The sequence below is a fragment of the Dipodomys merriami genome, unplaced genomic scaffold, assembly GCF_024711535.1.
Source record: "Dipodomys merriami isolate MVZ:Mamm:240054 unplaced genomic scaffold, mDipMer1.0.p SCAF_24, whole genome shotgun sequence".
In the NCBI taxonomy this organism is placed as follows: domain Eukaryota; kingdom Metazoa; phylum Chordata; class Mammalia; order Rodentia; family Heteromyidae; genus Dipodomys; species Dipodomys merriami.
The window spans coordinates 7,876,503-8,164,860 of record NW_027203826.1 but is presented as its reverse complement, the minus strand read 5'-3'; the positions used below and the strand labels follow the sequence as shown (position 1 = coordinate 8,164,860).

Sequence of the window (288,358 nt, the reverse complement as noted above, 5' to 3'; positions counted from 1 at the left end):
GATTCTGTATTGGTAGAGAGAGTCTGTGCCTGATCTGGGCTCTGTTGGGAGCCTATTTCCAGCTGCTATTCTGACTTACTTAGGATTCTCAGCTCTCTGCTGTAGATTGCTGGCAGTTCCCGCCTTTGGAAGGGTTGAGCAGCCTAGACTGCTTGTGTTTGCTCCTACGGGTGCTCTTGTGAAGAACAGATGCTCTGGATGCACTCTCCCAAATGCTGGAGTCTGCTATGGGCTCCTGATGTGTTTTTGTTTATTTGTTTTGGGCTGGTTGTGGGCTTGAACTCTAGGTTTGGGTGCTGTCCCTCAGCTTTTCAGCTCAAGGCTGGCACCCTACCGTTTGAGCCACAGCACCACTTCTGACCCTTTTTGCTTTTGTGATGCTGAGGAATCAGATGCAGGGCCTCATACATCCAAGACTATCACTCTATTGCTGAGCCGCCTTAACCGTCTGAGCTCCTGCTTACTATCAGGTGCTGGCAGCCTGTGTTGCCCAATTCCCAGTCTAGGGTATATGGGTGGAGTTTTGGTGGGGTTTGGGCTTCTCTTGTCCTGGGCCTCCAGGTCTTTTGTTGTCACAGGCGTGCTTCCCGGGGGAGTGTTGTTTCCTGGTTTTCTCCCCTCTGTTGAGGCATTTGCTCAGCTTTTTACTTCAATTGGGAGGAGTTGGTTGTGTTGTTCAGGCGCCGGATCCCCGGGCCTGGTTCTGGCCCCAGCCTGGAGCGCGCTTGTTAGGCCTGTGCTGATGTGTATACCACCTAGGTTATACAGCCTGGAGCGCACTCGTTAGGCCTGTGCTGATGTGTATACCACCTAGGTTATACAGCCTGGGGGACACAGTTCAAATTTCTTCTACTGTTGGTAGTCTTGACCCAGGGGCGCTGTTCCTGGCTTGGGCATTTAAGCTCCCTTCCAGGGGTGCTCTTGCTCTAGCCTGGCCAGCTGAGTGTGCTCCACGGGCTGGTGGAGCTCTCAAACAGTTCCCAGTTTTAGTGGGTCCTGTGGTCCGGGTGCTGGGGTAGGGAGTCTAGGTCAGGGTCTGGGGATTCCCTCCAGCTCTGGTCTCCCTTGAGGGATACACTTCCCCTGTGGGGTACTCACCCTGGAGCTGGTTGTTTCTGTGTGGTGTAGGTCATCAGTTGTTGTTGCAATCCGCGCTGGGTTGGGCGGTGGTGGCTCTGTGTGATTCTTTTCTGTCTCTGCCTCTGTCGAAGCTGTTGGGTCAAGAGTGTCCACGCTCAGGCAGCTTCTTCTCGGTACCTCTGGGGCCCAAGTGACCCCGCCGGGTTGTTGTGATCGTGATCGGGCGGGCGGGTGGTCTGCAGACAGGACCCTTTGTCGCGCCGAGCGGCTTTGGCGGGATGGAACCTCTCTGCTCGGGTGGAGAGTGCTGGATCGTTGCGATCGCGATCAGGCGGGCTGGGTGGTCTGCCGACAGGTCCTTTTGTCGCTCTGCTGATGCCGAGCGGTTTTGGCGGGATGGAGCCTCTCTGCTCGGGTGGAGAGTGAGGGGTGGGGGTGGGATCCTCGTGGAGACTCCTGGCTGGTAGGTTTCTCTGTTCCTGGCGATCTGCTGTTCTGCAAACCAGTACCTGATGTTCTGAAAGCGGCCCCCTGTGTCTCTGCTGTTTCTCTGGGGCTCCCACAGCCCCCGCCGGGCCGGCTGGCCGGCGGCTTGGCGCACTGCCGCGCAGCCAGTAAAGGTTGGGGGAGGGGTCTTCGCTTTTCTCTGTTTTGAAATTCTTTTCCTCTCTTTCTTTTTTTGTTATTCTCCGCCTCTGGTTTTTCTCTGAGTGTTCGTTTTTTGTTGTTGTCGGTCTCTTGGGGAGATTAAGCGTTGGAACTCGAACTCTCTTTTTGGTTGGAGAGAGCTGTGGCGTTTCCCTACTGCCCCGTCGCCATCTTGGTCCCCCCTTCTAACTTTTATTCTTAAATAAAAGGTAATATTAAAAATCCACCTTTATTATCTTGCCCATGTAATGTAACCCCTCTATACAGTATTTTCACAATTAAAAAATCCACCTTTAAAGAAAGTATAGTTTTAAGAAAACATTAAATTTAAAATTATCAATGGAATGATTCATTTCTCAGTACCCTTTACCACTAAAATGCTTGCTAAACCAAGAAAATAAATATAATCAAAAACTATACTATGTGAGAGCCTTATTGCTTGTATAATCATCAGTTCTGTACTAAGGCAGGACATTTGTAGCAATTCTTAGAATTTTAAGGCATATTTGTGTAATCAAAACATCTTGGTACAGGCACCAGAATAGGACTGAGGACCAATGGAATAGACTAGAAGACCCAAAAATGAACCTGCAGACCTGAAGCCACATATTTGATAAGGGAGCAAAAAATTCAGGATGGAAGAAAGACAGCCTCTTCAACAAATTTTGCTGGCAGAATTTTCTATACATGTTCAGGAAATTGATACTATATCCTGGTATAACACCTTCACCAGAATCAGTTCCAAATGGATCAAAAACCTCCAGTGTAAGATGAGATACCATGAAAATAGTATAAGAAGAGATAGAGGAATAACTAGGTCTCCTTTGCACAGGTAGAAACTTCCTAAGATCCAGAATCACAACAAATCAAAGAAAGGCCAGATAAATGGAACTGCATCAAACTGAAGAGTTTCTGCATGGCAAAAGTCAGAGGTAGCAACATACACAGAAAGCTCACAGAATTGGAGAAGATCTTTACTAGGTATTCATCAGACTAGGGCTTTATATCTAAAATATATTTAGAGCTCAAAAAATTAAACCCTCAAAAAAAACCCATAAAGAAACATCAATTCAATTAATAAATGGACTAAAGACTTAAAGAGAGATTTTTCAAGAGAAGAATGACCAATAGACACATGAACAGATGTTCAACATCTCTGACCATAAAAGGAATGCAAATCAAAAGAACATGGAGATTTCACCTCACCCCAGTTAGAATGGTCATTATCAATTAAACCAACAATAAAAGATGCTGGCAGGGATGTGGCCAAAAGGGAACACTACTATACTGTTGGTGGGAATGTAAACTTGTTAAAACACTGAACAGCAGAATGAAGGTTCCTCAAAAGATGAAACATAGAGCTTCCCTATAACCCAGAAACTCCACTCCTGGCCTTTTATCCAATTAATCACAAACTAGGCCATACTAAAACTACCAGCACAACCATGTTCATTGCAGTACTGTTTACCATGCCATGGAATCAACTCAGATGTCCTTCAGTGGACAAACAGAACAAGAAGATGTGATATATATATATATATATATATATATATATATATATAGAGAGAGAGAGAGAGAGAGAGAGAGAGAGAGAGATCCACAATGGAATTCTATGCTTCCATCAGAAAGAATGATATTGCACCATTCATAAGGAAATTGGGAGACTGGGAAAAAAAATTATGTTAAGTGAAGTAAGCCAGACCCAAAGAAAGCAAAGATTTTTATGGTTTCCTTCACTCATAGTAATTAGAATGTGCCTATGAAACCACAAGTAAACACAATGGATGATAAAAGAAAAAAATTACACTTGGGCATGATAAACAGGACTCTTAAACATTCACACAGTGAGACAAAAGGAGGATATTCTTAGGAGAGGATCACAAGGGCTCAATAACTATGTGCATATGATGATATAAAATAATGCTTATTGAAATGAATTCCAAGAAGTGGAAGCAAGAGGTTTTTTGTTATTTTACTTTTTTGCATTTTACCCCTTTTTGCTGTTTGTGACTTGTGTAATTTTTGTCTTGTATGTAAGCTTATCTGTTTGGGGGAGAGTAAAGGGAGCACAGAAATGGTGGGACAAAAGGTGAACTAATTCAGCAGTGATATTCAGTAGACACTATGTTGAAAATGAACTATACAACTTGTGGATGATGGGGTTTGGAGGGTAAAAGCTGGGAGAAAATGAGGCAAGAGGTGACAGTGTTCAAAAAGAAATGTAGTGCTGGGAAGGTGGCTCAGTGGTAGAGCGCTTGCCTTGCATGCATGAGGCCCTGGGTTTGATTCCTCAGCACCACATAAGCAAAAAGAAAAAAGCCGGAAGTGGTGCTGTGGCTCAAGTGGTAGTGTGCTAGCCTTGAGCTGAAGAGCTGAGGGACAGTGCCCAGGCCCAGAGTTCAGGCCTCATGACCAGAACCCCCCCCGAAAAAAAAATGTACTCATTACCAGTCTTATATAACTATATACCATCTGTACATCATGTTTAAAATTAAAAGAAAAAAATTAAGTCCCATTGCAATATTTGAGTAATTCTAAGCTAGGTTATAGTTATTACTGACAGTAAGTAACAAATTAAGATCCTCTTGTCCTTGAGCCAAAGACTACCCTCTGGTAAGTTTAGTTAAATTTATGAAGGAAATACTTGGGGGTGATAGTTTCACAATAAAACATAGCTTTAAGTGGCTTTCATATCAAAATCCTACATGACTCCAAGGTAGGTAGGTATGCCATTATAAAGAAAGAATGGTGTATGTATATGTTCCTGTCTGTCAGCTGGGTCTTAATGTATTTTTATTCAGACTTCTATTTATCCTGGATTTTATCCAGGTTCTATCAACCCCATTATGTCTTTTTTATGGAATACTTGTAGTAAAAAGTAATTAATAATCTACTTCATGGCATAAATTGGCTAAAGCAAATAGGTCTTTCTGGGTTCATATCTATGTCTTATATGAATGGGTGGTAGGAAGAGTGTCTATACTTGAAAGATTTAAGTTCCTTTCTGTCAAGTGGTTTCTTGTATGACATAAGCAATGCCATTTTAGGGGCAGCCACCATCTCCTAAATAGTACAACTTAAACTGCCCATGTGTTCTTTCCTGTTGAATAAGAAGTTGTTTTAATTGAGCCAATGAACAATGGGTTCTTTTTCTAACTAGTTTCTGTACATGATTGATTGGGTAAACTCTTGACTCCATTTTTCCAAACTAATCCATCACATAAGACTGTGAACCTCAGTTCTGATGCCATGGTTACTCAGTTGGAATTATGGACAGCAACAACAGGGATAAAGCATAACTTTGGTATAGAGTAACAATTTGCCTTTGCTGAGTAATTTCTGGGCCTTGGGTTTCATTATGTAATAATACCCCAGAGCCTGAAATGCATTTCCAACATGCTTCTATTCCTTTGTCTATGTGTCTATGTCTGTGTGTCTTTCTGAATTAAATAGCCTATTTTAATTCAACGGCAAACATAACTCATTTCATTCTGAAGAGGAATTGATGCACCTATGTGTAGTTTTCTGTATTCAGTCTACCGATAACTCCACACATCAGTTCTTCTTTGTAGTCTCTATTAAAAACATTGTCTCATTTTTCATCACAGATGAGTTTCTACATAGTCTGAGCATCAGTTCTACCAACTGTTTCCAAAAAATGTGACACTTTTAGCAACTGCAGGGTATTTGAGCATCCCTGCTGAGTCTCAACTAACTATATTACAACTAAGTTTCACAGAACTATGCTTCTTAAATTTCAGATCTAGCCTCTGTCCCTAAGCTATTTGTAGATGTATTGCCGAAGTCACAAAACAAGTCCCATTCCTAAAGCCAACATGTCAAGGGTGGCTTGTGTGTCATACCTATGCATTTGACCATTTAAGAACACAGGGAAAAATGAGATAGCACCACAAGCTCCTGGCTGGTTTTCTTTTTCTTTACTTGATACTGACACCTGCTTATTGAGATGGTTGTTGAATCCAAGAACTGAGGATTGCCTTTAAGGCCTTGCTCAACCTTAAAATTCAGCTGTCCTATAAATACCTACACAGCAGCATAGTTTCTGAATCATATATTTAAAAACAGAAAATGTATATAAAATGGTCAGACTGCTCAACACTTTTCTATATATTTCATAAAATTGAAAAATGTCTAGTAAGAGCAGCTAATATTTGTAAAGCCATCATGGGCTACAGTCTTCCTAATCCTACTGCATTATTCTCATTTATGGGAAGCATTATGTAAATTAAATGTTTGTGCATATCTTTCCTAAATGCACAGATTTTAAATCTCCTCTCCTTTAATTTGGCTTGTGTGACAAGTGTAATAAAAATGAAGAGATGCAATTCCTGAGACTAAAATATATCTTGTCTTTCGGTTTCCTTTTGCCATTTTGGAACATTGTTCTTGAAAGCCTTAGCTAGCATGTAAGAAATTAGACTACTCTAGGGACTGAGGGTGTGGTTGAGGTAGCACACTACTTGCCTCATTGACGGGAAACTGTGAGTTCACACGCTAGTACCACTAACAAATTTTAAATTAGCCTTAAGCTACTTTGCTAAAGATGCTGTGTGAAGATGCTCCAGATAACTACAACACTGGCACTCTGCTTCCAGCCTCTCTACTTAGGTAAGTACCAGATGTACAAATTAAACTATATTGTCTTCCATCACGTCTGCCAGTGAGAAACTGATGAGTGATCTCTATCAATTGATTGTAAGTAGAATAAAGGAGAGATAGATATAGACATAGATATTAACTCAAATAGCTACCTCTAAGAAAATTTATACTTAGGATTCTTTTTTGACACTGAACATTATGAGAGCCTTTGCTCCTACTGGGATATTCAAGAGTGACATTTAACCTCACAATCTCTTTACTCACCTATCTTTAGGATTAAGCCTCTTTGCTTTAGCTTTATATGTTAAGTAGCTTTCTTCTATTCATCCAATTGAAAGTCTATATTTCAGAAGAAATTTGTGAATAAAAAAAATGTTCTGGTTGTGTCTTGTCAATTGAAATGTTGACACAATGATCTCCTGCAGTAAGTCTTTATCTTTATCTCTCTGTGTCTGTGCTTCAAGGGCAGGACTAGAGATTGTATGGCCAATGAGAACAGATGGTAGCATCCACATTTCATAATAGGAATTTTCTCCCCATTACCCAACTGTTAGATAATTTCAGGAAGTTAATTTCCTAGGAATTACTTTTCAAATATAACTTTTAAAATACACAATGAAAGAAAATAAAACAACAGATTTGTATTCAGTCCTGGCAGTGCACACCCCATTAGATGGATCTCTAGACATCAAAAAACAATGAAGGAAAGTGATACTATTTCTCTAGTAAGGAATATATTTTTATGAAAGTAGGACCGCAGATTCACAGCCCACACTTGTGAACATTTTCAGGTTATTATTCAGATGACTCTGTCATGGGGTTGTACTTTGAAGAATGCCATTTACACAGATATTTATGGAGTATTACATAATTTGTGCAAGCTAGATATACTAGTTTTTCTACATCATTTCACCTACTTTTCTCCTCCTACTTGACCCTTTTTTTATTACTTCTCATAATATCTTGATACACAAGTTAAAGTCTCTCAACTTGTACTCAGGAAATTTATTTTTGTTCTTTACTTTGGCAGCTCCTGACTGTTTGGGATTAGATTGAGATATGCTCTTATCAAGTGCATCATTGGGGAAATCTGTGTAAATATTCTGGGAAAGACGCTGTTCCTTGGAAAACACCTAGCATGTGGTAAGGGAGGGGAATTCTAGACCAGCTGGATCTGGGAAGTATTCTGAACTAATTGGAGTTGAGTAATCAGTGTCTTCCTTTTATCTTCTCTGAAACTTGCCCTCAAGTAGAAATATTTATTCCAAAGGTCAAGCATGTAGAGGCATTTTTTCTAGAACTAAGGAAATAATGATGCCAATGCTTCCTATTTTGTTAGTATTATTCAAATGGCAGAAGAATGAATATAATTAAATTTACTAGCATTTCTTGGCTACTTTTCCCCCTCTGATTTTTGGATAAACAAGAAAGATAAATCATCAAAGAACTTTTTGGTTAGATTAGAGAAATCCACCCAGGGCCTCTACTGAGATTGGCTCAATAAATAATAATCTCAGTTATATAAGAGCATTGCACTTGTTGGAGGATTAGAAACTTCATGTTGACAGTAACTAGCTGTCAGATAGTCTCAAAGTCACAGGACTCTAAATTTCTGTAAGAGCAAGTTAATGGAAGGTTAGATCTCTCTCTCTCTCTCTCTCTCTCTCTCTCTCTCTCTCTCTCTCTCACACACACACACACACACACACACACACACACACACACACACACACACACACACACTGGGTTAGCTCCAAGTTCAGCTCCTCTCTTCACACATAACTGAAAGAAACATACTCTTTTGTCTAAAATACTATAGTACAACATCTTAGTGAGTTCTGATTTCCTCTATTTCCACACAAAATCTCACCATTCATGGAAATAACCTGATCATATTGCTGAGGAATTAGCTCTTTCTTTACTCAGATACTCATGATGTCTGATGCCATTTCTATTCTTAATTGTTCTACCTCCACCTAAAGGAGTGGCTCACCTGTTAATGCACAAGAGCTTGGAGTATGGGCCATATCAAATAAATAACTATGTTTGTAGATTCAGAAATACCCATTGCTCTAATTTTTTTTCTGAGAAGTAGTTTCATTGGACTAAAAATAGGACAGACTGGAAAACATACATGTTGAATGATGCCAAATAATGTCTAAAATAACCTGCTTTTGCAGATATATATTGGTAAAACCATATATTACCAACTTTCTCTGGATTATATTTCTTCATGTCCTCTACTACAGTCTTGTGCACATAAAGACCTGCTCAAACAAGAGCTCGTGGATGAAAACCTGAATTTCAATATTGTATCTCCCTCTCTTACAATTTTCTTACTAGTTTTGGTTTTATACCACCTTTATTTCTACAAAAATCAAAAGTCTCATCTCACCTTCATTTTATATCTGATTTTAAGCCATCATTTAAATCCAATATCAGAATCATTTAAATTTCTATATTTCTCTAGGTCTGGGATCATTTACTGTACAAACATCTCCTGAATGAACTAGCAACTCCTTCAACAGAATTTCGGAAGAAAAATTGGGTCTAATGTGGGGAGAGAGAGAGAGAGAGAGAAGGGAGGGAACCAGAGCAAGAAAGACAGAGAGGGAAGGAATAAAAGAAAGGAATGCAAGGATGGAAAAAAAATGAGAGAGGAAAGAAAGGAGAGAAGTGAGGAGGGACGAAAGAAAGTAAAGGGAGTAGAAGAGATAGAGGAAGAAGGGAAATACCTAAATAGTAAGTTGTTCCTTATAAGCTGTTGAAGGTCTTAGCGATTATATTTTTAAATGTAACACCTATCAATGGGCTAATCTGTAGTTACTTCTGACTAAATAGATCCTCATTTTTCCTTTTGTTCATAGACAAATAAACTCTTATTGCCTGATTATATCTCCTCACATTGTTCACATTAAAGCTGAACCAGTCAGTGTCACAGAAAGTGACCTGAATTTCACAGCATTTGGATATAGACCTTCAAAGGCATAGCTGAATTGAAATTATGTTATTAGGATGGGCCCCAATCCAATCTCAGTGGTTTTTCAAGAAGTTGGGACACATGAAAGAGACCAAGGGAGCCTGAGGACATATGGAGGCAGTGGTGAGAAGATGCAGTGGGAAGCCAAGCATCTCCAAGGCAACAGAGAGGCTTCAAGAGGAACTTACTGACATTTCTACTCTCCACAACCGGGGAAAAACAAATTTTTCCACCTGCTTACTGCTGTTCTGTTATGGCAGCCCTAATAAACTAATACACAAAACAGTGCTATTTTAAAAGAACAGAAATTGCCGGGTGCTGGTGGCTCACGCCTGTAATCCTAGCTACTCAGGAGGCTGAGATCTGAGGATCGCGGCTCAAAGCCAGCCCGGGCAGGAAAGTCCATGAGACTCCTATCTCCAATAAACCACCAGAAAACCGGAAGTGGCACTGTAGCTCAAGTGGTAGAGTGCTCACCTTAAGCTGAAGAGCTGAGGGACAGTGCCCAGGCCCAGAGTTCAAGCCCCACGACCGACCAAAAGAAAAAAAGAACAGAAATTCCTTAGTCAAATGTCGTGGTTGAGGTTTGTCATCTCAGCCACGCAGGAGGCAGATGACAGAAAGTCTCAAGTTTAAATCTATCCTGGACAAATTTAATGGGGCACTCCCTCAAAAGTAACATGTAGAAAAAATGGCTGGAGCATGGTTGAAATGGTAAGCACTTAACTAGCATCCATGAGTGCTCAACTTCACTACTAGGGGGAAAATACCGAAATTCCTTTCCAGCAAAAATAAACTACCATACTCTTTTTATGAAACCGGCATAACCCTCATACCAAAACCAGGCAGGAACTAATCAAAGAAAGAGAACTGTAGACCCATTTCTTTGATGAATATCAATGTAAAACTCAACAAAATCTTGGCTAATCGACTTCAACAACTCAAGAACTCACGATCAAACAGGATTTATTTCAGGGATGCAAAACTGGTTCCATATACACAAAACAATTAATATAATTCATCACATCAACAAGAGCAAGGATAAGAACCACATGGTTATCTCAATAGATGCAGAAAAAGCATTTGACAAGATCCATTATGTTTTATGAGGAAGGCTCTGGAAATCCATGGAACATTCCTCTATATAATAAAGGCTATATATGACAAACCTACAGCCAGCGTTACACTTAATGGCAAAAAGTTAAAGCCATTTCATCTAAATTCAGGAATGAGACAAGGGTGTCCACTCTCCCCACTCCTCTTCAACCTAGTATTAGAACGCCTAGTTACAGCATTAAGACAAGATGCAGACATAAAGGGGATCCAAATACGGAAAGATAAAGCAAAACTCTCCCTCTTTGCAGATGACATGATCTTGTATTTAAAGAACCCCATGGACTCTACTCCCAAGTTACTTGAGCTGATCGGAAATTTTGGCAAAGTAGCAGGGCATAAAATTAACCCTCAGAAATCAATGGCTTTCCTGTATGCCAATAATGAGAAGAGAACAGCTGAAATTAGGAAAGTAACCTCTTTTGTAATAGCCCCACAAAAAATAAAATACTTAGGAGTTCACTTAACAAAAGAGGTGGAGGACCTGAATGAAGAAAACTTTAAAAACCTGAAAAAGGAAATTAAAGCAGAACTAAGTAAGAGGAAAAACCTCCATGCTCCTGGATTGTAAGGATTAACATCTTGAAAATTGCAAGACTGCCAAAGGGTATCTACAAATTCAATGCGATACCTATCAATATGCAAATCTCATTCTTCAATGAAATAGAAGCAGCAATCCAAAATTCACATGGGACAATAAAAGATCCTGAATACCAAAAACAATCCTTAGTAGAAAGAACAGCGCTAAAAGAATATCAATTCCAAATATCAAGCTCTACTACAAAGCCACAGTAATCAAAACAGCTTGGTAGTGGCACGAGAACAGACCTCAGGACCAATGGAATAGAATTGAAAACCCAGAAATGAACCCATAGACCTATAGCCATCTAATCTTCGATAAGGGAGCTAAAAAAATAGAATGGAAAAAAGACAGCCTCTTCAGTAAATGGTGCTGGCAAAATTGGTTAAACACTTGTAGAAAACTAGAACTAGATCTGTATACATCACCCTGCACCAGAATTAAATCCAAATGTATCAAAGACCTCTAAATAAAAGCAGATTCCATGAAAACATTACAGGAAGGAATAGGAGAAACTCTAGGGCTCCTTGGCACAGGCCAAAATTTTCTTAATAGAGACCCAGAAGCACAACAAATCAAAGAAAGGTTGGACAAATGGGATTGCATGAAACTGCAGAGCTTCTGCAAGGCAAAGGACATAGCTAGCAAGATCAACAGAAAGCCCACAGACTGGGAGAAGATCTTCACTATCCATACAACGGACAAGGGTCTCATATCTAAAATACACTTAAAACTCAAAAAACTAAATCTCCCAACAACAAATCCTCAAAGAAACAACTGCTGATTAGCAAATGGGCTATAGACTTAAAGAGAGAATTCTTTGAAGAGGAAATAAGAATGGCCAATAGACACATTAAAAAATGCTTGACCTCTAACCATAAAAGAAATGCAAATCAAGACAATGTTGAGAATCCATCTCACCCCAGAAATCTAGTAATAACATGCTGAAGGGGATGTGGCCAAAAGGGAACCCTACTGCATTGTTGGTGGGAGTGTAAACTTGTTCAACCACTCTGGAAATTAGTATGGATATTCCTCAAAAGACTCCACATAGAGCACCCTTATGACCCAGCAATCCTAATTTTGGGCATTTACCCAAATGATCACCAACAAGGTCATACCAAAGTTACCAGCACAACCATGTTTATAGTAGCATTATTTACCATAGATAAGATATGGAACCAACCCAGATGCCCCTCACTAGATGAATGGATCAAGACAATGTGATATATATATATATATATATATATATATATATATACATATATATATATATATATATGAATTCTACGCCTCCGTCAGAAAGAATGGCATTGCCTCTTTTGTTAGGAAATGGAAAGACTTGGAAAAAATTATATTAAGTGAAGTAAGCCAGGCCAAAAGAAACATGGGTCTCATGTTTTCCCTTGTTTGCAGTGACTAGTACATGTCTAGGACAAGCAGAGAAGGTCAAAAGCCATGTACATCTGACCACATGAGATAATGTTAAGCAAAATGTACTCCAAGACAGGGACACAAGAGGTTTTTTTCTTTCTTGCTAGTGTTTTTAATGTATTTACAATGCACTACGTGATTCTTTTGTTTCTATTGTAGGTTCTTCCTCCATGGTATAACCCCTGTTTTCACTGGATTTGATGCCGGTGTTCTGCCTCTTGTATATACATTTTTGTAATTTGTGGAGGGGAGGGGATATTGCAGAATGGTTAAATGGGGATGCAGGCTGACCCATTGTGATGATTAGATGTACAGGACACTATGTTGAAAACGAATGTTACAATGTCGGGGGGGGGAGGAGATGAGTTTGGGAGGCAGGGAGGGAAGTGATGGTAGGGCGAAAATAAAGGAGGAGGTAACGATGCTCACTATGAAATGTCCTCATTACCCTACTCATGTAACTGTAACCCCTCTATACAATATTTTTACAAAAGAAAGAAAAAGTTAAGATTTACTGAAACTGAAGTGTTAACATTTTGGGTTTTATTCAACCAGTCTAAAGAAAGAGACCAATGTTAAAATGAAAAATTTTTAATGTTCCTTTAACTAAAAGAAGAATATTTGTCTACTGGGGAGATGAGATAAGTCTTCTAAATAAAATGCTGTCCTTTCCCTCCAGTCAAGTCATTTCCTTTCTTCTTCTTAGAAAGATCAGTGAAGTAATCATCCCTCCATTTCATGATGGAGTGATGGAGTTCACTTTACCCTCAAACCCTCAAATCACAACAGAAGATTTCTCCATGAATTCAGACACCTAAGCAATTCAACTTTCTTCTCAAACATCTTAAGAAAATCTCAGAACAGTTTGCAGAGTTGACTGACAATTTTCAAGTAGTAAAGTAAAATTTAACTTTATCAGACAGCTAGGGGAAGTTAAACTCAATTCTGGAATACTTACTAGTCAACTTCTCTGTGCATACTTGAGCCTTGATTTTATATAAAATCTCTTCATTGCAGCAAATTGAAAACTTTAATCAAGTTTAAATAAATCCTTAAAGCCTCTTGTATGATCAAAATTCCTAATCTCCTAACTTTTGCTGTGATTTTATTTAGTTTATAAGTCAACCTCTAGAGAGTTCATTTTTCTATTATTATTCGTCCCATAACAATTTACACAGATATGTTTGGTGCATCTTCAAGTACAAAAGAAAATATTATTGGGCTGGGAAGGTGGCTCAGTGGTAGAGCGCTTGCCTTGCATGCATGAGGCCCTGGGTTTGATTCCTCAGCACCACATAAGCAGAAAAAAAAAGCCAGAAGTGTCGCTGTGGCTCAAGTGGTAGAGTGCTAGCCTTGAGCTGAAGAGCTGAGGGACAGCGCCCAGGCCCAGAGTTCAGGCCCCACGACCGGACCCAAAACAAAAAAAAAAAGAAAATATTATTTAACAAATACCTTATTATGTTTCTGTATTCTTTGAAAACCTCAAATATATGTACTAATATGAACTTCCTCTAGTTAGTTTCCTCTCCTCCAGCTATATGCCTATATCTGCTAAAAATGAGCATGTAATTCTCAATCCCATATCTACCAAGGAAGCAAGAACACTGAAATGTGTGTCTCTGGGATTAGGAGCTACTTTTAGCTTCTCCTTTTTAGCAGAACAAATGGTAAAGTTTCAGTCATTTTTATACCTCACATCAGAACATGACTTTAAATTTAGTCACTAATATGCCCATTTGTCAATACACAGTGAGTTTGTTTATATAAGCTTTAATATATATATATTCTCAATGTAAACTTGAGATTGTATCATAATTATTATAATAATACATACAAGCAATAAGTTTGTCAGTTTTCTTCACATCCCTTTCCACTAAATGGTTTCTAATCTTAACCATATTTCAAGTATTCAACATTAAAAAAATAAACTGAAGAAAAGAGAAATTTGTGCCCCCAAATGCTATCACTAGACTTGGTCAAGCAGGAAACTCATCAACAATGAAAATTGTTCATCTCTATTTTACATAGATAAGTTTGCCCAAATAGTTTCCTTTCAATAGAGAATTGCATGCACAATACTATGCTTAGTTTTATCAACATATTCTGTAAATTAAAATGAGAGCTGAAAATTACCTGACAATTTGAAGAAATGATGGATGAAAGAGCAATTGTGCTCAGTAACTTTTCCCAGACACTTATAGAAAGGAGTCATGAGGCTCTAGCTCCTGCTGAACTGGGAATGTCCTCAGTTTCCTTTTAGAGAGTCAATATTTTGGGAATTCATTTGCTATCTAGGAGGCCCTTCCAATTTTTTTTTATTAAGCTAGATAACGTGGCTCATGCCTGTAACCCTAGCCTACTCTGGAGGAAGAGACCAAGATGATCACAATTTGAGGCCATTCCTAGGTATAATGTACCTTAAACAACAGCTGGGCTTGGGGGCCTGCAGCTGCTATTCTAGTTATGTGGGAAGCATAATTAGGAAAATCAGGTCCAGGCCAGCTCATGCATAAATGCATGACCTACTCAAAAAATAAAGAAAGCAAAAGCAAAAAAAAAAAAAAAAACTATAAACATGGCTCAAGTGCCTGGAAAGTGCAAAGTCCTGAGTTCAATACCTAGTAATGCAATAAAATAGAGAGAAAAAGATAGATGGAAGGAAGGAAAGAAGGAAGGAAGGAAAAGAAAGAAAGAGAGAGCGAGAGAGAAAGAAGAGAAAGAGAGAAAGAAACAAAGAGAAAAAATGAAGAAGAGAAAGAAGAAAAAGAGAGAGAAAGAAAGGGAGAGATAAAAAGAGAGAATGAAAGAGAAAGAAAGAAAAAAAGGGAGAGAAAGGAGAGAGGGAGGATAGGAAAAAGGAAAAAAGGAAGGAAGGAAGGAAGGAAGGAAGGAAGGAAGGAAGGAAGGAAGGAAGGAAGGAAGGAAGGAAGGGAGGGAGGGAGGGAGGGGAGGAAGGGAGGGAGGGAGGGAGGGAGAGAAGAAGGGAGGGAAGGAGGGAAAGAGAAAGATAAGGGGAGGAGAAGACAAAAGAAGGGAGGGGAAAGGAGGAGAGGGCAGGAAAGGGAAGGAAAAGAAAGGGAAGCAGAGAGGAAAGAGGAAGAAAGTAGAGAAAAGAGAAGAGAAGGAAGGAGGAGGGAAGGAAGGATAAAAGGAAGAAAGAAGGAAATCACATATTAAGCATGGTCATAATGTAACCATATTATCGTCACAGCAAAAGTTATGAATGGCAAATGGTTATGAATAGAAACAGGTAGAAACAAAGCTAAAGAGTTTGCAAAATCTGATGGGAAGAATGGAGAATGTGATAAGTCGGCACCATGGGGACTCTCTGACAGAGTAGACTGTCCACTATTATAGGCCGAAGAACAAACAAAGAAAAACAAACAAAAACTCAAGGCAATATTTGTCAAGAGTCAACAATATGAGGAAAAGCAAAGGAAGGGATGACATTGGCCAAAAGAGAAACATACGTATGACCTGAATTGAGGTATGGTAACCCATCTGTACAGCACCTTAATGATAACAATAAATTCATATCTATCACGAGTCAGCACAAATTATAAAGTTGATAAGCAAATAGTGAATTTATGAGATAGCCTACCAATCCCCTTTGCTTGTGTTTTTCACCTCCATTTCCTGACTTCAGTAGCAAACTTGGCAAGAGAAAGATTTCCACATGAATCTCTTCTATTTTGTACAGAGGTTCAAATGTCATGATGTTATTCCTGATGAAATAACAGACTCTCAGCATTTTCTCATGTTTCATTAGGCTGTTTCCCACTCTAATAAAAGCCTCCATTCGTACTTCAATATTTAGAGCAGATAATGGCAGATTGTCATGCTCTTCTAGTTCAACAGAAGTCTAACTGTTCAGTCCTTTCTAGCAACAGCCTTTGATAACTGAATGTAAATCATCTTTTTTGGTCTACTGATTTTGATTCATTTTTAAAATTTGTATCCACAGATCAGTGTTGATAATGGATTCATGGAGAAAAGGTAGAAGAGTACAACAAAAACTTACCAACCACATCAACTCCTATGATTTTGTTAAAGTGTTCTAGGGAGTTTTATTCATTAAATTTAGGTAGGTTTCGAAACATATAATATCAAATTGAGGAAAGCTGTCTGATATATTTCCCTGGGCCCACATCTGTCTTTCAGGTTTAGTCTCTCTCAATTTCTAGTAGAACTGAACAAGAAATTCTGTTGATTCTAGTCCTTACCAACAATGAATTAAGGCTTTGTTTTCATCCATTATGCATTGAAGACTTGTGACAGTGACATGGCAATGAAGTGGTCTGTCTTTGAAACGTTTTCACATTTTGTCTTCTGGAGAATCACACGGAGCTCCACTTGCCGAAAGGGCAGCGATAGTGTCAAAGTGACAGCATCCTGCTTCCCTTGGTCACAGCTGGGCCTCTAAAAGAATCTGTCAAAGTAGCAAGATGTCAAGACAGTTGTGGAAGTTCCCTGCTGCTGCCCTGTGTCATGCTGCCTTAGATTTTTAGCACAATGAGAAGGTCAGCCATGTCTATCACATCTGACATCATTCACTTTAAATGATTCTCTTCTTACGTATTTTCCCTCATCAATATCACAAAGATGCATTTCAGGGTAAGAAAAAGTTCAATAGACACACTTCAGGGTAAGAAAATGTCCAACCTATTTGATAGATAAAAATAGCTGTGCCTATGGACTATTGCATGAGATGTAGTCTCATAAAGGACACTGTGAGGAATATCAGAGGATTTGTAGCAGAATTGGACCAGGAGGAAAAGCTGTGAACAGTGGCATCCAGCAACCTCAGGCTACACCACTGGAGATTGCAGGAAAATGGCTTGTGCCATGCAGGGGTTAGTATTTAATTTCCATCTTTTATTAGAGGACATGATAAATATGCACCAGTAAAATTAATTGATGCCAAGCTTTTGGCAAATTTCAGTATAAAAAAGATGGAGAAAAAAACAGCAAAAGTAACTAGTATCGTTTTATAATGATAAAAGAATGACTGTAGAAGTGACTGCACTCAATTTTTTCCATTGCAGTTTCCTCCCCTGTTCCATACTTCATAACTTCAAGGTAGAGATGAAGGTAAAAGACTATAGTTTATTTCCGTACTACAACTCATACCTGCTTTTGTTTCTTAACTAAGTCACACTCTTCATGTATGAAAAAAATAATGGAGTTCTCCTATAGTGACAAAAGACCCTTTGAACTCCATTTTGTTGCTTGTCTTCTTTTTTTTTTAAATCTTACATGTGGTTTTTAAATGCATGAATAGACATAAAATATCTCTATAGGCTCACCAAAAAGAAGACTAAAAGTTAGTTATTATGAATATCAAATCTGTCTTTCCTAAAAATGTTTCAGTTTTGGGCATTTGGCAGTGTTTTTTGATGCAGATAGAGAGATTAAGAAAGGTAAAACATTGATTTCTTCTAATTGTCAAAATTCCTAACCGAGGGTTGGGAAGGTGGCTCAGTGGTAGAGCACATGCCTTGCATGCCTGAGGCCCTGGGTTTGATTCCTCAGCACCACATAAGAAAAAAGAAAAAAGCCGGAAGTGGCACTGTGGCTTAAGTGGTAGAGCGCTAGCCTTGAGCTGAAGAGTGCCTAGGCCCAGAGCTCAGGCCCCACAACCGGAACCAAAAAATAAAAATAAAAAAAATTCCTAACCGAATCAATTTATACACTAGAGAAGAAAATTTGCAGATAACATAGTTGGGAAATTTGCCAAATACCTCATCATCATTGCAAAATTATTGCAATGGCGTTTTTATCAGTCACATGTACTCCTCCTATAGCTTATTACTGATGGGAAAAGAAGAAAAACGTCTGGCTGTAATGGAAGTTAGTTTGAGTGAATTGTGTGTGAAATTGGCTATTTAAGATTCATGTTGCAAATTGAGCTATCAGTCTAGAATCTAGGAGATAAAGAACACTTCACATTTTAAAAAAAGTCATTGTTCTTGAATTATGAACATTTTTTGATTTTCAAAACGGAAGCAGAAGAAAACACATTCGAGGGTGAAGGTATTCACTCCTGCATTCCATGTATTTATGCACCTGACCTCAAAATGTAGAGATGTTTTTAGCAACTTTCTTCTTAGATATGTGCATTGCCAATAATGAAAACCAAGTAGATTTTTGCCTTCAAAGGCTTATACTAGCAGAAAGATACTTTAAAATGTAAGAGGATCTATGCGAATTGGATTTATTTAAGCTCTAAACATAACACTTTTCAACATTTTGAAAGCAGGAAACCCTTGAATGAGAAAAGAATTAATCAACATTTGGGAATCTGATAGCCATATTATTTCTTCCCAAATAATCCCCAACTAAGTAAGGTCCATCAGGGAAAAGAAAAACTCATAATAAAACAAGTAGCTAGTGAATGGTTCTTTTGAAATACATGTTGAAAGTCACCTACAACTGATTCATAATTTGCTTAGTCTTCTCAGTTGCAAGAAAACAGTAGAAATGCTGGTATTTTTTTTGGGGGGGGAGGGGTGTTGTTGTTTACTGACAAGCTCATCATCTGTTGTTGTAAGGAGACTTTTCTTACAGTGTTATGTCCTACATGCTCCATGGAACTTCTGAGGTAAAGTGAGTATGAAAATTAAAATTGGGTTTCCCACAGTGAAGTCTATACCTTTCTGTATAGTTGTGTTAATTGACGGGGGCTGTGTAACCTGGCTCTGGGTTCAAATACTCACCGGCATTGAGGGAAAATAACATTTTATGTATAATCATATACATGGCATATAATGTATTATATTACATATTATTTAATGCATTGTAAAATAATGTATTAGAAATTGTTACATAGTATATTGGAAATTTGTGCCACAACATACAGACTGACACAAAAGCCAGGACAAATGTACATCTATACTTAGCTGCTGGTCCCCAAGACTGGATTGAGGAGGAGAGACTTTCTCCTGGGACCAGGAGATGGGGATCTGAAGGGTCCATGTTCACTTCCAGCAAAGTTATTCCTTATTGGGAACTGCAGCTGAAAGGACTTTTTGAAAACTGACCTGATCTTCTAGTGAGTGGCCATACCTGACAAGTGGAACTTCTGGAGTTTGAGTCTGGGAACTAAAACCTCCAGTTTCATTATATCTAAAGTTGTAAATTATTTGTTAAATTAAGTCTTCATAGATCCTCAACATTTAATCCAGGCAAAAAAGTCTTGCTAGAAATCATCACCAGGAAAAAAAAATTAAATTACAATTGAAAAACCTAAAATGAACATATTTAGTTAGCGCCTACCTATCTATCCATCCATCTATCTATCTATTTATCTATCTATCCATCTTTATTGTATATTAATTAATTCACAAGGAAAATTTATTTGATACATGTTAGTTTACTTGCAAACCTAGAATTTACAGTATCTGTGTGTGTTATTCCATAAACAAGTATACAATAAGATTCCATTGGAACCCCAAAAGAATGTAATTCAAACATCATTGAGTATAATGCTCTTTACATGACATTTCTTTTCTTTGAATATCACCTCTACCATTCTCATTAGCTGATACTTACTGGCAAAAATGGAATAACTAATGAAGGTATCACAATGCTAAATTAATATTAAATTTTTATTTTATAGATAGAAAGAAAGCTTTGACTGTTACATACTATTATGCACAACAATTATAAGGACAAATATTTCATGCAATATTTCCTTTAAAATAGCAATCAGCAAGTCATCAGCAAGTAAAATTTAGCTGGGTCAAAATTTTAATTCATTTCATTTCCTCACACGTCTTCTGACGTGTCTTTCCAAAACAGCATCGTGCATGTTGTTAAGGTTTTATTCTTTGCTAATAAACTCCATTTTCTTCTTCCTAAGGTTAATATGCCAGTAGCTTTAGGTTTATGTAAATTTTTTAATTGAGACACAAATCTTTTATGTTTTCATAGGTTTTCTAGAAACCACTTCACCACTTCCAATTATGCTTAAATATACAAAATGGATTTCAGTGATTATATTCAAGCATTTATAAATCTCTGTCAGAGAGTAAGAGTGAAAAAAATATTGAAAGCCCATGTTATTGCCAGGATAATTAGGGCAGCATCTCTTATACAAAATTGCATAAAACAAAATTCAAAACTAATGAACTAAATCTCATGTGCATATTGTTTTTACTAACTGAACAGCAAAATAGATACTCCAGATTTTTCAAAGTGGCATTAGTAAAAGCTGTAGAAAAGGCAGTAATTCCTTTTCTCAGAACTGACTTAATTTTCTTCCTGCCTTGCTGTGTCTAATAATTTCCATTATTATTGAAGCAGGCAATTTATGCTAAGCGATGATTTTACTTAAGTATTAGAAATTAGGCTGATTTCATCCCACTTAAAAATTACAAAGCTGGAAACAAAATAAGGAATTGTATAGTCTTGGCTATGTAGAAATTAATCATCAGAGAATATATAGTCTCCTTTATTTTATATATTTGAATTATGTGTAAAATATTTTATAATTTAGCAGATACATCTATTTTGAATCTGTAGTAATGTATCAGCCAAGTTACAATGGCTTTATGGAACTTCATAAGATTATACTCAGACCTAATTCTAATGGCACTCATTCCCCAATTTCTCCCCACAGCTTCTCTCCTCCCTAAAACCCCTAGCTTTCACTCCTGTATCATTCATCTGTTGTACTTGTCAAATATGTATCCTGTGGTAAATTATCATTCATAACAATGGTGAATATTTGCTAAAATAGAAACACCAAACACTTCACTCTACAATTAACCCTATTACTTAATGGGGCTTGGGCAAGAGCTACCATAGGAATACTGATGTCCTCAAAAGTCCTATGTGAGTGCTTAAAGTGCAGTGTGAATATTACAAGGCGAGTCCTTTAGGGAACTGATTAATTCATGAGGACTCTGGATCTCAGTTTGCCAATTTGTCAGGAAACAGGATTATACCTAAACTCCTTACCTTAGGAGGCATAAAAATTAAATAAGAAAGTGAAAAAAATGGTTGAAAGTTGTAAAATATTCTGGAGGCATAACTCAAGTGGTAGAGAACTTGCCTATAAGTGAAAGACCCTAAGTTCAACCTCTCATACACACACACACACACACACACACACACACACACACACACACACACACACACACACACACACACACAAAACCACTTTCACAACTAAAAGAAGATAACCCCAAACTCTTTAATGCTATAAAGCGTTATGTTACCTTAAGGGTATCCTGTCTGATATAAGGTCAGTAAAAGATAGCACATACTAAACATTGCTTTATGAACGGTATTCATTTTGCCTTATGCAATCATTGGGAAATACTCTGAAACAAGTACTATTTAGGAGAGGATAGAGGTTGATATGTCTGACCATAATCACACTAAATACAATTAGTCTGTGAACATTCGTGTTACCTAAATCATGAGTCCAGTATATTCTGCTGAAATTCACTATCAATTGGAAAAAAGACAAATCATTTTCAAGTGAGCAATTGCATTCTCATTGTACCCTCCCCACCCACCTTAAGCATCATATATTTTAGATTCTTCTGTTATTACACATATAGCACTCTTAGTTTGTGGTTTGGGTAACAAAATTATCCAAGGACTTTTTACCATCTCTCCACCCACCCTAACAATAATTACTGTTAAGACCTGCATATCACTCCCAATAGAGAATATGTTATTATCACCTTTTGACAAGAAGGGATCAGGCTAATTTCCCTGCAAACCTTCTAAACTAGGACTAGGACTTGGCCATGCTTTTTCACAGAGCACCCTCTGATGATAGGTCTATTTCTTTCAGACAGCTTACGACGAAGCATATCACATTCTGCACATTCTCTGTCTTCTTCATAGGAATTAATTAAAGTAGAGCTATTGGATTAATAGAAATCAATAAGGGAATGGATCTCTTGTAGTGTGATTCTAATAGATGCTATGAATTCTCTTTTTTTCCCCATTGCACCAGTAATGAGGCTTGAACTCAGAGCCTACATGCTATTCCTTCACTTTTTTGCTCAAAACTCTGCCATTTGAGCAACATCTCCACTTTAGACCTTTTGGTAGTTGATTTGAGATGAGTCTCACAGACATTTCTGCCCAACCTGGCTTTACACCTCAATCTTCAGATCTCAGCCTCCTGAGTAGCTAGAATGACAGGTATGTGCCACTAACACTTGGCTCAATTCTTAAGAGATTTTTGGGAAAAAATAGACATTACAAAGATTTATTCCATGTGCATATGAAAATATTAAGCTGGTTAAGCAAATGTATGAAACAATATTTGAAATACTCTTCACTAACCATAGATCACCTCTATCTACATCTCACCTATGAATATTTTATGCATTTATTGATTACTACCAATATTTAATTCATGAGCACAGATATTTGTCAAATAATCTTCAGAGCAAACCAAAACAGGAGGTTTTGAAGCCTGAGAGTTTTCTGGAATATAATTTCAGTTGACTGTTACATCTACAGGTCAAGGACTATAGCGACCACATAATGAAGTCTCTCCCTTAAAGCTTAAAGCTATGCCAGACGACAGATGTCAGGATCACCAGCTAATGTTGAGAAAAACGAAGTCTTTTGGGTTTCTTTTTGATTTCAGTGATTTTATTGTTACTATGACTGTGTGGTACAGAAGGACTACCATTTCATACATCAGGCAATGAGTATCTTTTTATAAACAACGTCACCCCTACTCTGACTTGCCCCCCATTTCTCTCACCTGCCCTGCCCACAAGTTATATTAGTCATTTTCCACATATTGTCTACCTCATAGCATGATTGAAGAATGGGCTTTTAAGAAGATAAATGAAACACAGTAGTAGGACTGTAATTCACAACAAAGCTGGAGTACATCTGCAGGAACGTTAACCACTATGCTTCTCAAAGACGGTCTACTTTGCCCAGACAAATTATGCTGGTTGATTTTTATTGTCAACTGGATTGTGAGGCAGATTCGGGTTAACTATAAGGGAACTGCTTAAAACCACCTCCTCACTTACTCACACCCAAGGAGATACCTTTGAGTTCTAGCCCTCCCTAGTGCTTCCCTTAACACTTCTTCTTGAGCGTGTAATTTTTGGTTGGTTTTCAGGTTGAAGTCACTTCCTGGAGCAACCACAGATAACAATTGGATTGAAAAATATCTAGGAGACTAGTAAACACAACTCTGGGTGTACGTGTCAGGATGTTTCTATAGAAAATTAACTAATAGCAGAAAACTAGCCCCGTTGTAGGTGGCACTATGTAATAGGCCCTGGGAGGATTCACTGCTAGAAAGCTCTCTCTTTGCTTCTTGGTTTGCTACAACCAACCTACTCTCTTCCACCATATGCTCTTCACCATAACAGACTGAAACCTCCAAAACTACAAGCCAAAAGAAATATTTCCTTCTGCATTATTCCAGGAACAGAAGTCTGATTAATACACCAATAAGTCACCAAACTGAGTATCCCATCATTTAGGTGAGTAATTCTTTTTTGTGTAAAGGCCAGTAGAAACCAAAAGTACAGTCAGTCCTTGGTATCCACAAGTAAATGGTCCAGAGCCACTGCCATTGAGGAAAAACCATTGATGTTCAGGATGCCCAGAATTCAGCACTTAAATTGTGCGTGTTTGATCCATTTTTCCCATCATGCCACCCAACCTTCACTAAAGACCTGGTAGCTTTCAACAAATCCATAATTTCAGTGTAATTTATCAACTTAATTCGAGCATATTTGTGTTTACTTTGGGTGGAGCACTTGTTCTGAGCATAGCTTCACAAATTTAAGTGTTGTCCCAAAGACCACACAAAGACTCAAAACACAGCGGAGAGCAGCAAGGCTCACAGAGAATTTCTCACATCAGTTGAACTGCATAATGCAGGTATAGGAATTTTTATTTTTTAATCTTTTCTTATTTAATTATGACAACATTTGGTTAAAAGAATGTGTAATCAATCCATAAATACAGCTTATTTACTGTTTATCCATTTATTATGGATCTATTAGTACCTCTTTACAGCACAAGAAAAGCATAACTGTGAGTTCTCATTTCAAATATATATATATTTTTAAATTTAATTTAATTTTATTTGTGAACATACTGTACAGAGGAGTTACAATTACATGGGCAGGATAATGCGTACATTTCTTACCAAGCATTGCAGCCTTCTCCTTTGTTTACCCTTCACATCCCTTCCCAGCCTCCCCCCTCCCCCCCAATCCCAATCCTTCTCCTTCCCCGCCCTTCCCCCCCTGCCCCCCTTCCCCCCTTCCCCCCCCCCCCCCCCCGCACCGATGTTGTAAAGCTCGTTTTGGACATGACAACTTGTACTTCTCATTGTTGCAACAGGTCCACCTGTATCCTTAAACAACTGGTTTTTCCCCATCTCCTCCACAAGTTATGCTGACATCAAATAGAATGAAAGCAGGGGTTATACTGTGGGGGAGGGACATACAAAGCAATAAAGAGATAATCTTATAAATGCGTTAGAAACACATCCATAAAAGAAAAAAAACATTAAAATACATATCTAAGGGTTCATTTTCCTGACATCACATTATCTGACCTTTTCCACTTGACTCATACATCTACTAGATTATTAAGATGTAAATTATATTTAAAATGATTACCAAAGTAATCATTTTATAGTCAAAGTGCTATACAGTATTTACCTGTATCTCATTCTAATTATTGTACTCTAAATAGGGAAACTGAAGAAATAAACTCTTCACTGACTATGTAACCCCTCTCTACATCACCTTTATAAAAAGAGTTTAAAAAGAAAGTAAGTATTGCTGGGCATCAGAGGCTCACATCTGTAATCCTAAAGATTTAGGAGGCTGAAATCTGGGGATCACAGTTCAAAGCCAGCCCAGGCAGGTGAGTTCATGAGATTTCTTACCTCCAACTTAACCACCCAAAGCCAGAAAGGGAACTGTGGCTCAAGTAGTAGAGTGCCAATATTGAGTGAAAAAGCTAAGAGACAGCCACAACACTGGCACAGACATACATAAAAATGAGTACCAGTCATACTCTGAGGAACCTGCTTGTGAAGGACAATTGAATCACTTGCCTTTCACAGCCAGGAGTAGCCAGCAGCCACTGAATCCCACCTGCTTCCCGTTCACCCTGTGCAGTGCAGAACTGCCCACCTCCCTTATCACCGACGGCTCTGGGTTCAAACTGGTGAAGTGGAATTAATCTTGCATAAGCTATCATCTAAGAAGGAATTGGAATAGCAAATAAAACACATATGCAAAACTGGTAGAAAAGGTAAATTTAGAGCCATTTAAAAATATTAATAAGTCCTATCGAAAATCCAGAAATTGAGTTATAGCAGCATTGTTCTTTGTCCTTTTTTTGCGATTGTGGGACTTGAACTCAGGACTTGAGCCTTTTTGCACACAAGAATAGCACTCTACCACTTGAACCACAGCATCACTTCCAGTTTTTGCACGTTTAATTGGAGATAAGAGATTCAGGAGGTCTTTTCTGCCCTTGCTGGCTTCAAACCATGATCCTCAGATCTCAGCCTCCTGAGTATGTACAATTACAGGCACGAGCTGCTGGCACCTGGTTTCTTTGGTCATTTTTTGAGACAGGGCTTCACCTTACGTTCTTATGTAGCAGACTCTGACCTTGGATTTGGTGTATAGCCCAGACTAGCCTTAAACTTCCAAACTCCTGCCTCCACTTCCTGAGTGCCTGGATTGTGAGCATGTGCCACGATCCCTGCCTTACAGTTTTCTTATGTAATCTGTCAATCTCACACTCTCTGCCAAGGAATGCATCAAGCTTCTTCTAAGAAACATCAGGTCTTGTTTGCTTTCAGTGCAATCATATGCTATTAGTGTTAGTCTAGTTTTCCAATTTTCTATATTTTTCTCTTTGCTTTTACTAAAAGTACAAGAAAGTGCTTAAAATTTCAAATATAAGCCTTTTGAAAGCATGTGGTATACTTTCAGCATCCTGATACATTTGTAGCAATAAGAGAATTATCTGCCACAAGCTATCTTAAAAATATTTCTGCATGAAAAGGTCAGATAAGGTGATGTTAGGGAAATGAAGCCTAAGATATGTATTCAAATGTTTTTTTTCTTTCATGTGATTGTTTATAACGCATTTACAAGATTATTTCTTTGTTGGTTTGTATGTCCCTCCCCAACAGTATAACCCCTGCTTTCACTGTATTTGATGTCGGTATAATTTGTGGAGGGAAGGGGAAAAACAAATCGTTTAAATAGGGATACAGGTGGACCCATTGCAACAATGAGATGTACAAGTCGTTATATCGAAAGCGAACTTTACAACTTTGGTTGGGGGGGGGAAGAGGGGAGGAGCAGGAAAGATTGGGGGGGGCGGGGAGAGGATGGGAAGGGATGGGAAGGGAGAAACAAAGGAGGAGGCTACAATGCTTGATAAGAAATGTACTCATTGTCTTACCCATGTAATTGTAACCTCTCTGTACAGTATTTTCACAATAAAAAATATTTCTGCATGAACCTAACAAATGTAATTCACAGCTAATCTCCAAAATAATTAAAGTGCATGCATTTATTGTATTGTGACTTAGATATGGTGTTGGGTGAGTACAGCACAAGATTTTATGTAGTGATCACACACACATACACACACATACGTACAAGACCTCAAAGGAAAGACTATTATATCATATAAGTTCCAAAGGTTCTTTGTTGTTATAGTTCTTTTTGGGTTGGGTTTTGTTGTTGCACTAGAATTTGAACTCAGGGCCTAGAAGTTGCCCTACAAATCTACCCCTGGAGATATGCATCCAATCTTTTGTGCTTTAGTTATCTTTTAGATAGGGACTTACATTTTTACCTAGGCCAGGATAGAACAAAAATCTCCCTATCTATGTTTCCCAAAATGCTAGAATTATTGGCACATAGCACTGTGCCAAGCTTATTTGAGACAGAATCTTGCTCAAATTTTCCCTAGACTGTGCTTGAAGCTCAGACTTCCTGATCTTCACTTAAATAGTAAATGGGAGCACAGATCTCTGTCTCCATCCTTGCCAGAGTCCTTTACTGATTAACAAAATAATAAATAGTTAACCACTTACAGAGAGTTTAGAGCTGGATATTTTTACCGGTCTTTATAATAAACGTATAGAGAACATTATTCTTATTTTAGGACTTGGACAAGAGGAGTTTAGAGTCCAGCACCCATCATCAACTCCCTGGAATCCTTCAGGTCACCTCTGTCACCTGCCATATTGAGCCCATCCCTCACAACTCTTCAACAGCATGTGAGAGCTACTGAATTGATAGGAACATGGACTCCTGAGCATTTTCAAATAAAGAGCTGATGTTAGCTTTATGTGAGAGCATGAGCACCTCTATAATTATGATGCCTGATATTCTGGTGGAATAAAAGATCATTAAAAAGATTCAGGACTTCCCCAACTATCAGGACAGCTGTCAACTAAAAGGAAGCTGAAAGAAAATGAGAAAGCAAGTTTATTTATAGCAAGATCTTTCAAGGCCTGTATGAAAACTAAAGTAGAACTACTGTGAAATTTTACTTGGATTGACTTTTCTCCAAAGTGACTTCACTACAGAGCTGACTATCAAAGTAGTAGGGTAGTCTAACCTCAATTCATTAGTGGGTAATTCTATTTGCTGCTCATAGACACCAATGCCTAGCATTCATATTTGTAGTGATATTTAATACCAAAAAGATTTTCCCTCATGAAATATATCAACACATGTCATGTGGTGATTGAGGGAGGTGTGTCATTTTTTTCTGCTTTGTGGGTCCAAGGGTCATATCTTCAAAATTTGCCACTTGTGGATAATTTTTCCTGCCAATAAGACTTCCTGAAAATTAAGCATTCAAATTTAAGGACATGAGAAAAAATGCTGATTAGTATCAGATTCTAGTATCTATAAAAAGTATCTCTTTGTAAACATTTTGTCTTGCTAATAAATTTCCTACTTAAAATCTAAATTTTATATATAAAGATAAGATGTTCCTGATGGAGTTAATTTTCTACCAAGGAGCTAAATCATAGAACCTATTTAGCAGAATTACTGCAGTTATTACTAATAAAAAGCCAACTCCCATTTAAATGGGGAAGAAGTCACAATGGTTCCAATAGCAATTATATATTATTCCCTAAATTACTTATTGAAACTTGATGGAATTGTGCCAGGATGCAATCAGAAGGAATCATGAGGTGAGCAATTTTCAGAGCTCAATTTAATTCAACATCTTTTTAGCTGTATCTTCCAAGATTATAATTACATTTAGCAATTGCTTTGATTGAAAAGAGAAAAATATAATCACACTGCTCCATTGACCACCATTTTACATACTTGTTTGAATGGTATGTCGCATTATATGATCTGTAAGAGGGCCAATTAAGGAGACAGCAACAACATAGGGATTTATTTAATTCTGGTTAAAGAAATGAAAAAGGCAAAGGGTTTTGTTTCAAGAATTCAGTGTCACACAGTAGATACATTTCCCCTTAATTACATGGTAATTACTATAGTAGTTGAACAACAAGGGAATGGAATGTTGAATAGAAACAAGCATCTAATTTCTGAATTTGTCTTGTGAAAATCTCTTTGTAATTAAGCAAGATGTTTAGTTAATAACATTTCTTTCTGTGTACATCAGAATTATGATTTTGCTTCATAGAATTGTGGGAGTGCTTATATATACATATATACACAAAAAGATAGAGTACTAAACACATATGTATGCCACATATATGTTATGTCTATGTGCACATGTGTGTGTATCTCCTGGTTTGGGGAGATAATTATATTACACCCTTTCATAACCCATAATGGCTTTTGTCTGAATTCTCTTTTCAAGACTGTTTGCAGAGTGAAAAGTTTAAAAAAAAAAAAAAACAGAGGTAATATTTCCTCTAGAAGAAAAGGCAGATTCTACATATAAGCATAATGAATCTGCAGTCTTAGAACAAAGGTTTCCCAGTAGCTATCTGATAATATTGAGGAGGGGGGTAGATGTTCAGAACAGTGATCCTCAATTTGGTCCACATATGACTATGTCTATTGCATCGATCTGGACTTGACCTAGGCAGTTACACTCTGCTCTATGGTGCTGGAGGCTGAAGAAAGCATATCATATACCCTATTTTGAATAGTAAACCCTTTTCTCTCTAGCCCAGTAGGCAAGGTTCTTTGCTAGCATCTGTAAAACAGGTATAGGCTACCTTATTGAATGGTAAGAATAACACTTCATCTCATTCACATTTTGGCACCTAACATGAATACAAGCTCTTAAAACTACCAGGTTTTTAAAAAGTGATATCAGTTTTTTTTTATTATCAGGTTACCAAGGGATATAAATTTTACACATTTAAAAACTTTTACTTTGCATAAAATTCATATTTCATTTAGAAAGCACACTATAAAATGAACATATTATATATGTTACATACAATATATATTCATATTATATATATTATGTATATATATATATATTATTGTATATATTATATTATAATATATGTGTCTAATATACATTGCCCAACTTATTTTGTTTCCTCCTCATGCTTTACCAAATCAACATAGAGGTTGAAAACAAAAAAAAAGGAGAAACATAAGTGTTTGACTTAACCCAAGGCTTGGGTCACTTCCCTATGTAGTTTAAGGAGACACTGAACTGAAGGTCATTCCATTCACCCACTGGCAAAGTTAGCAAAATATGCAAACCTGTCTTTAGCTATTTTAGTTAAGGAAAATACAGTGTTATGAGGACCTTGTGATTTTTAAGTGATTCTGAGCAATAATTGGCAGCTTGAAACAGTCCAAAGATGGAAAGAATATTTAACAAAGCCTTCTTTTGGTAGTTGATGTGTTTGTGAACATAAGTTTTTATTTCAAAATCACAAAATGTAAAGAAAAGCATTCCACAAAAAAGTATCTCCTTTTCTTCTGTTTTTCTTTCTGTTTTAAAACAACAATAAGTAGAAACTTTGGCTTCATTTTTTTCTGTATCTGTATCTGTTTGGCAGACAGAGGTAGAGATTCACATCAAAGAACTATGATTCTTTGATCCCAGTTAGGTTATGCCTCTCTTTCTCCCATTAATGGATGGCTTTAGCTTGAAATAGAAAAGGATTTGGCTATGCCTGGGCAAGGTATCACAGGAAGCAGTAACTGAGCATACTCTACTGCCTGTCACTGTCTGTTTGAAATAAAATTCTAACCTTTAAATGCTTATATTCTTACCTATAGCAATAAGCTTACCTATAAGTTTTAGTAAAATGCTTACATAACCAAAGATAATTATGTATAATTTATGAGATCATTCAATTGATGCACAAAAGAAAATATAACTCAAAATTTGCCATAACAACCATGCCAGTTTTTCTCAGGTTAATGATGAGACAGATCAAAGATAAGACAAAAGAAATACTGCAACCATCAGTCACAATGTCAGCCTTTGGTCATTAAGATCTCTTGGGTTAACATTAACACTTATGACCTAAGGCAAATCTGGACCCTCAGCTACTAAGTCAACCAAACTATCCATCTACGCAGACTTGACCATCCTTTAGCGTGCTTAATTATTACATTGGTTTTTCTGCACTGGTCTCACTATGTACCCAATGCTGGCCTCAAACTTTCCATTTTATACCTGCAATTCAAGATGAATAGTGTGGGTTTTGAAATCAAGGGATATATCAAAATAATGCAAACTTAGAAAGCAACATTGTCATTTAAAGCTGTAAGTAGGAACATGGTATCTGATTTCATGCTTTAGCTTCTGCATGGGAGTGGCCAACTGTGTCAATAGACCACACACTGGTGTCCACAGTCCCTTTCCATTCCAGAATCAGAGCCAGCAAGCTATATGGTGGTATTGATTGGTCTTTTTCCTTAAATCCTAAAATGAAACTTCCTCCCAAAGTTCTTTCTGTAGGATGTTCCAGCCATTCCTGGAGAATGAGAGAGGCTCTATCCCAAGGAGATAGATGGGTACAGCTGTCTCTAGACAGTTCTCCTAACCCTTACCCTCACCATGACTACAAAAAAAGGAAAAGAGAGACCACAGAATAAAACTGGAGAGAGCCATTGTAGATTAGAAAAAAATAAATAATGACAAGAAATAAAACAAGAATCTTTTGTGTTGACTTTTATTATTAAAATAATCAGCCTCCAGGGGCTGGGAAGGTGGCTCAGTGGTAGAGTGCTTGCCTTGCATGCTCGAGGCCCTGGGTTCGATTCCTCAGCACCACATAAGCAAAAAGAAAAAAGCCAGAAGTGGCGCTGTGGCTCAAGTGGTAGAGCTCTAGCCTTGAACTGAAGAGCTGAGGGACAGCGCCCAGGCCCAGAGTTCAGTACCCACTACCGGACACACACACACACACAAAAAATCAGCCTCCAGAGAACAACTGAAATCAAATAAGGAACCCTCTGGAATGTATTATCCATATATTATATATGGAGACAACTATAAAAAATGAAGTGTTAATTATTCTGCAATTCTAAAGTAGAAAATAAACCTAGGTGTTACAAATTGCATTATGAAATTGTATTCAGTTATAATTCAAAGACAAATGGATGATACATTATTGTAGCCTACTTTTAAAAAAAGCATTACATATTCTTAGAGCAATGGTTGCCTTTCTGGGTGTTTGTTTTGAATTGTGGTAGCGGTGAGTACTACACATGCATTTTGACATTTTAGTTATTAGTTTTATTATAATAAAAATTATCATGAAGGTAGTTCGTGAGCCATCAAGGGTTTTTTATTATTGTAAAGATACTGTACAGAGGGGTTACAGTTACATGAATAAGGTAATGAGTACATTTCCTATCCAGTGTTGTTACCCTCTCCTTTGTTTTTCCCCTACTATCCCTTTCCTCCCCTCCTCCCCAACTCCTCCCCCCACCAAAGTTATACAGTTCATTTTCAACATAGTGTCTTGTATATCTCATTGTTACAATGGGTCAACCTTTATCCTTGTTTCAGCATTTTGTTATTTCCCTTCCCCTCCTCAAATTAGAAACATGTATATACAAGATGCAGGGCACCAGAATCAAATAAGTGACAACAAGGTTTATACCACGGGAAGATTTTATAAAGAACATACCATAGAACTTGCAAAGCAGTTACTCAACAACTCTACCCTTCATGCAACACTCTACATGTGTGATCAGAGGTAGGCATCAAGTTAATTTTAATCATGTTTTCTAGAATTCCAGGCAACTAGACAGCCTAGTTGACAAAAAAGAAAAGAAAGAAAAGTCAACCACTGATATTTGCTTATATTCTCTTGAAGTAACAGGTTTTTATGTCAATGCCTGATGTTAATGAGGAGAAACAAGCCATACATGTCAGTAAAGGAGACAGTGAGTATGGTGTACATTTCTGAGAGTTGATTCTCAATTTATCTCGCCCATTTTATTCACCATGATTCTTCCTGTTTTCTAGTATCACTAATTGCTTTCGTTTCTGAATGCTTTTTTTTATTCTTGCTGAAATATAGTAGAGATCAACATAAGATGATTTTTTTTCCATTTTAAGAACTGTTGTTAAAAGTGGTATGAACATTGCCACAAGGAAAATTTTGTTTTTAGATGTGTAAAGGAGCTAAAGGATACATTAGAAATATTCCAATAGGCTCTGTAGTCTTTATTTTGTGTGTAATGAGGGTATCGGAGTTCAACTGTACATGCATATTCATACCTCTAAAATGTAGTTCCTAAATTCAGCCCAATAGTTAAAAATTAGTATCAATGTTCAATCGTTGACATTTAAACTTGAGTGATGGTAACAGCATCACTTCTTTTTCAGCATAGGGCAAAGCGTGACACAGATTATTTTAAAGTATCCACTGACAGCGCATTGACAGAACAAGATGCATTGTGAGAGGTTGTAATATTCTCACAGCACCTAGACTAATGTGCTGACCACCTCTCCCTGGCCTGAAGGGGAAAGGGAGTTTGAAGAAGGTCTGTAGAAGAGGTATCAGTGAGCTGTGTTCAGTGGGATGTGTAGCCTGGCTCTACATCCATAGCTTCAGTGTGCACAAAGTCAGGCCACTAGGTCATTGTCTGGTCATGGTCTCAATCACATTTTATAGAAATCACATAATAACCATCACCAAGTATTTTTGAGGATATTCTTTTCTCCACTAAGTTACTGAATTAAACAAGCTTATAACTAACTTTACTCTGACTTCAAATTGTATCCCTGGAAAAATCTTACTAGGAAGAGCTTGATCACAAATATGAAAGTTTCAAGAAGAAAAGACATAGTCCTGTAATTAAACATAATAAACTCACAATATGCTGTATTTCTGACAATTTTTTTCTAAAATGAATGCATTTGGGTATAAAATTATTACATGTAAGGGAACAGGTTTATCATTCTTATTATTGCCTGCATTTAAATGTGTAAAAGGAATTTTACCAGTTTTCCTATATACTCCGCTCTTATTTAGTTGTTATGATTAAAATGTAAAATGTGTTTCAAAGTAAATTCTCAATTGAAAAGATTTATGGTATAACTCAAATGTATTAAGATGCTAAAATTGTTTCTATTTCAAAAGGGATGTTAACTATGGTAAAAAGCCCTTTCCTCCTCTTTTAAAGAGAAACCCAAAGATTAACTATTAAGCAGCCAAAAACAAATGATTCATTTGGACTTTGTAAGTTACTGCCACCCTGTGGATATTTCATATAAAGACAGATTCTTGCTTACTAGTTTTAAAAATCTTTTAAACAGTTTGTATCAGTATTGATTAGTTGTACAAGAGTTTCAGTGTGATATCTCCATACATGTACTAATAACTTCTCATCAAATTCACCCCCTTTGCTCCTCCGTAATCCCCTCTCTTCTAAAAGCAATTTCAACAGGTTTCATTGTTTTATTTTCATAATACATATAAATTACTTCTAGCTCATTTACCCTCCTTCACCTTTGCTTTTTGCTTTCCCTTTTCTCTTTTCCTCATCCCCAACAATAGTGTTTTACTTTTCTTTTATTCATGTTTGGTGCATCTTAATTGTACAAAAGGTTTCATCACATATTTCATAAATGAATATATATTTTAATCAGATTGGTCCCATCTTTTGCTCTCTCTCTTCATCTCCTTTATTTCTTCTTAGTCAACAGCTTTTCGTTATGCCGTTTTCATGTGTAATAGCCATGTCTTTGATATTGTTCATCCTCCATTGTTTAGCCCCTCACCTCTCTCCTTCTTGTCTTTTCAAGCAGTCCTACAAATACAACTCTGTTCTATCTTTTTCTCTATTCTCTATTCTCTCTCTCTCTCTCTCTCTCTCTCTCTCTCTCTCTCTCTCTCTCTCTCTCTCTCTCTCTCTCTCTCTCTCTCTCTCTCTCTCTCTCTCTCTCTCTCTCTCTTCAGTCTGGATCTGATATATGAGAGAAAATATGTGACCTCTGTCCTTTGAACGGGGCTTACTTCTTTTCACGATGATTTCTAGTTCCATCCATTTTCTCACAAATGCCATAATTTCTTTCTTTCTTTCTTTTTGTCGGCAGTGGGGCTTGAACTCTGGGCCTGGGCGCTGTCCCTCAGCTCTTCAGCTCAAGGCAAGCGCTCTACCGCTTGAGCCACAGCACCACTTCTGGTTTTCTAGTGGTTTATTGGAGGTAAGAGTCTCACGGACTTTCCTGTCCAGGCTGGCTTTGAACTGCCAACCTCAGATCTCAGCCCCCTGAATAGCTAGGATTACAGGCGTGAGCCACTGTATGGGTGGATAATTTTGTGTGTGTGTGTGTTTTGTGTATATCCTCCATCCATTGTAGAGCATATAGGCAGCTTCCTCAGCTTGGTTATTGTCAATAATGCTATTGTAAACATGAGTGTGCGGGCAGCACTATTGCACTATAGCGTCCTGAATTGCATTCCTTCCCATTTTGGCATTCGTGGTATATCATTCGATCATATGGTAGTGCTAGTTTTTAAGAATCTGCATGCCGCTTTCCATATTGGCAGCACTCATTTGCATACAATTCAGCAGTATATTTGCAGTGGTCTCCTTCCCTTTCCCCGCCCTCCTTCCTCTCGTGTTTTTGTACTGTTGATGATGGCCGTCCTTCACACTGACTACTGTAGGATGGAATCTCAATGTCATTGATTTGCATGCCCTTTTTATGGCCAAGAACGTTGAGCATTTCTTCAAGTATTTATTGGCCATTTGTATTTCTTTGAACAACTGTCTGTTCAGTCAATTTGTTCACTAACCTTGAGTGTTTAACACAATCATTTTTAATTTATCTGCTGTATTCTATATGGTACCCCAGTAAACTGAGGACCAGTTTGAAGACAAAAGCAATAAGAAAGCTTTCAAAATTTAAACACAAAAATAATTGTGTGATCATACATTTTTATGCCAAGTAGTTCAGTATGGACTATAATAAACAATATATGCTTTTAAATAAAATATATCAGGGTGCCAGTTTCCTTTATCTTATCAATAGTGTCTATTTCACAGGCTTATTATGAGAAGGATGGAAGGATTGCTGCCTGCGTTTCTTCAGAATTGCTGTTAGCCCAGAATTGCAAGATTGTTATAGTATTGATGATAAGGCCAAGGGTACGTGTAGGGGATGTTTGTGTGTATGCATGCCTGCACATACTCACACATGCACATGTTGACACTAGAGCTTTAACTCAGGGCTAGAACTTACATTGATTCTCTTCCTTTCTTCTTTCTTATGATCTGAGCCACACTCCCAGTCCAGCATTTTGCTAGTTAATTGGTGATGAAATCTTGCAAACTTCCTTCCTGCAGAGGCTTCAAACCAAGTTTCACTAAGTCTCTCTCTCCTGAGTAGCTATGATTATAAGCTTGAGTCACTAGCACCCAGTGGATTAAATGATTATTTTATTTTTATTGTTTAATTTTATTTGCTTGTAAAGATGCTGTACAGAGAGGTTACAGTTACATCACTAAGGTAATGAGTAGGGGGGGTAACAATGCCCGACAAGTATTAAATGGTTTTTAACTTAAATGTCTCTTCTGGCCTGTCAGAACTACGTAGGGAAGCCATTTCCACTTTAAGATCTCCTACAACAACTAATGAACCAAGTCTTTGTTCTCATCTCCCATTTTTCTTCCTCTTTTTTTCTAATAAAAATGAGCTAAACACTTTATTCATATGCTGCAAAACAAATTGCTCAAAACCTTGTTCTAGCTGCTAAAATCCCAATTGTCTGAAATTCTAAGAGCATTAAAATGAAAGAGGAGGTGAGCTTATAAACATGAGAAGAGGATATATTAGTTTCATATTGCTTGTGTAACAGGTTACCTTGAACTCAGTGGTTTTAGGTACCACAAATGTGAAGTTTAGAAGTACTTTAAGGCTAAAATCAATGTCATAGGACTACATTCCTTCTAGGGGCTCCCAGGGTGGAATCCATTTCCTTGCCCAGATGCTTCTGCAGGCAACCTGAATTCTTTTGCCCATTTTCACAACCATAAATGATCTCAGGTTCTGTCCACACATTGTCCCTAACTCTCTTGCTTTCTTTCAAGTATAAATTTCATTATTATTACATTGGGTCCACTTAGATAACCCAGTATAAACTCCCCCTCTAAAAATCCTTTATTTAATCAGCACTAAGCATTCCAGGGATTGGACATCTTTGGGACTTAATTTTGCAACCACCATTGAGAGTAACCTATTTGAATAAGCCACAGGAAAATTCGTGTGCAGCCTAGACTCCTGAGAAACAGAAATCCCTCTGAACTTCACAAAAAATAAAAAAGAAAAAAAAATACTCTGTGGAAATCACCCACGTCTTAAAACAGTAAAATTATACACACAAAGTACCTAAAGAGAACTCATGTGACATTTATGGCTCAAAGTATCATAATAAAAGCTGATTTCCAGATGTTTAAGTCCAGTGCCCTGAAGTACAACCAGCTCTACCATTTTCTAGCTGTGTGAACTAGAGTCATTAAAGCAAAATCTTTTTTTGAGCTTTGAGGGGTTTTTCTTTTTTCATCAAAAAATAAAGAGAAGGCATTAACAAAAATAATATATATAAAGTAGTAAGTGTAAGATGCTAGCCTAACACAGTCACCCTAGTAACTGGTAATCACGGCATTCAAAATTATGTAAAGGTGGTTTTCCATTGTTAGAGAGAAAGTATTACAGAGTCAGGTACTATATAGGCCTATGCTGGAAGTAGCATTCTTATCAGGTCCCCCTGTTGCATCCATATTGGTTTTGGTTCTTAAAGTTATGTATAGGTCATGTATAGGGTAAAGTGAATTCGGCCCAATCCCTACTGGTAAGAGTAAGATTATTATTATCTAACAAGAAAAAAATGCTTAAAATTTTTCCAGATACTAGTCAAAATGTTTTATATGCTTCTTCTATGTTCATCCTTACAATGACCCTATTAGCACACAGTTGGTTATTTTTAATCACTTTAGCAAGACCTTCCCTATGCTGAGTCCTGACTTACCAGCATGTTACCCCAAACTGGTGTGCTAATTAACGGAAAAACTTAAGAGTCAAGTGGAATGTAACACAACTTCAGGAAGCATCTGAAATCACTTTGTCTAAACTGTGGATTGGAGATTGCATAACACACTTTCCAGCACCATTCACTTTGGTAAACTGTTTAGAATCTTTGTAGACAGAGATTCCAACAGCAGGAAGCCAACCTAATCTCAACCTTTAAACACAGTCTGGGTATTTCATCATAATCTTGCTCTTTTCCTCTGCTCTATGCTTTCAGGCAGTGACGCTTTCTTTTTAGTAGATGAAAAATCTCTAGTAGGTTCCAGATGAATCATTTACACTGCTGCTGCCAGTGGGGTAAGGAAAACACAGACCAGAATGGGATTCTCTGATGTCTGCCAAGAAGATGAGAGTTTGGGCAGGAAAACCCCAGCACACATGCTAGTCAGAGATGAACCCAGTGAATGTCTGGTGAATTTTACCACATTGACCACAAATCCTGACTGTGACTGCATATAAATGAACAAATTAAAGATAGAGGGAAAAAGGAATTCATTCTTATTGGTGAAAGCATAAGGCAAGAGAGTGTAAAAAAAATATGGTTTATTTCTAGGTGCCAGTGACTCATATCTGCAACCCAGTTACTCAAAAGGCTGCTATCTGAGAAAAGCAGTTCAAAGCCAGCCTGGCCATGACAGTCTATGAGACTCTTCTCTCCAAGTAACCACCTAAAAGCTACAAATGAATCTGTAGTTTAAGTGCTAAAGCATCAACCTTAAGCAGAAAAGTTAAGGGACAGTTCCCAGGTTCTAAGTTTAAGCTCTAGTATTCATGCTAGTTCACACACACACACACACACACACACACACACACACACACACACACACACACACACACACACACACACACACACACAGTATGGTTTTCTAAGAACCAATAGTTACATATGGTCCTTTTTAATGCAGTATTATAAATAATCTAGCCAAGGACAAAAGAAAATAACTATACACAGTACACAATTATAAAACTTTGTATTGATTATTCAACTAAAACGCATTTGAAAAGTGGCAGTGCTTTAAGAACTATTATTTAGTTAAAATTATGTGCAGCCACAGAAATTCTGAAATTACAAAGTGTAAGCTGGGCCCCCATAGCTCACTCCTGTAATCCTAGCTACTCAAGAGGCTGAGATCTGAGGATTATGGTTCAAAGCCAGCCTGGGCAGGAAGTCTGTGACAATCTTATCTACAATAAAACACTCAGAAACCTGGAAGTAACACAGTGGCTCAATGGTAGAGTACTAATGCTGAGCCGAAGAGCTGAGGGACAGCATTCAGGCCCAGAGTTCAAGTCCCATGACCGACATAAAAAAAAAAAAAAAACCTGAAAACTTTGAGTACTCCCCCTGTATGAAGAAAGAGAAAATATCAAGAAAAGTAGAAAAGTTTAGTATTATCAACTGTAACTGGGCTCAAGTGGCTCATGCTTGAAATCCTAGCTACTCAGAAGGATGAGATTCAGGAATTGTCCATAAGATTACCTCTTTGATGAGCACAAGGCCAGACTGGAAGCTTGGCTCAAGTGCTAAAACACCAACCAATCAAGCAAGTAAGCTGAGCAAACGGAAGGTGTTGAATTCAAATCCCAGTACCATCAAAGGAAAACAAAAATAAAAGAAAATTCAAGAGGAGTGTATCATCTGTGTCTAATCTGCTGCCTGTAATTTCACCTAAATCTCCTCACTTAGAACAAATGACTCTTGGCTCAAAAGCTGGCAGTTCAGTCAACAACATTAGGAAAGGTAAGAAAGCAAATGAATAGAAAATAGCTAGGCTTAGATACCCCACAAACCAAAGCTGAAAGTTTAGCAACTGTTTGGAATTTACTCTGGCTCAACATGTTTTTCCTGCCTGGTGCTGGTAACAGAGATAAGACCTGAGCCACGTAAGTTGTCAATCAGGTATAGGAAGGTCTTAACATTTGCTTGGCAATCCAGCATTTTCTTTAACAAAGTATGCTGTGTAGCACTGTATTCTTGTAGCATTTTATATGGCTAATGTCAAAACAGAAGATAGCAGAGCCATTACAATTATACTTCACTTTTCTCCTTCCACACCTTTTCAAAGGCTCTTTTATATGTCTTAGACTACAATCATCCGGGGCAGTGAGTTCCAATTAATTTTGCCATCCTTTGTCAATTTATAATTTCACACATTTAATATAAATGGCTATAGACCCTGTCTTACAATGGTAATCTTGGGAAGCCATTTAAACAGCAGAACATAGGATTCCCTTCTACTCTACTCCCTCCAAATACATCTCCCAACCACTTTAAATACTTTTAGCCTAAATAAACCATTTGTTTTCCTGTGAGAGATAAATATGGTATGAATTATGTCCTGGATGACAACCGAGGGGCTTAGGATGATATGAAGTTGTAAACCACTTCTACCTTCTGAAAGGGTTCACATAATTTGGAGAGTGTCAGGACAGAGCATAAAAGCCAGGAAAGCACAGCAGGAAGATCTGCTAGTGGCACCATAAGAGAGAAAAAGAGCAATAGCCATTTTTCTTAAGCTAGATTTGTGTCAAGATAAATAGTACAAACCAGGTGCCAGTAGGTGTTCACATTTGTGATCTGACTTACTCAGGAGCCTGAATTCTAGAGGACTGAGTTTCAAAGCCAACACAAGCAGAAAAGTCCTTAAAGTTCTATCTCCAAAATAACAAAAAAACTGCCTTGGAGGCATGGCTCAAGTAGTAGAACACCAACTGTGAGTAAGCAAGCCCAGTGAAGGGGTCAGCTCTGAGTTCAAACCCTCGTTCTAGAAAAGGTAAATAGTATTAGTTTTCATTCTTTTAATTGTGAAAATACCGTATAGAGGGGTTAAAATTACATGGGCAAGGTAATGAGTACATTTCTTATCAAGCATTATTGCCTCCTCCTTTGTTTCCCCTTCTCATCCCTTCCCATCTCCCACCCCTCCCCCTCCCCCCATTCTTTTGATACAAGAAAAAAACTAAGCATCACATGGGGTTGAGAATCACGATCCAGAACACCAAGATTTGAAACCTCACCCTACCATCAGCCAAGTGTATGAGTGGAGCCATTTTTTTTCCCTGTGCTTCTCTAGTAGTCCGCAAGAGAGAGCATTTCCTTGAGCTGCTGAAGGGATTACAAGAAGTAAACATGGAAAGCACCCAGAAGACTGGCCACCCTGTACTAACTGTACCTTTAGTATTAGCTACTTTAAGGCAGTGGATATTAGTTTTTCTTTGTAAATAGGCATGACAAATAAAAAGAAAGTTTTCTCATAGTTAATGTTTCTTAGGAATATTTCTGTTGGTTTCATCAGAAGAAATCATGCCAGTACTTATAAGCACAAAATAGAAGACACCTATAACCATTTTTGTGAGTGTGAGTGTGAGTGTGTGTGTGTGTGTGTGTGTGAAGTATTTGTCCCACTGTTGCCAAGGTTACATCAGCTGCACTGAGAGGCTGTTAACTAATAGGAAAGAAAGATGCTAATCTCATCACAGAGAAAACAAATAATTACTTTGTGATATCAAGCATTGTTAAAGTTACTTAATAGGATTTACAAATATTGACACACAAGTCATTGAGGCATGAAACTTTTGTCTTTTTTACATAAGATTATTTATAATGTCCTTCTATAATTTGGCTAAATTTGGCTAATGTTTATTAGGATTCTAGAATTTAATTTGGTCCTCCTTGCATCATTCATTCTGACAGTGTTAAATATGAAAACAAATTGCTTTGGGAATGAAATGAGAATCACTGAACTTTAAGGTCAAAAGGCACCTTGGAATTGATGTTCAGCTCAGTTCAGAGAAACTAAGTGTCTGGGATGTGATTTTTACGTGTGATGCTTTGTTATTTATCCAATCTTACATAGTTGGTAAACTTCTTCATAACACATATCCTCAGAGCCCGGGAAACAAATAGTCTGTGGCGTGTTGAATTTGCCGCTCAAGACAGCATCATAACAGTTCATGGACCGTGTGTGGCTGTTGTTTCTGTATTACGTATTCTTAAATACCTCCTTCTCTGGTGGCACTTAAATAGCCACTGTTCCACCATTTCAACACCACATGGTCATCCAAAGCTGTTCTTTTATTTCCCCCCTACAAGGAATATTTTAAATTTAAAATTAGGGCTGGGAATGTGGCTTAGCAGTAGAGTGCTTACCTAGCATGCCTGAAGCCCTGGGTTTGATTCCTCAGTACCACATAAACAGAAAAAGGCGGAAGTGGCACTGTGGCCCAAGTGGTAGAGTGCTAGCCTTGAGTAAAAGCCACTTAGGGACAGTGCCCAGGCCCTGAGTTCAAGCAGGGCTGCAAAAAACAAAACCAAAACAAATATAAAATCACTAGTATTGGCAATTACTTGGCCAGTTAGTTGGCTACTAATTGGCCAAAATGGTAAGTTGATTCTTCTGAAAAGAATGTAAATTTCAGAAGGGAGAGGCCTTCATTTCTCTTTTCCTACATTGTATCACCAATGCCTGAATACAGTGGGTGACTGTGAGCACCCACTCCAATTTGAGCCCCATTTCTGGCCCATTTATATCCCAATGGCTTTATCCCCGTACTCCTCAATGTTCAAGCCTGAAAGTTGGCATGTGAAATCAAGGAAACAGAAAATCTCCTCTTTTGCATCCCACAAACTAGAAAAATGATGTAAATTATTGTTAGTATCTAGTGCTTAGCAGCTAGAGCAAGCATATTAGAAAAATCCCAAGGCAGGATAAGAAACACCAAGAGATGAAAAGGGAGAAAGGTAATGAATGTGTGTTTCATATTTCTAAATTTAAAAAAAACCCTGAAACTAGACTCATTAGGCATTTTTTTTCTTACTTTATCTAAATTTCTGTTCCTATCATTTGCAGCTAAAAAACATCTCCACAGCAGAGATTATAGGGAAAACAATTTAGGGCCGTAGGCCTGGTTGTGTTCTGACTGTGATATTTTGGCAGATGTGGTTTTGAGGCTTCTCTTGATTGTCTTCAGGTTTTTTAATTAAAAGGGAACAAAATCAAAAGGAGTACTTATTAATCACAGGGAGGATTTATTTATTACTGAGGCAATGTCTGGAAAAATCAATTTATTGCTAATGTTTCCCGCAGGTTTGCAGATTTCAGGCAATTAACAAAAGATGTTATAACTCACACAAAGAGAGCATTCATTGTGTTGCCAATAACTCATGTTGATGAATTAGACCCTGATTGTGTTGAATTTTGGAGAAGCGTGAGAATAAAGCTGCAGCATAGCACAGACATCTTCTGTAATGATCCAGCTGACTTAGAGGTATGTGGTGACCACAGTACACATCTGGAGACAGTCATAGCCCTACAGGGGGAGAAGGCTGGAACATGGGATTAGGCTGTTGCTCCTTAAAGATAACAATGTGGCATTGGAATTAAGCAACATCTCTAAACAATGAGAAAGTTATAAAACAAATCAAACAAAATGATAGACATGATCATGAACATTCCCCACACACTTGCATGAAAAGATGACAACAGATAAGGCTGGAATCTTTTGTAGTTTTGCCCAAAAAGTATGCCAGTCTGCTAATTAAAAACACTCTTCAAAGTCTTCTCTCATTTAATTAACTCAGAAAACATTATCACTGAAGTGCGTGCCAGGTCCTGTTCTAAGAATGAACTTGTCGGTTGGCCTCTTGCAAGGAAACAACGATGTTTGTGGGACTCCTGAGGTGGGTCCTGTAAATTAATGGAGGAGTGCTTTGTACCTGCTGGTGAAGTGAGCAGTAAACCCAAAGGAAGGAGCTACCAGAGAGCATAATGTAGAGAGATGAATTGAAATGCAAATTGCAAGAGGCCTCTGAGTGTGGAGGGAAAGGAAAAGTGAGGACAAAAGAAAGCAAATGGCAGCATGCCAAGTGATTCCTTAGAGCCCTTTCTTTCCCTATACTTCTCTGCTAGTCAGTAAGAGAGAGCATTTCCTTGAGCTGCTGAGACTACAAGAAGTAAATATGTAAATATGGAAAGCACCCAGAAAAGTGATCACCTTGTGCTAACTGTACCATTAGTATTAGCTATTTTAGTATTAGCTATTTGTTTAAATGTGTGTTTAAGCAATTACATTTGCTTTGGAGTTTTTCTTTCTTTTGTTTTGGTGTTTTATTTTGTTTAGTTTGTCCCAGGGGTTGAAATCTGGATTTTACACAGCCGATATTGTATTATTGTGCTATATAGACTCTCAGCTGTGAAATTTGCATCTTTTGGAAGATTTCCACAGCAGTTTAAGGAGCTGATTGAGGGTTGGTGGGACATACTTCAGTGATACCTGTAAAGGCCAAGTCTTCTCCCCTCCTGTGACCAGTCAATCTATTAGTGACTTTTATGTAGACAAGTTTGAGTTTTCTTAAGATTTTATAGAAATTTGCATTTTGTCTTTTTTTCTACTCTGTATATTTAACACAATTTTTAGCTACAAAGCAAGGCAGATGCCTTTTTTTGGTAAAACCTACTTTCAAACACCTTCAAGTTGTTCTTTATTTTTGTTATAGCTAAAACTCTTTGGAAAATTTTGCCCAGAGGTATTTCTGTCGTCTTTATGACAAAAATAGAATATGCACAAAAGTATTACTGTCTGCCATTTTAAACTTTTGAGCATGTACTTCATGACCTTGAGTTAAACATGACCAAAAAAATGTGTCCAGTATGTATGTATCCATTTTGAACTATGACTTCCAACTGAGTGCGTTCAGGAATTTGACCTCCCTAAAATACTTTCCTCTATAAATAGGTATAGGGTTCCAGAAAAAAAAAAACTGGCCACACTTCTTTCTTTCAGAAAGATATTGCTCTGGAAATAATACCATGATTTCCTTACCTGATGCAGGTAATACATTTCTCTCCTGGTTGATCAGTGACTTTGTTTGTCTTTGACTTTGCACTCACCAAGATGTGAATCTTTATATTTATTTATATAACAATAGAGTTGTTTCATTAATCTTATTCTATCCTGATTTCCTATCAGAGATGAACTTTACCACTCTTTCCTTTGTATAATTTATAGTGTATAGTATAGTTCATATCATATAGTTATATCATATCATGTTGTGTGACAGCAATGCTAATACCTGAACTAGAAATTAAGTCAGTGTTTAGCTGATGCAGATTAGAAGCCAAATGCAAGATGGTCTCACATATGTATTTTACCATAAAAAACAAAACGATTAAGTTAGAGAAGCCCAATAATGGCAGCAATACAGTGTGGCACACTCTCAGGAAGACATTAATGTTTCATTGAAGGAACAGTAGTTCCATTAGGTATAAAAGAACAACCAGGAAAGAAAACTTATTCGAAGGAATTATGCACTAACAAAAGACTCTTAATTACCAGAGTTTGGAAAGAAGTGTGTCTGAGTTTAGGTCGAGTAGGGGAGGAATAGAAGGAAAGCAGATGAAAGGTGGCGAGGCAATGAATATGAAGAGCCTCATAACCCATGACGTGCTGAACCTTCATTTTAAATAGTACTGTCAATGTAGAGTTCTTACTCTTACCATGCTCTTCATCTCTTCATTCAGAACAGAGGAAATGGAAATTAGCTCAGAGTAAAACATCAGGGAGAAGCTATTGTGATTAAAATCTGCTTATTTTGGAGCAGGTAATATTGTTCATAAATACAGACATAATTTAGAAAATGGTTTACAGCAGACAGTAAGGAACAGAGTGTGTTCAAAACACTTCATCTCTAGCCATCGGGAAAATATCACCATCATCGACTTATTTCCATAGATTACCAATCACTTTCACTTAAGATACAAACAGAACTATGAAACAATGGATGGGAACTAGAACACACTCATCTGAACTGCCCCCCACCCCTGGACAAGTAAATGAATCCTTTGAAGTCATAGTCTGTGGCTATGTGAAGAAAAGCAAGGACAAGTTATTTGTATCAGGTATAAGTTCACTTTTGAATGAACCCAATTCTTTGTCCATAGGAAACCTACCTGTACTTCTCAGCTCCTTTGCCAATTCTAATCCACTGCTGATCTTTGACACTGAAATGAGTGGAAACCCAGATAATCAATGAAGAGAGAATGGCCCAACTACCATCTCCAAGGATTCTGGAAGATGAGTGGCAAGATTCATGAGACCAACTTATTTAGAGACAACTGCAATAATTCTACCATCTCTGCATCTCTTGCTTATAAATGCCTCTTACACAGAACGATTGTTAGATCTCTTAACTAAACTCAAAATAGTGTCTCTGGATCTCCTGAAATCTTTCTTCCTCCAACAAGCTACATAATACGGACCTTAAAACTCATCACTAAACACTTCCTTTCCTCTTGGCTTATGTGATTGTAGTACAGTACTCGTCCCCATTTTGTTTTTGTTAAATTTGTTAGAATTAGCTTGTTGTAGCATATGAAAATAACTTTTTGAGATACTTTAAGGTTTTAAGGTTTCTTAAACTTATATGCTAGTGGATCAACACCAAAAGCCCTAAAGTAATATTGAAATGCACTGAAGGATATAGAATCCACAAGGAGATAATAAGCTCATTTTCCAGAAGAAAAATAACTGTCTCCTAAATCCTACTTGAAATTCTACTAATCTTTTAAGACTCAATCTACTGGCCAATTCTCCATGAAACTGTCCATAATTACTTCACTTTTAATGAAAAATAAAAACCTACAGTAATGTGTATGCAATTAATTTGTATCATTCATCATCTCATAATATATATTAAATTTCCTGTCTATTTCACTGGTTTCTAAACTCTTTGAAACAAGAATCCCCTCTGTCCTATGTATTCTGATGTCCTAGGTCAAATTCTCCACAAAAGAAAACAAAATTGAAGGTCCTTGTGTAAGTAACATGCTAAAAGTTCATTTTGGGGAATCCAAAATTGAAAAAGGAAAAAAGAATAAAATGGGAAGGCAGTGAGACAAATATGAAGGTTTGGTGGTAGTCTCACTTCAGTTTGGTTGCAGGGAGAACTCTAGACCCTGAAAAGATTCACAGTGACGCCAATCGTCTGATGAGGCTTTTATACCCCTACTTCAATTAGCCATTGGTTGCAGGCTCTCCAGAAGGAGGTTCTATCCCCCAACCCACCCCACCAAAGCATCCTATTAGCTGTAAGCAATGCTCAGAAGATGGCAGTCATAACTCTAGCATCAATCTTCACAGCCCCTGGGGGAAGTCTGCAGGTAAAGGGGAGCTGGGCAGTGCACAGAGATTACTGGCTACAGTTTCTCTCCAAAATCCAGCATGGGATCTTACACATAGGAGAAGCTTATGAATACTTACTGATCTAGACTGCTTAGAGTCCAACTAGAAAACAACCTTTTTATGTTTTTATTGTAAAAAATAGTAGACAGAGGGGTTACAGTTACACAAGTAAGGTAATGAGTACGATTCCTACGGGGCATTGTTACCTCCTTTGATTTTCCCCTACCATCCCTTCCCTCCCCACTGCCCCAACTCCCCCTTGCTCCCCAAGTTGTAAAGTTTGTTTTCAGCACAGTGTCTTGTACATCTCATTGTAATGGGTCAACCTATATCTTTATTTCAGCATTTTGTTATTTCCCTTCCCCTTTCCAAATTAGAAAATTGTATATACAAGATGAAGGGCACCGACATCAACTACAGTAAAAACAGGGGTTATACCATGGGGAAAGAATATACAAAAGAAATAAATACAGAAAAGTACAAACAAACAATGCCAAAATGATCAAATCATGCAACAGTTAAGATTTTAACTTACTAAAACTGTTATCTTAATTCTGTAGGCTTTGTTGACAGATCCGATATCTAAATCACAGAGTTAACATAAAATGATAAAAGGAAAATATCTTAGTGATGTGATGTGTTGTAGCCAGAAAGTCAGACCTGAGGGGTTAACAACACTTAACAAGAAATGTCCTCATTACCTTACTCATGTAACTGTAACCCCTCTGTACAGTATCTTTACAATAAAATAAAATTTTAAAAAGCAAAAAACACATAGTACATTTTAATATGTTAAAAACAATATCAAGAAAGAAAAAACCACTTGTGTCCCTATCTTGGGGTTCATTTCACTTAACATCATCTTATATGGTCATATGTACATAGCTTTTGACCTTTTCTGCTTGTCCTAGACTTATACTAGTCATTGCAAATAAGGGAAACCATGGGACCTATGTTTCTTTGGGCCTGGCTTACTTCACTTAATATAATTTTTTTCCAAGTCTTTCCATTTCCTAACAAATGGGACAATGTCATTCTTTCTGATGGAGGCATAGAATTCCATTGTGTATATATACCACATTTTCTTGATCCATTCATCTACTGAGGGGCATCTGTATTGGTTCCATATCTTAGCTATGGTAAATAATGCTGCTATAAACATAGTTGTGCTAGTAGTTTTTGTATGGCCTTGTTTGTGATCGTTTGGGTAAATGCCCAGAAGTGGGATTGCTGGGTCATAGGGGAACTCTATGTGGAGTCTTTTGAGGAACCTCCATACTGCTTTCCAGAGTGGTAGAACAAGTTAATACTCCCACCAGCAATGCAGCAGGGTTTGCTTTTGGCTACATCCCTTCCAGCATCTGTTGTTATTAGATTTCTTGATTATATGTGGTGATGTGTAATCTCAATCTTGTTTTGATTTGCATTTTTTATGGCTAGAAAGCTCAAGCATTTCTTCATGTGTCTATTGGTCATTCTTATTTCCTCTTCAGAGAAGTTTCTCTTTAAGTCTTTGGCCCACTTATTTATCAGGCATTTGTTTCTTTTTTTTTTTTTAATTGTGAAAATACCATTCAGAGGGGTTACAATTACATGAGCAAGGTAATGAGTACATTTCTTATCAAGCATTGTTGCTTCCTCCTTTGTTTCCCCTTACCAATTCATTGTTAGGGGATTTAAGTTTTTGAGTTCTAAGTATATTTTATATGTGAGACCCTTGTCCATTGTATGGCTAGTGAAGATCTTCTCCCAATTCATGGGCTTTCTATTGATCTTGCTAGCTATGTCCTTTGCCATGCAGAAACTCTGCAATTTCATGCACTCCCATTTGTCCAACCTTTCTTTGATTTGTTGTTTCTGGGTCTCTATTAAGAAAATGTCAGCCTGTGCCAAGGAGCCCTATATTTTCTCCTATTCCTTCCTGCAATGTTTTCAGGGTGTCTGTTTTGACATTGAGGTTTTTGATCCATTTGGAGTTGATTCTAGTGCAGGGTGATACTGCTTTCGTTTTCTACAGTTGAGAAAAGAACCTTTCTATTCACCATAAATTACATTCTTTTTGATATTACTTACTTATTTTGTTCTTATGCTTTGGTAGATATAGGTGATATTCATGGGATTTGTAGTTTTGTGTTCATGTTATTAAAGGAATGCAAAGTCCACTAGAATGTTGTAAACTCTGTGTGTGTATGTGTGCGTGTGTGTGTGTGTGTGTGTGTGTGTGTTGGTGCTAAGGCTCAAACACTCTTGCTAATAGTTGGTGCTCTACCATCTGACTTATGCATCCACTCTGCCATTTTGCTGGCTTATATGGAGTTTTGAGAATTATTCTTTTGTCTAAGCTGGCTTTAAAACAAGATCCTTTAGCGTCAGCCTTATAAATAGGTAGAATTACAGTTGCAAACTGGCAGCCTGACAAACTCTAGTTCTTGAAGTAGTTGGAAAAGCTGGTGAAAAATTGTTGAAGGGAACTGTGGAATTGTTAAGCAATGACTTTTTCCTTTGGCTTTTGGTCAGCTCTGTGGTGTTAAGAGAAAGTGTGGATGTGAGAACAGAGCCATTGATGTAAATGCCTTTGGTTTATTGATAGAATCCTTTGCCTGAAGTTCTATTGCCAAGATTTTAAGTAATTTTAAACATTTTGAGCCAATCACAGAAAAATTGCAAATATAATGTGAAGGTAATTAGTCTTATCTGAATCATATGAAAGTTAGTTGCAGGCAGGCACTTATGGCTTATGACTGTAACCTTAAATACCCAGGAGATTGTACTATGGAGAATTATGATTCAAGGCAGCCCAGACAGAAAAGTTCTCTAGTTTTCACCACTAGAAGAACTCTAAAATAACTTTTAAAAAACTGTGCTGGAGTTGAGGCTCAATCGGTAATGTACCAGCTGTAAGCAAGGAAGCCAATAAGTACAAGACTCCAAGTTTAGACTCCATTATTGTCCTTCCACACATACACCCTCAATAGAAGCATGTTACTGATCTGAGCTGGGTTGGGCATGGTAATGCTTGCCTCTAATTTCAGCTACTTAGGAGTCCAAGATAGGAAGATCATGATTTAAGGCCAGCTCACATGACATCACACACCCGTAATCCTAGTTATCCAGGACGCAGGGTAGGGGAATCACAGTGTAAAAGCAAAAGATAGAGCAGCTCAAGTGTTAAAGTGCTTGCCTTTGAGTCTAATCCCAAGTATCACCAAAAAGAAAATTACATAGCCAACAAGAAGTCTTTCCATTCTGAAAACTTTAATGTGTATTTACTACAAAGAAAGATAGTCTGATTCATTGCTGCAATATAACCATGAAAGTCACAATATTCACATTCATGTATTGCTCTGGTCAAGTTCTCTGAGAGTCCATTCAAGTTACACCAAGTGCCCCACTTGGTCAATGTGACCCACAGTGTGTAACACATTCACACAGGGTTTTCAGCTGCTGTCTCTTTACTCTGCTTCAGTCTAAAATTCTTCAGTCTACCCCTAACATCCCGACCTGGGAAGCATTGATAATTGCAGACAGAAAATTGGGCCTCACTGGTGGATCTGCCCTCTGCTCACAGATGGCCCATCATGGAAGCAATGTTGTGCCCTGTCATGATGTTCTACCCCAGCATGCACGGCTGCTTGTCCTAGCCAGCATGCCCACCTTTCACTGGATAGCCTTCTCTACAGTCCAAGTACTCTTTCCTCTGGGTGAGTGAGAATTTTGCAGCAAGTACTTGGAGGTAATGTATAGATCTGATTGCTTTTTAACCTGTCAGCTTTCCTAGTTGCATCAGAATGCAGGCGCTTTCCAATATTATTGAAAGGATCATGCATAGCTCATTACTTCTGTTATTTTATTAGCATACACCAACAGTATAGTGTGTGTGTGTGTGTGTGTGTGTATGTGTGTGCGCGTGCGCGCATGCGCTGGTCCTGGGACTTGAACTCAGGACCTGGGCCTTGAGATTTTTTTTTTTTTGCTCAAGGCTAGTGCTGTTCCACTTGAGCCACAGCTCCATTTACCAGTTTTTGTTTTGTTTATTTTTATTTTGTTTGTTTTGTGCTTCATTGGAGATTAGGGTCTCATGGGCTTTCCTGCTTGGATCTTAGTTTCCTGAGTAGCTAGGATGCTAAGTTTACAGATGTGAACATTTGTCCCAAATGTTTACTTCCTTCAAGGAGGTTTCTGGGTCTTTGCCATGTTCCTACTGTCATTTTGGGAATTCCTTTGCATTCTGCAAGATAAAATGATCCCGATTCAGACTTTGCCTTTGATTGTCCTGAAATCAGCTTATCGGTTGAAAATCCAACATCTGGGAGCCAGGTCTGCTCACTGCTAGGGAGGTGATGGGCTCCCAGGCCCTTCACATGGCACACACATGCCCACCCACATACTCACACACCCCTTTGCATACTCTAGCAAAGCTGCATTACACAAGGAGCCAATGTTACTTCAATGAGAAAGCAAAAGCAGGTGAGCAGTGGGAAAACAGAGTCCTACCCTGTCCTGGCTTGAAAGCCAGGTATCATTCCATTGCTCAACCAGTCCATGGCATGGGCCATGATGAATTGTGACAAAAGCCACAAGGTCAAGGGTAGAGGACCCTAACCTGATTCAGACACTAACTCCAATATTTCTGGATAAGTTTCTTTGCCTCTCTGTATGTGTTACTTTACAGGAATATTTGGAAGGATAAATGCAACAATATTAAGCCACTTATGAACAAATACCACTCATTTTCTACACCTTCTGCATTGAGGGGAGCACACGGTCCCCCACCCCCTTTTCTTGCACACACTTGGGGCTACAGGTGTGGGCCTGTGTTTTCTCCGACCAGATCTGACTCCCTCTGCTCACCTCGACTCCCTGTCATCTTCATGTGTTTTCACCACACACCTCCAGCACTTTCCATCTTTTTCTCTTTCAATTTTCTGCTCAGCACTTACCACTTACCAACAAGTCATGTGTGGATCTGTTTTGCTTACCATCGGCCACCTTGACTGGTTAAAATTTGGACGTCAAGAGTGTGACTATTGACAGGGTTTTTCTACCTGGTGCTTCCCCCATGTCTCAGCGATGTTCCCTTGAAGAAACTGCTCTGTCTGGTGAACAGATGTCAGCCAAGTAAATGTTACATTAGAAACGCTTAGATAGGTTTTATACTTACTGAAGAAACACACCCTGATTGAACAAAATACACATATTGTACATATTGGTTGTTACAAAATTAAACAAGCAGGATTTCAATGTTTTCTAAGTTTCACATTTGAGTATAGCACTGTTTGTGTTGAAAAGCAGTGAATCTGGAAAGTCTCTCATAGCAACAATGTTCAAACGTTCAATGTTCATTCAAAGAGTAGGTCAGACATCTATGTTTATTTTTATATTGAAGTACTTTATTTCATCTATATGTATGCATATATAAATAAAAATAGTGTTATTCCATGGCATGAATGAATCTCAGTAGTGAGTAACATTCATACACAATGGGAAACTTTACTTACTGAAATTCAACCATTAAATATTTTGAAAAGAAAACTACATCAAGAAACAAGAGAAAGGAACAAGGAAGGTTGGTAAGGAATATTTAAAACTACAATTGATATCAGGAAATTCCTACTGGCAGTAACTGGTTACTAAATACAGTGCTACATGATTCACACCACTTATCAACCTCACCACTTGTAACAGCATTATTTCCATATGGGTGAACAGCTGCAGATTTAGCCAATTTTTTAGGTTCAGTCCAATCTGTGCTTTTAAATCCAGTTGTCATGGAATTACAGGTAACCGTCAGCATTAGGAAAGGCTGATCTTCCCACACTCAGACTACGCTGTGGGTTTACTTAGAAACTCCTTGTTGAAAAATTTTCTTGCTTCCACATTACTGAGGGAAACAGAGCAACGAGATGGATTCTGTCTTCTGTACTCAATGCTTTCGATGATAGCATCTTTTATCACCTACAGATGAAGAGAAGATAATCAGCGTCCCTGTGAACCTATGACAGATAAAAGCCAACATCTAACGTATGTTTTCTCAGTGTATTCTTTTTGAAATACATTGAGAGAAATCTGGGTCATGCATATATTTTACATGTGAAATCGACATACCACGTTGCACTGTGACTAAACTCAAATCCAGCAAGCTATCCTTCCTTCTTCTACTAAAGAAGAATTTTAGGATTGCTCCAGATGTTTTGGGGAGCAAAATTGGGAATAAAATTGTAGTATAGAAAATATGAGTCTGATCTATCTTTCACAAGGAAGGTGGTAATATGGAATACAGGTAGCTAGACCTACCCTACTGTTTATATCTTTTAGAGTAGACAAAAGGGATTGGAGACTACAGTGATTCCAGATGCCCCCTAGTGAGAGGAGAAGGCCTTGCTGAAGAAATACACTCAATCACACAGTTACAGAATTTTAGCTAGGAAACACTTATCTGTGACTTCACTGATAATAACACACTGCCATTTTTTGTTCAGAATATCCTTTATGTATCAGAATTCACAGTGAAAAGAGGAAAATCGAGGCAATGTCCTGTTAACCTAGCTGGGAATTTTAGGAGACAAGAGAAAATTGTGCTACTTGGGCAGAACTGATAGTTCAGAGTAAAAGAAACGAATTTTGGAAGCAGGACCTGTTCAGTACATTGCTCTGCTCCTGCTCTAGAACCCAACTGACCTGAAGAAGACCTCGTTCCCCGGAGAAAGGGCTGTAAATGTCATCTTAACTATGAACCACATACCTGTCTCAGGGCACTAGAAACAAACACAAGTCATGGGGTGTTCCACAATATCTCCCACACTCTCCTCGGGGACATTATTAAGTCATTGTCCATGTGCTTCGGCCTCATGCTATTTAGAGAAACTCTTGGCAAGTTTGAGTTGCTTCAGATCCCACGGCCTCCTCCCCCTTAGGTTTCCTATGGCCCATCCAGCCTTCGAGGCATGCGCAGAGGGCTTTTCTCAGTCCCACACACTCCCTAAACAAGCGTGGTCCAAAAAGCCTGGAGGAGATCCTTGTGTGACCTCAACGGCGCTCACACGTAATCTATGCTCTGTGAATTAATATCAGGCCCAGGCGGCAGAGGCCTCTAGGGGAGGGGAATGTCTGGCCGGTGGGCGGTATAAGGCCCATGAAATCATTTCATACGTGATGAACCAGACACGGATGCTCCTCCTGTGATCTAACGGGCTAGTCAGTGCTGTCTGTCTCTGTTAATAATTTTGTATGGCACAGGAATTACCTGATAAATACCCAAATATAAATAGCCTTTGCAATTATTCCTTTTATTAAGAAGTGTTAAAAAAAAAAAAGGCTGTAATTGTAACCCCTCTGTACAGTTTGTCGCAATAAGAAATTAATAATAAAAAATTTAAAAAAGGCTGATCATCCCTGCAAGCCTTTCCTATTATAGAAAAGAGCAACTTGTGGGATAAATATAATTCAGATACATACTTTTAAAAATAATATATCGGTTCACATCTTACTGATTATTCCTGTGGCATTATCCTTTGGTGAATGTGTGAGATCCAGGACAAGTAGCCCAAGCCCTTGATCTAATTTCCTCTTCTTTAAAATAGGAATGTTGTGGGTGGGTCAGGCACCTGTGGCTCACGCCTGTAATCCTCGTTATTCAAGAGGCTGAGATCTGTGGATCCCTGCTCAAAGCCAGCCCAAGCAGGAAGGTCAATGAAACTCGTATCTCTAACTCATCACCAAATAGCTTGAAATAGAGCTGTGGTTCAAGTCATTGAGCACCAGCCTTGAGCAAAAAAAGCAAGTGAGAGCAAGAGACTTTATGCTCAAGCTTTAGTACCAGCATGTGAATAAAAAAATAGGAATGGTGTTTCTAATTCAGGGTGCATAAGTGTTGGAGATCACTTATATATAGTACTTCGGGCAATGTCTGGCAACTAGCATTTATTCGTGTTGTTACACCTAAGTAATTTGTGAGGAAAAGTAGGAGCTGTAAGTTAGAAGTTAGGTGATAAGGTTTATAAAATTTTTTAAATATAGTAAAGAATAATCTTTGTATACAGTATAATTCAATAGCAATTCCACCATTCAAAGTGTCCTACTCTGTCTTCTTTTAGCAATTTGTCTTTCTAAAGACACAAGTTAGCATGCCCATCATGATTTCTACTTTTGCTTATTAGCTGGAGAAATAACAGGCCTTTTTGCAGAGAAGTTTCAAGGACAAAGCAAAATCAAAACCAAAAACTTTTCAAGTACCTGAAAATCTTTAGGTTAGAAAACGCCACAGCAGAAATAGGTTTGATAATGGTGGCTGCCAGTTCCTCTATAATGAACTCATGAGAACAGAAACATTAATATCAATGTCACAGAATAGTGAATTTTTCCAAAAGTGGACCCTTGGCTGTAAATAAGCCATTCTCAAAAAGGGAAAAGAACACTGATATTTATAATGTGAAGAAACCCAAACTCAATGCAGGTCTAATGTGCAACCACTAGGTGGCAGAGAAACACTGTCCTAGCAAATCATTAAACAGTTTTCAGTTTAAGGCTGAGAACATAACCCAGGTGGTGGGAGTCAATGCTGTAATATACCGGAAGCTAAACTCACCACTATGTCAGAGGCTATATTTAAACCTTTTTGTCATGGTGCAAATAGATGTATCAAAAAAGGCAGTATGTCATCTTTCAAGCTCAGATGTGCTGTTTATACCAAGAGTAATCTTCAAGTGCTTGTTTCTATTTCCTCTTTCATTCTCCTCTGAAACGCAGAGTCTAAAATACTTCCTGTTAGAGTGACAGGCAAGGTCTTATCTCTCAGCTTTTGCCATCCCTTCTGCCCATCTCAAAGTCTAACCCATGTTGTTGCTAAACTGTGTTATTCAAGGGGTCACGAATTGTTGAGCTAGGTCCCCTAATTCTTTCTCAATAAAGACAGAAATTTAAGAAAATCATTTTACAGAGTATATAAATATCTCTCTCCTTTCCTCTTCCCTTAGGAAAGAAATTTAATGAGGCACTGGTGGTTCATACCTGGTATTCTAACTACCTGAGAGGCTGAGAATGTTGGGATCAAAGTTCAAGACCAGCCCAGGAAGAAAGGATTTATGAGATACCTTTTCACTGACCAGCTAAGCATTGGCCCACCAGTATTATTCTAGCTCCATGAAAAATTCACATAGTTGAATCATTCCTGGGCAGGGAGCAAGACCCTATCTCAAAAATAATCAGCTGAAAATAAGGCTGGAAATGTTCTGCAATGGTTACAGAGCCTAAGTAGTAGACATAAGGACCAGAGGTGAATCCCAGTAGTATCAAACATAAAAAGAAAGATCAAATTTGGAGGTTTATAGTCAATGTGTTTGTAGTCACAATAGAAAACAACCAAACCTAAAACAAGCGCCTAAGAGAAAGCTAGGGTGTATTTTGAAAGAGAAGCTAACACCGCCTTCCGAATAAGAACTGAAATACAGTCAGGCAGCTGTAACTCACACCTGCAGGTACTAGCTACTCAGGAGGATCTGAGTTCCAAAGGATGGTAGCACAAGACCAAGCCAGGCAGAGAAGTCTGTAATTCTCCATTTCTAAAATAATTTGCAAAATGCCTGGCTGGAGGCTTTGCTCAAGTTGTAGAGCACAAGCTACAATTAACTACTTAGAAAGAGTAGGAGAGGCTCCTTCTGAAAACAGATTATTAGTAGTGATCCCACTACAGGATAGGGAGATCACTTCTTCATGTAGGAGAAAGGATTACTGCTCAGAGAAGTGGAAAAGAATCCATACAACTAGGGCATTCTAAGTTTCCCAAATAACTCTGTTATTTATTTTGAGTGCCCATTCTGAGGCATGAACACAGGGCCTAATTGCTGCCCATTAGCTTTAGTTCTTATGGCCCACAGCTCTACTTCTGGCTTCTTAGTGGTGAATTGGAGATAAGACTCACAGCCTTTCCTGTCTGGGTTGTCTTCAAACCACAATCCTCATCTCTCAGCCTCCTGAGTAGTTCAGATTACAGGCAGGAGCCACTGGTGTTCAGTTCAAATGAATTAATTCTATTTTTTTTCTATTTTATGCTTACTTGTCTTCTTATTAATTAATTTAGAGTGTTGATGCTGACTCATATGATACACAGGAAAGGATTATTTCCTTCCATACATACCCAATAAAATAGGCCATGATACACTGTAACAGACTTCCAAATTATTTTTAAAAAGACAAGAACCTTGACTTGTAGCTAGATGCTCTTACCATGATGATGAATATGATTAAGAACTAATGAACCCTAAGATAGAGCACAAGAGGTTTTATCTTTGTTGCTATTCTTTTTAATGTACTTATAATGTACAATGTACAGGAGTGACAACTCCTGTTGTCACTGTGTTTGATTCCAGTGTCCTGCATCTTGTATATACATTTTTCTACTTTGGGGAGGGGAAGGAAAATAACAAAATGCTGAAATAAGGATATAGGATGACCCATTGTAACAATGAGATGTCCAAGACACTATGTTGAAAACAAACATTGCAACTTTGAGGGGAGGGAAGGGAAAGTGGGGATCAAGAAATTGGGGAGGTGAGGAGGAAAAGGCTGGTATGGGGAAAATAAAGGAGGGTGTAATAATGCTCCATAGGAAATGTACTCATTACCTTGCTCATGTGACTGTAACCCCTCTGTACAGTATCTTTACAATAAAAATAAATTAAAAATTTAACAAAAATGTAGTAAGTTGTACTTTCCCTTATGTTAATTAAGATCTACTACTAAGTGTTTTGCAAAATTATTAGACAAATGTAGACTCAAACTTTATGTTTGTAAAGTAAAAATAATAGTGTCAGGGAATATGGCAGAATACAATTATAGCGTTCATTGGTGGAATGAGACTGGAAAACAAAGTCTTTCACTGTCATAACAGAATCAGTACTAAGACTGTGTCCTGCCTCCAAAGCAAAGTATTGGTTTATGAACTGAGGTGTTCTCTCAGTTTATGAACTGAGGTGTGAGCAACCTGGCCAGGAATACATTTTGTAGAGATTCCTTATGGTGGGGAACTCTGCATATAACTTGCAGCACTTTGTACCTGACACTGGCTACTGAAGGTTGGTAGGGGGGGTAGTGAAGAGCATCAGTGAACATTTTACAAATCTTATGAATACACTGTATCTCTTCTTAGGGGACAGGCATTAATAATATCTCTGGAGGATACAAAGTTGACAAGTCATTGCTTATACAGGTTTTGTAATTTATAATTAAAAGTAGAAGAAACTACAAACACTAATCATAATTACTGCCATCGCTATATTTGCTATTTCAATTTCCTGCATGTCTATTAAACACCATGCCCTTAAGTTATATTGTTTCACTTAAACTCCATTTGGATCCTGTAAAATCTGAATCACTGTTTCCCCTTACACTTGAAGAAAGTGAAATTTGGAATGTGCAGCCTATGTGTCAAAGATCACTCAACTAAGAGGAAGCGAAGTGAGGATCTCAAGACCCAATTTGGTCTGATTCCAAGGCCTTTGCCTCCTCCACGTACTGCCTGCCTACCAGTGCAAGCCACTATACATCGGTCTAATAAGGAAGCCAAGGAAGCAGACTGAAATACCCTAATCTTGTCATGGTAAAGGCACGGAGGCCATGTTCAGTGCAAAGGAATTTGGGAGGGCTAAGTAAGAGCAGAAACCCAATGCTGAAACCCAGGCTGCTGTCATGAAGTGAGCAAATACAGAACTGAAAACCTCTCAAGACGAAATGTAGCATGTACAAAAGTGGGTCAGCTAGGATGTCCTGGGAAAATGTGGCGATAGGAGCACATAGCTGTTGCAGGCAGGGTGAAAGTTGTCTCAGATGAGAGTGAGGTTGGAAGACGAATTGAAGAGGAGAAGCTGCCTTCAGCCACACACACTGGTAACGGACACCAAATGGGAAAGGATCTTTGTAAGGATTGGCAGGCAAGCAACTGTACATGAGTTTATATCCCAGGGTCTGCCATCTTCAACCAACTCTGGCAGTTGTGTGTCATCGTACTGAAATTTACATCAGTATCTCCCTCCTTCCAAATGGTGTTAGGATGGGATTTAAATCCTAACAACTATCCTCCATGCTAATTTCAGCAAAATCGAATGGCTCTTTATATATTCATTATCACTTAGCAGGAAGCTTTGATAATGGCTAAAAAATATTTTCCATTAAAGTGCACATGGGAGGTCACCAAGAGAGATAGAATGTAATCATTTAAAGCTTTATCTCTCTCTCACACACATACACACACATATACACACACAGAGTGATCACTTGAATATGTATCTCAATGTTCATAATAGCTTTAAGAGAAAGCCTACATTCATTCATTCACTCAAAAAACATTGACTTGCTGCCTAGTCAGCCATTACTTGTAGAGACTTGTCTACACCATGCATTCTATATATCTGCAAAGGTCTTGTCATGTAGATCCTTTGGACCTCCAAGGATACAGGATGGACATGCTGCAAAGCTCAGATTCCCATCTCCTAGCGAGTTTCCATTTATAGGCTACTATTCATACATTACCTAATTATGTATTCATTACTGCCACTATGATTGGTCCCATGACATCTGTGTTAATGATGAGGAAACCAAAGTTCCAAGGTGTGAGAAGTTTATTTGAAGTCATACATGTAACCCCTCTGGGCTCTCAAAATGATATATTACCCATGACCTAGCCTCTACATGCCATGCCAGAAATGGTAGCAGAAGCTCTTTAATAGTGCCTGCTTAATAGGTTGTGATGAATCAACATTGAATGTGCTATAAGTCAAGACATTTAGTTTGGAATTCAGTCTATTTTTGTTGGGGCTTTAACTTTAACTTTCACACTTATGTGTCAAACAAGCTACCTTGAAGAAGGCTTTGTACAATGTTTAACTGGAACTATATCACTTCTTACAGAAACTATTTGAACAGGTTTTATAAACCAGAACTGAAAAGAGCAAGAGAAATATAGTTGTTTAAGATGGAAATATATGTGTGTGTTTATTCTCAAGTCCAACAAGTTGTTTCTATAATCTAGCTCTTTCCATTTCAGGATGACCTATGATATTTAGTAAGTTTCATTCCAAGAAATATATGGAATACATTTTCACACTTCAAAGATAGACATTATAACTCCTTAGCTGACTTTGCTTTCTCCTAGTAAGGGATTTTATAAAACACAACTCTTTTGTGAACTTTTGTTGACTCATTTCATAGGTTAATAGACTAATACACTAATTTTCTCTCTTAATATACTGTAAAATTTCACAGAAATAATGTAGCATGAAGCTTTCAAATATGCACTTATAAGCAATATAAATGAGGAATAAATATACTGAGAAAATCATATGCAGTATACATTAACTATGTTTTATATTCTTTGCAAAGGGAGGCTGAAAAGAATCTTAGTTACAGAAGTTATTAGTAAAAAAATCATATATTTACAAAATAGAAGCCAAACACAACCCAGCTGTAGTGACTGCACACGATTATCATGGATAATCTCAGGACAAATTGAACAGGCCAACAAACTGGATGTGTCAAAATTCACTTAGCTCACAAATTTAACTAAATTCCACAGAAACAGAACACTTAACACTGAGTTCTTTTGTGGCATTCATTTAGCCTCCAAACACACTGACAAATTAAACATGATATCTTTCTGTACTTCATTTTTTTCCTTTATTCTTTTTTCTTTCAAATATACAAAATCCAAGTAAGCCAATGAACTTGAGCTTTCACAACTGATCATCTTTTGTCAGAAATTATGATTTGGGACCAGAAGCTAATGATTTAATCACATGATTTTTCAGACTAAAGAATCTCACAGACACAGGTTCTAAGCAGCAGATTAATGATAGAAATAACTAATGCTGGGCTGGGAAGGTGGCTCAGTGGTAGAGCACTTGCCTTGCATGCCTGAGGCCCTGGGTTTGATTCCTCAGCACCACATAAGCAAAAAGAAAAAAGCTGGCAGTGGCGCTGTGGCTCAAGTGGTAGAGTGCTAGCCTTGAGCTGAAGAGCTGAGGGACAGTACCCAGGCCCCAGAATTCAGACTTCCACCCCCCCAAAAAAAGAAATAACTAATGCTGAAGAGAAGAACTTCTTCCTAAGATTTCTAAAGCAAACAACGGTACCTAAAAATAAGGAAGACTTCATTTGTCAACATTACCAAGATACACACACACACACACACACACATGTGAACTGCATGTAAAAGCATGAACACATTCACTAACAATCACATCACGAAATTTTTGCCGATTAACTAAACTTCCGGTTACACTCACTTTCCTGCTCTTCTATTTCCTTTACATCATTTCCCTCCTTGTTTATATTTATTTAGTTATTTATTTTTATGCTAGAGATTTCAGGAAAACAGCTGATCATTTAAAATACCTAGGCCTTGCCAATTCAGAGTCACATGCCTTGTGGATTCATAGGGCTCTTCTAGAGTTTGTAAAATGATTTATGTATAAGAAGTGAAGTAGCACATTTTGGGTTGTTTCAAAAGACACAGCTGCATCCATGGGCTCTGAAAGCAACTAAGGTATTATCATGCCATAACAGAAGATACTTACATCAATGTTGTTCAGGGTATTGAAGTGCATCAAGTCATGGAGCCTTTTGAATGCTTGATTTGGATATTGAAAGTTGAAAGTCGAAAATGGTGATTCAGGATCATCGAAAATGTCAAAATCAGCTATTTCTTTCTCTTCTTGGGTTTCTCTTGGAACACCTAAATAGCAGAAGTGTCATCCATGGTGTTGATTTGAAAATAGAAGATATCCTTAAACCTCAGGGAATAAGAACTCAAATGGACATTGAAGACAGAGAGGTCACAGGACCTGTAATAACCCTGGAATTAGACTTGAACATGTTCTATCTACAGACAGATGCTTTCCAGTTGTCAGTGTCTCTATCTCTGTGCCTCATGGACTTCCCCCTCCACCCCCTCTCTCTGTCTCTGTCTCTCTCTGTCTCTGTCTCTCTCTGTCTCTCTGTAGCATCACTCTGGAAATAAAGGTAAATAAATTGTTTGCATTAGCCCCAATCAACCAGACTCCATGCAGTTGTATATAAGTAGCTCCTCTGCGTCTGGTTCATGGTTGGAAAAGATGATTCTAGAATCAATTCTATCCCATTTCCTAGATTCCCCCACGAAAGGGGTCAGGTTCTGCTTGGGGTAGCTAGTTTGCTAACACATTCTTCACTGGCTGCTTTCCTTCCCTTTAACCCATCCTCAGTCCTGACTGATCTTTTCCCAAAACTCTGCTTCTGGGTGAACACAAACCAAAACTTTATCTAACTACCTTCAGTCCACACACATCCTCATAGTGATCTCCTTCATAATGAATAGCAAAAGAAAATTCCTTAAGCTTCAAGGGCTCCACTGTTTGAAAACTAAAACCCCCCAGTTAATTCTTCCTCTCCAGAGTTAGGATATGTTTCCCATAATAACTTCTAACCCTTGTTGATCCTTTCCTATCCAAAGAAGTCTAGAAAGACCTTCTACTTCAGCATATACCCTTTACCCATCTTTCCTGGTTTTGAGGAAAGAGGGTTGTTCACATAATGGAAAACTACAGTCCGGGGTTGTAAAATAATACAGGTTTTAGAGACCTAAGCACTCTGCCTGTCACGCTCTGGGATAATAAAGGGTTTGCAGACTCCTCTGGAGATGGGGGGAAAAATGACTGCATTTTGAACTTGATTTCCATATTCTATGAAATCTAACATCGCAACCTGAAATCATTAGGTGTAGGGTACTCCTAGATTACATTAATTGTGCTACCAGTTAAAAATTCTCACGTGGTTTTTTTTTGAATGCTTTGTTCTGTAAAAAGCACTGTCTCATAGACCAATTGTAAAACCATTTAACATCCCCTGTGAAACGTGCACCAATGAATCAAATCAAACCCAATCCCAAATTCTAGGATCTTTGCTGAGGTAGTCCTTGGCCTTTAGGTTTCTGGATTTTAAGGTACTCTGGGATCTTGAGACAAAAATAAGGAAAGTATTCTGGGTCTCAAGATAGCAACTATTGATCAAGGTAGAGGAACCTGTCCATGTTGTAACAGCAGGTAGAGTGGTACTCTTCTGACACTGCCTGGTATTTGTCAAGTTGCTATTCTGTGAGATGGAATCTATTCGAGCATACCTGGAGCCTTGTACTTTCTGAAGTTGATGTTGGCTAGCACAAAGTGGATGATAGTTGGACAGTCCGTTTCCACATCAGGATTCTTGGGTTTAAAGACATAACACTCCTTCAGTCCTTCCCGATCGAACACATATGGATCTATCTTTGGGAAAGGAAGCTTGTTCATCTTAGCCCATTTCTCTGCAAGGAGAAGTTCCTATGAGAAAGAAGAAGATACATTTGGGAACTTTTGTCTTCATCTGTGTTAGTTAGTCCAACTGTTGTTCAGTATGAATTAGATGTTAATATTTGGTAGCTGTGTGCTCTTTGAGGGTCTCAACAATACCTTCAAGAAGCTCACAAATCTGAAAAAGAAATCACTCTACAAACTCAGCCAGATGCCAGTGGCTCATACCTGTAAGCTTAGCTACTCAGGAGGCTGAGATCTGAGGCTGTTTGAAGCCAGCCTGGGCAAGAAAGTCCATGAGACCCTTATCTCCAGTTAACTACCCGAAAACCAGAAGTGGCACTGTGGCTCAAGTGGTAGAGAGCTCACCTTGAGCTGAAGGGTTCAGGGACAGTACCCAGGCCCAGAGTTCAAGTCCCATGAATGACAAAAAATAAATTAAAAAAAATTACAAACTCAATATTGTCATGCCAATTAGGAGCAAAAGACTAGCTCTACAACAGGCATTTGAAAAATTGTTGAGAAACCAAATTCGTCTCTGGGAGTCTATGAATTTTCCTCTCAATACCATTTACAAAGAAATAAAATCCTAAGCAAGCAAAGAATTCTACAGCAATGAAAATGTTTGCCTCATACACTATTACACTGAGATCAGCTTTGTGGAGCAGATAATCCCATGTGTGTACACATCATTTCTCCACTTAAAATCAAGGAAATTGTCCTTTTTAACCCTTCCCTTCTTTCTCTCTGCTCTTTGTGTTAAACATGTCCAGCAGTGCTGAAAATTCTTCCTTCCTGGTTATTCAACAGCAGAGCAGAGCGAAATCATCCAGTGAAGCAATTGCGTGCCAGCAGGGAAAAGAGAGAGCCTTCTAGTGTTTATAAACATGACTCAGACTGCAACTGACCCAACCATGTGCATGTGTGGAGAAAGAAGAAAGGAGACTGTGTGAGGTAAAAGTCCACTATTTTTAGATGGCTAATTCAACAGTGGAATCAGGAAGAGGTAGAAACTTTCCCTTTCCTCTCTGATCCTGACGTGGAAAAGATTAAAAATTGGTGACTACGAAGGCAGTGATTACAAGAGGGAAAACCCATCTTCTTCCTGGTGTCTCCTTGCCTCTGTAAAGACTGAGCAATAATGACACACACTATGAGTCAGGCTGCTAATGTGAAAAAAAACAAAGTTTTAGGAAGATGTAGTAAGTAAAGACTTTTGTTTCCCAAATGACAGCCATGGAACAGGACTGTGCTCTGTTCTAACCATGCATTTTAGTGTTAATTGATAACTCCCTGCACTTGCCACTTCCCGAAGTTGATGTAGGGAAAGCTCACAGAGTACTACTAAAGCAATGTTTTAGAGAGAAAAACTGGACAGTGTTGTTCAATGGGATAATTTGGAAAATGTCTAGGCTCATTTTTGAATACTAATATGAGGCTGAAAAACCTTAAAGTAGAAAGGAAAAAAAGCCAGTTAAAGAACAGAAGATGATCCAAACTGTAATGTAAAAGGCATATACTTGCCAGTTCACTTACGTATAAAATAATTTGCCTATGTAAGTATGCATATATATGTAAATATATCATACGAAGAGCTCATGTTCATACCTATGTTCATATGACCAAATAAGATAATGCTTATCAAAATGAACCCCAAGAAATGAAACAAGAGGTTTTGAATTGTACTATTTGTGGGTTTTTTTCTTTTCTTTTCCCTTTCCTTTTTTTCTTTAGTTTATTCCCTTTTATCTCTATATAAGATTTCTGTAAACTTTGTGTTGTATATAAGTTAATCTGATTTTGGGAGGGGAACGTAAAGCACCGAAACAGTGGGGCAAAGGGTGAACCAATCCAGCAGTGATATTCACTAGACATTATGTTGGAAATGAACTATAAAACTTGGGGAGGAAGGGAGGTGGGAGGGGAAACACTGGGAGAAAATGAGGAATGACTCTGCTCAAAAGGAAATGTACTTATTACCTGTCTCATATAACTTTGACCCCTGTGTATGTCACCTTTACAATAAAATTTTTAAGTAAAAAATAAAAAGGAAAGAAAAAAAAGAATATGGATATATTTTAGTACATATAATTTATTTGTGTGTGTTTTTACATTTTTAAACTTTATTATAAAGATGCTATACAGAGGGGTGACAGTTATATGAGTAAGATAATGAGCACATTTCTTGTTGAACATTGTTACCCACTCCTTTTTTTCCCACTATCCCTTCCCTCCCACATCCCCCCCCCCAAAGTAGTAAAGCTCATTTCCAACACAGTGTCTTGTGAGTATTGCTGTTGTAATAGGTCATCCTTTGTCCTTGTTTCAGCATTTTGTTATTCCCCTACCCTTCACAAAATTAGATAAATGTATATTCAAGATGTAGAGTACCAGAATCCCATAGGCATTTTTCTATATATTAAAAATCCTTTAGGGATCATCAGGAAAGTAAATTATTTAATTAATCATTTATTAATTAATTTATATATTTGTCATGCTAGGGATCAAACTCAAGAGTTTAAACATGTTAGGGAAACCAAAAAACTGTATCCTCAACCTTCATATTTTTTTTATTTTTATAATGAAAGTCACTTAAATCTTATATAGACCATGATTACCTTCTCATAATAGGTCCCTAAAATTGGTATGATTTGAGAGGACAAAAGACAAATTTTCTTTTCACTTTTGCTTTATATTATTAAATTGTTCCCTAGAGAATTTGTTCCAGTGTATAGAATCATGCCCATTCTATTACACTCTGAGGTTTCTAGATGCTCTTTATATTTTGAAAGAATTTTATGCTTCTATCAGGAAGAATGGCATTGCCCCTTTTGTAAGGAAATAGAAAGACTTGGGAAAAAACATCATATTAAATGAAGTAAGCCAGACCCAAAGAAACATAGGCTCCAGGTTTCCCTTATTTGTAATAATTAGTATATGTCTAGGATAGTCCTGGAAGAAAATCATAATAACTATGTACATATGACCATACAAAATGATGCTAATTGAAATGAACTCTAAGACATGGAAACAACAGGTTTCTTTGTTTTTTGCTTTTCCTTTCTTGGTTGTTGACCTTGTTGTCACCAATGTACTGTATCTAGTTCTTTCTTTTCATTTTATTTTTATTTTTCCATTGGTTTGTGTGTGTTTGTGTAAAATGCTAAATTAACATTTTAGCTAGAAGAAATGATATTTTTGTCTCTGCAAATCTACATTATATTCTGGCAATTGGATGACAAATTTGTTCATTATTTAAAACTTTTTTTATGATTTGAGAGGATACTTATGTAATAATTGGCATCCACCACATAACCCAGAATAAAGTCAACTCGTGTTCCTTAATTATATTGGTAAATAACCCTTTGCATCAGTAGGGTTACATTACTCAGGCCTGGCTGCTTATTTAGGCATGGACTTCTAGAAGGCCATCATTAAGGCCACCACATCCACATTAGCCATTAAGGACCAATGCGAACACAAAACAACAGGCTTATTAACTCACCTGAACAGAAAGGAAGAAAGAAGTTAATGATATAATCATTAAAAAAACTTAAAGCATCTAATATCATATAACAGCTAGGCCTGTCTGTAGAGTCCTATAATTCCCGTACCCAGAAGGCAAGAGAGGGAGATTGTGAATTTGAGGCCAGCCTTGAGCTTCATAGTGAAACCCTATTTCAAGAAACAAAAGAAAACAAACCCAATACAAGCTAAAACAAGCAGAACTGTCACTTTGAACTCACTTATTAGTATGGTCATTCCCTTTCCAATAAAAGGCAAGCTGGTATTCATAGTACAATATGCATACAGTTTTTTTCTACAGCTAATGTTGTATAGAATTTACATAATTCTTTGCAGTTATTGTCAGTTCTTCTTCATTAAGAAATTGGTAACATTCACAGAAAGGTTCCTGGAGAAGTAAAGGTTGGGTCTACCTACTCATCAGAAGATATCTAATCCTCAGTGGCATACAGGTTTGTGGGCTGGATGGTAGCCCCCTAAAACATAAGGCCATGTCCTAAGCATTCAGCTCCTGTAAATACAGTCATATTGAAGAAAAGGGTTCCTTGCCAATAGAATTAAGTTTTAGAAATGATGGACAGATGTGGTGACGCTGGCCTGCCATTTGAACTACTGGAAAGGCAGAAAGGAATGCAATTCAAAAACAGCCAAGGCAAAAAGGTAAGCAGAACCCCATCTCAACAAACACCTATACATGATGGTGTATGTCTATAATTACAGCTATGTGGCAGATATAAAACTGAAGATTGCAATCCAGGCAAGCCTGGGCAAAAAATGTGAGACACTATTCCAAAAGCAACTAAAAAAAAAAAAAAAAAGCTTAAGATTTGGCTCAAGGGGCTGGGAAGGTGGCTCAGTGGTAGAGCGCGTGCCTTGCAGGCATGAGGCCCTGGGTTTGGTTCCTCAGCACCACATAAGCAAAAAGAAAAAAGCCGGAAGTGGTGCTGTGGCTCAAGTGGTAGAGTGCTAGCCTTGAGCTGAAGAGCTGAGGGACAGTGCCCAGGCCCAGAGTTCAAGCCCCACGACCAGACCCCCCCCCAAAAAAAAAGATTTGGCTTAAGTAGTTGAGTGCCTGTCTAGCAAGTACAAGCCCTAAGGTCAAACTCCAGTGCTACCATATTAAATGAAAATACTACTACTACTACCAATAATAATAATAATGGCATGGAAAATGCTTGTAATTCAGTTGTAAGGAGAGGAAAACTATAAAACCTCATAACTATGGTGTTCTCTCCCCCCACCCCCATCTCTCTCTCTCACATACACACATACATACACACACCTCTACACCTATTCACACACCTGAGAGAAATGAGAAAATACCCTCAAAATATTGACAACTGTTGCCTGGACACTCAATGTTAGTCCCAAGTTTTTACAAGTATATATTTTTCTTCATCACAAGTGAGTCAGCATTTTAAAATTACTGTAGAGTATTATGCATCTCTTTCTGTGGTACAAGGCAGTATTCTCAAAACCTCATACAGTGCTAACCCACAGCCATGGCAGAGCTCTGATGCATGTGTGAAATGATGGCGTTGACATTGTATAGTGCCCCCAGTGGAGTGGATCACACACCACCAACTTCTACCTCACCCTGTCACATCCCTCCCCATCGCCCCACTCAAACCATCATATTCTGCTCCTCCTGCTCAGTTCCCCACACAGTGCAGTACTTGCCAAATGCACTATGCTGGATTTACATAAATCCCTCTTCGTCTTAATCCTTCTCCCTCCATTCCCCAGCCCATCCTGCTCCATACTATCAGCTTAAGCACCCACAAACTGCAGTTTCACAATGTCATGTCTGTTGGAAACCTTATATTCATTCTTCTACTTGCTAGCATGCAAGCTGAAATCTCCTGTAAACTCTCCTACTGAGCCTTTAGGATTTGCTTTTGCAAACAAGATGATGTCTGTCCCTTAGATTTGTTCATTGCCGTGTCTGATGGCTTTTCATGTGAGTTCACTAATTTCCTGCTCGGTGCAACCACGAAGCAATTGATCTGCACATCCCCCTTGTGTAACTACCCAACCATGCACAAGGTCTTCACCTTGGTCCTTGGTGTTTTTCTGAACACTAACAGCCTCCACAAAGATCAAAGATAAATACAATCTGAGAACAGGAGACTTTACATGAATTTCAGAGATGCTAAGAGAACTACTGTTTGGCACTGTGTATCCATAGTACAATTAAATGGAAAGTGGATGTGCTGTAGGGCACCTGGGTGATGACTGACTCTTCCTGCTGGGAGATCATAGACTATATCATTTGATCTTTAACAATTTCCTTTTCTTAATCCAGGATTATACCCAGCTTGTTTGTTGAACTGAGAGTCTCACTAATTTTTCCCAGTCTTGGATATCAAGCCTCCTAATCTCTTCTCCCCAACGATCTGGGATTACAGGCATATATCACTGCACCTGACCAGATGACTACTTTCTTTCTTTTCTCTCTGTGCGATGAATTTTTCTTCACCGGTGTCATTTTCCCTTTGCCTCTTGCCATAATATGGACATTTCTATACTACTTTCAACTGCTATTTTTTTATCTTCTCTCTCTCCTCACCCCTTTAACATTTTCATAAGTGTGATTCTAACACAAGTGTGATTCAGAGGTGTGATCACCTCTGAATCTTACCACAGATAGTATCTTGTTCATTAGTGATTGCTAGTCATCAGTGTTTACAAAAGATTTCTTCTTCCCAGCATCTACTAATAGCCAGGATCTATCTGTCTCTTAAAGAGTGCACTCATTAAACTTTCACTCATCCTTGAAATTCCTCCAGTATGCCTGCTTTTCCATCCTCATTGAAACAACCCAGTCTTGTTCACTCAAGACTTTCTTATTATATTCATTCAGTTTTAATTACTTCACACATTGCATTTTCTCCCTTCTATGTGATATTATTCATCAAGTTACCATTCTATGCCCCCACATTTTCCTTCTGATTTTGTCTTTTCTATGCATGGTTTTAATTATCTTTACCCCTTAACTCCTACATCCTAGCTTAACATCCCTTTGAAACTTCAGATCCATTCTGTCACTCTTGTCCTGCTCCTAACTCTGAACTTTTTGTGATAATTTTACCCCTTTAAGTGCTTTATTAGACAGTAGTATGATACATCTCATAAAAATGTAGAAAATAGCTAAATATTGATTGGTAGGCATGTCTACATCACTCAAGGCTGAAAGAGGAAGATTTTGCATTGGAAGTCATACTTGGCTATATAATGAGACTCTGTCTTAAAAAGTAATGTAGAAGCTGGGCACCAGTGGCTCATGCATGTAATCCTAGCTACTCAGGAGGCAGATATCTGAAAATTGTGGTTCAAAGCCAGCCTAGGCAGGAAAGTCTGTGAGACTCTTATCTCCAATAAACCACCAGAAAACAGGAAGTGGTGCTGTACCTCGTGGTAGAGCACTTGCCTTGAGCTGAAGAGCTGAGAGACAGTTCTCAGGCCCAGAGTTCAATCCCCATGACCACAAAAAAAAGAAGAAGAAAGAAAGAAAGAAAGAAAGAAAGAAAGAAAGAAAGAAAGAAAGAAAGAAAGAAAGAAAGAAAGAAAGAAAGAAAGAAAAAAAGAAAGAAAGAAAGAAAGAAAGAAAGAAAGAAAGAAAGAAAGGAAGGAAGGAAGGAAGGAAGGAAGGAAGGAAGGAAGGAAGGAAGGAAGGAAGGAAGGAAGGGAAAGAAAGAAAGAAAGAAAGAAAGAAAGAAAGAAAGAAAGAAAGAAAGAAAGAAAGAAAGAAAGAAAGGGAAGAAAGAAAAGAAAGAAAAGAAAAGTAGAAATTATGTTAAAAGAAAAGAAATTGAGCTCAAGAGAAATAAGTGGTATGCAGGCAAGAGAATATGTTAGAGAGAGGAAGGCTATCTAGTCTCCTTACCTTGAATGGAGGGCTAGTGTCACTTGGCCTTGCAGAAAAGTCAAAGGAGATGATGAGGTCCACCCCCCGCTGGGGCCGCAGGATCAGGGGATAGGGCAGGTTAAATGTGAGCCCACTGTCTACCACATGAATTTTTTTGCTTTTGACATCCAGTGGCTCGTATATTTGCTCGAATTCATCAGGATCTTAGGAAAGCAAAAAGAAAGGTAAGAAAACAATGATTAATGATCATTTGATTGTATTTAAGATATGAAAATGTTTACTATAAATTAAGAAATAATTCCATATGGTTAGGCCTCTGGCTTTGAAAACATAGCTAGAAATATGTGTTAGTCAAAAAATTTTAAATCATAGATTTTTTATCTGGAATATCAGAACCAAGTGATTTTTCATATAATGATGCTGAGAAGACTAAAGGGATCTATATGGGAGGAACTTAGCTCAGGATCTGGTATTGACTGAGCCAGGACCTCTTTAAGTGTATTACCTCTCATATACAATCTTTACTGGTTTAAAAACATTTCAACAGGCACTATCATGTTGAATTCATATAGCAGACAGACGTGAAAGAGAATATTTATACATGGATAGTGAAGCAAACTACAAGTGAGTTCTGTTGGGCATCAATAGCTCATGCCTGTTATTCTAGTTAATCAAGAAGCTGAGATCTGAGAATCCTGGTTTAAAGTTATCCTTAGCAGACAAATCCATGTGGCTCTTATCTCCAATTAACCAGCAAATAGCTGGGGGTGGAGGTAGAATGGAAAAGCCAAAAGCCAAACAACCACACAGGGAATTCAAGCCCAGCACACACACACACACACACACACACACACACACACACACACACACACACACACACACACACACACACGAGTGACTTCTTAGGCAGCATAATGCAGGAGAGGTGTAGTTTGAACAGATCCCATTCTGTCTCTCTGTAAGTTAGTACACATTCTGTAAGGTGACAGCACAAGGAAACAGCCCAGATAACACATTCAGCTGCACTTTCTACTCCTATTGAGCAGAATTCCAGGTATTGAGGAAGTCCAACACAACTCCACTCTTGTAGCTATTATGTTTGGAGCACAAAGCCTGGGAGTTGGTAAACAAATGTTGTGGCAATGGAAAAAGTCAAAGACGGCAAGGGTCTAGGGAAAAACTTCTTTTGGATGCTCAGGGGAGCCCTCACTTAGATGTAAACCTTGAGCTGAAACTAGAAAAATGATACAGAAGTAGTCAATTAGATATGTGGAACATGGTGGGGAGGGAATGCTGTAGAAGAAGGAAATCCTGGTACAAAGGCCCTAAGGTGGAATAACAATTGGTAAGGTGGAGCAAAGAGGAGGATAGATGGAGATGACAAGGGCATTGGAAAACAGCAAGAGATTATTAATGTTATGAAGAAATGATAGTGACAACATGCCACTCTCCATATTTACATATGGAACTCCAAGCTCTCATCTTGAGGAGATAATTTAACCACAATTGAATTGATTGGGATTGGCTTGAATGAAATGTCAGGGACCTGGTTCGCTAGCTCTTTGTCTACACACTTTTCTCTGTTAAGGAAGAAGGTTGGCCCCGCTTCAGAGTCTGTTACTGCAGAGCTGAGAAAAGGAGCTCATAGAAGACACTTGTTATAATTTCTGGGTGAACCTTTAAATCCTATTTGGCAAGCATTTTCACAAGAGATACAAAAAAACTGGAAGGTCAGAGAGATCCATGTTTATAGACTCATTTATGAATGTAGTTAATACTCAGCTCATGGAATTGTGAGCATTAACTTAGCAAAAGCATATTAAAAGTTTCCAGGAAATGACTAATATGCAATAGTAATCCAATGTCAGTATTCTCCACATGTGTCGAAGTGAAAAAAGAGTAGTACTTTTCTCACAGTCAATTTTTACTTACATGTTAAAGAGAAAAGATTACAATAGAATGCTAATTTTAAGCTGTCTGTGCAACTAAATTTATAATCTTTACTATTAATAAAACCTGAAATTAAAACACCAATAAAGCAATTAGTTACAAAATTTGTTCAATGTAAATTGAAACGGGTCATTTAAATTCAAATTGGGTATGATTACTAAGTTATAAATATTTCTCTAAATTTCTACAGTGAACAGCTTTTTGTGCATTGTGTCATACATCAAAATTTCTCATCTCTAAAACACTGATGAAAAATAAATCTTTGTTATAACTCAATTTAAACAATTATCTCTCTGAGATTTGAAGTTTTACTTGTTTATTTTTCACTTATTTAGTGTTACTCCATTTTGAACCCAGGGCCTTATATTCTACCACTTGAACTATATCTCAAGATTCTCTGAGATTTTTAGCTGAAAACTTATATGCAAACTTTTTGACGAGAAAAAATTATATTCTTTGAATTATATCAGTTTTAAACATTTCACAAAAAATCGGGAAGCCATTATTTAACTACTCTCATTCCTAAGCAACTTCCTTTATATTGAGTATTACGTCTTAGAAATTTTACTTACAAATTTTATCAACTTTGAAACACGTTTTATTTATTTATTTTTATTTTTATTTTTTGGCAGTGACAAGGATTGAACTCACAGCCTTACACAAGCTTTGCTTGCTTGCTCACTTGGTACTCTACTACTTGATCCAACTTCTAGTACATATAATGCTTTGATGGGCAAGCTGAGGTCCAAAGAAGTAAAAGGAGTTATGGAAAACTGTGTAGTTTCACATCAACATAGTGAGAACCAAGGTTCCAAAACTAAAGTGTCAATGAATTTATGTTATTGTGAGGAATACCTTCCCATAAGTTAAAACATTCAAAATTTCCAAACTGTGAATGAGTAATGTTTTCTGACAGGTGCAGTAACTAAATTCTGTCTTATATTCACATAACATTTTTTCTACAGCATTTCAACAGTGGATATCTGGATATCTGTTTTATAAATACATCACACAGACTTGGTCTACAACTCACAAATATTTGGATGTGTGTGTTTTGATTTCTGGTCTATATGAACTCATGTCTTGATCTCCTATTCCAGATAGTATCTTTCCCAGTAAGTATTCTAAACACAGAGATAAACAGGAAAGAGGCAATGTAAGTCATGAAAAGCCTTTCCAAAATTAGTTCTCCAGGCACTGAACTATCTTGTAGTCAACTAATGAGGGAAATTATCATCCTACAATTTATCTTGTTTCCAGGAGATACTGGGCTAGGTACAAAAGAGTGCTTTTGCCCCCCTCATTTTAGGTTGAGAGATTATTTTAAGATGCCCAGATTTTTAATTTTATATAAACAGAATTGCCATTCAGAAAAGCAAATTATAAGATTTTTCCCCCACTACAACATCTCAATTAGATGAAAATATATACCTATTTTTGGTGTGGGAATGTATAAAAAATAAAAGAAATAATGTTTTACAGAAGGTACTTTAGCTGAATAATAAATAGGATTTTTAATTAAAAGTTGAACAGAAATTATCAGTTTGAGGTAAATCTCTTAATATTCATGTTTTATAAAATTATTCTAAAACTTGAAGACAGAGGGAAATAAACAGGATCTAATTTATGAGTCTTAGTCTGAAAAAGCCAATTCAGTCTAAAGTGAAGCTTGGATGAATTTGTCACTGACTGATCTGATTTAAGCTATTTTTACTGACATCATGGCCACTATTTCTTAAAATTAAACACATAAAATAAGTAAAAGGCAGCTGTAATGAGATACCCGCTGAGAAACAGAAGTAAAGATTTCTCTGAAGTTGGTTAACTTGAAATATATGCAGGCTAGAACATTTCAAAATAACTAAAAAGTAAATATTTATTGTAAATAATGCTATATTGGTGATGTTTGATCATTCCTCATGTTATTGTATAAAAATGGAAAAAGAGACTGCACAAGGGACTGATATTCTCCAGCTCGTCAGAAATCTAGTAATACATCAGCCTGTGTGCTTAGTTTGCAGCTATAGCTGAAGGCTGTTATGTCAGAGATTCAGGGTTTCAGTCTCCTCCCGCCACCCCTCTGTCTCTCTCCCCATACTTGCGCTTGAACTCTGAGTCTTATATTCTTTGTTGGCTTTTCACTCAAGGCTAGAACACTACCACTTAAGCCATACCCCTGCTTTTGGATTTTTGCTGGTTAATTGCAGACAGGAGTCTCACGGACTTTTCTATCCAGGATGGCTTCTCTCTGTGATCTTCAGATCTCAGTCTTCTAAGTAGCTAGGATTATGAGCCATCAGCACTAGACACCCCTCTATTATTTTTAAGCAATATATATGGATCCTTTCCATGAACCCTAACTTCAAGCAAGGACCATGAACTGATTGGAATCTTTACACAGGCAAAGATTGATTATAAATGTCTTATTGATTAGGAAATCCCCAAGACAAAGCTCATGATACGTGTGTGTATGAATATTGTGTAAGTACAAGAGGGAAGGAAGAAAATAAAGAAGATAAAAATGCAGAACAACCTGAAAATAGAAAGATGCAGAGGTCTGCATGCTAAGATTTCAAAGTTTAATTAATTAAAATAAAAGATGAGGCTGGGTATGGTGGCTCACTTTTATAATCTTAGCTACTTAGGAGATGCTGATTGAGCGGACTGATGCTCAAGACCAGCCCAAGACCCCATTTCCCTCAATAAAAGCCAGGGCATGGTGGCATGTGCCTTTCAAACAGGCATAAATGCATGACTCAATCTGAAAAAATGCCTACAGCAAAAACATCTTAAAGTATGGCTGAAGTATTGGAGTGAACCTAGCAAGTACAATGTTCTGAGTTCATAACCCAGTACTGCTCCCTCCAAATAAAATATGCCCAACTAAATCTGTATTTCAAACAAGTAACAAATAATTGCTTTGTCTAAGCATTTCCTCAATGTTCCAAGGATTAGGAATGCATTATTGGCATGCATGTTATTTTTTAAATTTAATTTAATTTTATTGTGTAGGTGATGTACAGAAGGGTTACAATTACATAAGTAAGGTACGGACTACATTTCTTGTCCAGCAGTGTTACCTACTTCCTGACTCTGCTCCCTGCAGGTTGTAAAGTTCATTTCCTACATAGTGTCCTGTGAGTGTCACTGCTGCACTGATTCACCTTTTCTCCTTTGTCTTACCATTTTGTTATTTCCCCTCCTTCCCCCAAATCAGATATGCATATATACAAGATATAAGGTACCAAAATAAAAAAAAATAGTGACAACTGGAGATGAACCAAAGGATAAAAAACTAAAGAGAAGAAATAACTTCACACAGTACGTTAGAAGCAATACCACCACTACCAACAACAACAAAAAACCCTCGTATCCATATCTTGGAGTTCATTTAAATTAGCATCATTTTTTGCATGTTATTTAAAATTAAAATTGAACTGGAAATTCTGTATTTTGCTTGGCAAGCTTAATACTCTCTAATCCACATAAAATGTTAGAAAACTTCCAGGAAGATGATAAAAATGTGGAGTACCAGACACATGTTTTATAAACCACAGAAAAGTTATGCTGGCAAAGTAAAATGAGATGGAATCAAGTTTACACAAAGAAAACTTCCATTCTTACAACAAGACAATGAGTAATGGAACCACAGGGGATGTATATATCACAAGAAAAAGTCTCAGGAACAAGGCCAACAGACAACCATCCCAAGCCCAGGTCTGCTGAGTAATTTTGGACAATGATGATAGAATCATTTTCTTTGTTCTTCCTTCTCTAAGGAACAAAATAACTGAGGATTTCTTTGGATCTAAATACTCAATTAAAATAGTTTCAGAAGCCCATCAAACATTAATTAGAAAGCTCTAGTTTTCAGAAGAAATAAATTTCATTAGAATTGAAATGTCATAATAATGTGACAGAAAATAATGTTGCTGATTACAGCATCAAGTGCATTTCCAGCTGGCATGAATGTAAATATACATATTCACTATTCATTTATAGACCATTTCCCCAATACTAGAATTTGAGCTTAGCATTATGCGCTTGGTTTAGCTTGCTTGTTTGGCTATCCCTCTATTGTTTGAGACATGCCTCTAGCCAAGCTTTTTGCTGGTCAATTACAGATGGAGTCTCATCTGCCTGAGCTGGCTTTGACCCATGATTCTCCAAATTCCAGCCTCCTGAATACCTAGATTACATGTGTGAGCCACCAAAAAGTATATGCAGTAGAGATATATAACTGGACACTCTAGCCTTGAGTTAAATAGCAGAAACTCAATGTAAAATGTGAATTTTGGACTCTTCTTCAAACAAGAGGAATCTCTTTCTCAATTCCCTATAAAGGTATAGGATAACTAGATATAGACCTACAAGAGCAATAACACAATTGAAAACCATATCCTAATTCTTTTTTTGTACATTTTATTGTTAAAATACTGTACAGAGGGGTTAACGTTACATGAGCAAGGTAATGAGTACATTTCCTATTGAGCATTGTGCCCTCCTCCTTTGTTTCATAGGTATGACACAGGGCATAGAAAGATTTATTTTCTAATTTTACATTTAAAATTTCACACCGTCTTATCGATGTCCATAGGTCAGAAAAGATTCAGCAATGCCATTTGGACAACAAGGAAAAGATTACATAACAACAGAGCAAAAATAAAATGTTAAGATTATCACCAGAAAGATAAATTACATACCATCAGTCACTAAAGCCAGTTTAATTTGTAATCTATAGCACACATGGGAATGAAGATGTACTTGGGGATTTGGCTAGGTAACAAACATAAAAAAAAAAAAACAACTAGATTCTTACTGGAGAGCCTTAAAAAGTTCCCTCAGCCTTCTGGGAACTGGAGAGACAGATTCACTATCTAAGTGGCACAGAAGGGCTCCTTCAACTCCATCTCCTGTGCTCTGGCCCACAGCAGGGCATCAGCCTAAGAACAAAGTTCAACAGATGCCCTCAAGCTATGGCGCAGGGCAGTGTTGGCCTCTGCCAAAGAGGAACGCCCACACCCTGGGAAGGAGGAAATGAGGCAGGCTGCTGCTGCTGTGTATAGCCAAGCACCGCTGTGGAGGCGGTGGTGGGGACGATTTTGTTTATGGAGTCATTCTTGGAAGCTCAGCCTAGAGCATGCTCCTCTAATCCTTGGAACAACTTTGCAAGTACTTAATACTCTACTTTAAATCCCTGAAGTTATTAACAGAGGGGTTCCTATTCTCCTGAAGTGAACTCTGACCCAATTAAAACAAAAAGATTCTAAATTCCCCGTGCCACTTTCAGTACCTATCTGGCTGCATTGTTTTCTTGACCAATGGAGCAACCAGACACCAGAAAGTAAAAGCTCCTCACAAATCAATGCATACCCATGCCACTGAGCATACATGAACAAACATCACCAGTCATTAAAAGGGTATTTTCCAGAGAAAGAATGAAAAGGGCCTGAGTTAGGAGGCAGGGGGGATGTTTTGCATGCTCACCTGCTACAGCTGCATCCAGCTCGTCATCATCATCGAAGGATTCCTGTGTGGTGAAATCTCTCAGCGGAGACAGTGGGTAAGATGTATTCAGGTTCAAGCCCAGCATGAAGTTGTGCACCTTCCCAGCACGCCCTTCCCGGGTGTTGAATAAAGCCGAATCACTCACCAAGGCCATCAACATACGATGGACCCAGCTAGCTTGGTTATCATTTTGATATTCCTTTTCAGCATCTTCATTTTCAGTACCTAAGGAAAAAAGAAAAGAGCACACACACCAAAAAATGCATTTTCTTTGGTCAATTGAAAGTCATAGTTGATAATCAAGCTCTAGGTCTTTAACATATGGTTATAATGCGCTTGTTTCCTTTTATATACAAGCAAGGTAAAGGTTGTATTTCTGACCGTTTCAATAGTCTATTGCTAGACATTCAGGTAACTTCCATTTTCTCTTTTCTCCTCAACCCTAGGTTCATTTTCTTTTTCCCTTTCTTCAGACAAATTCTCTCTCTCTCTCTCTCTGTCTCTCTGTCTCTCTCTCTCTCTCTCTCTCTGATACACACACACACAAACACAAGCATACACACACACATAAAAGCCATAGTAGATAATCTTAGCCTCTATGTTTCCTAAGTTTTCTCAACAGTCCTTATCCTGTTAGTAAATATCCAAGATTATGCAAGAAGCAGCTAAAGAACTCAATACACAATTATTGCCCAATAAATACCCTATGAATTTGTCCTATGACCCATCATTTCATCCCTGATTATAAAGTTTGGGGCTTTATAAGCCCTGTAATTTAAACAAATGCTGTAAGATGTTTAAAATTCAATCATGGGCCAAACACAATAATTTTAAATAACTTGTCCCAGGCACACATCACTAAGCCTGGGAAGTTATACAAGTCATCAGAGAAATACAAATCTATAAAATGGAAAACTACAACTCATATATCACAAGGGCTAAAATCTAAAACACTGACAACACCAAAAGTTGACAAGGATGCAAAGGTAAAGAAGCTCTTAGTTGTTGATGGTAAAAATGCAAAATGACACAGCCGCACCAGGAGAAAACAAAGAAGGTCCTTATGAAATTATGCTCTTGTCTTATTATCTAGCAATTGTAGTTGGTATTTACCCATCGTTATAAGAACTTGAACATGTGTTTATTTGAAACCTGAAAGCAGTCAACATAGCTTCAATGGATGAACTATAATGTATTCAGACAATATTACCGAACAGTTAGAATGAATGAGTTATTAAGCCATGTGATGTTCATACCACAAAATGAAAGGAAGTAATGTGAAAAGATTGCACGCTGTAGGAATCCAAATATGGTCCATTCTGGATAAGATAAAATAATGAAGACACCAAAATGATTGGTACCACCAGAAGTCAGAAGAGGAGAGACTAAGAAATAGAAGACAGCTGACTTACAAAGAAAAGACACCAATGTATGTGATAGATACATGTACATGGGAGTTACTTGTCATTACACATTCACTAGATACCATAGAGGGTACAATAGCAGCTGTGAATTATGGACTTCCAGTGATAATGGCATTCCAATACATTTTCACAATGTCATTAGCTGTTCCACTCTAATCAGAAGTGTTTTCAGTAGAGAAGGCTGATCGTGGATGCAAAAGGCAGAAGATAGATAGAAATTCTCTATTTTTCTGTTCAATTTTACACTGAACCTAAAACGGCTCCAACAACTTTATTTAAAAGGAATATTGAGAGCTAATTTGTAAAAACCTCAAAAAGCATCCTAAATAATCCTCCTTTATTACAGCCAATTAGTTATGCTAAAGCAGCCATAGTCAGAGTTCTTGAACTTCTTAAAGAACCAGCGAATAGTCCAGCAGTGATTGTTGTAGTAATTTACTTACTAATGGAAAAATCATTATTATTTTCACTAAGTAGCCCTTAAATCAATAAATAATCTTCAAAATGTTGACCATATAGTATGTATTCCCTTTACACTGGCTAGCTTTGTTATGAAAGGAAATTCATGATCAAAGTGTTCCAACCATCTCAGATTTGTCCATTTGTTCAACAGAAAATTCTTTTGAGGTATTTAAAAGAAGGGCTTTTATCTGTCACTTTTTGTTGCAGGTATACTATGCAGCCCCCTTAAGAGAAAGCTGCAAATTTGTTACTAAAGTGCTTAAACTAACTCGGCCTCTTTAGTGAGAAAAATCAGACAGATGATGCACATCTTTTCTTTATCAGTCCCTGTCATGTGTCTGTCTCTCTTACCTTTACGTTCTTGGGATTCATCATCACTATCCGAGCTATCATTACTCACAATATGTTTTGCTGTAATATTCTCTGTGGAAACAAAACAAAAACAAATGAAGCTTCTCAGAGATTAAAGTTCACAATTCAATTTATTCTAAAGTAACAATCTGAAGCTAGTCACTATGTCTCACATCTATAATCCTAGCTACTTGCAAGGCTAAAATTGGGAAGGTTGAGGTTCCAAGGCTACCCTGTGAAAACTGTCTCTAATACTGACCAAAAATCGTCTGTTGGAATGAATCAATGTATGCTTCCCTTCAGAACTTACTAAAAGGCCATACAGAAAAATGGAAAGAGCAACCACAGATCCTTAATACACAGAGAGCAGAAACATATACCAAAATAACTAGTTGTCTTTTTTTCAAGTAAAAGATACCTAAATCAGGGAACAGTCTGATTATGTTCATAAAAACTATTTGGACAAAAATCAAACTTACTATAAAGTAATTAATTTATTGATTGATTGATTTGGAGGTACTGGGGATCGAACCTCAGGGCCTTATACTTGTAAAGTAGAAGCTCTACCACTTAGGTCATGCCTGCAGCCCCCTTTTGGCATTGATTATATTTAAGGTATATATTTGTGTTTCCTCATGTCATTAACTAGTCATTGTGCTTCCCTTATAGCTGAGATAATAGGCACACATCACCACATCCAGCCATTGATTGAGATGAGTTTCTTGAACTTTTATTCCTTGGCCTAGGCTCAAACCACCAGCCCTGGGTAGCTTCCCAAGCAGTGAGGATTACACACTTGAGCCACTGTAACTCAGCTTTTATTCTGGAGGCTTTAACTCAGAGAAATATAGATATGACATTTGGTTTCTCTATATCTATAGATACTACTTAGGCCTGTATAAGTAACATAGACATATGAGTATAGAATAGTAAAAAAAAAAAAAAAAAAAAAACACTTCAGGCCATAGCTTTTGGTTTTCACTGGCATGATTTGCTAGATTTTGTACAAAATTCAATAAAAATCAAATTCTTAGAAGCCAATAGTATTATTCACATCAGTTTTTGACCATTGTGTTGATGAGAGAGGACATTAAGAAATGATCATTTCCAGATGTCATATACATAGGATGTGTTTCTAAGTGTATTTTTCTTTTCTGAACCATTTCCTTTTATCACAATTTCTTTTGTTCTTTTGGCAGTGTTTGGACTCTGATTTAAGAAGATGGCATACTGAAATACTGTCTTTTTTTTTTTTTGGTCGGTCATGGGGCTTGAACTCTGGGCTTGGGCACTGTCCCTGTGTTTTTCAGCTCAAGGCAAGCACTCTACTGCTTGAGCCACAGCGCCACTTCCAGTTTTCTAGTGGTTTATTGGACATAAGAGTCTCAGGGACTTTCCTGCTTGGGCTGGCTTTGAACCTCGATCCTCATCAGCCTCCTGAATAGATTACAGGCGTGAGTCACCAGCGCCCAATTACTGTCTTTTTTTTTTAATCAGCAAGCTTTTATGATACAAACTGTTAAATAGTCTAAACTTTCATATTTTGTACATCTATAGTACATGTACATAAGGTATGTATATATGTATATAAAGTATATAAATAGTATATTATACATATTATATATTTTTCCATAGCATAAAATGCAGAACTCCCTGAATGAGTAAATAATTTCATGTAAAGTTACTTGATTGCATTTTATTTTACCTTAATGTATTCCTTCAGAAATGACAAACAAAACTACCCTTTCAGAGGTAAGCTTCAGTCAAGCCAAAGGATAACCTAGTCGCCAGACATCCTCAGGTCCTCTAAGTCACAGCTTTGGTGACATTTCTGGAAACCCTTACATAATCTGAAGTAACAGGCATCCAGCTGAGCAGATGGATCCTGAAGGCACAGTATTCCCTCTGGGTCTGACACAAAGGACAATGAAGCTGCCAGACCACCGGCCTCAAGGGGAACTTCTCAACAAAGAAGCGTCTCAAAATTATCGAGTATAAGCGTCTTCCTTTGCTTTGGCATTTGGCCACTGTCTCGCCCACCTTCTGATGTGTTATTCCAGTCCTATTCCCTTCCTGCCCCAGGAGAAAAATAATAATAAACTGGAATTATCTGGATTAGTCAACAGAGAAGGAGCTCAGCAGGCAAATCTGCTATGTGGTTGCTCATCTGTTCTAGTGCTTTCATTTTTGTTTTAATAGAAAATGGTTATATAATTTAGAGGACTAGGTGACTTCTACAAAATTACAGGTAAGAACAGGACAGTCATTTGAGACATAATGTTCATAAAGATAAACCAAGATCAAGTCAATTTTAAACATTTGGCCTTGTAGATTAACTAAACATTAAGAGAGAGCATGTGGTCCTGTATTAAAGGTGTCAGCTTTTCTCTACCTGCTTATGTTCAGAGGACAAAGGTAACTACAAGCACAAAGGTCATTTCTATTTGTTAATTTCATGTTTATTTTTAAAACATTTGGGAGCTAGGAATGTAGCTCAGTGCTAGAACAATTCTTAGCAAGGACAGGTGTTGGGTTTGATTCCCAGCACCTCAAGAAAACAAGACAAGCAGACACACAGCACCCCAAAAAAAATCCTAATGAAATCATAAGATCATCTTTTTATCATCTATTAAGAACTCTCCAAAAGTACAAGTGATACACCTAAAGAAAATATTGATAAATATGGAAATTTAAGCTGTGAATAAATGTCAATAAAATCAAACAACTAAAATCAATTCTTGTAAGAAGAGTTAAAACAATCACATTTACAGAATTTAATGAATTGTTCTTCTATATCTGCTCATACAAAGAATATCAACTGCTATTGCTTGTGATAGCCAGAGGCATTTTATTAAGCTTTGTATGTGAATGCATTCTTTAAATAAAATAATCACTGAAAAATTCATTGTTGTTATTATGTCAATGTCTCTGTTCTCAAATTGGAAGAGTCAGGAGTTTTCTGATGACCCATAGTGTTGTCCTGACCCCTACAGTCATGGCCCCAAACTCAGAGGTAGCTTTCCATGGCAGCTTCCTATTATTATTCCAAATAGCCAGAAACTATTAGCTTGGATGGCAAATCTTTGAATACGAAGAAACTTTGACAAGAGACTTTGGTAAGTCTCATAAGTATATGTTTTGCTTTACTAGCTTTAAATTAAACTTATTAATTCAAAAAACCTCATATGTTGGTGTATATTATGCAATAATGAATCACCACCATTGTTTCTTTGCCCATTTTTTGTATTTTCTAAATAATATTTTATTTGATGATGAGATGATGAATTTTACTTACAGTAATTTGTTACTTTCAGTTTATGAATGGCTATTTAAATGTTGTCTTCTTTTTTAATGTTAATCAATACTATAGAAGAGGCTGGTAACTCTAATGAAGTAGCATTTAAGGATACATAAACTATAAGATATTCATTTACCCTTAAATTCATACTATGTTCAAATGTTGAAAATAAAATTTTTAAAAGATGACTCTTATTTTATATATATATATATGCATATATATATATATGAATAAATACTCTTTAACAACAATACTATGTATAGACAGACAATGAGAGAAAAGAATGGAGGTGCCTTGGTACAAATTATTCTCATGAATCAATAATCTCTATGAATTCTACAACTCCATTATCAGACTAGTACTTCAGAAACAACTTGCAAGCAATGTTTAGGAAATACCTGAGTAGGTTTAAGCAAATTATTGCTTTAGAACAGTTAAAATCCTCAAGAATCTGGTATTGTGTACATAGGAGTATGTGTAAATTTTTCAATGATGGGCATCAGTGTAAGCATGTTTACCAACCTAATTCCTCCTCCATGGTGGAACCTTTATTTTGTGAACCAGAAACTCCCAAGACTCTGTTGAACAATATGGAAAAGGCACTTCCCCAGACACCTGAAAACAAAGCAGAAACAAAAATCTGAAAAATGCATCAAGATTTAAAATACTCAGAGAAACCAGCAGTAGATTTTCAGTCACTTACCCATTAAAAAATGTAAGGGGTTTTCTTCATATTTTTTCACAACTGTGCCCATAAAAAATTTGCTTCCAAATAAGTCAGGAGCCATAAAAGTACCATATTTAGCCATTCCAATCTCATATGGACTAAATTCAACCCAATCTGCAAGCAGTTTTAAAACAATATATTTCAGTAATAGGAAAATGCTATACAGAAGTATACAGTTCATACTGCCAAGATTAACTCATTCAATTAAATTAGTAAAATGTTAAGAAAATAAATATTATATATTTGTCTGTGGAGAAGTTTGTGGAGAAAAGCATGTAGTTGAACTGGATGAGATCTCTCTTAGGTCAGGCATGGTAATGCATGCCTGTAATCTCAGCTATTGGGATAAAGATAACCATCTGAGACTGGCTCAGGATAAAGGCACCATATTATTTGAAATATAACTAAGGAAAAAGATTGCTTGTCTAGAAAGTAAAAAGCCCTGAGTTCAAAGTCCAATGCTTCCAAAAAGAAAAAAAAAATATATCTAATCTATACAAAATAAAAATTATTCTCAATTTCAGAACTCAGACTTTTTTACTTTTTTTAATTGTAAAAATGCTGTACAGAGTAAAGGGTTACAGTTACGTGAGCAAGGCAGTACATTATAAAGTTCATCTTATTATAAAGTTATAAAGTTCATCTTATTATAAAAATGTAAAATTGAAAATATAACTCATATAAAACCTCATAAAGGATACAGAATAAATGAAACTCTGTGATAATGGAAGTGATCTTCAAGAATGGAAAATACATGTTTTCTAGCATATCTCACTTTTCCTCATCGCCATTTGCCTGGTAACTATCTGTGCTAATTCCTACAGCAACAATGGAGGGTTTTATACTAATGTCTTAGAGATCCATAGTGCTGGGGACAGTAAAGCCCACTGTTCACGAGTGGAGACACTGGAGTCACTCTGGAACCAGTCCCCATTCTGAAGCTCACTAACAGTACTACTCACTTGGATATGCTGCTTACCTTCTCTGTGCTAGCTCCCTAAGTATACAATGGGAATTAAAATAGTGGTGGTTTGGAGGACTGTTTTGATGATCCAATGAGATAAGAAATATAAGAAACAGAGGAGAATACATGACATATTTTAGTAGCTCAATCAGTACTACCTGCTACTGCTTTTCCTATACTCCCTTGACATAACTGTTCCTAACAGTGATCTGAATCTGAACATGTCCAGAAAGAATTCCTGGATTCTGACTCCCATTCACCATACTTGAAATTCCTCCAGGCTTCCCTCTTTTGGTTCTATTATTTATATTACTACCAACACTATAGGAGCACCCTTGATGGTTCCCTGCTTTCATAGCTCACCCAAAATATCAAGTTCCACCATTAACTATTAAGAACCTGTCACTTATCCATTTGGCTACCTGACCATACTAGTACACATTGCCATATCCTCTTTTCCCTGAGTCTCCAAAACAGCTGAATTTATTTTCCTTTTTAAAGCCAGAATGAAGTTCTGAAAACAGAGATCACGACACACCAATGGCAGGCAAAAGCCTTCCAAGAGATTCCTATTACACCAAAAATAAAAACATGGCTTAAAATGTACCATGATGATAATTGTTTCTACTCCAGGATTCCATTTCTCCTTGCAGTCACCTGTCATGTTCATATTCTGTCGTATTTATTCTACATAAGAAACACAGACCTTCTTACTGTTCCTTTAATAAGTCAAGGCAATTTTCACATCATGTCTTATTATCTCTTCTATTCCTTTCTTCAATTATCCATCTTAATCAATTATCCTACTTAATCTTTAGGTCTTAACTTCAAAGTGTCTTTGTTGAGAATCCTCTGTAAAATCCCATTATCATAACCCCCCCCCATTTTTGGAATATTTGTTATTTACAAACTAATAATGTGTCAAGAATTTCTTATCTAACAATTCAAAATTCAAACAATTCCTAAGTCCACAAGCTTTTGTCTCATTCACTTAGTGTTAAAACTTGATCTGGATTCATTTAGAAAGAAATCAGTGAAAGGGGGGAGGTTATTTATTAATTTATTTTTACTTTTGTTCTAGTACTGGAATTCATGTGGCATTTTTCCCTCATAGCTGGAGCTTTACCACTTGAGTCACATCTCCAGTCCTAGCTTTCTGATGGTTAATTAGTGATACGAGTATTGCAGATTTGTTTGCCTGTGTTACCTTTTAGCCTTGATTCTCATATCTCTGCCTCCTGAGTAGCTAGGACTACAGATATGACCCACCAATGCCTGGCTTACAGGCAGGGCTTCTGATAGTTTATTTACACCAGTCAATGGAAATATCAATGCATTGAATTGGATAAATATGACCAATTAAAGACATAATAATTCCATGATACACTAGTGTATTATGTAACATAGAAGTACCTCTTAAACTAAAATTTGAAATATTCTGAAATCCAAAATACCTGTCTTCAAAGTTTTAGAAATGGAATGTGGATCTCTTTGTATTGCTCAATGGTAGAAGAACCTCACTTTATGGACAGTGTTATGAAATCACAGTTGTGGTGAGTTAACATTGTTGTTCATTTCAAGTTCAAGCTCCTGGCACATATTCCCTGCATCTGAAAGTGGTCTGTTTTGTAATGATTTATGGGGAGGTAGTGAGACATGACTAGCAATGAATCAGAGGCTGTTAGGAAGATTCCTGCATCCATACACATAATTTCCCATCTCTACATTTTATAGCCCCATTTTGGGAACTCAAAGGGATACGGCCTCATCTCTCCTACTTTTCTGTTGATCCCTTCTTTGTCAATTGTAAATGCTCCCAAGCACTAGGATTTCCCCTATTCTCACAACTGAAGTGCTCAAAAAAAATCACATTATTCAGCCATTCCTTTTTTGCCATTGACTTAAACATTTCAGCATTAGCCTCACTCCTGCATCTACCTTCCCCTACAACATTTATTTATACTCACAGCTTCTTTCATCACCTCCCAGACCTGAAGCCTGAATCAAAACTCATACTTTTTTTTCCTAGTCCAGCCGCACTATTTTAGTAAAATACACTATCATGTTTTAAAGAAATCCATTTTTTTTCATCAAATCCATTGTAACACTGCTAGCCTTTAATGTCTGTCTCCTACTTTCTTTCCTTGTCATTATCTCCCTGGTCCCAGGACCTCATTACACAAACAAGGATATCCTCACTTCCAGTTATTTTCCTTTTCAATTGACCTAAAGGAGACACCAAAAGTACCTAAAAAACAATATACAGATAATTTAATTGTTCAATACCAAAGCACTGAATAATTCCCATTGAGTAAAAACATTTCTGCCTGGGAACAGAATCTCTTCATAATTTTGCAAACAAAAAGATTGTCCCCAAATATACACATGATTTTCACCAGGGTGTGTACAAATTTTGGGCTAGGTTTTTGGTAGGAATTCCACAAACAAATCTTTTCTGAGCACTGTTCACACTGCTTCCTCTCAAAGTTACTTTTTCCAAAGTTGACCTTCCACCTCTCCTTGACCCTTCCAACTTTAACCTCAGTCTGAGTTCAATCACCCTCCAAAGTGTTTCTTAAGACTTTGGCTGGTCTACATACGTTAGCAATAGTAATAGTCTAGATATATACTATTAATTTTTCTATAGTTTGTTTACATGTCTCAGGTGGGATTATCATTTTGTTGGGGGAAAATACTACATGTTTTACTCTTGTAGTTTCTATCAAAGAATTTTGCATAAAGAAAAAGAGGATGGTATATGTCCACAATCCCAGCACTCTGAGGCCAAGGAAGTTGGGTGAAGAGTTCAAGGCCAACCCAGACTGCAGAGACAGATCAAATCTCAAAAGAAAATCCAGGCACCAGTAGCACATGCCTATAATCCTAGCTACTAAGGAGGCTGAGATCTGAGGATGGCAGTTCAAAGCTAGCCCGGGAAGGACAGTCCTTGAGATTCTTATCTCTATTTGACCTACAGAAAACCAGAAGTGGTGCTGTGGCTCAAGTGGTAAAGTGCTCACCTTGAACTGAAAAGCTGAGAGACAGTGCCCAGGCCCAGAATTCAAGACCCACAACCGACAATAAATAAATAAATGAATAAATAAATACCATGGCATTGAGTCCATCTCCATAAATGTTCTATAAATGAAATTTATTCACCAGTAGATATTACTAAATGAATTTTAAAACTCTCAGCAATGTGATAGTGTGGAGGAGTCAAAAATACTTAAGTTTTTAGACACTAATGTTTATTTCTTGAAAATCTTCCAAAGGAAAAAGCATTTAAAACCATTCCAAGGGGAAAGAAAAACATTCCGTGGTGTTTATGCAAGAAAGTTCTTGATAAGACTTCTCTAAGCTAAATTATTTCTCTGACCTTTAAATATACAACTCAGCCAGGTACCAATGGCTCATACCTATAATCCTATCTACTCTGGTGGCTGAGATCTATGAATCATGGTTCAAGTTAGCTTGGGCAGGAAATTCTATAAGACTCTTACCTCCAATAAATTACACAAAAAAGTCAGAAGTGGCACTGTGGTTCAAGTTGTAGAATGATAGACTTGAGCAAAAGAAGCTCAGGGAGAGTACCCGGACCTAGAGTTCAAGCTCCAGGATTGCCAAAAAAATAAAAATTACAAAAGTGAAAAAATAAAACTACAAATTCAACTCAGAGATACAATTTCAACTTGTTTTGCTCTAAATAGCCATTTTTAAGCAACAAAGGGTAGATATCTTCCTTTACCCTCAGTAATTTAAATAAAGCTCCATGTACTCACTTAGGATTGCTTTTTTGGAAATAAGACTTGCATAGCTAATGGTAGACACAACTAACCCCCTATCACAGCAGCGACACATGAAGGCCATTAATGTGTACATCACTATAGCAACAGTATCATCTCAGGTGGGCAGACATTGAGACCAGACACAAATGCTCAAGTCCAAAGAGGATAAAAAAAAAAAAGTTACAATGGCCTTTTCATGCTCTAAACGAGTCCAGGTCATTAGCTTCCAAAATAATATTTATTCCTTATTTTACTCAAATTTTATCTTGAAAATGGTTACTGACTAAAAGTTCAGAATGAACAGGTCCACTGAAAATGTCCATTGTAATGATCATAAAAAGATGATGATGTTTCTAGGTCAGATAAATTTTGGTTTTATCTTATCTATGTCTCAGAGGTCTTCATAGCTTCATTAGATAAATCTCATAGTTAATACGCTTGTTAAATAATAGGAAAAATTAGAATCAGACAAACTCCAAGGCCTGCCTGAAGTAGGAAGACAAGCAATCCAAATCAGAATTGAGTTCTCTTTTGATTGGTATCATGATGCTTCTGGGGCAAAAGAGGATGTATTTGGTTATTCATCCAACTAGTTTTCACATGCTATTTTTCAGCCAATATCTTTCTAGACTCCACAAGAGAATAAATACAATGTGGTGGAAAAGCAATTTCAACATGTTATTCAGTTTTCTTATATAATAAAGTCTCAAGTCTCCATATGAACTCCACTATGGTATGGACCAAATACATTTGTTTATATTGAACTCCTCATGCCCACCTCCTTCCTACTCTCTAACTCACAACTTAACTTTCATATATAATGCTATTCATCGTTAAGATCTTATCCACGGTGTGTGTGTGTGTGTGTGTGTGTGTGTGTGTGTGTGTGTGTGTGTGTGTGTGTGTTTGCTGGTCCTGAGACTTGAACTTATGGACTAGGCACTTTCCCTATGATTTTATTTTGCTTTGCTTTGCTTTTTATTCAATGCCAGTACTCTGCTATTTCACAGATCCCCTTCTAGCTTTTGTGGTGCATAATTGGAGATAAGTATCATGTGGATTTCCCTCTTAGGCTGCCTTCAAACCAGGATCCTCATTTCTCAGCCTCTTGAGTGGCTAGGATTACAGCTGTGAGCCACTGGTGCCTAACCCATTGGCATTTTTTATACATGACTTTCATAGTATACGCTCCATTGTTCAGATGTACTGAAAAAAATGGTGCCTAATGCAGTTTTAAGTATATTATATATTTTATCATATCTACTTGTCAAAACAGAGTAAAGTATCATCCTATTATAACAGATGCAGTAACAGGCTACAAGAGATCATATAACAGCCAAAGTGACAGTGTATCCTAATTGTTCTACATTTTTTAGGTTCATTTATCTAATATTTGTTATGAAATTCCTAAATTGAAACAGGACTTACAAGCAAGAACACTATGTGACAACGAGGAGTGGAGTTAATCCTTGAAATCTAACATGCCAAACTCTATATGGTCTATAGGTAGTAAAGTTAACCTAGCATTAAAAAAAAGGTAACAAAAGAGTTCAATGCTAATCTGAGCTCTCCTACTTATTATGTAGTGATGTATAACTTAATTACTCTTTCTGAAACCTTATTTATTCTTTTCCTGTCCTTCTTTCTTTCTTTATTCTTTTCCTTTCTTTTTTTTTTTCTTTTGGTACCAATCCATTTTTTTGGGAGGGGGAGGGGTGAGGAGGCTTGAATTCAGGGCCTGAGTGCTTTTCCTGAGCTTCTTCTGCTTAAGGAACTACCACTTGAGCCAGAGCTCCACTTCTCTTGCTTATGGGGTAGTGTATTGGAGAAAAATATCTCATAGACTTTCATGCCCAGGCTAGCTCCAAACCATGATTCTCAGATCTCAGGCTCCTGGGTAGCTAGGATTATAGACATGAGCCACTGGAGCCTAACTTCTTCTTTTCTTTTCTTTCTTTTTTTTAAGCAGTGCTAAAATAAAATTTTAAAAAAGACCTATTTTCCTGTGTTCAACTGAAGATTGAAATAAAATAATCAATGTAATAACTGCTTTCTGATAAACATTTTAACCAATATTATTAATAAGTTCATGTTTATTAGTGAATGAACCCTAGGTATATTGTTTTTTATAAACTATCTAAAATTCATGCCTGAAGGGTACAGAAAACTGAGAGCAAAATTACAAAGGAATTTTGGATAAAAATTTGCTAATTGTGTGACCTTCATAACCAGTATATAAACTCATGATGGGAATCAAGTCACTGATGTACCATTCCTAAAATATAATGAACCCATCAGCCAGTTAACAGGTTAACTCTGGCAGAACTCCCTCATCAGTTCCATGGTGGCAATAATTTCCATGGCACCCAAGAAGTAAAGCTACAGAAGAAAGTATTATTTCTCCCAAGATTTAAAAGAAATAAAACAATATGTCCACCACAAACATACACAAGTTCTTGGTAGGTGTTTAATTACAAGAATTACAATATGAGGGTAGGAAGTTGGCTCAATGGTAGAGCGCTTGTCTCTCATGCATGAGGGCCTGGTTTTGATTCCTCAGCACCACATAAACAGAAAAAAGCCAGAAGTGGGGCTGTGTCTCAAGTGATAAGGTGCTAGCCCTAAGCTGAAGAGCTGAGGGACAGTGTCCAGGCCCAGAGTTCAGCCCCCACGACCAAAAAAAAAAAAAAAAAAGAATTAAAATGGTGCTACAAGTGACTGACATATATTATCCAATTCATTAAAATATATCAAGAAAGTAAAACAATATACACTGCTTAACATTACTAGCCCTGGGCTGGGAAGGTAGCTCAGTGCTAGAGTGCTTGCCTTCCATGCCTGAGGCCCTGGGTTCAATTCCCCGCACCACATAAGCAGTAAAAGCCGGAAGTGGCACTGTGGCTCAAGTGGTAGAGCGCTAGCCTTGAGCTGAAGAGCTGAGGGACAGACAGCCCATGCCCAGAGTTCAAGCCCTACAACTGATAAAAAAAAAAATTATTAGCCATATTCTTTTATCAGTAGTCATTGACAAATGAGTAAGTAACTCCCTTTGAGTTCTAGGACTATATCAATAATTTGCTTTTATTTTTACTAACTAAAATAAAGAGATATTAGTTACTAGGGTGTTTTTTTTAATTACTAGGGTGTTATTTTATTTTATTTTTTGGAATATTCTCCACAACCAGAAACATCATTTGGCCTAATCTTCTGTTATGGAAAGTGTACTGAAATAATCAATTCAAATCGCTTATGACCTTCTTTATGAGAAAACCACTGGAAACCTCAGGCTCTAGGAGATGTCCTGAGAAAAGAAATAACATACCTGCAAACATCAGCTCCGATACATCAGGTTTGACATGGAGACAAGTGAAAAGAGGTAAAGGACAACGCGCAGCACTGACCTTCTCCTTCAGACTACTCAACGTAAGGTTCATTCTCTGTCACAGAAGAGCAAAGTGGTTTAGATTACACAAGCAGACACAGATAAAAGCTTCTTTAACACAGCAGTTCCATGAAAGCACATAAAATTTTTGTAATAAAAGTAAGTCATTTTACTTCTAGAAATATCTGGGTACTGAATAAATTTAACCACAAAAAAAAAAAAACAGAAAGAAAGCTCTATGAAAATAGTTCTTTGCATTTTAAAGGATGCATAACACTAGGGTCTGTGTCCATATTTGAAGTGAAGGATGATTTGGCAATTACAGAGCCTGGAAAATATGTATCCCCTGGAGTTCCTGGAACAGGCTTTTCCCTATCGCCCTTGCTTTATCTTCAAATGAAATGTCACCTTGTGGTTACGTATCAACATGTAATTGTTTCCTGTGATCCATTTCCTTTTCGGACTCCAGGCAACCTTCATTCATCTCTTTTAAAAATATTACTTGTGTTTGTGGGAAACAGATAATCAATTTCCCACCAGGACCTGGCAATCACCCACTCAGCCTCCTGAATGCTAGGATGATGGTCCAAAATAACCCAGACAGAAAAGTCCAGGAGACTCCAACTTTAATTAGCCAATGAAATTTCAGGCTGGAAGTATGGCTCAAAAGGTAAAGTACCACTGGAAGCAAGAGAGCCAAGGGAGAAAGCAAGGTCCTAATAGGGTCAAATCCTGAGAGACATTCTCTCTCTCTCTCTCTCTCTGTCTCTCTCTCTCTCTCTCTCTCTCTCTCTCTCTCTCTCTCTCTCTCACACACACACACACACACACACACACACACACACACACACACACACACACACAAGGTTTCATTCTTGGGGAAAAATGGGAAATAAAAATGTGACTCTTCCAAAGCAAAGGATTATAAAAGCACCTCCCTACACCTCCAACTGATGAATAGTTTGAACATACTGATACGTTCTAGTTTGAATTGTTGAAGAATTATAATGTCTGCCAGGGAGAACATGATCCACACATACTGTTAAAAACAAGTTGAGCTGAATGACTATCACAAAACATACCACATTTACTTCCACTTGTAACATTATCTACCCATTATCTACCCATTTAAAGAACAATAGGTAGGTATGGCTTACATTATGAATTAGTGTTTCTCCTATTAGCATCCCAAAGATGTCAGTAAAGGTGACAGGCTGGCCAGAGCTTTTCTTCTTCCATAAAGACTCTACATATCTCTTAATCTTTTGTGGGGTGAGAAGTAAGAGTGGGTTGTGGCTAACATTTTTCATTAGCTCCTCATTAATTTCTTCTGGCCCCTTCTCTGGAAAATCAGGGTGAGAGTACAAAGTTGACATGTACCTGAAAGGCAATCAAAGCAAAATCAATAAAAATAAAGTCAATCACAGAACAGTCTCCAAAGAAAGAAGGCACTTGGTGTCATAACATAAAAGGATGTATTTAGTTAAACAATTTATCCCATTAGAAATATTAACCAATTTCAGGAAAGAATCTATCAGTCAAGAATGAGATGGTCTATTACAATGGAGACAAAAAAAGAAAAAAAAAAAGAAGAAAAACAACAGAGAGATAGTAATCTAATCTATCAAGAATGAGTGTCCTAGCCAGTCACTCTTGGCTCATGCCTGTAATCCTAGCTACTCAGGATGCTGAGATCTGAGGATCTCTGTTCAAAGCCAGCCTGGGCAGGAAAGTCCGTGAGACTCTTTATCTCAAATTAACCACTAGAAAACCAGAAGTGGCACTGTGGCTCAAGCGGTAGACTGCTCGCCTTGAGCTGAAGAGCACAGGGACAGGGCCCAAGCCCAGAGTTCAAGCCCCACGACCAAAAAAAAAAAAAAAAAGAATGTCCTTACCAGATTATTTACAGATTGGTGACACAAAACTTTTGGTTCACCAAATAAATTAACTGAAAATGTGCTATCCCAAGTATTGAGAATGCTAATTCTTACAAATGATTTTTTAAAATTGTTTATTCACCAACCAGATAAAGTCCCCAACCTTGTTTCAGGTAGGTCTCGGAATTTCTCAGCATAAGTCTGAAGCCAAAATCCAAGAGAAAAATAAGGTTTTTAAACATAGATGATCTACTGAGAAGCTCCTTAACCATCAGATGTTTAGCCACATCTAGTGATGTTGGAAATCAACATGTCAACTAGACAGTAAACATTTTATTATCTTTTGGCCTCCCTCCTATGAGCCAAAATCTTTGAATCTTGCATATATATATATATATATATATATATATATATATACATATATATATACATCTATCTATCTATCTATCTATCTATCTATCTATCTATCTATATCTATATCTATATAGTCTATCACATCATCCAAACAAAAACCAAATAGCCAAAGTTTTAACTCAGATTTCTTCACACTTAAAATTAAAAAGCTCATTATAATAGCTTATTTTCTCATCAGAGAGAGGATAAGCCTAACTCTTACTGCAAGTACTGTGTTGGATTGTTGTTATTAAGCTGTTGTCGTGAATATTCAGAGTGGCTTTCAAATCTAACATTTTTAAAGATGAAGGAAGAATGGTCTGTTGTATTTTGATTAAAAGGTGCATATTTCTAATAATCACAGCTATATTTAAAATATTACTTCTCTCTTGGATTTACTTTTTTTCTAAAATTTTGTCTTGTTTATGAAATAAGTTCTTTCTGTGGTAGTTCTATGGTAGTTCACACTTGCCTGGAGCTCAGAATCCTCCTGCCTCAGTCTTATATAGTAATACTAATGAGTCCAAAAAAATGAGAGCCTTTACAAATAACTAGGGAAGCAAGGGGCTTGATTTATTTATCTATGCATCTTTAAGTAGTTGCTTCTAATTTTCAGCATACCTATATAAGGGACCTCATTCTAAGTGCATCTAAATTGTTTTTTTAAATTAGAAGAAATTTTAAATTCAGTCTTTATCACTAATTAATTACATTTCATGTTTTAAATATTAGTGTTGCTCCTCAAGGACTGGCCAAATTAAAATCTTCAGAAGTATACTTTCAGAAATTTTGTACTTAAAACTGTGACAAGGTCCCTGGATGCCAGTGGCTCATATCTGTAATCCTAGCATCTCAGGAGGCTGAGATCCGAGGGTTTCAGTTCTGAACCAGCCAGGGGCAGAAAAATCCATGAGAGTCTTATCCTCAGAAAACTGCAAGTGGACCTGTGGCTCAAAGTAGTAGAGTGCTAGCCTTGAGTGGTACAGCTCAAGGGACAGTGATCAGGCCCTGAGTTCAACTCCAATGACAGAGAAAGAAGAAAGAAAGACAGAAAGACAGACAGAACAAAAGAAAGGAAGGAAGGAAGGAAGGAAGGAAGGAAGGAAGGAAGGAAGGAAGGAAGGAAGGAAGGAAGGAAGGAAGGAAGGAAGGAAGGAAGGAAGGGAGGAAGGAAGGGAGGGAGGGAGGGAGGGAGAGAGGAAGGAAGGTAACAGAGAGATTTTCATACCCAGATCAGACTCAGTATGACTTGAAAAGATCTACTGCACTGTTCCAGAATTCTTTATACTATTCAATTAAAAATTCTCATCCTCAAATTTTATTTGAACCAATACAGTAGAATGGGCTCTACTGTGGATAGCTATAGAAATAATGTCATTTATCTTTAGATAGTAACATGATGCAAATATGGCACTTCAATGATACAAGCTTGCTAAGATAGTTGTGCTAAAACTAGGATAACACAGAATTATTATTAAGATTCTACTATGTACTCATGCCAAGCCTCCAAATCAGCTAATACTGTATTTAATGAATCACATCCATCACACAAAAATAATTTCAGAAATAATTACCATAAATGTAGCTGGGGTTATAAGAGAAGCTTTGTTCTACCTAAAATTCTCTTTTGTGATCACAGACAACTCCCTGGGAGGCCCAAGACTTCTCCAGGTATTTCCGTATTACCTCATTAATGCCAAATCATGGTCATGTATCTGCAGAATATAAACATTTACACAACACAGAAGTGTAATTTGTTTTTTCAAGTGTTTCCGAATTCCTTCCTTTGAACTTTTTTTACTTTCTCATCTATCATTGTCCAGAGAAAATGAATCACATTAACATGAATTAACATGAATCACCTGAAAGTGTGATTTCTTGGTCTACGGAAGGGTGTCTGTATGGTCAACACTTCCATCTGTCCTGTCTACATTCTATTCTGTTTCTTCCTCCATCTCTATCTGTAATGTTTTTCGTGTCTTGCCTTCCATCTGGACTACTGTCTTCCTGTGTACTATTTCTTTTGCATCAGACTTCTGTAGAAATACTCAAGTCTCTTGGGTTCTGAAGAAAAAACTCATAAAATTCCATCCCTGAGCTCTGGATTCTCTTCAAATGATGCCTGCTCATTTCTTTCCTTTTTGATCACCCTGCTTAAGACAACTGATGATTCTTACAAGGTACAACTTTCACCTTTTGCAATTCTGCTTTCTATTCATTTTTTTATCTTTCGTAAATTCATGATCAAAAGTAACTTTTTTTGCCTTATGAGTGACTCCTGATTGAACCTATTCTTAAAATACGTATTGCTTCTCAGCGTCCACTCCACCCTGAACTTTCTTTTTTAAAGGCATCTTCTTTGTAGAACTTACTAGGATGCCCTCTCTTTTGCCCAATAAGTTTGGGGCTACTTGGGGTTCCACAAATTCAATCATTGGTTATAATAATTGAAGTCGTAAGAGCTGGTGGAGTTAGGAAGGAGTTTTATGTAGATAAAATAAAGCACAATGAAAGTTGTGGAGAAAAGCTGCTATTAAGAGAAAAGTTGTGGAAGAAAGAGATAGTACAGAGGAAAGAGCTATGAAAATAAACAATCAAGGCATGACAGGCAAACTTGAAAGGAGAAAATAGTATGCAACATGGCTTAGGAACATCAAAAAATAGCATTAGCTGGGCACCAGTGGCTCATTCCAGTAATCCTAGATATTCAGGAGGCTGAGATTTGAGGATTACAGTTCAAAGCCAGCCCAGGCAGGAAAATCTGCCTGGAAAAGAGTCTCAGGAAAGTCTGAGACTCTTATCTCGAATTAACTACCAGAAAACCAGAAGTGGTGCTCTGGCTCAGGTGGTAAAGCACTCACCTTGAGCTGAAGAGCTCAGAGACAGTGGCTAAGCTCAGAGTTCAAGCTCCAGGAATGACAAAATAATAATAATAATAATAACAACAACAACATATGGAAATTAAGCAGCCCTTGGGTAAAAAAACCTATCCTAAAGATGTAAGGAGTGAGTAACCTTTAAGGGAAATGCAATAAAAAAATTAAGGAGTAGCTTTGAAAAAATGGAGAAATTATGTATATTTAAAAGTGTTTGCACATTAAAGCATCTCATGATTCCATTGATCTGGATTTGTTTTCAGACCCCTAAGAGGAGAATGTAAGATAGTGACCCAACCTTTATTAGATGTGTTTAAGTAGTAAGCTTCTTTCAATATATGAATAGCAGGTGGACAACAGAAACCTAGCACATGCAGACAAAACCACCCAAAGCATAATAACAAAATGATTAAGTAGGAGATTTCATACAAGGGTCCAAGTTTTTCACACCATTACTCATTGAACAGGCAGATGCCTGCTCTTACCTTCAAGGGAAGAAATAACGATGGCTACACCCATCTTTCAGAAGACATAAATCACTTTGCATGGACAGAAGAGGTGGCAACCATGGCACTGAGTTATTGGTTGTTGACCACAGAATCTGGTCAAAACATACAATTGTAGCCTACTTAACTGTAAAACTCTCTACAGAACATTCAACTGTGGTTTAGTAGAAAGAATGCTAAGATATGAACTTGATAGCCTGCACCTGCTCATTTTCATGAACAAATCACTTGGCTTGTGAGTCAAATCTTTAACTGAAAAAATGCATAAACTCCATACCCATCTCTCAGAATGAAATAACACGAACACTTTAAAAGGCTAGACACAGAAAACATCTTAAGATATGTGAAATTTGTTATGGCTGAATGACTAAAATGGCTTGAAAATCAGGCTTAGTTAGATACTCTGCAATAAAGTAATAGTCTCATTTGAGGCATCTGGGCAAGAACCTTTATTTGACTTTCAATCAGCCTATGTCAGCTAGGCACACCAAAAAAGTATGTAGCATCATCTTGGAAAATTCCTTCTAGCACATTCATCAAATGGCAAATCTACAGGGCACACATACCATAATTGTAGATGCTCTAATTCTCCATCTAAATTTAGCTGACCTTAAACACCATTGAAGCACTAATTTCACATGTAGGTAAAAACCATCTCTGCTTTAAATGGTTGCCTTCCTCCTCCAGATACTATAGTAACTACATTTCATTCTATTTGCCCTAAAGAAGATGAATACCTAGTGAATCACCTAGACATGCTCACTGAAGGACTACAAATCATCAAATTATAGGAAGATTAAATTAATGATGGGTGGAGTATATTACTCCACTTTTGTGATATTTATCTAGAACTACTTTCAATAGGAGTTCTTTCTAATTTATGTTTTAACTACATTTTGAGTTACAAACATGTTGAAAAGGAGTAAATTTATGGTCAAAGTCATGATTAAGCATGTATTTGTCTTAATAGAAAAACTTATTTAGGCCATTTGTGGCATTACATTGGCACTTTTCAACAAGCTGATGTCAATGTTCTATTTCTTTAAAACCTCTTGTTTATAATGTTTGAATTAAGCGTATTCAAACCTTTACCAGGATCAAAGTAAAATTTAAAAATGCATGCCTACTAACCATGTGGAGCCAGAAAGACCTGCAATGTAGGTAGCACAGTCCAAAATTCCAGATTCATACAGGGCCTTCATCACACCAGAGAAGCCCACCATGGCCCGGAAACCCCCACCTGAGCCCAGTATGGCCACCACAGGTACCTGGAAAGATGCAACACAGAGACTTACACCAAGCATAAGCATAAAACAGACTTCCTTTTAATCTCATTCTTACATTAAATAGCCTGCATTTTTAGCACAAAGAAATATTCATTGCTTCATATTTGTTGGTGGTTTATTTTCTAAAAGAAAAAAAATAATGTCACATATAACAAAATCAAGATCAAGTTCAACCAGTCATAATGAAAATGTCCCAACTAATATAACAATAACAACAACAATAATAATATTAATAGTAAGACCATATCTCTTCAACCCTTTGCAGTTTCTGGTTTGTGTTAAATTGCAATGTTTTATTTGATTCCCTTAGAAATCCTGTGAGGTGAGCAGGAGAGGAATATTTGTACATTTTCTAGTTGCCATCCGGAAAGGATGCTATTGTGTGAGATCTGACAGGTAGTAATCTGTGGCTGAGTAAAAAGCATACTTGCAGCTTAATTTATGTGGAGAATCTTTAACATTATGGCTCTGCTACCTGGGAATGGAAGAGAGGAAGAAGGGTGGTTATCTTGTTTGGAATTCCAGCTTTGCTCATGAGTAGATGTACCTGAACTACCCAGAGCACAAGCTATGTTTAGGAAAAAGAATAGGTAAATCTTGGAACCCCCGAATAGTATGAATACATTATGTTTCAAGTACTTGGAAAGTGAACCCTCAGTGACTACTTACAAACATCAAATTATTATTTTACAATTATAAGGACTTACACAATTATGTAACTGTTAAATATATAAAGAGAAGTATGTAGAGGTTAGATCTTCTTAGACTTAGTTAGGCTGGTGTGTAGTAGGGTATTTGGAACTGAATTCCTGGTCAGAGGTTTTTTGTTTTTTGTTTTTGCTTTTATTTTTTGTTTAAAACATTATCTTCAAGTAGTTGTACAAAGGGTTTTCAATTCAATCCAGAGCAATTTACTAACTCTAACTGGTATCAGATCAAGATCCTTAATATCAATCTAGATAGAAAGTGAAGATGTCCTAACTGGAGAAGGGATTATCAGTCCAGTAATGAGGTAAGTTAAGTGAATCTGAACGTGTATAGAAGGAGATAAACCCAGTGCTCTCAAAGATACATTTTAAAACTGGAATAAAGTAAAACATAAAAAGCCTTTAAAGCACATGGGAGAAATACACTTACTATAGAAAACTGAGGTGAATCATAAAGTAAATGACTGGGGTACAATATAGCATTAATTCTAGCAGTAGTTGGGAGGAAGCTACATGAGACTGGGGATTTGAATTAGGGCATGAAAAACTATTGCATTTATGGGGAATATTATAATAATGATTTGTGATTAAAAATGGTAAAGTTATCATTGCTGTAAGTTCAGCCTATGGTTTGGGTCAGGCTAAGATAAGCATAAGCAGGAAAGGTATGCGATTTGGGGGACAGATACCAGTCATGTTACTGCAACAGTAGTACACAGGGACTGAGGAAAAATAGGATCATGAAAGAGTTTATGGCAAATAAAATTTTTGGTTTGAAATTTAAGAGGAACATTTTCTTGGGACGTTTTCTTAGGAAATGATGCATTTTACTATTATACCATTTTATTTCTATTTATACTAGTCTATTATACTATTTTCTACTGTTTGCTTATTTATTTTGTTTGCTTTTGTGCTAGTGGGCATTGAGCCCAGCCTACTGCCCAGGGTAGGCAAGCTCTCTCTCATTTTGCCTATGTCTCCAATCCCATCCTCCTTTATAAAATTTTCATGTTTGAGTCAGGGTCCCATTACATTGTTGCCCAACCTGGGTCAAATTAAACAATACTTCTGACTCTGACTCCTGAGTAGCTGGGGTAACAGGCATAACATAACAGGCATAGACTACTCTAGCTATTGCAAAAAATGATTATGTAAAACAATGAATCCAATAGAAATCAGGCAATCTAAAGTGAGTATTAAAAGTTATCCATCACAGATTACACCATTTATTTGGACAAGCAACACATAGCCTGCACTGTTGCTCAGCCTTTTTCATATGCTAATAACTTAACACATTCTTGAAGATGTTTATTTTAGGTTGTTAGAATATTCTAGAAATGACCTCTTTACTGAAATTTTTTTAATTTAATTTAATTTTATTTGTGAACATACTGTACAGAGGAGTTACAATTACATGGGCAGGATAATGCGTACATTTCTTACCAAGCATTGCAGCCTCCTCCTTTGTTTACCCTTCACATACCTTCCCAGCCTCCCCCCTCCCCCCCAATCCCAATCCTTCTCCTTCCCCCCCTTCTCTTCCCCCCCCCCACCGACGTTGTAAAGCTCATTTTGACATGACAACTTGTACTTCTCATTGTTGCCACAGGTCCACCTGTATCCTTAAACAACTGGTTTTTCCCCATCTCCTCCACAAGTTATACTGACATCAAATATAGTGAAAGCAGGGGTTATACTGTGGGGGAGGGTTTACTGAAATTTATAGGTGAGGTAAGTCATTGTTCTCATTACTGGTTTAAAGTAATTAATAGTGATAATTAATTTTCAGTTAATTTTTTTCATTCAGATACATGCATTACTACCAGGTGAAAGAAAATGCCAGATATTTGTAGACAAAAACTAATTAATCACATAATTGACTGCATATTATAGGTACAGTCATTTGCTATGAGTCTGTTTTCATACATATTTACTTTTCATAGCTCTGCAGACACATATTATTTTCCCTTTGTAAAGATAATACAACTGAGGCACAAATACTTTTTCCAGTGTTATGGAATCAGAAAGTATTTTCTTGATTTATTAACTGGGTCTTTCAGATCTATTATTTCACTGTTTTTCACTATGACTTGGAAAATAAATATCCCTACTTTCTCCCAACCCAGGGCTGTGCCCTGAGACAAAGCAATTCTCTGTAGTCTCAGTTTACTCGTATGTAAAAATATTGGGCAGAAGTAATGATCTTGAAGCTTTACAGAACTGTTAACATTTCATATTCCATCATTCATACAGAAATACCAACTAAAATAATCAAATTATAAATGTTTATAAACTGGAAACTAGAAAGGGAAATGAGACATATTAAGAATATCCTTGGGCTGGGAAGGTGGCTCAGTGGTAGAGCGCTTGCCTTGCATGCATGAGGCCCTGGGTTCCATTCCTTAGCACCACATAAGCAAAAATAAGAAAAAAGCCGGAAGTGGTGCTGTGGCTCAAGTGGTAGAGCACTAGCCTTGAGCTGAAGAGCTGAGGGACAGCGCCCAGGCCCAGAGTTCAGGCCCCATGACTGGACCCCCTCCCCCGCCCAAAAAAGAATATCCTTGTTTGCTGGCACTCTCAGGGATACTTTGGCACAATCTGGTTTTAATATCCTCTGATTCCAGAAGGAGACCACTTCCATTCTTCCAAAGAGGTTAACTGTCCATAATAAATGGTCTAGACAAGTCACTAATAAATACTAAACCAAACTGAATTTGAACAGAGATATGACTGGTGCCAAAATTCATTCTTTGTCCTCTCTGTTTCTGCAAAGGAAGAATAAAGAGTCTCCATTGAGAGAAATCATATAGCTTAACCACATTTTAAACTTATGTGTGACTTCAAATAATGTTTTCATACTTTTGTGCAATAAATGAAGGCTAACTTTGTATGTTTCACTCATCTTGATCATTCTGGAAGAGCATTTAAAGAAGTAATGGTAATGCTATAAGGAGAAACTGTTAATCCTTGCTGTTATTCTAAAAGAATCTAATAAAGATGTGTAGGTAAAAAGGGTTGGTTATATTTAGCTCTAGTGTTTATATATAAATGAGGTCAGCAAAATATTTCTGATGTTTTTCTTATATGATTATAGAAAGTGAATTTTCATTTCCCCCAAACCATGTGTTTTGATTAAATTTGTCTGGTCAGATACATGTGTTACAGATATTATTAATTTCCTTGCTGGCAGTAGAAAATATTTCAGTGCTCAAGGATTTTGGACATTTTCATAGATCTTTAAGATCTTACAATTATAAAAAGGGAATTTTTCAATCATGCTATTCAGTATACATTATGTAGAAAAATGATCTAAATACCTTGTGGGCAGGGATAGGAGGGGAAAACTGAGGGAAAGCAAAGGAAGTATTGACCTTGTCAAAGGAGACATGTACTCATTACCTGACTTATGAAATGGTAATCTGTCTGCATCATACCTTAATAAAATAAAATACCTTATTTTTTAAAAAGGACATTTTCCTTGGCCCCTATGTTAGAGTTTTCAAAGAAAAAGAACTAGTAAGATTCATACAATTACAGAAATACATATCTTGTAATGAATTACTTCCTACAATTAGAAGGACTGGTAAATCCAAATCTGTAGTATTGATAGCAAGTCCAGAACCAGTAGAGCTGATGGCATAGATGAAGTTAGAAGGAAGTCATGGACTCTTCCTTTCTGCTCAAAAAGCCTTGTCTTTCTGTTCTATCCGGCCTCCAAAGGCTTGGATGAGTGAGGTGGACCCATATTGCTTACGTACACACCAACAATGGCAGCAAATCGCCACTCCTCCACATGCCTCTTCTATTGGTTCTGAGATGCACGTATTCACTAGCATTCTTCTCCCTAAACCTAACAACTTCAGCTCAACTTCAGCTCAGCAGCCAAAGGTTTTGAGGCCATCAAAGCACCCTACTGACTAGATTCTGGGTCTCGTGGGCATCTACTATCTAGATTGTTTTCAAGCGGTTATATTCCTAGGCTTTATATCGTATTACTACCTTGGGCAAGAAAACCCAGCTCTACCTCTAAAGCCCTGAAACCTTGCCATTTGGAGCTGACACACATTCAGTTTACCTTCCCACACTGCTTTTTACTCCAGCGTTTACAGTAGATAAGGAAAATAAGAAATGATGATATGAAGTGCCATTGTTGGTATGAAGATGAAACTTAAAAGGATATTTTAAAAGAATAATCATTCCTAAAGACAATTCAAGGTTGACTCTATTACCTCCTGAAACTCTTTTGTGCCAGGTAGTGGCATCTTACACCTATAATCCTAGCTACTCAGGAGGCTGAGATTTGAGGATCATGGTTTGAAGACAGCCTGGGCAGGAAAGTCTATGAGAATCATGTCTAATTATCCACTAAAAAGCCAGAAAGTGAAGCTGTGGCTCAAGTGGTAGAGTCTTAGCCTTGAGCAGGAAAAACTAAGGAACAATGCCTAGGCCCTAAGGACAAGAAGGAAGAAGGAGAAAAGGGGGGAAGAGGTAAGGGAAGGGAAAAGAGGAGAAAAGGAGGGAAGGGAAAGGAAAAAAGGGCAAAGAAAATGAAAAAAAAAGACCTGTTTTGCTTGGCCTAACTGTCCTTGACAAACCCTATTTTCTTCTCTCTATTCTTCTGCTTAATTACATTGTAAATATGAGTAGACAACAGCATCCAGCGAGCATGTGAGGGAACACTTTTCACTCTCTTTGTATCCAAAGCTATGTTGTCTTTATATTTGTTCTTCAAGAGAACTATTTTCTCGGTTATATTCTGTTGAAAGTTGGATCTTTTCATTCTCTTATTTTCCTAGCATCTCTAATTCTGTATTTCAGGCCCTGATCAACTTTGTTCTATTATTATACCCTGTTTAGTAACATTTCTCCTCACATAAGAGGCCATATTCTGGAAACTTCATTTGATCAAAACTATTATAGAACAAGAAAATGAATAAAAGATGTCCTTCAAGCTATCACAATAACTCAGAAATTCCTGTACACAGTCTTCTAGCCTTGCTCATGGGGGACATTCTCAGTCCTTTACTCAAGGAGAAATAACTCAAATGAGAGACACTGTTCTAATAACAAGCTTATTATCAGATCTGAATGCCACAGTAACAATGAAAGAGAGAGGAAAAGTTTGAAGAAATCCTTCCAACTCAACATAGAGCATAGAAATATGGCAGCTGATTGCAAGGGAGAAAAATAAGAGTAGCTTAGTCAGTTTAATCTGAACACTTTCATCAAAATGATTTCAAACAATAGATTCCTTAAAGTTTTATTATATAGAAGGAAAAAAATCTTGAGCTATAAAATTATAAGAAGTTAACACTATAGATGAGAGTATCTTGGGAAGAACAAAATAACTGATATACTAGGATTTCTAGAAGGGGGATCATGGTCTTTCTCTGACAGAAAAGGAAACTCCCGCCATGGAGTTAGGAGGAAATTTATAAATCATAGGTTATGATAGGTTGTGGAAGATTCCTGTCCTTAGGCAAGTAATGAAGAACAGGTCATCTCTTGGCTTTTCATTTTCCTTGGATTAGGACACAAGCCAACAAGAGGACACTTGCAAATTGCTGTGAATATTTAGACAGCAACTGGGCATAGAATCCCTACAGTGATAAGAAGAATCGCGGCCCAAGGTAAGACAAGGCAACAAAAGTTATTAAGATCTAAACTCAATCAATAAGCCCAGCCTTGAGGTGCATGTTTGTGATCCTAGCAGCGATACAGAAGGCTATAGATAGAAGGTTCACACTTTGAGGATTGCTTTGGAAAAGATTCAATAAATAACTAAATGAAGGAGTGGAGATTTGAATGAAGTAGTAGACCATGTGCCTAGCAAATATAAGACCCAGAGTTCAAACCCCAATACCTCAAAAATAATATTAAATAATGACCTGAAAACTCTTGTGTATTTATACAATGTTAAAAAGAAATGAGTGAGTTATAAGGCCACAAAAAACATAAAATATTTAATCACATTACTATTAAGTGGAACAAACCAATCTGCAAAGCTACACTCTCACTGATTACAATGATGCAATATACTAAGAAAGATAAGACTATAGAAATAAAAAGATTAGCGGTCACCAGGAATTGAGTGAACAGAAGGTATTAACAGGTAGAACACAGAAGACTGTTGCAACAGAGTAAAAACATTCTGAATGTTACTTTAATGATCAATATAGGTAATTACACATTCATCAACATCCATGGAATATACACCATCAGTTACAAACACTGAACTGTGTAAACTGTGAGCTTTGGGTGTGAATATGCAAGTCTGGTTTCATTGATTTTAACATATTACTACTCTGGTATAGACAGGTGAGAACACGAGAAGACTATGATGGATAATTTTCCTGGACTAAAGGATAGACAGACAGATGGACAGATAGGTAAGAAAATATTATTTGTGAATTTGTCTATGAGGTTATGTTCCCACACAAAAAGTTGAACATGTGACTCAGTAGACTCAGTAAATGAGTATCTACTCACCAATGTAAACAGTCACCCCAGTCCTGAGGATATAATGGTAGAAGAGAGATGAGTTTTCTCTATCTCTTCAAGTTTAATCATCTGTGTCCCCTGACATCTATGATCCTGATTCTCAGTCCTTGAAACTCTAAAGGATAACACCAACTTTTCTCCTTCCCATCCATGTCCAGTCCTAAAGCTTTGAAGCCATAAACTGGTAATTAAACCATCTGATCCTCTGTTTCTCAGACTTTGAAACTTTGAGACATAATACCAACTCTTCTTCTTTCCAACCATACCCAGTCCTTGAATCCATAGTCTTAGACCTGTAGTTATATCATTTTAGTCTCTGGGTCTCAAGGTTTGATTTCACACAGAAATATATCACCATCATTCCTGAGTATCCAACTTACACACAGCAGATCTTTCAACTTCTCAGTCTCCATAATGATATGAGGTAATCCTCATAATGAATCACATACATCTACCAATATTTGTTTCTTTGCATAATTCTCATCAATACTGGAATGTTGTGTATGTGTGGAAGTGGGATGTATTGTGAGGACTGTCTGTACTTTCTGCTTACTTTTTCTGTAACCCTAGATTCAAAAACAAGAATAAACCTGGGAGAAATAAAAGATAGAGGTAACACTGTCCAAAAGAAATGTACTCATTACCTGACATGTATAACTGTAACCCCTCTGTACATCACCTTCAGAATTACAATAGTTAGACAAAAAAAATGGAATCAGTACCTTACTATGTAACTATAATCCCTCTGTACATCACCTTGACAATAAAATTAAAATGAAAAATTAAAAACCACAAAAGTTTTCAAAAAGTCAAAGTAAAAATTAACACAATCTATAAATATTACCAAACATATTCTTAATGCAGGTTTACCTTCCTCAAAGAGCTTGTTTTCTAAACACTTACCTATAAATTGAAGAAGTAGTGTTCAATCCCAATGTGGGATTATTTTTGGAGAAAGTAGTTAAGCATTTTTAAACTGTAATTTGAAAAAAAGTCCAACTCACATCACGTGTGGAGTACAATGCTTCACTATCCTTTGGGCCCAAGAGTTTCTTCATGTTTTCCTTTATGACCTCTTTCCTCTGTTGTCTGAAAATTTTCTCCTGATCACACAGAGCCATACTGAATCGTAGGTCTGGGCATGAGCTGTGATGCAAAATAGGGAAATCCATAAGCCCAGCGCAGGTACCCACTAGCCTTGTTTTCTGTTTTGTGTTTTTTGCTTTTTTTTTTTTTTAATTTTTTTTGTCGGTCATGGGGCCTGAACTCTGGGCCTGGGTGCTTGTCTGTCAGCTCTTCAGCTCAAAGCTAGCACTCTACCACTTGAAACACAGCACCACTTCTGGCTTTTTCTGCTTATGTGGTGCTGAGGAATTGAATCCAGGGCCTCATGCATGCAAGGCAAGCACTCTACCACTGAGCCACCTTCCCAGTCCCCAATAGCCTTGTTTTACATCTTCCCACCCCACAAACTCCTGGCTATGGGAATATGTACTGATGGCTTTCCTAAAGCAAGGTTCCAGCAAGAAACTTCAGCATAGACACTGAAGGCTGAATTAAAGAATCATTTGCCATCTGCCATAGCAAGTTTTCTGAAGAAAGGAGAAAAAGCAATCTATGGTGTTTAAAGGGGGAGTACAAACAGCCCCTAATAAATTGTGCATTAAGACAACAAAGACCTCAAGAAGTGAGTACAGAAACCTGCTTATAGTTGGTTGGCACAGTGAGTGTGTCCCTAACTGAATTGATGAGGAATTCCTTACTATGTCCATGGATCCCTCATCTATTCCTTATAACATCCACTAACATCTCAGAGTTTGAGTTTTGAGAAGCATACATGCAGGAACATTGTCTTATGTGCACCCCCTTTGATAAAACAAAAAGAGAGCTCCTAATAGCAGAACTTGAGATAACCCAATTAAATGTAATAGTTAAAGGGCTTTGAAAACCTTTAATTTTGAGTACTCTTCCTCTTCTTTACTAAAAATGACAGTAACAATTTCTCTGAAATATATACATGCTTAGAAACATTAGCTATGACAATGATGGGAGAAAACATTACAATTGCTGTATATTCTAGCTATGTGAAATAGAAAATTGAAGACCTGACAGGTAGGATTGTTTAGTAAATATACAATGACTTTCTACCAGGAAGTAAAGCTCACAAATGAGTCTTGCTCTAACACCAAACCTTGAACAGAGAAAGAAGAAGGGTGAACAACCTATACTTTCAATGGGAATAAATCCAAAATGTGGAAGTAGAATAGCACTAATAAAGTATTGTCTCCTTACCATTAAAAAATATAAGTCCTTCCTTCAATAAAGTTCATTTGTCTCATTTTTGTTACTTAAATATTTCTTTGTAATAATAAATAGAATAAAAGAAGAGACTATAATACTATGGGCTATCTTGCTATAGCAATATAAGTTCGTTATTTTTCCCCTTGATAAAGAAGTATGAAATAAGGGCTTTGCATTTGCTTTGATTGCTTGCTCAACTAGTGGTTTACCATTTGAGCCACATTTCCAGACCAACTTTTTGCTAGTTATTTTGGAGATGAAGTTTCCAGAACTGAGCTGTATAAATATATACATAATATAAATTTGTATATATTTGTATATGTGCATAACATGTATTCATTTATACTTTTGTATTCAAAAAAGTCCACATTATATATTCAATGCTGAATTTATTCAAAACTGGCTAAATTATTTCACATGCCAAGGTACTCACATTATTTTCTATCAAAGTGAATAAATGAACTTACCAAACTTCAAGTGACATTTCCAGAATCATTTCAGTGACCTGTAAAGCAAGAGATTAATCATATTAGATAATAAAATGCACTTATCTATACATTGTCAAATCAAAGTATATTCTAAGTACTAGATCATCCTTAACCTAAAAACAAAGTAGGAAACAAGTAAGAAAGTTCCATGAAGAAGCTAAACTGTACGGATTTCAATATATATTTATTTTATAGTAGTTTATTTAATAAGTCACTTTAGCACACATTCAATTTTCTCTGTGTGATTCCTTTCCTCCCTTATGGCAATGAAGTTCAGTTCCACAACTGATATTTACAAAACATAAAAAGTGACTGAAATATGTAGTAAAGTATACTAATGTTGAGTCTATTGCTCAAGAGCCATAATAGCCAAGCCATAATGTTTAAACCCAGGTCACACATGTACATTTGTGAAAGAGGTCTATATTAAATTGAACAAGGAGCACTTACCTACAGTGGGCAGCAAAATTTATCTATTAATGAGATGTAGGGCTCATGTTTTCATTTTTCCAATATTACTTGAGCCAATGAGATGTAGGGCTCATGTTTTCATTTTTCCAATATTACTTGAGCCAACCAAATAGATCAGAAGACTGCTTTCTATCAATTAAATAATTTTTGTTTAATAAAAAAGACTAATATCCACAGAGCAAGACTGGTACAGTGGCTCATATTCCTAGCTACTCAGGAGGCTTGAGGTTAGGATTTCTGCTCTAAGACTTCCCAGGAAAAAGTGTGTATTATCTCCCATCTTAATCAAGAAAATGCTGGCACAGTGGTGGATCTGTCATGTTAGCTACACAGGGTTGAAGTCCAGGCTGGCCTAGACAAAAAGTGAGATACTATTTGGAAAAATAAAAAAAAGCAAAAGAACTCTATGTTCAAGGTTCTAATGATAGAACATGAACACGAGGCTTTGAATTTAAAAAGAAAAAAAAATGATGACAGAACAGATAGACATTACTAATTTTTTGGTGGTACTTGGATTAGAATTCAGGACCCAACATTTTCTCTGTAGTCCACTCTGTAGTGTAAGGTGTATCTAGCCCTTTCTTTAGCTTCAATCATTTTTCAGGAAGTTCTTGCTTTTACTGGGGCTTGCCTCAGATTCTGGATTTTCTATTCACCTATGCCTTTCTTGTAGTCAGGATTTCATGTATATACCACCACACTTGTTTTATTTCTTGCAATGGGGTCTTGCTAACTTTTCTTCCTTAGGCTGGCCTTGAACCAACATCCTTCTAATATCTACCTATTGTATAACTAGAAATACAGGTGTGAGCTGTGGCACCTAACCTAGGTATTACTTTTAAATTAGTAAAACAATAAAAATTCTAAGTCAAATGGATTTATAGACCCTCAGATAGATTGTAGGTCCTTACATGTCAAGAGAGATGGGTTACAACATATTTGGTACAATTACTATCTATCTTATCAATGGAAGGAGAACTGGAACCACATTCTGGTATGTCATATTCCCCAATTCCATATTTCATATGTGTTTGGGAAAGCCCAAACACAGCCTGACAAACATTTCATTTTGTATGAATTTACTGTCACTATTTAATGAGAAAAGCAGGATGGGTAAAACATATTCTGTGTTGTAATTTAGTTTTATTTTCAAGAAATACATGAAAATTGCCTTTTAAAAAAGAGACCAGACTTAATGATTTATCACCAGTAGACAAAGCCACCATGGGGGAGGAGATATAAAATAAGAAATATTGTTAACTCCGTGTAAATTTTTTTCAGTAATAGTAACTTTCAAAGTTGGAAGGGGCTTCCTGTTCCTATGTGCCATCTCATGACAGTAAGAGATCAAGAAAAATTCCATTTCATAATTAGTAGGTCTCTAAGCAATTTATATATAAACATTCAATGCCTACTTGTCCTCACACCCAATAAATATATGTAAAAGTTAGGTCTAAATTGTATATGTATATATGAAAATACATGTATATACATACATACATATACATACATAAATGTGCACATAGATATATATAAACTAAAATATATGCAGGAGAGAATTCCAATGATATAGTTCCTTTGAATAAAGAACAACTATCAGTTTAACAAAATAAATACCAGGAAGCTGGAAGATGTGCTGTTGATAGGATGGGGTAAGGTCAAGGGGAAAGGAGATAGATGAATGGAGAAAGGGTGGGAAAACATGATGATAATATTCAATGAGTGTCTGTGAAAATGGGCCAGAGAAAATTGAAGAGATGGATGGAGTTCACAAAAACAGAGAACACCAGGAGGGACATTGATAAAGTCACATTTTAGTTATGAAACTTATAGGTTGAGTTGAAACTCTATAGCTAAAGATAATAAGAAAAAACAGCAATAACAATAAAAATGAAATTGTGAAAGCAAAATTAACCCTGCTATGATGACAGTCACATTTGTGTTCATATATGAATTTCATTTTTATATTCATCAAGGACATTTTCTTTTGGTTAAGACATTTGCGAGCACGGAATGGCTAAGCGAGACTCTAAATTCAAAGTGGGATAAGAAATAGAAGACAGTATGCTTCTGTCATTTTGAATGTTACAGGAAATATTGCCATAGAGCTCTCTTTTTGACTTTTTAAAAAATTTATCATCATGGTGATATACAGAGGGGTTTCAGTTACATAAATAAGGTAATGAGTACATTTCTTGTCAACCTTGTTACCTCTTCCCTCAATTTTCTTCTACTTTCCCCCAACCCCTCCCCCTGTTGGACAGATCATTTCCAACATAATGTCTTGTGTATAATGCTGTTGCATTGGTTCCCCTCTGTCCTTTGTCTCACCATTCTATTGTTCTCCTTCCCTTCCCCAATTCAAATAAACATATATACAATACCAGAGTACTAAAATCAAATACAGTAACAACAGAGGATATACCATAGGGGAAAGAACATACAAAAGAATCAAAAAAATCACATAGTACATTAAAAACAACAATAAAGAAAAACCTCTTTTGTCCATGTCTTGGAGTGCCATGCTGCTCTTAACCAGAATTAGATCCTCATTCATGTGATCCCAGTGGACCACAAATATCTAGAGACATTTTGAACTTCCCATTCCCCTAACACACTATGTATAGACATGTTAAGAAACCTGACACTCACAATCTCTCTATATCTTTTACCTGGACCATGTCATTCAAGGAAAAGCTATGCACTTCCAGTGAGGCATTGAACAAGTACTGTCAGCTAGCTTCTTCCCACACACTGTACCTTGCAGTGTATGGCATGCTTCCAATAGCCTGCAGAATCAGGGCAGTTAGGAAGAAGAGTGACGAGCTCTCCCAGGCTCTTCTCAACCCCACACAGTTCAGCAAGGAGCCAGAAAAATTAGAACACTCACATGTTTTGGGAATTAGAAACATATGCTATATGCATTACATATTTTTGAGAAAACCAAAATTTTCTTTGCATTTCATAGGGAAAAGAAGTTACCATTATCTTGACCCCAAATTTTCTTTGTAAGCCAAGGATTATTTTTACCCAAATCTGGTCTCTATCCTACATGAATATCAATGGGTACTTCTACATTTTAGCTAAATATATCACTTTTTTCCATAAGTTTTATCTTTGGTTTCTGGTGGAGTTATTGACAAACCTTAATGTCAGCTACTTGTAGAAAACTAAAGCTATAAGCCAGGCCCAAAGAAACATAAGTCCCATGGTTTCCCTTATTTGCAATATCTAGTGTATGTCTGAGTCAAGCAGAAAAGGTCAGATAAGGTGATGTTAGGGAAATGAACCCTAAGATATGTATTCAAATGTTTTTTTTTCTTTCATGCGATTGTTTCTAACACATTTATAAGATTATTTCTTTGTTGCTTTGTATGTCCCTCCCCCACAGTATAACCCCTGCTTTCACTCTATTTGATGTCGGTATAATTTGTGGAGGGGAAGGGGGAAAACAAATCGTTTAAATAGGGATACAGGTGGACCCACTGCAACAATGAGATGTACTAGTCATTATGTCAAAAACGAACTTTACAACTTTGGCGGGGGGGGGGGGGGGGAACAGGGAGGATTGGGTGGAGGGGAAGGATGGGAAGGAATAGGAAGGAGAAACAAAAGAAAAGGCTATAATGCTTGATGAGGAAATGTACTCATTGTCTTGCCCATGTAATTGTAACCCCTCTGTACAGTATTTTCATAATAAAAAAAATTTTACAAAAAGAAAACTAAAGCAAGATTCTTATATATCACCCTGCACCAGAATCAACTCCAAATGGATCAAAGATCTCGGAGTCAAAGCAGACACTTGTTATGAAAACATAACAGGATGGAATAGGAGAAACCCTAGGTCTTGTTGGCACTGGCAAAATTTTCTTAATAGACACCCAGAAACACAACAAATCAAAGAAAGGTTGGACAAATGGGATTGCATAAAATTGCAAAGCTTCTGCATGGCAAAGAATATAGCTGGCAAGATCAATAGAAAGCCACAGATTGGGAGAAGATCTTCACTAGCCATACAACGGAGAAAGGTCTCATATCTAAAATATACCTGGAACTCAAAAAATTAAATCCCCCAACAACAAATCTTCAAAGAAACAACTGCCCAATAAGTAAGTGGGCTAAAGACTTAAAGAGAAACTTCTCTGAAGAGGAAAGAAGGATGGCCAATAGACACATGAAGAAATGTTCAACCTCCCTAGCCATAAAAGAAATGCAAATCAAAACAACACTGAGCTACCAGCTCACCCCAGTTAGAATGGCTAAAATCAAGAACTCTAATAACAACAGATGCTGGAGGGGATGTGGACAGAAGGGAACATTACTGCATTGTTGATGGGAGTGTAAACTTGTTCAACCACTTTGGAAAGCAGTATGGAGGTTCCTCAAAAGACTCCACATAGAGCTCCCCTATGACCCAGCAATCCCACTTTTGGGCATTTACCCAAATGTTCACAAACAAGACCTCACTAAAGCTACCAGCACGGCTATGTTTATTGCAGCATTATTTACTATAGCTAAGATATGGAACTAACCCAGATGCCCCTCAGTAGATAAATGGATCAAGAAAATGTGGTATATATACACAATGGAATTCTATGCCTCCATCAGAAAGAATGACATTGCCCCATTTGTTAGGAAATGGAAAAAATTATTAAGTGAAGTAAGCCAGGCCCAAAGAAATATAGGTCCCATGGTTTCCCTTATTTGCAATAACTAGTATATGTTTGAGTCAAGCAGAAAAGGTCAGATAAGTTGATGTTAGGGAAATGAACCCTAAGATATGTATTCAAATGTTTTTTTTTCTTTCATGCGATTGTTTCTAACACATTTATAAGATTATTTCTTTGTTGCTTTGTATGTCCTTCCCCTATGGTATAACCTCTGCTTTCACTCTATTTGATGTGGGTATAATTTGTGGAGGAGAAGGGGAAAAACAAATCGCTTAAATAGGGATACAGGTGGACCCATTGCAACAATGAGATGTACAAGTCATTATGTTGAAAACGAACTTTACAACTTTGGTGGTGGGGGGGAGGATTGGATAGGGGGGCGGGGGGAGGATGGGAAGGGATGGGAAGGGGAAACAAAGGAGGAAACTACAATGCTTGATAAGAAATGTACTCATTATCTTGCCCATGTAATTGTAACCCTTCTGTACAATATTTTCACAATAAAAATTTAAAAAATAAAAATAAATTAAAAAAACTATAATCAAAATGAAATAAGTAAACCTCACCTAGCAGAGTACCACAGTATAGTACGAGAGCACTCTGTCAGTGGTGATATTCCCAAGGCTGACTATGTGGCTTGGTGATTGCTGAAGCTCCTAAGAAACCTGCCATATTGAGAGACTATCATCCTCCTAGCATGTACCAAAGAAAACATCAGAATTTAGTATTTGAAAAGCCAGGAGCTGGTTGGTGGCTCAAGCCTGTAATCCTAAATACTTAGGAGGCTGAGATGTGAGGATTCAGGCTCAAAGCCAGCTGGGCAGAAAAGTCTGTACAAATCTTATATCCAATAAACTACCAGCCAAGTTGTAAATGGAACTGTGGCTCAAGTGGTAGAGAGTTAGCCTTAAGCAAAAGAATCTCAGGGACAGTACTCAGGCCCTGAGTTAAAGCCCCAGGACTAAAAAAAGAAAATTAATTTAAAAACTCAGTACTTGAAGCATCATTTCTACAACATGTGCATTGCTTTTGTATATATCGTCAAGTCAAAAAAATTGTAATTCAAAGTAAAATCATTATAATTGAAACAATCTATAATCTCTTATTCTCCTTCCAAACTCCACTGTCTCCTAATGTACCTGAATTATAATATTTTGTTTCCCATATCAATGTGTGGGAAATTATCCTGATACTAACACTGAACTGCAGAAACCTCTTAAGTCCCATTATTTAATGTTTCACTATCTCTTCTAGAGAAGAAGCTCATTCAGTTTCTAGTCATAGCAATGACTAAGTGACAATCAAAGAAAGCAATCAGCCAAAATTACAGAAATGCCACAGAAGCCCTGAAGCACAGCTATGTTTAAGCAGTAATAACTAACTTCTAAATAAGGATGGTAAATTAAGAAACAGTATAAACCAAAACACTTGAAATTTGGGCCAAAACAAATGTATTTCAGCCAGAGAAATGACTATGTATAATTTCCTGTCTGACGTTAAACCTTAGCATTTTCCTGGTTCTTTTGAAGTGGGTTACATTGTTTATATAAAACAAAGAAATCTGAAAATGGTGTCTCCCCACTTCAAAATGGGCTAGTGTGAGCCACAGCCACATTTTATCTATTCCACATTGAATGACTAGAGCATTTTAGACTAGCATCAAACAAATACTCATTAAATTGGGCTCTACCTGCATTTAAATAACAAGTTCAATTTGATCAGTAAATTGAAGTAAATAGTCAATTTGATATTCATTAAATCTAAAGCAATTCTGTAATGCCCATATAATACATATGTTTAGTCAAATGTGATCAGTTAGAATTATAATAAGAATATTTATTTAGTGATGATTGGTGAAGGTACTATGTTAATTTTTTAAATGTTTTAACCTATTTAAGTACCACTATAGTCTTTGGAGGAAGCTACTGTATGTAAGTAACCCTGTTTCACAGATAAGGATTTGAGGAAAAGAAAATACATACCAACATATCACACAGCTAATAATTAGCAAAATTATAGTCCCTATGCCAGCATTGGCTCTCTAACTCTGAGTCTGAGGTGGATGGCAGCAGATTGAACCAACTTCTAACAGCCCCTGCAAGGATCTCTATACTCTGACTCCAACAACAGCACAACCTAACCTGGACTTGATAAATCAATGCTAGCTGGAATGCAGAAGCTTTAGGCCTAGCTCAAAGACCAATCCCTCTCCCTGCTTCAATGAAAACACTTTAAAAAGTCTAAGAGGAAATTGAGTGATATGTCATCATCTCAGGAAGAGCTGATACCATCATAATTTCTGATTTCCAACTTTAGTCACTCCTCACCTGTACTAAGTAATCACGTGATTCAACTCTTACTATCACATGAAAGTGATTATCATATCAACTTTCCTTAATTCACTGTGTGTGGTAGTCACTTTCCATAGAAATTCCCTGTTTTACATAGCATCCAACTTTTCTATTTTTAACTATTAAGGTTCTTCCCTTCCTCACTACCTATTTTCTTGCTAATGCTTCTGAGGAAAAAGCCAACCCACCCCTCCTCTCTCTCTCTCTTTTTTTTTAATCAGTGCACCATTGCCTGATCACAAATCTGCAGTGACTCACTCACTACTGTCAGGAAGACAACACTTAAATCTTTCCATCTTGAGTATTAGCTCTGCTGTGGGCTGATGCACTCTACCTGTCCTTCCTTCATGCATGAGTGCTCTGTTTTATCATACTCAGTCTAGACACTGTTTCCTGAATGTGCTTGCTTCTCTCTAACCAGGGCTTTATCTGGCTCTTCTCCTAGTTGGAACTGCTTTCCAACTCCTTCCATGATTCACTCTAACCACACCTTTTCTTCCAGGGCAAGTTTAAACCTGTTATGCCCACTGAAATCACAATGACCCACCCCTCATTCCTGCCTGTACTTCTTTGGCCTCTTCTGCCAGCTCTCATTACCATTCTTAGTACTTCAGCCTCCTCCCCTTCTAGCCTGTATGTAGCTTATCTGACCAGCTGGGGCTTCAAGACTAGCAGTCAGTTTGCCCTACTATAACAACAGATGCTAATTACTCTTTCAAAAATTAAAATAAGTTGATTTTGCTTAATGTTTTGGAGGCTGGAAACTCAAAATCAGGCAGTTCCATTGATTCAAGCTCAGGTAAAAGATTCATGTCAGACAGATGATATCTACAATGGTGAATGCCCATGTGAACAGGCAGAGACACATAACAATTCAGTAAACCACAGAGCAGGGCGAAACAAGTCATGTTTATTTTTAAGTTTTATTATCATTCAGTAGTGACACAAAATGATTTCAATTCAACATATCAATTTATAAGTCAAAGCATTTATGTACTTATTTATTTATTCATTCATTCATTCATTTTTGGCCCAGACTGGGGCTTGAAATTCCATAATACTATGAAAATGAAAGCCTTTTATTCTTGTGGGGTTTTTTTCAGCTTTGATATATGTAAAATAGGGAGAACTGAAGAGTGGTTTCTTTTGGTGAAGGCAATCAAAAATGAAAATAATATATTTTTGGCTCAGAGTAATTCATAAATCAGAAAGGAGCTTGGAAATAACTTAATTTATGCCTTTTTATTTTTGGTGTCTTTGGGGGGCTTGAAAACTCAGGGCCTGAGAGCTGTCTCTGAGCTTTTATGCTTAAGGGTAGCTCTCTATCACTTGAACCACAGCTCCTCCTCTGGCTTTTTGGAGTCTGACAGACTTTCCTGCCAGGCTGGCTTCAAACTGATTCTCAGATCTCAGCCTCCTGAGGAACTAGGATTACAGGCATGAGCCACCAGTGCCTAGCTAAGCCTTCATTTTTAAAGAGTCAGAGACCAAGATTCAGTAAGACAAATAGCAATTCAAATACCAGGAGGGAGTAATAACTAAGACAGAGTAAGAATCTTGTCTCCCCTGTTGCAACAATGAGAAGTACAAGTTGTCATGTCAAAAACGAACTTTACAACTTTGGGGGGGGGGATTGGATGGGGGGAGAGGGAGGATGGGAAGGGTAAACAAAGGAGGAGGCTGCAATGCTTGATAAGAAATGTACTCACTATCTTGCCCATGTAATTGTAACCCCTCTGTACAGTATTTTCACAATAAAAAAAAAAAGAAAAAAAAAGAATCATAGGGGAAAGGTTCAGATCGAAGCTACACCTGTAAGGTTTAATTTTTTAAAAAACTGTGAATCATTTAATTAAAACATATAGAGAGTAAATTTTTCAAGGTCCCACGGTTTCCCTTATTTGCAATATCTAGTATATGTCTGAGTCAAGCAGAAAACGTCAGATAAGATGTTAGGGAAATGAACCCTAAGATATGTATTCAAACGTTTTTTGTTTTTTTTTTTGCTTTTGTGCGATTGTTTCTAATGCATTTATAAGATTATTTCTTTGTTGCTTGGTATGTCCCTCCCCCCACAGTATAACCCCTGCTTTCACTGTATTTGATGTCGGTATAATTCGTGGAGGGGAAGGGAAAAAACAAATCGTTTAAATAGGGATACAGGTGGACCCATTGCAACAATGAGATGTACAAGTGGTTATCTCGAAAGCGAACTTTACAACTTTGGGTGGGGGGGGGGGCGCGGGGGAGCGGGGAGGATTGGGCGAGCAGGGGGGAGGCTGGGAAGGGATGGGAAGGGATGGGAAGGGGAAACAAAGGAGGAGGCTACAATGCTTGGTAAGAAATGTACTCATTGTCTTGCCCATGTAATTGTAACCCCTCTGTACAGTATTTTCACAATAAAAAAATAAAATAAAAAAGAATCTGGTCTCCGTATTTCCAGCTTTGACTGGAGATAATGTAACTTCTGGGAATTGACCTATGTCCACTTAGAGGCAACTTCAGCCTCTCCAGCTGTCTCCTGGCTTCCAAAATCAATCTGTATTGAGTCATTGTTAACTTTTGGACACCAACAGTGTGAAGAATCTTTTGCTAGTAATGTCTTGGCTTAGAGAAATTGTTCTCTCCCTACTAAAGCCAAAGTGCTGTTTTTCTAATACAAGATTGCCACAGCCATTTAAGTTGGGTGCATTTAAGTCTGTCTTCCTCCAGGATTGCATTGCCACCTGTCCACTCTGGCACCTTTAAAAGGAAGGTCTCCCACCTAGGGAATGCTTGATAAAGATTAGAAGAGGCTGGATGCTTTCCATAAGGCACTCACAAATAGTCTGAGAACTCTCCACCCAGCCTTCTCCCATCCACCACCTCTCAAAGCACTGACACTCAGATACAAACTGGAAAGGACTCCTAAGAACACTGTAATGAGGGAAAGATGTTTGGCCAACTATTTTCTCAAGCACTCTAAAGAAAATAATAACGTAAGCTCATTTAAATTCAGGAATGTGGAAAGCTTTGTTAGATCCTGGAGCTTACACAACTTAACCATAGGAAATGACAAAATAAAAGGATTTTTTTCCACTACAATATATTCACAGAGTTGTTTTTTGAAGCAAGAATTGAAGAGCAGAAAAAAAAGAAAATTGACTTTGGAAAAAGACTATGCTTATAAAGCCCTCAACAGATGTTTGCTGAGAACCTATCCTGCAACATGCAGTAGGTATTTTTAACCACCAATCCTTGCTTTTCCCTATACCCTCCAACATCTACCCACCAAACCATTTAACCTGATGTGCCCAGTCTTGCTTACCTCTTTCCAAACACTTTGCTTTTATGATTTCTTCTGCCTAAAATGCTCATAACTATTCCTCTGTCTGCTGAAATTCTACACTTTCCTCGAGGTTTAATAATAAAAATGCTTGATAGGAAATGTACTCATTACCTTGTTCATGTAACTGTAACCCCTTTGTACAGTATTTTTACAATAAAAACGTATAAAAAAGCAAAAGGCATTTATATAACAGGTATGAAGCACTATTCTGAACACTGTAAGTGTGAATGCATATGGTGTGCACAATATTTACATTTCTTGTTTGTTACGTTTCTTGTGCTAGTATGGTGTTTAAACTCAGGACCTAGAGCTCTTACCTGACTTTCTTGCTCATTACTGGCACTCTACCAATTGAGCCACAACCATAGCCCACTATGTTGCTGGTTATTTGGAGATAAAAGTCTGAGCAGAAACTTTTCTACCCAGGCTGACTTTAAAGCTTGATCCTTAGCACTCAGTTACATGAGTAGCTAGAATTACAGGCATGAGCCATTGGTGCTCAGAAGTAGTCATATATTTTTTAAATCAATTCAGTTACACATAGTATAATGAACTAATACTTGATATATAAACTTCTTAAATGATATGTAGTCTATATTTATATAGTAAATTATATCATATAATTAAATACATTTGTTATATTGTTTACAAATAAAATCAACAAATTTATCATAACAGCTCCCTGTTGCTCAGCGTTATCTCCATTTTACAGATCAGCACACTGAGCCACAGAGGAAGTAGCCAAAAAATAAGTTTAAAATAAAGAAGTACAAAAAGAAGAAGTACAAAAAAAAAGAAGATAAAGGACATAGCTTGGTTTTCAACATCAAACAGAGTGGCTTAAAATGCAAGGTGTTAACCCCTACATTCACTGATAACCCATTCAAATCAGGCCCCTGATTCAGGATCAGTCCTGTGCTCAGTCATAACACAAACTTTCCCTATTCTGCCTGCTCTATTCTATATGTGCCCCATCAGTATTTATCTCAGTGTAAGCTGACTGTTTTTTACCACATGGGTATGTCTCTTATGTCTTCCATCTCCCATTTTAACCCCTACCTTACCTTCACCTCAGATGAAGATAATGGAGGAAGGAACTTTTTGTTTAATATTCTTTAAATTCTTTGCACAAAACATTGGATGGCACATTGTAGATTTCTGATATGTGTTCATAAATTGAGTGAATGAAAGAACATTTAAAAGTTTGTACAGTGGCATGAGTTTTATCTGAGGCATGATTATTTCTCATTGAAAGAACATTTTCCAAACGGTCTACAGAAAAGTGAGAAGTATGTCTCTCAACAAGTGAAGAAGGCATTCTCCCTGGAGCAGGTGAGTGCACAGAACACCGTGTCCTCAGAGTACCTGGGGCAGGCAGGCAGGAAGGCAGGAAGGCAGGAAAGAAGGAAGGAAAGAAGGAAGGAAGGAAGGAAGGAAGGAAGGAAGGAAGGAAGGAAGGAAGGAAGGAAAGAAAGAAAGAAAGAAAGAAAGAAACAGTACTACTAATAATACCAGATGTAATGCTTAAGAGGAAAAAGATGAGGAGGAGACCATCTGAGCTGGTAAGTGAAGATATCTGAGTTCATCCTCAGGATGAGCAAAAACAGCAGTGTCTCTTGAAAGAACAGAAGATAGAAGACAGAACAGGCTGAGGACCAAGGGAATAGAATTGAAGACTCAGACATGATCCCACAGACCTATTGCTACTTAATCTTCAATAAGGGAGCCAAAATTATCAGATGGAAGAAAGACAGCTTCTTCAACAAATGGTGCTGGCAGAATTGGCTATGCACATGTAGAAAATTGAAGTTAGAACCTTATATATCGCCTTGCACCAGAATCAACTCCAAATGGATCAAAGACTTCTAGGTAAAAGCAGAGACCCTGAAAATATTACAGGAAGAGATAGGGAATATGCTAGGACTACTGCACATAGGTCAAAACTTCCTAAATAAAGATCAAGAAACACAGTAAACTGAAGAAAGGCTGGATAAATGGGATCACATTAAACTATAGAGCTTCTGCATGGCAAAGGTCATAGCTAGCAAGATCAATAGAAATCCCCCAGATTGGGAGATCTTCACTAGCTATACAACAGACAAGGGTCTCATATCAAAAATATACCTAGAGCTCAAAAAACTGAACTCCCCAGTAACAAATCCCCAGAGATTTCTTTGGAGAGGAAATAAGAATGGCCAATAGACACAAGAAGAAATGTTCAACATTGCTGGACATAAAAGAAATGCAAATCAAAACAACATTGGGGTTACACATCACCCCAGTTAGAATGGCCATTATCAAGAAAACAAATAATAACAGATGCTGCCGGGAATGTGACCAAAAGGGAATGCTACTACACATTTGGTGGGAATATAAGCTGGTTCAACCACTCTGGAAAGCAGTGTGGAGGTTCTCAAAAGACTAAGTATAGAACTCCTCAATGATCCATCAATCCCACTCCTGGGCATTTATCCAGATGACCACAAGCAAGGCCACACTAAAGCTACCAGCACAATTATGTTCATTGTAGCATTGCTTCATTATTTACCATAGCTAAGATATAAAGCCAATCCAGATGTCAATAGATGAATGGATCAAGAAGATATGATATATATATATATATATAAACAACAAGTGAAGAGTATATTATATATATATATATATATATATATATATATATATACACACACACACAATGGAATTTTATGCTTCTATCAGAAAGAATGACATTGCCCCTTTCGTAAGGAAATGGAAAAACTTGGGGAAAAATATCATATTAAGTGAAGTAAACCAGACTCAAAGAAACATAGGCTCTTTGGTTTCCCTCGTTTGTATATGCCTAGGATAATCCAAGCAGAGAATCTTCATAGTTAAATAGCTAGGTACTTATGACCATATGAAATGATGCTAATTGAAATGAACTTCAAGACATGGAAACAACAGGTTTTTATTTTTGGTTGTTGACCTTGTTGTCACCAATATACTATATCTAGTTCTTTCTTCTTATTTTGTTTCATTTTTCTTTTCCATTGGTTTATCCCTAGTAATCACTATCTTTGATTCTGGTACCCTGTGTCTTGAATATATATTTATATTATATGAGGGAGAGAAGAGGAATAACAAAATGCTGAAAGGACAAAGGATGACCCATTGCAACAACGATACTCACAAGACACTATGTAAGAAATGAACTTTACAACTTGGGGAGGGAGGAGTGGGGGAGGTAAGGGGTAGTGGGAAGAAAACAAAGGAGTGGGTAACAATGTGTGACAAGATATGTACTCAGTTCTTTACTTGTGTAACTGTAACCCCTCTGTATAGCATTTTTACAATAAGAAGGAAAGAAGGAAAGAAGGAAAGAAAGAAAGAAAGAAAGAAAGAAAGAAAGAAAGAAAGAAAGAAAGAAAGAAAGAAAGAAAGAAAGAAAGAAAGGAAGGAAGGAAGGAAGGAAGGAAGGAAGGAAAGAGGGAGGGAGAGAGGGAGGGAGGGAGGGAGAGAGGGAGAGAGGAAGGAAGGAAGGAAGGAAGGAAGGAAGGGAGGGAGGGAGGGAGGGAGGGAGGGAGGGAGGGAGGGAGGGAGGGAGGGAGGAAAGAGAGAGAGAAAGAAAGAAAATAGAACATATTAACCAGCCTTTCCCATACTTTCTCCAATCATTTACATTTCTCATGAGAAACTCCTAAATCAGTTTCCAATAGTACTGAAAATCCAATGGCTCTGTTCTATAAAATAAATTCCTTAAAGTTTTATTTCCAGAATCCTACCTAAATTGAGCAGTACAGCAAATCCAGAAATATAAAGACAGTAATAACTCTAACATCATTCTCCTGACCTTTCAATGCTTTGGTGCTAATCATTTAAGAATTTCAAGACAGAAATATTCCTTCCCAGAGGTTTAATTAATACCAATGCAATTCTTATTCATGAATGTATTCCATATATTTTGACAAAGCATGGTCAGAAACATCAAAGGAAATTTAAAAAGCCTTAAAATTCCAGGGCAGGTATTATCTAGCTCAACTGAAGCATTGTAGCCCCATGTTATGACCAGGTGTCTAAATCATTCTGTTAACTTCTCAGGGTTTCCCTGCTCTTCATTTTGTAAAATCTCCTCCCCTGAAGGGTATACAGAATGGTGCCCAAACATGTTTAAGTGATGAAGTGATAATCAGAGATTTGTTGAAAGGTACATGTCTTTAGCAGAATTTGTACAACATTACAGGAAAAACAAATCAAGCATTGATATAGCACTGTACTCAAATCCTGAGCATGCTCAGTGTTTCCTCAGTGATACTTCTTTGGCACCATATTCACAATGAATTCCAAGAGTCTATTGTTTATACAACAAGGGCAACAGCAACAACAAGAACAACATTAATATTTCTAATAGTAAGGGTAATAGCAAATGTGTGATAAAACAGTAACTTACCATTTTAGAATGAATAGGATTTCTTGATTATATTTTAGTTTTTTTGCTCATTTTTCTCTTTTCTACTTTCTTCCTTTTCTTATCCCTCTGTTTTCTTTCTCCTTTCTCTCTTTCTATTGTACCAAGTGTGTTTTTTTTTTACAGAGGGACCTACCGATAGAATCCAGAGTTGTTCATCTAAATTGCTACCAGTGTCTTGGTAGTATACATTGTAATGCCATAACAAAAGTTAAACATTTCAGAATAATAAAAGATTAAAACAGGATATTAAACCAAAGCCAGGTGCCAATAAGATCAGTCCTGTAATCCTAGCTACTTAAGTAACTGAGATCTGGAAGATCATAGTTCAAGGCCAGCTTATGCAGAAAATTTCACAAGAATTGGTCATAACCAATGGCTGGGCCTAGCAGTGTGTACTTGGGTTTCCAACTACAAGAGAGGCTAAGATTGGGGCAGGAGTGGGGGTGGTCACAGGTCAAGTCTAATCTGGGCTGAAAGGTGTTGTACACTTCCTTTTTAGAAACTCAGACTATTCTATTAAGAAACACAGTTTTCCAAATATTAAACCCAACTTTCTAAAATAAATAGATTGTTTTACCGGCTAGACAGGTTAAACATAATTCTACTGTGTTACTTACTTGGTTGAAAATAAATGGAACTTCTTTCTTCTCCCCCACTTTCATAGAAGATATGGGAAATATTGCTGTCCCTAGAGTCTCATCCATGACGTAGTTAGCATCCATTAATGTGATCTGCACAGTAAAATGCACAGCACAAATGTTAAGCTTCCCAGCGATCTTTGGAAAGCTTACTTAAAAAACCTCTACTTATACAGACATACTTACTTGGCTTGCTTGCTTATGATGCTGACACTCTAACATTTGTGCCTTAACTACAGTTCATCTCTTTGCTAGCTAATTGAAGATGCAGTCTCCTGAACTCCACAATCCTCAAGACTTTAGCCTTCCCAATACTTAGGATCACAGGTAGGAACCCCGGAGCACCTAGCTTAGATTCTCATGTTTATAGCACAAATAAGTTTTTTTTTTTGACAGGATACATGAGGAATCTTCCCAGCCCCACTGTGCAGTGGCTTTTCCACTGGATGATCCCAACGCTGGATGTGAACCATCTACAAGTAAGTCAGCCATGTTGCCCACCTACTCAACCAGCCTGGGGGAAGAAGGTAAGAGAAGTGGGCAGACAGCAGATCAACTTGGGTGTCAATCTCCACAGGAACCATGACAAAGTAGCAGTCCCCAGATGAGTCACTTACCTCCAAAACATTTTCCTGATTAGGGTCCAGAATGAACTCAAAGGTCTGATTCCACACAGGGTTGATGTCGTTATTGAAGTGTCTTGTTCTCTTCCTGCCATCAGGGGTGGTGGAGATGAAAAGCTCCACATATGGGTCTGGAGTATCAACTACAGACAGAAACACAGAAGAAGGAGGCAAAAATGAGTGTCACAGTTCTTCATTCTTCCCGTAACTATGTCTGGTTATTGTCAATGTATCCACAGGGTTATAACCAAAGTATAGCAATATATAATAGAAACATGCCATAAGCCATATAGGTTTATGTATTTTATCCCTTCCTGCATGGCAGACCAGTGAGATGGAGCCACCCCCCACCACTTAGAGTTCTTCTTTGCACTTACAGGATATTTTCACGTTAGCTAGCAACTGAGGTAGCTAATGCAACCATGACTGTCATTTCATTTGGCTAACTCCACAGAGACTTTCATAACTCTCATCACAGTCAATGATATATTTACATTAGAAAAATCATCTTGGGCAAGATCAGGTTTCAAATCTTTGATGCTATCTGCTTAGGAAGTTGAGATCTAGAAGGGTGAGGGCTGAGGCCAGCTCTGGCAGAAAAAGTCTATGAGATTCCATCTTTAATCAGCCAGCAAAAAAAGTAGGGTTGGAGTAGTCAGTGGTTCAAGTGGTAGATTATCAGCTGAGCAAGCAACCTGAGCAAGGGTGAGGCCCTGAATTCAGAGCCAAGTGTGGTCAAAATAAGTCAGCCTGATGACTTTATGAAACCAAAGTAAGGAAAGTAGATGTGAGAATGGTCTTGATGGTTACACAGAGTTCCTTGTGTGGCTGCATAAGTTATGCATTAAACTACTAATCAATAATCAGCCTGAATTTACAGAGAAAGTATTAAATCAGACATCAGTGAAGCATCTCCAGCAAACCTTTTCTTTTTTCACAAAAGCCCACATGAGTTGAGCATATATCTGTCCTTTGAAATACAAATAAACAGGTGCAAATAGAGGATATATTTAAAAGTATTCCTGGTTCATAACCACATAACCACAAGCTGAGTGACTCAGTTATTGATAATTCAGACTCTGTGATTTCACTGAATTGTTCAGCTGCTTGAAGCTGAACAATTTTTGTTGTGTAGATGAAGCTATCTGACTTTTCCTAAAGACTCTACACATCTGAAAGGCAATATCTACAAACTTATCAGCTCAGAGCTGCATATTTAAGGTCTCCCAATTGAAGGATTTGACCCTTAGCCATGTGGCCATTTTATTTAATAAACCACAACAACAAAAACCCAATAATTGCATGATGTCTACCAGAAGTTTAAACATGTCACATACACCACACACACAAACACACACACACACACACACACACACACACACACACAAACACATCCTTCAAATCTCATCATGGCACTTTAAGGTAAGTACAATACAACTGAGAGATGTTAAGAAATATGTCTATTGTCAATAGGGTCAGAGCAAAATCTTGAACCTGGGTCATGTGGCTACAGAAACCATTTTCTTTCTTTCTTTCTTTTTTCCTTCCTTCTTTCTTTCTTTCCTCCTTTCTTTCTCTCTTTATTTTTATTGTGAAAATACCATACAGAAGGGTTACAATTACATAAGCAAGGTACTGAGTACATTTCTTATCAAGCATTGTTGCCTCATCGTTTGTTTCCCCTTCCCATCCCTTCCTATCTTCCTCCCACACCTTGTGCCAAAGTTGTAAAGTTTGTTTTTTGACATAACGTCTTGTACATCTCATTGTTGCAATGGGTCTGCCAGTATCCCTATTTAAACAATTTGTTTTTTTCCCTTCCCCTCCACAAATTATACCAACATCAAATACAGTGAAAACATGGGTTATACCGTGGGGAAGGGACATACAAAGCAACAAAGAAATCATCTTATAAATATGTTAGAAACAATCACAAGAAAGAAAAACCAATTGAGTCCTTATCTTGGGGTTCATTTCGCCTATCGTCAACTTATCTGACCTTTTCTGCTTGTCTCAGACATATACAAGATGCAGGGCACCAACATTAAATACAGTGAAAACAGGGGTTATACCGTGGGGGAGGAACATACAAAGAAACAAAGATATCACATGGTACATTATAAATCTGTTAGAAACTATAGCAAGAAAGAAAAACCATTTGAGTCCTTATTTTGGAGTTCATTTTGCCTAACATCAACTTATCTGATCATTTCTGCTTGTCTCAGACATATACTAGTTATTGCAAATAAGGGAAACCATGGGACCTATGTTTCTTTGGGCCTGGCTTACTTCACTTAATGTAATTTTTTCCAAGTCTTTCCAGTTCCTAACAAATGGGGCAATGTCATTCTTTCTGATGGAGGCATAGGATTCCATTGTGTATTTATACCACATTTTCTTGATCCATTCATCTACTGAGGGGCATCTGGGTTGGTTCCATATCTTAGCAATAGTAAATAGTGCTGCAATAAACATAGTCGTTTTAGTGTGGTCTTGTTTGTGAACGTTTGGGTAAATGCCCAAAAATGGGATTGCTGGGTCATAGGGGAGCTCTATGTGAAGTCTTTTGAGGAACCTCCATACTACTTTCCAATGTGGTTGAGCAAGTTTACACTCCCACCAACAATGCAGTAAGGTTCCCTTCTGTCCACATCTCCTCCAGCATCTGTTGTTAGAGTTCTTTTTAGCCATTCTAACTGGGGTGAGGTGGTAGCTCAATGTTGTTTTGATTTGCATTTCTTTTATGGCTAGGGATGTTGAACATTTCTTCACGTGTCTATTGGCCATCCTTCTTTCCTCTTCAGAAACCACTTTCTTAATGAACTGTGCTCCACAATAATAAGGCCATGAGGTAGGGATTGGCATGCTGGACTTAGAGTTCTGAGGAGAGAAAGGAGAGAGAGAAAGCAAGAGTGAACAGAATGAGCAAAAGAGGAGGGAGAGTTACACAAAAGTACACAGCCAGGATCCAGTGGCTCACACCTGTAATCCCAAGTACTCAGAAGGCTGAGATCTGAAGAGTGCAATTCAAAACCAATCCAGAGAAGAAAGTCCATGAGACTTTCATACAAAATAACCAAAAGTGGAGGTGTGGGTCAAGTAGTAGAACTCTAGCCTTTAGCATAATAGCTCAGGTATAGTGCCCATGCTCTGAGTTGAAGTCTCAGTAGGACAAAACTACACAAGTTAAAAGAAAAAGAAAAAGAATCATTTCTGAACTGTTGGCTGGATTTCAGAGTAATTAAATCATATATGCAGCTGTGGATATCAGAGTTTTTAAACATTTCCTGTTGCTCTTTTATAAGGCCATCAGATTTGTTTAAATTGTGCTTTTTGAATGAAGACAAGAAGATCTGCACATGCAGCACAGCTTTGCAATCTTGTTATTTTATTCTAGCTTTGATCCCATGCACTTTTGCTTAAGGGTTTTGTGTCCCACTGCTGAGCATGCAGTGGGGTGGGGCTTGGCAGAAGTGGCAAGTGCCCGAGGCTCCAATAACAGGCAGACCTCAGGCATCTTCCATCAAAGCCACTCTTAGCAGATGTAGAACAGCACTGAGGGTCTTCATTTCCAATCATTAGTCTAGCTAACATTGGCGCAGGTCATTTTTTCAATCACATCTAATGTCCCATTTTGGAGAAACAAAAAGATGATTGCAATTTCTCACTCAGTGCTTTGTATTTCTCAATTGTGAAAGACAACCTAAAAATTAAAAAAAAACTGCTTAGGAAGGATAGGAAGAAAAAGCTAAGGATACACTAAGAGGTGAGTGCACTCTATCTATACCCAGGAATGGCTGCCCATTTCAGTTAACATGTTCTGGCCATACTTCCCTCCAGTGTGTTAAGAGCTGTAAACCAGAAGAAAAACTAGACATTTAGAAAAGCAACAAGCAGATGTCAGGAGATTATAAAGATGTCTTTGCTTTTTGAGTGTAAAGTGAATATGTAATTTTAAGCAGATTTTACAATGGACACTTCCATCATCTCACAGGAATGTCTCTTAATGTTTTAAAGAAATATTGTGGGGAGAGGGAGAAGCAAAAAAACAACCTAGAAAATAAAAATTACGTGGAAAATGGAGGCAGGCAGATGGTAAGATCTTTCATTCATTCAACAATTCAAGTACCCACTCTATGCCAGGAAATACCCATCAAATGCAGTTGGCTTTTGATGCAGAGCCAAAACTTACACTGCCAGTGGAAACTTTGAAAGTGAGTCAATTGCACCCAGCCTCACAAGGTAAATAAGAGACAAGCAGGTACACTGGCCGGTTACTAGTGACTCAGTCACCCAGGTGATTACATACAAATCAGGTCAATTCATGGATGGGGAAATTGCTCTTTGAGGTCTGATCTTGATTTGAATCTGTAAGGAAGTACCGAGGGCGAGGTCTTCTTACATCCAACAAGGAAGAGGATGCAGAAATGAAGTTACTTGGAAAGAAACAGCTGGGAAAAGGAAAGAGGAAGTTGAAGCATCACATGCCTGTGGGTGATATAACCATCTTCTAGCCATTTTATTTTTCCATTGGAAATGGCTCATGAGCTTTCATGAGCTTTAATTTTGTCAACACAATAAAGGAAATGCCATAACAAGATGCCTATGTCATATTTATTTGTCAAAAGACCATCAGACCACTTTAAAAATTGGAGTCTAAGTAACATCACTTTAAAATCTTTAGCATCAGTTGTTAATGTATTTGTGAAGAGTGACAGTTTGTATTGTTTTTCCTGTTGTCTCTTTAGTAAGAAACTTCAAAATTAAGATGTGAAATGGCGGTAGCCAATGGAAAACCACTAACAGCTGCAAAAGTTGATATGGCAATTGCATCGATGTTAATCTCTGCAAGTTAAGAACCATCTGTAGACACTGCTGGGTGAAAGGAAGTAGGTTAGATTGAAATGGTGGCAATCAGATATCTGGGCTCACTTTGTATAATCTACACTTATGATTGGCATGGTAAGAAACACAACTGTCATCTTTGAAAGGAGAAAGCAATTCATTTGGACGGTAAAAATTCCCCCCACTATTCTATACATATTCCTAGCAATGTATTTAGGTAAAAAATCAAGTCAAATGTAGGGAAAACTTTATTTTTATTTTTATTTCAGGGCTTTCTGAATAAACATCTCTTGGACAATTGAATGTCAGGCCACCAAGACAGTCTTACCTTGATGGTTTCCAGCTCAACAGGTGGTAAAGCAAAGATGTAATGCATGGGCAGAAACTCCCATGTTTTTTCCTTTTATCTAAATCTTAACAAACAAAAAAAAATGATGGGGGTGTAGGATACAGATCTTTTTTATCCCCATAAACATGACAGGAAACTACATGCCTGAGAAATAGCTTCAGAATTCCACAGCTGTAAAACTTACTCATAAATGTCAGTAGTTTAAGGAGCGCCTGCCTGAAGTAATATCAGGCCCATCTGCCACTCCAGCTTTATCCAAGTAATGCACTGTATGATTCACAACAAGAGCCAATGGCAGCTTCTGAACTCCTAATTCTATTTTAAATATTCCCCCGCTGGTTCTCTCATTTACACTTCACTCAGGAACAGTATAAACCTCTTGTGTGAAATAACAACACCAATCTGCTATGATTTTTGTGATTAACAGCAAAAAAAAAAAACCTCAAATAGAGAAATCCCATAGAAGCATGATCAAAATTTCCCCAATCTAAAGGGCTGTGTTCCATCCACAGATAGGGATTTTAAGATATGTTTCTAATAATCGAGCTTCCTGAATTAAATTCCCAGAATCACTAGCAGTATTTGTTAAGACTGCAGACTAGGATCGAAGATGTAGCTCAGTGGTAGAGTTTTTGTCTAGATATACAAGGTGATGAATTCAATACCCAGCATGATGAAGAAGAGGGGGTGGGGAATATCTAGACCTGAGTCAAAGCTCATGCCTGTAATCCCAGCTATTCAGGAGGCTGAGCTCTGAGGATCATGATTCAAAGCTATCCCTAGTAGGAAAGTCTGTGAGACTCCCATCTCCAGTTAACCACCAAAATGATGGAAGTTGAGCTGTCTCAAGTGGTAGAGTGCTAGTCTTGAGCAAAACACCTCAATGACAGTGTCTAATCCCTAAATTCAAGCCCAAGGCTGGCACATACAAAAAATTATCCAGATTTGCTGTGTTTTTAGTCAATTTCTTCAACATGGGCCCAGAAATCTACAGTTTTAACAACTTGATAGGGTAATTCTTAGGCACACATTTGTAAATCAAAATCTTAAGACATAATATTAGGGTGTACTAAAGAACAATAATATATGGCCTGTAATCCAAGCTGTTCCATCCACACAGGCAGGAAATTATGATCCAAAGCCAGTTAGCACATCATCCTAACTGGCAAACAAGTTAGAAGTGAAAGGGCTAGAAGTGTGGTTCAAGTGGTTGAGTGCTACAGTGCTTACTTAGAAATGCCAGACCCTGAGTTCAATCTCCAGTATTACAAAAATAAAACAAGTAAACAAAAAACTGACAATCTCATAACATCTAGGAAGACAGTTTGGCATGAAGAAGACAGCAAGCTTCTTGGCCTCTGGCTAAGAGTTAAATTATTCTGCCCATTAAGTGGATAAAACACAATTGGGTTCACTACATCTGCTTCTCTCCTGCCATTCAATGCATATTCATGGAATCGGGTAACTGGAGGGGACAAGCTGGATTAGGATAGATGAGGGAGAATGACCAATGGTACTGATGGAGATGCATGTACTCAAAATTCAATAGGTTGAACTGAAAGCTGTCTATATAACTAAAGTTAATTTAAATGGTTTTTCTTTCTTGCTATTGTTTCTAACATATTTATAAGATGATTTTTTGATGCTTTGTATGTCCCTCCCCCATGGTACAACCCCTGTTTTCACTGTATTTGAATTTGATGTTGATATAATTTGGGGAGGGGTAGGGAAAAAACAAATTGTTTAAATAGGGATACAGATGAACCACTTGCAACAATGAGATGTACAAGATGTTATGTTGAAAAAGAAATTTTACAACTTTGGATGGGATGGCAGGGATGGGAAGGGGAAACAAAGGAGGAGGCAACATGCTTGATAAGAAATGTACTCATGTACTCATTACCTTGCTCATGTAATTGTAAACCCTCTGTATGGTTTTTTTTCACAATAAAAAATACTTATTAATAGAGAAAAAAGTAAAATGTATTTTCAATGGGCCATGTGAAAACAAATGTTAGAATAAAGAAAATGTAGATATTTGATTGACAGTCTATTCAAGGTGATAGGCAGATAGTCACATGGTATGCTCATACATCACCAAAGTAGAAAGCCCACTGGAATATCAGAAATAAAATGACAGTTTATTGAAAGAAACATCTCACCATACTACTCTCAAATGTGTTCCTTTTTATAGAACTGATTTTTTATGATAATGGAAAATAACCATGGAAAATTTATAGGAACTGTTGGGATCATCAGAATCGTAAATACCCCATTCCCTAGGATGGCTGAGCTGATGTAGAAACTCTGGAAGAGAGGTTGCCAATATCTCTGAAAATATATGAATCACAAAAAAAGCAGTAACTGTGATGCTCATTAAATGTTTATAATCTTAACTCACCTGTGACAGCATTGCTCAAAGTGAAATAAAGGAAGGCTAACATTTCCCTTACAACAGCAACCACAGCCCTGACGCCTGTCATCACAGAAGGCAAATTTTAGCTTTTTCCTATTTGTGTTTATCAGTCACACTACATCTGTGTGTGCCCTGCATGCTTTTATTCAGCACCCTCTGGGAAGATTCATTCATAGCAACATAGAATAATTAATTTCTGACGGAATTTCAGTTATTATATAGTCTTAAGAATATCCAATATGTAGCCGGGCGCTGGTGGCTCACGCCTGTAATCCTAGCTACTCAGGAGGCTGAGATCTGAGGATTGCGGTTCAAAGCCAGCCCGGGCAAGAGAGACCGTGAGACTCCGATCTCCAATAAACCACCAGAAAACCAGAAGTGGCACTGTAGCTCAAGAGGTAGAGCACTCACCTTGAGCTGAAGAGCAGAGGGACAGCGCCCAGGCCCAGAGTTCAAGCCCCACGACCGACAAAAAAAAAAAAAAAAACAATATCCAATATATGCATTTATGTCTCGTGATACACTACAAGCCTGAAGTCTGACTAGTCTCGGATGGGTTAAAGCCAATTCTCTCAAAGGCATAAATGGAAGCCAAGGTAGGATTTTTCAAAGCTGCAAAGTACAGGTGTATAATCATGGACAATTATTAAGGTTCTGAATGTATGTTCCCATATGATTTCTTGCTGATTAATACATTTTAAAAAGTTTCAATCTTTTAAAAATCATTCTGTATCAATTCTCATTTTCGTTAACCCTCCTTTGGGCTCTGATTTGTACATCAATAGTATTTTCTCCTGAATTTCATCACCGAGTACTACCTCCATTCTGAGAGAATTTTCTTTTATTGGAGGTTGATTTCAGAGCCTCCTGTACTCCCATTATAACTTTGCTCAGGCCTGTGTCCCACCAATATCCTCCTATCCTGACTCCAAGGAAATGAGGACACAGATGTATACCAGCTCCTTTTTTTTTTTCCCCTTTCAGTTGTGGGTCTTAAACTCAGGGCCTGGGCACTGTCCCTGAGCTTTTTCACTCAATGCTAGCACTCTACCACTTTGAGCCACAGTGCTACTTCCTGTTTTCTGCTGGTTAATTGGAGACAATGGTCTCATGGCTTTTCTTGCCCAAGCTGGCTTTGAACACCAATTCTCAGCTCTCAGCCTCCTGAGTAGCTAGGATGACAGGCCTGAGACACTGGCACTGAGCCCAGCTCATTTTTAAGACTAGGTCTTGCTAACTTTTTCCTGTGTTGGCTCTACTTCCCAAGTAGCTGGGATTGCAGGATATGTCACCACACCTGGGCTCCTATTCTGAGATTTTAAAGCCTTGAAAATATCTATGTGCCTTTACAATATAATACATACAATATGTATTTAAAAAAAATTGTTTTCCTTCCATTCTTGTTTCCCAATATATACAACAAAACAAGGTAAAAAATAAAGCATTATAAAACATAGAACTAAAAGTAAAAACTTGTTGTCTGTCTTCCAGTTTCTGTTTTATTTAATGGTATAATCATTTCTAGCCATCAGATTGAGAAACCTGATGGCAACTCTGTTTTTCCATATAGCTCTTATATCCAATCAGTCTCCAAGTTTTAGCTTGGTTCTTCTGAAAATGACTCTTATATCTAGTTTCCTATTTCCTACCAATATACCGCTGCCTTAGCTCAACTTACCACTCTACTTACCACTCTTACTACTCTACTTAGGCCTGTTAATAGAATTGGCTCATCATTTAGCTTTGGTTTTTCTGGGTGATTTTACTTGTTTTGTTTTTTTTGTGCGTGTTTGCTTTGTAATTTGATGATCTTGCTATACCTAGGCTGGTCCAAACTTCAATTCCTCGTACTTCAGGCTCCCTCATTACAGTGACTTATTACTATTGTTGTTAGTATTATTTGGCAGCATAGGGGCTCAAACTCAGGGCCTTTTGCTTGCTAAGGAGAAGTTCTATCACTTGAGCCACACCTGCCATCTCAAGTTGCTTTTTATTTTTCTCAGTCATGGGACTTGAACTCTGGGCCTGGACACTGTCTCTCAGCTCTTCAGCTCAAGGCTAAAGCTCTACTACTTGAGCCACAGTGCCACTTCCTGTTTTCTGGTGGTTTATTGGAGATAAAGAGTCTCAGCTTTTCCTGCCTGGGCTGGCTTTGAACGGGATCCTTAGGTCTCAGCCTCCTTAAGTAGCTAGGATTACAGGCATGAGCCATTAGTGCCCAGGTTAAGTTGCTTATTTTTAATGGCATAGATTTACTATAACTGTCTTTCTGAAGCATGTTTCCACTTTCATTGTCTGTAAAATCGATCTTGTAAGGGCCCCTGTTACCAAAACCTAGGCTTTCCTGCTAATCCGTGCCCCTCTGCCACCACACTCTGGAAACAAACACTTTCAAGTCAACGTTTAAGCAAGAGATGCAATGTCAAACATTGTGCCCAGGCTTAATGATGACAGAAACATTTGTTCTAACAGAGCAGTGTTGTATTTCTACTTGTGCATAACATTATGTTTTCTTTGACTCTGATAAGCTAAGTTATGTGAGTTACAGTTCTTATCCTAAGACTGTCCAAGATAAAGGGCCAAAGACGGCAGTTCAGGGACAATGGAACTGGCATGTTCTCTTCATTTTCCCCTTATCTATGTCTTATCCAACCAGCCAGTGGCTCTATTTTCATATTGGGTAAAACTGGTAAATGTAAGTCATGTTCTGAAGAGGAATCATCAAAAATGTATCTTCACAAAATAAAAAAGAAGTACACATAAAACTTCAACTTGCTAATTAGGCTTTCAAATCAAGATCATCATTAAGTTTCCTTCACTCCCTTCTTTTCTCCTTCTCTTACTTTCTCCCTCCTTTTCTTCCTCCCTCTTGAGCTACACATCTCAGCTCTTTCTATAAACCCCTTGTTTTTATTTCCTTCTTGACATCAGTTCTCACTACATTTGCTCAATTGTTCTTCAACTTAAAACCCTCCTGTCTCCACCTCTCAAGTAGCTGGGATTATAGGCATCTGTCATAATGCTTCTGGAATCTCCAGTTTTTATAGCCATAAGTAACTTTTATAAGACTTGAAGCTTTCTAAAGCTGATTGCCAAGATTTTCCAAAAGCTACTTAAGCTCCTGCAATCTTCCTAGCTAGACTACAAGCCATGCAAACACTACATGGCTGAAAGAGCTGGCCTTGGCAGACAGGCTCCAGTTCTGCTGCAAACATAGCAGTGATGGGATCCTTGTCCTAAATTTCATCTGTCAAATTTAAATAAAAAAAACATTATCATCATGAAAAGAGCACGTCTATATTACTGAAATCATGTACATAACGTCCTTTGACCTCTGCTTAGACTTTTTGTTTGTTTAACAAATACTTAGCGCACAATATGCCATAATTTTATTTAATCCTCAAAAAAATCCTATGAGGAAAAACATCTATGACCTTTATCCTCATTTAGCAGGTGATGACGATGAGACATAGCATAGCTAAGTAACTTTCCTACGTTCTCATTTGAACCCAACAACGACAGTGCATTAGTGCCATGCTCTAAGCCCTAGACAGGGCTTCCTCTTTGGTATAAAATTCCCAATCAGGGAAGTTGCCTACTACAGGTATCATGTTGATTTCCCTTGTAGTCATTCAAGGGACTAAATGTACATAATAGATATCCAGCATTTCTTGATAAGGACATTTTTACAACTAATAAAAAGAAGTTTTCTAGAATACGCCTGGTTATATTTCTTTATCACTTCTTTTCCAACGCCAAAATCTCAAGAAGTCACATTCTCATAACTTTTTCACTCATACCTGGAACTCCACTACTTGAGCCATAATTCTAGGTTCCACATTTTTGCTGGTTAAGTGGAGATGGAATCTGTCCGATTTGTCTGCCTGGGCTGGTTTGGGAACCAAGATCTCCAGATCTTAGCTTCCTGAGCGCAACTATGATTATAGATATGGCAAACTGGTTCCCTCGGCTCACAATTGTTCCTTCATTTTGCATCTGGAGATTTTCTACTTATGTCAATTAAAATTAATTTGTCTAGAATTTTATCTAAAATATCTGCCTATTTTGACAGAGCAGTCAAGGTATAATAATGAAAAAGTATCTCACAGAACTCAGTATAATATGTAAAGACTTTCTAGCTATACATCAGTACATTTAAACTGTCATTTCTGTTTTTATATAATTTTTTATCTTGAAAAAAACTTTAAGGGGATTGGGAATGTGGCTTAGTGTTTGAGTGCTTGCCTAGTATGCATGAAGCCCTGAGTTTGATTCCTCGGAGCCACATAAAAAGAAAAGCTGGAAATGATGCTATGGTTCAAGTGGTAGACTGCTATCCTTGAGCGAAAAAGAAGCTCAGGGACAGCGTCCAGGCCCTGAGTTCAAGCTTCAGAACTGGCAAAAAAAAAAAAAAAATTGCTGGGCGCTGGTGGCTCATGCCTGTGAATCTAGCTACTCATGAGCCTGAGATCTGAGGATTGCAGTTCAAAGTCCGCCTGTCAGGAAAGTCCAAGAAACTCGTATCTCCAATTAACCACCAGAAAACCAAAAGTGGCATTGTTGGCCAAGCGGTAGAGCATTAGCCTTGAGCTGAAGAGCTTAGGGACAGCGCCCAAACCTAGAGCTCAAGAGCCACAACCAACAACAACCAGAACAACAACAACAACAAAATTAAGATACCACATGCAGTAAAATAGCAGATGACAAATGTTTGCATATAAATACTTGAATTTTTATATATATATATATATATATATATCATTAACATAGATACTCTAGTAATATAATTTTCTTTAAAACTTCAAGAAACCAGTGGCTCATGCCTGTAATCCTAACTACTCAGGAGGCTGAGATATGAGGATTACAGTTAGAAGCCAGCCAGTGCAGGAAAGTCCACGAGTCTTATCTCCAATAAACTACTCAGAAAAAGCCAGAAGTGGCACTGTAGCTCAAGTGGTAGAGCACTATACTTGAGACAGTACTCAGGCCCTGAGTTCAAGGCCCAGGACACACACACACACACACACACACACACACACACACACACACATAATTTATCCTGATTTTTTGTGAACTCTATTAAATTTTGATCAGAAACTCTCAATAGAGAACTGGTACAGATTTTTTTTTGCAAAAATGATTTTGCTTAATATATGCCAATAAGGTTACATATTACTGAGGTTTTAAAGGTTTTTAAAATTATGTTTTTCTTTGGCTTTGCAGAACACTGAAATGTTAAAGTGTAAAAATAAAATATGGAATATAATTTTAAATGAGTAAGCTCATGAAGCACACATAATAAAGACATAATAAAGAACTAAATAAGTCTACTGCTGTTTGAGTTGACAGTAATATAGACCTGTTGCTATTGGTAATTCAATGGCTATTTGGATAAGATTGACTTCTATTACATCACTGAAATCGCTGCAGTATACTACTACTTATCCTAGTTAGCAAATGGGATGTGTCATGCAAAGGCCAATCTATGTCATTGAATATCATATAATGATATAATTCAGTACCTATACTTTCACACCCACATACATCAAGTAATGAAATTTTAAAATGGAGTGAGAAGGATGGAGGGAGATCAGAAAGAGTAATAGAGCAGAAGTCAATTTGATCCAAGCACATGATGTGCATGTATGTAAATGTCACTATGAAAACTTATTGTATAATTCATTTAAGCTAACAAAAATAAATACATTTGTGGGTTGTTGTTTTTTCAAAAGAAATTATGATTTAGTGTTGATTAGGTTATCTAAGTTATCTAAGTTGTAGTAAATGTTGGTATTTGGTGAAGTTCATGAATTCATTTGCTCTTGCATTAATGTTCTTTTCATATATATAAACTAAGTAATTAGATAAAAATATAAGATTTTAAAAAGTAGTGAAATATCAGTAAAGATGCAAACAACTAAATATATTCAAAAGATGTTTGTTGGGGCTGGGAAGGTGGCTCAGTGGTAGAGTGCTTGCCTTCCATGCATGAGGCCCTGGGTTCGATTCCTCAGCACCACATAAGCAGAAAAAGCCAGAAGTGGCACTGTGGCTCCAGTGGTAGAGAGCTAGCCTTGAGTTGAATTGCTGAGGGACAGGGCCTAGGCCCAGAGTTCAGGCCTAACAACTGGCCAAAAAAAAAAAAGATATTTGTCAGTTTTATAAACTATATGACAAAGTAGATATGAGTATATATCTTCTTTTTAAATTTTATTTAATTTATTTTTTATTGTGAGAATCCCATAAAAGGAGTTACCGTTAAATGGGCAAGATAACTAGTATATTTCTTATCAAGCATTGTTGCCTCCTCGTTGTTTTTATTGTTAAAGATGCTATACAGAGGGGTTACAGTTATCTGACATATATCTTATTATATTGTTATATCACAAGTTATATTATGTTTTCATTATATTTCTCTATTCCCAAACACAACGTATTTCTCCACTATGTAGAAAATAAAAGATAAGAAAGGTGACACAAGCATGTGTAATGGAACATTTTACTCATCCTGAAGTTATCTTCCATGAAAAGACCATTGGGAAATAATTTCATTAGATTCAGAGTTTTTAAAATTTTGGGTGGATGTTCAAGAACATTCCAAAAGCATTTGTAAATGAAAGCACAAGTTTGGTCATAACTTGAATGGTAAAAGAAGGAAAGTATTTAATTTAGAAAAGATATACTTTAGAATAATTTAGAATACTTCAGAAACCTGTATAGACCAATGCCAAGGCTAGCTATAAAAAAATAATAAAATTTAAAACTTAATCTAAGTTCAGGTGGCTCATGCCTATAATCCTAACTAGTTAAGAAACTGAGATCTGAGGATTATGGTTTCAAGCCAGCCTGGGCAAGAAAGTCCCTGAGACTCTTTTTCCCAATTAACCACTAAAAAGATAAAAGCAGAGTTATGGATCAATGATAGAGTATCACCCTTGAGTAAACAACAACAACAACAAAAAACTAAGAGATTGCACCCAGTCCCTGAGTTTAAGCCCCAGTACTGGCAAACACACACACACACACACACACACACACACACACACACACACACACACACACACACACACACATACACGCTTGCAAACACCATAATTTTTATAAGGAAATATTAATCTAAAGGTATAATAAGATTTGTGTGTGGTGTGCCTCTGAAATATTCTAACTGTATGTGGACAGATATGAGACATTTATAATCTCCACAAAGGAAATATGAAATTATTTTCAAGGAGAAAGCAATAATTACATGTTTTTATTTATGCCATTCAGTATTTCAATATCTTCTGAGAGCCTACTACTATGTCAGATAAGCACTCACTGTTACAAAAAGCAAGTTCCTCATAGGCAAGTTCACACTTACCTAATTACATTCCAGAGGAACCAGGATTCCACTGAGGTCTGGACAATTATCAGAGATGTGTATCTGCAAGTATTTTTAAAAAATGAGCTAGTCAAGGAAGACCCATTCCATTATTTCTTGTTCTCAAGCAGAGAAAAAAGGATCGAATAATCCACTCAGTACAAAAAAAATTTTTTTGTTCTACCCATCACCCTGAATAACTCATGGTAAGCAAGCGTTAAATAGAAGAAATTTCCTAGCCCCTGCTTCCCAAAATAAGGAACATAAACCCACAGGGCATGCTTGAAATCAAAATTGACTTCTCAAACTTGCTGAATCACAGCCTGCATTTTGGACAAGTTACCCTGGTGATTCATGTGGACCTTAAAATTCAAGGAGCATTGTTTCTGGAAGGTTAGATCAACCTTGGACCTGCAAATAGCAAAACAACTTAAAAATTAGGAACACAAATCTTTCTGTAAGTTTATATGGAATTTAAAAGTCTACCCTCAGACATGGACATTATAAAAATAAAAGTCTAAAGTAATTTAGCAAAATCTTAAAATAGTATCTAACACATTACTGATCATAATATTATAAAACTGGGTTAAATATAATGAGTGTCAAAACTTTTTCTGAACCTGGGTGTTGGTGGCTCACCCATGCAATCCTAGCTATTCAGCTAAGATCTCAGGATCATGGTTCAAAAACAGCATGAGAAAGACAGTCTGTGAGCCTCTAATCTACAAATAACAAACAAAAATCCAGAAATGGAAGTATGGCTTAAGTGGTAGAATATCAGTGTTGAGCAAATAAAATCAAGTGAGAGTACAAAGCCCTGTGTACAAGTACACACACACACACACACACAATACACTAAACTCCAGTGTCTCCTAAATGTCAAAGGAAAGTTAGGTCCATTTCCCATCCTATAACTCTCCTTAGACATGACAATATTTATGATGCTAAATGTACACGGAAAAAGATTGCAGTTCCCAACAAAAGCAGGACACAAGAACAAATCCTCAGTGCCTATCCAAGGAAAGAAATTTAAAAATCTAATATTTGTATGGTTATTTTATCATTTACAAACACATGACAGCATTCATTTTTCTCATTTATCCTACAGAATGAAGCAGGACTTTCTGTAGTCCTGAATTCTCAAACTAGCCTCTATTACTACACCTATGATTTTCCCAAATGAGCAGAAACTCAGTGAATAATAATAAAAGTATATTTTAAAAAAGAAAAGAACTTCAGTGAACACTTGATTCATATCAGCTATTTCATTTGGCTATAAAATGAGATTTATTGGCCAAAATTGTGGGTTCCATTTGTTAAAGCCACACTAAAATTTTCACCAACTGAAAATCTTCTCACTCTGGTCCTCTCACAAACACCTCACTTCTGTTACAAGAAGAAAGAGCACAGAATTTGGAGTTTACCATTGTCACCATGCCAAATCCATAACAACTTCATGAGAGAGAGCTGTATCATTAGCAAGTTAATTCAGATTACATACTTCAGAAATAAGTATATGTCAATGGCTTTTAGGCAAGTGCAAATTGGAACTTTCAAGCACTTTCAAATCAACCTTGAACATAAGAAAGTAGAGACGGGTTGGCACTGGGGCACTGGGTACATATGAGACAATGCAGTAATACTGGGATTGGCATGTATCAGAAGGACTGGCAACCAGTTTGCTTTTGGTTGACCAAGGATCTTCAGATGAAAACTAAGAAATGAAAGAGATGTTTTAATACAATGTAAATCCAAGCTGGGGGTGATAGCTCATGCACTTAATCCCAGCGCTTGTGAAAGCTAAAGCAGGAAGTCCGTGAGTTTGAATCCAGGTTAAGCCTCTCCACATAATGAAATGTGGTATCAGAATAGCCCTAATTAATTAATTAACTACTGAAATAAGATGTTAGCTCTGTACTAGCCTTGAACTGAAGTGCTAAGGGACAGTGCCCAGGCCCAGATTTCAAGCCCCACGACTAACCCCCAGAAAAGGGGGAGGCTGGGAAGGTGGCTCAATGGAAGAATGCTTTTCTTGCATGTATGAGGCCCTGGGTTGATTCCTCAGCACCAAATAAGCAGAAAAAGCCAGAAGTGGCACTGTGGCTCAAGTGGTAGAGCATTAGCCTTGAGCTGAAGAGCTTGAGGGATAGTGCCCAGGCCGAGAGGTTAGGCCCCATGACTAACAAAAAAAAGTCTCAGAGACATGTATGCCGAAGGCTGGTTTCAAAATTCTCAGATCTCACCCTCCTGAGTAGCTAGAATTACTGGCAAGAGCCAACAGTACCTGGATTCTTGAATAAGTTGTGAAATCATGACAAATAGTAAAGAGTGCAGATGTAGGTAAGCAGCTCCCCATAGTCAGAATACCAGCAAATGGCAGAAGCAAAATTGGTCATTTTGATTCTAGGTACCACACTTGCTCCTAACCTATGAAATACGTTGAATGGGGGTGGGGAGACAAGAGAGTGTGGGAGGTGAATAAGATCAAAGTATATCATATACAGGTATAAAAATTTCATAATGAAACCCATTACTCCATACAATTTATATATACTAATAAAATATGTTGGTGTTGTACAAAAAAAAAAAAGATGTCAGCTCTGACCCCCTCAGAAAATAGTTTATGGAATGCTGCTGGTTTTGTTATGATGTTTTAACAATGCACAAGTGTATTTGTACATACAGTTGCTTAGTATAATGTATCAATTTTATGTATGTGTTATAAGTATATAAATCTTAGTATTACCAAAATCAAAGAATTCATATGCAGATCTTTTACCAGGATATAGCTATTTGATTGTTTGGCATTATTAAGAAGATACAAGCAAAGCAGAGAGCCCTGATAGTTCAGCTGTCACATTTAATAACATATAGAAGGTTGAAAAGTTATTTTTTAATATTTTTATTTTTGTGAAATTACTTTTTAATAACATAAGCGTGGATTGTAGGATCCTGTTTTTCTGGTCTTCCAGATCTTAGTTTTAATTTTTAGTTATATAATTTCTAAAAACATTTTAGAGGTTTTATTCTTATCTGTCTTTAAAGAACTTTCATATACAAATAGATCAAATTTAGCTTTCTTGATCATTTGAATAGCTTAAGTATATCAGGAAATATCATTAAAACTATTCTCAGAAGATTATACCTATACCTTTTCTCATGACAACACCTATAACTTCTGAAAAATGAAGTGTTTGGTACTAGTCTTTTGCCTTTTTAGCCTAACCTTCCCATACACTGTATTTCTCTAAAAGTTCCTCTTATTCCTTCTTGTCATTTTCCAACTTCCAGCAGACAGATGGTCACTACAAGAGGCTGGCTACCACTCTCTACCAATTATAATAATTACATATTATAGTATAATACCATGTATTATAATGAGATGCAATATATAATACCTATAAAATACAATGATAATGAGAGATACCATGGATAATGTAATGACTTATAAAAAACGAGCCAACTTATAAGTGGTGAATACACATTTTAACATACTATCCTTTTCTTCTGGCAGTTCATCACAGTGTCTGATCCTTTCATAGGTATTTTTAAAAAGAAACTTATAAAGGGTACTTTAAAAAAGAAACTTCTAGAGCTGAAGGATCTAACTGTGTCATGTAAAATTTGGGGACCCAAAACACAGCCTTATTCTCTTTTCAATATATATTATAGTCAGTAGCCACTGCCCAAAGGTCTGGGACCTGGTACAAACAAACTCCTATTCACACCAGTTGGAAAGAACGGTACAGACCCTGAGCTGCTGTTGGAAGGATGCATCATAACCATAGTGACAGCCATTGTCTCTATACAAAAGAACCCTTCTGCTTTGCCTAAAACATAAGTACTATGTTTTAAAAGTCAAATTAGGTCAATCTTTTGCATGCCTGGCTAATAATTGGCACAGTGTTAAGTACAATGAAGAATGGTCTTTTCAACAAATAGTACAACCTGTTAGCTTGGTTGTAAAGCTTTACAAACCTTATAAGGCTTTTCCTTAAGGCCCTGGGAAATTCAGGTCTTTACAGTGGCTTTTATTATAGGTTCTCATTCACAGGAGCTTTTCTCCCAGAGACTTGCCAGTTAAAACAATGGATGTTCAAAGATCATAAATAACAAAATAAGAAAATAAGAAAAACATCAGTAACAGGGTTTAGATGGACAGACTAATGTCTATAATTTAATACACCACACTGTGATTCACACCAGTTTAAAAGAGACTGACATTGTTCCCACACACATCTGTCATATTGTACTTCCTATTCTTATTTCTTATATCTACACATTAGTCTATATCCACCGAGGGCTCCGCTATAGAGCTCACATTCTTTATTTTTCTTAAAATTAAAGATTTTCCTCTCTATCAGAGACTTTTCATATTTTAACAAGCTTGAGTCTTTCTTATTCCTTTAAGAAAATGACTTACAAGAAAGAAAAAAAACCACTTGTGTCCCTATCTTGGGGTTCATTAACATCATCTTATCTGGTCATATGTATATAGCTTTTGACCTTTTCTACTTGTCTCAGACATATACTACTTATTACAAATAAGGAAAACCATAAGACCTATGTTTCTTTGGGCCTGGCTTACTCCACTTAATATAATTTTTTCCAAGTCTTTCCATTTCCTAACAACTGGGCAATGTTCCTTCCCAAGGGAATAACCTTTGTTTTCACTGTATTTGATGTTGGTATAATTCGGGGAGGGGAAGGGAATAAACAAAATGTTTAAATAGGGATACAGGTTGACCCATTGCAACAATGAGATGTACAAGACACTATGTTGAAAAACGAACTTTACAATTTAGGTGGGTGGGGGGAGTGTAGTTGTGGAGGTGGGAGGGAAGGGATGATAGGGGAAAAACAAAGGAGGAGGCAACAATGCTTGATAAGAACTACACTCACTATTTTCACAATAAAAAATAAATAAAAATTTAAAAAGAACTATACTCACTACCTTGCTCATGTAACTGTAACCCCTCTGTACAATATTTTCACAGTTAAAAATTTACTAAAACAAAAAGAAAATGACTTGCTACCCTCTCCTCCAATATTTTTAATATTCTTAGTATTTATTATACTATACTATGAACAGAATGTTTTTCAGTAAAAACCCAATCATGGTACTTGTTAATTACTAAAAGGCTATCAAATTCTTGCTGTTGTACACATACATTAAGAAAAATCAGTCCTAATCTTTAATTACTTAAGGCTAGTCCTCTGTTCTGCTGCCTTTGAATGTGGCGTTTTCCCTGTGTGAGACTTCTTGCTCTTACCCCCAGGAAATTCTTCTCTTGAGAACTGGTCTAAAGGGCACTTTCGTAAGTGTGATATCATCATAGAGTATCTTTGATCACATCTTTTGGCTTATGACGCCTTCTCCAAGGCAAGCCACAAAATCCAGAATTTCTCTTCTTCAAGACCAGTCACAGAACTTCTACTCTTTCTTCATCTTTGTGTCCTGGACAGCTTTCTGATCCATACCCTGAAGGGAAGAATGCTGCCCAGAGAGGCCTAGAAGAATGCTGGGGCAGACAGACCAGGACTGGCTTTCCACACCCAGTCTGTTACCATTAGTTTTGAACTGCAGTCTCCACAGACACCCAAAAGACAAGGTTCTCAGCACCCCAGCATAACTGAACAAGAAGAGGATCCAAGCTGGTGACACTTAGAGGAGAAGGTATGGAAATGTTATTTCCTAAACCCTGTACTTCACTCTACACATTGTCTCTCTCACTAATATACTTTATAAATCTTTTCTAGTAAAGTATCAAATATAAATAAGTGTTTCTCAGTTCTGTGAGCTGCTCCAACAAGTTAAGGGAATCCAATATTAGGTTTAGGGAGAGATAGCTGCTGGATAAAACAACCTAGGACCTGAAACTGATTTCAGATACCTCCACATCTGGTATCAGAAGTCTTCTTTGATGACTATGGTATGATGACAGAGGCAAAACAAAACAGGCTATCTATTTTTCGGCCTTATTGCAGGAAAGTATTCTCTACTTCTCACAATGATAATTAACAGTTTTGTTCTTTCTTTAAAACTTCTGAGGATTAAAGTACCCATTCTCCTATTTTGGCAAAAATCATAAACTGTACCAAATATAACATCTTAACATTTATTTCTCCTTCTTTCCCAATTTCCATGAACCCTAATCATTTGAATTATATGATTAACAGGAAAAACATTTTAAAGATCCTGCCAATGAATTATTTCACATCTTTGCAGATGCTCTTAGGCCAGTTTTTATAACTATTCCACACATAACCAACATCCACACTAGAGTGGGAATTAGAGACACTGCATTTGCTATTCCTCTAAGCACGATATCTTGCAGAAGCACTTGTTTGAAATCTTGACACAGCCCTCTTCCCTGACAGAATGAAACCGAACCTTGAATTCCAGAGACCTTTATGTCATCAGTCATTTTGTCTGACTACAGGTGCACTTGGCTAATGTAAAGGCTATTCTCACAGAAAACCAGGTCAGAAACTCTTCAGATTATCTCAGACAATCTCAGTTAAGGAAGGAAAAGCTTCCGGCTAATCAAGGAACTCAAGCAAATGAATGCTGTTCCAGAGCTCAATATTTGCAAAACACCAAAACAAAAACAAAACACCTAAGGTACTTACGCATGTCACCAAAAGTCCCCTTAGTCACTTTAGTGGCTCTTAATACCACCACTGTGAATTTATGGGAGTACTGGTGCTCCACCTAGAAATAGAATGATAATGAAGTTAAAATAATTATTTCCTTGAAGCCAGTAAAAGCATTCTAGCTGAAAATAAGTAAACACATACCAGAAACATTCTTTGATATTAACGTCTGTTCCCTTTGTACTCTTGTACACCGATCATTGAAAGTTTAGATCATTCTTTAAAATGTTTCTACAGCTTGACTGTTAGAACTTCTTTGCTGTTAGGTTTAACAAGGACTAACAGAAAAATATACAGCAACGATTCATGTACTCGAGGAGCAGAGTCAGCCTGTGTACCAGCTGACTAAGAAGCCAGAGTTTAGAAAGGTGAGCCCAGACCACGATCTTTGCATCACTCAGCTGTGTTTGTTTTTATTGTTGCTGCTCAATATTAATCAAAAGTTGTTTTTCCTTTCTGGTTTCTTCTAAAGGACAGCTTCTAGGGAAATTGTCAAAATACTTTGGTCAACCTGTATCCTTATTTTAGCATTTTGTTATTTCCCTTCAACCACCTCTTTCTAAGGGCTACTGGAATTAATGAGACAGTATCAAGTGATTATAATTTGCATTCTTAGAGAATGCAAATTATTCTCAAGAAATAATCCCTGGCTATGTTTCCTGAAGGCAGTATCATTGCAGAGTAGCCTAGTTGGACTGGGTTCTGACTTGGACAGGAGACTTGGGCTAATGGCACAGGGATAGTGCCAGAGAATTATCATTGAATGTACATCCAGTGTTCCCCAGGAGAAACGAATGAGTCAGGATAATGCTAGGTGGTAGCTGGCAGTTTAAGATGTCCTATTTCTATAGAGATGTCAAATCTCAATCTAATCTACTGATTTAGTCACAAAGATTAAGTCCTGCCTGCAGGTAAAGTATTACCTTACTCTGAGTATCTGTCTTCACTCTAATCTTTTCCACAGGGCAAACCAAAACCCTGTTTTCTTTTCACAATTAAAATTTACCATGCATTGGGAAAACAACTGTGTATTCAGTTTATACTAGCAAATATTGGTATCTTTAACTAAAATGATTAGCATTGGACAAAAGAACTAACATGTATGAAACCAATTTGGGGATTTGCCCATTTAGAATTATACTGTTAACAAAAACCAAAGAAAAAGTCATGAAACAAATTTGTTGGAAGAAGAGGTAGATTCTGCATGCAACTATTTTTTGTCTTTACTCAACCATCATTACCTAATATTAACCAAAATTAAAGATTACAAATATGATAGGAATCATGGGATAGAATTCTGAGGCCAGAAATTGTCATCACTAAAATCAAAAACAAAAATTCAAACAGATCTCAGCACTGGTTTTAAAGAAATACTGTCATATTGCTTTTATCTCTAAATCATGGATTTTTTTCCTGTTTACTTATTGTGAGTTTCACTTTCTGACATGGAGTTTCATTCTAATATAAGTAACATGCATAGGCTTGTTTATTGTTATTATTTTCCCACTTTTTAGGCTAACATATATTTGTAATATGACATGTCCTATGATGCTTTGACAAAGGTGTGTCGGTTATTTTGCCTAAGTTATTTTAATGTCCCAAATGCCTATCCTACTCACAGATTTGTGTTAAAAAATCATAATCAGAAATATAACTTGATTCTGGGCACTGTTGGTTCACATCTATAACCTTAAACAACTCAAGAGATTGAAATATGAATATAGCAGTTCAAAGACAATTCTGACAGAAAAGTCCATAAAACTCTCATCTTCAATTAACCACCAAAAAGCCAGAAGTAAAGCTGTAGCTCAAGAGGTAGAGTGTTAGTCTTGAATGAAAAGGCCTAGGCCCTAAGTTCAAGCCCCAGGACTAGCACTCCTCCCAAAAATATGTATGACTCAAGATTCTTCTCTTGCTTAAGCAAGAAACTTGTCACTTGTACAATAAGTAAACCCATCAAGTTTGGAAATATGTGTGTCTTTTAAATGTAAATATAAAATATACTTTCACTACAAGAATTGTTTTAAAGAAACAGGTTCTCACTAGAGAGTTTAGACTAACCTCAAACTCACAATCCAGGCTCAGCCTTCTAAGTACTAAGATTATAGGCATGTCTTTCTTACAAAAAAATTTTAGGTCCTTTCTTAATCAAAATCACAGTGACTTCTGGAGCAGTAAAAAAAAGTAACAGCACAGTTCTAAAATATTCGTTTAATGACAGAGCCACAGTGAAGTTATAGTAATTATAGTAACTATAATATCATTACAATACCTAACATGAAACAGTCACATGAACACTTAGCACCATAATTAAAATTTCAGTACAACTTCTCTGGTGGAAATTAATAAATAAATTAAATTAAAGCAAAACTTGACCTGAATAGAATAGTGATTACTAGAGACTGAAAAGGTTGCTAGGGAATGGAAGAAGACAGCAAAAAGGATAATTGAACAAAAACAATGCATGCTACATTCATATATGGAAATATCACACCAAATTCATTAATACGTCTAGTTAAAGTATTAATTTTAAAAACTTTAAGAAGTTTCATCTACAACATAGACACAAATATGAACAGTCCTTTCACATACAGATAGCCATTTCAATATTACTCAAAACTATCTAGAAAACAGAGCCTGGAACCAGCATTAAATCTGTCCCAAAACTTTTAGTTTCCTCGGGAGTCTAAAAGACAAATAAAGGGGCTGGGAAGGTGGCTCAGTGGTAGAGCGCTTGCCTTGCATGCATGAGGCCCTGGGTTCAATTCCTCAGCACCACATAAGCAAAAAAGAAAAAAGCCGGAAGTGACGCTGTGGCTCAAGTGGTAGAGCGCTAGCCTTGAGCTGAAGAGCTGAGGGACAGCACCCAGGCCCAGAGTTCAGGCCCCACGACCGGACCCAAAAAATAAATAAATAAATAAAAGACAAATAAAGTTCCTCCTAAAGGATCATTTCTATAGATACTTTTTTATTTATTGTAATTCTCAGCACAAAATTAAAGACTATTGACCAATACTGACACCAAGAGTAAAGACAAATCTCAACAATCACAACAGACCGGTCCACAGAGTAGCTACACTATACTTACAATGCTTAGGAGTTGAAAGTCAGCTTAACAGATGACCACATGCAAATGGAAACCACTGAGATCTCACAAAGGATGAAATGGAAACATGAGAACTGAAAGGCAAGGATGTTGTCCTAGGGATTGTTTCTAACCTATGTTTTATAGTAAAGAAGCAGAAAGGAGAATATTAGCTGACATTTGTATGCTTTTATCTCCAAAGAAAAGCCTGTGGAAGGAGATAGCTAGAATCAAAAAAGAGAAGTATCTGCTTGAATGAGATACTTGAGTTTGAGCTTGAGATTAGCATTTGAGTTGGTGAATTCATTAGGCTATCCTTCCCCAAAGTGGTTGAGGGAACCTGAATAAACTGAAATCTGAGGATAGAAGAATTTATCTATGTTGTCTTGCCTCACTAGTTGAGCTGAAACATGTCATCCCATCCTGTCCTGAATTTACACCATTTAATCTCCTGATTTTCAGGCCTTTAGGCCACTACTGAAAAATATACCAGCTTGAGAAGGCAGAACATCTCAGCCTCCAGAACTGGGTGAACCAATCCTTCAAAACCAATTCATTAATTAATACCTGTGTCTTCTAATGAACAGTGACTAATATACTAGCTTCTCTCTTCCTGAGTTTTCTAGATTGTAGTAGTACACACAGAAAATAAACTGCTATAGACTCATAATCAGTTTGTGTATATTTCTCTAACTTTGAAATCAGAGCTTAGAGGTGTGCATGCATACACACACATGTGTACATATGTGTGTGTGTGTGTGTGTGTGTGTACCAGTTCTGGGGCTTAAACTCATGGCCTAGGCAGTGACCTTGAGCCTTGCATGCAAAAGGCTAGCACTCTAACACTTTAAGACACTGTTCCGTTCATGCTTATTTGGTAATAATTTGGAGATAAAAGTCTCACAGACTACCCTGCCAAGGCTAGTGTTGAACCACAGTCCTCCGATCTCAGCTTCTGAGTAACTAGGCTTACAGGTGTGAACCACAGCACCTAGCCCAGTTTAGCTATTTTTACGTGTGTGATTTCCCACTAATAGCACCTTATTTTCTGACTTCTCTGGGAACAGACCACTTTGCTAAGCTCAAAAACACTTTCTGTACACAGCAATTTTATTATTCATAAAAGCCCTGCCAGACAGACACAGAGGGTACAATTCACGCCTTCGCTGTAAGAGGCAAAGTCCCAGTGCTCATAAGCATGTAACTTGTAAGACTAAAAATACCACAGAACACTAGTTCTTTGATTGCTTATCCAGGGGTGGTAGGGTTTTTTTTTATTACTGGAATAATACCTTGCCACATTTTGGGTAAAACTTCCAGTCATCCTACAATGACATTTTTAGAAGACTTTTGCATTATAGCCAGCAGTTATGCTGTCATTCCCATGTTTCTAATAGGAGGCCAACTTCACTTTCTGTAAATGTGGTCAGTGACCCTCCATTAATAGGAGGTAGGATTAGTTGTGGGTCATTTTACTTCAAAAATATGACTCATATTTGCAGGGTAAAAAGGTGGAAATTTTCATCATTTTTAAAATTTATTTTTAATAAGTTTTTTATTGTGAAAATTCTGTGCAGAGGGGTTACAGTTACATGAGCAAGGTAATGAGTACATTTCTTATCGAGCCTCCTCCTTTTGTTTCTAATATATTTATAAGGTACCATGTGATTTCTTTGTTGCTTTGTATGCCCCTCCCCCACGGTATAACCCCTGTTTTCACTGTATTTGATGTCGGTATAATTTGGGGAGGGGAAGGGAAAAAACAAAATGTTTAAATAGGGATACAGGTGGACCCATTGTAACAATGAGATGTAGAAGACACTATGTTGAAAAACAAACTTTACAATTTAGGCTGGGGGGGAGGGGAGAAGGAGGGGAGTGTAGTTGTGGAAGTGGAATGATCTCTCCTTATAAAGTTGATGCCTTCTGGTTTAAAAAAAAACACATACACACACAAAAAAAACTTTTCACAAATTCTGAAAGCACAAATATCTTTAAGGTTGGAAAGCATATGCTAAATCTAGAAAAATGGGAAATAATTCTATCACATGTACATTGTGTGTGTGTGTGTGTGTGTATGTGTGTGTGTGTGCGCGCGCGCACGCATACGCTTGAACTCAGGGCCTGAGCACTGTTCCTTATATTTTTGTCTCTCGAGGCTAGCACTCTAGCATTTAAGCCATAGTTCCACTTTTGGCTCTTTATGGTTAACTTGGGATAAGCATCTCACAGAATTTCTTGCCTGGGCTGGCTTTGAACTGTGGTCCTCAGATCTCATGATCTCATCCTCTACTGAGCTAAGATTAGAAGAGTGAGCCACCAATGGTAGCATCACTGAAAGTAGAAGCTTGTTGGCTTCAAACCCTGGTCCCTGCACCCTAAGTGTGGCAAAAATCAGCCCAATCTCATGTGCCTACAGACAAGTAAATGGTTTCCGCCTTTCTGGAACAAAACCTCATTTTTAATTAGCTAGCTTGATTTTCCCCATCTTCCCTTATTGCTAATATTGGTTTGTGCTGAGCATATTAGCTTACATATTTTGAAGAATGCTTCTCTACTAAGACTTTATATTGATAACAGCAACCAAAAACAGATACTATTACTGAGCCTTAAAATATTCCATGTAGTTTGATTTCTAAATAGTCTCTGATTTCCAAACACATTTTAAGTACATAATGCATATTAGAAGAAGAATATAGCAAATGTTGGTGGCTCACACCTGTAATTCTAGCTACTCAAGAGCAGAGATGGAGTGGATCATGGTTTGAGATCAGACAGAGGGAAAAAGTTGAGAGACCCAATCTCAACAACAACAACAACAACAAAGCTGATATGGTTATATATGCCTGGTTATATATCCCAGGTACAGTGTGGAATATAAATAGATTGATCATGGTCCAGACTGGCCAGGCAAATAAACAAGATCATATCTCAAATACAATCAGAATATAAAAGACTGGATGTATTATTTAAGTGGCAAAGCACTTGCATAGCAATCACAGGTTTGTGATCTGCCATACTGAATTTTTTTCATCACCTTTCATTCCTGATCATTTGAGCTACAACTCCAGATCTTTTGTTTTAATTAAGTTTTTTTTTATTGTGAAAATACTGTACAGAGAGGGGTTACAGTTACATGAGCAAGGTAATGAGTACATTTCTTATCAAGCATTGTTGTCTCCTCCTTTGTTTTTCTCCTACCATCCCTTCCCTTCCACCTCCACAACTACACTCCCCCCACATCTACCCCCCCCATACTCCCACCTAAATTGTAAAGTTCATTTTTCAACATAGCGTCTTGTACATCTCTTTGTTGCAATGGGTCAACCTGTATCCCTATTTAAACCTTTGGTTTTTTCCCTTCCCACCCCCCAAATTATACCGACATCAAATACAGTGAAAACGGGTTATAACGTGGGGGAGGAACATACAAAGAAACAAAAAAAAATCATGTGGTACCTTATAAATACATTAGAAACAACAGCAAGAAAGAAAAAAACACTTGTGTCTCTATCTTGGGGTTCATTTCTCTTAACTCCATCTTATCTGATCATACTATGTAGCTGTTGACCTTTTCTACTTGTCTGAGACATATACTAGATATTGCAAATAAGGGAAACTGTGGGACCTATGTTTCTTTGGGCCTGGCTTACTTCACTTCATGTAATTTTTTCCAAGTTTTTCCATTTATTTTGAGACAGGGTCAAATTGTCTTTGCTCAGGCTGGCCCCACTTGCTCCACTTCCTAAATAGCTGGGATTGAACGCATGAAGCACCATGCCATGTTTAGGGTGGATATTTTAATCTGAGTGAGAATTTAACAAATAAATGCAAATGTAAACCTTCATAAAGTTTAACAAGTAAGATTTACACATTATACTTGCTACACCTCAGTTTAAGAGTCAAAAAGAAAAGTTTGCAAAAGAAAACTAGCTATAAGAAAATGAAAAAAAGTAAACTGAGAAGATTCATAAAAACTATTTCTAGTCTACGTAAACCTGAGTCTCGTGTTAAATTCAGCAAGGAAATTTTTTTATTATTGTTATCAAAAGAAAGAATGCGCATCTCCCATGAAGCTTGGAAAATTACATTCAATTACTAAAATTTGAATTACTCAACTCTTGACTCAAAAGCCAACCAACCATAGGAGTTTGTTTAAAGGTTTCTCACTAGGAAAAGATTACAGAATTAAGTGCCTTGGAAATGCATGCAAAAAACATCACCCTAAACTCAGATACTCATTTATCTTCTTTTCTCAAAATTATGTGAAGGGTGTAACTACACATTCAGATGACGGCTGAGTCCTAGTCACAATTTTTTAAATTGTTGCATGAAAGTTCAGTGTTCTTATAGATGTTTTGGAATTTTTTGTGATTGAGTTCCTTTTCTTCTGGAAATTTACAATGATAAAAAGAAGATATGACTTAGTTCTATTATGTACGATAGCCTAATTTGCCACATTAAGTGCTTGAGTATGAAATAGGGATACTGGGTCTAGTCTTGGCACCTTGGTGGGTGATGGGGACTTTCTAAAAACTCTTAGAGATGAAACCCCACCCTCAACTCCAGGTGATAAGATTAAATTCACAGGGACTTGGACAGGCCTGTACCATGAACTCCTGAGACTTGTTGAACTCTTGACCTCCCTGGGACTCTGCCCTTGACCATGACCCTACTTAGGCCCAACCACCTCAGCCATTATTGCACCATGCTTCATGTCTCCTGACTCTCCTCAGGTCACGATGGCATCCCTCTTCTACTCTCCATTAGTCAATCTGATTTGTTGAGATGGTTTTTCTGTTCTTTCTTTACTACCTTGATGGCTCAATTTCCTAACAGTATTACATGTATTTGAGGCTAGAAGTTTTGGGGGACACATGTCTGCTCACAATTGCCAGCTTTCTAATAAAGATTCCCGATCTGACCTCTCAAATGTGGCTTTTCTTTTCTTTCTTTGTTTTAAGTGTGGCTTTTCTGTATCTTGTGATCAAATTCTCTTACAGCAAGCAGAATAACAAACCCAAGGAGTTGTCAGAGTTTTACCTGACTAGCAACACCAGCAGTACACATACACAAAAAATGCATTGCTCCTTTCCCAGAGAGAATGCATGAACAGTAAATGACTTACTATAATATGTTGATAAGGATCTATAAAAGACATTTTGGTTTCAGCTTCAGAAATTTTCACACTTCAAAGGTCTTCTCTGGCACTCTAGCTTCTTTTAAGCCTGAAAGATAAACAATCACCATTGTTAGCCTTCTCTTGCATACAGTTCCAAGATTTAAATGACCAGTATACAGCTTAGGAAGTGAAAGTCTACAGAAGGGGACCAGATGGGTTGAGCTCCCTAACTGTGTAAATGAATGACTAGAAACACAATGACTTAGGGAAAGGGTAAATATACTTTGACAGCATGGTTTCATTGCACATTTATTTGTTCAAATTTATTCTGTAATGATTAGAAAACTACAGTTTTCTGTTTTGATTTGCCAAGTATATCAAGAGCCATGAATTAAAATTACAAGAAATGAAAAGTAGTTTTGTATTGTTTATAATTTAAGAGTACATCTCATTGGGTTTTTTTCAGTTATACACATTCACAACAAAAAAAAGATATTTCAATTTATCTAGTTTCATGTAGGAAATTTTTAATGCATCCATGTTAGTAATGATATTTCATAGAAATTTTTTTAATTTCATTCTAAGGCCTAAGAAGTAAATAAAAATATTTAAAGGAACAATTTTCTATTTCAGTTACAGTAAAACATTTTAATCTAGCTAGAGCAAGTTGATTTTCTATTCACTTAAGAGTTATATAATCTTCATCCTGGGCTATATCTCTTTTATGGTAACTGTACTAGTTAATTTTATTACTAAAGCAAAATACCTAAAGCTGAATAAATTAGAAAATTTTCATTTTGATTCATGAATCTTATCCAAAATTGAGAACCATATCTGCAAATGGCCTTCTTGATCTGCTAATAGCCTGAGATAGTATAGCATCCTAAAGCAAGAGGTAAAGAGCATGCATGTGGGGGGTGAATAAGAAGGGTATCTTCTGGTCTATCTGACTCATCCTACAAAGCCAGAAAGATTCAGTCAGGAAAGGAGCAGTCTAAAGACTTTACCAGATCTGAATTCATTCATTCACAAAGAATATCAATACCCTTTCCCCACCATCCCACCCCCAGCAGCCCCCAAAACACTACAGCCCCATGTAGTCTTCTCCCGCTTATACCTCACAAATGGGGATTAACCTCCAGCATGAGTAATATTCAAACCATAGCACCATTGCAGACTGCTACTCAACACTGGTATGGGCTCATGTATTGCTAATTTACAAATATGATCATTCATTTCCTGTTGTAGTATAGTATGTCTGAGACTAGCATCTAAGTGTTCTTGAAACAACTCTTTTTAAGTAAAGGAATAACAGCATAAAATAATACAGGCAATTCCAGTACCAGTGGCTCATATCTATAATGCCTAGCTACTCAGGAGGCTGAGATTTGAGGATTGCCATTTTAAGCCAACCCTGCGCACAAAAGGTTGTAAGATTCTTGTCTCCAATAAACTACTCAGAAAAATCTAGAAGTGGCACTGTGTTTCAAGTTGCTGGAGTGCTAGCCTTGAGAAATAAAAGCAGCTCAGGAATAGTGCCTAGGCCCTGAATTGAATCCCCAGGACTGGCAAAGAAACAAAAATTAAAAAAAAAAAAACTACACAAAGAAGTAAGGTGATTGTTGACTCTGGTATTTGCGTTTGAATTTGTAATGAAATAAATATATGTATACACCTACATTAGGTGATACAGTCATAATTATTTAGCACTTCCCATTATCAGATTTTCTAAGCTATTGTTATGATATATTATTTAAAATGCTTAATAATATCTAGACCTGCCATTATACCTGACGCTGATTAATTCAAAGGAGACCTACATCATTCCCCAGGTCACAACACAATGAATATTCTAGAACTTCTAAAATACATTCTTCTATAAAACACAGTATATGAATCACCTGCTTCATTTTCACCATCTACATCTAGCCAAGAACTGGTATCCAAATATGAATCTTTCCAAACTTATAATGGGCCACATAGAGATCTTGAATCTAGGACCATCTTGTTGCCCTCCCTCTCAGGAAGTAGCCATGTCCATCCAATTATAGGACAATGCCTGAGCAGTACTTCAAGGTTTGGCCCTTGAGAGAAAATCATGGTACTCTATCTGAAATAGCCTACCAAGACTGAACAAGTTAATAATAACTAAAGAGATCTATCCCATAATAAATGTCCAATGCATGCAAGTCTTTCTTTTTAAAAATGATCACATGGATTCCTTAATAGTATTGTACATTTCCTTAAAAGGTATACAGTTTATTATAATTATTGTAGAAAACAGGAAATTTTGATGATTTTTTTATACAATAACACTTACTATATACTTTGCGCTATAGTGAATCAGGTGTTCAATATGACACTTCGCCCCTACAGATTCTATGCTTCACAGAGTCCCATAAAGCAGGTACAGAGCCATCCAATTCACAAGCAGTGACTTCCAGTAACATAAGCATCTGTTAGTTCATTCAACAGAGACATTTTTGCTAACTATCCAGTCTATACCAGGCACTGAGAATGCAAGAGTAAATAAGGCAGAACTGCTACTGTCAATAAATATGAAGTGGTAATAAATCCACTTTATATAAAAACCAAGCTCAGCTTAGTTTTTAATAGTCATCATTGGCCCAAAGAAGTAACACTTTCTGTGATTAATAACATCTTTTGTTGGAAGGGAATCCTTTTTTAATAAAGAAATGTTTTCTTTTGGGGGGGAGGGGGTCCGGTTGTGGGCCCTGAACTCAGCTAGGCACTGTCCCTCAGCTCTTCAGCTCAAGGCTAGTGCTCTACCACTTGAGCCACAGCGCCACTTCCAGCTTTTTTCTTATGTGGTGCTTGCAAGACAAGCGCTCTACCACTGAGCCACCTTCCCAGCCCCAAGAAATATTTTCTGTGTTCCTATTGTTATAGAAAAATCAACAGGATCTGCATATTATGGTTTGCATACTGACTTGCTACCAAAGCTGAACACCTTTGTCTTTCACAATGTAATACTTGTCAACAAAGGCTTTCACATTGAGCTATTTTCTCCTCTTTTCTATGTTATAGTCATTCTGGTTTTGTTTCTTCAAATGTATGATGTTCTCTGTTTCAAGACTGTAACCTACCTCTTCTAACCTGCATCTTCTATCTATTCATTTATTCCGCAGACATTGAAATAGTATATTCAACTCCTATATGACAATTATTGTTCATTGCAGGGTATAATGAAGCAATATGATGGGTTAACTAGTTTCCTTCCCCTCTCAGAGGTTTCTGTTCCCAGAGGATAATCAGGAAGCAAGTAATCCATAATCAAGAAGCAAGTAATCCAAATCATAAATGTAACAATAGTAGTCACATATGCAACTACTATACATATTTCTAAAATGATAGATACACATAAACGGCAGAACAAAAAAGAATAGGCTGAGACTAAGCTTTGTAAAGAGATGATAGAGGAAGAAGGTAGAGAGGGAGTCAGAGGATTTGGAATATAACACAGGCAGGTAGGTAGTTGGAGGAAGTGAGAGAAGACATGTGGCTGGCAATGACAACCAAATGCAAAAGTGGTTTCTAATGAGGTTGAAAATACAGGCAAGGGAAGATCGTGCAGGGCCCCTTGCTAAGTCTGACCTACTCTTCAGGACTAAGCTTGAATGTCACTTCCTCAGAGTAGCTTTTTGTGGCCTTCAGAGGTTTGGTCTGCCTCCCCCCTGTGCACTCTGACTTTAGTTCTTTCATTGTGCACGTTTGCAATGGCTGCCTTTGCAGAGAGAACTAAAGATGCATAATTTGAGTGACACTCCTTATTTCCTTCAAAGAGTTGTCTCCTATGCAAAGCACAGTACCCAAACTACAGTAGGTTCAAGGTAGGCTAAATGTCTGTTGGGCAGCATCACTCAGTATTGCCACGTTTGTGTGCTGAGTGAAGGAAATTCATAGAAAAGTGTGGGCTTTCTGCTGATGGGCCTTGTCTTCGTTCTTGAAAAGTTTTCACATCATATGATGCTAAAAACGAATCTATATTTTTTTAAGAAAGCAGAACAAGTGAAAATTCAAGAAGGGGTAAGACAAGTATTGAAGTTGCTTAAAGGAAATCTGTTGCTGGGCTCCAATGTTTTGTGTCAACAAATTTATTTCCTCTTTTCATTTCCAGCAACCAATTTATAACCATTCTCTTCACCCAATTATAGCCACAACTGTATTCGGTAGCCAGACTTGGACACAGACTCCTTGATATTAACATGAAGAAGTAAGAAATATGCTTAAGATAACTAACTCTCTTGATATATCTGTTATAATAATTCTCTTTCTCTCTGTCTGTCTGTCTGTTTGTCTGTCTATCTCTCTAAGGTTAGGAGCTAGAAGCTAACTTGCTATTAAACAAACATTTAATCACAACATTTAATCTTTTAGTCCTACTGCATCTAACTCCCTTTTGTTTTGTAATTCCATCCAAGAACAACTGTCCCCATTTTAATGAAAACTCAGTCAGCCTTAGAACTTTTCTGTTAACTTTTGGAAGAAGAAATAAACTCATACAATGAAATGTCAGGTCCTTTCAAAGCTGAAGCCAGAGACTATTGAAGGCATGGAAAAATGAAGTCACCTTCCCTGGGTTCAATCTTTACAAGCTATAAGATTTTGATAATTCTGGCTTGGAGAAATCTAATGAGGAAGAGCAAATAGTAACAAAGAACTAATTACCTAACTGGGTCTGTTATAAACTGGGCATGATATTTTTATCCTGAATATATTTTGTGGAGTCTTCTGACTACTCTAAATTTGAAGTCCCTTCTCTCTGGGTTCCCTAACTTCTGTAAATGCATTTGTACTTCAGTTTGGGCTTTGTTTCTTTTGGAGGCCTTGATGCATCCAGTTATCCACTCCCAACTGCCTTTTGAAATATGGATACTGGAACTAAGTAACTCCATCTTGTCCTCTCTGCCATCTTGCCAGCTTGGTGGATGATGGGAACTTTCTGAAAACTCTCAGAGGTGAAATCTCACACCAAGGTGAAGGGCATGCTTGAATTCCTAGAAGCAGGGGTAGGGGCATGGACTTGGACAATAGGTAACTGGACCTGCAAGGTCTGTACCATGAACTACTGAGACTCTTTAAACTCTGGAGCCCACTGTGACCCTGCAGACTGATCATGACCTTATTTAGAGGCAGTCACTTCAGCGGCCATTTTGTACCATGCCTCATGTCTCTGACTCTATCAGGTCTCCATGGCATCCTACTTCAACTCTCCATTAGAGTTGATCTGATTTGTTGACATTGTTTTTTCTACTCTTTCTTCATTCTACTACCCTCATGGTTCAGTTTCTTGACAGTATTAAGTACATTCAAGGTTGTAAAATTTGGAGGGACATGAGTCTGCTTGCATTTGCTGGCTTTCTAATAAAGACCCCTGATTGGACCTCTCAAAATGTGGCTTCTTTGTATCTCCCGATTTAATTCCTGTGTAACACTTTCTCTGAGGTCCTTTCATGCTCTCTAAGAAAACTACTCCTAATACTCAGGGCTCCCATTATTACATGGAGAAAGCTCATAAGATTTGCTTTCTTCCATAGATTCTGAGAATGCAATTATTCCAAAACTAAAACTTGATTGTGCTATCTGTGTCTCTTCCAACTTCTCAAGCTAGAATGGACACCAGCCTGCAACACAAGGCATAATTGAAATGTCTTTTTTAACTTCCTAATTTTCTAACAGTTCCTCTCTTTAACTAGGAGATTAAGAGGTAAAGTCCTTCTTTGGGAGAAAGAATTCAAAAACAAACAAACAAATAATAACAACAGCAAAACTTCCAAAATTCTACTCACATCTCTAGAAGTTCAATCTTTTATTACTTATGAAGGATTTAAGGGTTAGATTTATATAATACTTTCTATCTTTTTTATTTTTTACAAAATAGAAAACTTAGGCTGTTTAATAATTAATTCAAGTATTTTGAAGCTCAGCTATATTTTAGCATCTAAGCCAAAGTTTCCAGTTTAAGGCAAATATAGTAGTTGACCAACTTTCAAAATGACAGAATAAAAAATTGCAAAGTACTGTTCATAAAAAAAAATCATTGATCAAATGGGGCAGATTTACCTCAATGTGCCACATAAACAACTCTGGAAACTAACCAAAGGACATACCACAAATGGAAAACATTAATTTTGATTAGCCAAACTACATTTTAAGGACAAGAGAAATTTGTGATATTTTAAGGAGGAACTGTTCCTACTCTCCCCCAGTTCTATAGCACTGAGTTATAATTGGGAAGGCAGGGAAGCTTGAGGTGTGTGTATAACTGCTGCCTCTTATCAGGATTGGCTAGCAAGGGTTTGGAGCAAGGAATGGAAAATTCCATGCTCAGGAGTTGTCAAAGCGATCACAGAAGCAAACACTTGGGGAAGCGTTAAAGCAAATATTGAAAACAGTGGACTGACCAGAGAGACAGAGAGAGATAAAGACAGAGACAGAGAGCCAGACAGAGAGATAGCCTTGCTAAGTCCTAGATTATTCCTGGTTGGCCTAGAAAGCTGGAGTATATTCAAGGATATTAATACGAGGTCTCCTGAAGGCAGAAACTGAAAACCAGAGATGAGTTATGAACTCCCTGGACTTTGAAAGCATTCACCAACTCACATACAGATCAAGTGGCAGAGTGGAAGACACACTCATTTAGGGTGTTGAGTGAATCCTTGGTCAATCACTGGCTGACAAAGGACTAACACTTAAGAAAATGAGTGAGAAATAAAAAATAATATAATAACAAAAAGACAAACAACAAACAGAAAAAAAAACTCAGCAGATCCATCAGACTCTGAACACTGTGAAAGACTCCTAAAACTAAACTGAGAAAAATCACTACAGTAAACAAACAGCAACAATAACTTCCCCAGAAGATTGGAATCTAAGGATACCAAAATGTACAACTGATAACCTAAGATGTAATCTAAAACCTCCAGTTTTCAAAGGCAATAGCAATAAAAACAAAAACAAATAAAAACACATAGTTTAAGCCATAAATATGAAACTTTCAGAAAGATAAAAGAAAAATGGGCAACAAATACAGGCTAATTTTTTCTCAATTTTCATTAAAAATGTATCACAAAAAGAGAACTATACCTACATAGATTATAAACAATCTTGTTTTTACTGTTTTAGTTTTCCTTTTTTCTCACATTTTTATGAGCATCAAGTAGTTGTATAAGAGAGGTTTCATTTTGACATATCTATATATGCATGGATTGTATCATGATCATACTCACCATCCCTGTCTTTCTCCCAGCTTCCCAAACCAATTTCAACAAGCTTCATTGTTCCATTTTCACATAAATTTCTTTGACCACAAACACCTTCCTGCCTCCTCTCCATTTCCTCATCCCTATTCCACTAGTATTCAGACCCTGGACAGGGCCTGTTTCATATTTATAGTTTTTTTTTGGGGGGGGTGTTGCATATGCTAACTGCTTAAAGGAGTCTCACTGTGGTATTTTATACATGCATGCATAGCATTTTAGCCAGATGAACCTTGTCACTTACTATCACTCTCTCCAACCACAGTCAATCTGTTGAGAGTCAAAGACCATTTTTTTTTGCCAGTCCTGGGGCTTAAACTCAGGGCATGGGCACTGTCCTTGAGCTTCTTCTGTTCAAGGTTAGCACTCTACCATTTGAGCCACAGCATCACTTCGAGCTTTTTCTATTTATGTGGTATTGAGGAATCGAACCCAGGGCTTCATACATGCTAGGCAACCACTCTACCATATTCATAACCCCAAAATAAAAGTTTGAGAACAAGAGAAAATGACAGCTCAAGTACAAGATAAACCTAATGAGATTAAGAACTGATTCTCATCAAACCAATGGAGGCCGAAAGAAAATGGGAAGACGAGTGCTCAGGGAACAAAACTACAAACGAAGAACATATCCAGCCAAGCTCCCTTTCAAAATGAAGGACAAATAAAGACATTGTCCTATCAGTAAAGATGGACAGGATTGATTGCTAGAAATAAAGCATTATTAAAAACAACAAAGAGCAAGGAATGTAACTCAAGGGTAGAACACTTGTCTAAAATGTACAAAGCGTGGGGTTTGATCCTCAATCCACAAAGAGAAAAAAAGAGAGAAAAAAAGAAAATGTCCTTTAAAAATACAAAGATTCATAGAAATAGATTGCAACACTATGTTACTAGGTTGAAAATTTATGTAGATCTAACATCTATGACAGCAATAGCATAAGGAGTAGGAAAACATTGTAGCTATATTCAAAGTTTCTCTATGTTATGGAAAATAAGTTACTGTTCATAAAAAATCACAGTCAAGGAACAGAGTTTAATTCCTCTGAAGAGAAACTCATTCAAAAATATAATTAAAATACTGACAAAGAAATTAAAATGGACTACCAGAAAATATCTACTTAATCCAAGCAACAGAAGAACAAAACATAAAATGAATATAAAAAAGAAATGATGTAGAATTTAAACTCCTTTGTACAGCTATTTAAAGATGAAAGCAACCAAGCAAAAAAGAAAGAGAGAGAGAAGAGGGAAGGAAAGAAGGCAGGCAGGAAGGAAAGAAGGCAGGCAGGCAGGCAGGCAGGCAGACAGGCAGGCAGGCAGGCAGGCAGGCAGGCAGGCAGGCAGGCAGGCAGGCAGGCAGGCAGGCAGGCAGGAAGGAAGGAAGGAAGGAAGGAAGGAAGGAAGGAAGGAAGGAAGGAAGGAAGGAAGGAAGGAAGGAAGGAAGGAAGGAAGGAAGGAAGGAAGGAAGGAAGGAAGGAAGGAAGGGAGGGAGGGAGGGAGGGAGGCATGGGAAACAGAGAGCATAATGGTAGATGAAAATCCAACCCTATCTCTAACAAGAATAGATGTGAGTGATTTCACACTCAAATCAAAGGTCAATAGTTGTCAGCCTGAATAAAAACTAACATACAACAAACTGACAAGCAGCAGCAAGCTCTCAGTTGAGTTGGCACACTGTACAAAGCATATATCAGAGAGTAAAGTAAGGAAACCAAATCAAGGGTACATAGGAATTTCTTGTAATACTATTGAAATTTTGTACTTTTAGTTATTTTAAATTTTTCACACTTTATTTTGGAAACTGAGGCAGGCTTAGTGGCACACATCTAGCATAGGAGATAAGGAAGGGGAGCTTGAATTTGAGTACAGCATGGTTGACATAGCAAGACCAGTCTCAAAATACCCAATCCACGTGGGTAGCTCTAACTTACATGTATAACCATCTATTCCAAACATATGTTCAAAAAAGAATATCAAAACAATTCCATGGAAAATTTGTTGCTATATGGTTGCTTTTATCAGCACAAAATTGCTGGTTATTACAGTCAGATGGTGACTACAACTTCCTTTCCCATTAGGAATATACACCCACTCATTCTTTTCCCCCTCCTTTAATTTTGTTAGTAGGAGAAGGAAATATTTTAGGTTTCTGTGGCATGAAGGTATTTTTTATCCAAGCATCCACATCACACACTATCAAAATGTTTTTGTCCCCACAATTTACTCAGTCCTGGAAATCTTACTGTAACTTACTTGTACAACCAGTAGAGCTAGTGTTCATAAGACATTGTTTTGTTTTGGGGTTTGTGTGTGTGTGCAAATGGGTATTTTGCTTCTTATAACTAAACTAAATAACTAGTCTTGATGATTATATACACCCTTTCATATCTGAAATAAAAGATATGGTGCTTGTGGTTTGTTTATGTTGTTTTTTTCTTTTTCTTTATGTTTGTCTTTTCTTTTCTGCCCTGTAATTAGAAACTTCCGGGCACAAACAAGAGGGTACTCTTACCTCTGTACTGAAACTGCTGGTTCTCAATGACTGTTTAATACATACTATGTGATCTGATCAGAGCCTTTTAATCATGTTATCAATGCAAGTTGGGCTCGTCAGAAAAAAATGAATAAGAACTCAAAGCCTAGACTGGAGCATTTTGTCTCTGCATTCCCCCCCCCTCTCCATTCTGCTCAGACTGAAAGGACAGAAGGAAGGAGTTATGATAGGGATGTGGCATCAGGAGAAAGAAGAAAAGAAAGCGCAAACCATCCTTTCCTCTAACACCCCATCTCATGAGTAGAAAAGAAAGTAACAAGAGATTGTTTACTGAATTTGTGGTACCTTGTATTTCTCCTTGATATGTCTAAGCATAAGGCCATATAGTATTTCACCATTATACATGGTACATGTCTTTTCTGTGAGCAACATGAGAGCATCCTTTCTTCTCTCTGTGCCCCTGATGGACCCAGAGTGATCATTCAATTTCTATTGATAGAAGGGTGAATATACAAACATGGGAATTCACACAATGTATTGGGGAAAACTGGTCAGTCACTGATAAAGTCATTTGTTAAGAAATAAGCTGAGTTATGATGACACACTCCTGTAATCCCAGCTCTTGGGAGGCTGAGGGAGGAGGATCGTGACCTCCAGGCCAGCTTTACTCAGTGAGTTTAAAGTCAGCTTCCTGGACTACATAGTGAGACCCTGTTTAAAAATTTAAAAAACAAGAATCAAAGTAAAGTAAAGCTTATTCATTAATTTTTCATGCAATATAGAGCCCTAAATGGGAAGACATCTTAACAGTGGCTAATTTGAATACATATTTTTAAAAATTCAGATTTGTTAAGTTATTCAGAGGTACTTTGCTAAGTGTTTTAAATATACCTTCACATTTCTTTTCATTACAAGACAGTAACTACTGCCATTACTGGGATGAAAGCAAGCAAATTAAAAGGTTAGGTGACTGATCTAACTGATCTAACTGGAAACTCAAAGGAAGAAACTTTCCCCAGTCACCTGGCTTACCAAGGGCTCCATTGGCCCTACCATCCTGACCTCCTGTCCTTCACAAATCCTTTTCCTCTATACCACTGTGCCCCTCTGCAAAAGACCCCAGGGTCAGCAGATATGCTAAGACACTAGCATAAATTATTGTCTAAAATCTATTATGACTGCTCAATGACTTTAATGAGTTACGAGAAAGCCATAGTGGAGGTGACACAACATGACCAAAGTGCCACTTTGTGCTAGAACAAAATGCCACATGCTGGTTTGTGTATACTACAGAAGTTCCTTTCCTTATAATTCTAGAGCTTGGGACTCCAAGGTCAACAAACTGAAGCTTGAGAGTCTTGAGGCCCGTCCTGGGCTTGTAGACCACAGCTATCTCACGGTCCTCACGGGCTCTTTATGTGTTTCAATTGTTTCTTCTTTTTTTAAATTATGAAATTTTTTTATTGTGAAAATACCTTCCAGAAGGGTTACAAGTCTTTCCATTTATTAGGAAATAGAAAGACTTGGGAAAAATATCAATCATTTCTTCTTATGAAGACCCAAGACTGATGGGGTTAAAGTCAACCTGATTAGTCTCACCTCCTCTTTAAAGGCTCCATCTCCAAAAGTACTTACATGAGTTACATGTGTGAGTAGAAAGCATAAAATTTCATCCCAACCTGCTTCAACAACATAAATCTAGTCCTTCAAAAATGAAACAAACTACTGCTAGTAGTAAAAGCATGAGGAGGAAAGAGTACTGCCAGACAGAGAGGCCCAGAGGTGATATAATCAGTGTGTAAACCAGGATTGTGCAAGAGATAAGACCAGATCCTGGTACCTTTAAGATGGGGCAGCCCCTCTCATCTAATGTTGGAAAACTCTCTCTCTCTCTCTCTCTCTCTCTCTCTCTCTCTCTCTCTCTCTCTCTCTCTCTCTCTCTCTCTCTGCCTCTCTCTCTGTCTGTCTGTCTGTCTGTCTCTCCCTCATATTCCTACCATGAGCGTGCGCTCACACACACACACACACACACATACACTGTATCAATGAAATAGAGTATATAATGCAATCTTATAGCACTTCATGGGTAAAAAGCTGAATCTAAGGGAACTGTATATTTGAAGTAAGCCAGCAGGCCAGCCTGGTTCCACACTGCCTAGCACACAAAGCAGACATGTCTTTCCACTCCCCAGCCTGTATTCTGCTTTTCTTTCCTTGATCACTCTGGTTTGTTGTTATTCTCCATTGTTTTACCTCTTGGTAGCCAAAAGCAAGTGGCCATTTTGGCTTTATTTTAAGATCATGACAATTTCAAGTTGAAGAAAACTACTCCTTATTACTACCTAGAAGGTACTTTAACATGAAAATCTGTGAGCAAAGACTTATGACATATACCAAGCTACCAAGTCTACTCAGCTAGGAAAACAGCAAGAACCCCTCCCACTTTCAAGAAAACATTCTTTGTTTCTAACTTTATCTACACACACAGATAAAAAGGGACTAATCAAAAGAAGAATGATATAAATTAATCCTAGTTCTGCCAAAATTTTAAGTTCTAAATTATTGTTTGCTTGGAGTGTATAATAGTCTTGGAATATGAATGTGAAGGAGACAAATAACTGGATTAATCCTTACCATTGATCAAATAAAGTCTCCTAAGAAAAACAAAAAAAACTCATTGTAAGCTGAGCACCAGTAGCTTATACCTATAATTTTAGTTATTCAGGAGGCTGAGATCTAGATGATCACAAGCCCAACCAGGGCAGAAAAGTTTGAGAGATTTCATTTCTAAAATATCCAAGAAAAAGCCAGTCTAGAGGTGTGTCCCAGCTTGTAAAATGCCAGCCAAGCAAGCAAGCTGAGAAGGTGTGAAGTCCTGAGTTCAAACCCTGGTATCACAAAAGATAAAACAGTTTACTTTTATCTTTTATTCTTCTTTAGGTTTAAACATAGTTATATGTTATTTGCTTGCAAATATTAGACAGACTGATTTAAAAATTCTTCTGTGTGTGTGTGTGTGTGTGTGTGTGTGTGTGTGTGTGTGTGTGTGTGTGTACTGACCCTGAGTTTCTTTTGTTCAAGAGTAGCACTCTACAACTTGAATAAGAGCTCAACTTTGAGTAATTTCTTGGAAATGTCTTATGGACTTTCTTGCCCAGGTGAATTGCAACCACAATCCTTAGATCTCAGTCTTCTTCCTCCCCCACCCCCACCTTTTTTTTCCTTTTTGCTGGTGTTGAGGCTTGCATTCTGGACCTGGGCACTGTCCTTAAGCTCCTATTGCTCAAAGCTAACCCTCTACCACTTGAGTTACAGCACCACTTCCGGGGGTTTCTATAATTACTTGGAGATAAGAGTCTCACAGACTTTCCTGCTCAGACTAGCATCAAACCATAATCTTCAGATCTCAGCCTCCTGAGTAGCTAGGATTATAGGCATGAGCCCCAGGTACCTACCTTGATTTAATTTCTCTTCTTCCACATAGATCATTAATATCAAAATAGCAACATAACATGTGACACATGCATTATGCTTGTTTCCAGAAAATAGAGAAGAATGATCTATCTTCTCCTTTAAAAAAGCAGTTAATGAAAAGTGTTAACAACTTTTCAACATGTGTAAAAATGTGGCTGAAAAAACTGGAAATGAAGTACATTGCTGAGAATCATTTCACTGCTTTCTACTGCTTTCTCTTGGCAGACTGGAAGCTCCACAAATACATTACCCAAAGGAATATGTGTGTTGAATTGAAGATTCTAGGCATTGAATTCTTTTATAGATATATAGATAGATAGAGATATAGACATAGATATAGATATGTAAAGATAATGTACAGAGGGGTTACAGTTACATGAGTAATGAGTACATTGTTTCCCCTCCTTTGTTTTTCCCCTACAATCCCTGCCCTCCCCACCTCCCCAACTCCTCCCTCCAAGTTGTAAAGTTCATTTTCAACATAGTGTCTTATACATATCATTGTTACAATGGGTCATCCTGTATCCTTGTCTCAGCATTTTGTCATTTCCCTTTCCCTCCCCAAATTAGAAAAATGTATATACAAGATGCAGGGCACTGGAATCAAATACAGTGACAACAGGGGTTGTACCATGGAGGAAAAACAAACAAAAGAAACAAAAACATTACATAGTACATTAAAAACAACAGTGTGTCTCTATCTTGGGGTTCATTTTGCTAGGATCATCTGTACATAGGTCATATGTACATAGCTCTTGAGCTTTTCTGCTTGTCTGGTAAGATTATCTTAGATGTATACTAGTTATTGCAAACAAGGGAAACCATGGGACCTATCTTTCTCAGCTTTTTCACTCATGGCTGGTGCTCTACCATTTGAGCTTTGCCTCCAGCTCAGATTTTTACTGTGTGTTGATGAAATTTCACAAACTGTTCTGCCTGAGCTGGCCTCAAACTAAGTAGCTAGGATTACAGACAAACATGAGCCTACCCCTGTCAGACTTTCAGTTCTTCTTTAATTGTTGCTTTATTCTTCACTGAAGATATCCACAAAAGAGAAAGACTTATCATTGTTCTATGATAAGCAGTTGTGAGAAACTATCAGAAAAAACATGGTATTGGCTTAAATATCTCATGACAGGCATTTTATTTCTGGATGGCGAGTCAGACTCTTGAGTTTGCTTTTCAAGAAGTACTGTAACTATTCAGGTAGTTGGTAAGGTTGAGCTTGTGTTAAATAAGTGGGTGTTGACTATGATCTTTAAGTGGAACTAATTGATGGGAAAATACAGCAGGGGTTGTGAAAGCTTGGAGGAACTGGCCTACCTGGCCCTGGCGTCATTGTGAGGTCAAACCATGAAGCAGAAGAATAGCATTGTATAAGAGGTGGATTGCATACCATGAAATTGGCATTTGGATTTATCAGTCTTTTCCTTGATGGCGAAAAGTTTTAGAAATACACTTCCAGATACAGTGAATAGAAATTCACTTTTGCAATGACAATGATAAAGAGCTACCTAAATAGAAAGCATGTACTTGCCAGGAGAATTCTCAAGGATATCTGTTCATTAGTTAGTTAGTTATTCAAATCTGGGGTTTGAATTCACTCTTTGTCTTAACTAGGCAGGCATTCTACCTCTTCAGCTATGTTTCCAACTTCCCTTTTGCTTTGGTTATTTTTGAAAGAGGGTCTGGCATTTTGTCTGGGCTAATATGGATCACTATCCCCTATTTATGGTTCCTGGCATAACAGGCATGCACCACTGCACCCTGTTTTTGTTGAGACAGGTTGACATGCTCTATACATTCCTTTCCCGGGCTGGCCTGCAACCACTATCCACTTGATCTCAGTCTCCTGCATAGCATGAATGACAGGCCTAGTTAGGGGTTGAAATGGAGACTTTGGAATATGATCCTCCCAATCTCAGCTTCCAGAGCAGCTAAGATGGCAGGAGTAAAACATGGTGCCCAAAACTCAATGATTAATTAACCTTGGTGTTACAGATCTTTTTTCCAGTCTTGTGAAAGCCAGGTACAATGCTTGAGTATGGATTGACATTTTAAACTCAGGAAATAAAAATATCACAGTATAAAAGAAACCGGCTATGATAATAAGAATGAAGTCTGGCAGTGTGTAGATATTAAATAATATTTATATGTACTATGCAGCTTTTGAAGCACATTCTTCCTACTTCTGTGCAGTAACCAGCATAATTCTAACATACAGAAATACAAACTATGTTGACATCAAATTGTTGAAGTCAGAATAGCTTACAGAGCTACAAAGAGTAAAAGGATAAAATATATATATATTTCTTTTGGTACTGCCTACCTCCCTCTGCTAGTACCATAAACATGCAATGCATGTTGAATATTTGGATATTATGAATTTTAAAAACAGACTGAAATGAACTACAGATACTGCCATTTGCTTCAAAATATGAAAATTGTTTTCATTAGACAGATGAGGAATTAGGCAGGCGGAAGTCAGATAACTGTAGCTGAGCCATTGCATAACAAATATGAGCAGAACTGTGAATAAAGCACGTGATGATTTCCCATTTTTAAGACACGTCTCTTTGAGGGAGGGAGGAGAAAAATAACAGCCCCTGAGAACTGGGCAGTGCAGCTGGAATAGAGCAAAGAGAAGCAAATTCAAGGGCATCTGACCATAAAGCTTGTCCCCTCCTGTCACCATGCTGGCCAGTTGGAGCTCCTCAGACTCCCTCTCTCCATGTGTAGAAGAGCCTGACCTTCCTCAGGGCAAAACAGAAACATTTTCATCCTAGGAGGATTTATGAGAAATGAAAAATGGTCTTAGGAAGATGAAATTTTTTAACTTAGAAGAAATATATGAGTCAATGTCTCAATAATACTGTTTTAGTCCTGGAAACAATGTGTCTTTCTTTACAGTAGTAATAAGCTCTTCTCAAAAACTTAAATGATTGGTAAAGAAAGAAAAAATGGTGCATTGACACAAAATGAAGGATTTCTGTCAAGTTGAAAAAGAAAAAAAACCTTAAGGAAGAAAGAGCCGTTTCTGTGTGTATGTGTATGTGTCAGGCTTGGGGCTTGAATTCAGTGACTGAGCCCTGACCATAAGCTTTTTGTTTCAGAGCTAATGCTATATCACTAAGCTACAGCTCAATCTCTGCCTTTTTGGTGCTTAATTAGAGGTAAGAATCTCATGGATCTTCCTGTCTAGACTAACTTCAAACTGAAATCCTCAGAGCTCAGCCTACTGAGTAGATAGGATTACATGCATGAGCCATCTGCACCAAGCAGATCCAATTTTTGGTAATTGATTTTATGATTAGTTGTTTCTGATACCCTTAACCTGTAGTGTTCTAGTTTGTTTGTTATCTTTTTCTCTGGATTGAACCCAGTACCTCACACGGGCTACCTAAGCATTCTATCACTGAACTCCATACCAGCCCTCCACTACACAGTTAGAATGTCTCCCGTTCTCTAAAGCCTTATCTTGAGGCAGCACTAATATACTTTTAGGAACCAGGAAGAATAGACAAAAGACTCAGGAGTCCCATGAACTTGACCAGCAAAAGACCTGGCAAGGAAAGGGAGGTAAACTCTGCAACCTTCAGAACTTCAAAGAACAATAACAGCAATTCTACCAAGTAGAACACAAAGAAAGAAAACAGATTCCAGAGCCATGGCTCCTGGAAGAGGTAAAGTCATCAAGACTCACTGAAGTGAAAAAAACAAAGGCCTAGCTCCTCTTTGCAGAAGCTGCAAGACTAGCCAAGGATGAATACTCCCTATCAGTCACAAGTTACCTGGAAAAGCGATCTGCCTTCTAAAAGTTCCTGGGTTTGTACGGAGTGTTTTCTGCAGAGAGGGGGAGAGGCATTGATTTGGGTTACTTAGTTTAGTGGTTAATTTTCAAGGTTTTTACTATTTTTCTTCTCTCCTCTAGTCTCCTTCCCTCGTCTCTCCTCCCCTCCTTAAAACTTCATGCTTTAGGAAGCTGAATAATTCTAATTTTGTAATTTACATATTCAAGAGACGTCTAATGACAAAACCATGGATTTTCTAAATTAGAGAACTTATTAAAGATAACCAATTTTCACTTCCTCAGTAACAAGATAAATAGTTGGTTTTTAACAAAAACTTGATAAAGGAAAAGCAAAACCCGCCATGCTAAAAGAAGTAAACCATCTAGCTGCTTCGTGTCTGGTGTTTAAACATGGCTGGAAACAGGAGAATGTAGCAGAATGCTTTTATTTCAGGTTCACATCCTCCAACTCTGCAGAGGTTCTCAACTCCATGCACATCGAAGTCCACTAGCGACCCCCAGTCCCTCTCCAGGAAGTGACCTTTCCCCTCCTCTCCTTGGGCTCTCACCCACACTGAGCTATGACTTCAGCTTTCTTCACGAACAGGGTAGAGAGTGCCCCATAGCAAAGCTGCTAGTCTTCTTACCCCCCAAAGCTGCAAACTTGTCTGCACGTGCACTGGGGGTTCTCCTCCCTGGAAATGAGTGGGATTGTAACCCTCCTTCTGGTACAGAACATGTCTTGTTATCCGAAAATCCCCAGGGACTTTACTCTGGTGGCTATGACTTCGCTTTCTGAATCATCACACGTCAGCTTTGACCAGGTTATCTGATTGGCAAACTCATTACAGGCTCCATCCGGGTCTCATTCCTTTTCCCTGCTAGGTTCTCATTTTCACAGTCTCTCTGAGTCCGGTACATGTGTCTTCATTGTCCCCATGGCACATCAGCTCTGCCCCATCTCATAGTTACCTTTCCACTCCCCAAACTCTGCTCTGATGCAGATGTGAGTGGCTTGTACCTTTTCACTCATAGCAGTCGCCTTTCTGCCTCCGATGCCTCCTTGTTTCTCCCAGAACTGCTACCCCTCCATCCGTTCTTCCATCACATTAACCTAGGCATTTGCTTCTCTGCGGGAGCCTATCCTCACTTGTTTCCCTTACTGTACAGTGGCTTCTTTAAATCTAGGCCTCAATTTACTTCTCAGCAAGCCCCAGGCCCCTTCCCCACTTCCATAGCTTATATTATTGAAGTACTTTTGCTTTTTATGTTTGCTGTTTACTTTTTGTCCCTCTCCTCCAAGTTTACCCATTTTATTCATTCAGGTATGTTGAAAATGTAGCTCCCTAGGAAAGGGATAAATGCACACAGTCCAGCGATCATCAACTTTTGACCAAGCAGGTAAAATCTTACATTAAAAAAAAAGAGCACAAACTAACTTGCTTCCTACAACACCTGTTCTTTCAATAAATACTAAAAATAAATACTATACCAAGAATTTTATATTAATTAGTAAAATATGACATCAAAATAATTTTTCTCACAGAAAAGCATAATTTATGCAAGAACATTATTTTCATCGTGATAATGAAAGCGGATTGCAAGAAAATCTTACAGGTATTCATTTTTTTTTCTATTACTCTAGTGGTAATGGTGTCTGAACTCAGAGACTCATTCCTACTCAGCTAGCACTGTACCAAGTGAGCCATGCCTCCAGCACAGAATTTTGCTACTTAATTGGAGACAGAGTCTCATAGACTTTTCTACCCCAGCTTGGATTTAAAGGAGCTCATGTTTAAATATTGGCTTTCATAGGATTAATTATTGGTAAATGATAGACTGGCTTGATTGATTAGTAACCTAAAGTATCAATATGCATTCATTATATTCCTTAGGTGTGACATAAGTTAATTTATATTAATCACTAATATATTAATACATAAGATGTATATATTACATAAGTAGTACATGATTAAAATGAGTTAGTTCATGTTTATTATTATATTTTATATTTTTATTGTAAAAATACTGTACAGAGGGATTACAGTTACATAAGTAAGGTAATGAATACATTTCCTGTTGAGCATTGTTACCTCCTCTCTTGTTTTTCCCCTACCATCCCTTCCTCTCCACCTCCCCAACTCCTCACTCCCTCCCCCGCAGTTGTAAAGTTCATTTTCAACTAGTGTATGTCTAGGACAAGCAGAAAAGGTCAAAAGCTATGTACATATGACCACATAAGATGATGCTAAGTGAAATGAACCCCAAGATAGAGGCACAAGTGGCTTAACCTTTCTTGCTGTTGTTTTTAATATATTTATAATGCACTATGTGATATTGTTTTTGTTTCTTTTGTATGTTCTTTCCCCAGAGTATAACCCCTGTTTTCACTGTATTTGATTCTGGTGCCCTGAATCTTGTATACACATTTTTCTAATTTGGGGAGGGAAAGGGAAATAAAAAAATGCTGAAATAAGGACACAGGTTGACCCATTGTAACAATACAAGACACTACGTTGAAAACAAACTTCATATCTATTATTAATGTTAAGGAATGTACATGATATTTATACATATCCACTAATTAACATTAATGCTCTACTAATATGTATGGATACCTTTTGTTAATAAGCTATGTTAAGTTTTGAGATCTGTTAATACCTTATATAAGGTGTTATTCAAGGTACTCATACTTTACATAAGGTGTTAATACATAAGATAATCATAAGGTCTCAAAAATTTATTTTCCCATGTTTTTTATCAGAAGTCTTTCAATAAAGTTATCATTGTAGATAGTTACATATATGAAGAAAAATTCCATATAAATTTGAAATATATATATATATATATATATATATATATATATATCAATTGAGTTATGCTCCCAGCCCTGTTTGTTTTACTCATTTGTTTTTGAGATTGAATCTCATTAGGTTCCGGGCTAGCCTCAAAGTCTATGTTTGCATATCTCCATCTCCTGAGTTTCTTGAATTATAGGCATGCACCACCAAATTTGTCTTAAATCTTAAATTAACAAAAAAAACTGTGTAAATGAGAATTTTTGCTGTGACATATCTCCCTCAAACACATTAGTATCAACTTCTAACAATCAAAACTATGGCACCATTTTTCAGTTATTAGTTGAACCTGTAGTACCATTGTACATTGAAGGTAGAATGCTGGGCCATGAACTACAGAAATGTTCATGTTTTCTCTTAAGTTCATGACCTCAGCTAATTTTAAATGCATCTGCCTCTGTTTATGGCAGTTGAAGGAAAAGGAAGTTGATGTCCATTTGAGGTTTGTGGTAGGCTCACTAAGCGCTGGATGGACACTAAAGAATCTTCATTTACATTCACGAGTATATACAGAAAGATCCCACAACTGCAGCCATCTTTAGACACTTTTCCTCAGGTTGTTTTTCTAAAATTCTTACATTATGGCATAAATCGCCTTTCACAAGACTCATAATATTGCACCAAACACATATTTTTTGAAATCCACAAAATAGAAGAATCAGAACTTGAAGAAAATGTAAGATGCCTTTTTTTTTCTGCCCCTAGACTCTCCGTGGCAGGCAGTGTATCTTCTACAATCATGGATTCAAGAATTCAGCAAGATAAACATTCCCTTTGCTGCATACATACCAACTTATTTATCTTATCAAAGATATGGGCACAAAACTACAAGACAAAAGAGAGTATGTGTGTTGATACATTCAGAAGCCATCCCGAACTGTTTATTCATTTATTATAAAACCATACAAAAACTACTAACCCAAGCCTATGACTAAGGGTTGTTTTTCCCTGAGAAGGAGCATCTTATTTAATATAAGTTACTTGATTGTTTGCAAGGTCAAAGTAGTTATTTTGGTACATGTGATTTATATGAAACTGTCTAGTGTAAAAACTAGAGATTAATGCTTATGGTTCATGCATGTACTCCCAGCTACTCAGGAGGCTGGAACCTGAGGATCCCAGTTTGAAATCAGATGGGTAGACAACTAAGAGACTATTATTTCCAATTAACCAGCAAAAAGCCAAAAGTGGCTCAAATGGTAAAGCACCAGCCTTGAGCTAAAAGGCCAAGTGAGAACTAGTGGTTTGGAGTTTAAGTCCCCATGTTAACACACACACACACATACACACACACACACACACACACACATACACACACAACACACACATGAGCTATAAACTCTGCTGATTATACTCAGGATATTCCAAGAAAATTTCCATTGCCAACCTGGAAGCAAACCTTTCATAAAGTAAGTTACTTAGTATGGAACTCATAATTACACTCTTTACTTTATCTCTTTTGTACCTTTTGATAAATGCCATTTTTTTTACTACCCATTAAAGCAACATGAATCTGCTTAAAATACTATGCTGGTTCAAAAACACCCCTCAAAAAAAACCCACAAAATTATAAATCATAAAACTTTTCAATCATTCTTCCCTGCTAGTAAGACTTCCTCTATTCCATTAATGAGTAACCATTATATATATATATATACAGAGAGAGGGTGGGGGGAGAGAGAGAACAATTGTGTGAGTATTGGACATTGAACTTCTGGGAACTTCCTTGTCAGTAGTCTGTTAACAGAATAGGATGAGGTGACAACCTCAAGTAATACACATCAAAACTGAAAATGCAAGCAAATAAACTAGCCCAGTGAAACAAATGCATTCATCCACATGGTAATCATAAGACTTGTACAGAAAGCCACCAGATATTTTATTATTTTATGTCAGATGTGGATAATTTGTGCTCAACTGACTCCTGCAGTTATTGTTACAACACAAGAAGTTCCTAAACTGTCTTCAGAAGTTCCTAAACTGTCTTCTTATAAATCATTACATAAATGGAGGATGGATGATAGATAAAGCAGGCCATCAGAAAATAACTCGTAACAACAGCACAGTGAAACACTGAGTTTAAGCCAAGTCTTGGAGATCCACATATTCCATGCTACATAATATTAACATTCCACATACTGTGGACATTTGCTTTGTAATTCAAATACCAAAGTTTCTCTGCAGACTGCAGAGGTAACACCAATGAGGCAAAAGTCAGAAGAAGAGGAGGCAGCTTGTCCCAAACTACGAAGGAAGAAAAACTAGTGCTGAAATCTGCTTGTGGGTCACTGAATGGCATTATGTGAGTTTCTGTGAAGTCATTTGAACTCATAAAATTAGTGAGTGGACTGCTAGTGAGACTTTATGAAATTGCTGATGATGAACACTGAGTTACTTCTGTATATTTTACAGTCATACGGGGAGAAGTAAGCTATGTTTTCAAAGAATGTTGGGAATGAATTGAAAATTATACAGAATCAAAAAGCAGACACAGAGCAACAATAGCAGAAAAAGAAAACGTGTCACATCATTAATGACTTTTTTTTAACCAAGCTGAAGATGGTGCAAATGACCAGAATATTTCCTCTATGTGTTATCTTCTATGGAAAGAATTCTAGAATCACTTTTGATCATCCCTGCTCTTTGTGGCATGTCATTTTTTTTGACATTAAGCAAAGCTGGATGTCCCCAGCTCTATGGGCAATTCTACACAAATGATGACCATCTCTGAAATCTTCCAGTTTTCATAATGTCTGAATATATTAGAGTGACACATGATTGCTTGCATTTTCTGGGCATTCTCACCAATGGTTAAGGGAAGGGTCCTAAGAAACACAAAACCCAGTTCTTTCAAAAATGAGAAAAAATGATCTTCCTCAACCAAATTTTCACCTTCTATTTTTCTCCAAACTTTTTGGCCCCAAAAGGCCTCTCACTATGTGAACAATATCTGCTAATAGTAACCACACCAGAAATTGTTTGAGAAATATTTTAAATCCTACTGAAAGGGGCACACAGTTATATCTGGCTGCTCTCAACATTATCCAAACTTGTTTAGGAAAGAGATGCATTCAATAGGACACCACTTTTGAAGAGCAACAGTCTATAAATTGTTGGATCTATTGTTTGCTCTGCTTGATGATGGTGCCCTATGTTGACTTAGGGAAACCTGAACCTCTCTTATTACTTATAAACTGATATATTCTCATAAGCAACATATCAAAAATAATGACGAGCAGCTGGGGACTGATGATTCACATCTGTAATCATAGTTACTCAGGAGGGTAAGATTTGGGGGATCATTGTTCAAGGCCAGCCCAAGCAAAAATTCTGTAAGATTTCATCTCCAAATACAGCCCTAGCCTAGCAAGAAGGCAAGTTAGTTAGTCAGGTTAAGTGCAAGGTTCAAACCTCAATGCCATACTGGCAATAAAATAAAATAAAATCACGAACACTTCATGACATCTTGCTATATATTTTAAGATACCCTTACAATACCCAATTATTATTTCTATTTTACAGTTCAGAAAATAACATTTTCTGAGAAGTCATTTGTTCTTCATCTCACAACTTAAAATAGTAGAGTTTTGTTAGTACCCCAGAAATACACTTGACAATATATCCTAGCTCAGAACTGGTGGTTCACACCTGTAACCCTAGCTACTCAGGAGGCTGAGATAGGAAGAATCTGGGTTCGAAGCAGCCTGGGCAGGGAAATCTGTGAGACTCTTATCTCTCCAGTTAACTAGCAAAAAAAAAAAAAAAACAGAAGTGGAGGTGTGATCTGAATTGTAGACTGTGAGCTTTGAGAGTAAAAGTGAAATGAGATCAAGGCCCTGTGTTCCAGCTTCAGTACCAGCACACACATGCATGAACACTTGAGCACATATGCATGCGCATGTGCACACACAAATCTATCCTAAAGAAATACATGAAAAGTACACAAACATTTACATAAGCACTCCAGTTTAAATATTATTTATGATTGTAGACAACAGTAATCATAATAAGCTGAACATATTGACTCACACCTATAATTCTAGTGGCTTGGGAGGTTAAGATTGTAACAATCATGGGTTAAGCATCCTAGGGATATATGCAAGACCCCTTTTTAACCAAGAGCTAGATGCAGTGGTACAGATCCGGCATTCCAGAAATGCAAGAGGCTGAGATCTAGAGAGTCAAAGTTTCATGCAAGTCTAGTGAACAAGGTCACAAGTTTCCATGACAACAGAAGAAATTGGGCATAGTGGCACATATCTGTCATTCAAACTATGAGAAACACAAATTAGAGGATACAGTCCATTTAAGCCTGTCTGGTCAACAAGTTAGAGCCTATCTAAAAAAATAACCAGACCAAAAAGGGCATGGGTATATGGCTCAAGTAGCACAGTGCTTACCTAACAAGTGAAAGGCCCTGAGTTCAAACTGTAGTCATGCTAAAGAAAAAAAAATATAATATTCACTTATTTGGGCTGGGAAGGTGGCTGAGTGGTAGAGCACTTGCCTTGCATGCATGAGGCCCTGGGTTCGATTCCTCAGCACCACATAAGCAGAAAAAAAAAAGCTGGAAGTGGTGCTATGGCTCAAGTGGTAGAGTACTAGCCTTGAGCTGAAGAGCTGAGGGAAAGCACCCAGGCCCAGAGTTCAGGCCCCACCACCAGACCTCCCCCCCAAAAAAATGTATATATATATATATATATATATATATATATATATATATATATATACATATATATATTCACCAATTTATAATTGGTCAATTCAGCATAACCAGAGACTAAAAACTGTGTATGGGGAGAACTATGCTTTTTAGCTCATGGATCAGTTCCTATGACATGCATCATCATGGCGTAAGAATCTAAAATTATTTGTTCACCACATAGACGAATACAAAGTCATACACAATTATTAAAATGTTAAACAGAAAAATTCATGAAGAAAATCACCATGAAAACAGCAGGACCACTGTGATGACATGTGTGTAAACTACACACATGTGTATATAGAAAACTACTACCGGCATAAACACATGTAACTACATCCATCCATGTTTGTCTCTATGCTGATGTTCATTAGGTATTGGATAAATATTCATGATGTACGAATAACATTTGAAAAATAATTGCCCCTTGGGGTAGCTTTCTGTATTTAACAAAAATGTACGATTTATGTTTGTAAGAAACAATTACATCCTATAAACCTAATCACTGTGGGAAAGTGCATTAGGAATTCTGGAATCAATGTAGAAAACCTATATAACCTACAGTCCAGTCAAATACTTGTATGTACTTACTCCTCATGTTTCACTTACTGTATTCAAGCAATGAAAACTACTGGCTGTTACAGAAAAGTGGCAAGTTGGTTCTGTGCCATTACTATTAATTAAGCCTATTACTAGCTCCTTTGTGTTCTCTGGTAGTGGCTTTTCCCATTTCATGAGGTTGCTTGAGTCAATGGTAATGCTAATGCTGCTGCAGGACCTGTTCCAAAGCAGGTCCTCACTACAGAGGGAGAGAAATTGCTAATTATTTTATGTTATCAGAAATCTCAAAACACCGGAGATACTCCCTCTTCATGGGACAGAAATTGCTTTGGAGGCTTTGTGAACTTCTTACAAGTGTTTTCAAATTTATGTGTGTGTTAAAAGGGTATAAATGAGTTACTTTATGGAGAATTCTAGAATTGTTACAAGATAAGGTTATGACTATAATTCTAGCTACTCCACTCCAGAGAGAGAGAAAAAGTGAAGTGAGATCAAGGCTCTGGGATTGAGGACTGAAGGATCCTGGACAGAAAAGCCTATGAGACACCATCTTGAATTAACCAGCAAAAAGCCAGACTACAGGCATTGCTCAGGTGGTAGAGCGCCACCTGTGCGCAAATAAGCTGAGCAGGAATGTAAAGTCCTGAATTAAAAGCCCATTAACTAGTAGGGGACAAAAAGAAAAAGAAAGAAAAGGAAAAGATTGAAAATAACAGAGTAAAGCAATAAAATTTTCAAGCCGAATATTAACGTAAATAAAATGCACACTAGGAAAAGGAACCATGATTAACTGTGTCTCTCTTTTTTTTTTAATTCCTGGGACATGTTTTTAGATTCAGTATTTCTCTTTTTTTTTAATTTCTGGGACATATTTTTAATATGTAAAAAATTTTCTTCTATCACTTTGCTTTAAGTAGCAGAACTAGGAAATGCAAAGATGGGTTTAAAACCCTGGCCATATTACTTCTTCAGAAGTAGTGACATTAGTGGTAAGAAATGTATTTAATAATCCTCACCAATTAAACATAGATGCAAAGTACTTCAAATGAAAAGAAAAATTACCAATATACTTCCCCTACAGGAAGTGTCTAAAAACCTTCTTTGAGCCAATGCAGATTAAACACTTCTCTATGCATTTCACAATTATTGCTTAATTTAAAATGTAACAAAAGCTTGTATCTCGGATTTCCAGGGCTTGTTTGGGGACCTCTGAGCACATAATTTTAAAGACATTCAGTGAATGTATTTCACTGGATTCCTTGCAAATATCTTCTGTTACAATCTGAAATGCATGCAACAAACAGAAACAAAGCAAAGGGCACCCAAATTCTATTTGCAAATAGAACTAACATGAATGCAAAAGGTAAGTCTCTAATACTGTCCATCTGCCTTAGCTGAAAAAAAAAAAAAGTTAAATCGTCAGCCAGCATGAGGAACATTTCTTCTTCCAGTTTGATTTTTAAGATGAAAACCAGTGCAGGTTATAGGAGAATTTCATAGGTAAAGCCATTGTGGATTCAAACCCAGTTGCCTTCATCCCCTGCTTCCTTTGAAACAAAATGACATGGATCCTTAGGAGACTCTAGTTTGAGCCTTTCTCCCATATGCCAAAGAACTCAACAGGAAAGTTACCCAGCATGCCAGTCCTTTTACCTTTACTTTTTCACTATTGTCTGTCTTCACACAACATTGCAACACAATAAATACCCTGGAATGCTTTGTCAAAGTATTTTTTAAATGACTATTAAAATTTTTTTAAACTTAAATGAGTCCTCGGAACCGGTTGCTAAGGCTTATTGGGGCTGTCAAACAAACAGCATGCTCGCAAATGGGTTACTGGATGGCCAGAGGGTAAGTTCTGTAAGAAATATAAATGCCGCCTCACAGTTCTTTGGAAAAGTCATCATTTTCGGGCTGCAGTTGAAGGAAATTACTTATCCTTGGACTGTATGGTGTATTAGACCCAGGAAAGTGGGAAACTCAAGTTCCTCAGCTGGGCATCATTTCAAAAGCATGCAGACTGAAAGTAATTCAGATTTTCCCTTTCGTCCTTTCTTCCTTCCTAGTAAGCCCAAACTAACAGGTCGGGAGAGCGGGAAGAAGAAGCAGAGGAAGAGGAAAATAGATCGCTTACAGTTCCCAGAGTTACAAGTCAATCTTCAGGCTCCTTTATGCTTTTCTGTAGCTTTCAGTCAGGATACAAGTTCAGCCCAGACTTGAAGAAAGTCTTAAACTTTGTGGGCGGGGCTAAACCGTGGGCTGGTCTCCCTGACTGCAAAGGTTTTAAGGTGGAATTAAAGAGAAAGGGAGGAAGAAAACTTTGTCGTTCACTTTTTCTAGAGATTAATATCCTCATTCTAAGTGTACAGGTTTCATAAACAGGCATTTGAAATCAGATTTAAGCATGCTTACATCTCATTCTTAAATAAACATGCTTAGAAAAAGTATGCTTCTATTAACTCATCCTAATTACAGGGAGGGAGAGTTTCTGTGTGTCTGGAACTACTTACCCTTAAGCAGTCCTAACTTCCTCTTTTTTTTTTTTCCCAAGCAAGAAAGAGCAAAATTGGTAGTAAGTAACTCTAACCACTTCTTGCTTTCTCTGAAAAGGCAAAGTTGATAACAAACTCAAAATATAAAATCTATGGATTTTGAATCTGCTCCAATATTTCCTTTCCAAACTCAAAATATCTGAGTTTATCTGCATTTGTTTGTAAGTAGAAGATGGTAGAATATGATGTATTCCAAAGAATGTAAGAGATAAGTTTAGATTTCAGGTCCAATATCAAATCAGATTGAGTTTTAAATTTGCAATGTAAGCTGGAATATTTTTTCACTCTAATATGAAGAAAGTATCCTATTCAAAATTCTGTAAGAATTTATTCCAGCAGAAATAATTATTCCATTTGAATCAGAACAGTCATTAAAGGTTGGCAGTATAGCCCAGAGGTAAACCCCAACCCTGGCATATATGAAGTGCTGAGTTTCATTCATAATATCCTCATACACACACATACACCCACAGCCACCCCCACACACATGCACATACACACGTTCATTCATGCATATATATTCATAGTACTAGACATGTTATCCAAGAAAAATATGTTTTGTTCTACAATGGTGGGAGACTGGTTTCATATTAATATACCCTCTTTCCACTTGTCCTTCATAAGACATTAGGAGCTCAATGACCTCAATGGAAGATTATTGTTTATTTTCTGATATCGAGGGTAAAAATACTTTCTTTTCTCTTTTTACTTCCTTCTCTTTTTTTTTGCAGTATTGGGGTTTAAACTCAGGATCTTGTGCTTGCGAGACCGGTGCTCTACCACTTGATCCAGGCTTCTGGCTCTTGTTTTAGTTGTTTATTCAGGTAGAATCTCTCTTTTGAATGGGGTAAGCTTTAGACATTATCTTCTTATCTACTCCACCTGCATAGTTGATAATACAAATGTGAGCTACCACACCCAACTTAGATATTGAGAAGAGGAACTCTAATTATTGCCCAAGAAGTTCATGAACCCTGACCCTCTTCCTGTCTAACTTCCAAGTAACTGGGATTACAGGCATGAGCCAAAGCACCTTCCACCCTAAAATCACTCAGCTCAGCACAACCCCCCCCCAATATTATAGTAAATAGAATTTACATTTTTTTGCCCCCTACAGCCTAATAAAATCCCTGGAAATATGAAACTAAGTAGAGGTGAGGGAGAAATGGACCCTATTAAGATGTATGTACCACAAACTTAAAAATTATATTTATAATGAAAACATATCTTTATGAACAATAAGAACTAGATCTAAAGAATATCTTGTTGAAGTTATCTTTGTCCTACAAAGTAAAAATAATAATCTTTCTCTCTCTCCCTCTCTCCCCCCTCTCTCTCCCTTCCTCCCTCCCTTCCCCCCCCCAACGTCTCTCTTTCTCTCTCTTCCTCTCTCTGACAAGACTAGGACTTGAACTCAGTGCCTCGGATGCTTGTTTATCTTCCTTGATCAGCCTGCTTGCTCATGTCCAGCACTCTTCCATTTGAGTTACAACTCTAGCCTTTCTTTTTGCTAGTTAATTAATTGATAGAGTTTGTAGGTTTTTTTTTTTAACCCAGGTTGGCTTCAAACTAAAATCCTCTTGATCTCAGCCTCCTGAATAGCCATGGTTACAGACTTGAGTCACGGGTACACAGCTTAGATGTTCCATTTTCAATCTGCATTTTTTTCTTTTCATTATCCTGTTAAAATATAAATCTATATTCTTGTCTCCCTAATACCTACATATAGTTCAGTTTCACCATTAATCCAAAAATGGGCATAGCTTTTGCCCTCTTAAATCATAAGGCTTCAGTAACACATTTCCTACAATACAAGTTCACTGTCCTACCCCTCCCAGCCAGACCATTGTCAATCAACTTACAACATTACACTTTTTAAATATTCCATCTAACTCTCAAGAAAAGTAGAAGTAAAACTTCAATCACAAAATCCCTGACTATATGGCAACTTATACACTGCTATTGTCCACATGGGAAGATCTGCTCTGCTAAAATAGCCATAACACACAATAGAAACTCTTAGCTATAGGAAAATCGTGTCTGAGAGAATTCTTGACAACAAATTGAATTTCTCTGTGTTCATTCATTCATTTTTCCTACTTGTGGCTCTGGGTTGACAACTGTGTTTTCTGCTTTCCAAGATCCTGCTAAATTTGGTAAGGCAAGTGCTTGTTCAGCTGTCATTCACTGCGCACAGTAGCACCAGCCCAGTTATTCAGCAGAGAGGCTGACTTGCAAGCACTTCACAGAATTTTAAAAATATTTATGCTCTTGGAATTTTAATGTACTGATGACAATAAACAAGGCTCATTGTATTAAGGTAAACCTGATTAGAAACAGTTGTTGCTAAATAGATTTCCAGTATTTCTTAAATTACTAAATGCTGAGAGACTCTTTATAAGTAAAAGCCAGAAATAGAGCTTTGGGTCAAGAGATAGAGGGCTAGTCATGAGTAAAAATGCTGAGCAAGAACATGAGATTACAGTTCCTTTACTGATGGATGGAAAAGCCCCTTTACTGATAGAGTTCCAAGCTCCCTTTATTGATGGAAATGTTCTGAGTCCCTTTACTGATGGAAAAAAGATACATACAGAAACATTTCAAAGCTGTTATAAAACATTTCCAAATCAAATTATTGCAAATTAGCAAACTGGCCCAACTATTTTACTCATAAAATATGACCATTAAGGAAAACAACCAACTTAAATATTTCTCAATTAATAGCTAATGTTGATGGTTTAATTTCACAGAGTAACTTGACTGAACTAAAGGATACCCACATGAACTGTACAGGAATATTTCTCGATGTACCCACAGGTTTATTACTAGAAAAGACTAGTATTTGAATCACTATAAGAGTAAATTATTTATGCACTCAATGTATACAAAGCATCACCCAGTTCTGTGATGATCAATGAAAAGGCATACGATCAGGCTCTGAACAGAGAGCAAATCAAATATGCAATAGGATAGGGTAGACATTTTGATGTATGAAGTTGGAGCGATACAAATGGCAATACTATTATGAGTGCCTTGAATAGTAAGATTCTGTAATGAAGAAATACACAAAATAGACTAAATTAACTTAGAAATCCAAACTGGGGCAAGAAACCAGGAATAAAATTTGGTGAGTAGTCTGGCAAGTGGAAGCAGAAAAGGTAGAGGCAGTAACTAGTGGTTGTGTAATGAGTGCAAAGGTAATTCAAAGAGAAGAGTTGTGGGGAGAGGAGGTGAAGCAGGAGGTGGAAAGGGTGTTAAAGAAATAGTCTGGGGAGATGGAAGAGGAGGGATTGGAGGAGTTGGAGGTAAGTTTAGAAATGCTTGGGAGTCAGATTAACTCATCCAGGGGTCTGGACACAAGTAAATGAGAAACTTCCCAGTTTCAAAGATGCTTTGAATTGGTTCCACTGGTTTGCTTTCACATTTGATTGGTGCAGGTGTGTTCTGGTGTCTTAGATCTTAGCAAAGAATGACACTGTAAAGCTGGTGTTCAGGACTGTAGCCGGTTAGACTGAACAATGGAGGTAGCGATTTATGGGGTTCTAGATCTAGGAGTATTGGAGAAGCCACAATGATAACTGGGTCAAGCAAATGTACTAGGTGCTGAGTGGAAGAGGGCCCATCAAGATTTTGAAAAAAGATGGATAAAAATTGGACCAAGGGCTGGGAAGGTGGCTCAGTGGTAGAGCGCTTGCCTTGCATGCATGAGGCTCTGGGTTCAATTCCTCAGCACCACATAATCAGGGGGGAAAAAGCCAGAAGTGGCACTGTGGCTCAAGTGGTAGAGTGCTAGCCTTGAGCTGAAGAGCTGAAGGACAGTGCCCAAGCCCAGAGTTCAGGCCCCACGACCGGATCCCCCCCAAAAAAAAATTGGAATAAAATAAATTACTAAGCCATGACACAGAACAGAAGGTAATTTGTATAAGTCCAATGATCCAGAAATTTAACTTACGATTAGAGAATGAATGCCTTATACATAATATATACTTAACATCATTTGATTAAGACCATTTGTCTTCAAATAATATATACTTAAGACCATTTGTCTTCAAATTGCTGTTTGCATTGAGAACGTATGCCCAAACAAGTAAGCCAGTCTAATCTTCCTTGAGATTTATTTTGCGATCTGAAAGTTGGGAATACAATGTGAGGGAGAAAGAGATTTAGCATTACTATCTGTGTCTTCTAAGTCCTCAGAAGGGCAGGTGTGATTGCTTAAGGACAAAAGCCCTCCTGGTATGGGGAACATATCCTATGACTGCACGTTGCCCCTGATGTGTGCTGGGGCAAAATGCTGGGTGGAATGCTGGCTGGAAGGTCGTGGCTGCATTCCCACAGCCTGCAGGGTGTCACGCTACTCTCAGGATGGGGCATCGTGAGCTCTCTGAAGTATAGGTGCTTTACCCAAGACTGAATAGCAGAGTTGCTATTCAATCCAAACCGTTGGCCTCATTGGTCTCTTTCTACAGCCATTGTTTTTGTTTGTTTGGTTGGTTGTTTTGTTTAGTTTTTTTCATTTCCTGCCCACAGAAATGAGCCTAGGCCTCCACAGGGTCAGCATGGTCCATATCACTGGCTCTCACTCTGACCTGCTGGTCCACAGGAAGGTCTGGAGGGCAGTAACACGCATGGATCTGACAGCCCCGGGCATCAAGGTTTTCCTCTGGAACACCTCCTGAGTCACCTGCCTAGGGATGTTTAAGGGGTAATTTTTAAAAAAGTAAATTAATGATAAAACAAGACAAAGTTATAATGAAATAAGGATAAAAGTACAATGCAGTAAATGATACACTAGAAACAGTGGCTTATAATCATTATAAACCATAAGCCACAGCACATAAGTATAATGTGCTATGCTTATTGTTTTCTTTCTTTCTTTCTTTTTGTTTTTGTGCCAATCCTAGGGCTTGGACTTAGAGCCCGGGCACTATCCCTGAGCTTTCTTTGCTCAAGACTAGCACTCTACCATTTGAGCCACAGTTCTACTTCCGGATTTTTATTTTTATTTTTTATAGTTTATTGGAGATAAAAGTCACACAGACTTTTCTCCTGGGCTGGCTTTGAACCACAAACCTCAGATCTTAGGTTCCTGAGAAGCTAAGATTTTATGCATGAGCCACCAGCATCCAGCTCTATGCTTAATTTCATATATTTTATTTTCATGCAAGTCAGAACAATGTTTATTTCTACCAGCATCACCACAAACACAGATACTATATTGTATTAAGATACTTCCAGAGTGACAGCATCACTGGGCGAGAAGAAAATTTCTGCTTTATTGTAAAATTAGGAGACTTCCATCATGTATGAGCCCTTATTCACCAAAATCTTATTATAAGACATGCAACTACATTTTGTTTTCCTGCCTGATGATTAGTATTATTTTCAAGATATACTTTAGAGAGGTAACAAATTCATTTTTAAACTAGGGAAAATATAGTGTCATATTTGGTGTTCAGTATTTATGGCTAGGACCATATTTTTCTTGTCCATTCTAAACTATAATGTTACAGTCCATTGACAAATAATGTTTTTAATTTTGTGTAACTACTAAAGCAGGGAGTATATTATATGTGCGTAAGTACAAAAAATGGAGATTACTGGCCTCTCCTTCCACTTTCCTCCATCACCTATTTCAATTATGTTGATATAGACCAATCCTCCTGGATAATTATGAGAAAGATAATTTTTCAGGCAGGAAGAGAGGATCCAATTGATCTGTGTTTTCAGATTGTACCAACAACCCTATCACTTAGGTAAATAGCAGGTGCAGCCAGAGTTCTGGGAAATAGTCATGGAACAAATGGTAGAGAAGGTAGTTTGTGTAAGATCTTTGATTCACAGACTTATAGGGCCTAGTAGCTTATGCATAGTGATTCAGAGATTACATTGATTCATGGGTAGTCTTATATAAAAAATTTAAAGCAATGCATAGTATGTGCTTAATAAAATTTATTACCGTTTATAAGTTAAGCTTCAAGCTGCCACTTCATAAATTAATATCAGAATGAGTCACTTTATTTTTACTTAGAAAAAATTTTCCTATATAAAATATTTTAGACTTAACATTTTCAGGAAACTAGAGGAAAGTTTCACTAATGCCTGGAATTAAATATTCTAGCGAGATGGAAGTTGTCAGCAGTATAACTTAAACTTATTCAAAATAAAAGAAATGTGCTATTTCTCTGTCCTGTGTGACCTTCTATTCTTTACTATACAAAGAAAGGAATAAAGTCACACATCTACCACCCACACAGAACCATAGTTATCATTTTTGTTACATGTTGCCTTGAGGTTTTATTCTATATTTATGGTTAATTTTTAATTTTTGTTTATCTTTTTTAGGAAAAGACACTTAAACATAAAAATGCTGACTATTGCACCAATGAAATGTACAAGATACTATGTCAAAAACCAAACTTTACAACTTTGGGGGGGGAGAGTAGTCAAGGAGATGGGAGGGCAGGGATGGTAGGGGAAAAACAAAGGAAGAAGCAACAATGCTTGATAAGAACTGTACTCATTACCTTGTTCATGTAATTGTAACCCCTCTGTACCATATTTTCACAATAAAAAACTTATTAATAAAAAAAGAATGCTGACTATATTATCCATAGATAGGCTGTGGAAATGATATGATTATAAATTCTGCCTAGAAGAAAAAGCAAGAACACTGACATACAGTACAGAAAAACAGTCCTTTCTAGTTATCAAAGTGTATTCTTCAGCCAGGTAATTATTCCTGGGTTTAGTTTGTCAGATGTTACTTGCAGTGTTGTAAAAAGCAGTCCCTGGTGAATGCTGGGACAATGAGCTAAACCCCAGCCCTTCTAAGTTATTTTCAAGAATATCTGTAAATTTAAAATCAAGGAGGTAGCAAGAGACAGAGAGGATGTTTAACTCCACAATCAGGCAAAGCCTGGCAATGTCTGTGTGTGTGTGTGTGTGTGTGTGTGTGTGTGTGTGTGTGTGTGTGTGTGTGTGTGTGTGTGTGTGTGTGTGTGTGTGTGTATACATGTGTATCTAGCAGAAGTCAAGATAAGACATGCTCCAGAACTTGTCTGATCAGCTGCTCACATTTCCATCCAAGTAGAAGGTGCCAGCTATATTTTTAAAAAATAAGATTGAATGCTCCATGGTCATTTTGACAATGTGCTTTAACGTAGATAGCTAGCCTCTTCAGAGGTCTCATATACTGTGAAATGTCTGAGCCTTCATCTTTTCTCAGTGGTCTCATGGAAGTAGCAAGTGTCCTTTCATGATTGAACTGACACACTTCCCATAGTCCTGGGAAATCATAAGGCATTTGGCAAGATGCTAACATAGTTCCAGCTGAGAGCTCTAGTCTGCAGCAACATGTCAGTGCAGCATTAAGGACTTAACAAAAAAAAAAAAGCACTGAAATAACGATGGTTGGGGTTCAGTCACCTCATGCATCTGACTTTGCCTCTTCATAAAAGACTCGTTTTGTTCCTGTAAAGCGTTCATCTCCTCCAGAACTTGTGTGATTCCAACTCCATTGAGAGCAGACAGCTACCCTCCAGGTGCATTTTGCAATTTCAGGACCAGCTCTAAAGTCATTTAGATATTTAAACTTATTTTTTATTCCTTGTACAAAGGAGTTTCAATTCAACACGTCAATTTATGAGTACAATCCAGCTTAATCTATGTTGCCCCTTTCATCATTTTCCCCTATCAAGAAAATGTCTTGACATATGAGAAAGTGGTCCTTCTGCTGGTCTTTCTCTTTTCTGGTTTAGTACTTAGCATACAAACCTCTTAAGCCTATTCTACACAGAGACTGACAGTACATCTTCATATTCTCAAAACTTACTTCTATTAGGTAAACTCAAAATAAAAAATGAAATACTAAAGAAGTCATTCTTCCTCAACTTTTCTGATCACCTTATACTTATTGTCACTCATCTGTTTTTGTAAAAATAAGAATGTGGTGCCTACTATGTGGAACAAGCGCGTTCCACAGATGGGCAATTGATCTAATTAGTTTCAATCTAAATAGTATATTCATAGGTATTTTAGTTTGTGTGTATATCCCTTAGGGAAAAATACACAAGTCAAGGAAGGCTTAAAATAGTCCATTTTTCAATTTCTGTTCATATCTTAGGTCACTTTTCAGCATGTTTGAATAGAAACATGATGATTCATTAGAATGGTCATGAAGGATTGTGCTCGGATGTGTTTCTGAATCTATCTGCCAGAACCCAAAGAAATACTGCCTAAGAAACAACTGTTGTTGTCCAAAATGAATGAATAACAGATGCTATTTCCTCAATAACAGAGAGATTAACTCTTCTACTCTTCCCTAAACGCATGCCTATGGAATTAATGTGTTTTACACTCTCGGTGACTTTGTCTAGTAGGTAAAGGCAATACTTGTTTAATTCTATCTGAACAGAAAGAGCTGGATTTACCAAAGTGAGTCATTGTGTGATTGATGATGTGACAAAAAATGGTGCTGTTTTGTGAGCACACTAGTAAAATGAGGTAATATTAGTAACTACCCTTTGAGGTGAATTAGCACACTATTGTTGTATGACTTTGGTGTTGACATAGCATCCCATATTTTCATTTGAATTGTTGAGTTAGTTGGTTGGTCTTGGGAAGTGATTTTCTGAGTCTTAATATCCAGTTGTCTGGGAACAGTGGTTCAGAACCTTGCCCAGGGGGTTGGAAGTATGGCTTAAATGGTAGAGAGCTAGCCAATGAGCATAAGCATCAGATATCAAGTTTGACTCTGGCTCTCAGACAAAAAATAAATAAATGAATGAATAAAATCTTTTCAACATGGCTAGGAAAGTTTTGTGTCACTTTTTCAACATGTTGCTGCCACTTAACAGGTGGATTGTAAGGAAGGATGATTTCACCAAGATACACAAGTATCCCAGTTTCCCCATTCTTTATTGAATTAACTAAATTCACTACAGAGTATTTCTTTCCCACCTAGATTCATAGCATTTCCAATCAGGCACATGTACATGCATGTGAATACACTCTCTACTTTCACTCACTCCTCCTCCAAAACTTTGAGCAACAATTGCTTGAATGCACAAATCAATTTCGCTTATGGTTTCCGTTGAGTGGTCTTCTACTTCCTTTGGGTTGTCACCTGTGGTCTTCAACATGGTCTCAAATTAGCTGGCCCCACAACTAAGTCAAGTCTTACCTCTGCCTGTTTATAGGGAGCTAAGATGAACTGTCTTCATCTCAAGATTGTCCTATACACTTTCCTTTCATTCTGTTGGCTCACCATTTTACTGACAGCTGACAATTTCCTTGCTGACAATTATCTAGCTTTCAATCTCCATCCTAAAAAAATAATGCCCTTCTAACATTTCTTACTGTGCCAACACCCCTGTTTTGCCTAGTCAGACTTCTTTCCCTTGTTTCACTCAACAATTCTCTATCTGAAATTCCTAGTCACTGAGGCAGTGCCCACATTCCCTGTCAGTTATATGCTCTGGTCTATAAACTCAGGGAGGACAGAGACTGTCTCTTCTGTGCTCTGTTATAACCGATGCCTAACATGACACCTGTGTGTATTCATAATTAATATTCGAAAATATTTTTATCTGAGTACTAGTAGGTCACACATGTGATCTTAGCTACTCTGGAGGCTGAGAGCTAGAAGATTGTGTCTCAGGGCCAGTATGAGCAAGTAGATTTACCAGATTCCATCTCCAAAATAATTAGCATCAAGTGAGTGGTAGAGCATTAGCCAAGTAAGCAAGCCAAGGAACCTGAGGCCTGAGTTCAAATCCTCCTACATGGAATATGTATGGGTGTGTATGTCTGTTGCTGTGTCAGTATTTGTATTTATGAGTGTTGTTCAAATGAATGGACTTCCTGTACTTCATTTCCTTTAATTTTACTTTTAAATAGTGATGCAAAGGAGTTATCATTCATTAATGTAATGAATATGAATATAATGAATCTTGATCAGTATGAACCCTTTCATCATTTTCTCAATTTCTCCTAATCTCACCCCTTTCTTAAATTTTCTTAATTTTGTAAGATATGCATTAAATTTCATTTTTTGTATTTCCACCTTTTTTCTTTTTTTGATATATTTTTTATTGAGAAAATACTGTACAGAGGGGTTACAATTATATGGGCAAGATAATGAGTACATTTCTTATCAAGCATTGTTGCCTCCTCTTTTGTTTCCCCTTCCCATCCCTTCCCACCTTTTTTCTTAATTTGTCTACCCCTTCCCCTTGATCCCATCTTTCACTTGCAAGTACCCGATTGCTAACATTATATTTAATTGGACTGTGAATTAGCCTACAAGGCATCTTATTTGATAAGGGAACCAAAAACATAGGCTGAAAGAAAGACAACCTCTTAACAAATGGTAGTAGGAAATCTGGCTATCCACATGCAGAAAACTGAAAGTACATCCTTATCTATCACCTTGAATGAGCATTTATTTACACTGGATCAAAGACTTCATTTTAAGCCCTGAAATGGTAAAGCTATGACAGGAAAGAGTAGGGAAATAAAACTCCTCAGTAGGAGTTCTATGTAATAAAAAACATTTTCCTAATGCTCCTGTGTGCTAGCAAATCATATTCATAAATTTTGTTTGATGCTTTTTTTGTGTTAGTGCTGGGGCTTGAACTCAGTGCCAGGGCACTGACCCTGAGCTTTTCTGGCTCAAGGCTACCACTCTACCACTTGAACCACAGCTCCACTTCTGTCTTTTTAGTGGTTAATTCATGATAAGAATCACATAGACATTTCTGTGTTGCTGGCTTTGGACCATAATCCTCAGATCTCAGTCTCTTGAGTAGCTACAATCATAGGTTTGACTGGCATGATGCTTGAAGTTTGACATTAACTAATAGTAACTGACATAAATTTTATTTTATTAGTTGCCCAAAACAATGGGCTTCTTTATGACATTTTCATACATGTTTATAACGTACCTTGATCAGAACTTTTAAGACCCTGCACTGGTCAAAAATTGAAATATATCTTGGTCATTGATAAAGGGTATGTCATTAATATTGAAATTAAGGGACCAGAAGACCTATTTTATCAAATGACTGCTCTAGGAAGTTCTGGGAAGATGGCGGAGGAAAAGCTGGAATCTGAACAAGCTCTCGCATAGAAAGCAGTTTTAGAGTTCCAGTGAACAGTCTTAAGCCAGAGAATCACACCAAGTGTGCCATCACAGGACAGAGAGTTAGACAAGAGAGGGGAAGCCAAGGAAACACATCAGCTGCCGCTGCGGCGTCAGGGTCGCGGCGGCGACCACCGCCGCGGGGTCATACCTGAGATACAGAGAGTCCGGGACGAAGGAGCCAGACGCAGCGGACAAGCGGATTCTACTCAACACCAACAAGAACCGACAAGGAGCGGAAATCTTCATCCTGCTGTTTGCAGACCAGAGACAACCCAGGATCCAAGACTCGGCGAGAGTACAAGCCCGACATCCTCACTCCTTCTCAGGGAGCAGAGGAGGGAAGGCCACCCCTCCCCCCCCCAGCACCGGTGAGCTCCATCTTGGATACCGACAAAGCTCGGAGGAGCTACTAGCTCCAGCTCAGGCCTTGGAATAAAACGAGTCACTTAGCAGGTCACAAGAACTTAACGGCGAAGTGACCTGCCAGACTCAGCTCCATCCAGGGAAAAGTCACCCAGCTCAGGCGCCAGCCATTGGAGTGGCTTGCCTCACTGGGTAACCAGAGCCAGAGGCTGCCCCTCCCTCTAGCAGCCACCACAATCAATTGAAAAACAGAAACCCTGAGAATGGCTCCAGGCTGGGCGCTGTGAGCTTTATCACAAAATAGCCCCAGGGAAAAGCTACTGTTTGTTGAAAGGCCTCAACTCTACCCAGAACCTAGCCTCATCACTGCATCCCCCTCTTTTGTGATTCTCAAAGCAGATCACCCTCCCAGAAAACTAACCTGGGAGGGGGATCTCAAAATCTTGGGTAAAGCAGAGCATTTTTCTGCCTTTTCCAACCAACCAACTTAAGAAACCAATCAAGCCACAGGACCTCAAGCTGACCAGAGACTCCAACAAGAGACTGGTTACAGACAAAAGGGAGATACAGGATTCTTCCCACTCCTCCCCCACCCCAAAAAAAATCAAAAGACTTTTTTTTTGTTTTCTTTTCTTTTTTCTTCTTCTTCTTCTTTTCTTTTTTTTGCTTGTTTTTTTGTTTTTTGTTACCTTATATATATATATATATATATAAATTTTTTTCCCTTCTAAAACTTTTATTAATCTTTAATTTTTGCCTCTTCTGAAAAAATAATTGTTTTCCAGTAACTTTTTTTTTCATCTTATAATTTTTATTTTAGGAATATGTGAATGAGCGTTTTCCTTTCTTTTCTTGTCTTCTTTCTCTTTTTCTTTCTTTCTTAATTATCTTTTTGTTTTTTGTCTAGCTCTACTGAACTTCTGATCTTTTCTTCTCCCTTTCCCATCCTTAAAGTTTTTCACATCTCCTCTATGTCCCTCCCCTTCTCTGAACATATTCACATTCCTCTCTAAATAGATGGTCTTTTAACCTCTATAATAACATTAATTTTTACGTTTCTATTTTTTTTCTGGTCTCTCTTCATTCCCCTTTCCGTCTCTTCTTTCTCTCTCTCTCTCTACTTGCATCCTACCCAACCCATTTCCTGCATTGTGATTAGGACATAATTAACTCTCCCTGTGCCTCCCCACACCAATCTATTCCTATTTTTTACCCACATCTCTCCCTAATCCTAATAATTTCTGGTTTTCCAAATTCTTTTCTGCGGTTCGAAGTCCTTTAACATATAGTTGTTTGATGTTGAATAGATGTATCTGTTGAACTAGATTGTATCTGTAGACTATTGACTGTACAAACGCAAACTTTGGTTGATGGTTGCCTTAAGATAGAGTTGTAGCACAAAACTGGTGCAATCTTCATCTCAAATGGGCCGAGTAAGCGGGAAAAACACAAGAAAAATGGCAAATTCAGGTATCTCAATTCCCAATCTTGATAATCAGGGATTAGAACAGATAAAGAATAATCCAGAGGAGAGTTCCCAAATAGCTCTACAAACACTAATAGCAAACATGATAAATGAGAAGTTTGACAATGTACAAAGGACTCTGTATGAGCGTGATAGGGAGAGAGAGGAGGCATCTCAGAAGTTTATACAGGAATATCATAAGCGTGAGGAAGCTACTCAAAAACTGATACAGGATTTGCGTGAACAACTTGAGAATACTCAAAGAGAAAGGGAGGAATGGCATGAGCAGGCAGAGAACACTCAAAGAGAATTGCAGGAATCCCACGAACGGGAAGAAAGAGAACTGCAGGAATCCCACAGACGGGAGGAAGCTAATCAAAGAGTAATACAGGAATTGAGAGACCAGGTAGAGAATACACAAAGATCACAAAAGGTATTCATGGAATCCATTAACAAAGAGCTGAAGGAAGTCAGGGAGACCACAAAGGGAATGCTGAATGGAACCCAACAGAAGGAATGGGAGTCCAAAGAAACCATAACCAATCAACTAAGTGATTTGAGAACCAACACTGAACACCAAATTAAGGAAGTAAAGAAATTCATACAAGACCTAAAACAGAGCTTCAACAAAGAACTTGAAGCCATCAAAGCTGACCAATTAGAAGGAAAAGAGATAAAAAACAAAGTAGAGAGTCTTGACAGCAGGTTAGACCATGCAGAAGATCGAATCTCAGGGATTGAAGACAGCCTAGATATTATAGAGAAAGAACATACAACCATCCAAGACAAGTCCAAGAAATATGATAGGTCTATCCAACACCTGGAAGACACCATCAGAAGGCCCAATCTAAGGATAATGGGTGTAGAGGAGCACCTAGAAACAGAAGTTAATGGTCTAGGAAATTTGTTTAACAGGATCCTAGCAGAGAACTTCCCAAACATACAAAAAGATAGGCCTATTCAGATACAAGAAGCTTTTAGAACCCCAAATAGACCAGACCAGAATAGGACATCCCAGCTTCACATTATAATCCACACAGGATCAACCCAGACCAAGGAAAAGATCCTTAAAGCTGTCAAGGAGAAAAGGGTAATCACCTATAAAGGGAAACCAATTAGAATTACCTCAGATTTCTCAGCAGAGACAATCAAAGCAAGAAGAGCCTGGAATGATGTATGCCATGCCCTAAAAACAAACAACTATCAACTAAGAATACTGTATCCAGCTAAACTCTCCTTCATAACTGAAGGCCAAATAAAAACCTTCCATAGCAAAGAAAAATTGAAACAATACATCTCCACCAAACCAGCCCTACAAAAGATTCTTAAAGATGTCCTACACATAGAAAACCAACAAGACCGCAACAAAGGCCAAGAAACTGCACCCAAACTGAGAATCCAAGAACCTTAGGAAGAACCCAGTTTTCCCAGCAAGAACCTTAGGAAGAACCCAGTTTTCGCAGCCTCCAAGAAGGTGGATAACATGGCAGGAACTCCCAAATACCTCTCAGTCCTATCTCTTAACGTTAACGGACTGAACTCTCCAATTAAGCGACATAGACTGTCTAGTTGGATTAAAAAACAAGACCCTTCTATCTGCTGCCTGCAGGAGTCACATCTTGCCCGTAAAAACAAACACATTTTCAATGTTAAAGGCTGGAACAAAATCTACCAAGCAAACGGCCCTCATAAACAGGCGGGAGTTGCAATCCTAATAGCAGATAAAATAGACTTCAAATTAAAGTTCGTGAGAAGAGATAAAGAAGGTTGCTACATACTAATTAAAGGATCTCTCCTTCAGGAGGATATTACAATTCTAAATATCTATTCGCCAAACAATGGAGCACCCAAATTTATCAAAGAAACACTACTTTCCCTCAAATCCCATATAGATCCAAAGACATTAATTGTTGGGGATTTTAACACACCACTCTCCCCACTAGATAGATCAACTCGGCAAAAATTCAACAGAGAAACCGCAGATCTAAACAGCTGCATAGATCAACTAGACTTAACAGACATTTACCGAACATTTCACCCAGCAGCATCAGAATACACGTTCTTCTCAGCAGCACATGGAACGTTTTCTAAAATAGACCACATTTTAGGCCACAAAGCAAATTTGTCTAAATTCAGAAACATTGAAGTTATACCTTGCATTCTCTCTGACCACAAGGGAATAAAATTAGAACTCAACACCAAAAGCCACCAAAGAAAGTCTGGTATCACATGGAGGCTGAACAACACACTGCTGAATCATGAGTGGGTCATAGAAGAGATTAGAAAGGAAATTCAAATGTTCATGCTATTCAACAAAAATGAGCACACAAATTACCAGCTCCTCTGGGACACAGCAAAAGCAGTACTCAGAGGCAAGTTTATAGCTCTGAGCTCCTACATCAACAAATTGGAGAGATCTGAAACCAACAATTTAATGACACATCTAAACCTCCTTGAAAAAGAGCAGCAAGATAAACCCCAATCCAGTAGATGGAAAGAAATAATCAAAATTAAATCAGAATTAAATGAATTAGAATCCAAAAAAACTATAGAAAGAATCAACAAAACAAAGAGTTGGTTCTTTGAAAAACTTAACAAAATTGACAGACCCTTAGCAAACCTTATCAGAAAAAGGAGAGAACACACCCAAATTAATAAACTCAGAGATGAGAATGGAAACATCACCACGGAAACAACCAAGATTCAGAACATTATAAGGGAATACTTCTCAAAACTTTATGCTAATAAGTTTGAGAACTTGACAGAAATGGACCTTTTCCTAGCAAATATTGACATGCCAAAACTAAACCAAGATGAGTTAAACCAGCTTAACAGGCCCATATCAAGCATTGAAATAGAAACAGCAATAAGATACCTCCCAGCTAAGAAAAGTCCAGGACCAGATGGTTTTACAGCGGAATTTTACAAGGCCTTCAAAGCAGAGCTCACACCAATACTCCTCCAATCTTCAATGAAATTGAAAGAGAAAGCTCACTACCGAACACATTCTATGAAGCCATCATAACCCTCATCCCAAAACCAGGCAGGGACTCATCAAAGAAAGAGAACTATAGACCCATTTCTTTGATGAACATTGATGCAAAACTTCTCAACAAAATTTTGGCCAATCGACTTCAACAATTCATCCAAAAAATCATACACCATGATCAAACAGGATTCATTTCAGGGATGCAAAGCTGGTTCAATATATGCAAATCAATTAATATTATTCATCACATCAACAGGAGCAAGAATAAGAACCACATGGTTATCTCAATAGATGCAGAAAAAGCATTTGACAAGATCCAACACCCCTTTATGATGAAGGTTCTGGAAAAATTAGGAAACCATGGATCATTCCTCAATACAATAAAGGCTGTATATGACAAACCTACAGCCAGCATTATACTCAATGGTGAAAAACAAAAGCCATTTCCTCTTAACTCAGGAACAAGACAAGGATGCCCACTCTCTCCACTTCTCTTCAATCTAGTATTAGAATGCCTAGCTACAGCAATAAGACAAGATGCAGACATAAAGGGGATCCAAATAGGGAAAGAAGAAATAAAACTCTCCCTCTTTGCAGATGACATGATCTTGTATTCAAAGAATCCCATAGACTCCACTCCCAAATTACTCAAGCTGATTCAAAACTTTGGCAAAGTAGCAGGTTATAAAATTAACCCCCAAAAATCAATGGCTTTTCTATATGCCAACAATGAGAAAAGTGTGGCTGAAATTAGGAAAGCAACTCCATTTGTAATAGCCCCACAAAAAATAAAATACCTAGGAATTAACTTAACCAAAGAAGTGAAGGACCTCTATGATGAAAACTTTAAAATCTTGAAAAAGGAAATCAACACAGAACTTAAAAAATGGCACAACCTCCCATGCTACTGGATTGGCAAGATTAACATCGTGAAAATGGCAATACTTCCCAAGGCTATCTACAAATTCAATGCGATACCTATCAAAATTCCACCCTCATTCTTCAAGGAAATAGAAGAGGCAATCCAAAAATTCATATGGAGCAATAAAAGACCCCGAATAGCAAAAATGCTCCTCAATGGAAAGAACACTGCTGGAGGAATATCAATACCAAATTTCAAACTCTACTATAAAGCCTTAGTAATCAAAACAGCTTGGTATTGGCATAAGAACAGACCTCAGGACCAATGGAATAGAATTGAAAACCCAGAAATGAACCTACAGACCTATAGCCATCTAATCTTCAATAAGGAAGCTAAAACAATAGAATGGAAGAAAGACAGCCTCTTCAGTAAATGGTGCTGGCAAAATTGGTTAACTACATGTAGAAAACTAAAGCTAGATCCTTATATATCACCCTGCACCAGAATCAACTCCTAATGGATCAAAGACCTTGAACTCAAAGCAGACACTCTGAAAACATTACAGGATGGAATAGGAGAAATCCTAGGTCTCCTTGGCTCAGGCCGAAATTTTCTTAATAGAGACCCGGAAGCACAACAAATCAAAGAAAGGTTGGACAAATGGGATTGCATAAGGTTGCAGAGCTTCTGCAGGGCAAATGACATAGCTAGCAAGATCAATAGAAAGCCCACCGATTGGGAGAAGGTCTTTACTAGCCATACAACGGACAAGGGTCTCATATCTAAAATATACTTGGAACTCAAAAAATTAAACCACCCAACAACAAATCCTCAAAGAAACAACTGCCCAATAAATAAGTGGGCGAAAGACTTAAAGAGAAGCTTCTCTGAAGAAGAAAGAAGGATGGCCAATAGACACATGAAGAAATGTTCAACATCCCTAGCCATAAAAGAAATGCAAATCAAAACAACATTGAGATATCACCTCACTCCAGTTAGAACAGCAAAAATCAAGAACTCTAACAACAACAGATGCTGGAGGGGATGTGGACAGAAAGGAACCTTACTTCATTGTTGGTGGGAATGTAAACTTGTTCAACCACTTTGGAAAGCAGTATGGAGGTTCCTCAAAAGTCTTCACATAGATCTCCCCTATGATCCAGCAATCCCACTTTTGGGCATTTACCCAAATGTTTACAAACAAGACCACACTAAAGCTACCAGCACAACTATGTTTACTGCAGCATTATTTACCATAGCTAAGATATGGAACCAACCCAGATGAATGGATCAAGAAAATGTGGTATATATACACAATGGAATTCTATGCCTCCATCAGAAAGAATGACATCTCCCCATTTGTTAGGAAATGGAAAGGTTTGGAAAAAATTATATTAAGTGAAGTAAGCCAGGCCCAAAGAAGCATAGGTCCCATGGTTTCCCTTATTTGCAATATCTAGTATAGGTATGAGTCAAGCGGAAAAGGTCAGATAATGTGATGTTAGGAAAATGAACCCTTAAATATGTATTTTAATGTTTTCGTTTCTTTCATGCATGTGTCTCTAACGCATTTATAAGATTATTTCTTTGTTGCTTTGTATGTCCCTCCCCCACAGTGTAACCCCTGCTTTCACTATATTTGATGTCAGTATAACATGTGGAGGAGATGGGGACAAACAAGTCGTTTAAGGATTCAGGTGGACCTGTTGCAACAATGAGAAGTACAAAATGTCATGTCAAAACCAACTTTACAATGTCAGTGTTGGGGGGGAGGGGGGTATAATTGGGTGGGGGGAGGGGGGAGGCTGGGAAGGGAGGTGAAGGGTAAGCAAAGGAGGAGGCTGCAATGCTTGGTAAGAAATGTATGCATTATCCTGCCCATGTAATTGTAGCCCCTCTGTACAGTATGTTCTCAAATAAAATAAAATAAAATTTAAAAAAAATGACTGCTCTACAGGAAACCCCAATAGAAAACAGATCATCCCCATCCTACACAATGATGATGATGATGATGATGATGATGATGATGATGAAGGAAGGTCAGTTGGATATGCTGAGCAATTTTAACCTTACTAAGTCACAAATATTTCCAAACCCTAGAAACTAGAAAATGCCATTTGGACATACCAAATCTGGGAAAGATTTTGTATTATATGTATGCTTTTTCAATGTGTTTAAATATCCAGATGTTCATTTTCAGGTCCCCCAATTTAAGGAGAAAAGAAATGGCAGAGGTTGTTATAAATTTAAAGAAGACAATAACCCTTGAGATCACCTAAGAAAACTCTTACTACTTTACAAGTGAAGGACTGAGAAATGGGTTGGGCACTGATCTTGATTCACCCATTCATGATTTTTAAGTGGACATTAAAGTATATCAAAATTGTAATGAAATATAGCAGCATTTCACATCTTCCTCAAATTAGATTCTGTCTCAAAGACCTCAGTGCCTTTATGACTGAAGACTCTTACTTATGTTTGAATGAACACTTGAATAAATGAATTTCTAATGACACTCTTTCTGTCATTTTTTCCTATTCAATTTTTTTCCTTTCTATTTCTAGGGTCACCATGGTGCTTGTTTCTTCATAATTCCAGGTAAAAGGCTGTGTTAATTAGCTTTTCGTCCCTGTGACAAATTCCTGAGAGAAAAAACTTTTGAAGGAGGAAGGAGTTATTTTAAATCAGTTTCAGAGGTCATGGCCCATGGTCCACTAGTTGCATTGTTTCTGGGCCCCTGTGAAGCAGAACGCCATGGTAGAAGGGTGTGGTGGGTTGGAACTCTTTGCCTCATGGCATCTGGGAAGCAGAGAGCGAAGGGGTTGAATCAGAAACAAGACATCCTTCAAAGACAAACTTCTAATAAATTACTTCTCCTCTAGCTAGGTAATACTTCCGAAGTGTCCACGACCTTCCTCTATTGCCAACAAATAATGAAACCATCAATGGCTTAATTATTGATGAAAGGAGAGTCCTTATAGTTCAATTGTCTCTCAATAGCTTCACCCCATGGAGGCAAGTCATTTATATACGAACCTGTTAAGGGCATACCTAGGATCCAAACTATAACAAGGGCCTGCTTAAACTCTTTGCTGCTCCTCGTAATTTGACCTTTACCTAGTCACCAAAGTAGTCCCCAAGAAAACTATTAATCATAATATATTATGATTAAAAAACTTAGTGGGTTCTTCACTGTGTAATAAATCAGAAAATAGCATAGTAATGAAGAACTGTCTGCTCTCTAAGAGGAAATGTTCCTCCTTGTGTGCAGAGTTCACTGGATAGGCTAGGTCACATTGTTTTTCAGGTTGTCCTGTCACCAGGTTTATGACCTGTCTGACACTTTTCATCAATCTTGAACTACAGTGAGTTCACCTCAAAAAGGTAGATGATTTCACACTGAGTTGTTGAGAAAATAAAACAGGCATAGCACAAATAAAGCATTAGCATTAGCCCTGCCACATATTTTAACTATTATTATTTTATATATTTTCTTTCCCTATTTTTTTTAGGATTTCATGAAACCACCACTTAATAACTCTTTCATTCTTTTTTTTTGGGGGGGGGTCCAGTTGTGGGGCCTGAACTCTGGGCCTGGGCGCTGTCCCTCAGCTCTTCAGCTCAAGGCTAGTGCTCTACCACTTGAGCCACAGCATCACTTCCGGGTTTTTTCTTTTTGCTTATGTGGTGCTGAGGAATCGAACCCAGGCCTCATACATGCAAGGCAAGCACTCTACCATTGAGCCACCTTCCCAGCCCCATCTTTTCATTTTTCTTTCATTCTTTTCTTCAATTATTCACTATCTGATTGTGTCTTCATGCTAGATACTATTAGCTAGTTACTTGGGATACACAGAAGATAAGAGAGAGTCCCTTGCCCTAAAAATTCTCACATAGCTACTATTCTGGAGGACTGCAGTTCAAATCTAGTTCAGGCAGGAATATTCATGAGCTTTTTTTTCTCATTTTGTGTACATTTTTTTAATTGCAAAAATACTGTACAGAGGGGTTACAGTTACACGAGCATTGTTACCTCCTCCTTTGTTTTTCCCTATCATCCTTTCCCTCCCATCTTGAACTATTGAAAAGCTGGAAGTGAACCTGTGGTTCAGACAGAAGCCAGCCTTGAGTGAGAAAATTGAGTGACAGAACCCCAGCCCCATAGAGGCACAAAACAAACAAGCATATGCACACCCATATACACACAAGTTCTCACATAGTAACAAGTGAGGCATAAATATAAAACTACTTCACTAGTAATTTTAATAGGCTGCATTTTAAAGGATTTAGTAGGTGAGAACTCATTAACTCTTTTAAGGAGATGGGACCCTTGATGTCAATCAGCAGTCAAGGATGAGTAAAAGTTACAATGTAGAAACAGGAAATGGACTGTCACAGGTGGATGAATAGATTACTATCACAAGTATTATTATTAATATCATCATCATCATCAAAGATTCATATGAGGAAAAAAGCAAACAGTGTACTGAATTCTAACTTTGCTCAATTTGTCTGTGACTGAATTCCCACAGCTACGGCCACACCCTGGCCCTGGACCCTCCCCTCTGAACTAGTTTTCTCCATTTCCCTACCTCAGAATTGTGGTTTAAGTTCCTGAAGTCCTTTCTCATAGGCTCCCTAGCCCATATTGCTTAGCTATCTGATTCTTGCCAGCTTCTTCCTGACCACAGTTAGCCTCCCAGGGTTTTGAATGTTGTCTGTCTCCTGGGAGTTACTCCAGTGGACTGTGTTCTTCCCCAGCCATACATGCATGGAATGTATGACTTTAGTTCCTAACTTAAATGTCATTCCAAGGAGTCTCTCCTTCCCCACTGTATTCTGTGATGTCCACATTTAGAAGAACAACTCAGTCCCCCATCCTCCACCCAGCTTTATTATTTATTCTCATATTCGGCATTGAAAATATTTGGTCATTTTCTCCCTTGCTTGTTTGCTTGTTATTTGTTTGTTCTATGATTTAGCACTTTGATCCTTATAGCACATGTGGTGCCTAGACCATTTTATGGAACATAAGTAAATAACAGTGTTCACAAATGAATATCTGCACTCTGAAAACTGAACTCTGATCATGAAATCCTGCTCCCTAGACTTTCAGAGACACCAGATCCCTAGTTTTATTAGACTTCTAGTTTTAGTTATATAGTTTTTTTAAAAATAGCTTTAGTTACATATAAATTTGACATGTCAATTTATGTGTAAAATGCATTGGATCAATGTCACCGTATCTATCTTGCTCCTCCATTTACCTCAACCGCATTTATCCTCTTGAGTTACCTGCTTCCATTTTTCCCATATGCACATCGAATATTAGGACTGTATTCACACACTATTCCTCCCTCTATTTATCCATCCCCATCTCTTTAACCTCTAACTTTTCCCAGTCAGGACATGTTTTGGCTTTTTAGACTTCGAATTTCAAAATGGTGAAACCTGCACACTGGTTGCCACGCAAGTCTGTAGAGTCACATAGCACTATATTGAACTGCCAACTATTATCTTCCTCACACCAACCTTTCATCCATAGTATATTCATCAGCAGTTCCACCCTCAATATTTGTCACCCTTCAACCAAACTTCTTACTGTTTTCCCTTGTGCCTTAATGTGGGAACCTATCTAAACTTAACTGTAGGGCAGAATGCTTTCATCATCTCTGTAAAGTGCTATCAAAAGCACTCCAATTACTTTCAGATGGGACTTCTCTATACTCACACACTCCATCAGCTAATTCAAGTGGTACCAAATTGAAGTTTTTACAATATTCATTTTGATTTTTTTATGTTACAGAACCTATATATTTATTTCCATTATCTATACTCTATGTATATTAAACTAGAAATTATCATTTATTTCTTTTTTATCTTTATATTTTTCATCAGAATTTAATGATTTGTAGTCTATTTTTTGACAAGGTCTATTTTTTCTTAGCAAGGTAGAAAGAATTGACTATGTGTTTGTGGCAAAGAGTGTGAAGTAACATATTACTGAGTAGGATGTCAACTCAAAGAACATCCTAAAGCAGGCAGAAGATGAGAAGTCGGTAAGATTCATAGTAGAGAATGATTAGTATCACATTTTACTTAAGGCAGAGTCAATAACCTCTTAATTAAGGGCTTATTACCTTTGACCATTTGAGTGTAGAATCTGAACCAAAGCCAAGCATTTCACAAGGGTCAAAAAATAACCTGGCATAAAGAAGAGGAAAAGACAGAAACAGAGACTGGCAGGATATCCCACATAGGATGATGTTCCTTCTGGCCTTTGCTTTATTTTGCTCTTCCCATGTACTTACCTACAGTACTTTGCATCATATGTAACCTTTTCAGAATTACTTTTAACCTTGAACTTTCCTACTTGGATCAAAACATAATCATATTTGTAGTATACGCTGACTTGAATTTAGGAATGTTTCTATTAAGTCTAGGGACACTAAAATTCATTCATCTCACCCTGGTTTCTTCCTAATTCTACAGTTCTTCAAATAAGCATCTAATCTTTCCATTGATTGAGTATTCCTTGTATAACTATAAGGACGGCTTCAGCTTTAATCCTTTCATCAGTCATTCTCTAAGAGGCAAGCTACATTCCCAGAATTTAGCTAAACTTATTTTTTACAATAGTTTTATTTTTGTTGTTGTTGATTCATATTTCAGTCTCTTCTGTTTTTGGTTCATTCTTTCCCTGCAGAATTTTGGCCTCATTCTCATGCACAGGGCACAATGAATGGTTTCTCTTGGAATTTCTTTTAAAATTCTTGTGGTACAAACAATTTCAATAGCAAACCATTTTCATCACGATGAGACAATCCCTCCCTGAAAACAGCATTGGTCTCCACATTGTTCACTCCACTGTCCTGTTTTATTCTTAACAAAACAAGTAAAAATTGCTTGTGGATTACCACAGAAAGGCTTCCTACTTTCTTCTTTGGGGAAAAGTAATTTATGCATTTAGTATGCTTTATTCAAATCTATTACTCAAATTTAAAGAATGACTTAACATTCCTCTTCCAATACTTCATAAAATAATTAATGTACTAACTAACGTACGGTAAATTCCAGGGAGTATTCAAATGGCATGGCTCCTTGGAACAACTAATCTACAGTCTAACAAAATGAATAATACCAGGAAGCTGTAACTTGAGGTGTTGGTGGACATTCATATTTATAGAGAGCTCTAAATGGAGTTTGAAATTGGTCTTACTACAAAGTCTGTTGCTTACCAATTGCCTCTTAGCAATGAAAAGAAAAATCATAATGCTTCTTTATCACCACATAGCCATGTTGATTAGCACTATAATTTAAGATGATAACAGGAGTGTGATGTTAGAGTAGTACTGGCATAGTGTGCTCATTGTGTACACTGTGTGTGGTGTTTAAATGTTATACGAAAGGGAAGAACATTTCAAAGAAATGAACTTAATTTTCAAAGAATGATAATAGGGCATGTGACTACAGGAGAGAGAAAGTGATTCTTAGGGTAACATGAGCAAAGCCCTGATTTCAGGAGTAGATATATATCTTATTCAGTGTGGTAGGAAAGCTTTCTTAGTGGATGTAGAAGGTTCATAATGAGCTTCAGAGAAAGATGCAATGGTCATAGTCTATGACAAATAATGGAAAGTACGGCTGTCCCTGAGTTCTGGGTTAAGGAGTTTTGCTTTGAAAATAATGATAAGCAGTAGTATATGTCTGGAGGTAGCTAGATCAAGTCACTAGTTTAGGAAGACTTGGTGTGTGTGAGTAGAGACAGCTAAGAAGCTGCTGCAGAAATCCAGGTGTTAACTAGGTACTGGTGGCTCACACTTGTGGCTCAGGCTTGTAATCCTAATTACTTAGGAGGTTGAGATCTGAGAATCACAGTTCAAAGCCAGCCCAGGCAGAAAAGCCTCCTTAAGGAGGCTCTTATCTGCAATAAATTACTAAGAAGAAAATGTAAGTGGTGCTGCAGCTCAAGTGGTAGTACACTAGCCTTGAACATAAAGAGGCTCAAGGACAGTGTCCAGACCCTGAGTTCAAGTCCTAAGACTAGCAAAAGAAAAAAAAAAGGAAAGGGAAGAGGGGAGGGGAGGGGAAGGGGAAGGGGAGGGGAGGGGAGGGGAGGGGATGGGAGGGGAGGGGATGGGAGGGGAGGGGAGGAAAGAAGGGAAGGGAAGGGGAGGGAAGGGAAGGGAAGGGAAGGGAAGGGAAGGGAAGGGAAGGGAAGGGAAATCCAGGTGTTAGTGATGGACACCTAAACTACAGGAAAGCCATGAAAATAGAGAAGGAAGGACAAATCAGCACGAGTGCAAGCTGTATGCATTGTTAGCTGACTAGAAGTACAATAGAGAAAAACATCAAAGTCCACACTCAGATTTCTAGCTAACTTGTAAAGGCATTCATCAGAAACAAGAGATTAGGAAAGTTGTCCTGCTTTGTCGAAGATAGAAGCCCATTTATGACATTGCTCTTGGGAAGCTTGAAGACACAGACTGAGGAACATGGTCTCAAGCACAAATTTTGCAGAATGACAGCAATGTATTTATTGTCTTAATCTCACCATTGATTACTGCCATTATAGGGACGAGAACAGTAACTAGTAGCTGGACTAGTTCCTAGGTGGAACTGAACCATAGAAGAACTAAGAAAAGCACTTATTCATTAATTTGCATGCATCTCTACTCACACATCACTTATCCTTTCTCCTTATTTCAAAACAAGAAATTTCCAGACTCACTTTCTTATTCTCTAATTGCTATGTGGGAGTTCATTTTGTGCATAGAATTAGAGTCATCTTCCTGTCTTCTAGTCTATAAAAGCTTCCTAATCTGTCGTTAACCATAGCAAGGACGTTCATTCTACCCTGTGTCCCTTGGGGAATCCTCACACTCTTGGCAATTATGGACAACTCAATCCCCTAATTACTGATATGTACTACATTCTTTGTCAAAAAACATAAATGTTTAAGATAACTGTATTCACTTCAGATACCAATATATCCATTGTAAGTTAACTCTAATAATGTATTGTCATGAAAAATATTATTTATTCCACAAACAAAACATTTAGTAAAGGGTGGGGGATGTAGCTCAAACAGTAATACATGGGAGGCCCAAAGTTCAAAATCCTAACAGTATTAAAAATTAGAAGAATGTCTTTAACTGGACAAGTTTTGTAAATCCATCCTGTATCTGGATGAATAGAACCTAGATGTATTCTCATGTTCTTTCTCATCTTCCTCTGTGTTTAGTCTACTATAATATATAGTTCTGGTTAATGTATATATGTGTTTCAGAAATCCAGCTTCACAAAGAGATGCCATTGGAAAAAATATGTATTCTAAAAGAAATTCATCCGCATTTTTTATAATAATAACATCACAAAGGTTATAGTGATTCAAGGTAAAGAGATTGATAATGAAATCCTCTGTTTTACTTAAGTTTGTTTTTAATTTTTTAATTGTTCTTGTTTGTTTTGAGACAGAGTCTTACTATGGACCCTAGACTGGCATGTGTTAGGATTATAGTCATCCCTACTGTACTCAGCTTGATTTTTATATAGGGTAAATATAGGGCTACATAAAGGTTATAATAAAGGTGTATCCTAATTCCCAAACAGAGAAAACAGCATTTTCTCTACTTCTAAGCAGAAGTCTCTGTTGTTTCATAGTGCCTTTTCCAAAAGCAAAAGAAATTCTAACTCTCCCCTATTTCAGATAATTTGTGATTCCTTTACACTCTTGATGTACTTTTTTTTACGTGGAACTACAGACTGTTATTATTGACAACAAATTCTGTTGTTGAAGTGAAAGAATAACTCCATTTTTGAGGAAATGTCCAACAAATACTAAAGTCTACATAACCATAGTTAATCTCTTGGTTGGACTTTTAATTAAAATTGGTATTTCATGAAAAGCACAATAGATTGATTCACGATGCAAATAACTGCACATGTACTTTTCCTAAAGACATGGCCAGGCTCCAGTGTATAGCACAGATGGTTTTTAATGTGTTCCTTCCCTTCCCTCTTCATGACAGAGCATTAGGAAGATATCAACTGCAGAGCCTAGCATTAGTCTGAAGGCAGTGACTCCTGCCTGTAATCCTAGCTACTAAGGAGACTGAGAACTCAAGGATCATGGTTCCAAGTAGCATGGACAGAAAAGTCTGAGAGACTTCACAATCTCCAATTTAATTAACCAGTAAAATGATGGACTTGAGGCACAGCTCAAAAGGTAGTTTGTCAGCCATGAGCAAAAGAGATGAGCTAAATCACATGGCCCTGACTTCAATCTCTAGTACCAGTACACAGAAAAAGAACTGAACTTTAATAAAATCACTAAGAGCTGCTAAGGTGGTTCAGTGGTAGAGTGCTTGCCTTGCATGCATGAGGCCCTGGGTTCGATTCCTCAGCACCACATAAGCAAAAAGAAAAAAGCCGGAAGTGGCACTGTGGCTCAAGTGGTAGAGTGCTAGCCTTGAGCTGAAGAGCTGAGGGACAGCACCCAGATTACCAATTAAAGATATTATGAGAATCTTAAAAAGTAAAGGAAGAATTTTAAAATGCACAGCATGCTCTCACATCGTTTTATTCATGAGAAGAAATCCAAGGATAACTTACATTCTAAACCAAAAATCATTCAGAAGGGGTATGGGAACAGAGATGGCTAGTAGTTGTGTGATAAGAAGGAGTTTGAGGAGAATTGGAACCTAATTTTAGACATGTTAAAAATTTTGAGGACTTTTAAATCTTCTGGAGACATGTTTGCCAGTCACCACCAATCTATATGTCTAACCAATAAACAGAAAACCAACAAACAAAAAAAAGGAAATGGGTTATCTAAACTTAGCCTCTGAATTTGTCTAAAATATTTACTAAACATTTACTGATCTTACATTCTATATTAGTAAAGTTGGTCTATTAAAACTCATTTGAATAATGTCCCATCACTCAAGGCTTACACTGTAATGTGTTTCTGGCAAAGTACATTGATGGCTTGAATTAAATTACAAGACAGTTTTGCTGTTACAGAAGCTAATAGTAAAGAACAAAAATGGGCCAAGTTGTCAAATCAGCTTCCAATGTGTCTTGCAGTGGTCGGTTTTTCCTATAACTTGGAAGGAAAGAATATAATGTGTTACCAATCATAAGTGAACTGAGCAATAGGCCAAGACCTGTAGGTCAATGCAGAAGGTCATAGCATTCTCCTGAGAGTCAGCAGGGGGTGTCACGTCACCACTCTCCTACTCATCTTTCAGTCAGCAACTCTAATTGCAGAAGAGCTCTTTAACCAAATTGTTCAGGTTGAAGCTCACACACGCACCTGTGACTTCACTTGGATTCTTCCTTTTACTTAATGTTTCATTCTGATTGCCCTGCCTACATTACAGGAAGTTTATAGAGCATGAATATATTGCCATGGAGGTATATTTTAAACTATCAGCTTATAGTTTACAAATGTGGACACGTTTATTACTGTCAAAATAACCCAAGCTTTTCAAAAGAAATAGAAAAATACCAGCTCAAGGAAAATTCTACAATTTCTCATATAACATACAGCATCACACAGTGTAATCACACAGACAAGAATTTTCTCTATAAGATTCAAATCATAAGATAGGGAATATAGTTTGTACTATACACATGTATGTTTTGTTTGACATGTAAAAAGTTATAAAGGCTCATACTGCCATAGCAAGTGAAACCAAGATTCTCCAGGTCTAAGAGGTAGAGGGCAGGTATTCAGGGGAGAACATTAGTTTTTTTTTTTCTTTTTAACTATTAAAAAAAAACTAAAAAAAAAACACTAGGCATCAGTAGCTTATGCCTGCAATTCTAGCCAGTCAGGAGGCTGAGATCTGAGAATCACAGTTCAAAGCCAGCCTGGGCAGGAAAGTAGATGAAACTCTTATTTCTAATTAACCACCATAAAGCTGGAAGTGGAGCTGTAGCTCAAATGGTAGAGCAATAGGAATAAAAAGCTCAGGGACAGAGTGAGGTAGGAGGAGAAAATAAAAGAGCTTAAAATTCTGTCTAGGACAAATCTAAAAGAAGCTAAGCTTTAATTTTGATGTTTTCAATCTATGAAAATAAAAGATTGCAAGATTATTAACAGTAAGTGCTTATTGGAGTTTCAAGGACAGTTGTAGATTAAAAATAAAAAGCTCACATAGTGAACTACTGATGTTCAATTCTAGGAATGTAAATATTTCAGAGTAAAAATTTCATTGGCAGGGAGCACTGCTAGTTCATGCCTAAAGTCAAGAGACTTTGATCTGAGAATAGCAGTTCAAAGCCAATCTAGACAGGAACATCCATGAAACTCTTGCCTCCAATTAAGTTCCCCAAAAGCCAGAAACAGAGCTGTGACTCAAGTAGTAAAGCTCTAGCCTAGAGCCAAAAAGCTGAGGGACAGCACCCAGGACCCTAAGTTCAAGCCCCAAGACTGGAAAAAAAATGTAATTCACTATTAAAACTGTTCCATGTAGCTACACGGGCTGTGGGTTTAGGTATTCAAGAAACCCTAGTGTGAATCACCTTGTGTGCCCTTCAGAAAATGACTATGCGTAATAACTATGTCCTGCCTTGAACAAGAAGTTGGAATAACATGGAATAGCTCATTAGGTTTCTGAATACTCCACTCAGCACTTCAAAGTGGTTAAAGAGTAACACCAGGATTATTTCTCTTTCCTCAAAAGGAAGTATTTAAACTTCAATATCCGGTTTGGGGATTGAGAGCTTTGACCCTCTGAAGACTAAAACTCCATTCACTCAGAATAATTGTAACAATGCTACAGTCCCTTGTCCTGTATCTGGTATCCAATGTAGTTTCCAAAATGCTTCTATTTATAGACTATTTTATGGGGAAAAAACCCCTGGGTTTATTATTTTCAAGTGTATTTCATGATGCATCAAGAATCAATAACTTCTGATACTCATTATTTATACTATGTGTTAAATAGTGTTATAAAAGAAGAACCAGATGCAAGCCAATTTTCTCTCTCAGAAGTAATGATAAACAACCACAAACAACACTGTCTAATTTGAGTCCTGGACTTTTGTATTTAAGGACAGTCTAACCTTGTCTTCATTCTTATGCCCTCTTTCTTAATAACATCATTTTGTCCTTCCTGCTAGCTAGTTCACATTTTCTAATATCTAATCCTAATTCTAAACAAAAATAGGGTAGAAATTAGGCAAATAGAGGAGAGATTTCATTAGTAGACCTCTTGACTTCTATGAGACACCAATTGAACATGCAGATGGCTCCATGTATGAAAAGGTAATGATAAGGGAAAAAGAGAAGAATGTAAGCAAAGTAGATTGAGTGAAATCAAACAGTAACCCAAAATTAAGGGAAAGAGATCCAAAGTCAACTCTTATTCTAAAACCCTCTCCTTCCTCTGTGTCTCTCTGAACAATCTCATTGTCTGCTTTTTTAGGCATATAGAACTGTATTCCCAGTAAGAAGTACTTACTGGGCTGTTTGATGGCAACGGGGAGAAAGAAAAAGAGAAGAGAATCTGTAAGAATAAGGAAATAAAATCTATAAAACTTGGCAGTTGCATATAGGGTAGGTAGAAAAGAAATCTCTAAAATAGTGTCTTAGTTAAACTGATTTCTAGGTAAATTTCTACATACTGCAGTACCTGAGTTATATTAACTGTTCAAAAAGAATGGTTAGAAAATGGGGCAAAAAAGAATTATGATGTTATCTATTGAGATTTTGAGTAGTTAAAAGAATCTCCAATTTGTAGGAAGTCTCTGGCTTTATTAGAAGAGGGTACAAAACTTGTTCAAACACTTTGGACAGCAGTATGGAGGTTCCTCAAAAGACTCTACGTAGAGCTCCCCTATGACGCACCTTTGGGCATTTACCCAAACAATCACAAACAAGGCTATACTAAAGCTACCAGCACAACTATGTTTGTTGCAGCATTATTTACCATAGCTAAGATATGGAACCAACCCAGATGCCCCTCAGTAGGTGAATGGATCAAGAAAATGTGGCATATATAAACAATGGAATTCTATGCCTCCATCAGAAAGAATGACATTGCCCCATTTTTTAGGAACTGGGAAGATCTGGGAAAAAATTATCTTAAGTGAAATAAGCCAGGCTCAAAGAATCATAGGTCTCATGGTTTCCCTTATTTGCAATAACTAGTATACACTTAGGACAAGAAGAAAAGGTAAAAAGCTATGTACATATGACAGTATAAGATGCTGTTAAGTGAAATGAACCCCAAGATAGGGACACAAGGGTTTTTTTTCTTTCTTGCTATTGTTTTTAATGTATTTAAAATGTACTATATGATTTTTTGTTTCTCTTGTATGTTCTTCCCCCATGGTATAACACCTGTTTTCACTGTATTTGATATCGGTGCCCTGCATCTTGTATATACATTTTTTTAATTTGGGGAGTGGAAGGGAAATAACAAAATGCTGAAATAAGAATACAGGTTGACCCATTGTAACAATGAGATGTACAAGACACTATGTTGAAAACAAACTTTACAACTTGGGAGGAGGAGGGAGGAGTTGGGGAAGTGAGGAGAGAAGGGATAGTAGGAGAAAAACAAAGGAGGAGGTAACAATGCTCAATAGGAAATGTATTCATTACCTTATTCATGTAACTGTAACCCCTCTGTATACTATTTTTTACAATAAAAAAACAAAAGAAGAGAGTACAAGCCTACTAAAAGAAACAATGCACAATATTAAATCTCTGAACTCATGTTAACCTTGAAGGTTTCATTAATTTTCACTTCTCAGAAAACAATATTAACAGTGGACCAGAATATCATGGATTGCAAATTTCCTACATGTCAGGAATAGGGAGTGTCATTTACTCTATATCCTTTCTGGGTGCACACTAGGAGACAATATGCCTTTGTACCACTAGCTAAGTTAGAACAAAGCAAGTCTTACTAATCTGTACTACCCCTGAACACAGTCTCTAAAGAACCCTAAAGGATATAGCTGATGCTGTAACCTTAGGCAAGACTGGGTTGGTTTGTTCAGTAACTACTGCCATCATTTAAAATGTCTGTAATGCTTAAAAGCAGTATAACCAATAACACCAGATTATTTTTTGTTTATTCAATAGACTATTCTACTTCATCATTGCTCTGAATGTGTTAGAAGTGTTTCTCACATCACTAATTCAGGACTAAATTGACACCTAAAGTATACATGTTATTAACTTTAAAAATAAAAACTATCATTATTACAGGCAGATCTAAGGATCGCAATTCAAAGCCAGCCAGGGCAGGAAAGTCTGTGAGACTCTTATCTCCAATTAACTACCAGAAAACCAGAAGTAGCGCTGTGGCTCACGTGGTAGAGCACTAGCCTTGAGCTGAAGAACTGAGGGAAAATGCTCAGGCTCAGAGTTCAATCCCACAACCAACAAAACAAAAACAAAAATAATAGAATCAAATTGTCCTGTGTTTTTAAGATGGGAAACATATCTTACCCCAAATAATTTATAAAGTCATCCTTGAAAAATATTCAGAGTTGAGCTTTGTTTATCGATTGCAGTAAGAGTAAGGCTTAAGGTACTGGAGTATTGAAAAATGCTTAAAAGACCCATGAGGAGTTTTCTGTAGGAGAAATGGACAGGCATGTTTCCTCAGGCTGCTGACCCATTTCTTGTTTCTCCTCATTCATGATGTTGCCTTTTCTTACCTGGTTTCCCCAACATTGCAACACATCCTGTTTTACCCTCTCCTATTCACACAAGTCTCACTCAAATTCCTTTAGTCACCATAAGTTATATGTAAAGATTTGGGTTTCAGTAAGTTACTCTAGAAACATGGACATGGAGAAACAGAAACTTTAGAACATAAAAAGGAGAACTGAATTAAAGGAAGATTTAACTTCACCTGATAAAACCAAACATTGGCAGAATAAGATCTTCCAAGCAAATGGACACTGAAAAGATCTTGGAGTAACTATACTTATATCTGAAAAAGAAGACTTCAAATCAAAATAAGTTAGACTAGACAAGAAGGTCACTTCACAGTAACAGAGGCAACTTTTCCTCAAGACTAAACAAAAATTTTTAACATTTATGCACAAAATGATAGTTCTGTCATGTTAGTAGTATCTAAATAAACACTGCTGGACTTAAAAGGACACACAGACACCAACACAATGCTAGTAGAAGACTTCAGCATCCTACATTCAACCATGGAAAGTCATTGGAACAAGAAAATCCACAAAACTTCCTCAGATTTAAATGATATCGTAGACCAAATGGACTGGACAAACATTCAGAGAATATTTCATCTGGCAGCTGCACAATACACATCCTTGTCAACTGTCCATGGAATTTTAACCCAAAGCCATCATATTCTAGAATATAAAGCAAACCCTAGCAAATATCAGAAAAAGAAAATAATGCCCTGTATTACATCACATCATAATGAAACAAAACTAAGGCTGAATAGAAAAAAATAACTACAGACAATATACATACACATGGAAACCAAACACAAGTTATTGAACGACAAATGTGTCATTGAGGAAATAAGAATGGAAACCCAAAAGTTCCTAGTATGTATTAAAAATGAAAACACAACCTACCAAAACCATTGGGAATACAGCAAAGACAGCCCTAAGAAAAGTTTATAGCCGTAAATGCCTACATCAGAGACCTCATGGATAGGTTTGACTTCTTTCTGCCCTGTTTGGTCTCTTTCCTTTTAAACATGATCTATTTGGATGAAGGTGCTAGGGAGAAGAGTGAACAGAGGGGATGAAAGAAGCTGAATATGTTAAATATGATCAAATGTTTTATGTAATGTGTGATGATGGAATAATGAAGTTTGATGAGACTGATCTGGGATGAAAGAGGGAGGGTGAAGGAAAGGATAGGAATAAAAGTTCAAGTAACAGTTTCATACTAGCAGGATAGAAGTTTAAAAACAATAAGGGGAAATACATAACCTTTATTTACACTTTCTGAGGAAATAGAAACTTCAGTATAGAAAAATGAAGTAATAATGGTGGCCTTCCAAGTATTGTTTTAGTGAAAGGTTTGAAGGCTAGGTGTAGGTTACAGAGGGTAAAAAATCCTGTCTCTTAAATGCTCAACCTCTCTAGCCATAAAAAAAAATGCAAATCCAAAAAACATTGAAATTCCACCTTCCCCCAGTTACAATGCTATAATCAAGAACTCTGACTGGGCACTGGTGGCTCACACCTGTAATCCTAGCTACTCATGAGGCTGAGATCTGAGGATCGCGGTTCAAAGCCAACCTGGGCAGGAAAGTCCGTGAAACTGTTACCTCCAATAAACCACCAGAAAAACCGGAAGTGGCGCTGTAGCTCAAGTGGTAGAGTGCTAGCCTTGAGCTGAAGAGCTGAGGGACAGCGCTCAGGTCCAGAGTTCAAGCCCCACAACCGACAAAAAAAAAAAAAAAAAAAAAAAAAAAGAAAGAAAGAAAAGAAAAGAAAAGAAAAGAACTCTAATAACAACAGATGCTGGGGGGATGTGACCAGAAGGGAATCCTACTGCATTGTTGGTGGAAGTGTAAACTTGTTCAACCACTTTGGAAAGTAGTATGGAGGTTCCTCAAAAGACTCCACATAGAGCTCCCCTATGACCCAGCAAATGATCACAAACAAAGCCATACTAAAGCTATCAGCACAACTATGTTTATTGCAGCATTATTTACCATAGCTAAGATAAGGAACTAACCCAGATGCCCCTCAAGAAAATATGATATAGATAGATAGATAGATAGATAGATAGATAGATAGATAGATAGATAGATAGATAGATAGATAGATATGTTTATATGAATTCTATGCCTCCATCAGAAAGAATGGCATTGCCTCATTTATTAGGAAATGGAAAGACTTGGAAAAAAATATATTAAGTGAAATAAGCCAGGCCCAAATAAACATAGATGCCATGGTTTCCCTTATTTGCAATAACTGGTACAGGTGTAGGACAAGCAGAAAAGGTAAAAAAAAGTCTAGGTACATATGACCATATAAGATGATGTTAAGTGAAATGAACCCCAAGATAGGGACACAAGTGGAGTTTCCTTTCTTGCTATTGTTTCTAATGTATTTATAATGTACCGTGTGATTTTTTTTTGTTTCTTTGCAAGTTCTTCCCTTTGGTATAACACCTGTTTTCACTGTATTTGATGTAGGTGCCCCCCCATCTTGTATATACACTTCTCTAATTCAGGGAGGGGAAAGGAAAAAACAAAATGCTGAAATAAGGACACAGGTTGACCCATTGTAACAATGAGATGTACAAAACACTATGTTGAAAACTAACTTTACAACTTTGGCAGGGGTAGGGAAGGTAGGGGAAAACAAAGGAGGAGGCAACAATGCTCAATAGGAAATGCACTCATTACTTTGCTCATGTAACTGTAACCTTTCTGCACAATATTTTAACAAAAAAATACAAAAAAAAGAAATTCTGTGTCTTAGCTCCTGGTACATTTCAAGGAGACAGTTACCAACCTGTATGAACAAAAACTTCCCAGGTCCCTTAGATGTGAAAAACGAATCTAGAAATTGAAGTAATGTATACAGTATAAAATAAAAGAGCCCTGTCACACAGTTAATATTAAAGGCCAACAGAACACTAGCCTAATATCTCGTGACTAAATCAAAGTTTGGCTTCTGAGATTGATGTTGTGGAGCTTCCTACTGTCAAACACTGTCAAGAGTTCCATCTGTGATTCCAAATGTTATCATGTGAATGAGTTATGATTTCCTATTCAACTCCCACAGAGGCTATGGGCTGATAATCATTTGAAAGGGACTATTTCTTCCCAAGAGACTTAGAAGTTAGCAAAGATGAATAAATTAAGCCAATGTTTACTGATGTTGTAGAAACCTGAAAGTAAGCTGAGCCTAGTAAATGGGAAGACTTAACCATGAGCCTTAAGGGTAGCAGCACCAATTAGGTTCCTGACTTATGTGGGCTATTGAATGTTCTTATTTTGCTTTATTTGAGAAGTTCTGATTGTTTGCTCAAGGGTCTATGTCCTATTTATAATTATGACATTTCTTGAATAAATAGGAACCTTTGTAACTCAACAAAAAGTTTATAAAACAAGAGAACGGTGTAGTAGAACAGAACCAAATCGAAATGCACCTGAAAGCTGGGTGCCAGTGGCTCATGCCTATAATACTAACTATTCAAGAGGCTGAGTTCTGAGGATCACGGTTCAAAGCCAGTCCAGGCACAAAAATCTGTGAGACTCTTATCTTTAATAAACCACTCAGGAAACTGGAAGTGGTGCTGTGGCTCAAGGGGTAGAGCGCTAGCCTTGAGCTGAGGAGCTGAGGGACAGCACCCAGGCCCAGAGTTCAAGCCCCATGACCGACAAAAGAACACACAGAGTGATATGTAGTTTTGAGACAAGAGAAGCATTTGTGTAATCCAGTTGGTAATGGCAACTTGCCTTGGAGAACAATACGGTACAGAAGGGACTTGGCCAAATCACAGATCCCATCTGGAGGTAGAAACTGCTTTTCAGTTGCTGCTAATTGCTGCAATATCACAATGGAGTTCTGACATCAGGAATCTGGAAAAGCCAGAAATTCAGGTAACACTGTGAGATATCTTGATTATTTTTAAGTTGCTGACAAGTAAATAAAACATTAAATCACAAGCTGAATAAAGAGCATATGGCTCAGCTTTGGCCCCTGTGTTGCCACCATAGATCCATATTAGACAGTCACTACCAGAGTATATAGCCATTCAGGAATGCTAGAGCTGCTGGGAGCTGGACATGGTGTGGGTATGGACCCACCATCATCACTCCCTGGTACAAGCTGGACACTGATCATAGATGATTTGTACATACTACTATAAATGCATCTCAGAATATTTAAAATGTAGTGTGTTACTTTATAAATCATGTACCAGTAAAGAATTATATATATAAATATTTATAATTAAAAACATAAATCCTGAAATTGATTGTAAAAAGTCAAATAACCTAATTTATAAGTGAACAATGGAGTTCAACAGAAATTCATCCAGGAAAATATTGCAAATGACCAAGTAGCTAGGAAAAATGCAAGTGTGATAATGACATACTGGTTTGCACAAAATAAGATGATCCAAAATGATTGACAATAGCAAATGTAAAAGTACAGAGAAATTGGCACCTTCATACTCTCCTGCTAAATCTTAAAAATGGTACAGTCACTTGGAAAGCAGTTTGGCAGTTCTTCTACATGTTGAACATCAAATTACAATATGGCCTAACTAGTTCACCTTAGTTTCATGTAAGAACAGCAAAACTGTGTACACCAGACCTGTGCACAAATATTTACAGGCACATTATCTGTACAACAAAATGCTCATTGGATGATAAATGGATAAATAAGATATGGTATATCTATAAAATGCAATGTGCTTTGGTAATAAAAAGTATCTACACATGCTACAATATAGAGGAATCCTGGCAATAGTATGTTGAGTGAAAGAAGTCTGTTATAAAAAAGACCATATAACATATGATTTCAATTTTATTAAATGTCCATGTAAACCTTAAAGGAGAATCCACAAAGACCAAAATTGGGTTAGTAATTACCAGAGGCTGAGGAATGGAAGACAAGGGAGACTGACTACTAATAGGTATGGAGTTTCTTTTACAGGTGCTTAAAATGCTCTACAGCTGGGTTGTTATAATGGTTGTCCATGTCTCAGAATTCAATGAAACCACCAAAGCAAACACCTTAGTTGAATAAATTGTATGATAAAAGAATCATGTCATGATAAAAATTGTATAAGAATAAGTACAATGTATCAGTAAACACCAAGTTTAGAATATGTCTAAAACATGAGAGAAACCCAGCTTAGGTAAAGGAGAAGAGGAAAAACTTTATGGGAGAAATATTGTTACCTTCCATAATATGTCAGCACATTGAGAGTGAGTTTCATCAAGCTTTGGCTGCCCAGTTACATGAATATTAAAAAATAAAATTTGTATTTGGTTTTCAATGGAAAATATGTTACAGAACTCTCAAGAATATAAATCCTAAGAGATTAAGCTTCAAGCAAATCCAGTCTCCACTGCCAGATTGCTAACAAAGGTCATTAGTGCAGTTCAGCTACACCTGAGTTTATTTAATGACGTATTTCCGCACCTACCCCCTCTTCAGATGTACAAGAACAAGAATTGCCAGAAGTTAAGAACCCTTAAAACAATATTTTATTCTTCCAGGCTGCTGAGTGACTATATGTTAGGACCCACTTCGTTTATCTGGTTTTTGAGTGTGTAACCAAAATAACTCAGGTCTCCAAATGTTTGCTCACGTACTCAAAATAGAAACAATAGTGGAAATCATGTATAAACAGAAAATGCTTCCTGAAAACTGAGTCTCAAGCTTTTGCTGCCACATTTAAAATTCCCTGATAAGAATTAGATGTTTCTTCTATAGAATTGTCTGTCTGTGTACCTCAACTGTAACAAGAAATTTTCAGGTTCCTTGCTTGCTTTCTATATATCTATATAGCCTCTAACTATAACAATCATGTCAATATTAGCCTAGTGTACAATTTCTTTGGGAGTCTTAAATAGATGTCTAATGTTCTTCTTGCAGTCAAAATAATTTTAGCAATGTATGACACATTCATGCTGTCTATCTCAAAGGCACATCAAAAGCTTCCAGGTAGATGTTGCAGCAGATTTCCCCATTCTGCCATCCCCCAATTTTCTTTCAGGAAATAAGCCTGCATTCTTTTGTTTACCTCCAACTTCTGATTTCATGAGACCTGAAATCTCTGAAATGAGAAGAATGATGCTGGTAACTGTCAGTACTTGCTCTTCCTCAGACTAATGACTTGGTAAGATATTTTGATAGAAACTCCAAGCATCGGCCAGTTTAGATTCAGTCTCTGACTTATTTTGACCAAGACACAATTGAAAGCATGTAGCTGAAAATGATGTCTACCAAGGGAGCAGGTGCTCTTAGTGTTATAGATTTCCTGAAAGACAAATTGATCCTGGATAACTTGGAGTTGAGACTTTGACACTTTGACTGGATTAGAGAAAGTTCCACTTGAAAAGCTAGAATTATTACTATGTCTGATTCAAACCACTGGGAGAAAATTGTTCAGCTCCATGTTTGGCCACCCCCCTTAACAATTTTTGTTTGTTTGTTTGTTTTCTGGATACAGGATGTAGATCCTGTCAGTCAGATACTCGTATGTAGAAAAGGAACAGAGTCTTTAACCATCTCAGAGATGCTGGGAGCACTGATGGGAAGACTGCCTAGAACCTATATTCTTGCCAATTCTATTCACACAAAGAAATGTGACCCCCCTGAGAAACAGTTCCCATTAGTTATTGTTTCAAAACTTTCTATCTTCTTGAGCTACTGATCTCCCCATCTAAAACAATTTCAAATAAAATGTTAAAAAGTGTCAAACTGCAATGGCCTAATAAAACTTTAAAAAGTTAAACAACTTCAAGAAGATGAGATGACAGCCAAACATACACTGAGAAAAATATGTGCAAAAGACATAGCCAATAAATACACCAATATTGTTTTTAATTCTTAAAAATCAAGCATAGAAAGTGAAACTTTTAGATCTCCTTAACCATGGCACCAGTGGCTTATGCTTGTAATATTAGCTACTGATGAGGCTGAGATCAGGAAGATTGAGTTCTGAAGACAGCCTGTGCAGTAAAGTCTATGTGGCTCTATGTCCAATCAATCAGTAAAAATACCAGGTTGGAGGTGTGGCTCAGGTGGTAGAGTACCAATCATTAGCAAGAAAGCTGAGTGAGAGCACCAGAACCTGAGCTCAAGACCCAGTACCCTTACCTTACTCATGTAACTGTGACCCCTCTGTACAGTATTTTTACAATAAAAAACATATTTTAAAAAAAGACTTAGGACCACACACAAAAAAATCAGTTACTTCTTCTTTCATTCAGGTATGTCAAATTATATAGTGTGTGTGTGTGTGTGTGTGTGTGTGTGTGTGTTTCATGTTTAGGTGAAACTCTAAATTCTACACATGTAAACACAAGACACATACACACATGCAGCCAAAATGAAAAGGAAGAACTAGAGTTGTAACTCAAGTGGTAGGGTACTAACCGTAAATACAAATGCTGAGGGTCAGCACCCAGACCCTGAGTTCAAGCCCAGGACCAGCACAAAAAAAGTAAATAAATCAAATTACAATAGTTTCCCAGGAATTAATGGAATAAGTTAAATTAAATATTTGGATTTTATTCTTATAGATAATATGTATAAAAGAAAAAAAACACCAGAGTGACTCAGATGAAGATACACATTTTACACATAATTGGACATAGTAGATTGAATCCAACATGCATGGCTATTTGAAGGCAATAATTTTTAAAAGAAAAAAGATAAGGGTAAATATAACCATAGCACAAATATAACTGTCAAAGTGAAAGTAGGCATACAACACACAGAATGAAAGACTGTTTTCTATCTCCTTGCTGATTTTGTTGTCGCCTCTTTGCTTCTTCAAATGCTAAGTGAGATGTTTTGAAATCTATCACTATGGCTGAAGATCTTCCTGTTCTCTCTATATAATATTGACATAGTTTTATCTGTTTTGAAGTTACAATTTTACTTGCATACTGTTAAGATTTCCTGGTAAGTTAACCAAGGACAGTCATTATGATTATAATAAAATGAACTTAAATCTCTAGTAATCTTTTTACTTAATACTTTTTCTGATTTGGGGTCAATATGGCTATAAACTATGTTTTAATTATCATTTACATTACAGAAAATTGCTCAGAAAATGTTCTAAAAATAAATATATAAGAACTATTTAATTTACTTTAAAATAAACTACTGAACTGGGTGCCAGTGATTCAGGTCTGTAATCCTAACTACAGAGGAGGCTGAGATTTGGAGGACTGAAATTCAAAGCCAACTTGGACTGAAAAGTCTACTAGACTCCACTTCCAAAATACCAGGCAAAAACAAGGCAGAAAATTGGTAGAGTGGAGCTGAGCAACCCCAAGGCCTGCAGTTAAGCATCAGCACCATAAATAAATACATTAATAGATAAATAAATAACTTCTGAAAAAGTGATACTCATGTTTTTTCATATGGAACAATGTTCACAGTTCATTAATGTACAGTTTACCCAGTAAAATGAATATCATGTTTCCATATGGATAGGAAGTGTTATATAAATGTATGTGTTTGTGTGTAGATATGTTTCCATGGTGTGTATGTGTGTGTATGTGTGTGGGTGTATGTACATTTGCTGATTGTGTGCATACATTCTGGTATAAAAATATACATACTCAGCTTTTTCTTAGGGATGTAGTGCCCAAGTCGCAGGACCCCCACCAAGAAGACCACCGAGAGTCAGATGTTCCGAAATGCAAAAGCAAGGTTTTATTTAGACAGGCTTCAGCTTGGGCCTCATCCTACTCCGACACAGTGGAGCCTAGGAAGAGAGCCCGAGCTAAAGAATTGCAGGGCTTATAAAGGCAAACAACCAGGTGTTTGGATACCACCACATGTTGCTCTGCTAGCTGTAATAATTGGTGGTCTAGTTTTGCTCACAGGATTTGCTTATCTTAGGTTTACTTTAACCTTTCAATAGTTTGAACAAGCAACAAATGGGTCACTGCCTCAAAAATAGAGTTAACCCTTCATTCCCCCCTTGACTTATGGTCCTGAGACACAATCTTGTGGCTCCTGCCCAAAACTAAGCTCCAACAGCTCTCGATCTTGAACCAGTATAGTCCCTCTCTGATCTTAGCCATGCTGTCTTTTACTGTTAAACAACACTTTTCTCCTAGGGCAGCACAAAATTCCTCTTGTTGTACTGAGCAGTGCCCAGGAGTTCTGCAAATGATAATTGCAACAATACCAATAATAATCAGTCCATTTTTCTCTTCTTGAGGCATACTCGGAGTGGTTGGGTAAGATGCTTGGAGACTTCCCATGTTTCCCCACGTTTGTCCAGGGTAAAGGGGTCAACTGGTCTGGTGTGAGAGCAGTGGATCCAAGCAGCAATGCCATCCACCTTGAGGGCAGTGGGTATAGCCAGTAGCACTATGTAAGGTCCCTTCCACCATGGTTCCAGAGATCTCAAGTTGTGCCTTCGAACAAGCACCTAGTCCCTTTTGAGATTAAGGTCGATCAATTGTCCCACCGGATGGTGGATGGGAAGCCATACCTGGGTAGGATTTCTTCCAGGATCTTCTTAGCCACAATGTTTGCGGTCTCATACTACGTTGGGTAGGCAACCCATCCTGAAAAGGTGTCTACAAAAACTTCAGCCATATTGTAGTCCCATTGTTGGTCGGGTCTCAGGAAAATAGGCAGCAATCTGGGCAGGATCCGTGATGGGTGCTCCTGTGGGGCCAGGGATATGTTTCTGGGCTGCCTTTTGGATATGGTCTCTCATTTCAGTGGTTAAAAAAAAAAAAAACCTATAAAAGCTGACTACAATCATCCCAAGTGGGCTGGTGAGTAAAGAAAATAGTTTCAAGCAAACAAATTAAAGCCTGCTGTTTCTCAGAAAAGGGGGCATTTTGGGTGAACCAATTGTATAGATAAATGGTAGAAAATGGCCAATATTGGAATTGCTGTTGACCATCCGCATTCACAGGACGTATGGTGCATAAAGGAAAAACAGCTGCATTAGAAGGGGGGCTGATCCCACGGCATTGTCGAGACGGTTTGGTTGGTCCCTCAGAAACTTTAGGGGCAGGTGCCGAGGGCTCGGCTGCTGGTTCTCTAGCTCCCTGCTCCTCTTGATCATTCTCAGCCTCTGCAGAAGGAACCTGGGAAGGGGAGTATGGGGGAGGAAACATTTCTTCTTCCAAGTTATTTCCCTGAAAAATCGGGGGTACAATTTCTTTTCCTCTTTCTTAGTTTCTTTTTGTAAGTCTAGGAGGCTAGATGGAGTGTTGCCCATGGTTTCCAGTCCCGTCAGTTATACAGTCCAAAAAACAATAAACAGTAGTAGACAAACAAAACACCCAGTTCCTCCAGGTTTGTTGTGCAAGTGTGTCTGCTTCAACAACCCTTTACACAATACTAATCAGAGCGGCCGTCCTCACAAAGGAAAAACGAAAGTAAAACAGACAGATGAATGACAGGACAAGACAAATTACAAGAGAAATTAACAGAGACAAATTGACAGCACTATTTTCTTACCTTCAGAGTCTGAGGTTTTAGGGATCTTTGGGGGATCCCGGATGAGCCCCCACTAGTATGTAGTGTCCAAGTCACAGGACCCCACCAAGAAGACCACCTAGAGTCAAACGTTCTGAAATGCAAAAGCAAGGTTTTATTTAGACGGGCTGCAGCTCTGGCCTCATCCTACACTCCAACACAGCAGAGCCTAGGAGGAGAGCCCCGAGCTAAACATTTGCAGGGCTTATAAAGGCAAACAACCAGGTGTTTGGATTACCACCACGTGTTGCTCTGCTAGCTGAGATAATTGGTGATCTAGGTTTGCTCACAGGATTTGCTTATCTTAGGTTTACTTTAACCTTTCAATAGTTTAAACAAGCAACAAGTGTCTTTCAGTCCAACATGTAAAAACTCAAGGACACTGGGCTTCAGGTAAAAACAGAAGAACCAATTCCAATTTTCCTTCTTTTCTAAGAACAGCAACTTGATCTTCTAAAAGGCAGGGATCAGTTCAGGAACTGGAGAACTTTATCTGATTTTCTTATCAGAATATTTGTACCATTACTCTAGTATTATGTAATTAGACAGGAAATTGCTAGTACCAAAAACTGACACCTTGGAAGCTAAGTCCTTCGAAGTTATATTTCTAAAAGATATTCTTGAAAGGTAAGTAGGAATGCTTCCTCCTAGCCTACCATAAAAAGGTAGTAATTGTTAAAATTGTTAAAAATTGTTTAAAGTTTTCAACATAGTGTCTTGGGGGAGGAGGAAAGAGGTGGTGAGGTGGGGGGAACAGATGGTAGGAGTAAAACAAAAGAAGAGATAACAATGCTCGATAGGAAATGTACTCATTACCTGACCCATGTAACTGTAACCCCTCTGTACAGTACTTTTACAATAAAGAATATGTATAAAAATTGTTGAAAGTTAATTGTTTAAAAATCCTTAATAGGAAATTTTCCCTTAGTGTTACACCCAAGGGTAGCCAGGTAAAATGAGTATATTTATAAAATAATAATTAGGTGATATTCTTCATATTGCTTCAAGAATCTATAAATAAATACCTATAAATGGGACAATTTGCTTGTGGATGGTGAAGCAGATCCACACAGATGCATGAAGAAAAATGACCACATACAAAAACACTAGCTTCTTTGGGAAAAACAACAACAGAAAAACAAACAAACAAATTCAGTTTTTAGGCTTGCCATATACTTTCTTCTGAAGAAATTAATAATCTTCAAACTGATGTGGCCATCTATCTTCCTCTAGCTCAAAAAGTATGAAATCTACAGATAGCCACCATTTTGAATCTTTAGCTTTGATTTCCTTCATGAACTATTTCTCTCTTTTTCTATTTCTTCATGTGTGAACGCTGCTATACTAAATTAACTCCTTGCTAAAACTTTCACCTTGTGAGACTCTCATGTTTTTCATGTATGAATCTCAGGAACCTCAGGTTTATTATGGAAACTGGGACAGTGCACTTCCAGGTACCTTCTAAATAAAGTAGCTTTTCTAGAAACTCTGCCTGTGGCCTGCTATTCACAGAATAACACAATGTAGCACAAAGGGCCAACACAAAAGACCAAAGGAAAGAAGAGCCATGTTTTGATCAAACCAGCATCAGCATGGAAGTAGGATTATGGCACACCCTAAACATTAAGAAAAATGAATCAACTCCCCATATATGCACAAATCCTTGACTTTTGTTCTATGAAGAGAAAATATTTCCTTTCTCTTTTCCAAAGGTACCATCCAAATAGTTCCCCTAGAAAATTTGCACTTAATTTCTTTAATTACAATCAATAATGTTTCACCCTCTGTGCTTACTGCTGATATAGACTAACATAATAAAAGAGTTTTCAAATAAGCTAAGTCTAGCAGACAAAGTCTCCATCATGACTTGCATCACTCAAACCATGCCATCAGTAGTTTTATCTTTTATTAATTCTTAAATTTGCCTAAGTTGCTATGTGTGTCACAGGAAACAACTAATTCATAGTATGGTCGGTTGCTTACATTTATAAATTCACATAATAAACAGAGCAGAAAATGATTGTAAATTATGAATTCTGTATATGGTAGATAGACCTGCAAGCAGACATACATAAGAAAGATGCATACATACATACATACACACATACATACATACATACATACATACATACATACATACATACATACATAGAAAGAAATGTGATGCTTAATTGTGGTCATGTCTAGTAGCGATACCCATAACAGATGCAACATTGTTTGACTTTCTGAGAAAAATAGTCTTGCCACATACTAGAAAGTAATACTAATAAGGCTGAGAGAGTAGCCCAAAGAATGGAGTACTTGTGGAACAATGGCAAGGACAATGGTTCAAACTCCAGTAACAGAAAGAACAAAATAAAGGAAGGAAGGAGAGAAGGAAGGAAGGAAGAAAGAAAATATTACTAACAAAGATGACAAAAATTTAAAAAGCAGGTGAGTCAAAGCTGGGGCATGGTTGTGATTCCAGTATCTGACAGGACACACAGAGTTGCTCTCTACAGGATGAGGTCTGACTCCACAGTTGAGCAAAGGAGACTAAGGTGTTAGGATTATGCTGTTAGGTTTCACTGCATAGTGCCTTTATCACTTGAAAACTGCCACAAGTAAGAATACAATAGGATCCCATTATCAACAGTGAAGTGAGAGGGGGCGCCAAGTCCACAGCAAGAGAAAAATTACCCCCGCGCTTGTGGCTAGGAGTGGCTCACTCCTTGCTACTCAGTAGGCTGAGATCCAAGGATCATGGTTTGAAGCCAGCAGGAGCAAGAACATCCGTGCAACAGTTATTTCCAATTAATCACAGAAAAAGCCAGAAGTAGCACTATAACTCAAGAATGGAATGTTAGCCTTGAGCAAAAAGTGCTCAGGGACAGTACCCTGGCCCAGAGTTCAAGTTAAGAAGAGAGTGTTGCCCAGAATGCTAAGGAGCAGACTCTTTAAAAGTCTTTTATTTAAAACCCTATAAAGCTTTAAATCATTTTTAAACACATTTTTTTACTTTGGAGGTTATTTTAATATTTTAATAATAATTTCAAAAATTTGATGACAACTCTATAAGGCAACAGTATCAAAATAGGCTTCATTGGCTTCATCTGATATAGAAATGATACTTCATAAAAATTTAAGAACGGGATGAGGCATGTCTTCTATTTTACTACTTCACAAAGTTGCGTTCTCTACCATGCAAAGAAGTCATGTGAGTTTACAGCAAGATGTTGGCAAATCAAGATATCGTAAGTGAAGAAGGCCCTCACCAAGAACTAAACTTTGATCTTCCTGAGTGGCTGGGATTGCAGGCTGTACTTGTATTGCTCAGCCTCTACAATTGAGAAATAGATTTATTATTTCCTAAATAAACCCAACCCCAAATATTACAATCTATTCATAAATAGCTCCTGACTTACAGAAGCTTTTGAGTTTTCAACTTTATGGTTGGGAAAAGATAGTACACGCTTAGTAGAAACCGTATTTCCAACTTGGTTCTTTTTCCAGGGTGGAGATATGTTGGAGGATGCTCCCTTGTGATGCAGGCAGCTCCTTCAGCCATTGGATTACTGAAGAGAACCACCAGTGTTTTGTGGTATTCTGTCTTGTTAAGCTATGATGGTCAGGAGACAAGGTATATTAAATGAATTTTCAAATTAAAATGTTTCCAAGTTATCATATGCTTATCAAGATATAAGTCCAGCATAAAGAAGGACTGTCTCCTTTTTCATCCCCATAGACAGAGAGAGTGAGTATACATACCCACTCTTCATACCTACGCATCCACCCAGTACGTCGCAAAACACTGGAAAAGGAAAAAACACCAGATTTCCAGCAGTTTCATTAGCACTAGAAAGCAGCAACCGATACTTTGTGTTTCCAAGGAACAAAGTAGCAAATTCAAGAGCAGGATAATCTTGGTCCTTAGAAGCGTGGACTTGACTACTAATTCTTGGACAAGTTTACTCTATGGGCAATGCCAGTTCAGTCTTTAGTGTCCTTGTAACTTAGTGTTGTGTCTTACAACTGTCATCCCAACTGCTTAGGAGGCAGAGATCAAGAGAATCACAATTAAGGCCAATTAGGACAAGAAATATAAGATCTTATGTAAAAAATTTCTAAAAGCAGAATGGGTTAGGAGGATGAAGCTGGCAGAAGTGGCAAAGGCTTGAGTTGAAACCCCATAACCATCCAAAAACATAGATTCATTTTGTATGTGGATGCCAGTCCTGAGGCTTGAACTCAGAAAGATCCCTGAGCTTTATTGCTCAAAGCTAGCTCTCTACCACTTGAATAATAGACCTACTTCTGGCTTCTTTTGGTAGTTAGATAAGAGTCTCAGGACTTTCTTGCTGGGCTAGCTGTGAACCACTATCCTCAGATCTTAGCATCTAGGCATGAGCCATGGGCACTTAAGAAAAATAACTTTCTCCTGCTTCTCTTGACTCAGAGGAAGTTTAATTATTTTAAATAGAATTTAATAAATGTCAGTAATTAAAAATATTTAGGAAAGATGAGGTGTATTTAAATACATAGGCATCAACTTGTCAGCTGTGATGGAAATAACAACAACAAAATTAATCAAAATTAATTGTTCTGAATATTCAGCACTGGAAGAGATCTGGAAAGTCTCTACAAGACAGGTGTTATTCTTACTCCAATTTTTAGAAGGAAACACTAAAGTGCCAAGAATTTGAGCAACTTGCATAAGGTAGAAAGGCCATGGAGGGACAATGGCAGGTAGAATCCCCATGTCCAGACTGGATTGTGCACTGATACTTCCTGCACCCTCTCCAGCTGGCTTTGCATATTCACCATGTGTCTTACAATATATCATCTATTTTTCTGCTTTTGTTTGGGGGGGGGGGTCCGGTCATGGGGCCTGAACTCTGGGCCTGCGCACTGTCCCTCAGCTCTTCAGCTCAAGGCTAGTGCTCTACCACTTGAGCCACAGCGCCACTTCCGGCTTTTTTTTCTTTTTGCTTATGTGGTGCTGAGGAATCGAACCCAGAGCCTCAGGCATGCAAGGCAAGAGCTCTACCACTGAGCCACCTTCCCAGCTCCCTTTTTTCTGATTAATCTAAACCTTTCAAAAAACCTCTGAAGCTCTCAAGTAAATTCTCTTCTTACATCTATTTTTATGTGCAAATTAAAATAGTCAAAGAACTATAGTATCTGGTTGCAGAGTTCACCATTATTACCACCAACCTATTCTATAACTTCATCATGTTCTGTATCTTTTTGGTAACATTTGTTCCTGTCTCCAAGAAAACTACTCCACTATCAGCTGTGTGGGAAAGAGACATAGATATGAGATTTTGCTACAAATGGATATGAGTTAAATATCAGTGATCGGTTTTAAGATTTGGAGACATACCATGAGGAAAATAATAATCTCATCCTTATCTAGATCATGAAATGGGTTCTAAGAACTCTCCTAAGCTAAGATGTAATCTCGAAACTATTATGTCATTATGTAATAGGAAAAATTATATTAACATCTAAATTTAACAGGATAATTTTGAAAATCAAAGTAATAAAATACAAAAAACATTTTGCAACTTGACTTACAGAGATCTGTAAAATAAAATACACAATACTTTCTCAAGAGAACAAATATAGGACATGATTTAAGCAACTTGTGACAAGTAAGACAAAGTACCAGGCAAGAGAAGAGTATCCTCTTCTCTTTCTTTTCGAATAGAAAAGTAAAATTGAATATACTTCTTGTGTACAGTAAGGTATCTTGTAGAACCTATATGTTTTGGAATGGCAAAATCATTATTGTCATATGCAGTTAGCTCATATACTTAAGATTTTGTGGTAGCAAGAATACCTGAAAGTTACTGTTTTAAAATTTTTCAAGTATTTAATATACTATTACTATTATCACCATATTGTACAATAGAACTCTTGAACTTATTCTTTTTGTTTTACTGAAGTTTTAGCTCCCCACTCCATCCTATCCAACCTCTGGCCCCCATCATTCTTCTCTTTGTTTCTATTTCTCTGATATTTAATGCCACACATCTATTACTCTAATATTTTAATTACACACATAAGTAAGACCTTTGGGATTTTCTTTCAGTGACTGACATTTTACTTAATAATGTCCCCCATATTCACTCATATCGTTGCAAATAATAGAATTTCCTCTCTTAAGCCTAAATGGTCCAGTGACTATACAGTGAGATTCAACCAAGTTTATTTAAAAATATTTGAAAAAGAGACATCAGCACAAAAGAGCTACAGATATTTTTCTTATAGTTATTCCCTAAACAATATGATAGGATAACTACATTGCATTCACATTATACTAGACACATAAAATAATCTAGAAATGATAGAAAGTTCATGGAAGGTATGCATAGCTCATATGCAAAAATATACCAGTCCACATAAGAAGTATCCATGGAATCAAGTACTGAATCAAGTATCTCATCAACAAAATAGCTAAGGTGTATGTTTTTGATTATCTGTTCATCTGCATATGAACATTTAAGTCAACTATACCTTGATTATTGTAAACAATGTTTCATTAAATATAGCAAAACAGATGTCTCTTCTATGTATTTCATTGCTTTTGATTATACATAATACATTACCGATATTATAAGTATCTATAACATATCATATGTGTAATTTATTAAATATGTATATCAATGCAGATGGATATTTTTAATAGCCCAAGATGGATAAACAGACTTGGAATAAAAATAAATTTGATAGCCTTGGGCACACAGAGTAAGAAAGGAAGAGGATGAAAATAAGGGAGCTTTGGAGCAATGCCATTTCTTAAGGAACACAAAAGCAAGTAATATTAAGTGGGATGGAAAACATAAACAATACTATTAGGAGAAAATTTGTACTCAGTATATTCACTTTCAAATGCAATGTGACACACACTGAAGCATTCCAACATGTAATATAGGATCCCTTTGGCAGTTTATTAAAGGTCATATGAATTCCTTGGGCCAGAGGTGACATTACTCCACGTGATTTCCATTCATTCCTGGTGGTTATCATAGAGACTTTGTGTTGTTGCCCAATGGCTTTCTTTTGGAGCCTGACCATACCCTTAATTTGTAGTTTAATAGAACAATACAGAATCATCCTAGTAACCCATATTGTATGCCCAATTTTCTCTGATTCTTTCCTATAGCCATTCTCTTCTTTCTTTATTCTAAATTTTCTCATTTCTGATTGAGATCAGTGCAAGAATGATGGAAGAGTTGTACCTGCTCTAACAACAGACTGTCTTGCAGTCCTTGGTCCACTTGAATGTTCTGTTTTTCCTGTAATTTTCTGCCTTCTTATTCATGGATGAGCCAGAACATAATTACATGGTTCAATGTTATCCTTTTAAGAACAGAGACAGTCCTGAAATGCAGATATTATCAGCAGTAAGAGCACATGGAAGACTGAGAAAATGCCTTGAATATATTCACTAAAACATGTCATTATGTTACTGAACAGTTGCAGAGGGAATATAGGTGGAAGATAGAATGTAACATGTAGAAGAATAAAGAAAAGAAAAGGCAATGTTGCCAAATAAGGCAAGCAATTACCTTGCTAGTTACTGATACCTAAAGCAGGCAACTGTATTAATGAAAATGGAATTAGTTTAAAATTTTGCTTTATTATGTGCATGATAAATGAACCTAAATAAATCTAAAAACCTGACATATTGCTAAGAACTGTTAAACATATTGAGACTTAACTTTACATCATTATTGCATTTTTACCATATCTGTAACTTTTTCTGTGTTTTCATTGGATTCTCCGTGTTCATCTATTACTGTATGTTGGAGAAATGTGCAAAATTCCTCAGGAAATACTTCTTTAGAAGCTATGAAAAGTGAACTGAAGCTGTGGATGGAGTACATAGGAAAGATATCTGCCCCAGACATGAGGGTTATACAAAAGGATTTCCAGGAAATACCCCCTAACCTTGGATGTGAAGTATTACCTTGCTCTTTAGAGGAGATTGCTATTGGTTCACACAGTTACAGGAAGCAGTACAGCACAGACACTGGGATCTGCAATTGAGAGCATCTGTAATATTCAACAAGCCTTACAAGCTAATGTGTTCTGGTTATGTTTAAGTGCTGTGAGAGAGCAAAAGATATGTTTAAATCTTGACCATATCATCTGGGAGTGCAGAGGTGAGACAAATTGTCTCCAGATCCAAGCAAGTTTCTTAGTTTTATATAGTATACCAAGCATACACTAAATTATTTTCTGTGTATTGTGAAGGTTGAAAAAATGATCTTAGAAATGAATAAAGTAATTCATTTGGATATAATTCTGAACGAAAATTGCTTAATGAGGAGAAAGGAAGATGGTAGGTAGACATGGAAAGATCCTAAAGGGTCTAGCCACCCATCATAATGATTTAATGAAATTAGGCAGAGAGGACTGTAGATGTGGCTTAGTGGTAGTGTGCTTGCATAGTATGCATGAAACCCGAGTTCAGTTCCTCAGTACCACATAAACAGAAAAGCAGGAAGTGGTGCTGTCACTCAAGTGGTAGAGAGCTATCCCTGAGCAAAAGAAGCTCAGGGATAATGCCCAGGCCCTGAGTTCAAGCCCCAGGACTGGCAATAAATAAATAAATAAATAAAAGAAGAAGGGGAGAAGAAAAGAAATTAGGCAGAGAATGAGCATGAGGGATTTTCACTGAAAAAAAAAAATATGAACACAAGGAGAGACTGAAGTGGAAAGAGCTCAGCCACAGGCCTATGTAAAATAGTTAATGTGTTATTACAGTAATTCAGAAAAGCAGGAGCTACTGACCTGTGCAAATGGAGAATGTGCACCAATTCCTAAGTACTAAGGAAATAGAAACTACAGAACATGGAAATTAAAAAAATCCCAGAGGGGAGAGACAAGTAAAAGTCAGGGAACCCTCAGGTATTTGTTATATGCAATTAAGTGCAAGGCAACAATACACTTGATATTTATTGAGCAATAATTTAAGAATTGTATCTATTTTGTGACTGGCACTGTTTAAAGGATTGTATCAATTTATTTAATCATAGTAATATTCCTGTGATTGATACTGATTTAAACTTACATATAGAAGATTAAATTTAAAAGGGTGGCTCATGCCTGTAATCCTAGTTACTAAGGAGATTAAGATTTTAGGATTGCAGTTCAAAGCCAGCCATGGCAGGAAAGACCTAGAGATTATTATTTCCAGATAACTATCAAGAATTAAAAAAAAAAAAAAACAGAAGTAGAGTTGTGATTCAAGTGGCAGAGCACTAGCCTTGAACAAAATAGCTCAAGGACTGGGCCCTGGCCCTGAGTTCAAACTGAAAAAACAAAACAAAAGACCAAAGAGAAGAAAATGTTAATAAAAGTTCAAGCCTGGATTTAAGCCTATAAGATCTGTTTTCTTCACGAGAGTGAAAATTCTGCATCCATAAGTTCTATGGTGGGAAATATTAAAAAAAAGCATATATGTGTTAAATTTGTATAAATTTGTGGTCAATATTCTCTAAAAATAGAATATACCATTTATATAACATTTACAATGGAGTATTTTAAGTAATCTAGAGATGATTTTCTGTCTGTATAGAGAGTAATATGTGGCAGAATGACAGTAGTTTATATATAAATGTTATGAAACTTTTTTACTGGATTTTCAAATCAATAGAAAGCCCTAGAACTAATCATTTGCCAATATCAAGGGATGTCTGTACTAACTCTGTGACCATTTGCTGAAACTAGGAAAATAGAAAATAAGACTGATTTTAGTTTAATGGCAGCTGAGCAGACAGATAGATGCAAAGCTGTAGGAAATCCATCAGAAGCTACATGTGTGAATCTATTACTCCAAAGAGCCATGGGGATGGAAATGTAAATTTGAGAACCCATCAGCAAATGGCTATATAGTGGAACTTAATTATGGTCAGGAGGCTATATGTTCTAGAGAAGAAAGTACCGTCTCCTATTGTGATTAGAGATTTTTAAAAATTGCAACAAGGGAGAAGGTGGCAGCTTTAGTGGGGAATGACACAGGAAACATGTCCTTCCAGGTCAGTGTGGAAGACCTCTTTCTGACAAGGGATTCGAATCTAAACTAGAATCATGAAGCCTCACATAACACCTACAGGGGAAGGATGTGAATCATGGAGGTAAAAATCTGACAGATAAAGATTAAGGACTCTGGAAGTACCAATTCTCTTGAGAAAGCTGAGCAGATGGTAAAAGTGTAACTATCTGAGACATGTTTTGTGTCTCAAATTTCAAGCATCAAAGAGGAGAGTGTAGAATATGGGGATGGGGGGGGGTAAAGCTGGTTGGAATACAGATTTCACATATATGGAGGTGCAACAATGAAATCCCTCCCCACTGTATAACTGATATAAGCCAATTGAAAGAAATACTTTAAGAAATATTTCAAGAGGCTGGGAAGGTGGCTCAGTGGTAGAGCGCTTGCCTTGCATGCCTAAGGCCCTGGGTTCAATTCCTCAGCACCACATAAGTAAAAAACAAAGCCAGAAGTGGGACTATGGATCAAGTGGTAGAGTGCTAGCCTTGAGCTGAAGAGCTGAGGGACAGCACCCAGGCCTAGAGTTCAGGCCTCACGACCAGACCCAAAAAAAATAAATAAATAAAATAAAATAAATAAATAAAGATTTTCACCAAAAATAAAAAAAGAAACATTTCAAGCGCAGAAACTCTGGTGGTGACAAGCTCCAGAACATGATAAGTGGCAATAAAAAAGAACCACTTTCAAAATAAAAATAAGGAAGTGCTTTTGGCAAGTAGTAAAAATGTAATCTGGGGTTCTCAGATCCACTTCATCTTGTTTTCATTCAAACAAGCATAAAACAGAGGCAAAGTAATCATTGTCCTGTAACACAGTAGAGAACAACCTCAAAAGGAAATTTTAGAATTTTCAAAACTTCTGGTGTTTTCTATGTCCTTAATTCTTTTAACATTTGACAGATGCCCTTCTCATAGAAATGAGGTCATTTCTCACCTAGCTGGATAGCACTGTAGAAAAGAAAACACAATGGCATTTCAATAATCATTTTTCACCGTCTTTTCTAAGAGCCTAATATGTTGAGTTCCCTCCCTAACAACAGAGCCCTGTAGTCTCCCTCATTTTCCTATTATAAAAAAACGATTATCTCCTCCTAACATTGAAATCACTAGGTACCAAAGAATAGTATTTCCAGAGCTTCTTTGGATATACATGTGGAATATCATGTTAAGTAATAGAATGAGTTCCAATCCAAATAGCAAAGTTTAGGAAATATGTGGAAGAGAAACTGATTTTACCAAGTTTGAACAAATCAGAATTGTGAGCACAATCTCTTGAGGCATCCTGTCGCTATCTTTAAGAGATCAAAAACTATTTTGATTACTCTTTTCCATTTCTAGCACTACCATGCCAGACTCACTTTTCCCTGACCTCCTTCCAGGGTATGTATCATTCCTGCCTTGGAACTATAAACATCTTCCTTATCAGACTTGAAGGAGATCATCTTGAGAAGCTGTACAAAGATTATTGTTCTTTCTTAAGGTTAGAGTTTGGGTTTGGGCAGCTGCTGGTCATGCAAAAACTTCCTAAACATCATTGTCTATTTTTACATGATGAGTATCTTTTCTAATTAAACATTATCTCCTTCATAATGTCTTCTCTAGCCATCCTACTCTGCAGAGAATTTTCTCACTCTTTTTATGAAGTACATAATTATTGGGTGCTGCGTAAGACTCAGCCACTATAGCAGGTTCTGGCAGTACATTGTGGAATGGCATGGCTTCTATAAGCAAATAACAAATGCATAATACTATAAATGCCTACTTTATAAATCCTTCTGGAGAAGGCTCATAATGGAAGAAAACTAGTATTTATTAAAACCTTTAACCTGGTGCTGGTGACTCAGGCCTATAATCCTTTCAAGAGGCTGAGATCTAAGGACTAAAGTTCAAAGCCAGCTTGGGCAGGAAAATCTGTGAGACCCTTATCTCCAATTAAACATGAAAAGCTGAAGATAGAGGTGTGACTCAAGGGGTGGAACACTAGTCTTGAGTGAAAAAGCTAAGGATAAGTGCCCAGGCCCTAAATTCAAGCCCAAACACACACACAAACACACACACACACACACACACACACACACACAGGTGCAGAATTAATGCTTTGCAAATACTTGCTATACTGTATTATTTAGGGTCTAATAGCCAAGACAAGTCTGTAAACAGTACAGTAGCAATATTTTTTACAAATACTTCTGATTTATGGTTGGTTGAATCTGTGGAGAAATTTTCAGATAAGAAGTAACTGAGTGAGACAAAGGACAAGATGGGGAACCAATGCAACAGCGATATATACAGAATAATATATAGGAAATGATCTGTACAACTTTGGGTGTGTGGGTGAGGAAGAAAGCAGAAGAAAAATGAGGGAAGGGGTAACAAGTTTTACAAGAAATATACTTATTATCTTACTTATGTAACTGTAACCTCTCTGTACATCACCTTGACAGTTAAAAAGAGTGACTGAATAGAAAACATCTTTTCAGAAAGATCTTGGGTACCTAACCCAAAAGGCTAGATAATACCCTAAATAGAGGCAACTTATATAACAGGTTCCCTTAACTTATATCTATGGTCATGAAATTTTTTGTTCAAACTGATAAGACAGTGGCCCAGACAGGCCCAGACTTGCACCTAGGTGCCCTCGAGTATCCACTCTGGAAAGCCCAGATTTCAACACCATTTGTAGAGAAACAGAGTCAAGCTTATAGTTCTTGAGGCATGGACAATGATTTATTGGAACTTTTCTACCTCCAGGAAAGTCAAATAATCTTGATGAGTAAATACAGTAGAGACCAACAGAACTGTTTCAAAACTGGGGTTCAGCGAATAGGAAGACAAAGGTATTTGGTGATCACCCACATGAGATTTGGAAACTAGCCCAGGTAGAAGTTAACAACTTATCGTTAACTTAGTTGATCAGGCCTGGGATGAGTGTCTTGTAGCACAAACCAGTTCAAAAGGGGAATCGTCAAATGCTGATCACTTTTGGACATTGTTTGCTTGACTAAACTAAGGCTGCAGAGCATGCCAGACCCTGGATACCACTGCTCTTCAAGCATTTGAAGATGGACAGAGTGACAGCAAGATATGGACCAATCTCCCATTCAGATGTCTCAGCCATGGGGAAGGCAGCACAAGCAGTACATTGGATCAGTTCCTTGCCCTTTCTTGGCCTTTAGTTTAAGGAGACAGTGAAGAAGACAGCCTTGCCATGGGACAGAGAAGTGGCTCCAGCCGTATTGTTGCCATCAGTGGAGTGAGCAGGAAGACAGACACATTGCAAAGATTTATTTATTTTTTCCTCAGTTGTGGGGCCTGAACTCTGGGCCTGGGAGCTGTCCCTGAGCTCTTCAGCTCAAGGCTAGCACTCTACCACTGAGCCACCTTCCCAACCCTAGTAAAGGTTTATAATCCTAGAGTTGCTATGTAGTAACTAAAGTGTATGCCAGGGACTGAAAGATCCCAACAGAAAGGCAAGTACTAACAGCCAAGGAAGAAACAAGATAAGGTTTGTATGATTCAGATTTTTCAGCATTCTTACCTATGGCCTGGCCTAGAGTGGGACAGCTCAGAGGATAGTTGTTGAGGTAGTGTTGGAAGGCTATCTTTAGGACATTGGGGAAGAAATCTTCTCCCTTGAAGTCTCTATAGTTAGGTGAGAGGTAATGGAAACTAGTAGTTAGTATAGTTCACCTTCAGCTTCTGGATACTCCAAGATGGTGCCTTCTTACTCCTTGCTTTAAGTTCTTGAATCTTTAAATACTTTGCCTTTGTCTTCAGGAACAAACTTTCTAGCAGATCAAAACTTTGTAGAATCTGACTCTTTAGACCAGACTATGATTTATCAGCATTAGCACTATTGCCACTTTTACTTTACGATTCCTTCCTGGGAGAAGGTGTCCAGGCCTCAACCCCTAAGATGCCATCCACTCAAACACCTCATCAGTTGTGATGAATCCTGAATCCTGCCATATGTGGGGCAGAAGGATTACCTTTGATTGAGATCCAATGGTCAGCCAGGATGATCTTCACCCATTTCCTGAGTGTGTCTTGCTCTCCTTCCTCATAACATTTACATACATCTTTCAAATGTTAATCTTTTTACTAGTCTTAATGCTATCACATGCTGCCCCACAAGAATGCTTTCCTCCTACCTATCTGGTGACCCTTCTGGGCTCCCAGAGCTCCATGAGTTTCCTGTTCCAGCCCCACTCACACTGGATGTCACTTTCTCAAGAATAATATGTTCACCCTTCACAGGACCGGGAGCCAGGTGAAGGCAAAGCTGGATTTTCCTTTTGCCAAGAAGACTGTCCCCCAATCTCCTACATGGGCAACTTCCTCCCTCAATGTAAGGTCCACTCGCAGACTCCACCCTCCTCCCAGCAAAGTCTCCACCCAGTACCTACCTTATCTAGGCAACTGGCACACCTGGAAGAGGTCACATCTGAATTCGATGTGGTCACACCTTTCTGCGCCCATATCCTAGATAAAGCTTAACCCAGGCCCAGACGCCCTCTTTTCTAGCTCTTTTCTCTTTTCTAGCTCTTTTCTAGCTCTTTTCTCTCTTTTCTAGCTCTCTCTCTTTTCCAGCTATCTCTTTCCCAGCTCTCTCTTCTCTTTCCCAGCTCTCTCTTCTCTTTCCCAGCTCTCTTTTTCCCAGCCACGTGGAGGGCAAACATGGCCTGGTCCCAGCAGGTCTACTGAATAAACCTACCCCTTACCTGAATACCACATGCGTGGTGCTGTTCTTACTCGGATAACTCTTTTTAAAAACCTAACATAAATGGTGCCGTGACTCGGATAAGGGCTTAAAGTCAGGATAGGTGGGATTCCTCTCTGGTTTTTTTCCTCTTTTTTTTTTTTTTTTTTTTTTTTCCCTTTTGCTCTGAGGAATACGCACAGTTTTTGCGAACTGGTCTGACTGCTGCGGATACAGTGCATTGATACCATTGCTGGCCTTCACATCCACATCCACACCACTTCTCTACTCTGGTGAATGAAACTACTCTCTACAACTCTCTGTTGCTCAGTCTCTGTCCAGATGTGGCACCACGCCAGAGAGCTCCTATGGCCGGTCACCTCTGAAGCCGAGGACGCTTGGCTTTGGGGGCTTGACCATTTCTCTCTAGAGGGCTCTGGGGAAAGTCGGGACACCGCTTCTGCCTGGTCAGCTCTCCTTCACTCACCAGACTGACTCTCCTACTCATTTAATGGGGTGCTGCGAGTCATGCCCAAGCGGTGAAACCCCTTTGAAATGCCTCCTGCGCTCCCTGGAAAGCCAGAGTGCCTCATTTTATGCCATTCTAGGATGTAGACAGTTTTTGCCACTGCAATGGTAAATGGTCAAAAGTCTGTTTACTTTCAGGCTCTCTTTGCTCTCTCTCTGCTAGTCATGTCCAACTTTCCTTATCTCTCCTTTTCTCTTTTCTACATTTTGGCTTGTGCCCTGAAGAGTGCAACACAGGCTGGGTCCCAGGGACCCCCTCTAGGTTCCCTCTCAAAGGCTAGCCAATGTAGGCTTGATCTATTTGTTCAGGGTTTCTTTGCATTCTTTCAGAAATTTGCCATCCTGAATTCGCCATCTTGGCCACGTGGTGGGTTAAGGGTTTGGCCCCATCTGACCCTTAACCTTCCACTAAGTTTACTACTCCATCCATCTATTCTAAGGTGCCTTGCTAACAAGTTGCTCTTTTCACAGGCCCTGGTAACTTAGGCCCAACCATCTGATGTGCTTTGTTAGCAAAGATGTCTAAACATTGTCAAAATTTTAGGTTTTGAGTTTTGCCTTTTTTGTTTTGTGTTGTGTATTCTGGTACTGACTATATGACTCTAAAATATTGGGCATATCTGTGCTAAAATTCTCATCACATCTAATGAGTTTTGTCATTGAAGAATATTTGTTAGTCAGTTCTTGATAAGGAGCAGGTAAACTACTTATTCTAGTTGATCTCCTTCTTGTTGCTTTAACTGGAAATAATAAAGGGCTTTTGTGGCAAAGATTGCAGTTCAAAGCCAGCCCGGGCTGAAAAATCCCTAAGACTCCATCTCCCAACTAACCTGCAAAGAGCCAGGCTAGAAGCATGGCTCAAGACTCTTATCTCAAACCAGCAATCATTGCAAGTGGTACTATAACTCAATGTGGTTCAGTGCTAGCCTTGAGCAGAAGTGCTCAGCGACAGTGCCCAGGCCTTGAGTTCAAACCTCCTTGAATACCAACTGGGACAAGCCATCCCAGCAATGAGCACCTAGACTCAGCCAGTCTGGGGAACAAGAGAACATGGAGAGGAGTAAGAGGACATGATATCACATCAGCAACTTTGTGCCTGCCCTTTCAAAATTAACCAGAGCTGGGAGGTAAATAGAAGTAAGAAGCCTGCCCATTCAATGTCTATACCTGTCTACCAATTAACTGAACAGGAATTTATATTCTTGCCTTTGTCACTTGACTTCTTTACCTAGTCACCAGATGTTAGAAGTAGCTAGGGACGTTTCTACCAACATTTTCAGCCCCAAGTCCTTCCTCTTGCCAGTTATTTGCTCTCTAGTATTTTTTTTCCAGCCCCTCACTTCTCATGAGACTTCGCCAGACTTCATCTAAGGACTCACGCCACCAAGGGACAGCTGCTGCTCACTGCCTTCTCTGGGAGGGGACCAAATTACAGCCTTTTACCCCTATTGTTGATGCTCCTTGTCAGCAGGAAGTAGCCAGAGAGAATCTGTGCCCTATTTCATGATTTCTAAAAGGCTGGAATGTAAGGTTTGCTCGCAGACTCCACCCTCCTCCCAGCAAAGTCTCCACCCAGTACCTGCATTACCTAGGCAACTGGTACACCTGGAAGAGGTCACATCTGCATCCGCTGAGGTCACATCTGAATTTGATGTGGCCACACCTTTCTCCACCCATACCCTAGATGAGGCCTAGCCCAGGCCCAGATGCTCTCTTTTCTAGCTCTTTTCTAGCTCTTTTCTCTTTTCTAGCTCTTTTCTCTTTTTTTCTAGCTCTCTCTCTTTTCCAGCTATCTCTTTCCCAGCTCTCTCCTCTTCTCTTTCCCAGTTCTCTCTTTCCCAGCCACGTGAAGGGCAAGCATGGCCTGGTCCCAGCAGGTCTACTGAATAAACCTACCCCTTACCTGAATATGATGCGTGTGGTGCTGTTCTTACTTGGCTAACTCTTTTTAAAAACCTAACATTCACCTCCTTCAAATCTTTGTTCACATGTCACCTCCTCAAAAAGATCTTTTTAGAACACCTTATTTAATTTTATGCTTGTTTATTAACACACAACTGAAAAAAATTATTAGATTAATTCTTTGCAGTACATAATTATAGTGACCAGGATCTTATTTGTTTCCTTCTTTCCTTCTTCCCTCCCTCCCTTCTTACCTTGACCCTCCTTCCTCTTCTCCTTCTCTCCCTTCGTCCCTCCCTCACTCACTCACTTCCTTCCTCCTTCCTTTCACAGCTATACAACCAAGCAGGCCTTCCAACTCAGTCCTCTAGCTTCTATCTCTTGAGTGCTGGGGCTACAGAGGTCTGGCTAGTGCAAAGTTCTGAGGTCCTCCCAGCCCTACAAAACCACTGAAACCACTGTGTCTCTATAGATTTTCTTTCTCTAAACCTTTCTTCAAAATGGAGTGAGACCATTTATAAGATTATTTCTTTGTATAACCCCTGCTTTCACTGTATTTGATGTTGGTATAATTTGCAGAGGGGAAGGGGAAAAACAAATCATTTAAATAGGGATACAGGTGGACCCATTGCAACAATGAGATGTACAAGTCGTTATGTTGAAAATGAACTTTACAACTTTTCGGGGGGGGGTGTTGGGGGAGGATGGGAAGGGATGGGAAGGGGAAACAAAGGAGGAGGCTACAATGCTTGATAAGAAATGTACTCATTATCTTGACCATGTAATTGTAACTCCTCTGTACAGTATTTTCACAATAAAAAAGATTCCAAAATGCATTATCTGATCTAAATCACAAAAGTAAACAAAGATACAGTTGAAAAGCCAAGGCAATGATGTGTTGCAAGTTTAGCTTGGAAACTGAGGCACAGGAAGACCAAATGAGTCATTACAAGCACAAAATGAGTCAGTCCTAGTAAGAAAAGGCAAAACAGAGGACATGCTATAAGACTTCCTGTGGTTATCAGATTTCCAACTCTTGTTCTGCCTTGCTACTTATTGTTTAAACTTTTCACCCCATTAAAACTCACCCCAATGAAAACAGCCTTATGTAAGAAATCCCTATGTTTATAGACTCACTTTGGAAAAGGAAGCTTTGTATGTTTGTATTTGATAACATTGTTATAGTTACTAAAATCCTAGCTCATGTTTTTGGAAGTTTGAAGGATTCCTTAATGTGGAATAACAAGTTTCCCAGTTCTAGCGGTCAAATCACTATAGGATCACATAAATCAGTAAATACCTTCATAGCCAACTCAACCTAAGTGGGTTTTTTTTAATATGATTAAATATGAATGGATAACATTGAGCAACAACTTTTCTCAAAAGAAGCTGTTTTAAGAAAGAGAACTAGTTAGTTGGGATGACACAGACACACCTAAGAAAGAAAAACAAAGGACAGAAGTGGACTCCTAGTGGCTCATACCTCTAATCTCAGCCACTTAGAACAGGATTTGCAGTTCAAGGCTGACCTGAGCCAAAAAAGTCACTCCATCTTCACAGAAGGAAGCTAGATATAGCAGTGTACATATATAATCCCAACAATGATGGGAGCCCTAAAGTTAGGCAGGTTGTGCCTCATGCCACAAGAATATGGCCAAGCAAGAATCTAAGAGTGAATTTCAAAAAGAAGCAAGGAAAAACAGTGTTAGAGATATGCCTTCATTTGTGGAGCACCATCTTAGCAAATACCAGATTCTGAGTTCAAACCACTGGACCACCAAACTACACACACAAACACACACACACACACACACACACACACACACACACACACACACACGATCATTAAAACTGAACACCTTAGCAAAAATGGTCTCATTAAAGACTATGTGTTTAAACAGAGCATTTCAGTTGTCTCTAGTAGTCTCAGTCACTTTTCTGCTTGTCCTCATAGAGAGTAATCTCAGGTAGTAGAAAATTCAATGATTATACCTTACTTCAGTGACAAGACATAACTTTAGGGATTCTAAATCTGAGTGTAGAACAGGGAAGAAATTAAGCAAAACAGGAATCTTAATCATTTCTCAGCTAACTGATTTTTCGGGCTTCACTCTTCCATTTGCATGTCTGTTCTAAGGAAGTTTTATGAGGCATTTACAACATAAAAACTTAAATCCACACAATGCATGGAATGGTCAAAATACATTAGTTTCACAGCCAGACAACATACAGATTAAAAAAGTACACACAGAATGTGAACTTCCAGGATCTCTTGTCCACACCACCTCCTCCCCCCCACACATACCGGGGACAAACAGGGACTGTATGTCAAGAGCATCTAATTGGACTAAAGTGCCATTGACTTTCAGAAGAATGAAGCAATGAAATGGGTTCATGAAAAACATCTCTTCAGCTGATGTTGATGGAGCAGAGCTGACTTATCAGGAATAGTCCCCCATAAAGCTTGCTGGTAGAGGGCACAGATGTTATTAGGATTAAAAAAAATTTCATACTTCAAGGCTAAAACCAAAATAGGAACAGATGTATGCAAATACGACATGTTTCATTCAAATTATTACTAGTGTTTTGTAGCCCAGAGAGAGTTATTTTTAGACAATGAAGGCCTGATCAACGACAGAGAGAGAGGGGAGCAACATAGAATTTGTAAAGCAGGTGATTTTGAACATAACATCAAACCTAGACATGCACAAAGTAATACTGAAAACATAAATTGTATGGTTCTTAACAAACATGGAGTAATAGATAGTGTTTGCTAGGTAGAAGTTTAAGTATCCTATTAGTAGCCATATAAGTCACACCAACAATACTGCATTTTAATTTTTCTTTTCTCCCCTAAGAGATAAAAGGTAGAGTACACCAACCATCGAAACATACCCAATTGGGCACCACAACACACGTCTATAATCCTAACAACTCAGAAGGCCGAGTCCCTCTGAGGATCAAAATTCCAAGCTAGCCCAGGCAGACGAATCTAAGAGATTCTTGTCTTCAATTAACCAGCAAAAGCTGGAAACATATGAAATGCGTGAAAAAGCTGAGCACAGTTAAGAGGTCCTGATTTCAAGACCCTATAATGGCACCCCTCTCCTGAAAAACACCTCGTGCAGGATTCATTTAACTTAAAGGTGAAATCTATATGTTTGCACTGAAAATAAAATTTTCCAATATCCTAAGCTTACCTTTCCAATAACAGTTTCTGTTTCCTGCAGAAGGCTAGAGAATATATTGCTGGAATCAAAGGATATGGTGTGAGACAAATCTAGAGCCAATTTGACTCTCCAGCTAAGATTAACAGCCATTTCATTAACATAATGCTCTACTTTTTTCCAGCAAAATAGTTTGAAAAAATGTTCAAAGATATGATGTAGTGTTTGGCTCAAGATCAATATTCAAGAAATCTTAGGCCAAATATTGATTAGAATTCATAATTGGAATTCTAAGGAGAGTAAAGATATGGTAAGATGAATTTGAAGCATCATGTCCTTACATTCTAGTAAAGTGCAGAAAATTGCCTGTTTTTACAAGACACATATTCTTTTTAGGTGATTGGAACATTGTATCTACCATGCATACTATAATTATTTTTTAAAGAATTGTGTAAATCTTCACGTTTTTACTTTGTTATTTAATTTCTTTTCTAATTTACTTTATTGTTGTTTTAAAGGTACCAGGGGTACCTTTACAAATGCCAGCTAATAAGTACCTTTCCTTTAGGGTAGTATCATCTGTTCCCTCACCATCTCCCATTCCCTTCCTCCCTTCTCCTCCCACAAGTGTCACAGTTCATGTTCATCAATGTCTTGTGTGCTCCACTGCTGCACTTTTTCACTTTTCCCTCTGATTCTTTGCCCTCCCTCCCCATCTTTCCACAGATGTGCACTTGAATATAGGTAAGGTAAAGTGTACAGAGTCATCAGGAAAAAATTAAGAAAAAAGGCCTTTGTTTCCAAAACTTTGGAGTTCATTTCAGTATCACTATGTATCTTATAGAATATACATATGAGCAGGTTCTTGGGTATTGCACCTTTGTGATTTTTCTCTTAAGACTCAGTTTCTGCAACTATAAATAAGTGTAACTGTCACTTTGAGCAGTTATTACATATCAATCACTAGGCATCTGATTTGCATTAATTCATCTTACTCATAAGAAGGTTGTATATCCCCACTTGTACCACCTTGAGTAAAGGATAGAGTTCAAATCTGAACCCAAGATCCCTCATCAAAGAGCCAGTGATCTCCATCTCCAATACTTTCTGTGTCATCAGCATAGCAAAAGCATAAGTAAAAAAATTCTCCAATGTCTTCTTTAGCCCCAAAGTTTCAAAGTCTTGGGTTCTATTTCTTTTTATTTTAGCAAATCATCTTCAAATTATTTGTACTAGGGAGTATCGATTTAACATGCCCATATATACAACATATCTTGGTTAGAGTCACCCCTTCCATTATTCTCCCTCACCCCCCAACTATGCCTTCCCTCATGTCTCATCAATTTTCCCAGTTCTATTTTCATGTATGTTCATTCCGTGTTATAATTGTATTTAATCACCACCCATCTCTCTATTCATCTGTCTGCCCTTCTTTTTTCATACTCTCTTGCTGTTAAGACAACTTCAGCTTCACTTTCTTAAATTAGCATTGCTAAAGGAGTTACACTAAAGAGTAGATCTTCCTCCTGAATACACCATACTTATGTCAGTTTGGAGATATATCTACATCTATATCTATATCTATATCTATATCTATAGGCAGATATAGATATATATATAGATAGATAGATAGATAGATAGATAGATAGATAGATAGATAGATAGATAGATAGATAGATAGATAGATAGATAGATATCTATAGACAGATAGATATAGATATAGATACAGATACACACACATTCACACACACATATATGTCCCTATGTGAGTTATAGGTTTCTATTTTGGTCTAATACCACATATAAAACATTCATTTGACTCTGCTTCACTCCCTCAAAAGAAGCCAAATAAACTTCTCTTGACATCTTATCACTGGTGCACAGTGCTCTGCCAGTAAGTCCCTGGCAAATGGATCCCCAGTCTTCCTCTGCCTCTGTGGGAGTCTTCCATTCACTGTGCAATGACTTTTAGGCTCTATGCTACTGTGATCCTAGACTGTTTCAATCTCTGGATTTTACTTCAGAAAATGCCCCTAAACACACCTCATCCTCTTTCCCTGAAGACTTTGCCATTCACGCAGCCAGACCCGTGGTGATAACAAATTTCCACTGGCCCCTGAAGGGTCAGTAATTCCATGACGACACACATGCCTCTCCCGCTTAGTCAGCGCTCAAGTGTATTTCCTTTGTTTAGCCTTCTTGTGTATTGTTTAGTTTTGTTGAGACCAGCTCTCACTACATAGCCGAAAATGACCTGGAATTTAACTCTATAGCCCAGGCTGACCTCAGTCTTATGATCCTCCTGCCTCAGCCTCCAGAGTGCTATGTTTACAAGCCTGCATTACTATAGTTGATAGCTTACTTCCTTTGGGTCATTCAGAATTTTTCCTGGTTTCTCAACCTTTTCCTCTTGCTTTCCTCCCTGTTCCATTATTTCACCCAACCCATTCCCCCTCTACTAGCTCTTTCTCATGAAACCCACAACCGCACTGAGGAAAATCTGCTGCCTCCTCAGTCTCAGTTTGGTAATTACATTTTTGTATTCATCTTTGACCCAAAGCTACATATAAACTGTCAAAGAACAAAGAAACAAACATAGCAACAAGCAGCAGCAGCATTTTTGGAGAGGTTGATTGAACTAGTATCAGTGGCATTAAGATCCCAGTGATGTGATGGAATATTTTACAAGCAACAAAATTTTTCTTTAGGGTCTAGACTAAAATAACTAGCCCACAGAATAAAAATAACCATAACAGTCCCTTTTTAATCGAACCAGCATTTATAGACAATCCCAGCTAAAATAACACTGTGGTCCTTGGTGCTTCATGAAAATATAAATAAGCATCCAGATCTTCAGTGTGATCATACTTGAGATAAAGAAAACATGCTTTAAATATGAGCAGATGGATCTGTTCTTTAAAAAAAAGTATATGAGCAAAGGTTTTCTTTGATTTTAGAATGAATAGTTTGTGTTCAAGTTTCTTTAGATGTGTGGCCAATGCTGGTATACCTATCTTCCATCTCTGGAAGAAAAATATGAGCACTATGTTACAAAGTCTAAAATCTTCCAAATAAAAGTTCGTGGAATGATGATTTCTTGTTGAGTCCTGTCCATTTGGGAAATGTCAATTGTAATTGTTAAAGAAGAAGGTTGATTCTATCAGGAAATATCAGGGTTTAATTAACATTCTTTCTCTATTTTTGTCTTAGCTTCTAGAAAGTATGAATTTTTTAAGAATCAAGCTAACCTCATTTTTCCAAACAATTTTTGCTATGCACAACATTTATTCACTACTAGACTTTTCTCCAAAAGGGTTAAATTTATATTATCGCATTTAATGACATTGATTTACTTCATTAGTCCATAAGTATTTGGACAAACCTATTATATGTTAAGAATTAACTAGAGCAACTGGATACTGGTGGATCATGTCTGCAATCCTAGCTACACAGGAGGTTGAGACCTGAAAAATCTAAGTTTAAGGTCAGTCTGGGCAGAAATATCTGAGAGACTCCATCTCCAATATAACTAGCAAATATCCAGGCTGGAGGTTTGGCTTAAGTAGTAGAGCACCAGTAGAGAGAAGTAAGTTAGATTTTCAAGTCTAGAATTATAGCCCCACTACCACAAAAGATATAGAGGAAGGAAGAGGAGGATATGGAGGAAGAGGTAAAGGGAAAGAAGAGAAGTAATTCAATATAAAAGAATGAATGAACTAGAATACTAGGGCCATGTTGGAAAAGATTGCCCACACAGCTATACACATAGTTCATAAGCTATTAATAGAACTGGGTGAACCGATGATGGATTGATTCACACTCTTTCTAACATTTTCTGACTATTTCTGACATGTGCCTAAGACAAAATTGTACTTTTGGTGTCAAGAATAGATGAGAAAGTTGCATACAGAGTTTAAAGGAAGTATTGAGGGATAAATAGAAATTTTATAATTGAACAAATTAAATAAGAATAAAACCAAGGGAAATCTAAATGAACCATGTCCCTTTATTTGCTTTCATTTACTTGTTCTTACTACCAAATTTTAGGCATCACATAGCAAAGCATTATAGTACAGTTTAGCTTGATGTAGGTGATATCTCTCATAGTTTCCTCCATAATGATTAAGGGTTGATTGTTTTGTTTAATCTTTTGTTTTGTTTGTTTGTTTCTGTGAGGCAAGGTCTCATTAAATAGCCCAAGTTTGAGATCATTCTCCCTCAGCTTCCCCAGTACTGGAAAAATAGACATGCATCCTCACCAGGCCAATCAGTAAATGGGTGGCTACTTCTGCCCATAACAGACTGTTTGAAATTATCAACCCTTTACTTGAACATGAGCAGATGTCCAATAGGTGATCTTCTGACATAAGAAGATCTAGACTCTTTTTTTAAAAAAATATTTATATTTTTATAAGTTTTATTATTGTGAAAATACTGTACAGAGGGGTTACAGTTACATGAGCAAGGTAAAGAGTACATTTCTTATCAAGCATTGTTGCCTCCTCCTGTCCACAAGTGGTTTTTTCTTTCTTGCTATTGTTTCTAACATATTTATAAGGAACCATGTGATATTTTTTGTTGCTTTGTATGTTCCTCTCCCACGTATAACCCCTGTTTTCACTGTATTTGATGTCAGTATAATTTGTGGAGGGAAAGGAAAAAAACAAAATGTTTAAATAGGGATACAGGTTGATCCATTGTAACAATGAGATGTATAAGACACTGTTGAACAATGAACTTTACAATTTAGGCGGGGGGGGGGGGAAGGGGGGGTAGGATGGGGCCGGGGAGGGTGAAGTGTAGTTGTGGAAGTAGGAGGGAATGGATGATAGGAGATCTAGACCCTTTTATGATGTGAATTTGTGCTTCTCAGTCTGATTCATTTCACTTAACATGATGATTTCCAGTTTTATTCATTTATTCAGTCAGTGTCAGTCAGTTATTTGGAGACAAGGAATTTCAATACCACCCAAACTGCAATACACTTATTTCAGGCTCCAAAGTACTGGGATTACAGACATAAACCACAACACACAGATGCATCAAAATGTGTGTGTGTGAGTGTGTGTGTGTGTGTGTGTGTGTGTGTGAAAAAGAGAGAGAGAGAGAGAGAGAGAGAGAGAGAGAGAGAGAGAGAGAGAGAGAGAGAGAGAGAGAGAGAGAGAGAGAGAGAGAGAGAGAGAGAAAGAGAAAGAGGGGGGAAAGGAAGAGAGATGATTCTGGAGCTTGACCTCAGTACCTAAAGCTCTTACTTGGAACTTTTACTCACAGCTGGCACTCTTACGCTTCCAGTTCCAACTCTGCTAGTTAATTATGGGTAAAAGACTTGCAGATTTCTCTAGCTCGAAACTGTTCTCCACAGATCTCAGCCTCCTGATTAGCTAGGATTATAAATGTGAGCCATTAATGACCAGCTTTGTCAAAAGTTTTCAAAGCGTTCAGGGAACTACGATTTGTAGCCAAGTTTGGAAACCACTGTTCTAATAATCACATATATATGTTTTTCTCCTATAATCTACTGTGAAACGCAGGATATGTATATGTAGATACATACACATATACATATATATGGATGGGTATATGTGTCATATTGCATTGCAATAACTTATTTATATATGATTTTTTTTTACTAGATGGAAATAGTTGAGCACTATTCTAAACCTCAATCAGTTTTTTACCTACAACCTAGTTCAATGACTAGTACCAAGTATATGATAAATACAGTAAATTTTTTTTATTGAATGAGTAAGTGGATGACTGCATTGTCTTCTATCCGTAAACTCTTACTTTCCTCATGTCATCATCATTGTTGTAACTAAGATTCTCATCCTTACTTACACATTAAAAATCATCCAGGGATCTTTGTAAACATAGCCTGGGAACCCACATCAGAACAATACAGTCAGAATCCCTGAGGGTGGGGACCAGAAAATTTCTCAAAACTGCTTAGGGGAGTGAAAGGAACAGTCACCGTTGACAATCATTGGCTAACTTTTACTCTTTTTTCTAAAAAAGTTTTTTTAAATGAACTTCCTTTAAAGTCCAACTTTTTCAGAAAAAAAAATTTTCTGATACTTTCTGACATATAATCTTTCAATTTCTTAAATTCTGGTTGCTCTTAAGAAAGATGCATATCATTTCAGTCAAATATTTTTGTGTTTCATCGATGTATATGTGTATGTGAAGCGGGTATTTATTTATGTTTTCTATTGCTTTGTTATCATTATAGAGATGGGAACAGGACTGATTCTAAATTCCTATAGTCAGTGACTACTAAAAAGAGGTAGGTAGATTTTTATGTGAACATATCATATGTGTATGTACACACATGCACATACTAGAACTGAGGCTTAAACTCAAACCAGGGCACTGTTCCTTAGCTTTTTCGTTCAAAGATGGCACTCTACCACTTAGATCACAGCTCCACGTCCACTTCTACTCAATTGGAGATAAAATCTCAATACATTTCCTGTGTGGGCATGCTTTTAAACTCCAATCTTCAAATCTCAGACTTCTGAGTAGCTGGATTTACAGGCGTGAGTCACTAACACCTGGCTAGCATATCATATTCTTTAGCTAGAATTGGTATATGCTATTCAAAAGATCTTACACAGTCAATACATTGCATTTTAATTTAAACCGAAGTGAACCTGAGTTTGAGGTGAACTTGACACTTTTTGGCCAACTCTTTGAAACCATGGATCAGCTTACTAGATGAGAGTCAAGTTGATTTCAGTTCATGGGAGGAAAAGATATGGAAATTCAAGTTTCAAATGCCATTGCTGTTTTCTACATTTCTTCGCTTACCTTCCAGTTTTCAAGTGGAAGTAAAGATGGTGCAAGAGTTTGGGAGGCAACTATTAGCATTCACCTCAGACATGTGAATACCTGATTATTTTCATGCCAGATCAGAGAATGTCATAACGCTCATGAAACATGCTGATGTCTGTATTACTCAGCATTCTACTGTGCTGAGTGGCATGAATTTGCAGTTAAAGGATGCCCATATCTTAGTGACTGTCGACTAGTTTAGGGCAGCATATTACATTCATATTTTAACTACATATTTTGTAAGAGTATTATGTCCTGAAATTTTTACTCAAGCTTTTTTCCAACTCCTTTCATACTTTGCTAGGGATGTAGTTCAGTAGTAAAGTGCTTTTCTAGAACACTAAAAGCCCTTGGTTTGATCTCCAGCACTACAAAATGAGTAAATTAATTAGCTAATTAATTCAATAATTGTTTAATTATTAAGTGAATTTAATTATCACATTGAGGAAGAAATCAATCAAATATAGACAGCAATATGGAAAACTATTTGGGGAAATGGGTTATTAATCTATGGCAAGTTTTGCTTTCAGAAGTAAAACCATAGCTGGGTGCTGGTTTGGATTCCCAGCAACAAACCAATAGGGAACAAACCCCTTTGGCACCAGGGGACTGAATTTTGCAAGGCTCTCCACTACCAAAGTACCAATACCTAGACACTAGAGTCTTTTTTCTTTAATTACATCTTTGTCATGTGCCTTCTGGAGTCTTTTCTGCCACCTTCATTTAGCTTCCTGCTGAATTTTGAAGCATTCTTTCCCCATTAACTATTGCTTTAAAAATTTATTGTAAAGGTGATGTACAGAGGGGTTACAGTTACATAGGTAAGGTCATGAGCCCATTTATTTTTGAACAGTGTTATTCCTTCCCTTATTTTCACACATCCCCTGACCCCCACATCTCTCCCCCCCACCCCCTGCAAGTTTTAAATCTCATTTCCAACTACATGTCTGGTATCACTGTTGCATTAGTTCACTCATTGTCCCATAGTTTCTGTGATTACCCTTCCCTTCCCCAAATCAGATTAGCTTATATACAAGGCAAAGAGTACAGAAACCAAAGACTAACAACAAGGAACAAACCAAAGGAATAACTCCAAACAGTACACACAAAAAAGAAAAAAAATCTCTTGTTTCCATTTCTTGGAGTTCATTTTCACAAGCATCATTTTATATAGTCATATGCACATAGCTATTGAGTTATTGTGATCCTCTGTTGTTGTTTTTTTATCTTTGTTTACAATACTGCCACTATCACTGTAGGGAAGAGCCTGACCATCCCAACTAGGAAATGACTTTTGCACATAACATCTATGTCTATTACACAAAACACTCCTCTGTGGCCCCGATTGCTTCCCTATTTTCTAACTTAGAAATAACTTTTGAACAAATAGTCCACAACTTACCTAAGAAGATAGGCATGTGTTCCTCCTCTGTACAAGACAGGGAAATATCAACAACATGAATGTAGAAGCTTGGTCAGTTTGTAACTGATGAATGGACAAGACTCAGTCCTTTAGGGATTAAAAAATATCAGTGTAAAACTGCACAATGCAAATACAAGAGCTGAGTTAATTAGTATCCAAAAATTTAACTTTTCTAAGTGAAGCATACTATAGAGTCTGTACATTATCATCAGGAATGAAAGAACTAATTTATGGTCACCTTGTTTCATGCTTGTCTTATTTTGTTGTGCTTTGTTTTGTTTTTGAGACAATATTATCATGAAATCCATGTTAGCCTCCAGTTGGTAATCCTTCTACCTCAGCCTCCTAGAGTTCTAGGATTACAGGTCTGTGCCACCATGCCAGGCTTGTTTTACTTTGTTGAAGAGAGTCTTTGAGTTCTGCCTCAGCCTCCCTCCCAAGTAGCTAGCACTACAAGTACACATCACTTCACTAGAAAATTCAATGCGATACCTATCAATATTCCAACCTCATTCTTCAAGGAAATAGAAGAGGCAATCCAAAAATTCATATGGAACAATAAAAGACCCTGAATAGCAAAAATGATCCTCAACAGAAAGAACAGTGATAGAGGAATATCACTACCAAATTTCAAACTCTACTACATAGTAATCAAAACAGCTTGGTACTGGCACAAGAACAGACCTCAGGACCAATGGAATAGAATTGAAAACCCAGAGGTGAAGCCACAGACCTATAGCCATCTAATCTTTGATAAGGGAGCTAAAAAAAGAAAGGAAGAAAGACAGCCTCTTCAGTAAATGATGCTGGCAAAATTGGTTGATCACTTGTAGAAAACTAAAGCTAGATCCTCATATATCACCCTGCACCAGAATCAAATCCAAATGGATCAAAGACCTCGGAGTCAAAGCAGACACTCTGAAAACATTACAGGATGGAATAGGAGAAACCCAAGTTCTCCTTGGCACAGGCCGAAATTTTCTTAATAGAGACCCAGAAACACAACAAATCAAAGAAAGGTTGGACAAATGGGATCGCATGAAGTTGCAGAGCTTCTGCATGGCAAAGGACATAGCTAGCAAGCTCAATAGAAAGCCCACGGATTGGGAGAAGAGCTTCACTAGCCAAACTACGGACAAGAAAATAATTTTTTTAAGGAAAATTTGATAAGGTTTTTTGTCCTTTTTCTAGAGTAAAGATACCTGTTTACAACCATAAATGTCCCTCCTCCCTGCTACTCAACACCCACCCAGTATTGGGGCTAGGTCTTGAATCCAGGGCCTTGAAGCTCTTTCACTCAAGGCTGTGGTGCTCTACCATTTGAGCTACACCTCCAGTTCTGGCTTTTTGCTAGTTTGTGGGAAATGAGAGTCTGTAGATTTGTCTTCCAGGATTAGCTTCAAACAAACATTCTTAGATCTCAGCCTCCAGAATAGCTAGGAGTACAGAGGGTGAACTACAAGTCCCCAGCTCATACATGTTCTTAAAGTTAGTTTAGTTTTTATTGGTACAGATTCATGAAAATAGTTGATGAACATCTGCTTGGGGAAAAAATTGCTAGGTACCAAATATTTATTAAAAAATAAAGAAGGAACACCCACATAAACATACACCAAATATACAAACACACCCAAAAGACAGTTTTGGTTTATATTTTGAGCTTTAAATGGAGAAACAATTATGCAGTAAAAAGCTCAATTTGGTGCTAGGTATATAGATGTGATTGAAATCAAACTATGAATTCAAATGCCTAACAGTAAATTAAATATTTACAATTTATTATCTTTGTAAACCTACCATTTTTAATGTGCCAAAACAATTAAGGAAAACCGATGTTTCTACTGATTCATTTGTTTCCTGATTCCTTAAAAGATTAAGAATAAATGAGCTTGTTTATGACTGAACTCATTGAGCTATCCTTTTTTGCTGGAATTATACTCTTAGGTTGACCAAAACAGTGACAAAAACAAGTGAGCAAAACAGATGAAAATACACATGTTTTCTCTCATATACAGAAGCTAGATCTAAAATACATGGGGACGTGATCAATTATACAGGTCTCTAGGTATTCACATACAGTGAGATCAAAGCAGGATATTCTTAGGGAAGGAACACAAAGGCACATAATGAAATGTGTTTGCAACTCTGATCATATGAAATAACACTTATTGAAATGAGTTCCAGAAAATGGAAGCAAGAGTTATGTTTTTCCTTTGTTGTTTTTGTTGTCTTTTCTTTTTGTCTTGTTTGCTTGCTTATCTGTCTTTAGGAAGGTATGGAGGGGCACAGAAATGGGAGGACAAAAAGGTGAACTTATGCAGAACTGAAATTCACTATGTTGAGAATGAAGTATAGAATTTGTGCGTGGGGACAGGAGGGAAAAATTGGGAGAGAGCAAGGAAAAGGATGACATTATCTAAAAGAAATATACTCATTACCTGATTTATGAAATGGTCACCCCACAGTACATCACTTTTGTAATATCAACAAAAATATTTTTTAAATGATAAAGGAAGACCCAACATGTGCCTTTCATTTTTAAAAGGTTTACATTACTGCTATGTCAAACTTTAGCTAGTTTGCCCATTTACTAGAGATGAAGTAAACAAGACTCAAACTTCCCAAGTTTCTTCCATCTTGAAACTGAATGGCAGTTAACAGTTAGGGATTTTCATTGCTGCTTTATAATAGGAAGATGAGCGCAACATGCCTTAATTTCTCCCTCGTAACAAAACACAGTACAAGGATATTGATTGTTCTGCATTTTGAGTCAATTTGACTTTCAGATCCAAGCCAGATAACTTTACTGTATGGTTAATATTGCTCACTTCTGAAATAGAGATGAACAAGCCTTTCATCAAGACTCCCAAGCAGTTTTGAAGTGATTGGGAAAGACTAGCTACCTTAGCTCCCTTGAGAAGTACTTAATGATTGTTGTGATACTTCCTAAATTAAAGTCTGGGTGAATCCATTAGCTGAGAGCAGTGTCCATTGGTGCTAATGCCAACAGTCCCTTTAGCCTCAATATTTGACACAAAATTAGCAGCATTTCTTCATAAAATGGGTTTTGTTTTCTTTTTTAATTGTTTTTATGTAATTATACAAAAGAGTTGCCATTTAACAAAGCAGTTTATGAATACAATAATCAAGAACAATATTCTCTACTTCAACGTTCACACAGTCTTCTCTACCCACCCTTTCCCTCAATCTTCTTAATTTTGTAAGATATACATTAGATTCTTTTTTTTCACTGTTATAAGGCACAATTTATTTTAAAACATGACCCAAAATTTACATATCTGGATCTAAGCCAACCACTGGCTTAGAAAATGTGGATGAACTATCTTTTTATGAAAAATAAATATAGAATGCTTCACGCATTTGCATGTCATCTTTGTGCAGGGGCCATGATAATCTTCTCTGTTTCATTCCAATTTTAGTATATATGCTGCTGGCACCAGTGCTGGATGGAATATCTTTATCGCATTGATGGAACTGCTGAAATTTGTTTGGAGATCAGCAGCATAGCCAAAGATAAACCATTTATTAAAGTGATTAATCATGTTTTTCTATGAAGCAAGATATCCAAATACATTTTTTCTTGGCAATTTGTCTTAACAAAGATGCTTTAAAGAAGTAACAGCCATCACACGTTTTTTTGTTTCTTTTTTTATTGTGAAAATACCATTCAGAGGAGTTCCAATTACATGAGCAAGGTAATGAGTACATTTCTTATCAAGCATTGTTGCCTCCTCCTTTGTTTCCCCTTCCCATCCCTGCCTAATGCCCTCCCCCCAACCGCACCAAAGTTATAAAGTTCATTTTTCGACTAAATGTCTTGTACTTCTCATTGTTGCAATGGGTCCACCTATATCCCTATTTAAACAATTTGTTTTTTCCCTTCCCCTCCACAAAGTATACCAACATCAAATACAGTGAAATGAACCCCAAGATAAGGATTCAAATGTTTTTTTCTTTCTTGTTATTGTTTCTAACATATTATAAGATGATTTCTTTGTTGCTTTGTATGTCCTTCCCCATGTATAACCCCTGTTTTCACTGTATTTGAGGTTGGTATACATTAGATTCTCGACTGTATTCTCTGTTCTCTCCCTCTTCTCTTCATTGGTTTACTCCTTTTCCCTGACCCAATCCATCTTTTTCAAGTACCTCTTCCTGTTGTTTTATTTTGCTGAACTTTGATTTTTGCATCTCTAAGGAATTACACTATTTGAGACTTCCCTTGAATGTACCTTATTTTAGTTAATACACTTGTATGCAGTTGTATAGCACCCACCTTTTCTACTTAGAAGTTTATAAATGAAATCTAGTTTCCATACATGAGGGAAAACATGTATCCTTTGTCTCTCTGAGACTGATTTACTTCACTTAACATTTTTTTTCAGTTAATATAATCTTTTTTGTTTGTTTAGCTGGTTTTTATTTTGTTTCCTATTCTACTGTACTGGGCCTTGAACTCAGGATTTCATACTTTTAGTTCTTTTGCTCAAGACTAACACTTTAACACTTCAGACACAGCTCCACTTTTGGCTTTTTGCTAGTTAATTGGAGATAAGAGTCTCATGGACTTTCCTGCCTGGGCTGGCTTCAAATTATGATCCTCAGATCTCAGTCTCTGGGTAGTTAGGATTATAGGCATAATCCACTGGTGCATGGAGCATAGGAGTTCTTAGTAAGTGTTAGTTCCTAACATTATAGTGGTTGTAAATGTTAATAAGCTTCCTACAAGGGAAGTAGATGTGGAAAGTTTTATTTGTCAAACGTTTTTATCACTCTACTTGGACAATTACCCCAGCTCCCTCAGGCATACACTCCCTGAATGTTTAGCTCTTAATGAATATAAATAGTAGCTACCCAGTAATTTTCAAAACCATAAATAATTGCTCCTCCAAAGGCTGAAGCTAATGGAAAAAATAAAAGAAGAGAACTGATGTAGCAAAAAATGATACTTATTAACCAAGACCAAAACCTAGATACAAAACCTTACACCTTTATACCATCTTAAGACATTAAAATCTGTTCAACTAATTTTAAAATGGAACCTTAATAATATCATTGTTTAACAAGTATCTCACACCTACAATGTTTATTCTTTATACATTTCCCTATGAAATAGACATACTATAATCCCTAACATTAAAGCACTGTCTAGTGATGATCAAGGAATTGTGTCTGGATTGATTATTCTTTACTATTTTTAAGTTGAAGACATTCCATTAAGAATACAAGTTCATTTCTATCCCTAGCACTACCAAAAGAAAAAAATGGGGGTGGGGGAAGGAATATATGCAGTGCATTGAAAATCCATCAATGATGTATCATTAATAAATGTATCTATTGGCTTAACATTTTATTAGGGATTAATAGTCAAAGAACCAATAAACATAGCCATTGGTTTAACAATGTATATTAGGGGTTAGTTTATGAAAGAATCTAAAGAGATATTCAAATAACACACAAAGTCAGCATTTTATTGATATTTTTATAATTCCTAGAAAAAGACACTTATCAATAAAATATACAAAACTGGAAATGACAAAATAGAAAGTAGTTGTAGAATTTTTAAATTTTCCAATTTAATGAAGTTTATTTGCTGAAACATATGTCTTAGGCTTTTTTCTTTATTTTTTATATTACAAAAATAAACCTTAAATGATAATTATTCTTGACAAGGGGGTATGTAGACAAATGGAGATACTCCATTGAATGTGTTTGAAGTCTTACCTAGAAACATTATCCCCATTTCTTATAGCAAGCATAAGCAACAGAGACCAAGTTGTCAATCTGTCTTCTAAAGAAGTTAGGACTCATTTCCTCTAACCTGATGGACCACTTCGTTCTCCTTTTCTTCCTTCGTTCCATTCTTTTTTTTCCTTTCTTTCAGTGGCCTATTACAGAAAAGAGACCTCTCAATTCAAGAAAAAATGAAAGAAGAGGAAGAGAAAGCATGAGACACATTACATATTCATCTAATTAACTGCTATTTAATAGAAACTCAGTACTTTGAAGGTGTGTTAGTAGAGAGCACATTTAATATGGAATTGGTGCATTATTTGGGATGAAATCAGAGGAAACATAAACACCAGTTAATATAAGATCAAACTCTCAGAGATACTGTGTACTAAGTGGCTGTAAAAATCCTTTACTTGCAGAATTTTAAAAGTAATAAGTAGCAAATGCACAAATGGAATTTTATGTGACATATCATCTAGTGTATATTCATCTATTTCCTCATTCATTCAACTCCATCACACAGGATATTTTAGACATTATTCTGGACACATGGTGTAAAGCAGTAAACAGAGCAAGAAATTATTTGTGTTTATGAAAACAACTCTTGGAATAAAGAAAAGTTGGAGGAATAGAAAGACAATTCCTTCTCTTTTCTGTGATAAATTTGATAGAAGTCTTACAAAGATTCTCTGAAAAAATAATTACTTTTCATTCACTGGTTTAAGCTCTGGTCACGAGATCATTAGAGTATGGGTTGTCATGTACAGTTCAATTGGGGTGTTTTTTGGTTTGTGGATGTTGGTGTTCTTGTGTCTTTCATGTCACTGTACTGTGGCCCAACTTCTTGAGGAAAAAAGAGAGGCGTAAGGGTGTAAGGGTGTATGGGTGTAAGGTGTAAGAAAAACACAAGCCACTGACATTGCCAAGTGAATTGAAAATGAGTAGGGATTGTACTCTCATCTCTATGCTACTACAAGTATTTTTAAAGATGGCTACATAACTATAAAAACAAAACACTTTTTTTAACTAAGTACAAATACATCCAAGGGAATAATAAGTAATCCACTAAGTAGGGAACTAAGTGGTTCACTAAACATTTAGTAAAATGTGACTCAAAATTTCCTAAGAGGTCAGCAAATGTAAACATGATGCAGTAACTAGATAGTCACTGGAAGTTACTACCTTACAGGGATCAGTATTTATAATGTATAATAACCAATTATTTTCATGGCTCTTCAAATTTTAGTGTAAACCATTTCTAAGTAGTTTTAGAAGCCTTTTACCTTTATGCTTGTGTCTGTGTTACTCAGAAAAGTTATGTCCAAACTAGCAAGAGTTTATTGGCTATAATTCTAATATTTGTGTTTTATACAGACAGAGGTAGAGATGCATGTGTTGGCATCATTACCCAAATATTTAATACAGACATAAATATGCTGAAGATGCTTTAAAAATGTATTCTAATACTGGACTTGAACTCAGATCCTGGAGCTTTCATTTGGCTTATTTGTTCACAGAGGAGGAGGGGAGATGCTCTACCACTTGAGTCCTATCTCCATTTATGGCTGTTTGCTAGTTAATTGGAGATAAGAGTCTTTGTGATTTGTTTGTTCTGTTTGGCTTTGACCTTGATCCTCAGATCTCAGCCTCCTGAATAGCTACTATTATAGACGTGAGCTAGCCATAACCATCCTGAAAACATCTGCCTTAAAGTAACTTTGTAATTATTAAAGTCAGGCTTTTATTAATATAAAATTAAGTTACTGAATAAATGTCTGAAATTTGAGTTCTTTTCACCTATAGAGATTTTTAAGATATTATGAACTGCCTACAAGGCCAAGCAATTGGGAGGCTGACGAAGTTTGATCATAGGTTTGAAGGTAGCCTGGGTTATACAGTGAGAGTCTGTCTCAGGAAAACCAAAGCAAATGAAAATGGCCTACTATGTCGTTCCTTTGCAACAACATTATTACTGAATTACTAATTTAACCACTGTTATAGCTCATTTTGGAAATATTTCTGCTTTAAGAGGAAAGGTGAAAATTTATATAATTCTTTTGAAATCATGGGAAAATTAACCTTTGATTTTGACATTTTGCTGTTGCTTAGATACTGTTTCCATTAGTCGATGTGCAGAATTGAGCGACACATATCTCATTATCTTTGCTACTAGCTCACCTATGGAAACTTTAGGAAAACCATATGCTATCCATTGATAAAGTTTTGCTCAGGTGGGCATTAGATGACTAATGAACATGGCTCACTGACTGGTGTGTTCTTTCGCCCTCAGGTCCCCGGCACACCTAGATACTCCATTGGAAAGCATTTCATTGCATTGTCCTAACAAGCTGTTCTGAATCCGAAGTCAACCAAAGCTGGTAACACCATCAGTATTTGTCATCAGAGGATGAGTCATTGATCCTTACTAGACCTAGAGACTCCCTTTTCTCCATGTCCCACTTTCTTTAAGGCCCGGAAAGGGTGAACATTTGGCACATCTGAGAAGATTCGACTTGATTTCACCCAATAAACACTTCTTCTCTGTTACTGTGTGCCGGATATTGTGCAAGATAAAACAGTAATTGCATTCAAATGTATCCTAGAGGCATATATTATTTAAAGGAGTCAGATGAGCAAAAAAATTGATAATATTAAGATGAGGGTAAAATAGCAGATATGATTAGGAGCACTTCAGAGATTTTAACCTAGCTTTGTATGATCATAAAAGATAGGAGGAGGCAAAACACTAAACTGAGAATTTAAGAGTAAATAGGCATTTCAATAGCACAGTTCACCATTGTCCTCTATGGTGCTAAATCTCATAGTTGATTCTCAGTCTTCACTTAAACAACTAAGAGTTTTTCCATAGTTATTTGCATTTATATCTCTGTAAATCTTTCTTTTCTTGGCTAGAAGAAAAATCCACACTTTCCTGTCATATTTGCCAGCCAATGTCTTTTGTTCCTCAGTTATTTGTGTGTGTGTGTGTGTGTGTGTGTGTGTGTGTGTGTGTGTGTGTGTGTGTGTGTGTGTGTGTTGGTCATGGAGCTTGAACTCTGGGCCTGGGCACTGTCCCTGAGCTCTTCAGCTCAAGGCAAGCACTCTACCACTTGAACCACAGCACCCACTTCCAGTTTTTCTGTGTGTGTGGTGCTGAGGAGTTGAACCAGGGCCTCATGCATGCGAGGCAAGCACTCTATTGCTGAGCCACCTTCCAAACCCCTGTTCCTCAGTTGTTTTGAGGAATACTGGAGAACATCTGGGCCCAATCTTTGAAATACTGCTTTTTGCTTTTAACTATGTGTCCCTTCATTGTACAATCCATTCTGTGGTTTTTATGTTCTATTCATGTGCTGAATTCTAAATCAGTATCTCTAGCCAAAATTTCTCTCCTGAGTCCAAAATTGTCTTCACTTTTATTACTAGTACACATTGTAAACGATATACTTGTCAATAAACTGTGTGTGTATATGAGTGTATGTTGATATTGAGCTCTATACTTAGGAACTCATACTCTTACTCAGTTTTTTGTTCGTGGCTCATGGTCTACTTCTTGAGCCATGGCTTCTAGTTCTTAGCTTTAAACTACTAACACTGCCTTTTTCTAGCTGTTCTATATATAGTCTTTCATTACTCTATCCCCATACTTCATGTTACTCAAAACCAAAACCTGTATGTAATCTTAGATGTCTCTCTTCATTCTTCATCTCACAGTAATCCATTTATCAATTATATATACTTTCTTAAAAATATATCCAACATGTGATTCTTATGAATATCACTGGCAGCTCAGTGTACCTGTATTATTTTAATATCTTGATAATTTTTGTGTTCACTTCAGAATTTTTGTTAGTTAATTGGAGATGAGTTTCTCAGATTTGTCTTCTGAGGGTTGGCTTTGAACCTTCAAGTTTTATCTGAGAATCAATCTCCAGTCTTAGCCTCCTGAGTAATATGAGCTAAGTGGCACGAGCTACCAGCTTCAGGATTACTCCTGGAACTTTTTTGACAACACTAAATGTTTGGTTTGGACATGGATAGCTAAATGGTTTTGTGATTGAGACCCCAAGGACATACCTACTAGTCCTGAGACTGTATCCCTGAGATACAGTCACTGAAAGAGTAGGTGTGCATGGAAGACCAGTTTTGCAGTTGATAGGATAGAGATAATGGTCATAGTTTTGAAAAGGCTGAGTTTATACTGCCTCCAAGAAAATGAAACAATCATTGACCATACTAGTTTAGAGCTCAGAAGTGAGATCTTTATTGTACATTTAGAGTCATCCTTATGTAGTAACCAAAACCATGGAACTTGAAATGCTGAGGAGTAATCGTAACTGTGAACCCTTATAACCCAAGGAAGAGACAACACAACCAACCTTCTTAACTGTGAGTTCCACATACATAGACTCAACTAACAACAAATGGAAATCTTGAATATATGAGACTTGAACACCAGACTCCAGAATTTGTTTTCCCCAATAGCTATTTGCCATCCTTCCTCTTAACTAATAAGAGAGCTTTAGTAATCATATCTTTATTTAATTCATTCAGAGGTTGTGAGAGCCTGCCTATGGCTCTTAACAGAGTTCCCTTGGGGCCTTCTCAAAAGCCAGAACTGCTTGATGTCTCTCCTGTGTCAGTCACCGAATAGTAGGAAATTGGATTACTTTTCTTGAGTACAATGTTACATAATACTTGGGGGAAAAACTCTAAGTCTATTAAACAGTGAAAGGTAGATGAAGTTATTACAAAAATCTAAGGTAGACTGTGCTTCAAACTAAAGTGAATGACATAAAATTTTAAATATTGTTATAAAGTTAAATAAGATAAGGCTTGCCAGTGGTTCATGCTTTTAACCCAAGCTACTCAACAGTCAGAGATCTAAGATTGAGTTTTGAAGCCAGTCCAGGCAAATAGATCCATGAGCTTCTTATTTCCATAATGAAAAAAAGCAGGAAGTGGAGGTGTGGCCCAAGGGGTAGAGCACCAGCCTTGAGCAAAAGAAGCTAAGCTAGCACACAAGGCCCTAAATTGAAGTCCCAGAAACAGTACAAAGAAAATTAGTATTATCTAGGTTAAATGAAAACAATTACCCACCATGTTTTTGATAATAAAAACTGACTGAAGAGTTTAGGGTTAGGATGAAGCAAAGTATTGGGAGGAGATGTAGACAAGAGTATAACTTCTCTTGAAAGTGGAGGAAGAAGGGGAAAAATGCCAAATATAAATCCAACTGTGGTTTTGAAAACAATTCTATTACTTTAGATGAAATTTTAATGAGTATAAGTGTTGGTGGAAGGATTAGAAGAAAACTGAACAGGTTTAGAAAAATGTATAACAAGGAGGCTTCGAATATGGCTTAGTGGTACAGTGCTTGCCTCACATGCATGAAGCCCTGGCTTTGATTCCTCAGTACCACATAACAGAAAAAACCAGAAGTGGCTCTGAGGCTTACGTGGTAGAGTGCTAGCCTTGAGCAAAAGAAGTTTAGAGACAGTGCCCAGATCCTGAGTTCAAGCCCTAAGACTGGCAAAAAAAAAAAAAAAAAAAAAAGTGTGATAAGGATGAGGAATGTGGGCTAGCTCCTGTCTAAGAACTACCCTTCATCTATTTGGGAGAATAAAAGTGGCAAGACGTTCCTTACATTTGGTCCAAAAGGCTATTTATTTATTTATTTAGTTCTTCATTTATTTATGTACTCATTGGCAATATAAGGAATTTAAGGAGTTTAAAATATACCATTAAATGAAACAGCACCCCAAGCTAGGTGGCTCAAAAGCAAATGTGGTTACAATTTGTTAGTTTTCCATGTTGAATTGTAGCCCTTTTATACAACTACTTCAAGATAATTAAAAAAAAAACTTGAATGTCCTCTTCTAGGATTTGGAGAGTGTGGGAAAAACCAGTTGAAATGACAATGGGATGATCTTAGGGAAATGAGGAATCATGACAAGGCAGAATTTTGGAAAAGATCTGAATATGTTTACAGTTGTCATCCCATAGTTTTAACTGTATGTGTGAGCTGCAATACACATACACAAAGCCTTAAGTAAATGCTTGCTGCATAAAGATGCAAGAGTTCCAGTGTACAGATGCCTCTGTTTGGCTAGAACTGGTCCAGTGTTTCTCTGCCTGCATGGAGAAGTGTGAACCACAGACCGACCACTAATTACCCCAGAGGGAGAGTGGCTGTCGGAGGTACTAAGGGAGATAGAACTCAGTGATAGCTCTTATAACATGACTAGCAGAGATCCATCTCAGCATTTTTCCCATATAGCTAACTTGCCTCTACTTCACTCTGAGGGACAGGATCCCCAAAATTCCTTTGTAGGGCATAGAAGGGGTGGAGTTCTGTTCTAAAAGGTCGATATCTTGACAGCTTGCTGATACTAGTTACAACCATGTGTCTACAGCCATTGTGGTATTTAACATGGCTGAATGGGGCATCTCAGATCTCAGATGATTCTGAAGAAACATTCATTTGTAACTTGTTATAAACACCCATGTTTGTCATTTCAGTTACTCAAAGAATGGGAGACTCACAATTCCAAGCCATCTCAGAAAAAAAAATTAATGAAAATGATCTCAAGCAATGGCTGAGCATGGTGGTACACCATTGAAAGTCCAGGGAGAGAAGAGACTCAGGCAGAAGAATCACAGGCCAAGGCCAGCTCTGGCAAAAATACAACCATGCCTGAGAAATAATCTAAAGAATAAGCAGGCTAGGAAGTGGCGCTGTGGCTCAAGTGGTAGAACACTCACCGTGAGCTGAAGAGTTGAGGGACAGCACCCAGGTCCAGAGTTCCAGCCCCACGACCAACAAAAAATAAAAGGAAAAAAAGAAAAAAGAGAAAGCAGACTAGAGACCATAGGTCAAGCTTTTGGCCTAGAGTTCAAATCCCAAAACTGCTAGAGAAAGAGAGAAAGAGATAGATATTTCCAGTTTTCCATTGTGGAGAACATGTTTCTAAATGGATCTGAATCCTCTCTGAAGTAGAATTTCTTTTGTCTCATCTCCTCACATAGGACTGAGGGAGCAACAGACGGCGAATAGCATCAAGTAGGATCCACAATGATACTGCTGGTCCACTAATGAGACTCAGTTCCACAATTTCCACATAAAGGTGAAAACTTCCTAAGTTAATTTTCCATATGCAATAAATAAATTTCTGCTAGCCAGAAGGCATAGTACCTGTGATTCAATATAAGATTCACATTATAAAAAAAGGAACAAAAGAAAACAAAATCTGGAGTGGCAGAGTTGGAAAAGGAATTCTTCAATGACAGATCACCTAGGTGCAGCACATTTTTCTGAATTACCTCAGGTGCCCAATCTGATTCATCACTGACCAAAAGTCAAATTATGCCAAGGCAGAAACTACACTCTCCAACCAACTAGAATAGGTATGCAAGATGATAAATGAGGCTTGAAAGCAAAATGTCTCCCTATTTGAAACATCACTGGGCAATTAATGGAAGCAGACCCCATCATGTCTTCAATTTTAATTTCAGCTTAACAGTTGGAGATGAAGATTTTTGCTTTGTTTGACAGGAAGTAGAACATTCATCCATTCACCCATTCACTAGCTGGTGCTCTATTCAAGAGTTGTTTGTTGTGTGGGAAGGTGGCTCAGTGGTAGAGTGCTTCCTTGCATTCATGAGGCCCTGAGTTCAATTCCTCAGCACCACATAAGCAGAAAAAAAGAATTGTTTGTTAAAGTTAACTTTACATCAGGAACCAGGAATTCAGACAAATGTGAACATCTTTATTTCCAAGCACTTCACAATCCATTTTAGCACTTCACACACCAGCTGTGAATGGTTTTAACTGGACAGTGGCCATCCAATCATTTTTACATAAAAGATGCATTTCTTTTACCTTTAATACTTACCAAATTCCAAATTTTCTGTTTTTCTAATTTTTATTAAAAATTAGCTAAGAAAGAGTTAATAGAGAACACTTTTTGTAACCCCTCTGTATTGCATTTTCACAATAAAAAGAAAAGAACACTTTTTAGAAGTGTATTGTAATTGTACAATTAATTTAAAAACAATTACATTCCTGTTTCAGAAAGAAATGTAGTATGTGCTAATGGCTCTCGCCTATAATCCTAGCTACACAGGAGGCTGAGATCTAAAGACCACAGTTCAAAGCTAGCTCAGACAGGAAAAATCATGAGACTCTTATCTCCACTAAAACTACAAAAAGAGCCAGAAGTGAAACTGTGGCTCAAGTGGTAGAGCACTACCCTTGAGCATAAAAGCTTAAGAACAGTGCCCAGGACCCAGGACCAAAAAAAGGAAGAAAGAAAAGAAATGTGTATAGTAGTAGAAATTATGCCACTGGATTATTTCAGCTATGAAGTAACAAATATCTTATAAATAAGATTCCTAATGAGAAGGGAAAATATGCAAATAAAAGTGTTAAGTGAATGATTCTTGCAGACCCACAGTTCAAATACAGTTGAATAAAGTCTTAGTATTTTGGTCTCTTCCTGAAAAACTTCCCAAAATTTCTTAAAAATAAAGAAGTATATTTCCTTGAATTAATATAAATCAAATACATTTTTGATATCTTGTCTTTTAAGTGAATTACTTGAGTTCTTCGAAAGTTCAAATGACCATTCATGATTTCTATGGCTACAAGTAACCACAGTTATGAATGAACAGTCAAACAAGGTGAAAATATTCTTCCTCTCAGTGTTCTCATTTTCTAACCTAAAAATGTAAATATGATACAATATTTGAGTTTCTTATCTTCATTTATTTGTGAAACAATATTACTAAGTATCAAATATATGCAAGTCAAATAGCTAGAGATAATTTGTTTTCAAGAAGGTTATAATTTAACAGAGGTAATAAGACATGAACCTACATTACCACAAAACCCAAATAGAATAGAAGTCAGGAGAAATAGGCAACGCATGACAAGATCTGAGAGGAGTAAAGCAAAAGGCAGAGAAAGCTTTTAAGCCAGGAACCTGTGGCTGATGCCTATAAACATAACTATTCAAGAGGCAGAGATCTGAGAATCAAGGTTCAAAGCCAGCCCAGGTAAGAAACTCAATGAGACTTTTATCTCTAGTTAACCTTCAAAAAGCTGGAAGTTAAGCTGACACTCAAGTGGTAGAGCACCAGCCTTGAGCAAAGCAAAAGCTCTGGAATAGCACTCAGACCCTGAGTTTAAGCTTTAGAACCCACCTAAGGAGAAAACAAGAAAAGGTGCTACTGGAGCTATTGGACTAGAACCAGATGTTTGCACAAATGGATGCTTGACAGACTCAAGAAAAACATTGCAAAAAGATTAAGTATTTCAAGTTAGCAGAAATATCTTATTAAGACAGATTTAGAAGGAAAGCTTAAGTCAAGCATTGATTATCTGAATGTTTTTTTATTTTGTTGGTGGTGGGGCCTGAACTCTGGGCTTGGGCACTGTCCCTCAGCTCTTCAGCTCAAGGCTAGCACTCTACCACTTGAGCCACAGCACCACTTTCGGCTTTTCCTGTTTATGTGGTTGGTACTGAGGAATCAAGCCCAGGGCTTCATGCCTACAAGGCAAGCACTCTACCAGGAGCCACCTTTCCAGCCCCTGATTTTCTGAATTCTAAATAATAACATTTTTAGTCTAAGCAATAGAAGATAACTTTTGAAGAAGAGAAAAATATTCTCACATGTCTCTCAAAAAGTATACATTTCAAGGGAAACTATAGATCTGTGGAAATAAAAGAAAAACAACACTTCCATCCAGCAAAGCAGACACTAAGGGACCCGCACTGACCACCCAAGAGATACCTCTTAAGGTGTGGCTTGAAGCGCTAACATAGGTCTCCTTCTTTTCTTGCCAGAAATACATTCATTATATTATTCTAAATCACTGCATTAGCTATATGACAAGACTCTTCCCACTGATTCAGCATATGAGTAATAGCAGGTCATGTCATGATCAAGATATTTCACATTGCAAATAATTTAATATTTCTATCAATAACAGATATTGCATACAATGATACATCCATGCCATGGTCCTCCGCCCTTTGGAAATGATGACAAGCTATATACAATTGGACTTGGAGGATGTTCCACAAGATGAGACAAGTAACAAATACTGATAATAATATTGAGTGTCAGTAGATGTGAGTGCTTTACACAAATCTTCTAAATCCTCAACCAAATCTATTTTAAATAAAGAAACTGAAGCACAGAAACACAAAGAAACTTTCCTAAAACCACATACTAACCATAATTTGAACTTGGGCAGATGGCTTCTCTAGAGTCCAACCCTTTAACTACTACCTGTTTGCCACAACATTTGTAAAACTAAGGGTGGGTTTGTTAAAATCACTGTGTCTGACCACAATATTCTGTAAATATCACCTTAACAGCATTAAATGCTATGCAATCAAATGTTCACTTCCAAGGTGCCATGAATTTTTACTGCCTTGAGTATGAAATATCAAAAAGAGATTTTTTTTTCCATTTAGAATGTTTCTTGGCTAAAGATGTAGACAGTCATGGTGTGCAGATTTTAAATGATTCTTTGGTGAAGACAGTATTTTGTTTCTCTACACTTGCCTTATTTATGTCTTATATATTATTTTCTCTCCTTTGGTTCTGACCCACTGAGTGAAATGAAGCAGTTACCATAATTTCCCTTTTACAACAAGGGACATTTTTTGCTACCTGAAATAATTTCACTTTAATAATTAACATGTTTAAAACTATGTAATAGGGCTGTGAAGGTGGTTCAGTGGTAGAGTGCTTGCCTTGCATGCATGAGGCCCTGGGTTCGATTCCTCAGCACCATATAAGCAGAAAAGCCCAGAAGTGATGCTGTGGCTCAAGTGGTAGAGTGCTAGCCTTGAGCTGAAGAGCTGAGCACCTACGCCCAGAGTTCTGGTCCCATGACCAACAAAGAAAAATTAATTAAAAAATTAAAAAAATAAAAAGCCATGTAATAGACAATATACCAAAGGCATCTATAAAGTTAAAATGGGGAATTGTTCCTTCCCCAATTTGACTCCAGGTTGTAAGTCTGCACTTAGAACTCAAGTCAAAGAACAGGGAAGAGGAGGCCAGCCGGTCTTCCATTGTGTTTCTCTACTTAGTGTTTTACTTATATTTGTATTATTAATGTTGAGCGTAAGTACATTATGCTCAAAGAATATTGTCTATATAAACTCCAAGATAGAAATGTATTTCAATGTGTTCAGAGCCCAAGATTAAGTTGATTTTTAAAAATATACCCTTTACTAAAATAACATGGGTTTTTAAACTGTCAAATGTATACTCTGTAAAATTCATTTCATTATTTGTCTTACTTGGTTGGATTTTATTTTATTTTGAGACTGAGTCTTACTATATAGTCCAGAATGGCCTTGAACTCAAAATCCTCCTGTTTTTGCCTCCCAAGCTCTGGAATTATAGGTGCATGCCACAATGCCAACCAAAGTATAAATATTGAATTTTTAATATCCTTGAAACTGTGTCTGAATCTTCTTATGGTAGTTAACACAGTTATAGCAAAATTTGTTTCCATAATTATATATTCATATATTTTCCTTATTCATCTGCACATTTTGCTGTACATATTTTGAAGGTACGTTACTGAGTACACTCCAATTTATTTGCCAATGAATTGAGCTTTCACTTATTTTTAACTGTCCCTTTTCACCCATGATAAAATTTTCCCTTAAGACTTTTTTTAAAGTGTGACACATCCTTATTTCCTCTTCAGAGAGAGGTCTCTCTTTAAGTCTTTAGCTCACTTATGAATGGGGCAGTTGTTTTTTTGAGGATTTGTTTTTGGGGGATTTAATTTTTCGAGTTATAAGTATATTTTAGATATGAGACCCTTGTCTGTTGTATGGTTAGTGAAGATCTTCTCCCAATCCATAGGCTTTCTATTGATCTTGCTAGCTATGCCCTTTGCCATGCAGACACTGTGCAGTTTCATGCAATCCCATTTGTCCAACCTTTCTTTGATTTGTTGTGTTTCTGGGTCTTTATTAAGAATATTTTAGCCTGTGCCAAGGAGTCCTAGAGTTTCTCCTGTGTTTCCATTAGAAAGAAAAACATTGCCCCATTTGTTAGAAAATGTAAAGACTTGGAATAGATGATATTAAGTGACGTAAGCCAGACCTCCAAAAAATATAGGTCCCATGGTGTCCCTTATTTGCAATAGCTAGTATACTAGGATAATCTTATCAGATGAGCAGAAAAGCTCAAAAGCTATGTAGATATGACCATATAAAATGATGCTAAGCAAAATAAACCCCAGGATATGGACACAATAGGTTTTGTTTTTAATATATAATGTGATTTTTTCTTTGTTTTATATATTCTTCCTCCTATGGTATATCCCCTGTTGTCCCTGTATTTGATTTTGGTACCCTGTATCTTGTATATATATTTGTCTGATTTGGGAAGGGGAAGGTGAATAACAAAATGCTAAAACAAAGACACAAGATGACCCATTACAACAATGATACTCACAAGACACTATGTTGGAAATGATCTTCACAATTTGGGGAAGGGGGAAGGATAGTAGCAAAAAAAACAAAGGAGTTGTTAACAAAGTTTGACAAGAAATGTACTCATTGCCTTACTCATGTAATTGTAACCCCTCTGTACAGCATCTTAACAATAAAATGAAATTTAAAAAATTATGACACAGATCAAGATGCAATGTAGTCATAAACTGCTTTGTTAAATATAAAAAAAATCAATACATATCCTACAAAATTAAGAAAAGTGGAGATTGAGAGGGATGAGTGAGAATGTTGAAAGGGGTAACATTGATCCACATGCACTGTATTCATAAACTGCTTCACTGAATGACAATTTCTTTGTACAACTACTTAGAGATAATAAAAATATTTTAAAAGAAATTTTAATGTTAATTACAGCTATATTAAACTCTTGTTTGTCTTTCATGGTATATCTTTACTTCATCTTTTTATTTCTAATATTTCTCTTTTTCATTTTGTGTTGTATAAACTGTACAGAGATAGTTTAATGATTGTATCTAAGATGGCATTCTCTGTCCTATAGTAAAATCTCATAGGATGATATTGAGAAAGGAGACATTAAAGTTGTGAATTAGATTAGAGATATGTTGGTTATTGCATTGACTCCTTGAGGGCTTCAAAAAAAGTTTCCTTAAATTCAATTCACTCAATAAATATAAAATAAAAATGTTCCTTCTGTTAGCACAGCTTATAAATAAGCCAGGTCCCTGAATTTATATGGTCTGGAAAAGTCACTTGCAATATAAGAAAACAGCAAGTCATTGATGGCTCACACCTGTACTCTTAGCTACTCAGTAGACAGATATCTGAGGATCAGGCTCAAAGCAAACCCAAGCAGAAAAGTCCCTGAGACTCTTATCCCCACTAAAGCAGCAAAAAGCCTGAGTGGAGCTGTGGCTCAAAAGGTAGAAATATAGACTTGAGTGGAGGGTGGGGGAAAGGATGAGGGAGGAACAAAAAAACCTCAGGGACAGTCCCCAGTCTTAAATTCAGGACACCAGATGGCAATAAATAAATAATAGCAAAACAAAGCTAAGCAGTTACATAGGAACTGAAGCCATGGCAAGTAAGTGAAATATAACTCAGTGTTACATCTGCTGTAGCAGAGTGATGAATTCCAGCTGTTATACAAGAGAATGACTATGGAAAATTCACTAAGATCATTTAATTCCATAATCTGTACATTATTTGTCTTCATCATTTATAATGTAAGAATTGCTAGACTATCAGTAGCAATAATGTTTTCACAGAGATTAATAAAACACACAATTTTATCAATGAAACAAATTATTTTTAAACAAAATGCTTTCTTAGAACTTGGAATTTTCCATTTCCACTTATCCCTATGTTCAAATAAGAATGGAAAAACACAGATTAGTTCAAAACCTCTTTACAGAGATAATTCATTCTCATTCATAAAGTTGGGCTACTTTCCTTGCAGTTGTTTTTTGTTGTTAATTAAACATTTATCAGAGTTCTGTGATGCAATACATATGTGTAATGATGGTACCAAATATGAGGGATTAAAGAAAGAAAACACAAATAAATTAAAGATATATATCTTGCTCTTGTTATAAAAAGTCTATGAATAGTGCATCTCACAAAAAGTATGTGTCTAAAACTATTTATTGCAAGCACAAATCTGTTGACTTTCAATGTTTCTGTACCTTTTACTTTAATTATAAGAGAAACAGAGTCTCTAATCCCAAATTCATTTGTTCGATATTCTTGCTCTCAACATTTTTTTGACAATCTGATGGGTATAAAGTGAATTTGAATTTTTTCATGTATCTGGTCACTAATAAGGCATATATATATATATATATATATATATATATATATATATATATATATATATATATATATATATTTGTTTTTAACCATCCTCCATTAAATGTCTATTTTATTAGTAGATTTATTTTATTGAGTTGAAACTTTTCTCAAGACAAATAGGAATTATTTATGTTATATAAATATATGTATGTTATATATATATATATATATATATATATATATATATATCCCTTATTGCCACATATATTCTTCCATGTGAGATATGAAAGGCACAAAGGTTTGATTGGGTTTGTGTCTCTTGACAAATCCTTCTTCAAAGATGTGTTGGCCCCAAGTATCCTCTCACATTGGATTGGTAACTAGCTCCCACCAGTCTTTCCATGCCCCTACCCTACATTAGGACCATCATCTATTTCCAGAAGTTCTGATCATTTCAGATCTAACCTTACATGTATATGTCATGGAGAAGAGTATCTGACATACTGTGGCTTTTTATAGCTTGGATGACAGTCATGAGATCATATATATATATATGTATATATATATATACATATATATATATTCTGCAAAGAATGTAGAAAGGGCTATAGCATAAATTTTAGGCCCTTCATAGTCAAGGAGGAAATATAATAATATTTAAAGTTATTTTTCCTAGTTCTTAGTACTAATGTTTTCCAAACCTCCTGCATCTTGGAAGCAATGGATTATTATGTCCTGAAAATATTCTCTACTCACTTAGCAATGAAGTAAATCATTGAGTAGAGAGAAAGACCATGGACAAGTTGGAAACATTCCTCTACTTTGCTAACTTCTGTCTTCACTTAAAAGAGGTAAATGGAATTCCAGAAAGAAAATGAAGGAGATAACAAGACAGATCAAGTGCCAAAATTAATACTACTGATTGAAGTTAGAGCAAGACACAACCCCAGGTCCTGATACTATGGGTTTCTTAGTCCACAAAATGCCACAAACTGAGATACTAATAGACAACAATCATTGATTCCTCATAGTTCAAGTCCAAAATCAATCATGGAGGAAATCTTAAGAAAGTTTTACTTTCTTAAACATTGAAAGGACTACTAAGAAGTTATAACTCAGATTAGTTAGCATTTGATAAATATATGTGTTAAAGCTAATGATAGATAAGATTTTTAAAATTTTATTGTAAAGGTAATGTACAAAGGGCTTACAGTTACATAAGTAAGATAATGAGGCTAGATGTTTTATAGTCAGTAATCTTCTTTAATGCAAAACCAAGCCACAAGAGGATAAGTAGCCATCTTCAGTTTTGATATACAGTGTCATAATGTTATATCTTTTAAAAATAACCTGTCAGCATTTTAATGCATCTAAAATTTATCTTATTCCTTTACCAACTTCTTCTGTTTCATCATTTCTGATATGAACTCACGTGTGTATTTATATATGTAAATATATTTTCCATATATATAAATACTTATTCTTACTGGTTAATTGGAGGTGGTATCTCTCAGACTTTTCAGCTTGAACCAGTTTTGAGCCACAATTCTATATGTCTCAGCTTCTGAGTAGATAGGATTATAGATTTGAGGCTCTAATCCTAGTGCTGTAAAACTAAATCTGAGGACAGCAAGTGCCTATCAGTTGAATCAGAGAAATCCTAAAGGTCACATTCAAAATATTTATTTAATTGTAACCTATTCTATTTGGTCCTCAAGAGTGTTTGTAAATAGATTTGCGACTCAAAGGAAGTTTCTCAAAAAAAATGGACAGCTCTAGATGATGTAAAGCTGTTAGATTCTTGGGGATGGTATTAACTGATCTGATAAACCAATTTTTTGTCAGCACTCAAACATCTCTAACTGCCCAACTGATGATTAACAATTTAAATCAAAGATCACCCACTCTCGATTCCTCATAAACTTTGTATTAAGGATGTTACTGGCAAAGCTAATGTTTAGTTCCCACTAGGTCTTTGCCAGATCACTTCCTTCTCCTTCTTTTTTTCCCTATTGTCCTTCTCATTCTTTATTTAGGAATATGTATGCCTTCTTGTATCTCAGAGGCAGATCATGTTCCCAGAAAATAGTCATCCAGCAGAAAATTTAAATTACCATTTATTCATTTGAAGAAAGACATTGAGCTGTATTGCTGGTGTCTCACACCTAGCACCCTAGCTAATAAAATGACTGAAATGTGAGGGTTATGAATTATTTTATACCTAAGCCAGCCTAGGTATAAAAGTCCATGAGATTCTTTTTTTTTTTTTGGTCGGTGGTGAGCTCTGGGCCTGGGCACTGTCCCTCAGCTCTTTAGCTCAAGGCTGAACGCTCTACCACTTGAGCTACAGCGCCACTTCCGGTTTTCTGGTGGTTTATTGGAGATAAGAGTCTCATGGTCTCTCCTGCCCGGGCTGGCTGAGATCTCAGCCTCCTGAGTAGCTAGGATTACAGGTGTGAGCCACCAGTGCCCGGTGTAGTCCATGAGATTCTTATCTCCAATTAACCAGCTGGCAGTGGAGCTGTGGCTCAAGTGGTAGAGAACCAGCCTGAATGAAAAACCAAGTCCCAGTGCTTTCAAACACACACACAAAAAGGAAATGAAATATTTGAACAGCCTCATATCTTGGTTTGTACTTAGCTTTCTAGTATATTTGTAAAAGACCACTTAAATGTTTGTTTAGATATCTAACTTCTAAAGCTCTCAGAAATGTTTACTAGTAAAGAACATAAGATTATAAAATTGTCTAAAATATAAACTTGTCTACATTTTTAAAATTTATCTAAAACTAATCTGAAAACATACACACCTACACTTCTATTATTGTTTGGGAATAGTACATGAATAAGAGTGAAAGTATAAATCAGAAGTCATATTATTTTCTTTTCTTGTGTCTGCCATGGGGCTTGAACTTGGGGCCTGCTGTCCTTAAGCCATAGCTCCACTTCAGGCGTTTTTGCTAGTTTTGGGAAATACCAGTTTCACAGACTTTCCTGCCCAGTCTAGTTCAAACCTCCATCCTCAGAACTCAACTTCATAAGTAGCGCTGCCTGACTGGCATATTATTTGTTTTTATAATTTACTTATGATACATTACCCTTAACTCTCACATCATTGGGAAGTAGATTTAAATGCAATTTCTTGATTTACAGGTCCCTAATGACCAACTGACTTACATTCATATGACATTTCATACCACCATTAGACTCTTAAGAAAATTCTTCTAATCCCATGTATTATCTATGAGTTAGAATTGAAGAGCTCATCCCCTATGACCCAGCAATCCCAGTTCTGGGCATTTACTCAAATGATCACAAACAAGGCCATACTAAAGCTACTCACACAACTATGTTTATCACAGCACTGTTCACCATAGCTAAGATATGGAACCAACTCAGATGCCCCTCAGTAGATGAATTGATCAAGAAAATGTGGTATATATACACATATATAATAAAATTCTATGCTTCCATCAGAAAGAATGATATAGCCCCATTGTTAGGAAATGGAAAGACTTGTAAAAAATCATATTAAGTGTAGTAAGCCAGATCTAAGAAATATAGGCCCCATGGTTTCTTTCATTTGTAATAATTAATATATATCTAGGACAATTTTATCAGATGAGCAGAAAAGCTCAAAAACTATGTACTTATGACCATATAAGATGATGTTAAGTGAAATGAACCCCAAGATATGGACACAAGAGGTTTTTCTTCATTGTTGTTGTTTTTAATGTACTATGTGATTTTTTGTTTCCTTTGTATGTTCTTTCCCCTAATGTATAACCCCTGTTGTCACTGTACTAAATTTTGGTACCTTGCATCTTTATATACATTTGTCTAATTTGGGGAGGGGGAGAGGCATAACAAAATGCTAAAACAAAGACACAGGATGACCCACTGCAACAATGATACCCACAAGACAGTGTATTGGAAATGAACTTTACAACTTGCTGGGGGGGGGGAGGAGTGAGAGAGGTGTGGGAAGGGAAAGTGGGAGAAGGAGGTGGGAGAACAACAAGGGAGGGGTAACAATGCTCGACAGGAAATGTACTCACTGCCTTACTCATGCAACTGTAATCCCTCTGCCCAGCATCTTTACAATAAAATAAATTAAAAAAAAAAAGAATTGAAGAGCTCAGATTCAAACAAGAGTTTTTCCCAAACCCACGAACAATGGTAGAAGCGAGATTCATTTCGGATAGCACTGGTGGCTCATGCCTATAATCCTAGCTACTCAGGAGGCTGAGATCTGAGGATTTCCAGGCCAGGCAAGAAAGTTCATGAGACTCTTACCTCCAATTAATCACCAAGAAGTAGAAAGAACAGCTGTGGCTGAAATAGAAGAGAATTAGCCTTGAGTAAGTCCCTGAATAAGGAAGAAAGAAAGAAAGAAAGAAAGAAAGAAAGAAAGAAAGAAAGAAAGAAAGAAAGAAAGAAAGAAAGAAAGAAAGAAAGAAAGAAAGAAAGAAAGAAAGAAGGAAAGAAAGAAAGAAAGGAAGGAAGGAAGGAAGAAAGGAAGAAAGAAAGGAAGAAAGGAAGAAAGAAAGGAAGAAAGAAAGGAAGGAAAATGAAGGAAGGAAGGAAAGAGAAGAAAAGAAAGAAAGACACTGGGCAAATTAGCCAAATGTATGTTTTTCAATTATTGTGGATTGATTGAAATACCATGTAGAAGAAAGAAGAAAATCTGACTCGTACTCTAAACCCTAAACCTACTACCTATGGGATTTTAGACAAATTCATGTCTCTTTACTACAAAATGTTTATGGAATTGTTATGAGTAATGAAAGTAAAGTCCTCGGCTCATCACAGGCACTTACTAAATGGCAGTTATAAACTATGAAATGCCCAGCAGAGGTAACTGATTTCTATAAACTGGATCTATCAGAAAAAAACAACAACCACCACCACAAACCAACACTTGATAACGATTCACCACATCAACACTCACTACAGGATAGAAAAGATTTCTTTTTCCTAAGTTAATGAACAAAACTGATTTGGAGCCAGAATTAGAGCTTAAAATTGCCTAAATCTTTTCACTCCACACATGAACATATCGATGTCTGCTACCGCTATGACATGGTGGTCACCGAAGCTGCCTTCAAAGCTAATGTGATTACAGCAATGACGTCCTTCTGAACCATAAAATTTCTGGCTCTGATAAATGCCACATGAGGTGACTAGAGTGGAAATACACAGAATTGTGTAAATAGCTTCTTATTTTTGGAACATAGTTGTTTATTTCTTTCACAAGACTGGACTTCTGAATATAGATCATTTGACTGCAACAAATCATCTCTTTTCTAATGATCCCATGAGAGATGCAATTTTCAAGTAGATAACTCTATAGTTTAACTTCTTTCATTAAATCATGTTTTGAGCCTGACTCCAGGGCTTGTGCTTGTAATCCTAGCTACTCAGGAAACTAAGAACTAAGAATTATGGTTCAAAGTTAAGCTGAGCAGAAAAGTCCGTAAGACTCTAATTAAACAGCAAAAAAAAGCCAGGCGTGGCTCAAGTGGTAAATTGCCAGCCTAGTGCAATAAAGCTAAGAGAGAGCATAAGGCCATGAGACCAAGTTCTAGTATTGATAGAAAAGCAAATCATAGTTTGCATGCTGAAAAACCTCAACCATGTAATCACAAGTGTGGGGCTGGGAACATGGTTCAGTGGTAGAGGGCTTGCCTTGCATGCATAGGGCCCTGGTTCGATTCCTCAGCACCACATAAGCAGAAAAAGCCAGAAGTGGTGCTATGGCTCAAGTGGTAGAGTGCTAGCCTTAAGCTAAAGAGCTGAGGGACAGCGCCCAGCACAGAGTTCAAGCCCACAACTGGAAAAAAAAAATCACAAGTGTGTGTAGTTGTAAATTTATGTATATGTGTCAGAGTATCCATTACTTTAAAGAATTAAATTGTTATAATGACACCTTTGTGATGTTAAAATTTAATTTGATAGTTTAACATTTAATTTGATAGTTTAACATCTACATGACAGATGTATCCTCTTTTTTCATTCATTTGATTATTGAACCACTCATTAAAGTAGATACATTACATTAAGAATACAAAGGTGACTATATCCATCAAAATCCTTATTATGAACCTCCAGTCTAGTTGGAGAGATGGATCTTGCTGAAGCAATCACTTCAATCAATATTCAACCTTCTCACAATCTATGAAGAAAAATGCATGCAATGCTATGGGGAGTTACAATTGAAAGATTTTTGTTTCATAGCATAACTAAACACCAGTAGGTAAAGGGAGATAGGAATAATATGCCAGGAAAAGGAGTCCATGTAAAATGACCATTTATAAGAATTAAAGATGAATGTGACTAGCACATAGACGGCTGAGACATGACCCAGGCTATGCTTAGTCTTGTTTAAGATCCCATGTGCTGGATTCCTTTTTCCTTTACCCTGTTAACACCAGAAATTCCTGAAGGATTTTAAGTCAGAGGATAACCTGTCTAATTTTCATTTGAAAAGGATAACTTTGAACACACAGGGAACAGATTAAAAAGAAGATAGGGAAAAGAACGAAAATAAGAAGAGATTATGATAGTAGTGCTTTCTGGCTTTGTAAAACATTTACAAAAATGCAATGGTGGTTAGGAAGTAAAATCACAAAATACTGATTATAACATAATCCACTTTGAAAGGCAACCAAAGACAGTTTTGGTGAAGAAGGGGGATGAAAGAGGGAAGAGAGGGCTTCAACTGTGTTTCATTTCTGAATGTACTCACTTTGATGTGCCATTGAAACAGTCAAGTAAAAAAGATCAGATTAACTGGGTGCCCGGCTTATACCTGTTATTATAGCTACTTAAGAGGCTCAGATTTGAGGACTATGGCTCAAAGCCAGCCTGAGCAGAGAAGTTAACAAGACTCTTATCTCCAATTAACCCCCAGAAGAAACACAAATGGAGTGGTAGCTCAAGTAGTAGAGTGTTAGCCTTAAGCACAAAAGCTCAAGGAGAGAACCCAGACCCTAAATTCAAGCCCTAAGACTGGCACACACACACACACACAAAAGAGCAAATCTTACAGTTCAATCTGCAAGAGGAAGTCTAAGTAGCAATATGAATATCTCAGTTATCTGTACATAACTCAGCCTATGGAGAAGGCAAAGAATGTGAGGAACGGGAGCCTATGACCAAGTGTAGAGAAATACAAAATAGTACCGGGAGAAATCAATCTAAAACAATGAGTGACAGACTCTGCCAAGATGGAGGAGCAATGCCAAAGGAAAAAAGAGCAAAGGTAAAAGAGCCCTTTAAAAAAGAAAAAAATCAACATGTGCTGTTGAAATATTAAGTAGCATGAGGTCTGAAAAGTTGCTATACCCGTTATTTCAGTTCACTTAAATACATTAAGGAAGTAACTTGAGATTTCATCATTTCATGTATATGCATGTATTTTGTTGCCAAAATAGTCTGTAGCTAATCAAACATATGAAACCTTTGTAAACAAGAGCATTTTGGTATCCTGGTAAGCACTGACTAGATAGGAAAGCCTTGTCTTCTAATTTATATTTATTAAGTTAAACAAAGAACTATTGCTAACACATACTAAATACACATAATCTTAGGGTCACTTGGACTCCTATGGGAGCAAAATCCTTAGGAAACCATGGAACTAGAGTTCCAGATTACGTAAAAGTAAGTATATTTGTTGTCTAATAGTTAAGTAAAAGATATACAACCTTGGATAGAACATTAGAACAAAATCTATTTGCACAATATAAAATACATATAACACACAACAATGAGCCTGGAACTTGTGGTTCACACCTATAATAGTATTTCAGGACATTAAGATCCTGAGAATCTTGGTACAAGGACAGCCAAGGAAGGAGATTCCATCTGCAAATAACTAGCCAAAATCCAGACTGGATGTGTGGTTCAACTGGCAGAGTGCCAGCCAAGCAAGCAAGCACAGCAATTGTGAGTCTGAGTTTAAACCCTGCTACTGAAAAGAAAAATGGCAAAGAAAGACTAAAAATAAAAATATATGAAATGATATAACAACCCAATTAAATTGTACAGATGGGGGAGAGGTCTTCCTTTTATTACTTTTTAAAATTAATCCAGTCCTGATTCTGTCATTCCAAGTATATTAAACAGCATTATAACTATTTACACTGACTATGAGATTCTTGTTGCCAAAGTCAGTCTAGTGATGTATGCCACAGCTAGAGGAAAAGACCAGACGTCTGCTTTCCCAGCCTCCTTTGCAACTAGAGTTGGGTACAAAGGCTCCACCAATCAGGTGTATCCATCTTAGACTGTAAATGAACTGGTGATTCCAGATCTTGAGCTTGGACACTAAAATCAGAGTTGGTGGCATTAATTTCTGGTCTCTAGAGACAACAGTGACAACCTCTCTGATAGTTCTAGCAGGCTCTCCAGTCATTGCATTGGCAGTCAAAGTCCTGCCATGGGTAATCAGCGGAGCTGTCTGCCTTGTGCTGCACATGGTCATTGGACCACTGCTCCCAGTTTAGTCTCCAAGATTTCCACAGACTCCCAACAACTTTCATAAATCCATTTTCTCCTAGTGTCAGAGTATGATTCTGTGCTTTCCAATTGAAAATATACACTGATACCTAAAAACCATCAAAAAACTAGCTAAGATAACTTTTGAAAATACAGACCCATCTTACAATAGGTAATAATGTTAAGGAAATTTGTTAATAGGATGCAGCAATGTTTAAAAACAATTCTCCATGAGTCACTGGGGTTTTCCCAAAAACAGTCTGTCAGTATTTGGAAATCTATTGCTATAATGAATAGCATTAAAGGTCAAAGGAAACAAGCAATTTAATGATCATTATAGAAGCCAAAAGTCAAAATTAAATAGCCATGTAGCAATTTAAACCTAGAAGGATAAAATTTTTTTCTAGCATGAAACTTTCTTACAAACTCAAATTGCATCATTCTTTGTAGGCAAACTACATTCATACTGTTACTGGCATCAGGAATAAAATAAACAGATATGCCTACTACCTCAATATTAGCTACCATAACTTAAAATTTTGAGCAAGTTGATACAAAAAATAAAAAATGAGAGTCAAAAAGCCAGAAATGATGCTATGGCTCAAAGTGGTAGAGAACTAAGATTTGGGCAAAAATGTTCAGGGACAGTGCCTAGCCCCAGGACTGGCATCCCCTATATATATATATATATATATATATATATATATATATATATATATATATATATATATATATATATATATATGAGTTGTCATAGAAATTCAGTACATTAATCAAACCAGTTAGGTGGCAAGCCTCCGTGTGTGTGTGTGTGTGTGTGTGTGTGTGTGCGCGCGCGCACTTTGAGTATTTTGCTGTTATTGTTTGGTTTTGTTTTTTGAGATGGGGTCTTCCTGTGGAACTCAGGTTGATCTCAAAGTTATATTGAGCCTAGGCTGACCTTGAACTCTAGATGCTTCTGCCTCCTGCATATGACCACCATACCTCCAGGTTCAATTTTGATGGTTCATTTATTTTCCAAGCAGTTGGCCAGAAAAACAAGGGTATGTTCTGCATAAACTTTCTGATCAAGCCATCAAGTAACTTCCTTAAATGCATTCCGGATCAGTTTCTCTTCTGCCTTTCTGGATGAAGCATTACCCTACCATTTATGTAGTGGTAATTGCTAATGCCTTTCATGTCAGTAGATGATTGATTGAACATTTTTCCAAGAACAAATAAACGTTTGTAAGAATGACAACCCTGAACAGCTATTTGATGAACACCTGAGCCAGGAGCTTGTTATGATCTCTGGGGACATTTTAGGCATCACACCAGAACTATTTATTCCCTTGGTTCAAAACAACCCTCTGTATCTCAATTCAAGCATAAGCTTAATATCATCGACTCATGGAAGATTTCATAAATATTTTGAGAAGATAAGAAAATAAATAGATATATACAACAATCACAATGAATATATATTTCATCTAAAGGAGCAATATAAAATGGGATAGGATGTTTAAGTAAGTATAAAGCTCAGTTCAAGTAAAGTTTTGGAAAAAGGAGATAAGTGGCTCCATTAATATAAAATATAACCATTAAATTACCTTATAATTTTGTAAAGGAGATTATTCAACATTACTTTTACATGAAAATCATTTGTAAGGCTCTCAAAAGTCAGGGCCTGGAATCTTCTTTAAATAGATTTTTTCCATTTGCTTTTAAAATAAATAGCATGCTGTCCTTATAACCAAAAACAGCTGAATGACAGAGCAAGCTTTTACTTAAATGGCAACTGAGTTTTAAAGCAGCATTGCAACTGTTCAAATAATACCAAAAATGAAATTAAGTTGAACCACATAAAGGAACTAGGTCCTGGGTTGTTAAAGGATTTTATCAGTGATGATCAGCTCTATAGAAGGTAAAATCATCTATAATAGGCAGTAGCCCAAGGATTGAGCTGAGAGTTGTTACAAGTATGAAACTAAAAAGATGAAAATGGAAAAGTAGAAATGAAAAGACATGTAAAATTTCAACGGCAGAGCACAATCCTGACCAGATTGGATTTAAAGTAATAAATTTCAGGAAGCCAGCAAGGTTTCTTCTGATAGTTCAAAGGAATAAGAAGTTCATATATTTTATTTATCTTCATAGTAGATAAAAACAGAGGAATAAAAAATGAAAAGACATGAAATAGATTTCATTGATCTATTTGTTTTTTATATACTTTTGGAAGTATTACTTGCTTATTATTATATAATATATGCATTTATTCATATCATATATATGAATTTATATATAAGTGTTATTTATTATTATATATATGAAGACATATCCCATGGTATAATTTGTCTACTTCATTCTTCACCTCTTGCAGGAGGATTTTGAGTTTGAAGCCATTTTATACATTATGATTAGTACAAAAAAGGAAAAATGGGAACTTTAAAATTGACATTTTTTGAGGGGGTCCGGTTGTAGGGCCTGAACTCTGGGCCTGAGCACTGTCCCTCAGCTCTTCAGCTCAAGGCTAGCGCTCTACCACTTGAGCCACAGTGCCATTTCCGGCTTTTTTCTTTTTGCTTATGTGGTGCTGAGGAATCAAACCCAGGGCCTCATGCATGCAAGGCAAGCACTCTACCACTGAGCCACATTCCCAGCCCTAAAATTGACATATCTTTAGCCCAACTGTTTATATGTGCAACTGCTGGGACTGGAAATCATAAATTTATAAGTAAAGAAAGGTCTGGGTGAAATTATTTAGACTTTATCACAACAATACCATTAAAACTTAAGTTCATTTGGACATTCTTTTCATGATGGCCACAATAGTTCTGGGCATTAAATCAAGATAAATTCTAAAATAACCATGGAAATCATGCACCAAAAAAAAAAAAAAAAAAGTGTGTCAGGAGTGGGGAGATTGTAAGATGGAGACCTTTGGCTTGGAAATTCTGTTTCTAGGAAATGGCTACATGCATAATAAAAGGCTTTTTTCCTTTTCTCTTTTTTTTGTCTGTGGCCTGAACCCTGGGCCTGAGTGCTGTCCCTCAACTCTTCAGCTCAAGGCAAGTGCTCTACCACTTGAGCGACAGAGCCACTTTCAGTTTTCTCATGGTTTATTGGAGACAAGAGCTTCACGGACTTTTCTGCCTGAGCTGGCTATGAACCATGATCCTCAGATCTCAGCCTCCTGAGTAGCTAGGATTATAGGCATGGGTCATCGGTGCCCATATTAAAGGACATTTTGAAAGCTACTTTCACAAATGGTTGATGCACACGTTTATTTAATATTAACTGAGCAGTAGAATGTTTTCTAGGCTCTGGAATAGAGCAGAAAACAAAAGTTTTGTGCCATGAAATTTATCCTTGTGGTAGGGTAGATAGGAACTAAAAATATGCAAGTAAAATGCAAAACATTAGATACTGGTTACTAAAAATTCAGGTAGGTTGTAAGCCTGTTCATTCCTATGTGAATACTAGCAGAAATTAACTTTTTGCAGAAAGGGTGTTATGTTTTAATATGGTTTAAATGTGGTTGTATGAAAAGATCCAGAGGGAAACTGCACAAGTAGGTTCAAGCTTCAGGTAGGAGTAAAGCAGTGATAGACAGACACATGGAAGCCAGGTCGCTGAAAGCCTCCATTGAAGCTGTGGAAAAGGATCTGAGCCACTATGTGATGAGGTAAGAAGGAGGCTTTATAGAAATGCTATGTCTGGACACAGAGAATGAGAGGAGTAATAAATTCTTCAGATGTTTATCATGGAACTGCTGCCTGGAGGGTACACAGAGGTTCTAAGGAAGAAAACAGATTTCTTACCAAGCATATCAGACTTGGCTTGCCTTATTATACTTAACCTTTAAGATCTTCCCCAATGATTGTAAACAACCAGCCAACAAAAAACGCTTAGCCTCCTGCAGTCTTCTGTCCCACATGGAAGAAACATGTTTCACCTCACCAAAACTGAAGCATAAGAGCTGAAACAAATCCCCCACAACAAAGAAAATGCCACTCTTTATAAGTTGAGATTCATTTTCAATTACAGGGCAAAAACTGTGAAAAGTCCCTATATACTTCTACTACTCCAATGCCAACGAACTCCAACCAGCATCCTCTAGCAGCATGGTACAATGATTTCAATCAATGCACCTGAGTTGGGTTGGCACACCATACACTCAGATTTATTTGTAGTATTGTGAAGAGTCTGTGTATGGCGTTTTGTTTGCTTTGTGGTCCTGGCTTTGACCTTGCTCAACTTACTTTCTAGCACTCTTACCATTTAAGCCATGCTTCCAGCTCTGTTTTTCTGGATGATTTCAAGAAAGGGTCTCAAGAATTTTTCTCCTTTTACTGGCCTCTAACCCCAGTCCCTCTGCTGTTAGTTTTCCAAGTCGCCAGGATTATAGGTGAGCCATCCAGGCCTACAAAGTCTCTGAGTTTTGACAAGTATCTAATGCCATTCAATCCCATCATAGTATCACTGAGTAGTTTCAAAGTTGCATAGGCT

The 288,358-nt window shown here is 37.3% G+C and overlaps 1 protein-coding gene and 1 pseudogene across 4 annotated transcripts; both read right to left on the bottom strand.

The window, feature by feature from the left end:
* Positions 1-50,440: 50,440 nt before the first annotated feature.
* Pla2g4a (phospholipase A2 group IVA) lies at positions 50,441-226,872 on the bottom strand. 4 transcript variants are annotated; one of them, XM_070034248.1, is made up of 19 exons: positions 226,704-226,872; positions 219,980-220,102; positions 156,008-156,107; positions 147,771-147,852; positions 126,162-126,310; positions 125,524-125,637; positions 109,619-109,656; positions 107,855-107,996; positions 99,488-99,624; positions 93,862-94,084; positions 92,645-92,759; positions 84,550-84,687; positions 84,369-84,461; positions 80,549-80,620; positions 78,291-78,536; positions 70,872-71,056; positions 63,295-63,490; positions 61,715-61,872; positions 50,441-53,105 (listed from the first exon to the last, which is right to left on the bottom strand). In XM_070034248.1, exons 3-19 carry the CDS (start codon positions 156,038-156,040, stop codon positions 52,974-52,976), a joined length of 2,253 nt encoding a protein of 750 aa, XP_069890349.1. In that variant the 5' UTR covers positions 156,041-156,107; positions 219,980-220,102; positions 226,704-226,872; the 3' UTR covers positions 50,441-52,973. The 4 variants fall into 4 exon arrangements, with proteins under 4 accessions (XP_069890349.1, XP_069890348.1, XP_069890350.1 ...); XM_070034247.1 differs by lacking the exons at positions 219,980-220,102; positions 226,704-226,872 and adding an exon at positions 183,301-183,386; XM_070034249.1 differs by lacking the exons at positions 219,980-220,102; positions 226,704-226,872 and adding an exon at positions 171,920-171,984.
* Positions 226,873-258,672: 31,800 nt separating this feature from the next.
* LOC138835863 (U6 spliceosomal RNA) lies at positions 258,673-258,773 on the bottom strand (annotated as a pseudogene).
* Positions 258,774-288,358: the final 29,585 nt, after the last annotated feature.

Excerpts from the sequence above, each read along its gene's own strand:
- Pla2g4a (XM_070034248.1), bottom strand. The coding sequence starts at position 156,040 with ATGTCTTTTATAGATCCTTATCAACATATTATA. Across the intron at positions 125,638-126,161 it reads ATCAGGAAAATGTTTTGGAG|ATCACATTAATGGATGCTAA; the intron begins GTAAGTGACTCA and ends TTTACTGTGCAG. Across the intron at positions 84,688-92,644 it reads ATCGGAGCTGATGTTTGCAG|ATTGGGTTGAATTTAGTCCA; the intron begins GTATGTTATTTC and ends AACTGCTTGCAG.